This window comes from Capra hircus, chromosome 2, assembly GCF_001704415.2.
Source record: "Capra hircus breed San Clemente chromosome 2, ASM170441v1, whole genome shotgun sequence".
Classification (NCBI taxonomy): domain Eukaryota; kingdom Metazoa; phylum Chordata; class Mammalia; order Artiodactyla; family Bovidae; genus Capra; species Capra hircus.
The window spans coordinates 77,712,056-78,000,413 of NC_030809.1; the positions used below are offsets into that span (position 1 = coordinate 77,712,056).

Sequence of the window (288,358 nt, forward strand, 5' to 3'; positions counted from 1 at the left end):
AGGTATAAAGGTCCCTTGCAGGACTGCTCTGCAAAGGTTCATAGGAATCACTGAACTTAGGAACTGTTTTTCCAGAACAGGGCTGTAGAGAGATATTTTGACCTCTTGAGCCATAGACAGCAAACAGCAAGTGTTGCCACAATGTTGGCTTGAGATGTGCTTGTCTGCTACTCATCTGTTTAAATTTCTACCTCTGTCCTGATATTCTCTAAACACAAACTCCACCATTTGTATTCTTATTTACAAGCTTTGCCTACACATGCACCAACCTTTTCTCTCTTGGTAGTTTGACTGGGGCCATTTGTTATGTTGGGAACAGTAGCAGAGCCTGACCCTGCTCTTTCTGACGCTTGCCTCCTCCAATATGGTGATGCCCTTGCTCAACCTAGCTTTCGGTGAAAACCTCTCTTGCATTCTTTAGTTAACACTGTGAGGTAACTAGCCCTTCTGCTATTTCAAGCCCCCTGATGTTCCTCTTTGAAGGTGAGGTTAGGAGGTCTCCTGTTCCCTTGCTGGGTGTCAGTGGAGAAGCACTGTGAAGATTTTTCAGGGCTGCTGTTTGCTTTAGGGAGCCCAGGGAAGTTTTGGACGTCTTTTGTAAAATGAAATTATGACTAAAGACCTTCATCAGAAGTTCATTCAAGGAAGGAATAGTGACCATCCTGAAAGCTCTACTCGATGTTATCCCACATTTTGTAGTCATGGATTACATTGACTCATTTAATCTTCAATCAACAATGACGTTTTATGCAACCAAAATTAACATATGCTAATCTAAGGAGAACTATTCTATACATCGGATTTTTTCTTAGATTACCAAGCCGTGGTACTTGGCATGGGTTTTGCTAAGCCTTATGTTCTTGTCAATTCTGAAAACTATGGATTTTTTTCCTCCCTTGTGGATATCTGACTCTCCTTTAAAGTTAAAAATCATTAAAGAAATAGGAAGGCATTAGATTTATTATATGTGCAATAAATATATAATTCAAATCCTATCCATTTTGCAAGCAAGCAGAACTCCAGCCATCAATCAATCTGTAGTAACTTTTATTTAATTGTATTTTAAAGGCAAATGAGGTGACAGTAGGAGCTGGAAAAATCCTGTCTCATCTAACCTGCCACATCATAGTTAACTAATAGTGCAAGTGGTTCTCCAGAATCTGCTTCCAAGTCCTCAGGAAGCCTGGATTGTTCTTTCATAGATTTCCTCTGTCTCTTCCTCATCATCCTTGTGAACTCCTGTCTTATAACGAAGTTCCTCCTTCTTTGTTTCTTTTTTTAAAAATTTAATCATAAAAGTAATCCATCCATGCATTTTGGAAGAAAAACATGTATTTAAAAAAAATCTTTTAGATCACCATTATATCCTATCATTCAGAGATAACCACTCTTAACATCTGGTTACATTTCTTTTTCTCTTTTTTTCTGTGTAAATGTGTGTGTGTTTATATATACATATATACACAAATTTATAAGCAAAATAGGAGCATATGATATGCATACACATGTTCATCTTCTGCATTATTAGTACTTGTGTCCCTATTTCTCATGTCTTCCCTTCTCTGTTCTCTTATTCGTTGCCTCAGTTCCAGATCTCAGATTCTCTCTTCCAGTTTATTTCCATAGCCTCTCTCCTGGTCTTTTTCTCAGTCCTCACCTTCTTTCCCCCAAATCTATCCTCAGTGCTGCAGTCAGAGACATTTCTCTGCAGTCTACCAATCACATCACTCCTCTGTTTTAAGGCCTTTGATTGTTCCTCTTTGCCCCATAGGGTAAATCCAGTAGCAGTGTTAGTCACTAGTCACGCAGTCGTGTTGACTCTTTGTGACCCAATGGACTGCAGCCTGCTAGATGCCTCTGTCCATGGGGATTTTCCAGGCAAGAATTCTGGGATGGGTTGTCAAGCCCTCCTCTAGGGCATCTTCCCAACCCAGGGATCAAACCCAGGTCTCCAGCATGGCAGGTAGATTCTTTACCATCTGAGCCACCAGGGAATTTACCATCTGAGTCACACAGGGACTTTTAAACAATGCAAAATCTTGTGTTACATCCTGAATCAGAAACTCTAAATATAGATCCAGGATGCTGTATTTTTAATAAGCTTTCCAAGTAATTTTTGAATACCTTACCACATGAAAACTTCTTTTCTAAAAGCTTCTAATAGAAAAAATGAAAATGGATTGTTTAAAGGCACTCTCCATCAATTATATACCTCACTTGGTACTCATTGCCTTGCTCTTACGTCCATTTTACTATTATGCTACTCATGCCACAGATGAGGAAACATACAGGTGAACCAAAGACTTGAAGAGATTCCTCCAATATACATAGCCAGTAAGGTCTGGAGATAACATCCAAGTCCACTCCTTTCAAATCCGAATCCCATGAGCTGTCCGCCATACAACGCAGCTTCCTGCTTTGATCTGAGAAGACAGTGATTGTGTTTTATGTGCCTTTGGTGGATATGCTCACCCTTCAAGGTTGTAATTGATGTGGTAGGTGCCCTTACCATTCACCCCCAGCAACCTTTCCAGTACAGATGGTCTATCAGCATTCTACTGCACTCACCTACGATTCTCTGCTTCACACTTTTTTCTTGGCCCAGGTAAGAGGTGGACAAGTGCCAGGGAGTTAGAACTGCCAGGTGCCCATGATACAGGGCCTAGAGGTAAATACTCCAGCTTCCTTACCTGGAGTGGGGTGAGCAGACACTAGATATGTTCTACAGAGAAGCCCAGAGATGTTCACAGCGATGCACTGCTTCCTAAAGCAGGCTTCCCTCTGCTTTTCAAGTTTTGATGTGTCATACATACTATTAGCATAGCAATTAGTTCACTTATTTCATTCACCTGCTGTTTACAGTAGGACTAAGCTTAAACTAGCTGTTATTCTTGAATCTGAGCCTCAGGAAATCTCAGAGAGCTGACTGACTCCAAATTGGGGATCAGCATTGTTTCTTGCTGAAGAAAGAAAAGTCACATCTCCTCCCCATATCCAAATGCCACCGCTGCCTATCCCCTTGCTCAGAAGTAGAGTGCTATTCACTCCTTCAAATTATTTTAAAATCTATTCAATTTACTAATCTCTCAACCCTGGGAGAAGTCTAAAGCAATGCCCTGCAAGTGTGGTTTGTGAGCCTTTACTGATCCGTGTAAGGTAAGTACAAAAATTGAGAATAAGAGTACAGCAATTTGAAAAAGTAATTTTTTTTGTTTCTTTCATATTCTGTATTATTATTTATTATAGGATATTGAATTTCATTCCCTGCACTATACAGTAGGATCTTGTTTTTTATCTATTTCATATATAGTAGTTCGTATCTGCTAATCCCAAACTCCTAATTTACCCCTCCCCCAACCCTTTTGCCCTTTGGTAACCATAGGTTTGTTTTCTGTGAGTCTGTTTCTGTTTGGTAAAGAAGTTTATTTGTATCATATTTTAGATTCCACATATAAGCGATATCATAGGGTATTTGAAAAGAGTAATCTTACATCTATTGAGTCTAATAATAAAATATTGAGACTTTACTTTGTAGGTCTTTTTACTTTTCCTATTCTTTTTTTCAAGTTATAAATTATCTAATGAGGAATTTATGGCTTTTCATTTTGCAAACTGGTAAATTGCATATTGACATAGAAAAAATATTTGTTACTCCAAAATGAAAAGATAACCTTTAAAAAAACCTATAAACCTTCTGAGCTCCATGTAAGAAGGATATATTTGCTGGCACAGTAACAGAGTAAGGAATAATTTCAGTAAACTACAAAAGGTCAGGCGTGTTGGGTCTGGCCTCGTATTATTGGAGTTTGATTTTTGCTCCTCCAACTTGTTCACTATGGTTTGTAGAAATTACCTACTCTGTGCCTTTTTATTAACTATTCACTAATAATTATATAGTCATCATCATCATCAAAACTACTTTATAGGATTTCTATGAGTATACGAAAATTGCTTGAAAGAAATCCTGGCATGCAGCAGGTAATAAAAGTGTTATTAGTTAATAACTTTTAGAAAACAATTAATCACAGCAAAAGGGCAATGCAATGCCCAGATTCCCTTACATTAAAATGTCCCAATTATTTATTAGTATTAATTAGAAAATGACTTTTTCAGAGTCATGTTGATCTTTGCCACCCTGGATTCTGTCCTAGTGCCTGGCATGTAAACATGCCTGCAGTGCTCTTCCCTGAGACCTACACCCACCAGTCTCTTCTTCCCATCAGATTTCAACTTTCAAATCCTTGCCTCAGAAATCCCCCTTCAGGGACCACCCAGTTAAAAGCAGCCCACCATGCTTTATCACTCTCTGACCCGTTACCTGGTATTTTTCCCCTACATCTCTTGTCACTATCCTAAATTATCATTTTAGTTATTAGTTTACTTATTTACTAATTCTTTTCTTCCCACTGGGGTATAAGGTTTATGGACTCAGGAAACTTCTTTGTGTTTTATTTGCTATTTCATCATATCAGTGCCCACAATAGTGTTACTGTTTTCATTCTTTTTGGTATTTTGTTGTTGTTGTTGTGTATGTGTGTGTGTTCTTGAGTTTCAAGGATGTTTCAATTCATAACCAATGGAAAATTATAAAGATGAAACAACATGTAAAACACTAAACTAGTCCTTCACCACAGAGAGTTGAAGAGACACAGGTCTGATGAGTCATATTTACCATTTCCATTTTTGCACATATATAAACTGAGCCATAGGGCTGCTCAAAGGTCAACAGATGCTTAAATTATGGGACCCACTTGAAACTTGGGTCCCAGGATTCTGGCCTTCAGTTCTTTGTTCCTCTCCTGTTGCAGAATCCCTTGCCTCCAGCAGGATAATACATTGAGCTTCCATGGTTGTACAGGTGTGTGATTTGTTAAACCTCTTTTTTAAAAAAACCAACCAACCAACCAACAAAAAAACTGCATAACACAAGTGGCACAGCTGCTAAAGAATCTGCCTGCCAAGGCAAGAGGCACAAGAGACTCAGGCTTGATCCCTGCACCAGGAAGGTCCCCTGGAGGGGGAAATGGCCACCTGCTCCAGTATTCTTGCCTGGGAAATCCCATGGACAGAGGAGTCTGGAGGCCTACCACCCATGAGATTGCAAAAAGTCAGACATGACTGAGCCCACACACTCACACCCCCCCCCACACACACATACCCACACCCACACACAGCACAGAGAACTCTACTCGGTGTTCTGTGGTGACCTAAATGCAAAGGAAATACAAGAAAGAGGGGATATATGTATACATATAGCTGAATAATGTTGCTGTACAGCAGAAACTAACATGACATTGTAAGGCAACTATACTCTGATAAAAAATACAAGATATAAAATAAAGTCAAACATATTCTTGTATTTTTTATCAGAGTATAGTTGCTTTACAATGTCGTGTTAGTTTCTGCTGTACAGCAACATTATTCAGCTATATGTATACATATATCCCCTCTTTTAAAACCAATACAATATTGTAAAGTAAAAAAAGTTTGTTTTTAATTACTGATATGCTTATAAATAAAAATTAAATGAAATAAAAAAATAAAGTCAAGCTCAAAAAAATAATATTTTTTATCATTTTTTTTGCTTCCCTGCAGGACATGCAAGATCTTTGTTCCCAAATCAGGGATGGAACCCATTCCCCTGGCAGTGGAAGTGCAGAGTCTTAACCACTGGATTTCCAGGGAAGTCCCAGTTGTTAAACTTCTGATCACAAGTATCCAGCTCTGAATGCTTCCCCAGTCCTGTGCAACAGCTGACACCCCAAGAATTGTGCTCAGGCAGTAGGGTTCTCTCCCTGATGCTTGAGCAAGGCCAGGATTTTCATTAGCCCTGGATTTGCCTTGCTAAGTAAACATGCTTATTTGGTTTTAATATATTAGGCTTTGCTGTTCAGAACTAGATTAAAGTGTCAATCATCTCCCTCATATTTCATATTGTTTCCTCTGGGTAGGGGCATGTGGAGTGTTACACATGTCTCACCAATAAAACAGCCCTCTGGATTGAAATCTGTTCAGGACATATAGCAAGATGTCAAATTAATTGTACCGAAATAATGAGTTAGCACCAAATGCTAATTAAATATTGATGAAAGTCATACTTCCAATTATCTTCATTATGGCCCCATGTTTTATGTAGGCATTAAATGCTTGCAGGACGGGTACGTCTGGTAATTAGCTGTGTACAATTTAAAAAAAGCCCAAGTTATTGCCCTCCATATTAAAAGCACTTAGAAACCACTTGGAAAATGGAAACACTGAACAAAGGTTTTACTTTTTTTTCCTGAAAATGTTTGAAATTCTGTAAATATGTACTTCCTGTTAGTAGTATTGTATTTTGTTGTGTTGCTGTTTAGTCACTAAGTTATGTCTGACTCTTTGTGACCCCATGGACTGCAGCATGCCAGGCTCCTCTGTCCATGGGATTTCCCAGACAAGAATACTGGAGTGGGTTGCCATTTCCTTCTCCAGGGGATCTTCTTGACCCAGGGATCCAACCTTTGTCTCAGAGCCATGAAGACCATGTGGACTTGGAGTCTGGAAGCCCTGGCTGTTCTGATGAATCTTGACTCTACCATTTATTGGCTGTGTGACTTTATTTAAGATACATAACTTCTCTGAGCCTCAGTGTCATCATCTGTAAAATAAAGGACTCTACTGCTGAGCCACCAGGGCCCCCTCTTTTTTCTGACTAGGCAGATTAGAAGTCAGAAGGCTCTTTGAAATTTCTGCTAAGCTCTGCTGAGTCATGGCTTTTCCCACTCAAGCTGACTTTTGACAGCCTCTTCTAAATACCTGAAATACCTTTTACACTTTTCCTGCCTGCAGGTGAAGTGGCTTCCTCTGACAAATTTGACTGTTATTACCACTTATTAATCTGATTAAGATAGTTCTTGCATTAGAATCACCTGGGTTACTACTTAATGTACAGATTCACCAGCACCCCCAAAGGTGCCCCAATAAAGAAGGAGGAGGTCAGAGATGTGGAGGATAAACTTTGACAATCAATATATAATTCAGTATTTTCAATCCTGACTTCACAGCAGCATAGACCTGGAGTCTTTTAAAATTTAGTAATTCACTTGGTCTTAAGTAGGGCCATGGAACATATGTATATGTGTGGACACATGGGCACACAGATGCACACACATCTGTTTCAATTCTAAAATGAAGTCAAGGTGAGGACCGAGCATCACAGTCTTGAAACAGTACATACCCTTGTTGTTCTTTCTGCTTGGAAGGTTCTTCTCCCTTCTGTCCTTGAAAATATTCCTTTTCATTCATTGTTAGTGATGTACTTTGTTTTGAAATGTGAACGTACTTGTGTGCTTGTCATTTGTCTGTTTTCAGATCCATTCTTTTCAATATAAAACACATTGAGGGGAAGAAACAGGTGCAGCTGGGTAGGTCTGTCAGGGAACCGTGGAGGCTATGTGGACTTGGAGTCTGGAAGCCCTATCCACATCTGGTGAGTCTTGCCTCTACCATTTATGGGCTGTGTAACTTTACTTAAGATAGTTAACTTCTCTGAGCCTCAGTTTCATAATCTGTAAAATAAAGGTAAATAAAGTCCATCCACTTCCTAGTTGTCATGAATTACCAAATGGTTGATCTCCAGTAAAGGCCTAATGAAAAGAGGCTGCTCTTGAACTACTTGTCACCTGTGAAAGGGCTTGGAAGATCATCAGAGCAAATGTTCCATAAATGTCATTTAAAATAATTAATTGAATTCTACACTTGTTCATATTCATTCACTGAATTGAAGTAGAAATAGAAGAGGAAGAAAGCACTGGAGAGAGTTGGTTCTGAATGTTTGGTTGGTTCTGAATGTTTCTGCTTCCGGGCATAGGCTGAAATGTTCTGTGCCAAGAACACAGCTCCTGTCACTCTCTGACTCACAGTACAGTGTTTTCAATCTTGCTTTGACACTCAGAGTAAAAGCCTACTCCTCCCTCACGTGGTCTAGCATCTACTCCTGCCACACTCAGCTGGGCTCCAGCCTCAGCGGTCTTTGAGCTGCTCCTAGAACAAGCCAAGTGAATGTGCTTCAGGGTCTTTATGATTTTTTGGTCCCTCTGCCTGCAACCCCCTTTCCCCATCACCATGTTTACGGCCATCTTCCTGGCTCCACTCCTTGGCCATTCTATTAATACATGAAAAAGCAGCCTGACATCTCTCCTCCTTGCCCTGTTCTATTTATTTTCTTGCTGTTTAGCTAGAGTACTGTCTGTATATTTTGTTATCTGCCTACTCTTTTAGAAAGTAAACTCCACAAGAGGCGTGACTTTGTGGGTTCACTGGTGTATCTAGAAGAGTGCTTGGCATGTGTTGAATAATTAATGAAGGAAGGCTGGGAGTGAAAAGAGAAAGTTGAACATTTCCTCTACTGGGTCCTAAGCCAAGCTTCATAGTCACTCTTAACGAAAGTAATGTCCTCACCATGGTACACGTGGGCTCACACTCTGGTTACAGTCACAATGTCCAAAGTCATAATCATGACCTTTCTCCTCAGCCTGCCTTGCTTCCAGAGAATCTTATCTCAGTGAAATGGCAGCAGCATTTTTCAAGTTGTTCAAATTAGAAAGTGAGGAGTCTTCCAGGGTGCACCTGCTCCTTCATTGCCTAGATCCAATCCATCACAACGTCTTACTGATTTTGCCTCCTAAATATCTCTCAAGTTCATCTGTCTCTCTCCATCTTTATTGTTAACATTCTTGTCCAAAGAATTCTTATTTTTCACTTGGAATTTGCAATAGCTTCCTACATGGTTGACTCCCTTTTTCTATGCTTTTTCCTCTAACAATCCATTCTCTTCATGGAAACCTGAGTAATCACCGTAAAATGCAGAACTGATTATACCCTGGCCTCCCTCTCTTGCATAGGTATTGCAGTGATTTCCCATTGTTCTTAGCATAACACCGATGTCCTAACCTTGGCTCACCTGGTTGGGTACCATCTTGCTTCTCTTCATCAGTTTTCACTCCGTTTACTGTGTGCTGGCCATTCAGGCTTGTGCCTTGTTTATTACACTCCAGGCACCTTCCCAGCTCCACCCATGCACTCTCATCATCCTTCTGCCTTGTTGCCTTGTGATTAATTTCTCATCTTTAAGTTTCAGCCCAGTTATAGTTTGAAAATGCATCCAGATCCTACAAACTACAGATTGATGTGAAGCATGGTATAACAAGTGACTTCTCTGTCAGGGAGTATGTCACAGTTAAAACCAAGGGATCGTGAAATTTTACCTATCTTTCCTACTAGATTATAAACTCCTTGAAATAGCATCCTATACATCTTTTGAAAAATTTCACTGAACTTGTAGGGAATCATGTATTTATTATTTTGTTTATGCTTATAGAAAAGATAATACATTAAGTTAATTTTATTTTTTTATTTTTGATTGCACCATGTGGTATGTGGGCTCTTATTTCCCAGACCAGGGATTGAACTCATACCCCTTGCAGTGGAAACTCAGAGTCTTAACCACTGGACTGCCAGGGAATTCCAAAATTTTTGTTTGAAATACTTGAGGCTATGAATGAATGAAAATGAAGAAATGACATATACCAACTCCTTTCAGATGCTGTCATGTTTAGTTCGTAAAGATGAATGAAGCTGGTTTCTTGCCCATTTTGTAGCTAGAGAAACTGAGCCTCAGAGGGGCTAAGTATCTTGACCAATATTCCTTATATACATTTATTTTATAGCTGTTTTTCCATCACTTAGAATCACACAGGGAGAAGGCAATGGCAACCCACTCAAGCACTCTTGCCTGGAAAATCCCATGGAAGGAGGAGCCTGGTAGGCTGCAGTCCATGGGGTCGCTAGCATTTGGACACGACTGAGCGACTTCACTTTCACTTTTCACTTTCATGCATTGGAGAAGGAAATGGCAACCCACTCCAGTATTCTTGCCTGGAGAATCCCAGGGACAGGGGAGCCTGGTGGGCTGCTGTCTATGGGGTCTCACAGAGTCGGACACGACTGAAGTGACTTAGCAGCAGCAGAATCACACAGAGAAAGCACTCCGTAAAAATCATTGAATTAATGAATGTGACCTAACCTCGAATGGTGGACCTGATGAGGTCAGATCCTGGCTTTGAACCTGAGGCTGTCTGACCTAGTCTCACCAACATTCTTTCCAAAAGTGTCCCAGTCCAAAGCCTACCAAGGGCCAGAGAGGAGAGGAGGACTGGAGTTCTAGCAGACTGAATAGTTCTGCATGAAAGTAGAGGTTGGGAGGCAGCCACCTGTGGGGCCACTCTTGCTCCAGGTCCACAGAAGTGCTGTGTTCTCAGCCCTCATCGTCAGCCTCCAAGACTGGTTTCAGTTCTCCTTGTTGGAGTTTGGAGTTTACATTTGATTTCTCACTTGCCTCAGCTTTTGGAGCCGTGACAGAATATCACCTTTTAGAAAGTGCAGTACCTCATTTGAAGCTGTTAAGATAAGCTTAATTGATGGGAGAGCAACAAGACATGTGCTGTGGTACAGCTGAAAATGAGGTGTGAGGCAACTGGGTCTATGGTGACAGCAGCAGCTCAAACAGGGCCATGCTGCTAAAAAGCAGGGAAAACTCAATCATTCATTCATCATTCATTCATTCATTACCAGCATTCACCATTCAGTACTGATAGAGCTCTTACTATGAGCTATGCACAGAGGTATCTCACACACACACACACAAAAAGAACAGCTGGGATTGTTCTAATGGGTCTTATATTTCAGTGTGAGAAGGCAATAAACAAATAATAAATATACACTCACATTAGCTGATGATATACAGTTTGAAGAAAAGTAGCATGTGGTAAGGGGATGGCAGACAGGGATGGAAGAGGGACTAGATTATTTTAGATGAATAATCAGAAAAATCAGACCTTTTGGAGTGGATGGCATTTAAATAAAGATCTAATGGATAGGCAGTATTAATACAGAAAGGTTTCAAGCAAAAGAAGTAAGTGACAGAGCAAGAGATTTGGTACCTGACTTAGTTAGGCGAGGACAATGCTTTAATAAATATCATTCACTCCCACCATGGAAACTCAGTAGTTTAATACAGGCTTAGTGGTTTAAAATAGGCTTAGAACTTGCTCATAGCAGAGGCTGGTGCATATTTAAGGGATGTGTTTTCATGTAGGGCTTCCCAGGTGGTGCAGTGGTAAAGAACCCACCTTCTAATGCAGGAGTTGCAAGAGGTATGGATTTGATCCCTGAGTTGCAAAGATACCCTGGAGGAGGGCATGACAACCCTCTCCAGTATCCTTGCCTGGAGAATCCCATGGACAGGAGAACCTGGCAGGCTACAGTTTATGGGGTCGCAAAAGAGTTGGACATGGCTGAAGCAACATAGCATGCATGCAACGCATGCACTGTATAGCACAGGGAACTCTGCTCAATGTTATGTGGCAGCCTGGATTGAAGGGGCATTTGGGGGAGGATGGATAAATGTATATGTATGGCTGAGTCCCTTTTCTGTTCACCTGAAACTATCACAACATTGTTAATTGGCTATACCTCAATACAAAATAAAAAGTTAAAAAAATCTAAGTCTACATGTTACAAAAAGAAGTTATTAGATTAAATCCATATTTTTCAGTGAAGACACCAAGGTTCAAATTGGTGCTCATGTCAGATCCCGTAATTTGTGCTGGCAGAATTAACTACTATCCAGATGTGGGGACTGCTTGCCCACTGCTTCTTCATCTATCTTATAATTAACATAATAATTTTGTAATTATCCAATAAAGGATAAAAGGAAGAATCTATAAGATGAAAGAAAAAAAGAAGGAAACAAATTGTGTTGGATAATATTTTCCCCACTATATTTGCTCTTCACCCTTCTAGTAGGTGCAGAGCACATTCTATGGAAAGGAAAGAGTATTCAATCATGTTTGTAATATTTCAACTAGGAAGGGACTGGAAGAGTCCTGAACAGTACCCAATACCATAGTGTGTCAAGAAACACATTTCAGACTGAATAGGGAAAGTAGGATGAGCCGTTGGAAGAAAATGAAGGAAAAACTCTATTTGTTATCCTTATATTGGGAAGCAGAAATTACTCTGGTTTTGCCTCTGCTTGAGAGCTCTAGACCTGGGCTAGACTTTGGCTGGAGGTGAGGGAAGGTGGCTTCCCTGGTGGCTCAGTGGTAAAGAATCTGCCTGCCAATACAGGGGATGTGGATTCAGTCTCTGGGTGGCTAAGATCCCCTGGCATAGGAAATGACAACCTACTCCATTATTCTTGCCTGGAAAATTCCTTGGACAGAGGAACCTGGTGGGCTACAGTCCATGGGGTTGCAAGAGTTGGACACAGCTGAATGACTAAGTGTGCACGAGGGAGGGTACAAGAGGTCATACTCACGGTGGAGGCGATGCACGTGGTGACAAAGGGTAGAAAAGCTTTAAGGGGCAAGTCCCATTTAACCAAAGTGTGAAGAGGTCAAATTCAGGGGCTGAAAAATAACTGTAAATGGTGGGAAAATAGATGAGACTGACGAAAAACCATCCATAATAAGAAATAAGGTACATATAGTACATTATTACAAGAGAAAGATGAACCTCACCAAGAAAGAGAGTGAAAACAGCCCATTTATGTGTCTGTTTACCCAGTGGTAGAACCAGGCCGTATCAGGCAGAGATCTTCTAGCTCCATCATCCCTTTTGGATTTATGAACTGGCCAACTATTGCAGGGTGGAATTTTCTCTTTTCCTCCATTTATTGATTTGTTTGTATCAGCAGGTACTCAATGCTTTTTATTTCACTCAAGGAGTTACAGTATGTTACAGTTATCAAGTTTATATTCAAATTAACATGGGCTTCACCTGTGGGAACCTATTTAAACTGATTCGTGTGCCCTTCTGATGTCTCCATCACCCTTCAGCAATTCATTACTTTCTGGCACAAAAGGTGTTAGGTTTTTTTTTTTTTAATATAAATTTATTTATTTTAATTGGAGGTTAATTACTTTACAATATTGTATTGGTTTTACCATACATCAACATGAATCCGCCACAGGTATACACGTGTTCCCCATCCTGAACCTCCCTCCCACCTCCCTCCCCATACCATCCCTCCAGGTCGTCCCAGTGCACCAGCCCCAAGCATCCTGTATCCTGCATCAATCCTGGACTGGCGATTCGTTTCGTATATGATATTATACATGTTTCAATGCCATTCTCCCAAATCATCCCACCCTCTCCTTCTCCCACAGAGACCAAAAGACTGTTCTACACATCTTTGTCTCTTTTGCTGTCTCGCATACAGAGTTATCATTACCATCTTTCTAAATTCCACATATATGCGTTAGTATACTGTATTGGTGTTTTTCTTTCTGGCTACTTCACTCTGTATAATAGGCTCCAGTTTCATCCACCTCATTAGAACTGATTCAAATATATTCTTTTTAATGGCTGAGTAATACTCCATTGTGTATATGTACCACAGCTTTCTTATCCATTCATTTGCTGATGGATATCTAGGTTGCTTCCATGTCCTGGCTATTATAAAGAGTGCTGCGATGAACATTGGGGTACACGTGTCTCTTTCAATTCTGGTTTCCTTGGTGTGTATGCCCAGCAGTGGGATTGCTGGGTCATAAGGTAGTTCTATTTCCAGTTTTTAAGGAATCTCCACACTGTTCTCCATAGTGGCTGTACTAGTTTGCATTCCCACCAACAGTGTAAGAGGGTTCCCTTTTCTCCACACCCTCTCCAGCATTTATTGCTTGTAGACTTTTGGATCACAGCCATTCTGACTGGCGTGAAATGGTACCTCATTGTGGTTTTGATTTGCATTTCTCTGATAATGAGTGATGTTGAGCATCTTTTCATGTGTTTGTTAGCCATCATATGTCTTCTTTGGAGAAATGTCTATTTATTTCTTTGGCCCATTTTTTGATTGGGTCGTTTATTTTTCTGGAATTGAGCTGCAGGTGTTGCTTGTATATTTTTGAGATTAGTTGTTTGTCAGTTGCTTCATTTGCTATTATTTTCTCCCATTCTGAAGGCTGTCTTTTCACCTTGCTTATAGTTTCCTTTGTTGTGCAGAAGCTTTTAATTTTAATTAGATCCCATTTGCATATTTTTGCTTTTATTTCCAATATTCTTCGAGGTGGGTCATAGAGGATCCTACTGTGATTTATGTCAAAGATTGTTTTGCCTATGTTCCTTTCTAGGAGTTTTATAGTTTCTGGTCTTATATTTAGATCTTTCATCCATTTTGAGTTTATTTTTGTGTATGGTATTAGAAAGTGTTCTGGTTTCATTCTTTTACAAGTGGTTGACCAGTTTTCCCAGCACCACCTGTTAGAGATTATCTTTAATCCATTGTATATTCTTGCCTCCTTTGTCAAAGATATGGTGTCCATAGGTGTGTGGATTTATCTCTGGGCTTTCTATTTTTTTCCATTGATCTATGTCTTTGTGCCAGTATCATACTGTCCTGATGACTGTGGCTTTGTAGCAGAGCCTGAAGTCAGGCAGGTCGATTCCTCCAGTTCCATTCTTCTTTCTCAAGATTGCTTTGGCTATTCGAGGTTTTTTGTATTTCCATACAAACTGTGAAATTATTTGTTCTAGCTCTGTGAAAAATATCGCTGGTAGCTTGATAGGGATTGCATTGAATCTATAGATTGCTTTGGGTAGTATACTCATTTTCACTAAATGATTCTTCTGATCCATGAACATGGTATATTTCTTCATCTATTTGTGTCTTCTTTGATTTCTTTCATCAGTGTTTTATAGTTTTCTATATATAGGTCTTTAGTTTCTTTAGGTAGATATATTCCTAAATATTTTATTCTTTTCATTGCAATGGTGAATGGAATTGTTTCCTTAATTTTTTTCTATTTTCTCATTATTAGTGTATAGGAATGCAAGGGATTTCTGTGTGTTGATTTTATATCCTACAACTTTACTATATTCATTGATTAGCTCTGGTAATTTTCTGGTGGAGTCTTTAGGGTTTTCTACATAGAGGATCATGTCATCTGAAAACAGTGAGAGTTTTACTTCTTCTTTTCCAATTTGGATTCCTTTTATTTCTTTTTCTGCTCTGATTGCTGTGGCCAAAACTTCCAAAACTATGTTGAATAGTGGTGAAAGTATGGACAACGTGGAAGAAATGGACAAATTCTTAGAAAAGTACAACTTTCCAAAACTGAACCAGGAAGAAATAGAAAATCTTAACAGACCCATCACAAGCATGGAAATTGAAACTGTAATTGCTTTTCTTCTAGCAAACAAAAGCCCAGGTCCAGTCAGCTTCACAGCTGAATTCTACCAAAAATTTAGAGAAGAGCTAACACCTATCCTACTCAAAATCTTCCAGAAATTTGTAGAAGAAGGTAAACTTCCAAACTCATTCTATGAGGCCACCATCACCCAATACCAAAACCTGACAAAGATGCCACAAAAAAAAGAAAACTGCAGGCCAATATCCCTGATGAACACAGATGCAAAAATCCTTAAAATTCTAGCAGTCAGAATCCAACAACACATTAAAAAGATCATACACCATGACCAACTGGGCTTTATCCCAGCGATGCAAGGATTCTTCAATATCTGCAAATCAATCAGTGTAATACACCACATTAACAAATTGAAAAATAAAAGCCATATGATTATCTCAATAGATGCAGAGAAAGCCTTTGACAAAATTCAACATCCATTTATGATAAAAACTCTCCAGAAAGCAGGAATAGAAGGAACATACCTCAACATAATAAAAGCTATATATGACAAACCCACAGCAAATATTATACTAAATGGTGAAAAATTGAAAGCATTTCCCCTAACGTCAGGAACAAGGTGTTAGTTTTATTATGTATTTTTCTTGCCCCAGTCCCGGAGAGAGCCATTTCTTCAAGAAGCCCAGGTTCCTTTTAATGGAAAATAATGTTAACAAAGCAAGATCAGTTTTCAGTGTTGTTGCTTCCAGGGCCTCTGAATATTTGTATCAATCATTGTATGTAGGTACACACATACATCTATACCTGTTTAATCCATTATCTACCTGCCTACCTACCTGTCTATTACTGGCCAATTCAGGCCAGTCCAGCAGTATAAGTAATTAACATTTCCATTTTCTTAATACTAACTCCTTTATTCTACAATGAAAAACCAGAATCCCCTTATTCTCAATGTATTTATTTGTTCAATCTCCTGACCACACCAGCTGAAAACTGGGCAACATGGTCCCTCCCATCATACTTCAGCCCCACCAAGCACTCTAGCCAATGACTTGGAGCCAATGAAGGGAAGATACTTCTCTCCCTCTTTCCACCTCTTGGCCTGAAGGCCACTCAGCTTGAGCTCAGGGGTACTGGGTCCCACCAGCTTCTGGTTTCTACCCCTTGTGTCTCCCCAATACTTCCATTAAATAAACAGTCACAAGAACAAAAGCAGTTCTGTTTCTTGTCCTTCCACTTTGCCACAGAGACGCTAGCCTAGTTTCTTGGCTGAATGCGGTATGATGGTTTTCTGTTCCTATTTTCTTAGCACCTCCGCAGACCTTTCTCATCTACTCCCCACTCTTAAAACATTTAAATTTCACCCTATTTTCTGAATAACAAAACATGCACCAACCATATTGATGGATATGAATATATCCAGTAGGAAAGAGGGTGGAGTGACATCAGATCCAGAGCTCAGTCCACCCCAGGTGCCCATCTCCCTGATCTGATGATCTCGTGCTGCTTTTAGCACCCCAGAGACAGGCTGACAGCGACACTGGAAGAAAGGGCTTGTCACCTCCCATATTCAGCCAAGCCCTGTGGTACTTTGGAGAGAAACACATTGCTCCAAAGCTGGGCCAGCCTGGAGCAACAGAGTAATATCCCCAACAATGTGGGGATTGATGGGTAGTGCTTGGATTACACCATGAGGGTGGGTGGCTTCCAGGTCTCTTCAGTTTAAGATACTGTTCTGAGTATGTCCTGCATTCCAGACATTGCTAATTGGCAAGGTTACAGGGTTAAATATTAGTGTTAAAAATAACAAGAAATAGTCCTTTTGACTGACGTGTACACATTGCTGTATTTAAAGTAGATAACTAATAAGGACCTGTATAGCACAGGGACCACAGCTCAACATTTTCTAACCTAAATAAAAGATTTTGCAAAAGAAAAGACACAAATATATGTATAACTGAATCACTTTCCTGTGCACCTGAGACTAACACAACAGTGTTAATCAACTATTCTCAAATATTTAAAAAAATTAAAAATAAGTAAATAGTCCTTTTGCTTGGATGATTCACTACCTAGTTAAAGGGACAGGGAAATGAACAAATCATTATAATGCACTGTACTTTGTAGGATGTCAGAGTATGATAGAAAGGTAGAACAAAGAGGGGCTGTCAGATTGGTGAGGATATGTGTTCCACTCCAGTTCACAAGCACTGTAAGGGGAGTAACAGTAGATGGGCTGACTTTACAATAGAAACAAAGGCATGGAGGTGACAGAGAACTTGACATCTGGTGGGTGGGAAGGGGACATGGGGTTTGTGTTAAGCAAGAAAATTAGGAAACCAGCCCAGCCACACACTCATGGTCTGCTGTAGAGTCCAAATTGGTATAATCTTCCCAGAGGACAATTTATATTTCAGCAGCCTTGCTCTTTGACCCATTAATCTCACCTTTATGAGTTTATCCTGAGGAAATAACCAGAGAGGTAGGAAAATACTTAAGCACAAAACCGTGTTTATCTCAGTATTATTTATAATAGCTATTATAATAGATAAATAAAGTTCCCATGGTGAAAAGAAAGATGAACCTTGCAAAGGAAGAGATGGAGAATAATCACTAAAATAATAATATTTCAAAACATTGGAAATGACTTCTTTGTCTGATAAATTATAGTGGCATATTCATGGGTTCTTGAAATGGAACATTACACTATGGAGACTGTGAAGACATCAAATGCAATGTTTTAGCACACGATTAAATGAGGTGGGGAAATGCTCACAGTTTATTATTGTAGAGATACAATATAGTAAGATGTGGTTTTCCAGGCATCCATGTCTCTGCTCCTTCTGCCAAAGTAGCTTGTTCTTTCATTTATAAAGTCAATCCTTCCCTAGGCAGAGCAGCTATGGAGTTTGGGGAGAAGAGACCCCACTCCCCAACTCTGCATTCCAGGATGGGCTTTCATGGATTCAAGTCCATCAGCTCACCCAATTTGTCACTTGGAGGACCACTTCCCCTCAGTGGGGCCTTGAGAATGAAACTATGGGCTTCTTCTTATTGATTCAGAGAGAAATCTTCTCTTGATTCCCTTCTGGATGGTGTGGAATATGGGTTCCAAGTTTGAAACAGAATGGTTATTTTTGCTGCTATAAACAATGAAGTGAGGCTGAGAATGAAGCCAGCCCGTGTGAATGGCAGAGGTGACTGAACTGTAGAAAAAGGGAGCTGGATTTCTGAAAAAGCCCTACCTTGGGCATTTTCTATTATTGGAATAAAGAAATGTCTCTGATTATTCCAGCCAGTCTGATCTGCAATTTTGGTTACTTACTGGCTTCCCTGGTGGCTCAGTTGGTAAAGAATCTGCCTGCAGTGCAGGAGACCCAGGTTCGATTCCTGGGTTGGGAAGATCCCCTGGAGAAGGAAATGGCAACCCACTCCAGTATCCTTGCCTGGAAAATCTCATGGACAGAGGGCTGCAGTCCATGCGGTCACAAAGGGTTGGGTACAACTGAGCCACTGACATTAACTAACACTAACTGGTGGCTCAGAGGGTAAAGCATCTGCTTGCAATGTGGGAGACCTGGGATCGATCCCTGGGTCGGGAAGATCCCCTGGAGAAGGAAATGGCAACCCATTCCAGTATTCTTGCCTGGAGAATCCCATGGATGGAGGAACCTGGTAGGCTACAGTCCATGGGGTCGCAAAGAGTCCGACATGACTGAGCGACTTCACTTTCACTTTCACACATGAAAACACCTTACCTGATACAATTAAGTAAAAATAGCAATAAATAAAGCTGCAAAAACATGATTAATTTGCTATTTTTGTACCTAGTTTGTTCCTCAAGATGTTTTTAGAAGTCAAGTAATAAGAGGAGATGACATTTAAATGGATGCAGGAAGTTTTGATGTGAGTTGATGGAGGGAAGTGCAGAGGAGGGAGTGTGTGGACAGATGTGGGTTAGAGACCTCTGATGGGAAAGAGAAGTAGAGCTCAGGAGTGAAGTACAACCAGTGTGGGTGAGAGGAGGCCGTACCAAGACAGCCTGGGAAGACTGGGAGGGTCAGATCAAGCCAAAATTATCCTTTAAGTCAGGAAGACTGTCAATTCTCAGAACAAACAGCAAGTCAAAAAAGGTTTTAAAGGAAGTTTGGGGAGCAAAGACTGGGTGGGTCTTGAGAGAGGATCAGGTTTAGATTTTGAAGTGGAAAGAAGATTCTCTCTGCAGAGTAGAGAATAAATTCAAGTGGGGAAGTCAAGGAGTGAAGTGATTGTTTAGTGCTCAGGTCAATGCACATAGGAATGGGTGATGGCTGTGTCATGGCATGGTGGGTAGATGATTTGGGAGCAAAATCAAAGAAACTTTCTCATCAAAGGAATATGGGGAGGTAAGAAGACTCAGTCTGGTGTGTCCCATATTTAGTACTTATTATTGATACAGGCATACAGTTTTATTATGCTTTATAAGAATTGAGGTTTTTACAAATCTTTAATTTGTGGCAACCCTACTTTGAACATGTCTATGAGACTTTTTTCAAAAGCATCTGTTCACTTTCCATCTCTGTGTCACATTTTGATAATTGTCACAATATTTCAAATGTTTTCATAACTACATTTGCTTTGATGATCTCTGATCAGTGATCTTTTATGTTGCTGTTACTGTTGAAATCTATTGATTTCAGCTTGCTGAAGGCTCCAAGGATGGTTAACATTTTTTAACAATAAAGTTTATTTTTTATGGCTCAGTGGTAAACAATCTGGCTGCAATGCAGGAGATGTGGGTTTGATCCCTGGGTGGGGAACATCCCCTGGAGAAGGAAATGGCAACCCACTCCAGTATTCTTCCCTGGGAAACCCCATGGACAGAGAAGCCTGGCAGGTTGCAGTCCATGGGGTCACAAAAGAGTTGGACATCACTTAGGGAAAAAGATACAAAACATGAAACTACATGGCAGGATATGTTAGCAAAATTAATACACAGACTAGGGACAACACTGAAGCTGGAATGGAACAGGAGCTGGAAGGGTGTTATAGGCTTTAATGACCAGAGTCTAGGGAGGAGGAGGGCCCTGAAGGAATAGAATAGTTCAGACAGCTATGTGTTTAAAATGTTGAACTCTACTTAATGCTCTATGGTGATCTAAATGGGAAAGAAATCCAAGGAAGAGGGGATTATATGTATATGTCTGGCTGATTCACTTTGCTGTATAGAAGAAACTAACACAACATTGTAAATCAAACATAATTAAATTTAAAAATAAATTATTTAAATTATTAAAATTTAACTTTAAAAATTAATTTAAATGCTATTTCAGTTCAGTTCAGTTGTTGCCCAGTCATGTCCGACTCTTTGCAACCCCATGAATCGCAGCACGCCAGGCCTCTGTGTCCATCACCAACTCCCAGAGTTCACTCAGACTCACGTCCATCGAGTCAGTGATGCCATCCAGCCATCTCATCCTCTGTCGTCCCCTTCTTCTCCTGCCCCCAGTCCCTCCCAGCATCAGAGTCTTTTCCAATGAGTCAACTCTTCGCATGATACAATAATAAAATAAAAGTTGTAATGAACTTTTTGCTATCTCAAAGGGATCAGAGAGTGACTGAATATGAGACTGACTGAAAAAGCTATAGGATCAGTCTGAAATTTCATCCAGGGGTGAGAGAAGAATACAGTTTGTAGAGCAGACTGGAAGGCAGTGGGAGCAAGCATGAAGTTCGTTTCTGCTTAGATTCTACTCTGTTGAGTGTATTCACACACTGTTAGCTTTTGGCAGAGCTAGTGACTTGTGGTAATCTATATCCCAGGATTAGTAACAAATCTGTTGGGATTTTATCTACAGCAGAGGTTGACAAGTCACAGCCCAAGAACCAAATCTGGTTCACAGCTGCTTTTGTAAATAGAGTTTCAATGGCTTCCAGACATACATTTTTGCTTAGTATTGTTCCCAGCACAGATTTAGCAACATAGTGGGGGGGTTGAGTACTTGTGACAGAGACCCTTTGGCCTACAAAGCTAAACATATTTGCAGCTTGACCTTAAAGAAAGAAAGTGCTGATCTTCAGTCTAGAGGAACTGAGAAATGAGAAGGTCACTTCCTAACACAGCATAATTTTAAGAGAGAGATAGATATACTGATTTAAATGAAAAAAATTTCAAACAATTTTTATTGAACAGTGTGAGGAGTCAAATAATACATTTAGAAAAAAAGGAGTGAAGTTTTATCCACATCACTACTACAGTCTTATTCTACTATTCATTCCATCTTTCATTCATCTAACAATTGCATATCAAGTATATACTATGAGCCAGGCACACACAGCTAACTGGGAAAAACCCCAGTCACATCTAAACTTTATTCTTAGGAGTGGGGAAAAATTGATGGAAAGATAAAATAAAAATGAAAGTAAAAATATGTAGAACGTTGATGGTGATGCAGACTGTGAAAAATAATAGAGCAGGAAAGGAGGAAAGTGAGAGTGGATGGGTATTTAAAATAGGGTGGCTATCCTGTATGCGAGACAGCAAAAGAGACGCAGATGTACAGAACAGACTTTTTGACTCTGTGGGAGAGGGAGAGGGCGGGATGATTTGGGAGAATGGCATTGAAACATGTATAATATCATATAAGAAATGAATCGCCAGTCTAGGTTTGATGCAGGATACAGGCTGCTTGGGGCTGGTGCACTGGGATAACCCAGAGGGATGGTATGGGGAGGGAGGTGGGAGGGGGGTTCAGGAATGGGAACTTCTGTACACCCGCGGCAGATTCATGTTGATGTATGGCAAAACCAATACAGTATTATAAAGTAAAAATAAATAAATAAATAAATAAAATAAGATGGATTACTTAAAACAAAATAGGGTGGTTAGGGAAAGCTTCATTAAAATTTTTTTAAAAATTGATGTATAGTTGATTTACAGTGTTGTGTTAGTTTTAGGTGTACAGCAGAGTAAATCAGTTATACACATATATATATACCCACTCTTTTTAACATTCTTTTCCCATACAGGCCATTACAGAGTACTGTATATAATTCCCTGTGCTATACAGTAGGTCCTTATTATTTATCTATTTTATAAGAGTAGTATGTATATGTCAATTCAAATCTCTTAATTTATCCCTCATCTCTCCCCTGATTTTACCCTCTAGTAACCATTTTATTTTGTCTTTACATCTGTGACTCTGTTTCTGTTTTGTAAGTAAGTTCATTTGTGCCATTTTTTTTAGATTCCACATATAAACAATATCACATATTTATATTTTTCTGTCTGACTATTGTCACTCAGTATGACAGTCTCTAGGCCCATCCATGTTTCTGAAAATGACATTATTTCATTCTTTTCTGTGGCTGAGTAATATTCCATTGTATAAATGTACAATACCACATCTTCTTTGTCCATTCATCTGTCAGTGGACATTTAGGTTGCTTCCATGTATTGGCTATTGCAAATGGTGCTACAATGAATGCACTGGGGTACATGAATACTTTCTAATTCTTCCCAGGGGGTGCTAATGGTAAAGAACCTACTTGCCAGTGCAGGAGACATAAGAGACATGGGTTCAATCCCTGGGTCAGGAAGATCTCCTGGAGAAGGACATGGCAACCAACCCCAGTATTCTTGCCTAGAGAATCCCATGGACAGAGGAGCCTGGTGGGTTACAGTCCATAGGGTCACAAAGAGTTGGATACAACTGAAGTGATTGAGCATGGCACAGCATGCTTTCAAATTATATGCCCAGGAGTGGGGTTGCAGGATCATATAGTAGCTCTATTTTTAGTTTTTAAAGGAACTGCCACACTGTTCTCCTTAGTGATTGTACTAACTTACATTCCCACTAAAAGTGAAGAACTAAAGAGCCTCCTGATGAAAGTGAAAGAGGAGAGTGAAAAAGTTGGCTTAAAGCTCAACATTCAGAAAACTAAGATCGTGGCATCCGGTCCCATCACTTCATGGCAAATAGATGAGGAAACAGTGGAAACAGTGTCAGACTTTATTTTTGGGGGCTCCAAAATCACTGCAGATGGTGATTGCAGCCATGGATTAAAAGATGCATACTCCTTGGAAGGAAAGTTATGACCAACCTAGACAGCATATTCAAAAGCAGAGACATTACTTTGTCAACAAAGGTCCATCTAATCAAGGCTATGGTTTTTCCAGCGCTCATGTATGGATGTGAGAATTGGACTATAAAGAAAGCTGAGCGCCAAAAGAATTGATGGTTTTGAACTGTGGTGTTGGAGAAGACTCTTGAGAGTCCCTTGGACTGCAAGGAGGTCCAACCAGTCCATCCTAAAGGATATCAGTCCTGGGTGTTCATTGGAAGGACTGAAGTTGAAGCTGAAACTCTAATACTCTGGCCACCTCATGCGGAAGAGCTGACTCATTTGAAAAGACCCTGATGCTGGGAAAGATTGAGGGCAGGAGGAGAAGGGGACGACAGAGGATGAGATGGTTGGATTGAATTATTGACTCGATGGACATGGCTTTTGGTGGACTCTGGGAGTCGGTGATGGACAGGGAGGCCTGGCGTGCTGTGGTTCATGAGGTTGCAAAGAGTCAGACACGACTGAGCAACTGAACTCAACTGAACATTCCCACTAACATGTAAGAATTCCCTTTTCTCTGTACCCTCTCCAGCCTTTACTGTTTGTAGATTTTTTGATGATGGCCATTCTAACCTGTGTGAGGTGGTACCTCATTGTAATTATGATTTGTATTTCTCTAATAATTAGTGTTGTTGAACATCTTTTCATGTGATTTTTGGCCATCTGTATGTCTTCTTTGGAGAAATGTCTACTTAGATCTGCCCACTTTTTTGATTGGGTTGTTTATTTTTTCATATTGAGCTGGATGAGCTGTTTTTATGTTAATCCCTTGTCAGGTACTCCATTTGGAAATATTCTTTTCCCATAGGAAAAGCCTCACTTGATAAGGAGACATTTGATTTGAGACCTGATGGAGGTGGAGGAAGATTGCAGTGTGGCTCTCAGGCTGAAGCCCCCACGGAGGGAGCCGGAGGGCAAAATGAACATGCCTGCTGAGTTAGCAGAACCTGAGCAAGGAAGTGTGCCTGCAGTGGGGTGAAGCTAAAGGAAATAAGGTGAGAGGAGAAATAGCAAAGTCAGATGATGAGAGACCATTGTAGAGACTTTGCTTTTTCTTTGAATGACAAGGTGGGACTTGCAAAGTTGTGGGCAAAAGAGTAGTATGACCTGATATAACGTTTTAAAGCCTTTTTCTGTCTGCTACTTGAAAACATACTGTCAGAGCCTGGATAGATGGAGGCGAGCCAGTTAGGAGGCAATAATCCAGGCCAGAGGTGATGCGATTTAGAGGTGATGTGATTTAGAATCCAAGCCAGAGGTGGGCAGTTGAATGGGCAGCTCTAACAGGATTTGCAATTGGGCTGGATATGAAGTATGAGAAAAACGCACAGCACAAATATGACTTCAGGGTTTTGGGGATGGGAAAGATGATGGAAGTCTGTGGGAGAAGCCAATCTGGGTTGAAGATTAGGAGACTGAATTTGGATTTATTAAGATTGAGATGCCCATGACATCCACATGGAGATGTCAAATAGATAGAGGGGGTGTATGTGTCTGGAGTCAGGGGAGAGGTCCTTTTTTTTAGTCCTGGATATAGCTGTTCCAAAAATTTAGGGAGATCACAGGTTTGAGAAGGGCAAGATGCTATTGAATATGATCAATTCAAAGACTTTCAGACTTAAGGTTGAATAAAATTTGACTTTAGACACGTTGAGGTAGAGATTTCTTTCTTTTAAAGGAACAGAATATTGAAAATAATTTAAAACTGATTTTACCCAACTAATATGTCTCAATAAATATGATTTCAATATCCTATTGGTTGAGGATATTGAGGATATTATCCTTTTCCTAAGAGGCCTTGTAGCTAAGAAGTTAAAGCAAAAACAAACAAACAAACAAAAAACAAGCAAATAAGCAAACCAAAACCAAACCAATTGATGGCATTCAGGGCAGGCCATTCCCAAGCATACCACTTTGGCATTTTGATTATTTTGAATTAAAGTCATTTAAGAAATAGCTGGTGCAAGGATACTCTGAAGCTCCTTTGTCCCCTTGAAAGTAGAAGATAAATCTCTCGTGTGAAGTGCATTCCTCTTGTACCAGGGGAGAGGAATCATCCTTATCACTAGGGACAGGGAATTCAGGCCCTGGAAGACTCCATAAACAAATTTTGTTACCTTCTTACTAATTTATTACCCTAAGCTCAAACTTCTCTGTCTTACCAATTCTTCACAAATTTATTGTTCCTTAGTCTAAAAAATATTAAAAAAACTGCCTGCTTTGTCACTTCGAGTGTCATATCTTTAATGTACATAAAACATTAAATTAAATTTGTTTTCTCCTGTTAATCTTTCTTTCATTATGGGGAAGGGGCAGTCTTCAGCCAAAAACCTAGAAGACAGAGGGGAAGTCATTTTTCCTCTCCTACACACCTAAGCAAAGCAAAAACAAAGTGCAGCTTTTAAGAATTAGTCTAAAGGGTTTTTGCAAAACTTAAATCATGTTACAAATTTCTCTTTAAAATGCAGAGTAACAACTTGCAGAGAACCCAAGTTTAGTAGTACTTTTTTAAGTGAAAAAAAGAGATGGTAAAGTAAGGTCTGGTGAGTAATGTTTAGAAAACCATACAAGATTGCTGTCCACCTGAAACTCATACCTTCCTCCCACCCTCTGTCTTGAATTAACTTCCTTCTTTTCTGCCCCCTGCCTGCCTCCCTCCTTCCTTCCTTTGAATTGCCGGTTCATGTTCATGGCAGATGCTGTATCTGGCTTTCCCCAATTCCATTCTCCCCTTCATTTTTAGTGAAACAACTTCAGTTTTATTCAGGGCTCAATTTTATTCATTTTATTCAACTTCAGTTTTATTCATCTGCCAAGTTAAACTACAGCAACAGCAGTGTCAACAGTGGTTTTCTCAGCCCATTGTGCATGCGCGGTCCTAGCTAAAGAGATGTGGACTTCACTGGGAGGGGCTTCGAGGAAAGCCCTTTAAAATGGGGAAGATAAGCCAGCTTGTTACATTTGCTTTCTGGCTTTGCCCTGTCTTTTCTCTTCATCCTTCCTGATGTAATAGTGCATTGCTGCAAGCCTTTTCACTGTGTGGTGAGGAGGAGAGGAAGGCCGCCTGCAAAGGAAGGCCCAGCTCTGGTCCCTATTGGTGAGATTACATCATGATGCTTCCACAGCAGCTCCAGATTCTCCTACTTACCTCCAGACTAATTTTACACAAAAACACCAATATGTTTGCTTAAGCCATTCGAGGCCAGGTATTTTTTTTTTAGGTGCAGCTGATGATGTGTTCTCTGTCTCTAATTATGAAGACTAGATTTTGGCTATTAACGTAAAAGAATTCTTTCAAGTTAAGAGGGTATAAATACCTTATTTATTGAGTATTGCTAAATATTTTCTAGTTTCTCATTTCTTTAAATGTATTTTTGTATAGTCTGTTTTGATATTTTTAAAAATTCAATTATCAAATTACCAGTTTTTTGTTTTATAGTTTCTGCCTTAGTGTTATATTTGGGGAAACTTTTTCCAATACATGATTTATTTATTTACTTAAGTTTTCATTTAAAACTTAGATTTCATTTGTTTAATGTAGAAAAAAAACTATGATGGTATATCTGTTTTCCCCTGCCACACTCATGACAAACATTGCTAATTGATTGTGTCAGTTATTCTTAGTGAGCAGCAAGGCAGGCTGCAAATCTTTGTTAACACTATTTCCTGGGCCTCCACTACCAAACAATAAAGTTTCATGTAGCATAAAAGTCATCTGTCATCTCTGATTTATATCATTTTGTATTAAAAAAATATCTTTCCCTCTAAGCCACTTTAAATAAATTTTGGACAAGATGAAACATGAGTAAATAGAGAGACTGATTTACTAGTACTTTTAATAATGTTGGTCAAGCATCACTGAGGGCAGATGACCAGCTATTAATATTTCATAGACTAGAAAAGAAGCAAAGAAGAAACATTAAGAAAAGTTATGTAGCTTCCAGTCTCAAAAGAAAGTCAGTGCAATTCAAATGATGATATCCTTCAAATGACAAAATTACTCATCTATCTATAGAAATCAACAATTATTTAGATAGACAGATTTTTTTTTGCCTCTCTTCTAAAATATAGGCTAGTTTTTGGTATTCTAAGCATTTGTGGGGGAGTCTAGGTTTCTGGGGTGTTTAGAACGATGCCAGTTTAACGGGACGACTTAAGAGAAAGATGAACATCTTTGCACAGTAGTTCTGAAATAGGGAGTAGTAACTCAAGAATTAGCAACAATAAATACAAATCTTTAGGGAGTAAAAAGTTCTTCAGCAAGATTGGAGGAGCTAAAAGTAAGGGGAACATTGTCAGTGGACCCTAAAAATAAATTGTCAGAGGCCTTTGGGAGTCATCGTGATTTTTCTTTGACCTTCAACTAGGTCCATTCCCTTCACGCTCTCTCTTGGAACCTGCCTCCCTCCTAACTAACAGAGAAGGTGCTGATACCTATTATGACTTTCCTTCTTGCTCTCTCTACCAAATGCAAACCAAGGGGCACTGCGGATGTAGATGCATATAACATTGAAAGGAAATAATTCTTTAAAATACGCTTTCTGTAGTTCCTTTCAGGGTTTAATTTATAATATTAGATGCTGAAAGGAAATGCCTAGACAGTCTCTAAAATCCTCCCTTTAGCTAGTGTCTGCCACAGAGCTACTAACTGAAGATGAGTGGCTGGCCGCTCTGAGGTTATCGATGGTGATACCACAGCATAAAGTAGGAAGAAATAAATGGGACCGGGCTTCATTGGTTTAACCTCTAGAAGAATCATGGAGCTAAGAAGAGAGGTTGTGGGAGGGGATCAATAGTTGACAAATGAAAAGAGTCTCAGTCAGTTGGAAAAGGCATTTATTTTCCCATGATGTAGCAGAATAAATCACTTGTAGAATCCCACAACTCAGGATTGTCTTTTGCAAAATAACACTATTTTTTGTTACCTAAAATCTTTGAGAACCACAGACAAAGTTTCTTTTTATTCTACATTAAATAATAGGGAAAACAGAAATACAGCTCTCTAAATTCATGCTGGAAGAGAAGCAAATCTATCATCGTTGTCATTGTCCTGATCCAGTACTTATGTAATGTATAAATTATGGGTAACAACCTTAGGTACAGTGGAATCAGCTTAGATAAAATATGACTCCTCTTCCTATCAAGTTATTTCCTTTCAATAAAGTAACTTATAGCTTACTAGTAACCTATGGACTGTGAAGAAAGCTGAGTGCCAAAGAATTGATGCTTTTGAACTGTGGTGTTGGAGAAGACTCTTGAGAGTCCCTTGGACTGCAAGGAGATCCACCTGGTCCACCCTAAAGGAAATCAGTCCTGGGTGTTCATTGGAAGAATGGATGCTGAAACTGAAACTTCAATTCTTTGGCCACCTGATGCAAAGAACTCACTCATTTGAAAAGACCCTGATGCTGGGAAAGACTGAAGTCAGGAGGAGAAGGGGATGACAGAGGATGAGATGGCTGGATGGTATCACCGACTCGATGGACATGAGTTTGAGTAAACTCTGGGTGTTGGTGATGGACAGGGAAGCCTGGTGTGCTGTGATTCATGGGGTCTCAAAGAGTCAGACATGACTGAGCGACTGAACTGATGGTCTCTAAGTTCTTTTCTATTGAGAGAATAATCTCAAATATTTATGTATCTCTCATTAATTCTTTGTGTAAGTAAAATTTATCTTTTACATTTATAGGACTCTTGGCTCAGTTCAGTTCAGTTCGGTTCAGTCACTCAGTTGTGTCTGACTCTTTGCGACCCCATGAATTGCAGCACGCCAGGCCTTTCTGTCCGTCACCAACTCCCAGAGTTCTCTCAAACTCATGTCCATTGAGTCAGTGATGCCATCCAGCCATCTCATCCTCTGTTGTCCCCTTCTCCTCCTGCCCCCAATCCCTCCCAGTATCAGGGTCTTTTCCAATGAGTCAACTCTTCGCATGAGGTGGCCAAAGTATTGGAGTTTCAGCTTCAGTATCAGTCTTTCCAATGAACACCCAGGACTGATCTCCTTTAAGATGGACTGGTTGGACCTCCTTGCAGTCCAAGGGACTCTCAAGAGTCTTCTCCAACACCACAGTTCAAAAGCATCAGTTCTTCGGTGCTCAGCTTTCTTTATAGTCCAACTCTCACATCCATACATGACTACTGGAAAAACCATAGCCTTGACTAGACATTACTTTGTTTGCAAAGTAATGTCTCTGCTTTTTAATATGCTGTCCTGGTTGTTCATAACTTTCCTTCCAAGGAGTAAGCATCTTTTAATTTCATGGCTGCAGTCACCATCTACAGTGATTTTGGAGCCCCCCCAAAATAAAGTCTGACACTGTTTGCACTGTTTCCCCATCTATTTCCCTTGGCTATGTGACACATAAATATGTTTGAGTTATTTGGGAGTTAATCTACACTTGTCCTTTTTGATTTCCATCCTTTCACTACCATTATGGCTAATGGCTAGTGTCTGCCATCTTGTGTTGCTCTATGCTCTGGGATACTGAGCCCTCTGGACTTCTTTTTATGGGTCCTCTCGCTGAGTGACTTCTGGTTGACTTTGACAGTGGGAGATGTTTTCAAATATGAACAAGGATAAGAGGAGGGAGAGACCTGGATATTCATTTCTTTCCTCTGCTTTTCTTTGAGCAGTGGCTACATGTCCTGGACCACAGCTTTTCCTGAGCTTTCCTCATTCCTGCAGCTTTCTTTGGCTCTCAATATACTACTTCTTCCTTTATTTCTTAACCTAATGTACTGAAAGCCTCCAGCTATTGTTCCTCACTGTATTCATCAGTTTTTACTGTGGCAACAAACAACTGCAAAGTTTCAGTAGCTTAAAACAATTTGTTGTTGTTCCAGTCGCTCAGTTTCGTCTGTCTTTGTGACCCCATGGACTGCAGCATGCCAGGTTTCTGTGTCTTTCACCATCTCCCGGAGCTTGCTCAAACTCATGTCCATTGAGTCAGTGAAGCTTAAAACCATAGACACTTGTTTTTGGCTCATGTTAATGAGAGGTATGAGTCAGCTGTGGCACAAATTCCAAGTGTCTTTTTATTTTAAATTCCAGATTGAAAGGGTATGATGCTTTCATGACAGAGGGTAGAAACTCCAGACAGCCAACACAGCCCCCACAATTACATGGAAAGTTTCTGCTTGGATAGGACAGAGGTCAAGTCTATCCACATTCAAGTGGCCAAAACATGTAACACGGCCAAGCCTAAAGTCAAATAAGTCAGGACATTTACTTCTTCCCTAGGATTCTCAGATGATCTGAGTGACCTTTATTTCTTGCTATGACTCTGGATAATAGAGTTATCTATAGGGGGAAAAAAGAACATTTATTAAAATGATACATAGTCTCTCTGAACTCAAAAGCAAGGATTGCAGGTAGCCCCTGAGAATGAACTGGAATTAGAGACTTGGGTGCTGGCTATTTCTCATCTCTGCTTCTTTCTGTTTGCTTCCCTCTTTCTGTTTCTGTAGGACAGTTTCATTTGGTTATTTACTTGCATGATAGAAACATCATGGCCAGCAGTCCCTAACGGTCTCTAGGTCCTACCTTGTAAAAGTAGGACTTATGACAGGCTTAGAGTGCAACAGGTGCTCATTTCCAGTGCTATCGAAAGGCTCCAACTGGCAAGACCACGTTGCACAAAATAGCTACTGGGATCCAGCAATGTAATTACATTGATTATAGCAAAGTAAAATTGATAGGAAATGGTGGGGCTGGCAAGACCATCCACTGGGTGCTCACTACACAGATAATGTTTTGGTCATAGGTGTCCCTTTAGTCATCAATATTTTGTTAAAGAGCATTTATAAATAAGTAAAATCAATTTACTTCTGCTTTATCTTTAAGTTTAGTGAAATATCTATTCCATACTTAAGAAATCTGGACTTTAAGAATTTAGCTGTCACTTGTTTTTAAAATCAACCTTCTCTGTGCAAGGCACCATGTCTAAATATTCAACTTCTCACAAAGAAAGAAAGGAAATATCTTGAGTAGATATCTCTCTGAAGATGCCTGAGAAGTCCAACTACTTGTTTCCTGCATATATTGCTTTAAGCCTGGTATTAAGGACATTTTCACTGATATACCAAGTACTTTAGAAGGAGAGATTTTGAATAAAAACAATGAAATATAATTAGTTACACAGGCTTTGTTATGACTGCATTTTATAAAAATAATAGAAAATAATTAAAAGAATATTGTGCTTTAGGGTTCTTACTGTCCGTTATGTTTCATAATCTATGTGAAATTTACTTTCACCTCAACACTGCTGTGAACCAGGTATTCTAACTCCATTTTGAAGATGAGAAAACTCAGAGAAGTTCAGCAAATTATTCAAGGTCATGCATGCATGCGTTTATGCTATACTAAGTTGCTTCAATCATATCTGATTCTTTGCAACACTATGGACTGTAGTCCCCCAGGCTCCTCTGTCCATGGGATTCTCCAGGTGACAATACTAGAGTGGGTTGACATGCCCTCCTCCATGGGATCTTCTCAACCCAGGGACTGAACCTGTGTCTCTTATGTCTCCTGCACTGGTAGGCAGGTTCTTTACCACTAGTGCCCACCAGGTCGCAAGGCTATTTAATGGCAGGCTCAAACACAAATCTAGGTTGAACTGACTTCAATGTTGGTACTTACATTAAAGTATCTAGGATGGTGTCAAAGCCATGTGTCAAGTTGCATTAGTCATGTCTGACTCTTTGTGATCCCATGTACTGTAGCCAGTCAGGCTCCTCTGTCCATGGGATTTCCCAGGCAAGAATACCAGACCCATAGTAAACATCAATAAACATTAGCTCTCCTTTCCTGTAAAGACTCTTTCACTTTGTTATACTGTGATTTGAATGGTTCTTTCAAGAAATGAGTGGAATAGGACTATGCTAATGATAGACTACATTTGCCTCATTAGTGCTAGTGTGGATCCAAGATTGAGCTGGCTTCCCACATGCCATTGAGCTTAACTCTCTTAATGAGGGTCTGTAATTTCTCTTTGGCCAAGTTCTGCAAAATTGTTTTATGTTTTCAGGACTAGAATAATTCCGTGGGACCTCTGTTTGTTATAGTGTGGATGACAAGAAAGAGAAAGTAGAGATGGCCCCATTACTCATACAATCCTGGGGTTATTCCATTTTTGAGGACATATTGAGCCATGCAGCATTTCTCATATGATTTACTGAGGAAATGTATTTGATGTCTTTATATTCCAGTAAAAAATTTTGTATATAAGATATAATGGCATATTTATCATGTTACCATACTGTACCTATTGCAAAGTACAGTAACAAGGTACAGTAACATTTAGTGACATGTATCATGGTAACATGATAAATATATATCCTTATATATGGGTACAGACAAGAAAAATATATTTAATTTATTGGTGATGAGATTCTTATTATTATTTTAAGAATATTTTAAAATTAATAATACTTTTCACATTAACAGTATTTAATATTTTTAAATTATATGGAATCTAGAAAGATGGCACTGATGATCCTATTTGCAGGGCTGCAAAGGAGATGTAAACATAAAGCACAGAACTTTGGACACAGTATGGGATGATTTGAGAGAATAACATTGAAACATATACATTACCACAAGTAAAATAGATAGCCAGTGGGAATTTGCTATATAATGCAGGGAACCCAAAGCTGGTGCTCTGTGACAACTTACAGGAGTGGGGTGGGGAGGGAGGTTCAAGAGGGAGGGGACATATGTGTATGGATGACTGTTGATTCATGTTGATGTATGGCAGAAACCATCACAATATTGTAAAGCAACTATCCTCCAATAAAAAATAAAAAATAAAAAGTAAATTAATATTTTTAAATTAAAGATACTTGATATTTGAAAGTGATTTGTTGAATTAAAAAAGGAAACAATAACAAATAAACATCATAAAGCTTCAACTAAACAAATACACACAAAAAGGAGAATCTGGGGAAACTGAATAAAACATTTTGAATCATTTAAAACACTTATGAACGTATTCATTTATCTCTGCCAGGGTACACATGGTTTTTATACAATAGTTCTCCTCTGGAGAGGAAGCAGAGTGGTGGGAGTGAGGACTTCATTGTGAATCATATTGATATCTTTGGAATTATGAATCTATGTAAGCATGTCACTGACAAAAAACAAAGGCAGGAAAGAAAAATATATTCTTCTTTCCTGTTTTATTAGGTGAAGTAGAATTAGCATGATTCTTAAAATGATGTTTTATTATCTTTTAAGAATTCTCCATCTTTATTTTTTTAATGAGTCATTAAAGCAAATGTTTTAAGTACATAATTTCCTATGTTAACTTTTAAAGCAGTATAACATCAGCTAGAAATCACTTAAAGGGCAATAACTTTATTTGGGCATTGTGGGACATTCCAAAAAAGTATAAAATGTAATCTCTGGCTTTGGTGAACTTACTTTTTCTTCTTTGATGATGGAATACATGAAATAGTAAGGCAAGATAAAAGTTGTGTGTATGAAATTATTACTGTAATGCCTGAGAGACTGAAATAATTCAAATAGAGATCCAAGTGGGCACACAGATAGAGATCTTATGCACCATTTGTATTACTGTTACTGAAGAGAGTGTTATGTGTTGGTTCCTGCTGCTTTGCTGCTCAAAATCCAATACATATTCATTGATTAGCTCTACTAATTTTCTTGTGGAGTCTTTAGGGTTTTCGATGTAGAGGATCATGTCATCTGAAAATACTGAGAGTTTTATTTCTTCTTTCCAATCTGGATTCCTTTTATTTCTTTTTCTTCTCTGATTGCTGTGGCTAAAACTTCCAAAACTATGTAGAGTAGTAGTGGTGAAAGTGGCACCCTTGTCTTGTTCCTGACTTTAGGGGAAATGTTTTCAATTTTTCACCATTGAGGATAATGTTTGCTGTGGGTTTGTCATATATAGCTTTTATCAAGTTGAGGTATGTTCCTTCGAATCCTGCTTTCTGGAGGGTTTTTTTTTTTTTATCATATATGGATGTTGAATTTTGTCAAAGGCTTTCTCTGCATCTATTGAGATAATCATATGGTTTTTATCTTTCAACTTGTTAATGTGGTGTTCGGTTCAGTTCTGTCACTCAGTTGTTCCAACTCTTTGCGACCCCATGAATCGCAGCACGTCAGGCCTCCCTGTCCATCACCAACTCCCACAGTTCACTCAGACTCACGTCCATTGAGTCAGTGATGCCATCCAGCCATCTCATCCTCTGTCATCCCCTTTTCCTCCTGCCCCCAATCCCTCCCAGCATCAGAGTCTTTTCCAATGAGTCAACTCTTCACATGAGGTGACCAAAGTACTGGAGTTTCAGCTTTAGCATCATTCCTTCCAAAGAAATCCCAGGGCTGATCTCCTTCGTAATGGACTGGTTGGACCTCCTTGCAGTCCAAGGGACTCTCAAGAGTCTTCTCCAACACCACAGTTCAAAAGCATCAATTCTTTGGCACTTAGCCACATTGATTGATTTGTGGATATTGAAGAATCCTTGCATCCCTGGGATAAAGCCCACTTGGTCATCATGTATGACCTTTTAAATATGTTGTTGGATTCTGTTTGCTAGGATTTTGTTAAGGATTTTTGCATATATGTTCATCAGTGATATTGGCCTGTAGTTTTCTTTTTTTGTGGCATCTTTGTCTGGTTTTGGTATTAGGGTGATGGTGGCCTCATAGAATGAGTTTGGAAGTTTACCATCCTCTGCAATTTTTCTGGAAGAGTTTGAATAGGATAGGTGTTAGCTCTTCTCTAAATTTTTGGTAGAATTCAGCTGTGAAGCCTATGGTCCTGGGCTTTTGTTGGCTGGAAGATTTCTGATTATAGTTTCAATTTCCATGCTTGTGATGGGTCTGTTAAGATTTTCAATTTCTTATTGGTTCAGTTTTGGAAAGTTATATTTTTCTAGGAAATTTTCCATTTTCTCTAAGTTGTCCATTTTATTGGCATATAGTTGCTGATAGTAGTTTCTTATGATCCTTTGTATTTCTGTGTTTTCTGTTGTGATTTCTCCATTTTCATTTCTAATTTTGATGGCTGATTCTTCTCCCATTGTTTCTTGATGAGTCTGGCTATTGGTTTGTCTACTTTTTTTATCTTCTCCAAGAACCAGCTTTTGGCTTTGTTGATTTTTGCTATGCTCTCTTTTGTTTCTTTTGCATTTATTTCTGCCCTAATTTTTATGATTTCTTTCCTACTAACCCTGGGGTTCTTCATTTCTTCCTTTTCTAGTTGTAAGATATTAAATTAATACACAGAAATCCCTTGCATTTCTACACACTAACAAAGAGAAAACAGAAAAAGAAATTAAGGAAACAATTCCATCCACCATTGCAATGAAAATAATAAAATACTTAGGAATAAATCTACCTAAAGAAACTAAAGACCTATATATAGAAAACTATAAAACATTGATGAAAGAAATCAAAGATGACACAAATAGATGGAGAAATATACCATGTTCATGGATCAGAAGAATCAATATAGTGAAAATGAGTATACTACCCAAAGCAATCTATAGATTCAGTGCAATCCCTATCAAGCTACCAACAATATTTTTCACAGAACTAGGACAAATAATTTCACAATTTGTGTGGAAATACAAAAAACCTCGACTAGCCAAAGCAATCTTGAGAAAGAAGAATGGAACTGGAGGAATCAACCTGCCTGACTTCAGGCTCTACTACAAAGCTACAGTCATCAAGACAGTATGGTACTGGCACAAAGACAGAAATATATATCAATGGAACAAAATAGAAAGCCCAGAGATAAATCCACGTACCTATGGACACCTTATCTTTGACAAAGGAGGCAAGAATATACAGTGGAGAAAAGACAATCTCTCTAACAAGTGGTGCTGGGAAAACTGGTCAACCACTTGTAAAAGAATGAAACTAGAACACTTTCTAACACCATACACAAAAATAAACTCAAAATGGATGAAAGATCTAAATGTAAGACCAGAAACTACAAAACTCCTAGAGGAGAACATAGGCAAAACACTCTCCGACATAAATCACAGCAGGATTCTCTATGACCCACCTCCAAGAATATTGGAAATAAAAGCAAAAATAAACAAATGGGACCTAGTTAAACTTAAAAGCTTCTGCACAACAAAGGAATCTATAAGCAAGGTGAAAAGACAGCCTTCTGAATGGGAGAAAATAATAGCAAATGAAGCAACTGACAAACAACTAATCTCAAAAATATACAAATAACTCCTGTACCTCAATTCCAGAGAAATAAACCACCCAATCAAAAATTGGGCCAAAGAACTAAACAGATATTTCTCCAAAGAAGACATATGATGGCTAACAAACACATGAAAAGATGCTCAACATCACTCATTATCAGAGAAATGCAAATCAAAACCACAATGAGGTACCATTTCACGCCAGTCAGAATGGCTATGATCCAAAAGTCTACAAGCAATAAATGCTGGAGAGGGTGTGGAGAAAAAGGAATCCTCTTACACTGTGGGTGGGAATGCAAACTAGTACAGCCACTATGGAGAACAGTGTGGAGATTCCTTAAAAAACTGGAGATAGAACTGCCATATGACCCAGCAATCCCACTGCTGGGCAGACACACTGAGGAAACCAGAATTGAAAGAGACACGTGTACCCTAATGTTCATCGCAGCACTGTTTATAACAGCCAGGACGTGGAAGCAACCTAAATGTCCATCAGCAGATGAATGGATAAGAAAGCTGTGGTACTTATACATGATGGAATATTACTCAGCCATTAAAAAGAATACATTTGAATCAGTTTTAATGAGGTGGATGAAACTGGAGCCTATTATACAGAGTGAAGTAAGTCAGAAAGAAAAACACCAATACAGTATATTAATGCATATATATGGAATTTAGAAAGATGGTAATGATGATCCTATATGAGAGACAGCAAAAGAGACACAGATGCATAGAACAGTCTTTTGGACTCTTTGGGAGAAGGCAAGGGTGGGATGATTTGAGAAAATAGCTTTGAAACATGTATATTATTATTATCATATGTGAAACAGATCGCCAATCCAGGTTCGATGTGTGAAACAGGGTGCTTAGGGCTGGTGCACTGGGATGACCCTGAGGGATGGGATGGGGAGGGAAGTGGGAAGGGGGTTCAGGATGGGGAACTCATGTATACCCATGGCTGATTCAAGTCAATGTATGGCAAAAACCTCTACAATACTGTAAAGTAATTAGCCTCCAATTAAAAGAAATAAATTAAAATTTTTAAAAAAGCTAATAATTAGGCCAGGTTGATGGAAAGGAAAGTTTGTTTTATTTCAGATGCCAGGAACGTGAAGGGGAGGGTGGTGGACATATGTCCACTTGACTCTCCCCGCCGCCCACAAGCAAGGGGTGAAAGACATCTTGTGGGGCAGGGTCTACATGAAGAAAGAGCAGAATCATCTAACAGTCATCTTCAAACTGGTCATTAGTGGTCTGACCAGCATCATCTTGAATGTTTCAAGTACAGTTAATCTTCAGTTCCAGGGTCCATTTTTTCCCATTTCTTTGTGGTCAATTCTTGGAATTGTGGCAGCTCAAATCCTGGGCACAGTCTAGTCATCATGTAGTTAACTTCTCCACTTGAGGCTTTAGTATCTATAAGACAGCACACAGAATATGGCTCAGAATATTATCTACAGCCCTTGAGAAAGAACTAAAGATCTTTGACAATGCTTAATGACTACATGGAGAAGGCAATGGCAACCCGCTCCAGTACTCTTGCCTGGAAAATCCCATGGATGGAGGAGCCTGGTGGACTGCAGTCCATGGGGTCGCTAAGAGTCAGATATGACTGAGCAACTTCATTTTCACTTTTCACTCTCATGCATTGGAGAAGGAAATGGCAACCCACTCCAGTGTTCTTGCCTGGAGAATCTCAGGGACAAGGGAGCCTGGTGGGCTGCCGTCTATGGGGTTGCACAGAGTTGGACATGACTGAAGTTACTTTACAGCAGCATCAGCAGCAGCAATGACTACATTATTATTATTTAGTCTCCTTTGGCTGTTTTCCTTTGTTTCAGCATTTCTCACTTCTCAGACTAAACTTGTTCTTTAAAGTTTTCCACAGGCAAAAGGCAGGCAGAAGACATGGTGTGGCGGGGGGCAGGGTGCAAGGACCATACAGTCCTGCTCCATTTCATTAGTTAACTCACACTAAGATGCAGTAACAAATCCATCCCAGTAATTCAATGGCCTAATGAATAACATACATGTTTATTTCTCCTGTAGAAGTCCAGGGTGGGCTTTTGGTTAGCTGGGTGGCTCTCCTTTATGGTTGGAAAGACACTCAGATGGACAGTTGCTTTACCTCCTTTACTGGGCAGCATCTCAGGTCCTCTTAGTCGCCTGAAGGGAAAATAGCACGGACAAGCCTGATGTGCTTTTACATAAGTTGACACATCCCTTGCTCTCATGTTCTACCAGCTCCAGCTCAGCAACCAGGCCACACACCTCACTGCTTGAGGGGTAGGGGCATGCAGTCTAGCAGGCCGGCCACACCCTTGACCCACCCTCCCACTTCAATAGGAGGAGGCAGAGGCTCCATGCTGGTGGCCAGCTGACAGTCTGTAACACAAATACAGAACATCAGTGATTTGGAATAATAAAGAAGGGAAAGAATGGCTTTATCCAGGCAGGAAGAACAATATAAATAACCAGGCTGTTAAACCTCACCCGGTCCTCAATTCTTTCTTTTTTTCTTTTTGGTCCTCTGCTTCTCTCTTTTTAAAAAATGTTAATTAATTAATTTTTTGGCTACACTGCATGGCATGCAAGATATATCCCCAAACAGGGATTGAACCCATGCCCCCTGCAGTGGAAGCACAGAGTCTCAACCACTGGACTGCCAGGGAAATCTCTCCAATTATCTCATAAACAAAACCTATTCTAGATCACTTCCAAACATGTTTCCATCTTTTGTATTTCTGTGGTTCTGGGAGCTAGCATTTACTGACTATCACATTAGGCTGGAGCAGTGTCTTCATCTTGGAAATGGTGCAAGAAAATTCACGTTAGGTGGGTAAAGTGAGTCTTGAATAGTCACCATTTTTTGTCAGAGATTTTTAAAAAAATCGACAAATAATGATCAAGTACCTAGTACATACCAGATACTTTGTCCCATGCTGTAGAGGGCACAGTCAACTCATTCCTTCTGAGAAGAGATTACAGACTATTTATGGGGGAGCCTGAGAGGAATGATAAAAAGGGAAGATTACAAATGAAGCAGAATGGGATACGTTCCCAGGGTTCCAGACCTTGGAGTAAGACATGAGGTGAATATTTAATGACCCCTGAATATATTTTACAAGATTTTTATGAAGGAAAAAAAAAAAAAAAAACCTCTAGAAAGAGTTTGTTTGCCTGTAATTTGTCACTGACAATGGGAGACATGAAATTTCCATTCATTGACCGTTCTGATTAACTTAAGGTTAACTATAGTTTGGAGAAGGCAATGGCGACCCACTCCAGTACTCTTGCCTGGAAAATCCCATGGGCGGGCGAGCTTGGTAGGCTGCAGTCCATGGGGTCGCGAAGAGTCAAACATGACTGAGTGACTTCACTTTCACTCTTTACTTCCATGCATTGGAGAAGGACATGGCAACCCACTCCAGTGTTCTTGCCTGGAGAATCCCAGGGACAGAGGAGCCTGGTGGGCTGCTGTCTATGGGGTCGCACAGAGTCGGACATGACTGAAGTGACTTAGCAGCAGCGGCAGCAACTATAATTTTAACTGCAAGTAAAAATGCATGATGCCACCCTCTATTTTATAGGCAAGGAATTAATTTAAGATTCTTTATTAAGTAAAGCTGGACCTTTAGGCTATGAAGGCACTCCACCCCATTTACCTATTTCTATGAAAATATATTCTCAGGTGTTAAAATCTGTTGAAAATTCTGTCAATTCCCACGCTCTACTGCTGTTAATTCTTAGCCAGTCATACGTCTAATACATCCTAGGATGCTCATCTTTGGACAAAATGGCTTTATTCTGACTTTATTTTTGTGTAGTTTAAGCTTTAAAAAATTTGTTTTCATAGATGTATCACAATCCTGAGGATTTTGCAGAGAGAGTGTTTCCAGCCTTTTCCAGCCTTTAGTTTTGGCTTCTGGGTCATGTCTTCTTATAAACTCACTGCAATTATTTTTTGTTTTGTTTTGAATATCTGCTTCAACTTACCTTTTACTGTAACACAAGACCTGGGACAAGGAGGCAGGAGACTTGCATTTCAGTTGGCTTTGTCACTTACTAAGTGGGCGTGTCCTTGACTCTGATGAGGCCCTGGTTTTGCTTATCTGTCAAATGAGATGTCTGAACCAGAAGACAGTGTAGCCTGCACTCTCTTTGAAATACTATTCTTCTCTACATTAATGTTGGTTTACTTTTCTTTATTTTGTTATTAATCTACTCATTTAATTTTCATTTTTCAAAGGGTCTATTCCTTCAGCCATTTTCAAAGTATTGTCAGAAGCCCCATTTGAACCACTGTAACCAAAAGTTCTTAAGAAGTAGATTTTTAATTCCTAATTTACTAACTCCATTTACTAAATCAGAGTTTCTAAGGAAGTACCTCTCAGTCTTTAATGTAAATACAAGTCATGTGGTGATCTTATTAAGATGAAAACTCCAATTCAGTGTCCGAGTCAGGACCTGAGACTCTGTATTTCTAACAGGCTTACAGGTAATACTGCTAAGGTGACAACTGCACTTTGAATATTTAAGTGTGGAATCCCTGAGCCATAACGGCAGCTCCCACCCAGCAGAACCATGTCTCTAATGGAGATAGGATTAGCCAGTTGTGGAATGTTTAAGATGCAGCAGTTGTACCTAAAATGTAGCATGTAGCATCTGGGTCATGTAAAGTTCTTCAAATAAAGAAGAAAGGTGTTGCAGAATAACAGTGTTGGACAATAAAGATTATAGGATATAATATGCTATGAATCAGGTTCTCTTATGAATAGACCTATTGGAGAACCACACTCATTACTGCTGGGGTATTTTAGACCAGGAGAATGTGTTGAAATTTCAAGTACCAAGTAGAAGGAAGAAGGAAAATTGTTTTCTTTTCACTGATTACTGCTGTGCTACATGGTGTCCAAAAGTTTTGTCTTTTTCATTTTTTTATTTCCCTTCCCCAGATTTTACAGCAGCTATGGCTGATATGATCACCTTGTTCATAGTCATGGAAATACAGCCTCTTTCCTGATTCTGTGTGGTGATGAGTAATAAGATTGTTTCTGCAGAGGGGTGAAAGGGTCTTAAAACTAGTTTGCTTTCTCATAAATAGAGAGATCCTGAGAAGATGCCTAACATCTCCCTGAAGATTAAATTTCTGCTAGTGTTTTAAAAATTTTTTTAAATTAATTTTTTATGGAGGCATAATTGACACACAACATTATATTGTTTTCAGGTGTTCATTCTATTAGTTTAAATTGCATTTTTAAAAGGGTCTGTTTCTTTACATTCTGAACAATTTGTGATTGGGCATAAAATCAGCTTACATGAATGTCCTGTTCCTCAACTGCAGCACTCTAAGGCAAAAGTGGTTTTGTAGGAATGTGTGCATTTGCAGGTTTAAATGGGATCTGATTTATATTGTGCCAAGCACCATTACTGACAATTATGGAGGCTTTGAAATGAAATTATGTCTAAAAAATATATGTGGCATATGTTCTATGCCAATTAAAAAACATGCCTGAGGAACTTTCTTTCTTTATTTTTTAATCCCACAAATCCTGCTAAAATCTAAGAATTGTGCAAACTGATTTAGTTTTTTCTTTATATAGATATAGTGTTTATACCACTAAAGTTTTGAACATTAGACAATTTAAAATCACCTCTCATTTGCAATAATAAATCTTAATGGAAGCTCACAGAATTCTTACTAGACACCAAGCTATGTGCCAAGTGGTTTGTATGGATTATTATTTTACTCTGCTTTATAATCTCCATGGCCTAATTGCTCTGTTTAATATGAACATATGGAAGATCTGAATGCTCAGTTGATAACGCATACACACACGAGTCACACACACTAAACCATTGTGAAGAAAAGAAACAAGAACAATCTTTAAAAAACCAAAAAGTTAAAGTCATGTGACAGATTTAGGAAATTCTTTTTATTTACATAGAAATGTGTACACATACTTTCTCTGTACACAGAAAATCTAAGTGTATATACACATATGGTTCCCACATATTTTACAGTAGATAGTAGTTTAATCTTGTTCCTAGGTTAAAATAAAATGATGTCTCAAAGTATTTCACACCAATCACAAAATTACAAAAGCACCCGATGAACTCAGAGCAAAAATTTCAAGCCTGTATTACCACACACTAAGCCTAGTACAATTTTTACAAAAGACAAAAAACAAACACTGTGCAGGTATCACCAGGAAAAGGAAAGGACTAGAGATGCAAAATAGAGACGAGAGCTGTTGGCTTTTTGAACAATGTGGTAAGAGCATTTTATAGTAAGAGCATTTCGTTCTTCCTTCGGTTGTCAATTCAGTGTTTTACTTTGATATTTTACAGATAAGAAGGGGGAAAAAGTTGACAGCTATCGTAAAAGGGGTAACCATTCCATGAATCTTCCACGTTCTAGAAACACTTTTTTTTACTGGTCAGCCAGATTCTCTCTTCGTGCTAATTCAAAGATCATCCAGTTCTATGACACAGATGACATTTGACCCCCTCAGAGAAGATGAAAAGGAGGTGGTTATGAGGCAACATTCATTAGGAAGTTATCCCAAAAGCCTAGGGAGCCATGTGTCTCTGTTATTAGCACGATAACAATTATCATTGTTTAAATAAACTCCTTATTTCCACAATTTGTTTCTTCATTTAAATAGCTAAATGCAAGGAGAACTTAATCTTAATCTCACAGGCTAGAAATAATGAATACATCATCCTGGAATTTCCTCCTTCCAATTCCAATCTTTCTCCAATTCTAGCTAGCCTAGGAAACAATTGCTTTCTCTCAATTTCAAAGTTGTTCTACACAGGTATACAAAAATCATACCACCAAATGAATACAATTAGGTTACAGGGGGAAAACAGAGTTGTGATATTTTTGACAACCTCACATCATTGAATCTGGCAAAACAATCTAAAAACATCCTGATCATCGTCATTGTTGAACTGACTTATACATCCAGATTTGCTTTTTTAATATACTAATATTACTACTCAGATGAGAATCCTAAGGATGGTGACCAACTCAAGGGTAAGTGTTTAAATCCCACTCCACTCAACTCTAGCTCAGATAATAATGTGTTTCATTCCACTGGGGCACTGTAACTTCACACATGAGTTTTGAAGCAAATTTTACCCCTTCATCTCTCATATCACTAACAGCACAGACATGGGAAAAAAGACAGCAATAAAAAAGAATTCAATGTCAGAAATGTGATTCATCTATCAAATACAATCTTTTCAGTTACTTTACTGGATCTTCTATCTTTAAGGTAACTTTCCAAAACATACTTCAAAGGCAGGCTCATTTCAAGAGCAATGTTTAACACATGCAGTATTTGGTTCTTTCCTGTTCCATGTTGCTACCTTCGACTCTTAGAGAAATAAGAATAGCTGGAGGAGTCAGCCTTAGGAGAAAGAGATCTTATGAGAGAGTTATGGTTTCATATACAGTTTGACTGTTTAGATTAAGGTACTTAAGACCATAACAAACACATTTCAACTTTTAAGATGTTTGTTTTTCTTTTTTAAATTTGAAAACCTTATAGGGAATGAAGGTTCACTGCCAGAAACAAAAGGGATCCTTTGCCATGGAGAGCTGAGCTTGGTTCTTGGTGGTTCTATTAATAACTGAGTATATATTTACCCTTCCTTTTTATTGTCCATGGGAAGATTCAGCCAGAAGATAAGTAGGGAGTCTCGCTATGGTAATTGTAGTCAGGACAGACCTTTTGCACAAGTTTATAATCAACACTGTAAAAGGCAATGTAGATGCAAATGACCTTGAAGGGCTTGGAACACAACCAGGATACATGGCTCTGAGTCTGCTCCTGGTAGCAGATCTTGGATGGGTCAAAATTGCACAGGGCAGTCTTCTTGGCCCGATCTGTTTTTTCATACTCAATGCGACAGTTGAAAGACTTGGATTCCTTGGTCTCCAAGGTAGACTGCGGGGAAACTTCAAACTCCACCACTTTGGAGGGGGGTACCAAACTCACTGAAACGTTACCCAGGCCGGTGGAATTATGTCGGAAATAAACACTGAAGGTTCCATTACCATGGTCAACGATTTTCCCCGTGATGAGGAGGTTGAGTTTCACAGTTTTAATGTTGGAATGGAAGTCACCCCATCCAAACATTTTCTTAAATTTTCCTGTTTTCACTATTGGCCTCCTTTTAGTTCTTGCCAATGGTTCCTGAACCTCTGTGATGTTGGCCAGCCAGTCCCAAAAGTTCTCCATGCTGTCTGCATAGGCCAAGTGTCCAGGCTTGGGGACTGGAGACTGTTTAACAAACAGGCGCAGAGGGTTGATGATCCGCGAGTGCACCACATTACCCACCAGGGTCCCTGGGGCATCTTTGTCTTCCCAATCCAGTCCCTCCGTGGCGTGCACCACCTTCTCACTGTCACAAAACAGCTGTTCAAAAGGAAGAAAGAAAAGTATACTTTAGGTTGGGCTGTGAGTCCACATATACCAAAGCCAAAGCACTGGGGTAATTCCTGTAGTATTATTTCGCTTCCTGCTAAATACCATTTCACATACACAGTGGGGCTCTGCAGTGTAACAAGATGACCATATCATTCAAGCAGTGCAAATCTGTGACTACAAACATGGAAGTGATGAGATTAGGCAGAGAGGACAGTTGGTTCTTTGTATACGCAGGTTCTGAATCCACTGGATTTAACCAACACTGAATTAAAATTAAAACTGAACAAAATATCCCAACTGCCCCCAACTCAAACACAGAAATTTCCAAAAAGCAAAACGTGAATTTGTCACATTCTGGCAACTATTTACATTGTATTAGGCATTATAAATAATCTAGGGATGGTTTAAAATATACAGAAGTATGTGCATAGGTTATATGCATATACTAAACTATCTCATATAAGGAATTTAAATATCCCTGGATTTTGGTATCCAAGGGGATCTTGAAACCAATCCCCCATGGATACCAAGGGATGACTGCATTTCATTTTTATGGGTTGATGTGGTTTTAGTCTCTGTCTCCTAATCTTTACAATTCTATCTTCCCAGACTGGGGGATATAGTATTTTTTGGTCTCTTATTTGATAAAAACATTCAATTTGTAAGGTCTTCTTTTTTTAGGTAGAAAATAACTTTAGTAAGCTAAGATTTCTACCATGGAGCTAGAAGCCATCTGAATATAAGGTATTGATTTGACTCTTAAAATATATTTGTAGATAGCAAGCATATTGTTATATTCAAAAGCTCATATCATATAATTTCATAACTTGATATAATTCAATTCTAAGTTCTGTAATTAAAAGTAGTATGAATAATAATATGAAGTTCTATAAAAGATTTAGTTGAAAAAATATAATCTCAAATTATCTGCCTTTACAGAAGCAGAAATAAATTGGAAATGTATATTTTGAATTAATTAATTGTTGACAAATACATTTTATTACAACTGAATAGTACCCGGAAAGATAGGATTGCTAAGAAAGAATTGTGCCTGCGTTTTATGGATTCCACAGTATTTGATTCAAATCATTCTCCCTGAAACACAGCACTTTATTTGCATTTGATTTTCTAACTCTCTTTGCAGTGTAAAAGTCTTCATGATTTCTAAAAATCATTTAGTTAAGTCAATATGAATTTTGAGAGACAGATTCATAATATATGAAACTGCTCCTTGGAGTGGATATTTATAGATGAATTATAAAGTCTGGAAAATAGAGGTTTCTCGTGGAAACATAGATAGCCTCTTATCTCTAATGGCACAAACCACTCTGGTAATCATTCTCTGGAAAACTGTCAGCGTGATGGAAAGGATGAGAAGGAAGTGGGGCTGTTTTTATGTACTGTTTCCCCAACCCTTTCAAACCTGGTGAAGTACCTGGTAAAACCAGTCTCAGATTATTACAAGAATTATTGCTTTCAATTCAGTTTTGAGAAAAAAACTGGCATAGCTTGGACTGTAAATATTACACTTGACTCTATGGTAGAGTTTAATAATATGAGGTTGTATTTTATACATTCATCAAAGTTTAAGTCCTAATAGAGTTTCATGAGAAGTGTTTTCACCTATAACTTGTCCCTGAACACTTTAGAGGAGGAATGCAAGGACTTAAATGTGTGTGTGTGGATTTTTCTTTTTGTTTTCTGCTTTGGTGGGGAGGGGGCACATGATATATATTGATCCTGTTGATTAATTCCCGAAGGCTTTTCCCACTCATGTCTAGCTTTTTCAAAAATTCTCTTCTCTACTTAAATTACTGAGGCTTGGCAGAAGGGCAAACTGATATTCTGCACATTCTTATTGTTTTGAAAACCTGAATTCATACTCTCTGTTCCTAGGGTCTTGCACATCCTGAGTTGATACTTCTTTTTCTCCTGGTGTTGAAGGGCTGGCATAGTCACCAGAAAAAGAGGGATCATTACTCAGGATTTCTGGCTCAAAATATTCTGGGTATTTCTGATACTGTCACTAGTTTTCTGACTTTGAACACTCTTCATTACAATGTACACAGAGCCTCATTGAGATCAACTGGTCAGACAGCCCATGGAAGTCAGTACTGGCTAAAGGTAGGACTTGAGGTTGCTAAGAGCTAATGTAACCTGGTCCAACTGACTTGTCCTGTCCTCTCTCCAAGGAGACAGTCAAGGACACATGGACAGATAAGAAACCCCTTGCTGATCAAGGTCCAGTTTCTCTTCTCTGTGATTATGATTCTTGCTATTATTATTTTTCACCTTTTTCCAATATTTCATGAGATGTGCCTTGCTTGGTCAATGTTGACAGCCACACCTACCAATCCTGAGAATGGCCGGTACTAAAGAACTTAATTTCCTGATCTCTATTCCCCAATTTGTCCAATTTCCTAACCTCTTCCTTTACTCCTGTCTTTCTTCCTATATTTCACAAGATAAATCCCTTTTAGCTTGCTTAGAAACAAAACAACAACCAAAAAAACACCTCAATTCTTACTCATACACAATATGCTTGTGCTCAAGTGCTTGGTCGTGTCCAACTCTTTTGGGACCCCCTGGATTAACATATACACACTAGTGACAGTGACAGTCACTCAGTCATATCCGACTCTTTCTGCTCCTAAGGACTGTAGCCCGGCAGGCTCCTCTGTCCGTGGGATTTCCCAGGCAAGAATACTGGAGCAGGTTGCCATTTCCTACTCCAGGGGATCTTCCTGACCCAGGAATCAAACCCCTGTCTCTTGGGTCTCCTGCACTGGCAGCTGGATCCTTTACCTCTGGGCAGTGCTCCCAATTAATACTGTGTTAGTAGAATAAAGATCCATTTTCCATTCAAAAATACTTTTTTTTTTTTTTTGCGCAAGTATGACAACACTCTGTACTACCAGCACCAATATGCTCTTTTTATCTTAAAATGCTTGTTTCACATTGCACATTTTTCTGAGTTTTTTTCTGCTTGGGTCATTTTTCTTGATGCTTTGCCTGATTTTCTCCTTTTTCTGTTATTGAAAACCTATCAATGTTAAACTTATTGTACAGTGACAAGTTTTCAGTCACATAGAGTCTCAGGCTAACTGATATTGGTGCATTTTAAAATACATGATGAGTTCTATCGTGAGATGGACATTATGAGATCCTTCTCTTATCTCTAGGACTTCTGATGTGATGGTTCTGAGATGACTCAATAATATTTACTCAAAAAGTCACTTATTAATTTTCAAAAATACTACAGATTTTCATTGTAGTAACTGATGTTGTAACAGTTTGACCCAAATATAGGTAACTCATCCTAAGAAAGTGAAAAAAAAGAATACAAAACTTACTAAACAGATACTGCTACTGCTGCTAAGTTGCTTCAGTTGTGTCCGACCCCATAGATGGCAGCCCACCAGGCTCCCCCATCCCTGGGGTTCTCCAGGCAAGAACACTGGAGTGGGTTGCCATTTCCTTCTCCAATGCATGAAAGTGAAAAGTGAAAGTGAGGTTGCTCAGTCGTGTCTGACTCTTAGCGACCCCATGGACTGCAGCCTACCAGGCTCTTCTGTCCATAGGATTTTCCAGGCAAGAGTACCGGAGTGGGGTGCCATTGCCTTCTCCTACTAATCAGATAAATTAGATGTAATTATTTGCTTTTAGAAACACTCTTCTATTCTTCAGGAAAGATTCTGCAGATGAGAATTGAAAATGAAATTTGATTCTTAAAAAAGTATATTATAACCCAATACTCTTTAGGTTCAAATCTGCTCAAGTTGCCTTTGATTTTAAGGTTTGCCTATGTAAAAATAATGCAATTTAACTCTTAAGCACAGATCTATAATTGTTTCAGTGAAAAATGTCATTGAGGATTCCTTAGATAAAAAGTAGATGTATGAATCTTTTACTTTTTTTGCTTTCCTCTACCCTTTGCTTTGACAACATTAAACAAATTGAGAAAAGCTGGGTAATGGCAACCCACTCCAATATTCTTGCCTGGAAAGTCTCATGGATGGAGAAACCTGGTAGGCTACAGTCCATGGGGTTGCAAAGAGTCGGACACGACTGAGCGACTTCACTTCACTTCTTTAACTTATTTATTACTCTAAAATGTATGGACAGTTCTTACAAGTACTGATTTCCAAATCTAAACTCAAATTCCAAAAAGCTATTGGATGATGATGTATATAGGTAGAAGAGTATAATTAAAATAACAAATATATTCCTAGTTGTCTTAAAAAGCTGCTAGCTGTACCTCTTCTCCCAACTTCCTCTCCCTGTGGTATAACTTGTTCAGTCTTCTCCCTAGAATGCTGCTGAAATGAGTGCATCACTACCGAGAAGACATCCTCTCCTAAACAGGTCTACATAGATGTGTGACCGAAGTTCCCAAGGCTCATGCTTAACCTCAAAAGACCTACTCAGGGATGACTGGGGTTTGAATGAGCCACAACCCCGCCCACACTCATCCAATATACTCCCAATATGGAAGCAGCATGGTGGAAAAAGCATAGGATTTGCTGCCTGATGACCTCATTGTCACTTGACATGAGCTCCAATTTTTTCACCTATACCTCCTTTGTTGGTTGATTGTAAGGACTAGATTTAAAAAATGGATGGAAATTACTGAGCCCAACCTCTGGCAAAAGGCACTCAGAAACTGATGGGTCTTACATTATCCAATGGATAGTTCCATGCCTCCTATTCAAAAACTGTCTTCAAAAGATGATATGGATTCTCAGGTCTCCAAGGAACTGATTAGTGATCAATCAAGCAACTTGTTCAGTGCCATAGGATAAATTAACGAGTAGAAATCAACCCTAGAGCATCAATCCAAATCTTCTTCGTGTTTCCAGTCTCACTGACATCTGAGTCATATGCAGATCACAGGGACAGGTGAGCGTTCTTTGCTAATAAAATGTGTTTGTGGATCTTTGATTTCAGCCCAGCAAATGAGTCAGCAAAGGATCTGAAAGTGCAAAGTGTCTGGCATGACGCTCATTCCTCAGTAGACAATTTCAGTGACACAACATGCTGGGAGAGGACTGAAGTGGATCTGAACCTGTTGGCAACCAGTCTGTCCAAGGCAAGGTTGTTAGATGTTCTCTGCAAAATACAAGGCTGTATCCCCCATTGCTTTTGTATTTGCTGGGGTTCTCTATGCTACTATCAGTATCACTGCTGTCTTTTGTCCCATCATATTACAATAATAATGCAAAAACATTTAACTGCTTGCACGAAATGGAGTTTAAAAAAGGGAGAAAAAGAGGAATTGCTGTGCTTTATCTGTTTGAACATTCCCTGATTTCAACACATTTATCAAAGCTTAAGTAATTTATGTCTTGGCAGGGTGTATCAATTTCACAAAGCACACACATTAGCTAGATACAATGATATCATATTAGCTTTTTCTGCATCTTACAGAGGAGCTCAGAAAGATTAATAAAAGCTCAAACCTTCATCAATTAAACAAAGCAGGTGGAAGGAAGGAAGTAAAGGAGGAAGACTGTATTTCATTTCATTTCTTTTGTTTTTAGGGAGGAAAGAAAAGCTAACAGGTTCAAATCATTCATCATAACAAGCTGGAGTTGAATTTCACTGATAATTAAATGCATTTTTTCCTAAGAGGCAGAGAAGCTGCAGTGAATTTTATAGTAGCAGATGTGAGAACTGTCACAAATTATGGAAATAATTTATAAATGAAAAAGCATCTTTCTCTACAAATACTATATCAGAAGATCTTTTAAAAATATATCTTATGTATTTTTCAGGAAAACATTTTATATTAGAATAGTTTTAGTTTACTGGACAATTGTGTGGTAAAGAGTTATAATATATCCTGTACTTAGTTTCCTATATTATTAACATCTTATATATCTTACACTCGTTACAACTGAAGATCCAACACACGCATGCATGCTCACTCACTTCAGTTGTGTCTGACTCTTTGTGACCCTATGGATGGTAGCCCACCAGACTCTTCAGTCCATGGGATTTTCCAGGCAAGAAGGCTGGAGTGGGCTGCCTTGCTCTCCTCCAGGGGATCTTCTGACCCAGGGATCAAACCTGTGTCTCTTATGTCTCCTGCATTGGCAGGGGGTTCTTTACCACTAGTGTGACCTGAGAAGCCCCCAGATCCAATACTTATACCTTTTTATTAACTAAAGTCCATGCTTAATTCAGATTTCCTTCATTTTTCCTTAATGTTCTTTATATGTTCCAAGATCCCATCTAGTATCCCACATTATATTTGGTCATCATGAACTGTTAAGCTTGTTTTGGCTGTGACCATTTCTCAGTTGTTCCTTGTTTTGGTGACCTTGAACATTTCAAGGAACACTGGCTAGGCCTTTCAGTTTGAGTTTGTCTGATGTCTTTCTTATGATTAAAGTAGGCTTTGAGGAGGAAGAACACAGAAGTAAGGTGCCATTTTCATCCCTTCATCGCAAGGGTATGCTCTAGCAACAAGACTTAATCACTGTTGATGTCAACCTCTGATTCAGGCAGAGAAGATCATTTTAAGTTTCACTTTCAGAATTCTCACAAGGCTTGTACATTTTTGTTATCATAAGCTTAGTCTAATTTACATTTAATTCAATGGGACTTGGTTTAGGATTGATTTTTTGTTTTTAAAGTCAGGAATTCAAGCATTTCAATTTACAAGTCTTTACTGCATCACTGAATTCTCTCAAGTAACCTCAGAGTTGCTTAGGAACTCCTATACTATTTATTAATTTATTTTTTAAAATATAAATTTATTTATTTTAATTGGAGGCTAATTACTTTACAATATTGTATTGGTTTTACCATACATCAATATGAATCCACCACGGGTGTACACGTGTTCCCCATCCTGAACCCCCTACCCTTCTCCCTCCCCACACCATCCCTTTGGGTCATCCCAGTGCACCAGCCCCAAGCATCCTGTATCCTGCATCGAACCTGGACTGGCGATTCGTTTCATATATGATATTATACATGTTTCAATGCCATTCTCCCAAATCATCCCACCCTCTCCCACAGAGTCCAAAAGACTGTTCTATACATCTGTGTCTCTTTTGCTGTCTTGCATACAGGTTATCAATTATTATTGTTGTTTTTTCACATTCATTTAATATTTATTTCTTAGAAATGGTGCTCATTTAGATAATTGATAATTCAATAAAGAAGAGCTTAGCCTTTAAATATCTCACATGGAGTTGGAATTACCTGCTTAATGTATTAGACTCAGATATTCTTCTCAGTTTTGGATCAGGTCTATTGTACTTGACTCTATACATCCAATGAGTCAGTATCAACATTTACATGGGGCTTTCTTTGCAGGTCTTTACCAAGTGGATGAAGCTAAGGAAAGTCTCACAAAGCAGTGTTCTACCTTCACAGTAGGCTGGGTGCTGTGGGGCCATGACCATTACTAGCGTTCCCCTGGGATTGGAGACAGTCAGACTTTTGCCATAATTATGGGATAATCATCTTCTATATGGGCTTCCCAGGTGGTGCCGTGGTAAACTCTGCCTGTGAATACAGGAGAGGCAAGATAAACAGGTTCGGTTCCTGGGGTGGGAAGATCCCCTCGACTAGGAAACACAATCCATTCCAGTATTCTTGCTGGGATAATCCCATGGTCAGAGATGTGGGCTACAGTCCATGGGGTCACAAAGAGTCAGACATGACAGCATGCAAGCTATACTACACTACATCTATAGATCCATCATGGTGATAGCTTTGCTTCTCTGTCGCTGCATGTGGGGTTGGGTCCTAAACTGCACGTGGTGGGTGTGGGGGTGGGGAGAAGAGGAGGAGGAGATGATTTGTCTACACCCACGAGTAATACAAAGGAAGTGAAGGGCATTTAAACTCAGCTTATGGGGTTCAAATTCCATTCAATGTACACTGTGCCATTATCAGTTCAAGATACTCTATCCTACTGCAGTCCCAACTGGCGGTGTTTTTTATTACTTGAAGAAACACCTGTGGATGAAATAAGAAAACCAGTTTTGCTGTTCTAGTCCAGGGTTTATCAGTTCTAACTGACACATTTTATTTAGCCCCATTGACTCTTCACTTGCATGGTTGGAGTTGTGCTTTAAGGAGACAAAAGAGGCTTTGAGGTAGAAAGTGATCTAGAGTGACGTGGTCCACGCACAGGAACATCCGTAACAAACATTGTGCAGTCCAGGGGAGAAGTGGGGAGAGGGTCAGGAACTTTGGTCACAAATTCATGTGTTCTCTTTCTTTCTTAAATTGAATTACTGTTGATTTACAGTACTGTGTGGTTTCAAGTATTAGAAAGTGATTCAGTTTTATATAATATATAAAGACTCTGATTCTGGGAGGGATTGGGGGCAGGAGGAGAAGGGGACAACCGAGGATGAGATGGCTGGGTGGCATCATGGACTCGATGGACATGAATCTGAGTGAACTCCGGGAGATGGTGATGGACAGGGAGGCCTGGCATGCTGCGATTCATGGGGTCACAAAGATTCGGACACAACTGAGCGACTGAACTGAACTGAACTGAATATATGTAATATATAATTTTTCAGATCCCTTTCCATTATAGATTTACTGTGTGCATGTGTGCATGCTCAGTTGCTTCAGTCATGTCTACTCTTTGCAACCCCATGGACTGTAGGCTTCCAGGCTCCTCTGTCCATGGGATTCTCCAGGCAAGCATACTGGAGTGGGTTGCCATGCCCTCCCCCAGGGGACCTTCCCAATCAAGGGATTCAATCTGTGTCTCCTGCATCTCCTCCACTACAGGTGGATTCTTGTACTGTTGAGCTGCCTGGGAGGCCCCATAGGTTTATTACAATGTATCAAATACAGTTCCCTGTACTATACAGTAGGACCTTGTTATTTATCTCTTTTATATATAGTAGTGTGTATCTGTTAACCCCTCCCAACCTTCCACTTTGGTAACCATAACATTGTTTTCTATGTCTGTGACTCTGCATATTTTGTAAAATAGTTCATCTGTGCCATATTTTAGATTCTACTTGTAACTGATATGGTATTTGTTTTTTTCTGACTTACTTCACTTAGTATGACAATCTCTAGATCCATCCATGTTGCTGAAAATGGTATTATTTCATTCTTTTTTATGGTTGAGTAATATGTCATTGTGTATGTATGTGTGTGTGTGTATATATATACATATATATATACATATATATACACACATATTATATATATACCATATCTTCTTTACCCATTTCATCTGTTGATGGAAATTTAGGTTGTTTTCATGCCTTGGCTACTGTGAATAGTGTTCTATCAACATTAGGGTGTACATATCTTTTGAATGCATTCATCTTTAATCACTGATTTAACACGTATCTATCACATGGTTTTTAGGTACAGCATCTGTGCTCTGAGCACTGGGAACATACTGCTGAACAGGGCAGATAAAGTGCCTGCCTTAATGTGATTTACAGAAAATTAAGGAAAAGAACAACAAGATAGACGGGTCATGGTGGAGAGGTCTGACAAAATGTGGTCCACTGGAGAAAGATATGGCAAACCACTTCAGTATTCTTGCCTTAAGAACCCCATGAACAGTATGAAAAGGCAAAAAGATAGGACACTGAAAGATTAACTCCCCAGGTTGGTAGGTGCCCAATATGCTACTGGAGATCAGTGGAGAAATAACTCCAGAAAAAAAGAAGAGATGGAGCCAAAGCAAAAACAACACCCAGTTGTGGATGTGACTGATGATGGAAGCAAAGTCCAATGCTATAAAGAGCAATATTGCATAGGAACCTGGAATGTTACGTCCATGAATCAAGGCAAATTGGAAGAGGTCAAACAGGGGATGGCAAGAGTGAATATCAACATTTTAGGAATCAGCAAACTAAAATGGTCTGGAATGGATGAATTTAACTTAGATGACCATTATATCTACTACTGTGGGCAAGAATCCCTTAGAAGAAGTGGAGTAGCCATCATAGTCAACAAGAGAGTCTGAAATGCAGTACTTGGATGCAATCTCAAAAAGAACAGAATGATCTCTGTTCATTTCCAGGCAAGCCATTCAATATCACAGAAATCCAAGTCTAAGTCCCGACCACTAATGTTGAAGAAGCTGAAGCTGAATGGTTCTATGAAGACCTACAAGACCTTCTAAAAATAACACCCCAAACAGACATCCTTTTCATTATTGGGGAATTGAATGCAAAAGTAGGAAGGCAAGAAATACCTGGAGTACCAGGCAAATTTGGCCTTGGGGTACAGAATGAAGCAGGACAAAGGCTAATAGAGTTTTGCCAAGAGAAAGCACTGGTCATAGCAAACACTCTCCCAATAACACAAGAGAAGACTCTACACATGGACATCACCAGATGGTCAACACCAAAATCAGATTGATTATATTCTTTGCAGCTAAAGATGGAGAAGCTCTATACAGTCAGCAAAACGAGACCGGGAACTGACTGTGGCTCAGATCATGAACTCATTGCGAAATTCAGACTTAAATTGAATAAAGTAGGGAATGCCACTAGACCATTCAGGTATGACCTAAATCAAATCTCTTACGATTATACAGTGGAAGTGAGAAATAGATTCAAGGGATTAGATCTAATAGACAGAGTGCCTGAAGAACTATGGACGGAGTTTCGTGACATTGTACAGGAGACATTGATCAAGACCATCTGCAAGAAAAAGAAATGCAAAAAAGCAAAATGACTGAAATGACTGTCTGAGGAGGCCTTACAAATAGCTGTGAAAAGAAGAGATGTGAAAAGCAGGGAGAAAAGGAAAGATATACCCATTTGAATGCAGAGTTCCAAAGAATAGCAAGGAGAGATAAGAAAGCCTTCCTCAGTGATCAGTGCAAAGAAACAGAGGAAAACAATAGAATGGGAAAGGCTAGAGATCTCTTCAAGAAAATTAAAGATACCAAGGGAACATTTCATGCAAAGATGGGCACAATAAAGGACAGAAATGGTAACAGAAGCAGAAGATATTCAGAAGTGGAAAGAAAACACAGAAGACCTATACAAAAAATATCTTCATGACCCAGATAATCACGATGGTATGATCACTCACCAGACACTCACCAGATCTTCCAGACATCCTGGAATACGAAGTCAAGTGGGACTTAGGAAGCATCACTACGAACAAAGCTAGTGGAGGTGATGGAATTCCAGTTGAGCTAGTTCAAATCCTAAAAGATGATGGTGTGAAAGTGCTACACTCATATGTCAGCAAATTTGGAAAACTCAGCAGTGGACTGGAAAAGGTCAGTTTTCATTCCAATCCCAAAGAAAGGCAATGCCAAAGAATGCTTAACCTCTGCACAATTGCACTCATCTCACACGCCAGTAAAGTAATGCTCAAAATTCTCCAAGCCAGGCTTTAGCAATACATGAACCGTGAACTTCCAGATGTTCAAGCTGGTTTTAGAAAAGGCAGAAGAACCAGAGATCAAATGGCCAATATCTGTTGGATCATCAGGAAAGCAAGAGAGTTCCAGAAAAATATCTACTTCTGCTTTATTGACTATGCCAAAGCCTTTGACTGTGTGGACCACAAAAATCTCTGGAAAATTCTTAAAGAGATGGGAATACCAGATCACCTGACCTGCCTTCTGAGAAATCTGTAAGCAGGTTAGGAAGCAACAGCTAAAATTGGACATAGAACAACAGACTGGTTCCTAATTGGGAAAGGAGTACATCAAGACTGTATATTGTCACCCTGCTTATTTAACTTATATGCAGAGTACATCATGAGAAACGCTGGGCTGGAGGAAGCACAAGCTGGAATCAAGATTGCCGAGAGAAATATCAATAACCTTAGATATGCAGATCATACCACTCTTATGGTAGAAAGTGAATAAGAACTAAAGAGCCTCTTGATGAAAGTGAAAGAGGAGAGTGAAAAAATTGGCTTAAAACTCAGCATTCAGAAAACTAAATCATGGCATCTGGTCCCATCACTTCATGGCAAATAGATAGGGAAACAGTGGAAAGTGTTACACTTTATTTTTTGGGGGGCTCCAAAATCACTGCAGATGGTGACTGCAGCTATGAAATTAGAAGATGCTCACTCCTTGGAAGAAAACTTATGATCAACCTAGATAGCATATTAAAAAGCAGAGATATTACTTTGCCAACAAAGTTTGGTCTAGTCAAAGCTATGGTTTTTCCAGTGGTCATGTATGGATGTGAGAGTTGGACTCTAAAGAAAGCTGAGCACCAAAGAATTGATGCTTTTGAACTGTGGTGTTGGAGAAGACTCTTGTGAGTCCCCTGGACTGCAAGGAGATCCACCCCAACCATCCTAAAGGAAATCAGTCCTGAATATTCATTGGAAGGACGGATGCTGAAGCTGAAACTTCAATTCTTTGGTGAACATATGCAAAGAACTGACTCATTTGAAAAGACCCTGATGTTGGGAAAGATTGAAGGCAGGAGAAGGGGACGACAGAGGATGAGATGGTTGGATGGCATCCCTGACTCAATGGACATGAGTTTGAGTCTGGAACCAACTCTGGAAGTTGGTGATGCATAGGGAGGCCTGGCATGCTGCAGTCCATGGGGTCGCAAATAGTCGGACATGACTGAGTGACTGAACTGAACTGGAGGAAAACAAACATTATATAAATAACCATAAATAATATCCCACTGACTTATAGTTGTCATAAGCATCTGAAATATGTGTATATATATATATATAGATATATATAGATAGATAGATGTAGATACATCAAGCAGGTGGCACTAGTCCTAAACAGGGAGGCAACAGAGCAAAGAGTGAGCAGAACTGAGTAATTAATATCTTTATTTTGATGAGAAAAATAAAACCCAAGATGTATTCATTGATTGTTGAAAATGAATGAATTCATGACAAGGAAATGAATCGATCTTGGTATTTATATTCCTCCTTACCTAGTTCCAAATTGTATATTGATTTGTTTATAATTACTAAGGAGAATATGATAACATTATAAGACAATAGTTATATTTTTCCTAGTAAAAGACTCATTTTGTCTTTTCTTTTCCAGCTTTATTGAGGTATAATTGACAGATAAAGTTGTAATATATTTAAACTGTACAACATGTTTACATTGTGAAAGCATTCCTATTATCAAGTAATTAAATTAACACACCCATTTCCTCACATGATTACCCCCTCCTTTTTTGGGAGTGAGAACCCTTAAGAAAGGGTTCTTAGTAAATTTCAATCAGGACTTATTCATCTTAGGACTGAAAGTACATGTACGCTTCTCCTAATGATAAATAGGGTCCAAGGATCAGTCAGTGCTAAATTTCTGACTTGGAGGTCTTGTGCTCAGGGTAGCAACCCGAGCAGCCTTGTGTTTCACCCTTAAACCTCCTAAGAGCTGTTGAAGGTTATAAGAGATATTTTTGGGCTCTGAGATAGTCAAACCTTTGTCATAATTGTGGTATAACCCTTTTCTATTATCTTATATAATTATTACAATATATATTAGTGTTTCTTGATAATGAACCACATATGTTCTAGGTGAATTACATTTTGAATAATGTAGCTTGTCTGCGTGTTTATGGGTGTGTTATGATATGTTAATAGGCAACAAATCTGGCTTTTGTCTATGATTTTCACAAGAACTGATGAATACTCTAAATGCAAGGTAAAACACAACTGAATTTTTTTTTTCTTTCAGTAATCAGAGCACTGAAGAGGCATCTATACCTCAAGTGGATGTTTTCAGTTTTTCGTGTTTATACTGAATATAAGGTATTTATAGCCCATACTAATTTTCTGTGACATGCTTGCCATAATAGAAATAACTTACCAAGGATAGACTGAAAAGATCACCTACCATTAACAAGAAGGCCACACCCTTAACTATTCTATAGTACATCAAAAATATGTAGTCCTCTGTCTGTCAAAGAAAAAATGTACAGTTTTCCAAGATCAAGCAGAATAAACTGAATGCTCCAAACTTGCGAATTTATATCAAGCTGGGAGGGTTTGCTTTTCCTTGATAACATGACTGGCAGATGCTACTAGAGATAAATTGATACAGATATGTACAAATACTTTTAAAGATGGCTGTCTTGCTCCACTTGGATATCCTGAAAGGATTTATTAACTTTTTTTTTTTCCACAGAGACAATCATTGCTAAGTGCCAGATTGGAAGAATAACTGGTTTGTTTAATAAATCTGTTTATCATGTTGTTCCTGATGAACACTGGATAGTTCAGTACAGTCGTTCAGTCGTGTCCGACTCTTTGCGACCCCATGAATGGCAGCACGCCAGGCCTCCCTGTCCATCACCAACTCCTGGAGTTCACTAAGACTCACGTCCATCGAGTCCGTGATGCCATCCAGCCATCTCATCCTCTGTCATCCCCTTCTTCTCCTGCCCCCAATCCCTCCCAGCATCAGCGTCTTTTCCAATGAGTCAACTCTTTGCATGAAGTAGCCAAAGTACTGGAGTTTCAGCTTTAGCATCATTCCTTCCAAAGAAATCCCAGGGCTGATCTCCTTCAGAATGGACTAGTTGGATCTCCTTGCAGTCCAAGGGACTCTCAAGAGTCTTCTCCAACACCACAGTTCAAAAGCATCAATTCTTCGGTGCTCAGCTTTCTTCACAGTAGTCATTAATTATTTCACTGAGGGTATCAGTTCAAGCTAAGAACCCCCAGAGTGACCACTGTTATACAGTGTGGAGGTGGCCGGCAGATCCCATGATAGCTGAACTATAGAACCAATAATGAAAAGCGATCTAAGGTTTCCTTTATGTTGTGTGTGTGTGTGTGTGTGTGTGTGTGTGTGTGTGTGTGTGTATATATATATATATAAATGTATATATGTATGTGTGTGTGTATATATATATATATATATACAGCTTATATAATTGGACTGCTTTAACAATTCTGTCCCATATCCTGTAGTTAAAATAAAACAACGATCTGCTCAGCAGGAAGGAAAAGAAAATTCTGTTATGATCAAACTTAGCTTCCCATTACGTTTTCTCCTTATAAACAAATCTTGGAAAGCATTTTCTCAGGGTAGAAATTTTGCAGACTATCACCTCTGCTGACAAAAGAACATGTATTTCTGGACAACACAGAACGCTGTATTGATGATTAGTAATATGGCTTGCCCTCAAATCATATTTCTGGGGCTCCATTACAGAACTGTCACAGCAGATTAAAGGACGAATGACATAAAGGGGATGAAGAATGACAGAATCAAACATGTATCAATGTATTAATTGTACCTATTAATATTTTGTGTCATAATGTGGCAGTGTTTCAAAATTCATTTTGCAAGTTGAAAAACAAATGATTGCTTAGGAGAACAAAGCTAAACAATGGACAACCTTTGTGCTGAGAGTGGCAAATTCATTTTACCTTCCAGATATCTTTTAATAGCTACCCTTTACATTTTTCTAAATTGATACAGGAACTAACAGGAAACATAAATGTGAAGACAGAAATCTTAGCAGTAAGAGCCAAAAAGCTAGATTGCAATGCTTGGCAGTAGTCTTATTGCTAAGGTTAAATATGGCAATTCTTATTTTATCTTGAAGACAGTAATCTGGAAAATCAACGACAAATGACATAACCTCTGCAAAAAATCTTACACACAAGCACACATCCTGACAGGCAGAACTATCATGTATAAAAATGCATGTGTGCATGCATACACCAAAATTGCTATAAACATTTCAAAGAAATGGTGTGATACTAAGTGATGGAAGCCAGAGTGAGAAAGACAAATATAACATCACTTATATGTAGAATCCTAAAAAGTTGATACAAATGAACTTAAATCCAGAACAGAAACTGACCTACAGACATAGAAAACAAAGTTTTCTATGGTTACCAAAGTGGAGAGGAGGGGAGGAATAAATTAGGAGTTTGGGATTAACAGATGTACACTATTATATATAAAATAGATACCCAACAAGGCCCTACTGTATATATAGAACTATACTCAACACTTTGTAACAACTTATAAAGGAAAAGAATCTGAAAAAGAATACATATTATATACATATTAATATATATAACTGAACCACTTTGCTGTATACCTGAAACAAACACAAAATTGTAAATCAACTATATTTCAATAAAAAACTTAAAAAAGAAATGGTGTGAAAGAAAAGATTTCATTTTGTATTTGCAAGCTGCATAAAAGGGGCTCTTTAACAAATTACAAACAGATTATGGCAAATGGTAAAATGCCCTGTGGTAGGGGGCTGCTAAATGCTAGGCTACAGCCACAGGTCCCAAGTCAGAGTGCAATCTTGTTTAACTCGAGTTTTGCAAAGTCAAAAAAGGTATTCTTTTGATCATCTAATAGAAACAACCCTTTCTCTGTTTAGGAATAAATGGCTCAGCATGGTAAGTGGCACTGTCTTTTTTTACCCCTTTGTCTTCGGATGCCATGTCCAAGTCTTCAGTGAGAGAGAAGAGCTTTCCATGATAGGAACACAAAAGTGACCCTGTAATATAACGGCCTGGGAGGGACAACATGCACCTGTTTCTTGAGCCCTAAAAGTTGGCATTTGGAAAAGAAAGTTGCAACAGAAAAAGAGCAGTGAATGGAGAAGTGGAAATGGCAGATACTGTATGACAGCTTAAGCAGCTTCCATGCAGGATGAGGAAACATGGATAGATGGGAGGCTGGATGGGCCAGGGCTTCGGAGAGGTGCAGTGTGTATGACTTTGTACTTTACCATCATATCCATTTGACATTTCAGTCTTCAGGTACCAATAACCTAGTGATTAGCACATACTGCCTGTGATAGGCAGTTTTAATTTCCAATTTGGAACACTAGTTAGTACTCAGTGTTCAAACACTAGGTGCAAATACCAGGTGCTGTGATGAAGATATTTTGTAGATATGGTAAACATTGCCAATCAGTTGATTTTTTTTTTCAGTTCAAAGCACTTATTGATTACATCTTGCATCTAACATGAAATTCAGTAATCTTAAATATTTTTCAAATTGTCTTAGATATAGAGTGTGATATTTTACTTAAATGTAAACAATCATAGTCTGTTGGAAATTTTTACAGGCTTCTACATAAATGTGGTGCTTTATGATGATCCAATATAACTATGTTTTGTAAGATCAATATTCAATTTTTCACACTATAAAACACTTTCTTAATAAAAAATCTAATGCATATTGCTTGTGTATATGAAACAGGTAATTGTGTCAAAATTATTTTTTGCAATAATCATTTCTGACATTTATACTGAGAATTACAGAGTCCCTGTAGCCTTAGAGGATGTAAGAGACTTGTCCAAAGTCCAAACATTGAGAGGCAGCAATAAGTTCAGAAATCAGGTCTTTTGTATCAAGTCATTGCTCTTTCCACACTAATACTGTAATATATCTGACACATAAAAAAGCTTGAGCAACGTAATATAAATAATAATACAATGAAAATAAAACAATAAAAATAAAATTTTTTATCATTACAAGAGGAAGATTACTTTAGAAAATGAAGCTAAGAAAACTGAGGAAAATTAAAGTCAGCAGTTGCTAATATTTTAATATTTATTCATATTTTTTCCCTATGTAATATAAATAATACAGATCATATATTATCTTTATTTCCAAGGAAAATACTATATTGTATTTTGTATTGTATTTTGTTTGATGGCAGCTTCTGTATCTTCCTCAGCTTTATGTCTCCAACACTCATCATATTGCTTGATTCACACTAAGTGTCTAGTAAAAGCTGAATACATAAATCTGACTGGCACAAATACATAGTCAGGAAGTACGTTGGTAGATGCCAGGGGCTGGGGGTAGGGGTGGATGGGGAGGGGTATGGAGAGCTACTGTTTCATGGGGACAGAGCTTCAGTTTAAGAAGGTGACAAACTGGGGAGACGGATGATGGTGAGAGTTGTGCAACAATGTGAATGTACTTAGGGCCACTGAAATAATAGTTAAATACAGTTAAAATAGAATGCTTTATATTATGTGACTTTTACCATAATAAAAAAAAAAAGCCTTAAAAAATCTGACTAGCAGTGTAGAGTATCCTGGACTTTTCACAACTTTTTATATCTTTCGGCTTCACTCAGGCCATTTTGGAAAATGCTTTATATCTCAAATAAAATGTGGTCAGTAAAGGAGCCAAGTAGGAAAGACAATGGAAATGGAGAATAAGGGGTTACAAGTTGGGGGGAATGGAACTCAATAATAAGTAACAATAATTGGATAAAAGAAAATGAACCTAAATCAAAACATTAAAAAATAATATTTGAAAAAGTAGCAATTATTAAAAGAATTAATGTATACAGTATTATAAAAAAAGACTGAATTGTCTTATTTTCAAGAGTTCCTCATTCCTATGGTCTCGATCTAATACTTATAAGCTGATAAAAATTCACAGGACCCCACCTTCAGCCCAGACTCTTTCTGAAGTTCACTACTCATACATCTAGTTTCTTAACAGACAGGCTGACTTTAATTGACCCATGCAAAGTATACAGCACTAGTTCTGCATTTTGTAAAACATAAGGTGATGCCTTCATGGGTATGGTGGTAGCAGTTAACAGTGAGGCTGGAAGAGGAGTCAGAAGACTTGAGTTCTTTGTTAGAACTCAACTGACCGCAACGCTTCCTCATCCGACCTACGGGCTCACCGTCTCTGCACAACCCCCAGACCCTTACCTTTTTGACAACTGGCACAGCCAGGCATACATACTGGGGTCTCTCTTTCAGTCATCTGATACTTGACTAGGATCAATTGTGGCTTCTTTCTTGGCATCTACCAGCATTTGCAAACAAGATCAAAATCAAAGTCTCCTCTGTCCCTCTCCCCTCAACTCCTCTGAGCACACTTGGTCCAGAAGTCCTGGGAAAGGTCGAACAGGACTGTCCTGGGATGAGGAGCTCGTTCCAAACTACAGGCAGTGGGCCAGGCTCTGCCTTGCAACCATTTCTTGTCGGACCATATCCATCAGGTATCTGGCCTGGTGAACTTTTTAAGATCTGACTGTGAGTCTTTAAATAGCTTTTGATTACTCAGAGCTGTGTTTTCACACTTTCAGAGATATGGAACCTTTTCCCCTTAAAGTAAGCTTTTGTAGAATCTCAATATGTAAAGAGACAATAATGCTATTTGCATGCTTTCTACAATTATACATAAGTTCAAATGTGTTACCACTATTATTTTAAGCTTCACGAGTGTAATATGAATCTGAAAACAAACATAAAATCAGTAGTAACAGATGATTGTTGCAGTCTTATCAGCCTCAAAATAGCTCATGGTAGCATCCCCTCCATAAAGTATCTGTGATAATCTGATGGACTTGGGTGTTCTTCTTTTGGGCCTCCCACCATTATACTCCTATAGTAGCACCCAAAGTGGTTGGCCTCCCTTCATTAGGCTGAATTCTTTAAAGATAGGGATATTTTCTTATCCTCTGTTGTATTCCCAAGGCTCACCATGGTGTCTAAAATAAAGCACATATATTTGGTAAACATATGTTGCTAAAAATATGCAACCCTTCCTGTAAAGCACTATCATTTCAGTGGGCTCCCCTGGTGGCTCAGTGGTAAAGAACCTGCCTGCCAATGCAGGAGACGTGGCTTCAGTCCTTGGGTCAGGAAGGTCCCCTGGAGAAGGAAATAGCAATCACTCCAGCACTTTTGCCTGGTACATCCCATGGACAGAGGAGCCTGGTGGGCTACAGTCCATGGGGTTGCAAAAGAGTCGGTCACAACTTAGCAACTAAACAACAACACAACATCCATTTCAATACTGACTAAATGTCTTGGTCAAACTTCCCTTGAGATTCTTTTTGTTTTTTGGATGGGGGCCATATTTTTAAGTCTTTATTGAATTTGTTGCAATATTGTTTGTTTTATGTTTTGTTTTTTGGCCAAGAGGCATGTGGGAATCTTAGCTTCCTGATCAGGGATTGAACCTGCAACTCCTGCATTGGAAGGCAGTCTTAATCATTGGATCACCAGAGAAGCCCCCTCCCCCCTGAGACTTTATACGTTGCAAAGTCGTTCTTGGCTTGCACCCAAATAACCATATAAAATTTTTAAATTATTGGGAATCAAATATGTCAAGTTTAATGGACTGTGGTTTCTATAGACAGCCTGGATAGAAAAGCCATGTTTGAGGAAAGAAAATATGGGCTGCTACAAGCAGTTCCTGAGGCGTCCAGGCCACTCTGGCCCTTAGAGACTCAAGCATAATCCTAGCCTCTGGGATCCAAAAGAGAAGGGACTTGGTTGGGGGTGTGTGGTCAGATTCAGGAAGGGACCTGGAAAGCAGTGCTGTGGCTTACCCTATTTAAACAGGAAAAGGGAGAAGAAGATTCCTGTGAAGGGTAGCTTCCTGGGCATTGGGGGAGAATTAGTAGAAGATCCACTGAAGTATCAAGGAGCTTGTGTGTAAGCTCAGTAGTGTCTGACTCTGTGACCCCACGGACTGTAGCCGCCAGCCTCCTCTTGCCAGGAGGGGTTCTCTAGGCAAGAATACTGGAGAGTGTTGCCATTTCCTTCTCCAGGAGATCTTTACCCAGGGATCGAACTCGGGTCTCTTGTGTGTCCTGCATTGGCAGGTGATTCTTTACCACTAATACCACCTGCGAAGCACCCACTGAAGTAACAAGGAGGGAGCATGCTTTTTCAGGAGCAACCAAGTCAAAGTAAAGAACTAAGGAAGATGTTATTCAGGTAAGTTAAAGATCTGATGATTTCAGACTGAAAGTGATCTGAATCTCATTCACATATATTCCATTTCTCACTGTATTGTGCTTGGCTTTTGAAGACATATTTAACAACCCATTAAGTAAGGCAGAATACTTAGTAACTCATGAAAACCTTTCCAATGTGTTACTAGGGAAGGAGGATCAATCAGGATTCACTAGATCTTTATGTGCAAAAACCTGTTGAGGACTTTTCAGTCTGTTGATTAACTTCGGTTCAGTGTGGTGCTTACTGAGCAACTAGGATATGCAGACCACGTGCGTAACAGTCCCTCCTCATGAACTTGCAGTGGAATCACTGGGGCTGCTCATGTGGGAAGGAGCTCGTAGAGTGGCAGAGGGAGAAAGTGGTCAGAAAGCAAAGTTATCCTGAGGCTGAGAAACTTAATCCTCAACAGTGTAAACTTATCCTGTAAACTTACCCTCAACAATGCCTATAACAGGACCAGTTACACTTATTTCCTTTCTGATTTTCCTCCCATAGCCATATTTCCTCCCTTTGCCACCAAATCTCTCCATCTACTTCTTCTCCATCCACTAGTCACTCATCCCAGCTCAGTCATTCTGAGCCCTTTCTTGTTCTCACCCTCCCACAGCTAATTCACCACTCATTCCTACAGTTTATTCCTAAATCTATTTTAAGTCCGTCTACCTGTCTCCACTTCCACTGTCTCATCCATCAACAATGAGATCTCTCTCCTGGACATCTTAGGAACCTTGTGTCCAGTCTTGCCCCTTCCGTGGCTCTCTGCGTTGCATCAAGAATGACCTTTAGGCAACCAGGCCACACTCAAACTTGTCAGAGAATTTCACTGCACTGAGAATAAAATTCAGACTCCTTAGGTGGTGACCGAGATCCTCTGGCTCTTCTCCTCCTGCCTTTCCAACAGCACTCCACTCACTCCCATGCAGTAAGTGACCTCTGCTACCTTCTTTCAATTCCTCTTAAAAACCATCAGACAATTTCACTTACAGTTTTCCAAGGGCACATGAACATTCTGCCTTGTTTTACCTCCTCTCCCTGGATTACAGGTGACTTTGGGTCTCCTATCACATCCATTATGCACATTTTTGGGGGGTATTCCTGTGTTCCAGGCACTGGGATGTAGTGGTAGAAAAGAGAGTAACAACTCCCTCTTCACAGAGTGTAGAGTGGAGTGGAGGAGATGGACAGAACATGAGTAAACAAACACATTTACAAAATAAACACAAACTGTGGGGAGTGCAAAGAGGAAAACCAGGAGAAGATTCATCAGAGGAGAGGGTGAGTCACTTGAAAGTGGGTAGCATGAGGGGGTGGCCTTAAGCTCACACAGAGAGAATGAGCTGATTAGAGACACCAAGGGAACATTTCATGCAAAGATGGGCTCGATAAAGGACACAAATGGTCTGGACCTAACAGAAGCAGAAGATATTAAGAAGAGGTGGCAAGAAAACACAAAAGAACTGTACAAAAAAATCTTCATGACCCAGATAATCGTGATGGTGTGATCACTCACACTCACGATGGGCCAGACATCCTGGAATGTGAAGTCAAGTGGGCCTTAGGAAGCATCACTACGAACAAAGCTAGAGGAGGTGATGGAATTCCAGCTGAGCTATTTCAAATCTTAAAAATGATGCTGTGAAAGTGCTGCACACAATATGCCAGCAAATTTGGAAAACTCAGCAGTGGCCACAGGACTGCAAAAGGTCAGTTTTCATTCCAAACCCAAAGAAAAGCAATACCAAAGAATGCTCAAACTACCACACAATTGCACTCATCTCACATGCTAGTAATGATCAAAATTCTCAAGCCAGGCTTCAGCAATACGTGAAGCGTGAACTTCCAGATGTTTAAGCTGGATTCAGAAAAAGCAGAGGAACCAGAGATCAAATTGCTAACATCTGCTGGATCATTGAAAAAGCTAGAGAGTTCCAGAAAAACATCTATTTCTGCTTTACTGACTATGCCAAAGCTTTGATTGTGTGGATCACAATCAACTGTGGAAAATTCTGAAAGAGTTGGGAATACCAGACCACCTCACCTGCCTCTTGAGAAACCTGTATGCAGGTCAGGAAGCAACAGTTAGAACTGGACATGGAACAACAGACTGGTTCCAAATAGGAAAAGGAGTATGTCAAGGCTGTATATTGTCACCCTGCTTATTTAACTTATACACAGAGTACATCATGAGAAACGCTGGGCTGGAGGAAGCACAAGGTGGAATCAAGATTGCAGGGAGAAATATCAATAATCTCAGATATACAGATGACACCACCTTTATGGCAGAAAGTGAATAAGAATTAAAGAGCAGAGTGAAAAAGTTGGCTTAAAGCTCAACATTCAGAAAACTAGGATCAGGGCATCTCGTCCCATCACTTCATGGGAAATAGATGGGGAAACAATGGCTGACTTTATTTTTGGAGGCTCCAAAATCATTCCAGATGGTGACTGAAACCATGAAATTAAAAGATGCTTACTGCTGGGAAGGAAAGTTATGACCAACCTAGACAGCATATTAAAAAGTGAGACATTACTTTGTCAACAAAGGTCCGTCTAGCCAAGGCTATGGTTTTTCCAGTAGTCATGTATAGATATGAGAGTTGGACTATAAAGAAACCTGAGCAGTGAAGAATTGATGGTTTTGAACTGTGGTGTTGGAGAAGACTCTTGAGTCCCTTGGACTGCGAGGAGATCCAACCAGTCCATCCTAAAGGATATCAGTCCTGGGTGTTCATTGGAAGGACTGATGTTGAAGCTGAAACTCCAATACTTTGGTCATCTGATGTGGAGAGCTGACACATTTGTAAAGACCCTGGTGCTGGGAAAGATTGAGGGCAGGAGTAGAAGGGGATGACAGAGGATGAGATGGTTGGATGGCATCATCAACTCAATGGACATGAGTTTGAGTAAATTCTGGGAGTTGGTGATGGGCAGGGAGGCCTGGCGTGCTGTGGTTCATAGGGTTGCAAAGAGTTGGACATGACTGAGCAACTGAGCTGAACTGATCTGTAGGGACAGTGCAGAAGGGTGTTGTAGTACAGGGCCAGCATGTGAAAGACCAGAGAAAGCTCAGGGAATGGCAAGAATCAAATGAAGACAATTGGTGGGGGTGGGGGTGGGGCGCTGGATACAAGGTGAGAAGTAGGCAGGGGTCAGATCACACAGGCACCAAGTTAAGCATCTCCCTTATAGGAAGTGTTGAATAAATACTTGCTGAGTTTTCAGATTAGGAAATTGAAGGCCTTAAAATTAAAAAAAATATAGTACTGATACATTTTCCAGTTGAGTGTTCTTTCTAGTATCACTTGTTCAACCAATAACTGAAACATGAAGAAGCTGTGCAACTCTGTGAGGTGTCAGAGTAGCATCCATGATGTGCAGGTGCTAAAGAGACAATCATAACTTTGCCCGGGAGATGAGGTTGCATGTGGAGTGGCTTGCAGAATCAACCTAGATGGTTCAGTCTTGAGCTGTTCTGATTTATGGATCCCACTTGAAGCCCTGGCTTCCCTGGTGGCTCAGTGGGTAAAGAATCCACCTACAATGCATGAGACACAGGAGACACAGGTTTGATCCCTGGGTTGAGAAGATCCCCTGAGGGAGGGAATGGCAACCCACTTCAGGATTCTTGCCTGGAAAATCCTGTGGATGGTGACTGCAGTCATGAAATTAAAAGACACTTGCTCTTTGTAAAGAAAGCTACGACAAACCTAGACAGCATATTAACAAACAGAGACATCACTTTGCCAACAAAGGTCTGTATAGTCAAAGCTATGGTTTTTCCAGTAGTCATGTATAGATGTTAGTGTCAGACCATAAAGAAGGCTGAGTATGAAAGAATTGACGCTTTTGAATTGAGATGCTGGAGAAGACTCTTGAGAGTCCCTTGGGCTGCAAAGAGATCAAGTCAGTCAATCCTAAATTAAATCAATTCATTATTATAGGAAGGATTGATGCTAAAGCTCCAATACATTGGCCATCTAATGTGGAGAGTCAACTCTCTGGAAAAGACTCTGATGCTGGGTAAGACTGAAGGCAAAAGGAGAAGGGGGTGGCAGAGGATGAAACGGTTAGATAGCATCACTGACTCAATGGAAATGAATTTGAGCAAACTCAGGGAGATAGTGAAGGACAGGGAAGCCATGAGTGCTATAGTCCATGGGGTTGCAAAGAGTGGGACATGACTTGGTGACTGAACAAGAACAGAAAGCCCTGGTCTGCCTAAAGTTTGCCTAAATTATGAAATAGTTTAGTCCTTTTTGAAGAAGGTTTTAAAAAGTCCAGACCCAATACCTGGACTCTCCTGAACACAATATCTGGAGTCCAGACTGCTGGTATGACTGCCACAAGATTCTAAGGTCATGGAACCAATGTTAGTTCTTCAGCGGCTACTGGTCAGTTTGTAGATCACAACAAGATTCAAGATATGTGAAAGAGAAGCTTCTGTAACTATCCTCCAATGCTAAGTAACCAACTCTCTGTTCTGCTTTGCCTAATATTTCCTATGTCTTGGATCTTAACTGGAAAAATTCTTAAAAGTTAATTCTGAATTGACAGAAAAAGAAAAAAAAAAAGAACACCAAGCAAGTACTGTTAAGCTAACAGAGAGCAGATGAAATTCATGATTGTTGGTTTCTATTTGCTTAATACTATACACACAACCTTGGAGAAGGAAATGGCAACTCACTCCAGTATTCCTGCCTGGAGAAGCCCATGGATAGAAGAGCCTGCCAGGCTACAGTCCATCGGGTCACAAGAGTTGGACACAACTTAGCGACTAAACCACCACCACCACCACCATGCTCGCAACCAACATCATTTTTCACACATAGCTCTATACAGTCAACAAAAACAAAACCAGGAGCTGACTGTGGCTCAGATCATGAACTCCTTATTACCAAATTCAGACTCAAATTGAAGAAAGTAGGGAAAACTGCTAGACCATTCAGGTATGACCTAAATCAAATCCCTCATGATTATACAGTGGAAGTGAGAAATAGATTTAAGGGCCTAGATCTGATAGATAGAGTGCCTGATGAACTAGACTACGGTTCCTGACATTGTACAGGAGATAGGGATCAAGACCATCCCCATGGAAAAGAAATGAAAAAAAGCAAAATGGCTGTGTGAGGAGGCCTTACAAATAGTTGTGAAAAGAAGAGAAGCAAAAAGCAAGGAGAAAAGGAAAGAGATAAGCATCTGAATGCAGAGTTCCAAAGAATAGCAAGGAGAGATAGGAAAGCCTTCTTCAGTGATCAGTGCAAAGACATAGAGGAAAACAACAAAATGGGAAAGACTAGAGATCTCTTCAAGAAAATTAGAAATACCAAGGGAACATTTCATGCAAAGATGGGCTCGATAAAGGACAGAAATGGTATGGACCTAACAGAAGCAGAAGATATTAAGAAGAGGTGGCAAGAATACACACAAGAACTGTTCAAAAAAGAGCTTCACAACCCGGATAATCACGATGGTGTGATATCTCATCTAGAGCCAGACATCCTGGAATGTGAAGTCAAGTGGGCCTTAGAAAGCATCACTACAAACAAAGCTAGTGGAGGTGATGGCATTTCAGCTGAGCTATTTCAAATCCTGGAAGATGATGCTTTGAAAGTGCTGCACTCAATATGCCAGCAAATTTGGAATACTCAGCAGTAGCCACAAGACTGGAAAAGGTCAGTTTTCATTCCAATGCCAAAGAAAGGCAATGGCAAAGAATGATCAAACTACTGCACAACTGTACTCATCTCACATGCTAGTAAAGTAATGCTCAAAATTCTGCAAGCCAGGCTTCAGCAATTCGTGAACCGTGAAATTCCTGATATTCAAGCTGGTTTTAGAAAAGGCAGAGGAACCAGAAATCAAATTGCCAACATCCGCTGGATCATCGAAAAAGCAAGAGAGTTCCAGAAAAACATCTATTTCTACTTTATTGACTATGCCAAAGCCTTTGACTGTGTGGATCACAATAAACTGTGGAAAATTCTGACAGAGATGGGAATACCAGACCACCACACCTGCCTCTTGAGAAACCTGTATGCAGGTCAGGAAGCAACAGTTAGAACTGGACATGGAACAACAGACTGGTTCCAAATAGGAAAAGGAGTATGTCAAGGCTGTATATTGTCACCCAGCTTATCTAACTTCTATGCAGAGTACATCATGAGAAACGCTGGGCTGGAAGAAACACAAGCTGGAATCAAGATAGCTGGGAGAAATATCAATAACCTCAGATATGCAGATGACACCGCCCTTAAGGCAGAAAGTGAAGAGGAACTAAAAAGCTTCTTGATGAAAGTGAAAAAGGAGAGTGAAAAAGTTGACTTAAAGCTCAACATTCAGAAAAAGAAGATCATGGCATCCAGTCCCATCACTTCATGGGAAATAGATGGGGAAATAGTGGAAACAGTGTCAGACTTCATTTTTTTGGGCTCCCAAATCACTGCAGATGGTGACTGCAGCCATGAAATTAAAAGACGCTTACTCCTTGGAAGAAAAGTTATGACCAACCTAGATAGCATATTCAAAAGCAGAGACATTACTTTGCCGACTAAAGTCTGTCTAGTCAAGGCTATGGTTTTTCCTGTGGTCATGTATGGATGTGAGAGTTGGACTGTGAAGAAGGCTGAGTGCTGAAGAATTGATGCTTTTGAACTGTGGTGTTGGAGAAGACTCTTGAGAGTCCCTTGGACTGCAAGGAGATCGAACCAGTCCATTTTGAAGGAGATCAGCCCTGGGGTTTCTTTGGAAGGAATGATGCTAAAGCTGAAGCTCCAGTACTTTGGCCACCTCATGCGAAGAGTTGACTCATTGGAAAAGACCCTGATGCTGGGAGGGATTGGGGGCAGGAGGAGAAGGGGACAACAGAGGATGAGATGGCTGGATGGCATCACTGACTCGATGGACGTGAATCTGAGTGAACTCCGGGAGCTGGTGATGGACAGGGAGGCCTGGCGTGCTGCGATTCATTGGGTCTCAAAGAGTTGGACACAATTGAGTGACTGAACTGAACTGAACTATATGATCATTAGCTATATCTTACTTCTCTTCTTGATATGACCTAATTCTAAAGAGTGGGTGCCTCAGAATACTTGGAGATCTGTAATTTTTTATAAAGGAATCATTTCAAGGACAACAGAGGAGAAAACAATTAGAAGCGGTCTGATTTCTTAAGTCAGTTGTCATAACTAACCACAAGGCCTTTTTTTGAATAGATTAAATTTTTTTCCTTATTATACAGTGCATATGTTATATTTCCATTTCATGAATATTATTTTCATAAGAAATTTCCAACAATGAATTAATGATTAATAATACTTAACACCTTGCTTGCCTATTTTCCATATTACCTCCTTTTTTAATAACTTTGGTTGATTTGCTTTTACGCTTTGCTTCATAAATGCACTTAAGCTTCTCAGGCTCTGTCTCTCATCATGGCTGAAACACTTAGGAGAGACCATCTGTTCTGGCCACCACGGTCAATTAAAAGAAGGATAAAAAATAGAAATGCTGATCACCCTTTTCCTCACCAACTATGCACCTATAGGAGAAAACTCACTGTTACAAAGGTGTGACAGTTTATTACTAGCCTTTGCTCAGGCTAAAAGTGTAAGGTAAGGTCCATGCCTTCGAGTTTCCATATACTTTATAGATCCTTATTTGTGGCCATTTCTTGATTTTTTTTTTCACCAAAATGTGACTATCTTTAAACAGTGATCCATGAGAGCTGTTTGTTTGTATCTGAAGGGTTGTCCAACAGAAGCCAGGTGAGACTTATAGTGGTTTGTCCTGGGGATAAGTATGGAGACAAAAGGTAAGCAGACTGGGGGACTTCCCTGGTGGTCCACTGGTTAAGAGTCTCGCTTCAACTGTATGGGACATGAGTTTAATCCCTAGTCAGGGAACTAAGATCCCACACGCCACAGGGTAACTAATTTGATCCTCACTAGAGAAGCCTGCATGCTGTAATGAAGACCCAGTAAAGCTGAAGGAAGGGGGGGAAAAAAAAAAAAAAGGTTCGCAAGCTATAGTTGGTAGAAGGAAGTGATTTCCAACCATGAAGACTGCCCATCATTAGAACAGCCTACTCCTATAATAGTGTTATAAGGAGAGTTGTGTCCTCCTAAAAAGATATTCTGAAGTCCTAACCCCTGGTACCCGGGACTATAACTGTTTAGACAGTGTCTTTACAGATGTAATCAAATTATGGCAATCTCATTAGAGTGGGTCCTAATTCAATATGTCTGGGGTCTTTACAGTCAGCAAAAACAAGACCAGGAGCTGACTGTGGCTCAGATCATGAACTCCTTATTGCCAAATTCAGACTTAAATTGAAGAAAGTAGGGAAAACCACTAGACCATTCAGGTATGACCTAAATCAAATCCCTTATGAATATACAGTGGAAGTGAGAAATAGATTTATAGGACTAGATCTGATTGACAGAGTCCCTGATGAATTATAGACAGAGGTTCATGACATTGTATAGGAGACAGGGATCAAGACCATCCCCATGGAAAAGAAATGAAAAAAAGCAAAATGGCTGTGTGAGGAGGCCTTACAAATAGCTGTGAAAAGAAGAGAAGTGAAAAGCAAAGGAGAAAAGGAAAGATACAAGCATCTGAATGCAGAGTTCCAAAGAATAGCAAGGAGAGATAAGAAAGCCTTCCTCAGTGATCAGTGCAAAGAAATAGAGGACAACAACAGAATGGGGAAGACTAGAGATCTCTTTAAGAAAATTAGAGATACCAAGGGAACATTTCATGCAAAGATGGGCTCAATAAAGGACAGAAATGGTATGGACCTAACAGAAGCAGAAGATATTAAGAAGAGGTGGCAAGAATACACAGAAGAACTGTACTGAAAAGAGCTTCATGACCCAGATATTCACGATGGTGTGATGTCTCACCTAGAACCAGACATCCTGGAATGTGAAGTCAAGTGGGCCTTAGAAAGCATCACTATGAACAAAGCTAGTGGAGGTGATGGAATTCCAGTTGAGCTATTTCAAATCCTGGAAGATGATGCTGTGAAAGTGCTGCACTCAATATGCCAGCAAATTTGGAAAACTCAGCAATGGCCACAGGACAGGGAAAAGGTCAGTTTTCATTCCAGTCCCAAAGAAAGGCAATGCCAAAGAATGCTCAAACTACTGCACAATTGCACTCATCTCACATGCTAGTAAAGTAATGCTCAAAATTCTCCAAGCCAGGCTTCAGCAATATGTGAACTGTGAACTTCCAGATGTTCAAGCTGGATTTAGAAAAGGCAGAGGAGCCAGAGATCAAATTGCCAACATTCACTGGATCATCGAAAAAGCAAGAGAGTTCCAGAAAAACATCTGCTTTATTGACTATGCCAAAGCCTTTGACTGTGTGGACCACAAAGGTCTCTGGAAAATTATTATTATTTTGTTTTTCTCCTTTCATCGTGCCTTTATTTGATGTTCTGGGAAATGCCAGTTAATGTTTTTTGTTTTTTTTTTTTAAATTTTTATTTTTTTAATTTTTTTTTAAATTTTAAAATCTTTAATTCTTGAGATTGGAATACCAGATCACCTGACCTGTCTCTTGAGAAATCTGTATGTGAGTCAGGAAGGAATAATTAGAACTGGACATGGAACAACAGACTGGTTCCAAATAGGAGTACGTCAAGGCTGTATATTGTCACCAGGCTTATTTAAATTATATGCAGAATACATCATGAGAAATGCTGGGCTGGAGGAGGCACAAGCTGGAATCAAGATTGCTGGGAGAAATATCAATAACCTCAGATATGCAGATGACACCACCCTTAAGGCAGAAAGTGAAGAAGAAGAGCCTCTTGATGAAAGTGAAAGAGGAGAGTGAAAAAGCTGGCTTAAAACTCAACATTCAGAAAACTAGGATCAGGGCATCTGGTCCCATCACTTCATGGCAAATAGATGGGGAAACAGTGATAGACTTTATTTTTTTGGGCTCCAAAATCACTGCAGATGGTGACTGCAGCCATAAAATTAAAAGACGCTTACTCCTTGGAAGAAAAGTTATGACCAACCTAGACAGCATATTAAAAAGCAGAGACATTACTTTGCCAACAAAGGTCCATCTAGTCAAAGCTATGGTTTTTCCAGTAGTCATGTACGGATATGAGAGTCAGACTATAAAGAAAGCTGAGCACCAAAGAATTGATGCTTTTGAACTGTGGTGTTGGAGAAGACTCTTGAGAGTCCCTTGGAAAGCAAGGAGATCCAACTAGTTCATCCTAAAGGAAATAAGTCCTGAATATTCATTGGAAGGACTGATATTGAAGCTGAAATTCAAATATTTCAGCCACCTGATACAAAGAACTGACTCATTTGATAAGACCCTGATGCTGGGAAAGATTGAAGGTGGGAGGAGAAGGAGATGACAGAGGATGAGATGGTTGTTTGGCATCAGTGATTCAAGGGACATGAGTTTGAGTAAACTCTGGGAGTTGTTGATGGACAGGGAGGCCTGGCATGCTGCAATCATGGGGTTGCAAAGAGTTGGACACAACTGTGTGACTGAACTGAACTGAACTGAATCCTGTTGCAGAAGCTCTGACCAATTCAATAGGGCACAAAACGAAATAATGAGAAAAACTCCTGGAATGAAATGACTAAATTATTATTATCTGCTAAGAAAAATATCTTGGATAAACAAGAAATCCCAGGAAATTAAATGAAAATGATTCCTAATTGATACTAGTCCAGCAAAATAATTAGATAAGAGATAAATAAATAAAAATATATAGGTTTCTATACTTTACTACCAATAATATTGGAATGTATTTGAAGATGCTGTTCATGGTAACAACATAAAGTTTCACATATGTAAAGGTTGCCTAGGACTTCTATGAGTAAATTTACAGCACTCCACCAAGAGAAAAAAAGGCAGTCTACATTAAATGGAGATGTACTATTTGCTTGACTGGGAAGAATGGACAGTGTGAAGGTATTGCTCTACTCAAATAAATGTATATATTTCATGTAATTTGATCTAAGAATTCAAACAAGATTTTCTGGAGAACATAAAAAATTATTCTAAAGTCCATTCATAAATAAAATAATAAATGTTATACATCTCTTGATATTGGAATTCTGACTAATGAAATTAAAATGCAAACACAAACTGATAAACTATTTGGAATAAATGCATAGTAGAAAAAAGCTTCATAACATTATTATGTGGGCTTCTCAGGTGGAGCTAGCGGTTAAGAACCTGCGTGCCAGTGCAGAAGATACAAGAGACATGGGTTCAGTGCCTGGGTCAGGAAGATCCCCTGGAGGAGAGCATGGCAACCCACTCCAGTATTCTTGCCTGGAGAATCCCATAGGCAGAGGAGCCTGGAGGGTTACCAGTTGATAGGGTTTCAAAGAGTTGGACACCACTGAGGCAACTTAGCATGCATGCACAACATTATTACATACAGAGATTTTATGTACCACTAAGAAAAATGTAAAAATCACAATGAAAACATACACGAAGGATAAAAACATAATTCACAGGACAAGACATACAAATAGGCAATAAATTTGTGATAAATACACAAATATCTATACACATATAAAAATATAAATGCCCATTTAAAATAATGACATACTATTTTCCACAAGTTAGGTTGGATTTTTTTTAAAGGGAAACAGCCAACATTGAAGTTTGGGAAAGTGCCTGGAAAAATAAACAGATGCAATCTGTCTAGAGAGAAATTTAGCCACATGAATCTATAACCTTAAAAACTGTGATAACCTCAGTTTATCACAGCTCAAACCCAATATTCCATGTTTTTGAATTTATCCTAAGGTAAAAGGATGCCCCTCCCTGAAACCTGGGATGCCCTAATTTTCTGACTTATGGAAAGACAAACAGAGCAATGGAACAGAAGAGAATCCCCCACCAAAAAACTCACAAATATATGGTCAATTGATTTTTTATCAAAGTGCCAAACTAATTAAATGGGGAACAGTAGTGTTTTCAACAAATAGTGCCAAAGTAGCTCAATAGCCATGTGGAACAAATGAACCTCTTATACCATACTTAAGAATTAGTACATTTAATTGCTGGATCCAGTGGATCTTAGACCTAAATGTAAAATTTTAAACTATAATGAATTGCTAGTCCAGGTTCAATGCATGATACTGGATGCTTGGGGCTGGTGCACTGGGATGACACAGAGGGATGGTACGGGGAGGGAAGAGGGTGGGGGGTTCAGGATGGGGAACACGTGTATACCTGTGGTGGATTCATGTTGATGTATGGCAAAACCAATACAATATTGTAAAGTAATTAACCTCCAATTAAAATAAATAAATTTATATTAAAAAAATAAAAAGAGCAAATAAAAAGACTTCTTTTTACAGAACAAAATAATTTTCAAGACCTTGGCATAAAGAAAAATTTCTTAGATAGGACTTAAAGTCCAGGAACCATAAAAGAAAAAAAGGTAAAATTGCATGTCATTAAAATGACATAAAATAAAAATGTAAATATGCAAATAAAATATGCAAATAAAAATAAAAATCTGCTCTTTGAAAGATGCTTTTGAGAAAATGAAAGACACAGACTGGGAAAACATATTCACAATACATTTTTACGAGGGTTGTATCCAGCTTATAGTAAAGAACTCATTCAATTCAATAATAAGAAGACATAATTTCTTAAAAGAAGAAAAATAGCTGAGGAAAAGAAGATATATTTCACCAAAGGTATACAAATGTCCAATATACTCATTATAAAATACCCGTTAGTCATTGGGAAGATTAAAATGAAATCCACATGGGATAGCACTACATACCCAGTAGAATGGGGATTCTCAGATGGTGCCAGTGGTAAAGAATATGCCTGCCAATGCAGGAGACTTAGCAATATGGGTTCAATCCCTGGGTCAGGAAGATCCCCTGGAGGAGAGCATGGCAACCCACTCCAGTGTTCTTGCCTGGAGAATTCTGTGGACAGAAGAACCTGGTGGGCTATAGTCCATGGGGTCACAAATAGTCAGACACAACTGAAATGACTTAGCACCCACCCATGCACCCACTAGAATGGCTAAAATGAAAAAGACTGACAGTACCAAATGGTGGCGAAGCTGTGGATTAACTAAAACTCTTAAACACTGCTGATGGAAAAGTAAACCATAAAAGAGCAGTGAGAACAGATGAATAGGGTTCAAGGTCTAAATAGGTTCAGGGAGCTAACCCAAAGAGGGGTGAGAATGAAGGGAGATCTTGCCAAGCCCAGTTTCCAAGAGGGATAGATGCTACCAAGAGGGGCATTTTCTGCTGGGATTAGATTGAGTCAGAGCTTTAATTGAGCAAGCATCCTACCTGATCCCAACCCCTCTCCTGTACTGTATTCTTATTAATAGTAAGCTTTAATTCAAAATCCTGCAGGAGGTCAAAATATATTAAGATACAAGTTAAAGCTTGTGTGCTAATATGTGCACCCTTCTGTAATAAATGTAATGCTGTTCCATTCCTGTGCTGGGTGTGTCCTTGCACTGGCCGTGCATTCTGAAGACATCAGAGAATTCTCTTTTCACTATCTCCCAGTAAGCCAAGTAAGGGAAATAGTAATAATCTCATTTTGCAGATGAGAGATCAGAGTACAGAGAGTTTACGCAACTAATCCAATGTCCCCAAGCAAGTGAGCCCTGGAAAATAAACACAGACCAGCTCCCTTTTATTACCCCTACAGGGATGCCTTTAATTGTCCATTTTAATCCAGCACTCAGATGATTTTTTAACATAATCTAAGCCTTTTCTTTTAATTGAGCAAGTTGTATAGTGTCCAAGCCCATAGTGAAATCTATGGTTAGCACTGTAAGATAATCAGGGCGTCCCTGGTGGCTCAGTCAGTAAAGAATCCACCTGCAACGCAGGAGACCTGAGTTCGATCCATGAATTTGGAAGATCCCCCGGAGGAGGGCATGGCAACCCACTCCAGTATCCTTGCCTGGAGAATCCCTTGGACAGAGGAGCCTGGTGGGCTACAATCTATGGGGTCACAAGAGTCTGACACAATTTAGTGACTAAACCGCCACCATGATAAATGGTAACAACTCAACAAGCTTTTCCCCTACTCACATCTGGTTTCTAACATTTCTGTTTTGCTGAAACAGTTTATGATATTGCTAACAATTACTGTTGGGTATCAGACAACATAAATATTTAATGATGCCATTAATTTCTGAAAGGAAAAAGGGAAACCTTGACATCAGGTTTAAATGAATGAGAAATTTATTTCCCTATATTTTGCACTGACATTTAATTTGAGGTGCTGGGGTTGAAGCTTCAGATCTATGATTGATTAGAACTTGACATGACCCTTTAGGTGTTTCTGATCACCTTCAAACACGGACTTATCTCTGCCTGGTGCAGCACATAAGACCTGGACAATTCAACTCTCCATCACATCAGCACCTGCTGACCATCCGTTCGCTGGATTTCTTAGTTAATGTCCTCTCTACTGCTCATTTCTTGAATGCCTTGGAGATTGCACTTTACATTTGCTAAGACTGGTTCATTAAAATACTAATTTTAAACTGTAATTATCTGTTGGTTCATATCGGTGGCTGAACCACAGTGGTGCTGATATCTTTAAACTGCAGGAGAATTTCACATCTGTTCTCATCCCCTGGAGCCTCCAGCAAGAGTTACCTTGGCACTCAAAAGAAAGCAGTTTGAAACAGAGGGAGAGAGCCATGTTTCAAGAAAAGCAGCATAGGCAGGCAGGAAGAATTGTAAATATGGTTAATAGGCTTGATTGTAAAACTATTCATGATAATACCTTCTGGGGAAAAACAAAAGCAATCAAATTGGAATCGTAGCAGGTAATAGCCCGGTTCAGGCTGGGAGGGTTTTAACTGTGCAACAGCTAATCTAATTCCTAGAGGGTCTGCAATCTGCTGGCCCAATAGGTGGGAGCCAGGTGGGGGTAGGATGGGTTATTCTTTCTTCTTGGATAAAGGTCAATGATATCTTTAGCCTGGAACAGCATCAGCCAGACAAGGGAATGCCCTTTGGTTGGCAGAATTGAGCACAATTCTCAGACTTAAGGTATAAACATGTGCATGCATGCTAAGTTGGGATTCACACTCTGTCCATCAGGATTCTCCAGGCAAGAATACTGGAGTGGGTTACCATGCCCTCCTCCAGGGGATCTTCCCAACCCAGGGGTTGAAACCATGTCTCCTGCTCCTGCTTTGGCAGGCAGGTTCTTTACCACTAGCATCACCTGGGAAGCCCATAAACATGTGAGAAAGGTGTGGAAATGGCAAACTAAGTAGAAAGTGTTTTACAAAGAAGAATAGGAATAAGAAGATGGTTGGATAAAGCAAAGAGCAAGAGGAACATCCTAGAGAGCTGCTGCAGTAACTTTTGAACAAGAACTGCACATAAGGAGACAGGTTAAAGAGGACCATTCACTGAATGTTTGTGATATGCTTGGTGCTTTGGGCTTTTGGGTCAGATGGATATTATCTACATACAGATGAAGAAGCCTAGCTCAGAATCTGGGTTTGAGACCCTGCTTATCTAACTCTATATCTTTTCCATGATGAGACACTGTTCTTCAATATTTCAGAGAGGTACAGAAATGAATAAGACAGGAATCATTCCTTCACAGAGCTCATGGCCTATGAGATGCGCACGTGTGTTAAGTCACTCAGTCATGTCCAATTCTTTGTGACTCTGTAGACACAGAGTCCCTCTGTCCATGGGATTTTCCAGGCAAAAACACTGGAGTGGGTTGCCATGCCCTCCTCCAGGGGATCTTCCCGACAGGGGTCAAATCTGTATCTCCTATGTCTCCTGCATTGGCAGGTAGGTTCTTTACCACTAGTGCCACCTGGGAAGCCCACAGCCTATGATAACAACCTGTAAAGCCAGCATCATTCATATACTACAGAAACTTGCCTCATTTAACAGAGGGCTCTGGCCTGCTCACATAGAATCTGTCCTAGGCACTCGGGGAGGTTTACCTGATAGCCTTTCATTTCTGTGTGAACATCACCCCTACACACGGGCAGTTTTGTAAGGAGCAGGTCTCTGGCTGCCCATGATAGGAGAGGAGAAGCGAGGCAAGGTCTCTTACTCTGGTGTAGGGCAAGGCAGGTGTGGAGGGATACTGGGAGAAATTTCCACAACATGGAAGCTCCTTTGTCATTTTCTAGAGGCTGTTTCTTTATCTTTTAATATACCCAGACTCAGGTCCTGATGAGTGAAACTGTGAAGTTGGCCCATAGAATCATATCACCTTCTGGTTCCCACCCACAACATCCACCACCAGAATTACAAGAGATTCAAAATTTTTCTTGAGCTACCTTCCAACTCTACCCCTTTCACCCCCACATCCTCTGAATAAATTAATCTGAGGAAAAATGAATAATGATGGAAGCATAGCAACAATGCAGCTGGAGGGGCAGATGACTTTTGACAGGGAACCCCCAGTGCTTCAAATCCAGTGCAAAATGCAGCTGCCTTTCTCTACAAATGAGAAGTCTCCAGGTGCTAAGAACAAAACAAGTGAAGGATCTTTTAAAATCTCTGAGCAGACAAATAAGAGCTGCAACAATGGCCAACCAAAAGGAAGATACAGAAGTTTAGGAGGATGAAAAAAACCTCTCCTTTGTTCTGAGTGTAGAAGAAGGTAAGGCAAGTGAGAGTTAAATCAAGGGATGCTCTATTGACAAATTAATTTGGAAATCATTTAAGAGAAATTGTGCTTCAGCTCTTATTTATATCTGCTGGAGAGAATGGGCTATGATCTCTCCCCTGTGTTAAATAACAAGCATTTAACCCAGGAACTCACAGTCCATTTTTCTTTTATATCTCCAGGACCCAGGGACTGTATTGTTAATAATTTAGCTAATTGAGTAAAACCTAATGCTTCAAATCTTGAAGCAGGGAAATAAAAATTCAAGATTTCCTGTAGATATGGGATGCATAATATTTAATGCTTCAGAGATCATTAGTAAAAGAAAATATTACAGCCATACACACCCTCTGAGAGTCTAATGAACGTCTCCCAGCTGCTGTTGAAAAATCATCAGCAGCATCGGTACCAATTTCAAGACAAAGCACAGCTGACAGATGTTTGAAGGGATAAATCAGGCTATACAAGGATTAAAATAATAAGTCCCCAGTGCCTTCTGAAGGCAGAGGTGCCTCAGCAGACTATTTTCAGCCACTTGAGTATGACTGAAAGATCCTAGGGGTCATTAGCTAGCAGTCCAGTAGGTGTCTGAGTGGTTTATTACTAAAACCCAGCACAGGTTCTAAGCACACATGATTTAAGTAAGATAGTTTTTACTGTTACCTCTGTTTTAAGGGAGTCTCAAGGATCTACTTCAGTTACAACGTTTTGGATTAAATATGAATCATCAGCCAATATAATAAAACACAGGGAATTCCCTGGCGATCCAGTAATTAGGATTCTGTGCTCTTACTGCCAAGGGGCAGAGTTCAGTCCTTGGTTAGGGAACTAAGATTGCATAAGTTGCATGACATGGTCAAAATGTAAAGAATAAAATAAAATAAGAAATATATAATAAAACACAACTGACTGGTTCTTTGTGTACATTGTTAATGATGCTTATCATGTTTATACAGCTGTCATAAAAAAAAAGGATGGCAAACAAGTACTCTTAACTGAGAAATGTGTACTTGTTGGGAATCTATTGTATGTGTACTCCTATTTACTATTTATAAGATGGGTTAATGAGACTTTATAACAAGTATAAACCATTAGGGCTTCATTCCAAACTATGGAAGACTTTAGAACTCCAGGCTTCTACAACAGCTCCCAGGATATGACTTTATTACACCAGTTACTAAATTGCACTGTAATGGTTTGGATGTAGGCTAGCTACATCCGCCTTGCCAGATTTGAGCCTCTTGAGGGCAAAACCTGGATCTGAATCACCTTCTTTGCATCAGAGTCTTAGACAATGCCTGGAATACAACATATCTGATAAAAGTCTTAGTAGTTTCCTATGTGTCATTGTGTGATGGTTAATTTTATGTTCTATTGACTAACCCATGGACTGCTTGGACAATTGGTCAAATATTAATCTGGGTGTTTCTGTGAGAATTTCTGGGATGAGTTTAGCATTTAAATCAGTAGACTGAGTAAAGCGGATTGCTCTCCCTAAGGTGGGTGAGCCTTATCCAATCAGTTGAAGGCCTGAATAGAATAAGAAAATTGACCTTCCCTGAAAGTGAAAGTCACTCCATCGTGTCCAACTCTTTGTGACCCCATGGACTATACAGTCCATGGAATTCTCCAAGCAAGAATACTGGAGTGGGTAGCCTTTCCCTTCTCCAGGGTCCCTGAGTAAGACAGAATGTTTCCTGCCCGACAGCCTTCAAACTGGAACAATAAATGTCTTCTTTGCCTTCAAATTCGAACTGAAATACTGGCTCTTCCTAAGTCTCAAGCCTGCTGGTCTTTGGACTGAAACCACATCTGCAGCTCCTTTCCTGGATCACTAGTTTGCCAACTCACCCTGCAGACCTTGGAACTTGCCAGCCTCCACAATCATACGGCCCACTTATTGTAAGGATACAATAAATGATCCTGGCTAAAAAATGTCTTCAGGCTATTAAAGTATGAAATATAAATAGTTACAAGGAAGGCAATGACTGACAGACAGTCCAGGCTCTTTATATCTATGGTTCATTACTCTGGCCTTGTATTAGAATCAATGCTCCTCAGAGTATGATCCACAAACTGTCACCAATCCAAGATAAATACTTCTGTGCTTAGATACTTTTCTAGCAATTTGCCACTTGCAACAACATCGAATCATGTGGTTTTTCATTTTACCAAAGTATCAGTTTGGAACTTAAAACAAGCAACGACCACTCATTTAAACAGATGGTTTGAGAAACACTGACCTAGAAAGCCTCTGCCACCTTAGACCAATTAAGTCAGAATGAGGGGGCTGTGGAGACTGAGCATCTCCTGGGCATTAACCTCTTCAGGGGATTCTAATCTGGTGATGGCCTCTGGGTCAGATGCTCAGTTGTATCTGACTCTTTGTGACCCCATGGACTGTAGAGTCACAGGCTCCTCTGTCCATAAGATTTCCCAGGCAAGAATACTAGAGTGTGTTGCCATTTCCTTCTCCAGGAGATCTTCCTGACGCAGGAATTGAATCCGGGTGTCCTGCATTGCAGGCAGATTCTTTACCATCTAAGCTACCATAAATAGAACTAACTGGCTCAGCCAGGTGCTAACCAATCAGAATGGTTGCCAGTTAGTGTCCACCAATCAAGACAGACACAAGCTATAACCAATCAGCACTATAGTACCAGCTGAAGAGCAGCCTTTCATGTTAAAGGGTCCAAATGGAATGAATCCACTGATGAAGAAGTCTGGGTTAATCTGGATTGATGCAGTCACATGTGAAGGGAAGATATTTTTCTTATCCATATAGATGTGCTTTAAAGGGATTAAAACTGGAAATTTATGGGTACACACTGGCTGCAAAGTAGAGTAAAACTCCATGATGGAATGGAGCTAAGGTACAGCAGGGCTCAAATTATGTCCCTCAAAATGTGACAGCTCTCTTGAATTACAGACTACCATAATGCAGTGTCTTGTCTCCTAATAAGAAAATAAAGAGATATCTATGCTATTAGATTGCTATCCTCTGACAGCTATAACCATGTCAAGTGGATTTTATTCAACAGGGTAGAATATAGCACCATATTTTCAAAGTAAGCACTATTGAGCATAATCAACCTGATGTATTTCTTTTCTGATTTATGTCATTTTAAATTCACATAACAAATTTTGGTAGAGATGCAAAATAATCCTATCCCAGAAAATATTATTATTAATAAGATCTGTGTTCCTTTCTCCTTGATTTGAGATATGAAATTCTCATCCTATAATAGCCTCTCTCTCCATATATGTACACATATATACATATATACACACATATATATATATATGTTAATACATATATATGGGCTTCCCTGGTGGCTTAGCAGTGAAGAATCCACCTGCAATGCAGGAGCCAGAGGATAAGTGGGTTCAATTTCTGGGTCAGGACGATCCCCTGGGGGAGGGCATGGCAACCCACTCCAGTATTCTTTCCTGGAGAATACCAAGAACAGAGGAGCCTGGAGGGCTACAGTCCATGGGGTCACAAAGAGTCAGACACAACTGAAGCGACTTAGCACGCATGCATGCATACATATAGATGTTGTTGTTGTTGTTCAGTCACCAACATATATGTTCCCTGTCCCTCACATACATGTCAAACATTAGATATCAGATGTTAGATATCAGACACCTCAATAATCATTATTCCAAAAAGAAAATGTGTTTTTTTTTAAAGTTAAAATGAAGGAATGACACTTTAGACTTCCCTCATTTTGGCAATCTGATAGCCCAAGGAATGTCTTCTAATTTTAGTAGATTTTCCTCAGTTACTGATTCCCCTGCTTTTTCATTACAATTTGAGAAGTTATCATTATCTAATTGAATTCCCCACTTTTTTCTGAATGTGTTCTAATACCATCACTGCTAAGTTGGTCATCCTGCCTGTGTTCGAACATGTCCAGTGACAGCTATCTCCCAAGAGAGCCCAGGTCATATTTAAACTCTCTAATTAAATTCATACTGATATGAGCTGAACATTGCCTGTGTATAATGTTATTCAGTGGTCTGTGTTATCTTTCTTTCTCTCGCATCTCTCTTTGGAGTCCTAGAGAAGAAGATTGGTGAATCTATATAATAAATCTATTAATAACATCAGCAGACATTCATATCACTGAAGTAACCCCTCTTAAGACTAAATGCCTCCACTGGCCTCAATCATAAGCCACCCTTCACTCCCCATAATCACCCTGGTGATTTTGTTCTTATTGATCCTGTTTCACAGTACACTGACTGTTCACCACTAGTGGGCTCTTCTCCTGAGTTGTATGTGAAATAGCTGTTTGTCCTCATCCTGTTGATGCCTCTCATATTGGTCATTTTAATTACATAATTTAATATAATATTACATAAGCTGATGAAATATGAGTGAGAAAAGAGTTACTATTTATATGAAAATCAACCCAAATGCTTGGAGAAACTTGCTGCAGATGAGTCTCTTAAAATATTTCTCTTGAAATAAGTGAGAGCAAGAAAACTGTAAAAGGAAAAAAATGTAAAAGTTCTAGGAAGATTTGAGTTGATTGAGAGTTATCTTTAGGTAATTGCTCCATTAAAGAGAAAGAAAGGTGGGAGAAGATAAATGTATACATATAGCTGATTCACATTGTTGAACAGCAGAAACTAACACAACATTATAAAGCAATTATACTCCTTTTTTTTTTTAAAGAAGCATCTAGAAATCTTAGATAATTAAGGATGGGGTTTGTTTAAATGAGAAAATGAAAAACTCCAGTCAGGGGACCCAAACGCAAGGGGATGATATTCCAAATATTATTATAAACAATAGGAGCATACACCTAGCAAAAGAGAATGGAGACGAGCCACAAAGCACAGATATGGCCATACAAGGGCATCCTGATGGAAGGTCGGCTCCACCAGCATAGGAAAAGGCTTGACTCTACACCAAAAATTTTGTGAAGAATGCATATTCAGGCTGAAGTTAAAAGGTTTACTCTACTTTTAATAGTTATTGGAATCACTTATTAAGAGTTGCTATGATAAGCTGGAAATAGGATCTGATAAATGGTTGTCTGACCCCAAAGACCATTTGTCTGACATCTGTGTATATTGCCTGCAAATGCTTTATGCTATCACTTTTCTGTTACTAAATACCATGCTCTATTAACACAATCTAAGGTTGAATAAGCATTCTGGAAAACTTATGCACACACGGAAAGCTGTCGCTATATTGATGTCTCACAACTTTATTTCAACCAAAACTTTTCTGTACTTGCTCACCATATATCCTTTATCCTCTGGTGGTGCTGTTCTTTTGTATCTAAGTGCCAGACCTCAAAATGATGTCTTTGAACTTTCTTCTTTGTAGCTTTGGCCCATCATTCTAGCCTGCTGAGATCCTTTTGAATCCTGTCAACCAACATAGCCCGCCCCGTCTCTCTGAGCCTCATGTCATCAGCCAATTTAATAAGTAAGACTTGTGTCTGCCCTTTTAGAGTCTGACCTTGTCAGAAGGCTCCCTGGGCAGTCAAGCTGATGTCTATAGATACTTCTTCCATTTCTTTCTCACTGGAATCATTTGTGATTGCAGTCACTACTCTGGCTGTCCCAGGATGCCAGGGCTGTCTGTCAGCAAAGCCTCATATGCACTGCTTTCCCCTTCTTGTCCACAATTGCCTTTAGTCTAATACACAGAGCATTTAACTTATTTAGATCAGAGAATTTCATTCTATTTCTCTGGCACAGGATGATAAGCAAAGCCTGGCTGGAAAAATCAAAAACAAAAACAGCTGCTACTTTCTCCATCTATCATATACACAAACTGCTCTGAAGTGATCCCCAAAACCATGAAGCTAAACTTGGGAGAAGAATAAGCATCGACAAATTAAGATGTTTCAGAAACTCTCTGAACATAGAATTGAGCCAGCACGATTTCTTATATCAGGATCTGAATATTGCAAAAGACTGTATTGATGGCTGAAATCTAAAAATAATTTCATTAATGGAGGCAGATGTAATGTAATTTAATATGCAAATGATGCTGCATTCACTGAAAAATATTAAATAACCCCATTTAGCAATTTGATGGAAAATCACAAATAAAATTCAAGACAGCTTTGATTTCTCCCTTCACAATTTTACTGAAAACTCTTCAAAGACAATAAATGTGTTCTGAATATTCCACACAGAGGTCTAGAAATAGGCCTGAACTAATGTGAGGTAGAGCGCTTATTATTCTTTGACTGTTGTTCTAAATTAAGGAGACAAGTTGCAGAAAACTTAACCGCTATGAACTGGAAAACCTCCAATTAAGTGGTTGGATTCCAACCTCTCCTTGACTCAAAGGCTGGAGGGCATTATCAATGCGTAGGGAAATCAAGATAGAAAATAAGGGCTGGTTTAGACAACAGAAAACTCTGATTCACTCTCCATGTTGACAAAATTCTTTATGCCCACAAACCTAGGCTGTGTCCACACACACACATACCAATTAGAAACAAAAACAAGTGGGAGCGTTTAAATTTAGACCAATTATGACAGTAAAAGCTATGTTTGCTGGCATTCTACCAAACCCAAAGCTGCAGAAACCAGCACTGGTCCCTGTGTGTGTTCTAGTGGCAGGACTGGTGGTGGAGCTAGTTCCAATCAACAGCAAAGCTACTCAGATCCCAGAGGACTGACTCCGAGAGTCGCTGGGAAGGTGGGATTTGGGCTGGTAGTTCCAGTTGTGGTCTTGCAGCATTTCAGGACGATAGTGCCAGCCGTGGGGCCCAGCATCCCTGAAGAAGAAGAGAGGGAGGGTCCCTTATGAATTGCATTTTACTCTCACTCTTAAATCCTACAAGCAGCCTTTGCAGCTTCTCTCTTTTTAAAAATAATTTTATTTATGTATTCATTTATTTATGGCTGCACTGGGTCTTTGTCACTTTGCATGGGCTTTCTCTAGTTGAGGCAAGTGAGGCTACTCTTTGTTGAGGGCTTCTCATTGCGGAGGCTTCTCTTGTGGTGCACAGGCTCTAGGCTTCAGTAGCTGCAGCTTCTGGGCTCAAGAGCGCAGGCTCAGTAGCTGTGGTGCACGGGCTTAGCTGCCGTTCAGCACGTGGAATCTTCCTGGACCAGGGACTGAACCTGTGTCCCCTGAATTGGCAAGTGGATTCTTCTCCACCATGCCACGAGGGAAGTCCACAGCTTCTCTTTTTAAAAAATAGTTTAAAATTGTGGTAAAATATACATAACAAAATTGACCAGTTTAATGATTCTTAAGTGTACAATTCAGCAGCATTGAGTACATTCACACTGCTGTCCAACCAATATTATTTTCTGTTTCCAAACCATTTTCATCGCCTCAAATGGAAATTCTGAGGCCATTAGGCAATGAATCCCTATTCACTCCAAGGCCCTGGTAACTTACTTTCTGGCTCCATGGATTTGCTTCTTCTAAATATTACCTATAAGCAGATTTAGAAAATATTTGTCCTTTCGTGTCTGATTTATTTTACTTAGCATAATGCTTTCAAGATTCATCCATGTTGTAGCATATATCTGAAATTCATTCTTTTTTATGGCTGAATAACATTCTATCATATGTGTGTAACATGCTTTGCTCATTCATTCATCTGGTGATGGACACTTGGTTTATTTTCACCTTTGGCTATTGTGAATAGATTCTTCAATGAACACTGGTAGGTAAGTATCTGTTTGAGCCTCTATTTTCAATTCTTTTCAACTTTGTTTTTCAATATCTAGAAGTGGGATTGCTGGATCATATGATAATTCTATGTTTAGCTTTCTGAGGAACTGCCAAACTGATTTCCACAGTGAATCCATCATTTTACACTCCAACCAGCAGTGCACAAAAGTTCCAATTTGCAGCTTATCTTGAGACCCAAGCGGAGTGGTTAGCTCAGCTAATGATTACCTTGAGGTTACCTGGCATCCTGATTTTTTACCTCAGAGTCTGTAAAACAAATTTTACTGCAAGCTATTACAGTTTACCAGTCCCAGACCTACTGCTGCCCTCTTGGGTTTCCTTCACCAACACCTTTTTTTCCCATGCTTTAGTCTAATTACTCTCCCATTAACATAGCCTTCATTCACTCCCTCTCTGTCTCCCTCTCTGTCTCCCTCTCTGCTAAAACAGTCTAATCTATCTCTGACTGGACCTCACCTAAACCACCCAAGACTTACCCAAGTCGGCACTCCCACCACCCATTCCTTGGCCTCTGCCTGACCCCACTTGGGCCCTTAGTGCTTTCTGTTGATGTCCTCCTTCCTTAGTGAACATTCATCTTGCTGCCATCTTCTGAGGGCTGAGTCTCTACTTACCAAGAAGAGGTGAGATGCTTTTAATTTAATGGAGTCTTATGACTGGCATTAATCGAATTCTTTGTAAAACTCTTAGCCAGAGAAAGAAGGCTGACTAATTAATGGACACTCCTCTAGGAATTTGCTCCACTTTTTTCTAGCATTTACACTTTCCTTTCAGTCACCCATCTGCCTCCATCCCACTTGAGGCCATAGTTATCTCATGACAACAGCTTCCACACTCGTCTAAACTTGTCTTGCTGCCTCTAAATTGCACCTCAGTCGAATCCATCTTGTCAGCTGCAATCACAGTATAGTTCTAAAAACAGATTCTTTTACTCAAACCCTTTGCCTGTTCCTTTGTTCCTACTCGAGATGATTCAAACGCCTGATTCCAGCAGGTCAGGCCTCCCACGATGGCCCAAGCCATCTTTCCCACGCCATCTCCCACTGTTTCCTGGTAGCTCATCTGTGCACCTCCCTCTGCCTGCCTCTGGCTTAGAACTTGGCCTCTGGGTACTCGTTCACCCAAGGCCCTTTGCCTAATAAACCTCTGTATTTGTTCAAGGATAGTTTCCACAATGACTCCAGCTAGGTGTGAGTGAAATGTATATGCTCTGCTGGGTATTGTGTAGTTTATGGCATTTGGTTTCTATTTTAGTTTGATCTGAGAAAGTATTCAGTGAGCTTGGCGTGTCACTAGAAGAAGGCAGATCACTCAATCAGGTCACCTTGGGACAGGCTCTAATCCTCAAGCTGGTAGGGGGGAACCTGACTTTGAACAGATTATGCTGGACAGAATTTTTTCTAGGAATACACATGACCTAAGCTCATGGAACACACGTGTGTGTGTGTGTGTGTGTGTGTGTGCATGCACACATGTGCATTGTAGGATGCCATGACATTAACTAATTTACAATGACGACTATAACCTACATGGATAGAAGAATGTATGTCACATGAGTAGAAGCATCTCTTCGTGATGGATATACTGAAACTAGAAGCCAATTGCTAACCAGAATATTAAGTGACTCGAATCAAAACAAGTGACTGGTTAATGACTCAAAGTGGAGACTGCTTTGTCTCAGAGTCTGAAAGGTTCATCTCCTTAGGCCAATAAGCACTTACTCCTCTCTGGGCTGATGACCTTCTTTTGATTCAGTTTTATTTCAAACAGCCTGAATACACTTCACTACAACTTCACCTCTCCCAGCCCCAGCATATTCCGTGAGACATTCAGGCAGCTGTGAGTGGAGTTTTACTTTTCCCCAAACGTGCAGCAGTGTGGAGTCTGTGCTTTAGACCAAGTTCAACTGCTGTGAATTTAAGTGTACCTTTCTAGTTTAACTCTTAGAAGGCAAATCACCCCCTACTCCAAACACAACTTCTTCTAAGTTCTTAGGAGGGACTTTGCTGTTCTGCCTGCACTGGTTGTTTTGTGGCAATGAGGACTAATTTAATCCATAAGCACTTCAAGTACTTGGACTCATCTTTTATTTCCACATCTGGATGGAAGATTCTTTGAGGACTAGTCCAGTGTCTTGTCTTCCAAGGCCTTCCAAGGCCTTCCATGGCCTTGTCTATGCCTTCCATGGCTTACCGCACAGCAAGTATTCAGTTAATATTACTGAGAAAAAGAGGCTTCCCAGGTGGCACTAGTGGTAAAGAAGCCACCTGCCAAGGCAAGAGATGTAAGAGACAGCTTCGATCCTTGGGTTGGGAAGAGCCTCTGGAGAGGGCATGACAATCCAGTCCAATATTCTTACCTGGAGAATCCCATGGACAGAGGAGCCTAGCAGGCCACAGTCCATAGGCTTGCAGAATTGGACACGACCGAAGATACTTAGTATGCATGCGTGCGCTGAGAAAAGGAACAATTTTACAAATACTCTGCGATAAATTCCCTGCAAGTCTTCCTTCTCTCAGCTGCGTATACTATTTGTGATTGTCTTGAGACAATTTTATTTTTAAGAAAATTTATTTATTTTTTAATTGGAAGATAACTGCTTTACAATATTGTGTTGGTTTCTGCTGTATGAGATGAGTTTAAATGTTGGTTCTTCCAAAAATTCTCTGAATGAAAAAAAATTATTCAATGTTTCCAGGCCTTCAATAGTTAACTGTAGAGAAACAGTCTCTGCTAAGTTTAAAGGGCTTCCTTTGGGGAGAAAATTGGATTTGGAAGTTATTCAGGACCTGCTTCTGTAACCAAAAGTGGAGTCCAGCTGCTTGTTGCTCAAAAGTCATTAAAGAGGCCAGGTTGATGGAAAGGAAAGTTTGCTTTACTTTGGATGCTGGTGACTAGAGAGAGGGCAGATAGCTGTCTAAAGGCTGACTCCTCCCCACTCCCAACAATCAGGGGGCAAGAGCTTTTCTAGGCTGAAGGAGAGGGCAACATGCAGAAACATCACAGTCAGCTCTGACAGTCATCTTGAAATTGGTTATCGGTGGACTAACCAGCATCATTTTGATTCTTTTAAGTACAGTTAATCTTCAGTTCCAATGGCAGTTTGTTCCAATTTCCCTGAGGCCAGTTCTTGCAATTGTGAAGCTTATGTCATGCTACAGTCTGGGAATCATGTAATTCACTTCTCTACCTGGTGAGGGTTTTCATATCTATAAGACGTTTGGCAGGAAATGGAGCAGGATACAGCTCAGAATATTATCTATAGCCCTTGAGGAGGAACTGAAGGTCCTTGATTATGCTTAGTGACTAAACTATTATTATTATGTCTGCTTTATTTTCCTTTGATTCTGCATTTTCTCACTTCTCTGATTAAACTTATTTTTGGCTAAATCTTTTTCACAGGCAAAAGGCAGGATGAGGACCTGGGAAGCAAGGACCATAGGGTCCTGCTCCATTTCACTTCCATCCTCACAAGTGGCTCTTACTTGGATCTGGGACTAGGCCCTTGACTGCTGTTGTGAGAATCTGACCTCTGTCTTCAAGTCTCAGAGTGACAGGAGAATGTGGCGAATTTCTGTGGCTGTGTTGCTGACCCTAGCAGACTGAGAAGGAACCCCTCTTCATTGGGAGTAACAGGTATTTTTACCCCCTGCCATCTTTAGGTGCTTCAAAGGCAGGGAAGCAGAATACAAACAGAATGAACATGGCTCCCAGCTTTGCTGCCCGGTGCTGGGTGATCTGGGGTGCCAGGACTCATCAGCTGATGTCCATGAGGGAAAGGGAATGAATAGGAATGGAGAACATGGGAAACAGTCCTTTCTAAAGACTGGGTTTCCCTGCCCTTAAACTGTAGAAACCTTAAAAAAAAAAAAAAGCTGCAAAATTGCTGCAAGTGAAGTCTCCACTTGCCCATCTCCCAAGAGAAACGCTATCTGGTAGCATGTTCCGTGATGAGGCGGTGGGCCAGACAATGGGCCTGGGACTGAACAGTGGGCACAGAGATGCTTGCCCGCCTTTTGTTTCACACAGATGCACAATGGACCCATCAGGGGAATCCAATGCGTTCCTTATCGAGCCTTTCTGTTTTCAGTGTGAATTACCGAACAATCCTCTAGATACTGATTTTTATCTCCTCACAAGATAAATTTAAGCTTCTATTGACACATTCCTATTCACTGTGCTTTTCTCAAATTATGTTTTTTTTTTTTTTTTTAAGAAAACACCCTATGGTTAGTGGAACAAAATAGGCCAGAAAAGTCAGTGAGAGGAGCTTCTTTCCTTTTTATTCTTGTTAGAAACTGTAGGAGCTTAAATATATGTCTTAAAGTAAAAGATCACTCCTTTGAATGATAATTACTGGTTATTTCTGGCCTCAAAATCATACTGGAATAAATTAAATTTATTTTCTATTCCTGCTTCTCTCTCTTTTGTGTGTATATATATGTGATGGGGGGTGGGCGGGGAGCATATTAAATGAAAAAGCAAATAAAATCTCACCATTAGCTCACTTCTAGGATGGTAGTTTGATATTATTGGTTGCTTATTTTTAAAAGCATAGCATTTCATTTTTTTCATTTATTCAACAAGTATCTATCAAATGCCTGTCATGCCAGTACCTCATTTGATGCTGTTACACCCTCCTTTGGCTGATCTTCCTACCCTTAAATTTTCTGAATTCCTAGAAATGAAGTAACCCTTCTCACATAAATATAAGACTTCCTTATTCTGAGCATGATACGAAGTATGTTGGAGTCTTTTTGAAGATGATGTGCAAGGTGAATGCTAGATTCTTCTAAACACAGAAGAATCACTTGCGTTCACTTCCCCACACCCTGGAAATAACACACCTTGCTGTCAGTTAAAGTGAAAGTTGCTCAGTTGTGTCCGACTCTTTGTGACTCCATTTCATGGAATTCTCCAGGCCAGAATACGGGAGTGGGTAGCTGTTCCCTTCTCCAGGGGATCTTCCCAACCCAGGAATCTAACTGGGGTTTCCTGCGTTGCAGGCAGATTCTTGACCAAGTGAGCTACCAGGGAATGCTGCCAATGGCCAGATAAAAAAATTTGAGATGAGATAGTGAAGAACTAGGTCCACCTCTGAGATGCTGATATTAAGACATGAGAATTACTTTATTTATATCATGTTTTCTCCCACCACAGTATCTAATTTGTTTCAATGTTGCTGCTGCTGCGGCTAAGTCACTTCAGTCGTGTCCGACTCTGTGTGACCCCATAGACAGCAGCCCACCAGGCTCCCCCATCCCTGGGATTCTCCAGGCAAGAACACTGGAGCGGGTTGCCATTTCCTTCTCCAATGCATGAAAATGAAAAGTGAAAGTGAAGTCACTTAGTTGTGTCCGACTCTTAGCAACCCCATGGACTGCAGCCTACCAGGCTCCTCCATCCATGGGATTTGCCAGGTAAGAGTATGCAAAATAGCATAAGAACAAGGTCTAGAACCTGAAAGAAATTAGACCACATGCTAAAGCAAACTACTTCATGCCAAATATTATAAACTCTAAAAGCAAAGTACATATACAAGACAAATAGATAGATGCTGATACTTTTTTCAAATTGTTGCTGTTCATTAACATTAGCTCTGTGATTCCTTTATCCAGAAAAATAAAGAAAATCAGAGAAAGCTTACATATGTGCATTAGAGCCAGCAAAGTTACTTGCAAAGTTAGTTAAAGGCTTATTAACACATTTTTCTCATACTTTTTAATGAAAATCCATAAAACACTGTGGCTAAGAAAATTAATTTAGGATTTAATTAGAGATGTTAGAAAATAGATTCTGGACTAATACAAAAGATATCAGAAAGAAACTTATTTTCACTGTATTAATATGATAACCAGCTGATTACAGTTTATCTGAACTAACCAAATAGACTGTTTCATCTTCTGCTCATTTACTTTTGATACAATCACTAATGGCTTCCCAAAACATTGCTAAAGCTATTTCATAATAATAACTGAACCAGTGTTGCTGTGAGGGACCCTTCGGCTGTAGAAAAGAACCTTGTGGGGGCATGCTTTCTGGTTATAATAAAAACTCAAACCATGAGATGCTCAGAACTAAGAGTAGAGGGAGGTACAGGTTTGCCCTGAGGTCTGATGCCTATAGAGGTGCAGTAAGTTTAATATTGAACAGTGGGTCAACAACAACACTGACAGGCTGAGCCTGACAACCCTATCTTGAATTGTGATTCTTAGAAGGATCAAATTGTCCTGACTGGTGCAGACTCTTACTTTACAGAAGAAGCAGAAACAAACACTCTTCTGAAGAAAGCATCCCCTTAGGATTCCACTGACAAAGAATAAGATCCTCCAATTAAAGATGGAAAGCAGGGACTTTCCTGGTAGTCTAGTGGTTAAGATTCATGCTTCCAATGGAGGAGGTGTGGGTTTGGTCCCTTGTTGGGGAACTCAGATCCCACATGCCACAAGGTGCAGCCAAGAAAAGAAAGAAAGAAAAAAATCCAAAAACCTTATTCAAAAATAAAAAGAAAAAATCAACAAGCACAAGAAAAGGCCAGTTCCATGAGTGAGAGTCAGAGAAATGACAAAGGATAGATCTGGACCTTCAAGGATGCAGACACTGATACTGTCAGATATAAAATTAAAACATGTGTCTCTTTCAATTCTGGTTTCCTCGGTGTGTATGCCCAGCAGGAAACCAGAATTGAAAGAGACACATGTACCCCAATGTTCATCGCAGCACTGTTTATAATAGCCAGGACATGGAAACAACCTAGATGTCCATCAGCAGATGAATGGATAAGAAAGCTGTGGTACATATACACAATGGAGTATTACTCAGCCATTAAAAAGAATTCATTTGAATCAGTTCTGATGAGATGGATGAAACTGGAGCCGACTATACAGGGTGAAGTAAGCCAGAAAGGAAAACACCAATACAGTATAACTAACACATATATATGGAATTTAGAAAGATGGCAATGACGACCCTGTACGCAAGACAGGAAAAAAGACACAGATGTGTATAATGGACTTTTGGACTCAGAGGGAGAGGGAGAGGGTGGGATGATTTGGGAGAATGGCATTCTAACATGTATACTATCATGTAAGAATTGAATCGCCAGTCTATGTCTGACGCAGGATACAGCATGCTTGGGGCTGGTGCATGGGGATGACCCAGAGAGATGTTATGGGGAGGGAGGTGGGAGGGGGGTTCATGTTTGGGAATGCATGTAAGAATTAAAGATTAAAAAAAAATAAAATTAAAACAGTTACCTGTAAACAACTTAAAGAAATAATATAGAAACTAAAAATGTAAGCAAGACACAAATCATTATCAGGAATGACCACATCAGTATGTAAAAAATAAGCTTTCTATATAAAATCAGATATATACTCTAAAAATGGAAAATTTGGTGTGGGGGGAACATAAAAGGCAAAAGTGCTGTTTGGGTAAAGCTAAAGAGGGCATTAGTGGACAGAAAGACCTGGTGAAAATATTATCAGAGACAGACAAGAAGATGGAAACATGAAAGTTTCAAAATATGAACTGAGTGAAAGCTCTGGTATCTGTTTAATTAGAATCTCAGAAAGAGAGTAGAGAGAGGATGGAGAAGAAAGTTTTGAAGAAGTAATGCCTGAGTATTTTCCAGAAATGATAAATAACATCAATCTAGAAATACTAATGCAAAGAGGACAAGTAAAACAATTCCATAAGTAGATACATTGAAATTCCTGAACATCAATGACAAAGAAGAAATGTGAAATTTGAAGCAAAATATAGATCATTCACTGATTACATAAGTGATGGAGATATTGGTGTTCTGTAGACTCTAAATATTCAAGCTGGTTTTAGAAAAGGCAGAGGAACCAGAGATCAAATTGCCAACATCCGCTGGATCATCGAAAAAGCAAGAGAGTTCCAGAAAAACATCTATTTCTGCTTTACTGACTATGCCAAAGCCTTTGACTGTGTGGATCACAATCAACTGTGGAAAATTCTGAGAGAGATGGGAATACCAGACCATGTGACCTGCCTCTTGAGAAATCTGTATGCAGGTCAGGAAGCAACAGTTAGAACTGGACATGGAACAACAGATTGGTTCCAAATAGGAAAAGGAGTACGTCAAGGCTGTATATTGTCACCTTGCTTATTTAACTTCTATGCAGAGTACATCATGAGAAATGCTGGACTGGAAGAAGCACAAGCTGGAATCAAGATTGCCAGGAGAAATATCAATTACCTCAGATATGCAGATGACACCAGCCTTATGGCAGAAAGTGAAGAGGAGCTAAAAAGCCTCTTGATGAAAGTGAAAGAGAGTGAAAAAGTTGGCTTAAAGCTCAACATTCAGAAAAAGAAGATCATGGCATCTGGTCCCATCACTTCATGGGAAATAGATGGGGAAACAGTGGAAACAGTGGCTGACTTTATTTTTTTGGGCTCCAAAATCACTGCAGATGGTGATTGCAGCCATGTAATTAAAAGAAAAGTTACGACCAACCTAGATAGCATGTTGAAAAGCAGAGACATTACTTTGCTGATTAAGATCCATCTAGTCAAGGCTATGGTTTTTCCAGTAGTCATGTAAGAATATGAGAGTTGGACTGTGAAGAAGGCTGAGCACCAAAGAATTGATGCTTTTGAATTGTGGTGTTGGAGAAGACTCTTGAGAGTCCCTTGGACTGCAAGGAGATCCAACCAGTCCATTCTGAAGGAGATCAGCCCTGGGATATCTTTGGAAGGAATGATGCTAAAGCTGAAACTCCAGTACTTTGGCCACCTCATGCAAAGAGTTGACTCATTGGAAAAGACCCTGATGCTGGGTAGGATTTGGGCAGGAGGAGAAGGGGACAACAGAGGATGAGATGGGTGGATGGTATCACTGACTCGATGGACATGAGTCTGAGTGAACTCCAGGAGTTGGTGATGGACAGGGACGCCTGGCATGCTGAGATTCATGGGGTCGCAAAGAGTCGGACATGACTGAGCGACTGAACTGAACTGAACTGAACTGAGACTCTAGATATACTCATCCCAAGATGCTGAAAAGGATGCCATTGCATTGTAGGTCTGCTACAGGGATTTTGTTTTTTACTTGAGTCCCTGTACATTTATTATAATTGACTATAAGCTAATAGCTTTCTTGGGACAAAAGTTGTTGTTAATCAAGTTGATGTAGAATTTGATTTTTTATTCCGAACTCAATTTTAAAAGAGCAGAGATAATTTTATACTGTGCTGTGCTTAGTTGCTTATTTGTTTCCATTTCTTTGTGACCCCATGGATTGCAGCCTGCTAGGTTCCTCTGTCCATGGGGATTCTCCAGGCAAGAATACTGGAGTGGGTTGCCATGCCCTCTCCCAGGGGATCTTCCCAACCCCAGGATCAAGCCCAGGTCTCCTGCATTGCAGGTGGATTCTTTACCATCTGAGCCACCAGGGAAGCCCAACAATACTGGACTGGGTAGCCTAACCTTTCTCCAGGAGATCTTCCCTACCCAGGAATCTAACCGGGGTCGCCTGCATTGCAGGTGGATTCTTTTTACCAGCTGAACTATACAACTCTTCAGTTTAGTTGTTCAGAGCAGGATTTCTCAATCCTGGTTGCAAACTAGAATTCCTTAGTGAGTTTTTTTTTTTTTTTAACATTTATGTGGCTGTATCAAGTCTTGGCTGCAGTGTGAGGGCCTCTCTAGTTGCAGCACAAGGGCTCCAGAGTGCAAGGTCTCAGCAGCTTTGATGTGTGAGCTTAGTTTCTCCACTGCATGTGGGATCCCAGTCCCCTGACCAGGGATCAAGCCTGTGTCCCTGCACTGGGCATGGCAACCCACTCCACTGGACCACAGGGAAATTCCCACTTGGTAAGTTTTTTGATGTACATAATATTGCACAAACTTTACATGCATAGATGGGTGAATTATAACAAAGTGACACACTTGGGGTGCAGGTTGGTTTACCAAATGCTTTTTCTCTCAAACTAGAGGGCAGAATTAATAAATGACAGTGTTCTGGTCTGTTTACAGTTACATGCTGGTTTGGAGCAGACAGGATGCTGGGAAACCACAGCGGTCAAGGGAAAAAGCCCTTACTCTAGTGGTAGAGGGCTTTCCTGTTTATATCCCTGGACAAAGCAGTCTCTTACATCTCCCTTCACCCTGAAATAGAGGTCTGCATGAGTGCATGCTAAGTCACTTCAGTTGTGTCCAACTCTGTGTGACCCTATGGACTGTAGCCCTCCAGGCTCCTCTGTCCATGGGATTCTTCAGGCAGGAATACTGGAGTGGGTTGCCATGCCCTCCTCCAGGGAATCTTCCTGACCCACAGATCAAACTCGTGTCTCTTAAGTATCCTGCAATGGCAGGTGGGTTCTTTCCCACTAGCGCCACTTGGGAAGTAGAGGTCTAGGATTACCTAAATTTTCATTTCTTTTACTCTGCAGGTCCAGTACATTTTCTGGGATCCTTTCCCTATCTCATTAGCCATCTATTCATCAGAGAACTGGCCTTCAGTATTAAGGGCAAAATGTTCACCAGCTAGCCTGTGGACTGTCTGCTCTAAATTTAGTTACTAACTTAAAAAATACTGGTGTTAACGCTAATCTCCTACTGTGACCCACCTTCCCCTTCTTCACTGTGTCCACAGGTTAGTTCTCTACATCTCTGTCTCTACTGACACTATCCTGTGAAAAATAGCTAGCTAGTGGGAAGCTGCAGTATAGCACAGGCTGCTCAGCCCAGTGCTCTGTGATGACCTAGATGGGCAGGATGGAGAGGTCAGAGGAAGGCTCAATAGGGAGGGGATATACATATGCATGGGCTTCCCTGGTAGCTCGGCTGGTAAGGAACCCAGCTGCAATGAAGCAGATCCTGGTTTGATTCCTGAGTTGGGAAGATCCCCTGGAGAAGGGTTAGGCTACCCACTCCAGTATTGGCACTTCCCTGGTGGCTCTGATGGTAAAGAATCCTCCTGCAATGAGGGAAACCTGGGTTCAGTCCCTCGGTTGGGAAGGTCTGCTACAGGAGGGCATGGCAACCCACTCCAGTATTCTTGCCTGGAGAATCCCCATGTACTGAGGAGCCTGGTCGGCTACAGTCCATGAGGTCACAAAGAGTTGAACACGACTGAGCGACTAAGCACAGCACAGCATATACTATACATATAGCTGACTCACTTTGTTGTACAGCAGAAACAATACAACATTGTAAAGCAATTATGGTGGTGCTGGTGGTGGCTTAATTGCTCAGTGATGTCCAGCTCTTTGCAGCCCCATGGACTGTAGCTCACCAGGCTCCTCGGTCCATGGGATTGCCCAGGCAAGAATAGTGGAGTAGATTGCCATTTCCTTTTCCAGGGGATCTTCCTGATCCCGGAATCAAACCCGGGTCTCCTGCATTGCAGGTAGTTTATGCACTGCAGATGAGTTCTTTACTGACTGAGCCACTAGAGACGTATAAAGCAATTATACTGCAATAAAAAAAATCTAAAGAAAATCGTGATGTTTGCCTGATGATCTACTCTTTCCTTTGTCCTAACTGTACTTGTAGTTTCTTTGGACACTGTCTGGAGAACTGCTTATTTCTGGTGTTTCTGGCTGTCTCTCTCCAAAATTTCCTTAAATATTCTGGGCCACCCCCAACTTCATTTTTATTTTGTTTTGCTTTATTTTCATATCATTGTTGCATTGTCTCCATATGTATATGTCTTTTAAAATTATTTCATGCTGCTGCTGCTAAGTCACTTCAGTCGTGTCTGACTCTGTGCGACCCCATAGACGGCAGACCACCAGGCTCCCCCATCCCTGGGATTCTCCAGGCAAGAGCACTGGAGTGGGTTGCCATTTCCTTCTCCAGTGCATGAAAGTGAAAAGTGAAAGTGAAGTCGCTCAGTCATGTCCGACTCCTAGCGACCCCATGGACTGCAGCCTACCAGGCTCCTCTGTCCATGGGATTTTCCAGGCAAGAGTACCGGAGTGGGCTGCCATTGCCTTCTCCAAATGGGAGGTAACTATTTAGTCTTTTCCAGATACCAACTTATGATATAATGAATAATCTCTGGTAATCAGTTCCACCAAATCACCAGACATAGCTGTACTGGTTGTTAATAGGACAGTGAAAGAAGTGTCATATAGTAGAGAAAATGCAGGAGTGAGTGACACAAAGCACAAAGTTCCATTTCGCACACTGGCAGAAACTTGTTAGGTGACTGTGATCAAGCCGTCTCACCTCTCTAGGGCTGTTTCCTCCTGTTTAAAATGGGACAACAATTTGTCAATATTTATCAAAATTGAAAATACATTTAGCTTTTCAGCCAGGATTCCATCTTTAGAGAATTTATTTTGTAGGTGTATAAAGTGATAGATAAGATTATTCATTGCAGCATTAAAGGAAAAATTCTTCACCCTAATATCGGAAAAACTGCAAGAGTTTCACATCAATAGGGAAGCAATGAAATAACAAGGGTACATCTACACAACAGAATATTGTGAAGCCCTAACAAAGGAAATAGTTTTTTATACACTGATAAGGAGCTACAGGACATGTTATTTGACTGAAGAAGACAAGGTAAAGAAGCACATGCGTAATCATTACCTCCATTGCTTGGTAGAAATACTGCTGTGTCTTTATTCCATATGAGAATCACCTGCAGAAATTTCAACAATACTGATAGCATGGCACCTCAGGTCAGCCTACACAGTTTACAAATATGAACAAATAGCAGAATATCAACAGAAAGGTGAGGAAACAAAAAGGATCCCAAATGACCCTAAAAATTCTAAATATTATCTGTACAAAGATTAGAGAGGCTATTATACCTTCCAAACAAAGGAGAATTTTAAAACATGATTACTGAGATAAAAAATTCAATGGCTCACTACACATTATATAATAGAGTTAAAACTAATTATTGATTTGGAAGCTCAAGCAAAGAAATTTCCAGCAGTCCAAAACAACAAACAAAAATGACATGAGAAATAAAAGACAAGATTTAAAAATACAGAGAATGAGTCCAAGAAACTCAATTGTTGACAAAAATAAGTTCCAAGAGAAAAAAAAAAACACAGATATGAAGGCCAGGGGAATATTAAAAGAAACAGTGGAATAAAACTATTCCAGACTGAAGAAACCAGATCCTTCATTTTGAAAGTCTCATTGAGACTAAGTGAAGTAGATGGGAAAAAGATCCATACTGAAACGTTTTCTGTTGAAATTTCTGGAAAGACAATTTAAATAATGTCCAAAATGAGAAAAAAAAGTGAAGTCATCTATAAAGGAAGGAGAATCAGATTAACGGCAGTTTTTCCATTAGCAAACGGAACACTAAAACTCAAAGGAATGAAAATTGTCGGAAACATTTGCTAGGATAATGACTCTGGATTTAGAATTCCATATTTAAACTATTATTTTATGTAACATTTTCAGTCACACCAGTTCTAAGAAAGTTTATCAACCTCACAAGCTGTCTCTAGTGTTACTCAATAAGGCTCTCCAGCAGATCAAAGAAACAAACAACAAAAAAGATAAATTTGAAAAGACCTAATTAAACTTAAAAGTTCTTGCACAGCAAAGGAAACTATAAACAAAATGGGAGAAAAAATTTGCAAATGAATGGCCAACAAAGGATTAATCTCCAAAATATACAAATAGCTCATGTAACTTTATGTCAAACAAACAACCCAATCAACAAATGAGCAGAAGATCTAAATGGACATTTCCAAAGAATACACACAGATGGCCAAAAAGAACACGGAAAGGTGCTCAACATCACTAATTATCAGAAAAATGCAAATCACAATTATAGTAAAAGTATTACCTTATATAGGTCAGAATGGTCACCATCAAAAAATCTATAAACAATAAATGCTGGAGAGGGTGTGGAGAGGGAACCCTCCTATCATGTTGGTGGTAATGTAAATTGGTACAAACACTATGGAAAACAATATGGAGGTTCCTTAAAAAAACAGAGATACTATACATGATCCAGGATCCAGCAGTTCCACTCCTGGGCATATATTCTGAGAAAACCATAATTCAGAAATGTACAAGCACCACGATGGTCACTATAGCACTGTTTACAATAGCTAAGACATGGAAACAACCAAGATGTCCACTGATAGAAAAACGGATAAAGATGTGGCGCAATATACAATGGGCTATTACGCAGCCATAAAAATGCTATTTGCCGCAACATGGATGGACGTGGAGATTTTCAGACTAAAGGAGGTAAGTCAGAAAGAGAAAGACAAATATCATATAGTATCACTCATCAGTTCAGTTCAGTCACTCAGTCATGCCTGACTCTTTGCGACCTGATGGACTGCAGCACGCCAGGCCTCCCTGTCCATCACAAACTCCCAGAGCTTGCTCAAACTCATGTCCATTAAGTCTGTGATGCCATCCAACCATCTCATCCTCTGTCGTCCCCTTCTTCTCCCACCTTCAATCTCTCCCAGCATCAGGGTCTTTTCAAATAAGTCAGCTCTTCGCATCAGGTGGCCAAAGTATTGGAGTTTCAGCTTCAGCATCAGTCTTTCCAATGAATATTCAGGATTGATTTCCTTTAGGATGGCTCTCAAGAGCCTTCTCCAACACCACAGTTAAAAAGCATCAATTCTTTGGCGCTCAGCTTCTTTATAGTCCAACTCTCATGTCCATACATGACTACTGGAAAAACTATAGCTTTGACTAGATGGACCTTTGTTGGCAAAGAAATGTCACTCATATGTGGAAAAGTGACATCACTCATATGTGGAATCAAAGTAGTCAAAGTACTATCACTCATATGTGGAAACTAATTTTTTAAATGACATAAATGAATTTATTTACAAAATAGAAACAGACTTACAGATTTCAAAAACAAGGTTACTAGAGATGAAGTGTGGAAAGGGGAAGGGATAAACTAGGAGCTTGGGATTAACATACACACACGACTATATATAAAATAGATAACCAACAAGGGCCTAATGTAAAAGCACAGGGAACTCTACTCAAATATTCTCTCATAGCCTATGTGGGAAAAGAATCTGAAAGAGAATGAAAATTTTATATGTATAAATGAACCATCTTGCTGTACATCTAAAACTACCACAACACTGTAAATCAACTACATGCCAATAAATTAAAAAGAAAAGTATACCATGAGCCTCAGGAATACCAGCTGAAATGACTTAAAGAAAAGAAGAAAACCCAAAAGAAATTAGAAGAGAAACCACTACTGTCATGCTTGAAGCATCATCCTCTGAGTGGTTGGAGATTAGTGTCTTAACATTATATTTGTTTCTATCTAAATCCAATAACATAACTGGGTTGTGCAGTGAATATTTATAAGAGCAAAATCTTATTAAATCCTCTTAAACTGGGGTTAAAAGTTTTGCATTAACCTATGGACTAAACATGGAATACATACTCATAGACACAAAACAGCAGATGTAGGGAACTAGAGGAGATAAGAGACACACTCTCATCAATTATACAATCTAATGAGTGTACAATTTCCATGCCAGAAAGTCAACAGCTACTCTATAAAACTGATCCCTCCCTCCAAAAAAAAAATTTTTTTTATGTATTTATTCCTGGAGAAGAATATTTGAAATCTAGTAGAAGATATCCATATCCTGACTTTTCATTTTTGACCTTCTGTATGATTTGACTTTTAATAATACATTAAATATCTCCTTTATCAGAAAAGATTACTTAAAGAATTTGAAGTGGAATCATTTAGAGAAATATTGGATAGCATTTGGAAAGAATGAGATTTGTAAGTATATGTTTTTATGCAAGGTTGTCCACAATTGCATGTTTTATGTAAAAACAAAACAAAGGAATTTTCAAAACAATATCATGTCACCAGCACTGAAGTAAAAAAAAGAAAGTCTGTGAGCCTGTATATTGAGTGCCGAAGAATTGATGTTTTTGAACTGTGGTGTTGGAGAAGATGCTTGAGAGTCCCTTGGACTGCAAGGAGATCCAACCAGTCCATTCTGAAGGAGATCAGCCCTGGGTGTTCATTGGAAGGACTGATGCTGAAGCTGAAACTCCAGTACTTTGGCCACCTCATGCCAAGAGTTGACTCATTGGAAAAGACCCTGATGCTGGGAGGGATTGGGGCAGGAGGAGAAAGGGATGACAGAGGATGCGATGGCTGGATGGCATCACTGACTCAATGGAAATGAGCTTGGGTAAACTCCAGGAGTTGGTGATGGACAGGGAGGCCTGGCATGCTGTGATTCATGGGGTTGCAGAGTCGGACATGACTGAGCAGCTGAACTGAACTGAACTGAACTGAGCATGTATATATGTAAATGTCAGGGAGGAGAGTCTATAAACTACTACTACTAGGGAAAGGAGGGAATCTTTCAGTGTTCACTGTTAAAACTTCTGGACTGTTTTAATGTTAGGAATATGTAAACTATAATATGGAATATTAAATACTACTTATTACAAAGGTAATATGTGTTATAACAAGCAAAATGTAAATTTATAAATGTATAGTGTTCTTACTTTCTTCATCTAAAACAAAATTGTTTAAATATATTATAACATTCAAACTATTTTTTTGCTTTGATAGCCAAATACTGCCAATATTATTTATTAAATAAATTCTAATTCCCATGACATAGAAACACCCTCATTATCAAACAGTAACATTCTACATTTACTTATATATGTTTCTCAATTTGATTCGATTCCCTGCTATGTTTGCTTTTTCTTGTGCAAAGAGCACTTTTTTTTATTACATTAGCTTTAAAGTAAATTCCAGTGCCTCATACTACTGTACCACCTCATTATTCTTTCTCCCTCTTACATTCCTGAGAATTCTTGCATTTGTTTTTCCATATGAACTTTTAAATCGTTCAGTTCAGTACAAAAAATAAATCTGTTGAATTTGGGGGAGATTACATGAAACATGCATTATAAGCGTAATAAGCAAAAGTTTGCAATAAAGAAACAGCAGTATGGGTAAGTCAACGGAGGTCATTTCCACCATAGGGAAGACAATGCAAAGCAGGTCTCCTACAGACGTATGAAGAGTACAGGCAGCGGTGGTAGAGGACCCCATCTTCACCCATAAAATCCAGGCTAATAGAAAAGACAGGTACGACTATAAACATCCTTATTGGCAGAGAGTGACAAAACAGAAGTGCGTGCGGATGGCCGTAGTTATCTGGACTGAATGAGTAAACCTCAGTGAAGAACACAGCTTTTCTCAGGCAGCTTTGCATGAGTGGTGAGGACAAGAGCACGTGGTTGGAGTACGGGCTAACTGGTCTAAGACTGGTGCTGCGGACATAATTCCCAGACATGGTCTTTTACACAGACAATTAATCCTATTTATGTAACTGTTAAATTGATGACCCAGGTCACGGAGGTGCTATAGCTGCAAAAAAATAAAAAATAATAAAAAGACAAAAACCTCTGTCACTGGGGGGCTTGCCATCTCTTAGGGGAAGATACTGCCACAAGGGTGGATGTGTGGTGCCCAGGACAGTGGGAAAATGATGGTCAAAGAAGCCATTACAAGAAAGAATGACTTAGATGCCAGCTCTCCCACTGTGCAGTCATGGGGTCTTGGACTCTCTTAGTTTCAGTTCCTTTATCTGAAAAGGTGGACAGAAATGCTTGTGATCAGGACTGTTCTAAGCATTAAACAATATATTAGATTGGCAAAAAGTTTGTCTGGATTTTTCCATAAGATGGTTTGGGAAAAAGAAGAAAGAACTTTTTGGCCAATCCAATATAAAGCACCTTGAACAATACTCGACATGTGGTCTCTCAATAGATGCTCAATATAAAGGACAAGCAGAAATGTACAAGAGGCAAAAACTGGGCAGAAATGGCAATATTTCAGAGTGTCTGGAGCAGCAAAAAGTATTTAAATGTGAAGCTGAATAATGTATGTGAGGCATTATTAAATACTTCCACATTGTGAAATTAAAAGTTGCCAGAGGGGAGCACAGGAATTCAATTAGAAAGGGCCTCGTAGGCTTGCATGCCAGGTTGAGAAATCATGATTATGCAGTATAACATAGCAGTTTGTCTTTTTCAAAATGGTGTGAAATAATAAGATTCATGTTTTATAAAGACCTTCCTGATAATAGCACAGAGGATGTGCTAGAGGAATTTAAAAGCAGCGCTGGCAGTTAACACTAAAGCCAGGAGGATCACATTATTTCAAAAGCACTGGACTTATTTTTTAAGTTGCAATGGGTGAGCTATGATGTGAGCAGAAAAGAGCTAAAAGAAAGAGTACGTTGACTAGCTAGAGAAGTGACACAAACTCCGGGAATTAAGGAGCCCCTTGTTAAGTTCCATCTTGCTCTCTTACCTTGTTTCCTTCTGCCGCAAACCTAGGGGTGACAGAGGCTTAAACTTCCCTACGCTGAGTAACCTTGTCAGCAAGCGGATAATGCCTGTAAGTTTGCAGGATTTAGATGCAGCAGGTAGATATGAGAGTGTAACTGCGCTCTGAGCATTCTGTCTTTATTGAATGTGCAGACCTGTAATAGCAATGGATGGAGCTTGGCTCTTTTTGCTCCAATCCCTGGTTGATTCAGCAGAGAGAGCAGGGGCAGCAGAGACAGTCTGACTGGAGGTCATAGTCTAGTTACTCATTTACAGCATGGGTAAGTGAGTTAATTTCACCCAGAGACTCAGTCTTGTCTGTTAGTGTGTCTCTCATGAAATCTGTGTACTAGTGGAAGCAGAGGTGACACCGATAAACAAATACGTTCCAAAGATGGTATGGGTAGTAAAGAAGAACACAGCAGTGCCAGAGCATAAGAGAGAAAAACACCAATACAGTATACTAAGGCATATATATGGAATTTAGAAAGATGGTAACGATAACCCTGTATGCGAGAGAGCAAAAGAGACACAGATGTATAGAACAGTCTTTTGGACTCTGTGGGAGAAGGAGAGGGTGGGATGATTTGGGAGAATGGCATTGAAACATGTATAATATCACATAAGAAATGAATCGCTAGTCCAGATTCGATGCAGGATACAGGATGCTTGGGGCTGGTGCACTGGGATGACCCAGAGGGATGGTACCGGGAGGGAGGTGGGAGGGGGGTTCAGGATGGGGAACACGTGTATACCCGTGGCAGATTCATGTTGATGTATGGCAAAACCAATACAATATTGTAAAGTAATTAGCCTCCAATTAAAATAAATACATTTAAATTAATTTTTTTTTTTAAAGAGAGTAACTTAAGCTTTTTTCTTAAGGTGAGCAATGAAGGCGTCCATGATAAGGTTTTAAGCATACACCTGCATGAAGTGAGGGAGTAGCTTTGAAGATGTTTGAGGAAAAGAGAATTCTAGGCTTAGAATGCAGCACGTACAATGGCTTTGATGCAGAAATAAGCTGGGCATAGGGGAAGGCATGTCAAGGAGGCGGGTGTGGTGGGAGTAGAAAAGCAGTGGGGATGAGCCCAGGGAGATGGTGCAGGTCAGACAACAGTGGGATCTGTAGGCAGCATGGAGACTCACCCAGCAAACACAGGTAGGCATCCAGACCAGCATCTCCTCTGAGTGCTCAGAGATGGGAAGGAATCCTGAGCAGAAGAGAGGGACCATCTGACTTGCTTGAGCCTCACAGGGTCTGCAGTGTTCAGTACAGACTGTAGGGGGCGTCAGGAGCAAGATCATTCCCACAATGAGGAGATACTGTAAGGACGGTAGAGAAATGAAGAGGGTCTAGATTGGACTAGGAGGTAAAGGAGTTGTGGAGTGGTTACACTCTGGATTTTTTAAGAGGGTGGTGCTACAGGATTTGCTGATGGATGGCCAAAGTGTGACCTTTGGCTCAAGAATTTTTAGCTGGTATTATAAGAATGTGCTGTGTGTGCTATGTCGCTTCAGTCATGTATGACTCTATGTGGTCCTGCCAGGCTCCTCTGTCCATGAGATTCTGCAGGCAAGAATATTGGAGTGGGTTGCCATGCCCTCCTCATTATAAGAATAAAGCAAAGTAAATACAATGCCTAGATTCTGATAGACGCTCAAAAAACGTGAGTGTCCTTCCACCTTCCTTTGAGGTTCTTTATCCTCTCCAGCTGCTTGGCCTTTGAGAACACAGTCATGAGTGGCACAGAGGAAAACGGATAAAAGAACAGTATGAAAACCTGTACCAATCAGATCTGGGTTAAGATTTTTCATCAGAAGTTCCCTCCTCCTCAGTAAATACCCAAATCATAAACGACATGGGAGAGGAGGATAAAATAAAGAGTGGCACAGGGTGTTTCTCAGCTATTATCTACTGCTTCTGTGTCCTTGATTACTTGTTTTTTTGGTGAACAGAAAAGACAACGTTAAATGCCACATTATTTTATAGCTATCACCAGGGCAAGCAGAGACAAGAACTCCTTGAAACGAGATATTTTCTTTCTCAGAACAGCACTGAGGAGATTCATTGTGGTTTTCACATTAAAGCAGAGCCAAGCAACGGAAATAAACACACAAACTCTGTTTCTCAAAACTCAATGCTTTACTCCAAGTTGTTTTAATGAAGCCTTGAAAAGCAACAATCAACAGTGGCAGAGAATTTAGTTGCAGTAGGAGCAAAGGAAAAAAAAATTCATTGAGTATTATAAATACTGAAAAATGGGGAAAAAATGGATGGAAAAAACTATGGTTAAGTGTACTTACAAGAATACCTGACATTTGAGGAGAAACCAACCCCTTTGGCCCAAACCTGTCCTGGGAATCTAGTTTTCAATGATTAAGCTGTAAGACTTCTTTTTTTCCAAGTGAGGTTTTCATGTTAGGCCAAGTGTTAAGGAAGTAGCCTTGGTTTTCTTAGTATCCTGCTTTTTTTAGCTGACTCTGCACATAAAACACTGTACCTTGCACGTTCATTTCCTAGGGTCAGACATTTAGGTTTTATATCATGAAGGGAAACCAACTTTTACTGGGCCTTGGAACTCAGTTTAACTCTCTCAGTATTACTCTGGGTTGATTATTGTTATTTCTAATTTTCACAGGTGGAACTTGAGACTATGAGAGGCCAGGTCATTCACCCCAAGCCCACAGGTGTGACATTATGAAGCTGCTATCTTACTGAGCTGAAACAGAGGGCCAGGCCTCTCCTCCTCGGCTTCAGATGTCCTTATCTCTCACTGGCTAGTATTTACAGCTCCTGGATTATTTCATCACTACTCCTAAACCATCCATTACATGGCTTATTAACACTTTTATAAGGAACAACATTAGGTACATAGAAAATTTTTATTATCTTTCGGGAGAATGGCAAGTCCCTTACATACAAACAAGTTCTGATCTGAGAGCATGTTCGTAAGTTCACTTTGTACCTAAGCCCTACAAAGTTAGCCTAGGTACCCAACTAACACAATCGGCTATTAGTACTATATTGTAATAAGTTTATAATACTTTTAACAGAAATAATGCATTAAAAAAGACAACAAATAAAGAAAATGTATTTAATCTTATGGTACAGTACCTTGAAAAGAACAGCAGTACAGTACAACAGCTGGCATACAGGGGCTAGCTTGGAGTGAGCAGACAAGAAGAGCTACTGCCTGGAGGAGGGAGATAAGGAGGGATATGGCAGAGCTGAAGGATCGTCAGCAATGGGAGATGGAGGGCAGGCTGCAATTTCAGTCACATCTGATGAGACTGAATATGTGAAGGTACAGTCTCATCTCTGAAAGTTCACAACTTGAAGGTTCTTATGTAGGAGACTTACTGTACTGCATCACACGGCATGATGGTTTTCCTCCATGTCTTCAGAATCGACATAAGTGATGAGGCTATAGCAACGAATCCACTCAAGCCAGACGTAATTTTACCAAACTACTGCTATGCAATGGGCTGACTGTGTGTGTGTGTGTATGTACCTACAAATATTGTATGAAGCTTTCTATACAGCTTGGTGGGCAGAGGTCAGATCGTTGCTTACTGTTGGATACTTATCCCTTTCATCCTAACCGTTTCCCCTCTTATATTATTCATTGTTATTTTTGCCTTTAAGGAAAGCATAGCCTCACCAAGAAGAAACACTAAGTAGCCATAACATATGACTGCTTTAGTACTAAGATAATTTGATGAAATAGTAAAATTCTACCAGATAATTGTGTGTGTGTGAGAGTGCTGTGTGTTTTGTCCAGACTAGTCTGTTAATGGCTTGAGAAGAGGAATATTATAATTGATGAATTAAACAAACAGCAACAGAGTGCTTATTACACAGTAGACACTATGCTACTTGCTTCCTTCAGAACGACTGTCTTAACACAACAGGATTACACAGAGTTGAGAATTAGTCTATGAATGGAAGAGATACACTGACTGCAGTCACTGGGATTCCCACTGTTATTATAACAGAGCCCTTCTTCTGGAGTTCCATACATGGACAGCTCACTGTGTTTTGTGTTAACAAATGGCAGTGGTGAAAAAGATGAGCTAAGGCATAGCACGATTAAAATACAATTTGCATTTGCTTTGAAAATGTAGTCTAAAATATAAACATGGATTATGTCAAATCCATAACAAAAGAATGAAGAGGCCAGTTAATTATTGGAATATTTTATCCTACTACTCCAAACCTCTGTAAGTTTTAAAATGTGCAGGTATTTGAGGTAATGCACTACCTTAAGTTGATTTCTAAATTTTTCATTTGATGCTCTGCTAAAGGACTCTGCATCCCCAAATAAATAAGACAGGCTTGCATATTTACCCACCCTCTGAACTCAGATTTTACCTATTTACTAGTGTCCCAATCATTGATAAATATTAGGTTCTTGGGAGAGGATGGAGAAAAGAGATGGATCCACAAAGCTATGATTTCTTATGTGATAAGACTGTCTGATTCAGTAAACGCTTGTTCACTGAACAATTTTTCAAAGCATTTCCATTTTTAAAATTTTTAAAATTTATATGTATTTTTAATTGAAGTATAGTTGATTTACAATATTGTGTTAGTTTCAGGTGCACAGCGAAATGATTCAGTTATATATCAATAATTTTTCAGATTATTTTTCATGGGCTTCCCTCATAGCTCAGTCAGTTAAGAACCTGCTTGCAATGCAGGAGACCCAGGTTCGATTCCTGGGTTGGGAAGATCCCTTGGAGAAGGAAATGGCAACCCACTCCAGGATTCTTGCCTGGAGAATCCCATGGACAAAGGAGCCTAGCAGGCTACAGTCCATGGGTTCACGAGAGTTAGACATGACTTAGCGACTAAACCAAAGCGTATGTGTGTGTGTGTGAGCACGCTCAGTTGCTGCAGTTGTGTCCAACTCTTTGTGACCTTATGGGCTGTAGCCCACCAGGCTCCTCTGACCATGGGGTTTTCCAGGCAAGAATCCAGGAGTGGGTTGCCATGCCCTCCTTCAGGGGATCTTATCAACCCATGGATTGAACTCAAGTCTCCTGCAGCTTCTGCACTGCAGGCGGATTCTTTACTGATGAGCCACTGGGGAAGCCCACAGTTCCCTGGGCTCTGTGGTAAATCCTTGTTGATTATCTATCTTATGTATAGTAGTTTGTATCTATTAATCCCATACTTCTAATTTATCCTTCCTCCCCTCCCTTTCCCCTTTGGTAAACATAAATTTATTTTCTACACTATTTACAATAGCCAAGACAGATGAAGACTTCTTTATTGAAGGCAAATAATTAATAAACACTAAATTGTGACTCTTTGTTTTAGGTAAATTTCATGCAAGCTTTCTTTCACAGATAGTTTTAATTCATGATTATGACAACAGGATGTTACAGATATAACTTATGTTCCATAATATTTGGTGTTATAGACAAACTGCTTCTGATTCTTGAGTTTAACCCACATTTGTTCCACCAAACTATGTATATAGTTGTTCTTTGTATTTCAAAATAGTCTTCTGACAATGAGTTGTATTTTCTAGCTTCAATGATCAGCGGCTTTTTCTGACTGTGCTTTTTTTATTTTCCTGCATTAAAAAATTAATTTACTGTGTAGAGAATTTTCCAATGCACAGGTAAGAAGTATTATCATTGTTCCAGGATGCCTGCTTCTAGTACTTACTGCCATTCACATTATCTCCATTTATATTCTTCTTTCAGAGATGTATGAGTTTTGTCTCATCTGGGCTACAATTTCCTGACTATATCTTGATATTGTAACTATTTGCATATTGACTTTTCCTCCTCAGCATCATTCATAATATCTCTCTTGGTACCGCCAGCTTAGAGTTTAATTAACATAATGCTGATATATTTCCCCCTAGATTATTAACCAAGATGTAGAAATCTCATTGCTGAAATGAACTACTATTATTACTGCAATACTTTCCTTAAGATTTCTAGAGATTAAAAATATTCAATCCATACTGAAGTAAGCTGCTTAATTTGTATCAATTAGAAATAAAGAAGAAATAGACATGCATAAAATATCTCTAACACAGCACCAAGACCAAATTTTCCTGGTTGTGTATATGAGGCATGGTTTTATATTACTTGACCTAGATAAATTTCTGCCAACTGTATTTACTTCTAATTGTTATGTACCCTGCCAAGGTTTCTGAAAGACAGAAACAAATGTTACTACCATAAGGCTAAGTGAGTGGAAATATACGAATAGTTGGAAGCTCAGTGCTCTATAGTCAGGCTGCCTGGGTTCCAAACTTAGCTTGAGTATTTCCTGGATACGAGACTCGGGTAAGTCCCTTCACATTTCCATTATGCCCTGTGTTCCCCCAGATTTCTAGGTTGAAGGTCTAACTCCACAATATGACTGCATTTGTAGAAAGTGAAAATGAAAGTCACTCAGTCATGTTCGATTCTTTGTGACCCCCATGGACTATACAGTCCATGGAATTCTCCAGGCCAGAGTCCTGGAGTGGGTAGCCGTTCCCACCTCCAGGGGATCTTCCAGACCCAGAAATCGAACTGGGATCTACCTGTATTGCAGGTGGATTCTTTACCAGCTGAGCTACCAGGGAAGTTGTTGAAGCTACGCAGTCTATGGTATTCCTTCTACTGGGATTGGGGTGAGAAAGTAAGGGCTTGGGGGCTGGAGGTGATCTTCCTGGTATTTATTTTCGATTGTCTCAGGTATTTCTTTCCACTCTGCTTTTGTTACATGAGAAAACCGTGGATAATAATTAGGAATCCTTTTTCATTTCTGTATTATTGTTATAGGGGAGATTTGCCAAACCTCATTTGAGGAAAGTTCTGAAGATACTTGTTGGATCCAAAATATAACTTTTTATTTGTTTCCCTCTTCCTGGCCCAATCTCTATATCCTTGGTTTTTCCAATCCCAAAATTTTACCCTTTGTTTCTCAAGCCAGAACCTGGTAGTGATCCTTAATTCCCTCAGTTCCCTCCATTAGCACATTCAGTTCTTCCTCAGCTCTTGTCAGTTTCACTTAGAAACCCTACTTTGTGTCCATCCATCATCCTCTATCTTCACTGCCACCAAGCCACCAGCTTTATTCACCAGACTGCTCAGTTAGCTTCAGAATCAGACATGCTGCTTCTTCTCATCCCCTTCCTTACAGTTACTTTAATGCCTTTAAAAAATATAAACCAAAACATCATCTTCCCAATTAACCTTCTAAATCTTCCTGCTGCACTTAGGGCACGCTCTGGATTCTTTGCATGGCTAAAACACCCTCAAACAGTGGATCCCCTGCCTACCTTCTGACGTGACTTCTTTTCCTGTGGTGCCTTGTCCACTATGGCCTGGCTTCACTGGCCTTTTAGTCTCCCCAACTGCCAACTTAATTTCCACATGTCACAGTTTTAAAACATGGGTTCCTTAACATTTGATACTCTTGCCATGAAGAAGTGGGGTCCATGGCTTGCCAGTTTGACTCTGGGTGGGTTTGGGACTGCTCTGACTGATACATCAGAAGAATACCTCAGAATACATCAGAAGTGATGGTTTCTGATGTATGAGTATGTTCAGGCTGCTGTAACAAACACTATAGGCTGGATGACCTAACCAATAGAAATATTTTCTCATAGTTTTGGAGGCTGGAAGTCTAAGATGGTTTGCTCTAAGGCATCTGTCTTTTGCTTGAAGACAGCTGTCTTCTTAATTGTGTCCTCACATGCTCATCCCTTTGTCTGTGTCCTAACTGCCTCTTACATGGACATCAGTCATATTGGAAAGGTGCACCCACAAGATCTCATTTTACCTTAATCACCACTTTAAAAATCCTACCTCCAAATACAGACACATTCTAAGGTACTGACAGATAGGACTCCAACATACAAATTTTGGGGGAGACATTCTTTCCAGGGTATACTGTAGGGCTTCCCTGGTGGCTTGGATGGTGAAGAATCCACCTGCAATGCAGGAGACCCAGGTTTGATCCCTGAGTCAGGAAGATTCCCTGGAGAAGGGAACGGCTACCCACTCCAGGATTCTTGCCTGGAGAATTCCATGGAAAGAAGAGTCTGGTAGGCTACAGTCCATGGAGTTGCAAAGAGTCAGACATGTCTGAGTGACTAATACAGGGTATATTTTATACCCTTCTGAGGCCAGGGTATAAACGGCTAGACATCATCCACTGTTCACTCTCCAGGCCCTGATCCACTAGGTAAGAAATGTGACTACTCTGGAGCACCATGCTAGGAGGAAGACCAAGCAACAGGACAGGCCATATATAGATGCTTGGGTTTGTGACCTCAGTTGAGTCTAGCCTTTTAATTTTTTATTGATGAGTAACTGATTTACAACCTTGTGTTACTTTCTGGTGTACAGCAAAGTGATTCAGTTATATGTTATTTTTTTCATATTCTTTCCCATTATGATTTAGTATAGGATATTGAGTATAATTCCCCATGTTGTACAGCAGGATCTTCTTCTTTATCTATTTTACATACAGTAGTTTGTCTCTGCTAATCCAAACTCCTAACGTATTCCTCCCCCACTTCCCCTTTGGTAGCCATAAGTTTGTCTTCTATATCTGTGAGTCTGTTTATCTTCTGAAAATATGTTTATTTGTATCATACTTTAGACTCCACATATAAGTGATATCATATATTTGTCTGTCTCTTCCTGATTTACTTCCTTAGGGCAATAATTTCTAGGCCAGTTGTGTTGCTGCGAACAGCATTATTCATTCTTTCTTATGACTAAGTAGTATCCCGTTTCATATATGCACCACATCTTCTTTACCCAATCATGTAGGGCTTCCCCTGCGGCTCAGCTGGTAAAGAATCTGCCTGCAATGTGGGAGACCTGGGTTCGATCCCTGGGTTCGAAAGATCTGTTGGAAAAGGGAAAGGCTAACCACTCTAGTATTCTGGCTTGGAGAATTCCATGGACTGTATAGTCCATGGGGTCGCAAAGAGTCAACATGACTGAGTGACTTTCACTTCAATTCACTTCATTTAGGTTGCATCTGTATCTTGGCTATTGTAAATAGTGCTGCTGTGAAAACAGCCTAGTGTTTGAATCATGCTAGCATAAGGGTCAGACATGGGAGTGAAGTCTTAATAACTCTGACTGATTTCAGCCTCTAGAGATTCAGTTGTCCAGATAGTTTGAGTCTTCTCTGATGATGCTCCATACTTTGTGGAGCAGAGACAAGCCACCCCACTGGACCTTATCCATATTACTGACCCATAGGACCCATAAGCACAGTAATTGGCGATGTCACTAATTTGGGGTTAGTTTTTATGCAGCAATAAGTAACTCTAACACCATCTTGGAGGGAGGGATTCTCATGGGCTCTTTTCTCTCCCTGGAGTGCTCTTCCCTCAGCTCTTTATCATCATCCTTTGATTCTTGCATTAAGTATCACCTCCTTAGAGAGGTCTCCTCTAACTCCCAATGTAAAGCATCCCTTTTCATTTGTCTTAGAGTTCCCTGTTCTCCTCCTTCAGAGTTTCCATTAACAGTATCTAATTCTTAATTTTAATTTTTCAGTCTCTGTCTCCTCCATGATACTACTTGCTTTTTAAGAGTAGGAACCCGTTTTCATTTATTCCCTGAGCATAAGATATGCTCTGTGTGCTCCTTATAGGAGGATGGGGAATATCTGTTGAATAGATAAATGACTATGTGTTCAGTTTTGCTCTGTTCTCATTGAAAAAAAAATCACTGAAAGTAAACTGATCAGATTTAGGAAGAAGCTTGGTTAAATTTAAGCACTATGCTTTTACCAAGCACCTGCTCTTGCTAGCTCTAATCTAGGAGCTGATGAAGCAGTGACGACCAAGGAAACTTACACGTTAAATAAATCCTGTAGGGGAGAGAACACTCTGGCAACTCACAAATAGTCTGCTTTTTGGCATAGTCTCTCCAGGGCTTTGGCAACTTAAGATAGAAGTCAAAGTGATGAGACTACTGGGCTAAAAATGCTCATCCCTATCTGTGCTTGGTTGGTGAAGTTGTTTCTACCCTCTCCCATAAATACCAGGCTGAGACTTTAGAAGTCTATGGACACTAAAGATGAACTATTTAAGCAAACTTGTAGAGAGAGATGTTAGAAACTAGGGAGGTCAACCCATGGTGGGGAGCTGAGGCTTAGGGATCAAGGACAGGGCTGGAGCCTGGGATCCAAGCTCAGCAGTCTGGTCTACTGTGAGCAGAGTCATCAAACCATCACAAGGAGGAGGTGGCAGCATAGCCTCGACAAGCCCGGCTTCACAGTTTCTAAAAGTCACTTCCTTTCAAAACAGGACCTCTTTTTGCCCCAAAGTTTTACAGTTGCTTCTAGTTGTTCCTCTAAGTTCTCATGAGTTATACCCCGCCTCAACCTGTGGTCTGCGTGTATGCGCCTTTGCCAAAGTCTGAGCATGACGTCTGTACAGGCTGCTCCAAGTGGGCAGGTATGGATGGAGACGAGGATTAAGAGGAAACAGAAAGAAGACAAATGTGACTAACGTGGCAAAGTAGGTTAAGGAACTGGCTGATTGCTCTCAGAAATCTTGGTTTAAATCCGGAGTGTGTCAAATTGGAAAGAAGAAACCACAGACTGCACTGCTCTCCAAGTCTGCTGATCTCATACACGCTGTGTCAGAAAGGGGGGCTCTGGGATTAGGGGACATAATCATCTCAGGCATCAAAAATAATTTTAGCATTCGGTAGAGAAGTCTGGTCCATTGAAGGTCATAGAGGAGAGGAGGGGGTGGGAAGCTCCTCGGGTGACCTGTCATGCAGACAGCACTGGAAGAAGGGGGAAAAGGCACTGTCATTCCAAAGTCCCCAGTGGGAGGATGGGGACATTTTTCACCAGAATTTCACGTAAAATTCTGTCAATGTTATGCTGGAGTCTGAGGACCTCTTTCCTACATGAGGGGAGCTCCTCTGGCTCTCTCAGGTCTGGTGGGCCCACCTTGTGCTTCCTGCCCCTCCAAGCTTCCCCACGTGGGCCTGACCTATTCGACTGCCTTGTCACCTCGGCTTTATCCTGTACTGTAATGATCTTTGAGCTCCCTTTCTCAGCTTTGGGTCTTTTTAAAGGTTCCTTCTGCTGGTATAGTGATTCTAGCTTGTGGTTTTAACCTTTCATTTGAAGTCCTAACAACCCCATAATTCTGAATAATATGGCTCTTCCTGGTTCCATTGCTTATTATTTTTATTTTACTTTTAGAGGTTTGCTCAATGCCATTGATTGTACATGCCATTGGACTGAAACTGCTGGTATACTAATCAGTGTCTATAAAATATTGACATGACTTTCAGGCACAATAACAAGTAGAGGACTTCTTTGAATTATTATGTGGTGTGTCATCTTTGGAGAAGGAAATGGCAACCCACTTCAGTATTCTTGCCTGTTCCTGGAGAATCCCAGGAACAGAGGAGTCTGGTGGGCTGCCGTCTATGGGGTTTCACAGAGTAGGAGAAAAATGAAGCGATTTAGCAGCAGCAGCAGCAGCAGCAGCGTCATCTTTTGAAAGACACTGTCAGTCTAATTTGTGAGGAATAACCAATTCAGGAATCAACACAAAGGAGGTATTCTATTGTCTTGTTAAATGGAACATCTTCATTCTCATATGTAGACACAGTCCAGTAGAGGTTGGTTAAGGTTTGGGTTCCAAGTCTGACTTAATTGCTTTCTGAAACTTATTTTCTGTATCTGTAATATGTGGAATGTTATGTAACTAATGGAACTGTTCTTATAATTAAATAAAATGAAGAAGAAACACACTCTTGGAATAATACAGAACATTTAGTGAAAAGTGAAAGTGTTTGTTGCTCAGTGGTGTCCCTGACTCTTGGCGACCCCATGGACTGTGGCCTGCCAGGCTTTCTGTCCATGGAATTCTCCAGGCAAGAATACTGGAGTGGGGTGCCATTCTCTTCTCCAGGGGATCTTCACCCAGGTGTCCTGCAATGGAGGTGGATTCTTTACCTTCTGAGCCACCAGAAAATATCCCTAACATTTAGTGGACTCACCTCCAATATGGTAATTATTATTTTTAATTTTACTTTGGAAAACACTGTGTTCAGAAATCTTTATCTAGCCTTTAGAGATATAACTATTACTTTGGTCCATAAGGAAAGACGACCAAGAAAAAAATCACACTGTGGTTATTCAAAGGACAGTCATGACACTGATAAATCAGTCCTTTGTCCAATATAGATTTCCTCCATCACCTTGGTGCTCATTGTAGAAGCACCTCTGTTCTATTCTCTCTTTCCCAGTTTTGTTCCAACAATAAAGGAAATCAAAGCTCCCAAGTTCAATGCAATGCAGTGAAACTTTGATCTAACTATGTTGAAACAAAGAGTCAGAACCGAGGGGACTGTCTGAATTTGCTCTCCTTGTTCTGCCAGGCTAGTTCTGCTTATGGGAAAACGTGTTATCGCTCAAGGCATATGTGCTACAGCATCAAAGGGGAACAGAATTGGGTGAACTGGGAATTTTATCTCTCATCAGCTTTTTTGGGGATGGACAGGCTTATAACACCATTCTCAGAGACCTTGTCTGCTTGCAGCTCATAGGCACGCTAGACAGTACAATGAAAGTTCGCAAACCCTGAAAGACATCTTAGCTCTAACAATTAATGAACTCCTGGGAAACAGCATCTATTTTTTTTTTTTTAAGAGGAGTCCAATGCTTAGTCGCTTAGTTGTGTCCGACTCTTTGCGACCCCATGGACTGTAGCCCACCAGGCTCCTCTGTCCATGGGGATTCTCCAGTCAGGAATACTGGAGTGGGTTGCAATGACCTCTTCCATGGGATCTTCCCAACCCAAGGATCGAACCCAGGTCTCCTGTGTTGCAGGCGGATTCTTTATCATCTGGTCCACCAAGGAAGCCCTTTATAAGAGGAGAAACTTGTTAAAACCACGGGTTTAAGTCCACATTGGATGTAAGATGGTGAATAAGACTGCAATTATCATTACCATGGGAGCGTTTTACCACTTGAGGAGCAGAAACAACAAAGCACTGTATCAATGATAAAAATAAAATATCCACAATAATAACCACAACGACCACCACCACCATCGTCATCATGCGCTTTCATTCATACCACAAGTAACTACTAACTTCCCCCTTAGAGTCCATACTACAGTGCTTTGCTAGGAGGCTCTGGGAAGGAGGACACTGCTCCTGGGTAATGAAGCAAGTGGACATATATGAACACCCACAATAATTGATGCCAAAATTTCATACACACACATATTCAGAAGATGGAAAAGTAATTACTGGTCATGATGATCAAGAAAGGTTTCAAATGGGAAACAGCAATGCCGTGTGGAGAGGAATTATTTTGGAAATACTGAGATGAGCTAAGGCACAGAGGAGGCACAAAGGAGGAGGAAGGGAACAGGTGAAGAAGGAAATGGCAAGAAGTCCCAGGTGCCCACCACACGGGGTGCCCACAGTGGGCTCATGCCAGGCAAGGTGGGAGGAATATGGTAGGAGCAGGCTACAGAGCGACCTGGATGCCAGGCTGAGGGACTGTGAATCTCTCCTGCAGTTTAGTTGATGGGAAGCCATCTGCTCTCCAGCAGGGAAATGACATGTGATCAAAGGTGTGGCACAAGATGACCTCAGCAGTCGTGAAGCTGCCTTGGGACCTGTTGTGAAATGAGACAGGCTTCCTTAGTAGCTCAGAATAAATCTGGAAAAGAATCTGCCTGTAATGGGAGACACCTGGGTTCAATCTCTGGGTCAGGAAGACTCCCCTGGAGAAGGGAATGGCTACCCACTCCAGTATTCTTGCCTGAAGAATTCCACGGACAGAGGAGCCTGGCAGGCTACAGTCCACGGGGTTGCAGAGAGTAGGACACAACTGAGGGACTAACACTTTCACTTTAATAAAGAAAGGAAACAAATATATATGTAAAATACTGTGCAGAATGAATTATAATGAGAAGAGAGAAACAAACAGAAGCAAGGAGAACAGATAGGACGCACATGGAAATATGTACTTCTTGACTCTCGAATTATCTGGATGGACAGTGTCTCCGGTGCTTTTGTAATGACTGTGGTATTTTTGCCCTAATCCGTTTATAATCTTCGCTATAATTCTCTTGTGTGAAATGCTGCAATTTTGCACAATGGTAGTCCATATTCCCAGAAGAGCATCATGCAGGCTCATGCTCAGGTCTTCATTTTAAGATGCTTGTGGCATGAAGGAGCTGAGCAGTTGGAGATCAGCTGCAATGCTGCAGCAGAAGAGTGTGGGGAGCAATTCAGGAACTAGAGGAGATGTTGGTAACTGGGTTCTAGACACCTTAAGAAGAGAGGGACCAGAACCATGGAAGTCTTAGATGAAATCTGTCCTTTGGGTGGCGGGGGGGGGGGGAGTTACGAGCATGAGATAAAGTATTATTTTCAATTTTCCTGCTGGAAATGCTGTTTTTCCTGTTTCCTCCTTTACCTACTCCAGTATTCTTGCTTGGAAAATTCCACGGACAGTCCTCTGGTGGACTACAGTCCACGGGGTCACAAAGAGTCGGACATGATTGAGTGATTGAGCACAAGTGCTCTTATTAAATATGCCACACAGGTGTCCAGTTGTTCTTGAACTTTGCTTGTTTGCTTTGAACACCTTTTCAGAAAATTATCAAATGCGATGAGGGCTTCTAGTCATCCTGAAATAAATCAGCTAATTAAATTAATTTTATCTCGGGTATGCTGCTCAGTCCAATTAAGTTACTAAGCCAATCACATCAGAATAAATCAACCATATTGTTACATAATTCTTTTTAATAAACAGAGTTATAATTATATGGAAGCAATTCCGAGGATACCATATGCTACAAAGCAGGGAACCTAATTTATTTCCTTGATTTGGAGAGACAAACTCACTCATGTGTAATAACTTTTATCATCCAAATTTTAATTCTTATTGCATTATAAAGTTTAAAGTCTCCTGCTTGCTTAATGGATCACAGTAAGGATTTTGTTCACAATGGGGCTTGAGGGGGAAAGGGAGGCTATGTTATAGAGCTGAAATGATGTGCCTAACTGCATGCTGCAAACTCTGTTAAAACAGTGTTGGAAAGAGCGCTGGTTCCTCCTGCACTTTAGAACAGCCAATGCAACTTGAGCTGTGAGTAGGGGGCTGGGTGGGAAAAATACCTCTTGAAATAGATCCTTAAGAGTGAAGAGCCATGTTGGGACAACTCTCCTACTTCTCGCTCCCTGCGCCCCCCTCCCCCCTCATTTTCCTGGCAAGCCACATGTACTATATCCACTCCTGGTGAAAATGACTGATTTTTAAAATAGAACCGAAATCCATTTTAACAGATCAGAGAAAGGGAATGAGAACACCTTTGTCTGACCACTTTGCCGGACTCTCCATGAATGCTCTGGATGTTTCAGCTTTATTGCTCATGGGGACAAGTGAAGCCAGCACGAGGAATCAGTCCACAGAAGCATGATGTTCACAGGCAGTTACTGTCTCAGGCCAAGAGAGTGCTGGCCGAGTCCTGGACACCTTTGGTCCAAGAGATGGATGGCCTGCACAACCTCGAACACATTCATTCATCCAGCCACTGAGACAGGGATGAACAGGTGAAGTTCAGAAATGGTAGAGAAGGATTAGGCCAACTACCTTTGCTTACCTTCTCTCTGAAGTGATTTTCAAAAATACTAGAAAGACAGGAAATCATCCCCAATTCCCCTTGCCCATATTTCTCATTAATGAAGTTCTGAAATTGTAGGATCTAAATCCTACTGATTTCTGGAAGAGATAAACAAATAACCTGATTTCTCAATTGGAGATGGCCCTTCTTGTCACTTAACTAATTTCCCTGTCTGCAGAAACAGCACCACTCATAAGGTACTTGGAGTCCTAAGATGAAATAAACTAGACACAAAACAGAGTACTAACTACTATGGCAAAATGAGACAACCTAGACACCAACATTTAAATTTAACTAGAAAAAAATCTAAATTAAAGTAATATACACTGACTTGAAACCAAGGTACTTGGTGTATTATATACTTTCTACAGTGATTGTACCTCATGTCACCCTGGATTGCTGCTAGTGTGTGTATGATAAGTCTCTTCAGTCATGTCTGAGTCTTTGTGGCCTATGGACTGTGGCCCACTAGGCTCTTCTGTCCATAGGATTGTCCAGGCAAGAATACAGGGGTGGATTGCCATGCCCTCCTCCAGGGGATCTTCCTGACCCAGGGATCCAACCCAGGTCTCCAGCGTCTTCTGCATTGCAGGTGGATTCTTTACTACTGAGCCACAGGGGAAGGCCGTATCAACCACATTCACTTCTGTTTCCTTCTGCCCTTATATAATTAACTGGATGCAGAACAGATAGAAGCAGAGGATCTCCAAAGCAGAGAAAGCCCAGTACTGGGCTTGATTTGGGCATTAACGAGGAGAATGCTGCCATGGTAAAATAAAATGCATTATTGCTAATTCATGGTTACACCTTCCACAGAATCTTAGTGGGCTTGCAAAGTCAATCCCGTGCCATCATTTGCTCATAATTCTGGCCAACTGTCAGTATTCCAAGTGAAAGAGATCAGCATAAACCAGTTCATTACTGAGGTATTAACCCAAGAAATGATGAGTCTTGGGCTCCGGAATCAGATTGTTTTTATTTATCCACAACAACTTCAGAGCTGGGTGTGACAGTCTCACAGATGTGAGATGCTTCTATCTTCAGGTACTTTGCTCCTTTGATGAGGAGCTGGAGCTCTGAAACAAGTGTATGTGTGTGTTTCTGGAACCTATAAATATTGAACTGCTAAGGAATCCTGAGATAAAGTGAGGACTTTTTAATAAAGCATATTGAAAAAACAAGCAGGTGCTTTTGATTATTAAGAGATGAATTTGAATCTTACTAATATTTTTGGTGATTATTCATTTCCAAATATCTGGTACTATCACACAGTCAGATAAAAAGAGAGGAAAGGTTTTGCTTCTAGGTTTCCAACACAATATGAGCATCCACTGATGACGGGGGATCTCATGATGTATGCATGTGACAGGAGTGTGTGTGAGACCCCAGCAGGACACATGCAGGAGCAGTGCAAATCTCCCATATGGCTGCAACTACATTCACTCCTAGTGAGCACACATCTGTCCTTGATGTTGGGCCCAGAGCAAGTCAACTTTATCAGATGAACTCAAATTTTGAAAAAAGTGTGTGTGTGTGTGTGTGTGTGTGTGTGTGTGTGTGTGTGTGTTCAATCACGTTTGACTCTGCGACACCATGGACTAAAGCCTGCCAGGCTCTTATGTCCATGGAATTTTCCAGGCAAGAATACTGGAGTGGGTTGCCATTCCCTTCTCCAGGGGATCTTCCTGACCCAGGGATCGAACCCACATCTCCTATGTTTCCTGTACTAGCTGGCAGATCCTTTACCACTAGTGCCACCTGGGAAGTGACTTACTATAAATCTTGACTCCAGTTTTGCAATGTCAACAGTGTTTCTGAAGTACAGGTTCCAAAGATATCTAGTAGGCCTAGAGACTGACCTTGAACAGAAAGATTTATAGGACAGTACTCAACCACACAGCTGGTTATAGGTTCAGGACTCAACCACACAGCTTTCAGAGTGCACGCAGGGAAACTGTGTGTCCAGCTGCTGCCTTTCTGCACATGACTAGAGGAGCTGGGGGGATGGCTGAAGCTGCTGCAGTGTTGACAAGCAAGACTCAGTCCTGCCCACACCCTGACTCTTGGAGCTCCAAAGACTGACAGAGGAAATCCTCACACTGCCCTGCTCATTGCTCTGCCTGCAACTGGAGCTGGGCATGCTGGACACCTAGTATGCTGACCAACTGGAATGGACAATGATTCTTCTTATGGTAGAAAGGAGAGGCAGAGAGAAGAGTCATCCCCTAAAAGTGGACCAAGGAGACCATAGGGTCTGCGTTGGACAATAACCAATTATTTTCTTAAGTGTTTGCTCCAATTTATACTCTTGAGAGTAGTGCTTAAGAGTGTCAGTTTATCTGAATTCTCCCAACACACAGATGGATATGGAATAGAATCTTCTTGCCAGTGAATATTAATCTGGTTAAAAATGCTTTCACATATGTACTGAGCACTGAAGTTTTCAGTTTTATTGATCGTTCAAGTTTTCACATTCTTCATTACATATATTCTTTATTTCTTAAACTGAATTCTTTGGATCTGTTAGGGATTTGAAATCTTATGTAAGGAAATTAATTGCATAATACTTTTGAACTGAGAAAAAAAATAAGAAAAACCTGAAGGTGAAAGGAAAATTCTTGGAAGCATAATATTGGGTTAAACAGTTGCAAATGAACATCCATTGTATGACATGATTTATGTACATTTTTAAAACAACAGAGAATAGTCCTAAATATTATAATAAACTTATTTATATGTATTAAAGCATTTAACACGTCAGGAAAAGCCACTCTACAATTTCAGGAGCAATTTCAGTGCTATTACATTTGGAGTGCGAGAGGAATTAAATTACAAGGTGGTATAGAGAGGAGGGGAGTTTGGGGGAGAATGGATACAAGTATATATACGGCTGAGTCCCTTTGCTGTTCATCTGAAACTATCACACTATTCTCAGTTAATTGACTATATCCAAATTTAAAGTAAAAAGGTGTAAAAAAGAAAAAAAATTACAAGATGGAAGCATGGACAGTAAAAAAGGGCTTCAATTGTATCTATAATGTTTTTAGTTGATATACTTCACAATTATAAGGTGATTAAAGAGTCATAACTCCATTTAGGGTTAGCATAGGCATCTGACACACATGGGACAGCATAGCTGGAAGCCTACTCCACCAAGAGATGGTCAAATCTTTACTGACCGTGTGAAATTCTGGTGGAAGTCATGGGGATTGGGGTGAGGAAGGTGCAGCCCACAACTGCATTTCCTTCTTGTGTGGCTGTCTGATTGGATGAAGGTGGCACTTAGGGCCCATTCTACAAAGGCATGAAGGTGATGCTGTATGCTGAGCCTCCTGTAACAGCCAAGCCCACCAAATTTTCCAGTCTCATTAATTTCAACACAATAATAGGAGATACCCCTGGGAACCAATGGAAGCCTCTTTGTGGGCCCCATCAATCCCTCTGACATCTGTCTATGTTTATCCCTCACTGGGATCTCAAGACAGGACCAGCTGTTAGAAGAACCCCCTGTGTACTATGAAGGAGCAGTTCAGTTTGTCTGCAAATACCTGGCAATACAACTTGCACAACTAAGAGCACCCCTTGGGGAGAAATTGGCCAAGACTTTCCAACTCCCTCACTGTAACTGACTCCAGTCTTACAGAGAATAAAAGGTGACCTGTGTCTCACTGTAGGGTGATAGCTGTTGCTCTGTGATAGCCCTTGGGGTAACAGGGAGCTGTGCTAGTCAAACACTGCCCTCTATGCCCAACTGCCCAAGACTGCCCAAGTGGGTAAGGATGTTGTTCAGTCACTAAGTCGTGTCCAACTCCTTGCGGCCCCATGGACTGTAGCACACCTAGCTTCCCTGGCCTTCACTATCTCTCAGAGTTTGCTCAAATGTGTCCATTGAGTCTGTGATGCTATCTAACCATCTTATCCTTTGCCACCCCCTTCTCCTTTTGCTCCCAATCTTTCCCAGCATCAGGGTCGTTTCCAATGAGCTGGCTCTTCACATCAGGCGGCCAAAGTATTGGGCCTTTTGCTTTAGCATCAGTCCTTCCAGTGAATATTCAGGGTTGATTTCCTTTAGGATTGACTGGTTTGGTCTCTTTGCTGTCCAAGGGACTCTTCCAACCCAAGGATTGAACACTGCATTGCACGAGGATTCTTTACCATCTTAGCCACCAGGGAAGCCCCATGAGTAAGGATATTGTATTACCAATCTTTCATGTAAACAAAAATATTGAACTAAGCAGATGGGAAAGCAACAAAAGACTACTGCTCTCTTATTCACCCCTACCCACCCTGCCCTCTCTTACTTAAAACCCCATGACTGGATTATCTCTGAATAATTCCCACCATCAATCACATCAGAAGTCTGTTGCTAGCGTTGTCTTTACCTCAAAGAAGAGCCCGATGCCACTACATTACTTCCTTTAGCTCCTCCCCGACCCAAGATTTCCTACAAATAAAGATTTTAGACCAGGAGACACTATAGATGAGTAACTATGATAGACACAGTGCTTGGCCCTTCCTTGTAAGAACTTTCTCTTTAAATTTTATAGATGCCAACCTATTTCAGGGGTTCATTAAGCACACTATATTCTCTGCCCATGTAGGGTTAAATACTCCACTATGAAGACAAATCTCAAGTTATCTGAGAAGTCTCTTGTTGAAAATTGTTCCTAATTATTTGCTGTCATAAACAGTGCTGTGATGAACATTCGTGCACATTTACCAAACGTCCTCAAGCTCGACAAGGTTATGACAGTTCAGTTTCTATTAACTCTGATGGAGATCTGGCAGGGAGAGAAAAATGGTGCCCTTGTCTAACAAGCCTTGCTGAAATAGTGAGTATCTTGGGGCTGGTTGTGCTGGGTGCAGGGTTTGTGGAGGGCCTGGTTGATCAGGGCTGTGCTCTGACAACATCTGGATGGACCACTCTTAAGGGCCACTGAAGGTCCAACTGAAACTCTTCAATACAGTCACAAAGGCTGCTGGGGACCCCCACATGGTATACTGGGCCCCAGATTATGACCTTTCTTCTGCCATGGCTGTGAGACCATCATAGTATTGATGGATTCTCTCTGGAATATGGCACTGTTGCAATACTGGAGGCCCTGCTATGCCCTGGCTCGCTCAGGAAAGAGTGGGTCAGAAAGATGGCTATACATCTCATTACATACACAGATCAGCGTACTTCAAGAGATTTTACTTGAAATCAGGCAAACTCTGGCTGGATCCATCCTTCCTGGGACAGAGGCCCGACAAGGAAGGATGGGACAGCAACTCTCCTGCCTTAAGTTGACCCAGCTTCATCACACAAAACATATGCCAACCATTCATAAAACCACAACCATCTCTCCAGAATTTGTTGAGACAATCTTTTTTTTCCAGTTTCAACTGATTGCCTTCATCTATCCTGACTTGAACTTGTTTTTACCTATACATTTCCCCTTGTTCTTTGTCCTCTGCCCTTCTCGCTCCCATCTTGTAATCAGATACCATGGATTCCCTTATGGCTTTGTCATTTATCGGGGCAGGCATCTTCTTAACACTTTACGGATGCTCTTATGCACTAGGCACTGTACTAGGTGCTATCGACATTGCAGTGTGTCAAGAAGGAAGAAGGATGACGAACAACTGCGTGCTCAGTCACTGTGTCTGACTCTTTGCGACCCCAGGGACTGTAGTCCTCCAGGCTCTTCTGTCCATGGGATTCTCCAGGTAAGCAAAATGGAGTGGGTTGCCATTACTTTCTCCAGGGGATATTCCCAACCAAGGGATTGAATCTGGGTCTCCTGCATTTCAGGCAGATCCTTTACTGTTTGAGCCACCTGGGAAACCTGATGAACAATTAACTTTGCTTAATCTCTCTGGCCTCAGTTTTCTCATTTATTATACAGGAATGAAATGGCTATACTGATCTCAGAGGATTGTTGTAAGGACTGCTGTGAAGCACAGTGTTGAGAGTAAGTGTTCATTAAAACTTAGCTCACTATCATCATTTACATCCTCCACAGGTCAGCACTGCAAGAAGGCATTCTGTTATACAATAAGGCCACTTCTGGGCTGCCTCCCCATCATAGTCCAATCATCGTACAGCAGAAACAACATAAAGATGGGCCAAAATTATAATACAGGATAGAAAGATGTATTACTGAAATGGATAGAAATGGGCCAGAAAAGCAAAATGCATGCATTTGAGATTCACAAAAATACACATGCATGTGCACACGTGCACATACACAATAGTACACTGTGGGCAATGTATTTATTTTGGGAAGAAGAAGAAATTGCCATAAACAGCGGAGATAGGAATTTTTACTTACTACTGGATTTGTTTTAAGAAATCAAAGATGGCATATTATTGTACACTAAGAATAAGAGGAATCAATATACAAAACAGCACCTAAAGTTAGATTGAAAGTAGCACTTTTTCAAAAAAAGAAAATTGTGCACTGCAGTAAGCAAGCTTAAGGACTACTCTGGGATTATATAATAAAATAGAACACAATAAAAATAGTTTTCCATTATCACTTCTACAGTTACTTGTCTTATCAAAAGACCATAATTTCTTTTTTTTTTAAGACCACAATTTCTTATGACTTAGTTCATTTTGTCCTAAATTTTCAGGTTTGATTAATAGTTATTAATAATGATAATATCTTATATATTTCTTTATAGTCATCAAATCCTTTTCAGACACTTCACCCTATTCTATCAATATGTTCTTAAATTTCCTAATGATGGATTTTGAGCATGTAAGACATTCACAGAATAAACTCTATTAAAGAAAAAAAAAACAGAAAATTTAGTACAAGCTCAAGAATTAGAGGTTTCCCTACATGTTATCTTTTAACTGCCTCTTCATCCTCAGCAGAATTCTTAGTTTAAAAAAAATAAAACAGCCAGAAACATTCAAAGGTTTGAGGATTGTTGCCTGAACTACAGAAAAAAAGATAGAGTGATGATTTTAAATCACAAATAGTTAAGAGTACAGTTTATAATGTCAGGATAAAATAATAAATTCACTGACATGCAATATTTCTTCTATGAACACACCACAGTCTAAGTTTTGTTCCTCATAAGGGATGAATTTAAATGAGCAAACATTCCTCTACCAACTTAATTTAAGACCAGTGCAAGCATTTCCTGGTATCTAAATCAAACCAATAGCACAGAATGTTTGGCTTACATAAAAGCCTTGTTTTGTTTTTCATTTCAAAAAATGCTTAGAAATCAGGCTGCAGCCAGGAACCCAGGACACCGGTGCTTGTATTACCTGTGAGTCTCAGGGAAGGCGAGAAAATAGCATACTAGGTGTATTTCACTGATTAGAGGGCATTTCAGTTGAAATAGCGTTTCCTCTTGGCCCTAGACAGAAAGCACACAAGTGATACACACACGATGATATTCAGAGTGACATGAGGCTTCTATAGGAGGAAAATAATAATGCAGTCTTTTGTTGCCTCCAAAATACAGGTCTTCTCATTTTTTTCTTTTCCATGGTGAAAACTGAAAATATTTTTCTTTTTATAGCTCACCATATACTATGTTCAAAAGAAGCATTTTGTGAATGTGAAAGTCCTGGTGGGCTCTCCTTTTAGTGTCTTTCATGGATTAAAAAAAAACACTTAAAATATATGCAAATAAATTAATTCTAAACATTAATATATAATCCAAATATAGCTGGTGATACAAACAATTGAAGTATTAAATAATTCATCATTTTGGGGATATAAAATAAAAGTAGCTCATGAAATAAGAAATAGTTCTATCTAGAGTATCTAGATATTACAAATATCATGGATCTAACCCAGCAAGCAAAGTTGTCAATGTGTAGCAGCAGCATGAAGCCTCATTCATTTGTCTAGCCATTCTTTCACTCATTCTTTCAGTAAACATTTATTGAGTGCTACTGCAGGGTCACGACTTCTGCTTATATATTAGAGAAATAAAGGTGAATAAGACATAGTCCTTGAGTATGAAGGCCTCATAGACAAGTGGATGATGACAAAACTACTGGACAATAACATGACTTTAAAAATTAACTTAAATAGGAAAAGGTGATGTATGCACAGTCCCAGAAACTATAAGACAATTTTTAAAAGTCTAAATATTACAGGCATAGGATAGCTCTTTTGGTTAAAGGAGCTGGCAAGTCTGATTGAGTGAGAACATTTTGTGGTGTGGCCATGATGAAAATAATTGAAAAGAAAAACATGTGTAGGTTGTTGAGAAACTAACCTAAAGTTAGTTGATACTGAGTTTAATTAAACCAAGTTTATTAAATATTTTCTAAAAAATGCTCTGTTACTTGCAAAAAAAAAGTATAAAATAAAGTAACCACCACCAACACCCTCCTCCCTCCAAGAAGGCTTCCCGTGTGACTCAGCTGGTAAAGAATACGGCTGCAATGTGGGATACCTGGGTTCGATCCCTGGGTTGGAAAGATCCCCTGGAGAAGGGAAAGACTCCAGTATTTTGGCCTGGACAATTCCATGGACTGCATAGGCCATGGGATCGCAAAGACTTGGACACAACTGAGCGACTTTCACCTCCCCACAGGAAGCACTAGGCTTCTTAGAACTGCAGTCAGTTTGGGAATATATTTATTTGGTGAATGAAATAATCTTAGAGTAATAACACAAAGCTCTCTAATTCTAGGAAATCTGTTTCAAAATCTAGCCTCTTGTCAAATTAGGCAAGAAGACCTCCTTAAATACTCCTTTCTGGGGACTTCCTTGTGGTCCAGTGGTTAAAAATCTGCCTTTCAATGCAGGGGACACAGGTTTGATCCCTGGTCAGGGAACTAAGATCCTGCATGCCATGGAGAAACTAAGGCCATGTACTGCAACTACTGAGCTCACACACACAACAGCCTGTGTATCATAATTAGAGAAGCCCCCATGTCCCAAAACTAGAGAAAGCCTGCAAGTCACAACAAAGACCAGTGCAGCCAACAATTAAAAAAAAACAAACCTTCTCTATGCTAACATCTAAACCCTGCCATTGGCTATTCACAGGTTATTTTCCTCATTTTATCTTTTAGTTCAGAGATGATTTCCTATAAATAAAATAAAAGTATAATTTAAATTACCATACATTTTACTTTTTTTATAATGATAGGACAATTACTTTACTATGTTCTTTGAATACTGCATTTCAATGTTATTTTTAGCTTTGAAAATTTTATTTTTAATAAATTGCTTATTTATGTCTTTCAATCCATTTTTTTGGGAAGATGAATGTATGTTCCCATAAAAGTCTTTCTCATCTTGTGGAAAAATATTTCAAGAAAAAACATGTCTATTTAGCTCTTTCAAAGACACAGTCTCTAGTTTTATTAACCTATGCTTTCAAAAAGCTGCCTTGTAACAACCTCACCATCATCAAGGGGAGGCAAAAAGGCACTTGCTGAAGCAGACAATGTTAAATGGAATCACACTAGACAAGCCTTAGCACTTTTCCTTTGAAATTTACATCTTACTATTTCAATGCTGCTATTCAATCTCTTAATACCTAAAAAATAGGCAGTAATGGGCATCAGTGCATTTCTGTACCTTCTTCCTGGATACAGATTCTCTCTCCTCAGGTATTCCCATATCTGGCTTCTTCATTTCACTCTGATCTCAGCCTAAATGTCGCATCAGACAGGCCTATCTATATATCCAGATATACATACGTTGCCTCTTAGCTAAGATACTCTCAAAGTGAAATAGATTCTGGAACATATTACAATACACATGGACCACATTAGAATATCATCTCAAATAACTATGTGTATAGAATTTCCATTTATTGATACTATTATGGCTTTCCTCTTTCAGTCAGCTTTTATTAGAAATATATAAATTTTATTTCTGTATTAGCTGTGAAGCTATTGTGAACACTTATTTTACCCTTTGAAATACTCTAAATAATAAAGTCTTTCAGAATCTGGAACACGGGAAAGTTTTGTTTTGCCTCTCTAAGAAATTGGTATTTTCCCTCTTCAAAGGAAACATATAATTTGATCACATTCCTTGTCTTCTTGGCCACCGGGTAAAACAGTGGCAGCTTTCATGATGAATTTTAACAACTGTATTAACTTTTATGGTTAGAATGTTTGTTTATCCTCTTGTAATTCTGTTTAGGTGTTTTCAAATTAATTTTATTCTATTTTTCTTTTCAGGGTATCTTCAATTCTTATTTGAAAGGTTGTAAGGAATATTAAATTTAAATTGTAAAATATTACATTTAATACTCAACATTAAATAAAACTAAATTGAGTAACACACATCATTGAAATTGTGAGGTGATAACTTGGAATATTTGAGATGCCTAAATTACTTTGAGCTTGGTCTCAAAGATATATTAAACTATGAAATGGAGTCCTGAAGGGATTAAAAAATAAATTTTGAGAATAGAGTAATAAAGAATGATTTAATTCTAGCTAACAATATGGTTTAAAAGCCCTCCTGAATCTAATGATGTGAAAAGGAAATGTAAAGGGGAAAAGTCCATGCATGCTTTCTTTTCCACTCCAACCTCATTCATGAGCTAGAGATTCTGAAAAACCCCTTAGTTCCTTTCTACATTAGTCTCTTTATTAATATATCTAAAGCAAAACATTATCTCCTTAAGGTTATGGTGTGGACTGAAAGATCCATCAAGTGGAATCCCCAGTCCTGAATCAATAGCAAAGGTTTCCGGAGAAGGCATCTTATCTGAAGAGATTAGGCCTGGCATTCAGCCAGTTCAAGAAGCATCTCTATTTGAGACGTGGGACTGCAAGGAGATCCAACCAGTCCATCCTAAAGGAGATCAGTTCTGGGTGTTCTTTGGAAGGACTGATGCTAAAGCTGAAACTCCAATACTTTGGCCACCTCATGTCAAGAGTTGACTCATTGGAAAAGACTCTGATGCTGGGAGGGATTAGGGGCAGGAGGAGAAGGGGACGACAGAGGATGAGATGACTGGATGGCATCACCAACTCGATGGACAAGAGTTTGGGTGAACTCTGGGAGTTGGTGATGGACAGGGAGGCCTGGCGTGTTGCAATTCAGGGGGTCTCAAAGAGTCGGACACGACTGAGCGACTGAACTGAACTGATTGACACTATATATCACACACACCTTAAATATTTTTTAAATAAACTTTTTCCTCTAAATTTTTAATTTAATATTGGAGTATAGCAGATTAACAATGTTGTGATAGTTTCGAGTGGACAGCAAAGGGACCCAGGATTCGTAAGCATGTATCCACACTCTCAAACTCCCTTCCCATCCAGGCTGCCACATAACATTGAGCAGAGTTCCCTGTGCTATATAGGGACCTTGTTGATTATCCAAAAAAAAATGGACTTTTTAAGCAACATAAATGAACTTCAAGATTATCATACTAAATATGTCAGACAGAGAACAACAAATATCATATGATATCACTCATATGTAGAATCTAATTTAAAAAATGATATAAAGACTCACAGATTTTGAAATTAAATTTGTGGTTACTAAAGGGGAAATCTGGGAGGGAGGGAAAAATTGGGAGCTTGAATCCAGTCCCAACACACACACTACTATATATAAAATAATCAACAAGGACCTTCTGTATAGCACAGGGAGCTATGCTCAATATTCTGTAACAACCTAAATGGGAAAAGAATTTTAAAAAGAATGGATACAAGTATATGTATAGCTGAATCACTTAGCTGTACACCTGAAACTAACACAACTGTATAAATCAATTATACTTCAATAAAATTTTTAAAAAATTACAACAAACTTATTATTGTAGAACATTTTTAAATTTACAGAAAATTGTGGCAATACCTGATTTCCCCTATTATTATCACTTTACATCAGCATATTTGTTGCAGTTAATAAGCCAATATTGCCAATTGTTATTAACTAAAGCCCACGTTTTGTTCAGATTCCCTTAGTTGTCCCCCAGAGTCCTTTATCTGTTTTGGGATTTCATCCAAGATGCACAGTGCATTTAGTCCTCACTTCTCCTTAGATTCCTCTTGGCTGTGACAGTTTCTTACACTTGCTTTGCTTCTGAGGACCTTAGCAGTTTTGTGGGGTCCTGGTCAAGTATGTTGAGAAATTTCCCTCTACTGGAATTTGCCTGATGTTTTTCTCATGATTAGACTATTTTTAGAAGGAACACCACAAAGCTAAAGTGCCCTTTGTGATCCCATTATATCAAAGAAGTAGACTATCAACATGACATCACTGTTGATTTTGACTTTGGTCACCTGACTGAGATGGTCCCCACCACACATGCATTTTTCCCCCCATTCCATACAGTTTGGAAGGAAGTCACTTTGGGCAGCCTGAGCTTGCATGCATGCACACTCAGTCCCTTCAGTTGTGTCCAGCCCTTTGCGACCCTACGGACTGTAGCCCGCCAGGCTCCTTTATCCATGGGATTCTCCAGGCAAGAATACTGGAGTGGGTTGCCATGCCCTCTTCCAGGGGATCTTCCTGACCCAGGGACTGAACCCAGGTCTCTCATGTCTCCTGCACTGGCAAGAAGGTTCTTTACCACTAGTACCAGCTGGGAAGCCCCCAGACTGAGCTTAATAAATGTAGTTAGTCTCCCCCTCCTTGAAGGCGGAGTACCTCTACAAATCATTTGGAATTCTCCTACCTAGGAAATTTGTTTATTCTCCCCCATTTGTTTATTCGGTAATTTATATCAGTAAGGACTCACTGCTGCTGCTAAGTCACTTCAGTCGTGTCCGACTCTGTGCGACCCCTGGTGGGACAGCAGCCCACCAGGCTCCCTTGTCCCTGGGATTCTCCAGGCAAGAACAATGGAGTGGGTTGCCATTTCCTTCTCCAATGCATGAAAGTGAAAAGTGAAAGGGAAGTCGCTCAGTTGTGTCCGACCCTTAGCATGGACTGCAGCCTACCAGGCTCCTCCATCCATGGGATTTTCCAGGCAAGAGTACTGGAGTGGGGTGTCATTGCCTTCTCCGAAGGACTCACAAGCATTTATTTTAAACCTTGGGTTATAACCAATACTAATGTACTTTATTGCTCACATCATCCAGCTTTGACCACTGGAATCTCTTTCAGATTAGTCAAATTCTAAATAATTAAAAAACATTTACATGCATGAAGATTCACTCTGTGTGCTGCAAAACGATATGTGCTTTAACAAATGCATTATGTCATGTATCCATTATAGTAGCCTGTAGAATAGTCTCACTGACCTAAAACTTCTCTCATGATTTATCATTCAAACCCTCCCTTGTCCCTTCATCTTCTGCCTGTCTCTATAATTTTGCCTTTCCCAAACTGTCCTATAATTGGAATGATAAAGCATTGTAGCCATTCAGTCTGTTTTCTCTCACTAGTAAACATTTAAGAATAATCCGTATATTTTCATAGCTTGATAAATCTACTTTTTATCACTGAGTAATATTTTATTATAGGGGAGTGCCAGAGTTGGTTTATTTGTTCACTTAACTAAAAGATGTCTTGAGTGGATCCAGTTTTTGGTGATTATGAACAAAGATGCTCTAAACATTTTCATGCAGGTTTTTGTGTGCAGATAGGTTTTGAAATCTGTTGAGTAAATACCTAGGAGCTCAGTTGCTGAATCATATGATAAAACTATATTTAACTGGAATAAACTGCCAAACTGTCTTCCAAAGTGTCTGTACCATTTTACATTCTCATAGCAACAAACGAGGGTTCCTCTTCTACAATGTCCCTGCCAGCAATTGGTACTCAGAGTTACTTGGATTGTAGGCATTCTATAAGATGTGTAGTGATATTTCATAGCTGTTTTAATTTGCAGTTTCCTAATGACAAAGGTTGGTCAAATTTTTCTTCCAAGGAGTAAGCGTCTTTTAATTTCATGGCTGCAGTCACCATCTGCAGTGATTGTGGAGCCCCCAAAAAATAAAGTCTAACACTGACGCTTACTCCTTGGAAGAAAAGTTATGACCAACCTAGATAGCATATTCAAAAGCAGAGACATTACTTTGCCAACAAAGGTCTATCTAGTCAAGGCTATGGTTTTTCCAGTGGTCATGTATGGATGTGAGAGTTGGACAGTGAAGAAAGCTGAGCACTGAAGAATTAATGCTTTTGAACTGTGGTGTTGGAGAAGAGTCCTGAGAGTCCCTTGGACTGAAAGGTGATCCAACCTTTCTAAAGGAGATCAGTCCTGGAATTTCTTTGGAAGGAATGATGCTAAAGCTGAAACTCCAGTACTTTGGCCACCTCATGCGAAGAGTTGACTCATTGGAAAAGACTCTGATGCTGGGAGGGATTGGGGGCAGGAGGAGAAGGGGACGACAGAGGATGAGATGGCTGGATGGTATCACTGACTCAATGGGTGTGAGTTTGAGTGAACTCCGGGAGTTGGTGATGGACAGGGAGGCCTGGCGTGCTGTGATTCATGGGGTCGCAAAGAGTCAGACACGACTGAGTGACTGAACTGAACTGAACTGAATGACAAAGGATGTGAGCATTTTATCATATGCCATTTGGATGTCTTCTAGGATGAGGTTCATATCTTTTTCCCATTTGAAAATTACTTTTTATTGCTGGGTTTTAAGAGTTTCTTGTATATTTTGGATAAAAATTCCAAAACGTTCAGATACATATGTGTCTGATATGTTTGTATCAGATGTGCATTCAGCTAAATATTTTCTTTCAGTCTATGGCTTGTCTTTTCATTCTCTCATTATTCCATCAAAAAGTTCTATTTAATAAAGACAAAACTATCCATTTTTTCTTTCATGGATTGTGCTTTTGGTTTTATATCTAAAAACTCACGGACGCTAAAGGTCCCTTAGGTTTTCTCTTATACTTTTGTTTAGAAATTTTATAGTTTTGCATTCTACATTAGGTTTATAATTCATTTTGAGTTAGTTTTTTTTTTTTTTGAAAGATGTCTGTGTCTAGGTATATTTTTTGCAAATGAATGTCCAATTGTTCCAGCACCAGTTGTTGAAAAGACTGTCCTTTCTCTGTTAAATTGGTTTTGTTCCTTTATCAACAATCAGCTGACTATATTTGTGTAAATCTCTATCTTCTTCCATTTATCTATGTGACCGTGTTACCAATTTTATATTGTCTTCATTACTATAGCCTAGTAGTAAGTCTTAAAATTGAGTAGTGTGAGTCCTCAAGCTTTGTTCTTCTTTTTCAATATATATTGGTTATTCTAGATCTTTTTCTTCCCATGTCGATTTTAGAACCATTTTGTCAATAACTACAAAATAGCTTGCTAGGGTTTTTAACTGGTGATGCATTGAATCTGCAGATCAAGTTAGAAATGACATCTTAAAAATACTGAGACTTCGAATCCATGAACACCGCATATTTCTCCATTTATTTAGATCATCTTTGTTTTCTTTATCAGTGTTTTATAGTTTTTTCAAATACAGATCCTGACATTTTGTTAGATTGATACTTAAGTACTTCATTGTTTTTGGTGCTGTTATAAATAATATTTTTCAAAAAATTTCCAAGTCCAATTGTTCTTTGTCGGTATATAGTAAAGAAATTGACTTTTGTTAGTCCCAGGAGTTTTTGCCATCACTGTTGTTGACTTTTTATTATTTTCTAGTTATACAATAATTTCATCTTCCCTGGTGGCTCAGACAGTAAAAGTGTCTGCCTACAATGCGGAAGACTGGGTTCGATCCCTGGGTTGGGAAGATCCCCTGGGGAAGGAAATGGCAACCCACTCCAGTACCCTTGCCTGGAAAATCCCATGGACAGAGGAGCCTGGTGGGCTTACAGTCCATGGGGTCGCAAAGAGTCGGAAATGACTGAGCGACTTCACTCATTCACTCACCAGTGAATAAAAAAATCTTATTCATTCCTTTCTAACGTGAACACCATTTCCTTATTTATTTTCATGATCTTAATGCATTAGCTAGGATTTCTAATATAAACATTCTAAATTTTGATCAAAACATATAAATATGTCAATCTTTCATTTTAAGACCAAGAAGACCTTTCTCTGAGAACAGGCCCAATGATGGGAGTTAGGCATTATTTTTCCTTTAAAAACCAGTTTTTCTAAGACTTCCATTGCCAATTTTACAAGTACCCTCAATGAACATATTTGCTAAGTAATCTGGGTACAGAATCTGCCTAGAGTTTCAGAAAACATTGCTTTTTTCCTCCATCTTCTATTTTTTTGGCCATGAAGCACAGCTAGTGGAATCTTAGTTCCATGACCAGGGATTGAGACTGTGGCCTCGTGCAATGAAAGCATGGCATTCTAACTACTGAATCTCCAGGGAATTCCCTTTGCTTTTTCCCCCCAGTTGCCTTGCCCAACTTAATTTTTAAGTGATTTTTAAAACTTAGCCTTTATTTAACTTTATTAAGGCATTTAACTATTCAGAAATAAAATTTTCATTTGATTTGTATCAGTTTACAATAACAATTAATTAATTATAGAATCACACTAAAATTAGAGGTGTCATGAATAAGTTGGGTACAAAGGAAAACTGACTTGCTGATAGCAACTCTAGCATACGGATAAAGTTCTCAGAAAGGTATCTATTGGACTCAAACTCTCAGTGCTGCCTAGGACTAGTAAGTGAGTTTGACAAAGAGAGATGAAGCCACTAGTGAGACTGGCAAAACAGTTAAATGGGTTAAAAGGTAATTTCCTGTATTCAATTATTGTTGTTGTTCAGTTGCTAGTTCAGCTCAGTTCAGTCGGTCAGTTGTGTCCAACTCTCTGTGACCCCATGAACCACAGCACGCCAGGCCTCCCTGTCCATCACCAACTCCCGGAGTCCACCCAAACCCATGTCCATTGAGTTGGTGATGCCATCGAACAATCTCATCCTCTGCTGTCCCCTTCTCCTCCTGCCCTCAATCTTTCCCAGCATCAGGGTCTTTCCAATGAGTCACCTCTTTCCATCAGGTCAAAGTATTGGAGTTTCAAATTCAACATCAGTCCTTCCAATGAACACCCAGGACTGATCTCCTTTAGAATGGACTGGTTGGATCTCCTTGCCGTCCAAGGAGACTCTTCTCCAACACCACAGTTCAAAAGCATCACTTCTTTGGCACTCATCTTTCTTTATAGTCCAAATGTCACATCCATACATGACCACGGGAAAAACTATAGCTTTGACTAGATGGACCTTTGTTGGTAATGTCACTGCTTTTAATATGCTGTCTAGGTTGGTCATAACTTTCCTTCCAAGGAGTAAACATCTTTTAATTTCATGGCTGCACCATCTGCAGTGATTTTGGAGCCCAGAAATCACCCTCTGCAGTGATTTTGGAGCCCAGAAATCACCCTCTGCAGTGATTTTGGAGCCCAGAAAAATAAAGTTAGCCACTGTTTCCACTGTTTCCCATCTATTTGCCATGAAGTGATGGGACTGGATGCCATGATCTTAGTTTTCTGAATGTTGAGCTGTAAGCCAACTTTTTCACTCTGCTCTTTCACTTTCTTCAAGAGGTTCTTTAGTTCTTCTTCACTTTCTGCCATAAGGGTGGTGTCGTCTGCATATCTGAGGTTATTGATATTTCTCCCTGCAATCTTGATTCCAGCTTGTGCTTCCTCCAGCCCAGCATTTCTCATGATGTACTCTGCATAGAAGTTAAATAAGCAGGGTGATAATATAAGCAGGTGGCAGCCTTGACATGCTCCTTTTCCTATTTGGAACCAGTCTGTTTTCCCATGTCCAGTTCTAACTGTTGCTTCCTGACCTGGATACAGATTTCTCAAGTGGCAGGTCAGGTGGTCTGGTATGCCCATCTCTTTCAGAATTTTCCACAGTTTATTGTGACCCACACAGTCAAAGGCTTTGGCATAGTCAATAAAACAGAAATAGATCTTTTTCTGGGACTCTCTTGCCTTTTTGATGATCCATTGGATATTGGCAATTTGATTTCTGGTTCCTCTGCCTTTTCTAAAACCAGCTTGGACATCTGGAAGTTCACGGTTCACGTTTTGCTGAAGCCTGGCTTGGAGAATTTTAAGCATCATTTTAGTAGCGTGTGAGATGAGTGCAATTGTGAGGTAGTTTGAACATTCTTTGGCATTGCCTTTCTTTGAGATTGGAATGAAAACTGACCTTTTCCAGTCCTGTGGCCACTGCTGAGTTTTCCAAATTTGCTGGCATATTGAGTGCAGCACTTTCACAGCATCATCTTTTAGGATTTGAAATAGCTCAACTGGAATTCCATCACCTCCACTAGCTTTGTTCATAGTGATGCTTCCTAAGGCCCACTTGACTTCACATTCCAGGCTGTCTGACTCCAGGTGAGTGATCACACCATCGTGATTATCTGGGTTGTGAAGATCTTTTTGGCATAGTTCTTCTGTGTATTCTTGCTACCTCTTCTTAATATCTTCTGCTTCTGTTAGGTCCATACCATTTCTGTCCTTTATTGAACCTTATCAGTTGCTAAGTTGTGTCCAGTTCTTTGCAACCCCATGGACTACAGGCCACCAGGCTTCCCTGTCCTTAACTCTCAGACTGCTTAAATTCATGTCCATTGAGTCAGTGATGCTATCCAACCACTAATGTATTAGACTAAAGCCTTAATTTTGGACCAATGAACAAAAAAAGCAGCACTCAGTGGGCCTGTGACCCACTTGTTTTAATAACTAAACTCGTACACTAAGCAAAGTGATATAACACACGGTCTTTTTTATTTCATGGAAGTGTGACTGCTTATACGGAGTATGACTGTAATAGGAAAGACTGAACAGGGTTTAAATCCCCCACAGAACAAGGCTCCCTGGAAAAGGGAACTAGCAGTTTATAAGAATTATGCTGAGCACTTTCACACAGAGATCCCCATTCATGAGAGCAAGTCATAAAGTACCTGGGGACAAGAAATAAACTTTATATGTCCTCGTATTCCACAGTGTTGGCTGCATAATGGGTCATTTGGACTAGGCTGGACTACATTGCTCAGAATTCTCTTGAAGCTGGTTAAGTGGGCCACAAGAGATTCTCATGAGATTTGGAAGACGGGGGAAGGAAAGGCCCATTTTATGGCTCACACTTGTTGATCTGCTGAACTGACACAAAGCAGCAGGAGGGTCTGCAATCCATCCACCTTTCCTTGGATTCTCCCCCACCTCCTCTCACTCCTGAGACAGGTATGCATGTTTAGCTTGTGTTGAAGGGCCATGGCTTCTATGGGATAGCCTTGTAATCATGTCAGGGTTAATGAGAGCTGACATGGGCTGTGGTTCACCCTCGTGGGGTTGCAGTACATCCTTGCTGGTTCTACCTGGCTTGTCATTTCCCCTTCCTGACTTCCTGTGTGGCTCTCCTTCAAGCTCCAGCATCAAGTGCAGAGACAATAGCCTTACAAAGATGGCTCACCCAGCCCCCAAACTACAGAAGTCCAAGTCCCTGTAATAAACTCGTTTATGTGTACACACACACAGACAGATCTCTCACTCATGCGTGCGTGCTAAGTTGCTTCAGTTGTGTCTGACTCTGTGCGACCCTATGGACTGAAGCTTGCCAGGATCCTCTGTCCATGGGATTCATCAGGCAAGAATACTGGAGTGGGTGGCCATGCTCTCCTCCAGGGGATCATTCCTAACCCAGGGATCGAGCCCATGTCTTTTACATCTTCTGCACTGGCAGGTGGGTTCTTTACCACTAGTGCCTGGGAAGCCTTCTGCCTGCTTAGTTGAACCCTAATACACACAACGAAGATCATGGCATCTGCTCCCATCACTTCATGGGAGATTGATGGGGAAAGAGTGGAAACAGTGTCAGACTTTATTTTTTTGGGCTCCAAAATCACTGCAGATGGTGACTGCATCCATGAAATTAAAAGATGCTTACTCCTTGGAAGAAAAGTTATGACCAACCTAGATAGCATATTCAAAAGCAGAGACATTACTTTGCCAACAAATGTCCGTCTAGTCAAGGCTATGGTTCTTCCAGTGGCCATGTATGGATGTGAGAGTTGGACTGAGAAGAAAGCTGAGCACCAAAGAATTTATGCTTTTGAACTGTGGTGTTGGAGGAGACTCTTGAGAGTCCCTTGAACTACAAGGAGATCCAACCAGTCCATTCTGAAGGAGATCAGTCCTGGGATTTCTTTGGAAGGAATGATGCTAAAGCTCAAACTCCAGTACTTTGGCCACCTCATGTGAAGAGGTGACTCATTGGAAAAGACTCTGACGCTGGGAGGGATTGGGGGCAGGAGGAGAAGGGGACGACAGAGGATGAGATGGCTGGATGGCATCACTGACTCGATGGACGTGAGTCTGAGTGAACTCCGGGAGTTGGTGATGGACAGGGAGGCCTGGCGTGCTGTGATTCATGGGGTTGCAAAGAGTTGGACACGACCGAGTGACTGAACTGAACTGAACTGAACTGAATACATACAACAATGAACTTTCTCCCAGAGTCATTTCTGAATGATAAAAGTGATGGTCCAAGCAGAACTCCTGTTACGATTTCACCTCCAACAAGCTGTGTGATCAGAGAAGGGAGAGGCACAGGATAAATCAGGGATGAATCTGACTGTCAGATTGAGTCAGACTTTTAGGGAAATTTCTACTTCCTAAATCCATAGACAACATCTTATGAAAGAGACTAAAACCCTTTTTAGACAGAGAAGTTCAGAAAAGTGAAAAATCAAAACTGAATAAGACTGTACCTTTTTTGAAAAATCTGTACCTCTTTTGAAATTGAAATTATTATCACCTGAGTTATACCTATAATAATATTAAATAGTATTACTAAGGAGCTATCCAGGGACCTAGGAGGCTCCGCTTCAAATCTGCTCTAATCCAAAGGACCATATTCTTCTATCCTTGTGTAATTACTGTAGAATCATAGAGTTTCATGTCTGAGCACACCTTTAAAGTTCATACAATATTTACAAGGGAGAACATTGAGGTTTTAGTGATATTGTGACTTGCTCAGAGTCACACAGCTGGTCAAAAAGAACAGTTCAACTTTCAATTTCTGTCCCAAGCCAGAGTACCCTACACAATACTATTTCTGTGCCTGACTCATGTCTCCACCTGATCAGCCCTGCAGACTCTCATACAAGTCTGGCTGAAATGTGCCTGCCTCACTTATCAAATGTGTTTGTTAAGTCATATGCTTACATGTACACATTTCAGTTGTCCAAATTGAAGGACCCACAATTAGAGACCATGTCTGAGAGATCCATTTCCCTGATGGTTTACCACATCTGGAGAATCCTCAAGTCACCAGACTTTGTTTTGTAGCCTCACCAAGAACAACAGCCAGAAGTTCACTCAGAAATGATTGTTTTGTAGTCTCACCAAGAACAACGGCCAGAAGTTCACTCAAAAATGATTCCAAAACATTTTGTTCTTGGTCTGCCATTCTTGGGGGGATGAGAGCTGGTTTAATCACAGTACATGTAAGTCATGACGTGTTTCCTCTGGCTACCTTAGAAGATATAGGAGTCATCATCTCAGGTCCTGAGACATTCTGTGCCCCACTCCCCTCCCACCTTGAGTTATAAAGCAGTTTATGACCATGTATGCTAAGGGAGGAAAATCACCATTTGGAACTTCTTGTATCTCCTGAACCCCTTAAGAGTCTGGTGTGTGGGTTTTAAGGATTTTCTTTCTTCCTTTTCAAAATAAGCATGTCCCATTCATAATGGTTTACAGCTATCTTTGATAATGGGTATTTTTATTAAGGTAATATATTTCACAAAATGTATTAGTATCTTGTATCCACTAGGAAAGCATGTGGTTTTAGATAAAAACTTAATTACCACAGTGGCTTAAATAGGCAGAAATTCAAGAAAAAGATGTCCTGAGATAGGCAGGCTAGGGCTAGCACAGATGCTTGGCAAAGCCATAAGAAACAGGCTTTTTCATTATCCCTCTTTGCTATTCTCAAGATGTTGCCCTCTGCCCATACTTGCTGCCTCATGTTCTACTGTACCCCCCAGCTACAAGTTTATAATCTAGGCAGAAGGCGGAAAAGGGGCAGAGTGCCAAAGGGCATTCCAGCCAAATTTATCCTTAATCAAATCCTTCCAAGCACACGTTTCCTGGAAGTAGCTCTCAGCAAATTTCTACTCATATGCCATTGGCCATACCTAGGTCTCATAAGTCACCTTGTGCTGGAATTTTACAAGGAACAAAGATTGTAGATGGTGACTATGACAGCCAGCCAACAGTGTCTGCCACAGACTTCTATGCCACTATTCTTCTATAACATGTTTAAATTAACAATTATTCTGAAAAAGTCTTCACGTTCATAACCTAAAACTTTCTTGTTCTAAATCAAGAAGTGAAAACTCATCTATAATTTGTTCATTCTCAAAGACAACTGGGAAAATTAACAAACCCAACCCTACACTGAGCAAATATCTATACATCTTAGTGACACAGCAGTAAGCTAAGTGGGCTACCTGCCCCCCAACCAATACAGGGTGATAATAAACTCATTGCAAACCATTCTCCTTTTACCCTGTTGCATGTTCTGAGTCTGCCTCCATACTCAATATTTGTTTAAGCTTTAAGACCACTCAGCCTGATCTTTTAAAGCAGAAAGAGTGGTCTGTTAGAAACATCCTTACCAACAGTGACACCCTGAGAAGGTACACGTAGAGTATGGGGAACTACATTTATCCACTGCATGAAGGGCCCCTGCTTTGGAAGAGAACAGCTGTCAGGATCGTTAGGTAACAGTCCATCATTAAAAGTCACAATGCCCTTAGAGGAATATTTTCTAAAGCAAAGTAGAACCAGTTCCCGTTAGGCTAGTGTTTCTCAAATTGCCTCTAAAATCTATCTTGGATGTCATGTAAGATGCTGCTTAAAATTCAGGTCCTCAGGTCCCACGTTCAACACCTAAGCATCTATTTACCAGGTATCTATCTCCTGAGCATCAGCTCAAGTCAGTGCATTTTTAGCAGACTTCCCAGGAGGCTGTAGACTTAACGTTGAGAACCACTTTCTCAGGTTAACATAGCAGAGTCATGGGCTGAGTAGACAGGCTGGCAGAGCTCTCAATCAGGCCAAACATGGACCTTCTGAAACCAAATGCTGGTAGGAGAACAATAATTTCAGTTCTTTACAGAAACCAGCCTCTGGACAAAGGCCTGAACTCCCTTTGCCAAGCAAATATCCATAGCGAGAGTGGCCACCTGACTAACCAAGGCTCTGCACATACAAGCGTCCAACTGATTAATATCAGGACCAAGGGAGATGTCTGTCCTGAAGGGATTTTCAGGATGCTGGAGCCAGCTCTACCTGAAGCTCTGAGATCTACAAAGGTCCAAAGCTTTTGACCTTGTGCCAGACCTACTCCTGCCATCTGCCTCAACCCTCCCCTCCACTTGAGATTATCTGGGCCATTCCAGTCTTCCCTGCCTGGGCTCTGCTGAACCTCAATGTATAACTTCACCAGAGTTGTCTCTAAATGTTCTCTGGTTGCCCATAGCTAATCCCCCTGCCAAACATCCTCTCTGATCTGTATTTCCTGACCTCACCAATCCCCTGTGACTGATAACTGCTGTAGCAATGAGGGCAACCTTGACACCCAGCTTCTTGGCCGATAGTTGGGTCACAGCCCACACACCCAGTCACACTTACGCATCAAGGATCTTCAATGCTAGGTGGCTGTATTTCTTTATAGTTTGGAAATTTCTCTGATTTACTAACACATCTGCTGTGCCTCCTGTTGGTTTTAGCAAGAAGCCGAAGCATGTTCTGTGGCAACAGAAATGAGTGCTATTCTGAGAGTATGTTGGAAATCTGAAGGGGGTTTCCTGTGCCATTTGAAGCTGAGAAAGGAGGATCCTGGCTGGGGCGTTAGTACCCAAGTACATCTTCCTCCACCCCCAAAGTTCACTAAAATAAAGTTGGGAAAGTGGTTTTCCGGCCGCTTGCAGATATGAGAATATTTAACTTTCAAAGATTCTGATTGAAGTACCTATCTGAAGCAAAGTACGTTTTATCGTGCACATTCAAATGTATGTATCATCTGAAGATAAAAAAAAGGCTGGCAGATTCAGCTAAAGAGAAACCTAGCAGTTCTGAAATTTAGAAAATTAAAAGCCAGGCATCTGAAGCTAACCATGTAAAAGTGCTTGTAGGTGTTCAAAGAGGATGTCACGGGAGTAGTGCTAAATGTACAAAAAGTCATCACATTTCAGAGAGTAGGGTGGCAAGGGTGGAAATCCTAGATTAAGTTTGTTAATCCAGAGTAGCATAAGGGTCAGACACAACTGAAACTGAAGAGAGTTTTGGTGGCTCAGACAGTAAAGAATCTGCCCGCAATGCAGTAGACTTGGGTTCAGTCCCCAGGCCGGGAAGATTCCCTGGAGAAGGGAATGGCTACCTACTCTGGTATTTTTGCCTGGAGAATTCCATGGACAGAGGAGCGTGGCAGGCTACAGTCCATGGGGCCACAGAGAGTCGGACACAACTGAGCAACTAACATACTTTGTTTCCCAGATTAGAGAAGGATGGTATGTACAAAACTGGGAAATAGCCAGCTCAACATGGGTTCCCAGAGAAAGAGCTTAGAAGGCATTTCTGTTGGAAAGCATATTAAGCAGATTCAAAGCTGAGAATATGATATGTGAGATAGGAGAAAGGAGCATATGTTAGGACAAAGTCACGACTCCTACTTCTTTTATAATAGCATGCCCTTTAGCCTCCCTCTGACACCTGGAGATGAGAGCCTTGAACTACACTCTGTTACATCATCAACAAGGTCAAGCTGAGATCACAGGAGTCCATAAGCTATTACAGTCATCACAGCACCAAAGGAACCAGACTTCACGCCAATACTGGCATGACTTTCCCCATGATTAATGTTTCACCCAGAAGCCTTGACCATCCCAGAATTCCTAATAAAAACTTCAAATCTCTCATTAATAACAGTTGAAGCTGACAGGTTTTGCTCACTGCAGGCACACAGAAAAAACTGTTCTTCCATCGTAGGCATTTCAGCTAGGAACAACTGGGATACAGAGGCTTTGGTCCTACATCACCCCAATGTAAATCCAAAGACAGACAAAACCAAATATAGATGGAACGCATCTAATTCCTTGGTCATGTGCCTTCACTCTATCTATTTTTGGTCTACTAACTCAAATGTTTACAGCATATAAGAAGGGCTCATTATACTCTGATATTTTTATTGTCCAGAACTCAGAAGAAAAAGCTTTTCCTGGATGAAAAGTCCCTTCTCTGACAGCCTCTATGGGGTTGCTGTGGATAAACAGAGGATGCTTTTGTCACATGGGGGCTTGCGGGCAGTGTCCTGCTTAGAACAGGAAATACCCTTCAACTGAAAGTAGATCTGCTCCCTTATCTGCTGGTGTGCAACGTGCTTAGTTACTTAGTCATGTCTGACTCTTTCTAACCCTTTGGACTGTAGCCCACAAGTCTCTGCTGTCCATGGGATTTTCCAAGCAAGTATACTGGAGTGGCTTGCCATGTCCTCTTTCAGTGGATCTTACCGACACAGGGATCAAACTTGCGTCTCCTGTCTCATGCATTGTAGGTGGATTCTTTACCCACTGAGCCATTACTTATCTGTTGGAAACATGCTTGTTTAATATGATGAGAAGAAGGGCCATTCCCTACTGAGCCACGCTTGGCGCCTCAGGTCAGGCCATGCCTACCTACATATACTATCATGTTACGATTCATCTACTTTTATAGAGATGGAAGGGTTGGGACATATCTCATTGTTCTAAGAAAGTTACAGTGCTTATTGGTAGTAAAGTGGTGACTGTTAAAATCATAGCTGGTCTTTGAAAATTTTAAAATAATCTCAATCATGAAATAATCACCTTAATTAACACAAAATAAAAATCTGATTTGCAGTGATTACACTTTGAAAAGAATAAATTAAGCTATACTAAGAAAAAACCCTTAGTTTATAAATGTAGGCAAATTAAACCTATGACCTCACCAAAAAAAAAAAAAAAACCAGAAAGAAAGAAAGAAGGTGCTTCATGTAGAAAAGCACTAAAATGTCAGAATTAAAAACGAAACCAGAAATCTTGATCATAAATTTAAAATTGTTGAATGTTTAAATTCTTATTTTCAAGGTACTTTTCTACTTAATGATTGACCATAAACTTTAGAAACAGTTTTTCCTATATTACTTATTTTTCTAATTATATAAATATTGATACACTAAAAAGGACAAGACCATGGCATATTGTACTAGAAACACATGAGTCAATAATGATAGGAAGAGATTGTAAAGCATTACAAAGTGGATATTTGTGGATAAACATCAAATTTTATGGTTATCTGTATTTCTTTCTAAAAGGGTAAACAATGGAACAAGCCAGTTACTTGGCTACTGAGAATATCTTTTCTTTTCCTAATATAAGAAAACAGACTTAGTCTTGACAGAATCAGAACAAATAACAATCTATTTTAGTTTTGCACTTTAACTTAGGTGTAGAAGTTTTGTCCCAAAGGAGTCTTTCGATACTGCTAAGAATGAGACAAGTTAAGGGCCTTTCCCCATATAAATCCAGAGCTCCAAAACAAAGGGGCCTCAGGTACACTTTGAAGGAGGTCAGTGACACTGAACTAGCAGACAAAGGGCTTAGATTTCATTTGCCAATCAAACTTCTCTGTAATCGATAACAAGTAGTATTCCATTGACTTGGAAGCACAGCCTATCAGGGACATTTAATGAGTGATTTCTTTCAATGGTTCACTCATCCATTCATGTGAGCACTTACTGGATGCCTACTATGTAGTTGGCTGTGGTATTACACAGATTGACATCCACATATCTCTATGTTCATAGATTTCACTTGGGTTAAGTGAAACCTATGTGTGTGTTTTACATACTATGTGTGTAAAACAGATAGCTAGTGGGAAGCTGCTATATAGCACAGAGAGCTTAGCTCGGTGCTCTGGAATGCGCAGTGGGATCAGGGGGTGTGGGAGGGAGGCTCAAGAGGGAGGGGCTATATGTATATTTATAGCAGACATTTTGTTGTATAGCAGAAGCTAACACAACATTGTAAAACAATTATACTCCAATAAAAACAACTAAGTAAAAACGTAAGTGAAAAAACCCCCCAAACCCCCAAAGATATGTACCTGCAGATACAACACCATGAGATAAATGCTACAGTAGAAGTGTGCACAGTGCACAGGAGCCCAGAGTGGTCCACTTAACGCAGAGGTATCTTTGGAGGGGAGATCTGAAAAGCAAGGTGACCCTGGTGACCTGAGGCATTCTCCCTCCTGTGTCAGTACTGGTAGTGTAGTCGGTCTAACCACAGCTCTTTCCCTAGGGGCTGGCTTACGTTCCACTCGTCAGGGGCCAAAGCTCCAACGGCATTATACATTCATAAAGCCAAAGAAAATCTAAGAGACCATCTCCTCTAGGGGTTCCCAAGTCTGGCTGGGCCCCAGCATCACCTGGTGCCTTGGCCCCAGACCAGAGACACTGATGCAACATGGTTGGAGGCCCTGAAAATGCTCTTTTGCTGTGGTTGTTGCAGCCGGCCCATGAACCAGCATTTGGAAATCCCAGACTCCACCCACTTCAATTTTCAGAAGGAGAATTTTAGAAGAAATTCATACCCATAGAATTGAAATGACTCCATCAAATTTCAGGCACATGAGGACAGCAATGATGGAACATCTGGGCAAATAAATTTGGGGCCCAAACACTTCCAAAAAGCATTGCCAAGGTGCATGATACAAGCCATATATTAATAAAATAGAACCATTTGTACAAAGTTATGGACTGTAAAGCAGGAGAGAAAACTATCAAGAAAACTGGATTTAATAAAGGTATTTGTTGCAATGAGCTATAAATTACCCCTGTTCTTCCTGATAGAAAAAATGCAAAAGGAAACATATTGAGTTGAAACTCCCATTCTCTAAATAAGGATACTTTATCAGAAAAACAGGTTTCTGTCCTTAGGAATATATTCTAAGGAAAAGCTAATTAGCATAGTGCCATGCCTGCAGTAGACAGTTTAACTATTGATTGAATGAATGAATGAAAATACGAATGTATGTGTGTGAGTGCGTGCTCAATCGTGTCTGACTCTTTGTGACCACATGGACTGCAGCCCCCCAGACTCCTCTGTCTATGGAATTTTCCAGGCAAGAATATTGGAGCAGGTTGCCATTTCCTACTCCAGGGAATCATCTTGACCCAGGGACTGAACCTGTGTCTTTTGCGGCTCCTACATTGTCAGGAAGATTCTTTACCACTGCACCACCTGGAAAGCCTGAATACGTGTCACCAAGAAAATGTTTTTCTACGGCCACAGCCTACCTTAATCTCTGATGGAAGCTGAGAGTATATCAGAAAATAATGGCTTATTTAGGCATTTGTACAGAGTGACAGAAGCATAATACAGGTCTGTAACTTTCAAAGTAGAGATGAGACGCCTCTTGCAAATGAAAAGGTACTGCTCTTAATGCAGTGGGAAAAGTTCAGTGGGAGAGAGTCATCTGTGTGCATGTATATGTATAAAGGCAGGGGCTAGAATGCAGGACTCTGGCCCTGGGGATCCATAACACATTCACTCTGAAATCTACAGGAGCCAAGGCAGAGACCCATCTCCCATAGACATAAAGGGATAAATCCCTTCATATACCCATGCAGCCCAGATGCAGTCCACTGGGGTTCTCAGATTTTATTCCAATAAGTAAGGTCATTATTTACATATAGCTTTAATTTCATGAAAATATACTCTATTTCAAATTTTAACAGCAGCTGGGGTTCTGTTTTCTTTTTTATTATCATGTTTACCTCTGGGGGAGAAGATGCAAGTTTTATAGTACCTTATATATACAATTTTTTACAAAATGAGAATTGCCTAAAAGGAGAGATTTAATTAAAAATGCATGCAACAGAGGAGACAGTGATTCCTATACCATTTATAAAAAATAGAGAAACTCCCAGTTTACATTGGTAGACTTGAAAATCCCCAATTTTCAATAAAAAGGAAATGCATTCTAGTCTTCTAAGGGTTGAATTGCATAGTTTTAGGCTACTTATTAAAATCTCAAAAACCTTATTAAATTTCCCATTCAAAAGTGCTGATATCCTGTTGTGATATCCATAGTGCAATCTGGATTTGTGATAAATTCTTTGAAGATCGTAATTCCGCTATATTTTAATTGTAACAAATATGAACATCAAGGGTGATTTAGTTCCCATAATTGCTAACAAACTATTATTCATGATTATTATTTTCAGTTTTATTTGCTGTCTTCTACAAAGTAATGTTTTCTCATTATTGCATTTTAAAATATGGAAATTTGAAAGCTTTACTAAAACTCTCAGAGCCAGCCCTAACAACTGGTAAAGACGTGTACCTGAGGTAAAATGAAATGTGTGAACTAATGGAGGGAAGTCTTATCCAGGAGAGGAATATCAGTGGGATCACTCATCAGTCATGTCCCTCAAAAAGGAAAATTTGTCAAATAGAGATGTATGCACCAGGCATAGTGCCTGAAGGAATTGGCATTCAAAAACATTGACTGAATTAAACTGAACTGAAGGAAACTTGCCTGAGATGGAAAAAAGTATTAAGAAATGAACTAGGTCTTTGAAAAATGCTGATCCCTTCCCAACAGTTCAAAGTATTTAATTTGTTGTTCAGTTGCTCAGTGGTGTCTGACTCTTTGCAACCCCATGGACTGTAGCCCGCCAGGCTGCTCTGTCCTCCACTACATCCAGATTGCTCAAATTCACGTCCATTGAGTCGGTGATGCCATCCAACCATCTCATCCTCTGCCGCCCTCTTCTCCTTTTGCCTTCTTTCCCAGCATCAGAGTCTTCTCCAATGAGTTGGCTCTACACCTCCGGTGGCCAAAGTATTGGAATTTCAGGATTAGTCCTTCCAATGAATATCCAGGATTGATTTCCTTTAGGATTGACTAGCATGATCTCTGTGCAGTCCAGGGGACTCTCGAGAGTCTTCTCCAGCACCACAGTTCAAAACCATCTTTGGCACTCGGCCTTCTTTATGGTCCAACTCTCACATGTGCACATGAATAATGGAAAAACCATAGCTTTGACTATGCGAACCTTTGTCAGCAGGGTGATGTCTCTGCTTTTTAATGTGCTGTCTAGGTTTGTCATAGCTTTTCTTCTAAGGAGCAAGTGTCTTTTACATATTTAATTGGAAGAGGCCAAAGAGCTCACCTGTGCAGCTTCTCAAGCCAGGAATCCCCTTCACTGGTGGTTCTCAGTTGAGGTATGTTTGCTTCTCAGGGAACATTTGTTAATATTTAGAGACATTTTAGGTTGTCACAATTAGGAAAGTGTGCTACAGGCATCGAAGAGGGTAGAGGACAAGGACATTGCTGAACATTCTACAGTACGCAGGGCGACCACTTTTCTCTCACCCCTACCCTCCCAAACAAGTAATTGTTTGGCCCAAATGTCAATAGTGCTGTGGTTGAGAAACCCTTCCCTAAGGGATGACCCAACAGATCACCTCTGCTTATCTCTTTTTTAAAAAAAACACTTGTTTTTTGAGGAATGATCGACATATAAAAAGCTATTTAATGTATACAATTTGATGAGTTTGGAGATAAGTACATATCTGTGAAAAAATCATCTCCACAATCTACAACATACACATAACCATTATCTCTGAGGGAAGGCACACTCGTGGCCACACCCTGAGCACATCTTTAAAACGTTGGCAGTAACCTCCAGTGAATAGACCTCCTTTATTTTGAAATTCACAGATGAATATTTGCCAAAAGCACTACAGAAGAAGTACACAAATACAAAAATCACATATTAAAGTCAAAATGCCTTTTCCATATTTCAAAAAACTATTTATTTATTTGACTGTGCTGGGTCTTAGTTGCAGCATGCGGGATCTAGTTCCCTGACCAGGAATCAAATGCAGGCCCCCTGCACTAGGAGTGAGTGGACCACCAGGGAAGTTTCTTCACATTAATATACATTTTCTAATCTATTTAAATGATATAAATTAGAGCACACAGTAAATAAATTTACATGCTGGGTTTTTGTTGGTTGTGTCATTTTTAATTCTATTATTTGGTAGCTTTTAAGGCTTTAAGTCTGTATCTTTTTTTTTCCCTATGAAGATTTTTTAATTTTGATTTTTTACTACTATGTTTCAGATTAAACAATATTACTGACTTCTTTTTGTGAAGGGTGATGACTATGCTCATCTCTCTCTCCAATTCTTGGTTTTGGCTGGTTATGTTATTATTCTTAAGTCTATTTCTTAATATATTAACATTAGACAGCTTAAATTCTTATTATGAAAAATAAGGAACCTGGCATGCTAAGATAGCTTCACCTCTTGTATTTCCTTTACCTCCAATATTTTATTATTTTAGTTCATTAATATTTATTACAGCTACATTTCATTCTTAAACTGTACTTAAATCACTCATGCTTTGTGTACAGATCCATTTCAAAGACAGCAGATGAATAAACAGTGTTTGTAAAAGTGAAATGGTTTAAATGAAATCACTAGTAGAGACACAGTGTGTTGGGACCACAGAGAAGGAAACAGAACCCACATTGTCCCCAGGTCAGAGGCTAACAGACCCTTCTCTAGCTTCCTTCACATCTTCTGAGTCACTCTCAGACACCACGCTACCCATCATCCCCCCGTGTTATACGCTTTCTTCCTTTGCTGATGTAACTCTTCAAGGATTATTCCATACGGAGTGAGTGAGAACTCCCCTGAGATGCTTGCATGCTCCAAGTGTCTGTGTTTATTTTCTCTGATTTTCTTTTTCTCTTCCCTTTTCCTTCCATGTTTGATTGATAATTTGACTTGGTTCCATATTCTTTAAAATACTCAGAAATTTGAAGGCATTATTACATTGTTTCTAACATCCAGTGTGGTTGATGAGATATGTTTGTTTTGTGAGTCATCTCTGAAAGCTCTTAGGATTTTCTACTTTCTCCTTTTGAGTCCAGAAATTTCCATTCAACACCATTCCTTTGACTGTGTTCCCTTCCTCACAGCCTCCGTTACACATTTCTGGAGCTCCTCAATGGATTATCTGGGTTTATTCTCTATGCCTTATCATTGTTCTTCCGTATTTGCTATGTTGGTCTTTTGGTTCTGTCACGGCAAGTTCCCTTGACTTCACCTTATAGTTTGCCAGCACGATCTCTGGCCCTGTTCTTCCTGACCATTTATCAGTTATATACTTCATTCCAAGAATTCCTTCTTATTATCCACTTGATCTTTCTGCATAGCAGAAAGCTATGGAAATATGAAATATGAAAAGCTCTTATTTTCAGGATTCTACAACCCCTTGACTCTCTGAGAATCCTAACTAGGAATATTTAAAATTGAAATCTGTCCCCTGTGTTATTTGTTTCTTCTTGAATAGGTTCTGCTAGTTTCTCTTTGTTCTTCTATTTTGCTAAAGACTGTGCTTAAATGTCTGGTGATCTCACTGTCCCTATCTATTTATGAGTGAAGAACACGATTAATATGAAGAATTGGAATGGGTCTTCTCTGTGGGTGCTTGGGTCTCTTTCTCTAACTGAGCCTTTCCTATGGTGGGAATTCTGATCACAAGTACTTTAACAGGAGCATACAGTGTTGATTCCCTAGGCTGTGTGGAACTGTTCATCAAAGGGTCCCAAACTTCTCAAGGTGTGTGACCCAAGCCACTGAGGCTCTCTCAACCAAAACATGACATCTTAAGTGCAGCAAACAAAAACTGAAGAAAAAAAAGACTGACATTTATTCATCATCTTGGCTAACTGACATTTTGCTGAAACTTAGACCCTTGACTTTGCTCTAGACATGCCTGATTCTCCAACCTTTTCTGTGAGTTACTCTGTTGTCTTCAAACTTTTCTCTGCCTAAGTTTGCCAAAGTCAGTTTCAGTAGCTTGCACACAAAGAAGCTAAGCTGTTGAAGGTAGAAAGGAAAACTGACCTTTGTTAAGCTAATGTTAGGTAATAGGCATTTCAAATTTTTGTATATAATCATCACGGTGATGGTTTAGTTGCTAAGTTGTGTCTGACTCTTGCGACCCCGTGGACTGTAGCCTGCCAGGCTCCTTTGTCCATGGGATTCTCCAGGCAAGAATACTGGAGTGGGTTGCCATTTCCTTCTCCAGGGTATCTTTCGAATCATGGAGTCGAACCCGGGTCTCCTGCATTGCAGGCAGATTCTTTACAGACTGAGGTACGAGGGAAGTATGATCATTGTAATGTTAAGAAATAGCTATAATTACCACTATTTCTGGAAAAAAAAACAAAAAAACTGAAACTGAGCATATGCATTCTTTCGTCCAAGGTACCAGAAAAAGCACTGGAATCCAAGTCAGTCTGACATCAAAACCTTTGCTTTCTCTTTACTCTGAAGTATTCATGGAGTATGATACAGACCTGGCTGCAGTTAAGAGGATGGGATGAATACAGGATGAGAGATTTAAGGCTGGAAAACCAGAAAGAGAAATTTAGATTCAATGTGTTAAGGAAAAGGGAATCACAGTCTCATCCTTAATAGTGGAGTGGCATAATAAATCAAAGGAGAATTTAAGAAAGATGATCTGTGACATGCGGAAAGCATTTAGAGGGCTCATGGTGGAATAAAACAGACCAGCTAGGAGGCTGCTGCAGTGATGAAATGGCAGCAGGTGGAGAGAAAGAGACAGTTTACAGATGGATTTGGAAGGAAATTTCACAGGATTTTGTGACTGAATGGATATTGTAGGGGATGAAGAAAGATGAGCCAAAAATGACTAAAAGATTTCGAGTTGCAATGAGGAAAGCTGAGTGAATGTATTCACCTTGTCTCCCTCCCAGATTTCCAATGAAATAAACTAGGAATGCAAAAACAAGAATGCTTAATGGTGCGACAAAGAGGAAAGAATGCCAAGGGTCCACAAAATGTTAGACTCTCTGAAAGATGTAAAGAAGAGTGAATCAGAATGATGGAAAAGCCAAGAGTGCTGAGCAGCCAGGAACCAAACAAAGGCAAAAGAGCACAGCCCCTGAGCAGAGGGTTATCCCTGCATCCCCAACAAGGTCCTCTCTTCCCACCACCAAAAGTAGTACAGGCAGAGCTGGGACAGCGAGCTGGTGCGGGGTGGCTACCAGAGGATGCAAGTCCTCCGCTAAAGCAGAAAGAGAGCTGAGGTCCTGAGCCTCACCTCTTAACTCCAGGTTTCATTCAGCTTAGACCACTAAATCTGCCACAGGAAGCTTCTATTTACAGCAGTAGACTTAGAAAGAAAATAAGGCAGTCCCTTAGCTACTACTGTTACAAAACAACTAACACAAACTTGGGGGAAAATATAGCATAAAGCACAGGTATGGAGCAAATTCTTAAAAACTAAGGTGACAGTATTATAATTTTATGCTAAGTAGATGTGAAGATACATAACATGCATGATTTTCTTCAAAAATTAATAAAAGAGATTCATATAAAGGTTGAAGAAAAAACCTGAATGGATAAGTAGCCATAAAGGAAATGAAGTATTTTTAAAAGATCTCCTCTCTTAAAATAAAAAGGTTCAAATGGATTAAACCCCAACAGCCTTCCAAGCCTTCCAATTCTCAACTATTTTAACTTCTCCCACAACTGAGGGGAAAAAAATAGAAGTTTTTGTAATTATGATCCTAGAATAAGCCTGATGCAGAACTTGACACATTTCACTTTTGCTATATTTTACTTATGTATATGACATCACAGTCCTAAATAAAATACTAACAACATAAAACGCAGTGTATAAAAATACATATAATTTAACTTTGTTTAAAAAGTTTAGTATTAGGAAACCAATTCATAAATAAGAAACACAAACAGGTTAACACTTTTAAAATCTATCATCATTTTGAGGGACGTTAAAAATGAATAAGAAATTAATCTCTATGATCAACATAAATTTATTTTAATATATAGGAAATATAAAAGTATATTCTTAATTTGAATAGGTTATTTATTAGAAACTAAAGCAAGCAGATTTAGTAAAATCTACACTAAAGTTGGAAATATGAAAAAAATATTCACTTTCACAGTATTAATAATATTCTGAAGGTTCTACCCAGTACACTACAGGAATAAATTTTAATTTAAGAGGCATAAATGTTTAATTAGACAGAGCCAAATATAAGATTGTTTACAGGTAATTTAATTACTTATACATAAAATTCAAGAGAACAGAATTAAAAATGATTAAAACTAATAGTCCAGTTCAGAAATAGAACTGATACACTAAAATAAATAGCTTTCTTTAAATTTCAGCAAAAAACAATTTAAAAATGTCAGGCCTAGAAACGGTAGTCACAACAACTCCATAATGTAGAAAATATCCAGGAATGATAAACAATAATTGTGCAAGAGAAATATAAAAAAGAACTATAAAATCTAAAAGCTGTTTAAAAAGAATCATGAAATGGGAAATTATTTAAAAAGGAAAAAATCACAAAATAAATTCAAAGGGTTATTAAATATAAGAACACACCTCACCTTCTTAATATATAATACATTTTAAAAATAATGGGGTGTTTTCCTCTAATAGATTGAGAAAGTTAAAAAAAGCATTCCACCAACCAGATAGAGATATAGGTATGCATATCCATTGTGAATGGTACCATATTTTGGTATAGTCAGTATACTAAATTTATATTTTCTAGTGAGGGGCATGAACCTAGAACCTGTTATACAGAGTGAAGTAAGTCAGAAAGAAAAAAACAAATATAGTACATTAACATGTATATATGGAATCTAGAAAAATGGTATCGATGAATCTATCTGTAGGGAAGGAATAGAGATACAGAGGCAGAGAACAGACTTGTGGACACAATTGGGGAGGGAGAGTGAGATGAGTGGAGAAAGTAGCATCAACATATACACACTATCAGGTGTAAGATGGATAGCTGGTGAGAAGTTGCTGTGTAGCAAGGGAGCCCAGTCTGGCACTCTGTGATGACCTGAGGGTTGGAGGGAGGGGATGCATGTATAATTATGGCTGATTTGCACTTGTGCATGGTAGACACCCACACTACATTGAAAAATTAAAAAACAATTTTTTTTAAAGCAAGGTTCAGAAAAAAATTAAATGTACATTCCTAGCCTTGAACCAGTATTTTTGATTCTAGGAATTCATTTTACAAACATACTCACAAATGTACTGAAGAAATTCAAGGCAATCAACATATTAGACTATCAACATAATCAAACCCCAAATTATTAATAATAAGGGGCTGATTCAATACATTATGGGATATCAATTCCATGAAATACTAAATATCTTCAAAATATTAAGCTGCTTTACATTGTATAAAAATGGTCATAATATATTATTGTAGTAAAAACACGTTTCAAGACTTTACATTATGTTGATATAGTTATGATGAAAGTATGCTGCTGCTGCTGCTGCTAAGTCGCTTCAGTCATGTCCGACTCTGTGCGACCCCACAGACGGCAGCCCACCAGGCTCCCCGTCCCTGGGATTCTCCAGGCAAGAACACTGGAGTGGGTTGCCATTTCCTTCTCCAATGCATGAAAGTGAAAAGTGAAAGTGAAGTTGCTCAGTCGTGTCCGACTCAGCGACCCCATGGACTGCAGCCTACCAGGCCCCTCCGTCCATGGGATTTTCCAGGCAAGAGTACTGCAGTGGGGTGCCATTGCCTTCTTCATGATGAAAGCATACATAGCCATAATTTCTGGAAAGAGACACACTGAACTAGTAATAGTGATTATCTCTTGGTGCAAGATGGCACAAAGCAGGCAGAGGTGAGAATAGCTGCTTTAAATATTTCTGAATATGGAAGAAAAGTTAAACAGACAGCTTCGGTTGCGTTCCACAGAAACAGACACCAGGAAAAGAATGAATGCAAGTGAGTTATAGTGAAGCGCATGCCAGGGAGTCTTGTCGGGGAGTGGGCAGCAGGTCAGTGAACAGGAGGAAGCCGTGGACACGTGCTGTGTTATCTCAGGCGAGGTTCCCGTTGCCTGAGGGAGCTTTGGCACAGGGACACTCCAGGGTGTATTCCTTAAACCTGTGAGCAACAGAACTGAGCTTTTCATGCTCTGGCACCCATCAGTCATTTGTCAAGAATTGCCCCAGAAGGAAGGGAACTAGTCTGACTCTGAGTACTTTCTGGCAAGGGGGAATCCTCTGAAGGAGAGTTACAAGTGCCCAGTGTTAGAAAACCGAAAAAGGGCAGGGCATATAGAAATACGTAAAAAGGGATGGTAAAAAGGGATCCAAAGGGATCTGGGTGGAGAGCCAACAACATCCACTATGGAATACTATTTCTATAATATTTCTAAAAGTATTTCTATAATGCACACACTGCATGTGTGCATTCTCAGCTGCGTCCGACTCTTTGTGACCCATGGACTGTAGCCCACCTCACTCTTCTGTCCATGGAATTTTTCAGTCAGGAATTGACTGGAAAAGGTTGCCATTTCCTACTCCAGGGGATCTTCCCAATCCAGGGATCAAACTCGCGGCGCCTAAGTCTCCTATGTCTCCTGCATTGGAAGGCAGATTCTTTACCTCTAGTGCCACCTGGGAAGTCCATAATAAAGCCTGCATTTTCATAAAAAGTAAGACAGGGAGAGAGGGCAAGAGCAAGAATGCAGCTTGTAAAGCAAAATTTTCCATGAATGCTCACCAGTTCCACATGAGTGTCGGAACCAACTAGATGCCCTCCCGCCCTACTGGTTACTTCTCATAATTCTGTCCATGAAAGAACCAAGATTAAGTAGCCCTTCATAGAAGTTAAGGCCTTTTTCTCTCTTCTTGTTCACCTTTTCCACCTGAAGTGAGATAAGTTGAGATCTTGAGGAATTAGAGGAACTCGCAAACCCTCTGCTGACGCTAACTGGAACCACACAACTCAGCCATTCATTTAGCTTTAATGCTGCAAAAGCTTGCTGCTGCTAAATTGCTTCAGTCGTGTCCAACTCTGTGCGACCCCAGAGACGGCAGCCCACCAGGCTCCTCTGTCCCTGGGATTCTCCAGGCAAGAACACTGGAGTGGGTTGCCATTTCCTTTTCCAATGCATTAAAGTGAAAACTGAAAGTGAAGTCGCTCAGTCGTGTCTGACTCTTAGCGACCCCATGGACTGCAGCCTACCAGGCTGCTCCGTCCATGGGATTTTCCAGGCAAGAGTACTGGAGTGGGGCAAAAGCTGGAGCACCTGGTAAATCAATTCTGAAGCTAAAGTCTAAACAGAACTCCCAGTTAAGGGACAGGCTCTAAGAATCTGTTTGTTCTGTTCAACTTGTTTGACTTCATGACAAATTTGTTTAAAACATTCCTAAAATGAATCAGTTGAGGTTTCTGCCTCAGCGTGGTCACAGAGCAGAAAAGAGTGTCTAACAAACGTCCTGCAAGCCTTATCACTCTAGGTGTCTCTGAAGGATACCACAGCCTTCTGCTACGGACAGCTGCTGCCTTGGCCTCAGGGCTGGACCGGGCGCACAATTCGAGTTGTGCCTTTTGTGAGTCTGTATAGAGTGCATCTTGGAAACCTTCCATGCCTTTGTTTCTTCATCTTTAAAACGGATGCAGTGACTATTGCTCCCTTTACCTTCCCCAGCTGATATGAAGATGAACCATGAGACCACACACATGAAAGAATCTTGTAAACCATATAACGCTTTATATCAAGTCACTTCTCCCAACACAAAGACACCAGACATGAAAATGGGGAAAGAAATAGGGATCTTCAAGATCTGATTCCATGAATGTTGGAAGGTACTTGTTCAGGAAAGGTGTGTGTGCCTGTGGATGTGTGGAGTGTGAGGTACAGTAAAACATCCAAATCAAAGAACACTAAGCTATGGAGAGCAGGCCCGGGAGCCTGAGCAGCAGAGTCGCAACTGAGGTACAGGTTTGGGAGTCATCAACATGGGAACAGCAGGTGAATCCATGACTTTGGAAAACACACCTTTGAAAATTTCACCTCCCTTTTCATTTTTGTAGCCATATCATTCTTATACTGATCCCAGCTGTCTTTCATTGGAGTTATCAAAATGCACAACCTTATTAATAAAAAAAGATTGCTTTCATTGCTGCAAAATGTTAAATGGTTCTTTTGAGTCCCTATTCTCTTACTGGATACATTACCATTCAAAATATGCAGATCATGGGCTTTTCATGGCCATATAAACTACACATGTGGTCTCTTCTTTCATGTATGTAACCTAAACTATCTCCTAAGTTACTGTTTTGAGTGCATAAATATACCTACCGTATAATTTAAAGTAAAAACAGTGAGATTTTTAAATTGTCAATATATACGGCAATGCTTGAAAATCAAAATCTTTCATATTCTTGAATAAAGAGATTTACTTAAGTGTTTTTATGACCTGAGAATCCCTTTATTTGGCCCAAAACAGTGCCATTGCAAAGTCAAGTTGTTTTTTTTTTTTCTACATCATTATCTTTTATTTTTATTTTTATTTTTTTTGGCTTTTTATTTATTTATTTTTTTAAAATAATTTTAAAATCTTTAATTCTTACATGCGTTCCCAAACATGAACCCCCCCTCCCACTTCCCTCCCCATAACATCTCTCTGGGTCATCCCCAGGCACCAGCCCCAAGCATGCTATATCCTGCGTCAGACATAGACTGGCGATTCAATTCTTACATGATAGTATACATGTTAGAATGAAGACATTTATGTTGTTTTAAATGTAGCTGGGACTGAACTCCAGGACTTGTCAGTCTGTGTCACTTGCCTTTCCCCTGATGCTAAAACCATTAACAATTTCTTCCACCTTTGACAGTTCTCACATACCAATTCATTGTTGATTTTCTTTTTTAAAATTTCGTACCATTTACATTAGAAGTCTTGAGACCTTTGGAGTTAGTTAAAAGTATTCCTGCTCCAAATAGGTTAGATTCTACTGAGACTACAAAAGTCACACATTAGTTTTCTGAAGTACATTATTAAACTGCAATGTTGCTTATCTTAATAATTAGAATTTAACTGAGAGCCAATTTACTTGTTATTTAAATTAAAGCAATGAGTAGATGCTAATAGTTTACAATTTAAAAATGGTATAGACAGGGAAAAGCCCTTATTGTACCATTTTAATTTAAATTTTATTGATTTTGCTGATTATATGTGTTAAATAAGTATTCATCAATCCCTTTGCCTAGTTTCACTAAATTTTCCTTTTCCATAAGAAGATACATTAATTAGTCATATAGCATTTTAAATCTCTTTCTAAATATGTGTATCATTTGTGATAAGGTTAACGGCACAAACTTCATGTAAAACATACTTAGAACAATTATGTTTGTAGGTAAGACATACTTTAAACTGTACAGTAACCAAAGATGTACATAATCCATGAAAAGAAAAACCAGAAACACTGTACATTAAAAAAGGAGAGAGATATTAGAAACCATTTTCCATTCTCTTTATCATTTATGACGTCATGGTATGGATGAGGGATTTGGGGTTGTTAAATGACCAGCCCAAGACACAGAGAGACACGTGTGTATGTATGTATACACACACATATGTGTCCTTAGAGCAGTTCCATTTTGTTTACTGCTATGTCCTCAATGTCTGCTACAGTTCTTAGTGTAAAGTCAGGGACAAACTAGTAAATATTTGTTGAAAAAGCAATTTATTTATAAATAAAACTCAAATCTTTGCATTGTTCTTTCCAATACACAAATGGAAACATTTAACATGTCATTCTTGCAAATTTATTGGGAGAATAGAATTGATAAACTGTGTGAAAGAAACTTGAAAAAAGGTGAGTATATACAAATCTAAAGCAGCATTATTATTGCAGTTTAAATTTATAAAATCTCCCACTTTTCTCACTGTAGGTCCATATATCTAAGAAAAGCAAAATTTACAGGAACGATAATTTTAAAGACAACTATTTTAATTTCTTGAATGATCTGGCTAGGAAAAAGCTTTTGGGTCTAAATAGTGAAGTATTCATTTTTAATGGTAGTTCTATAAAGGAAAAGAATTCCTTATTACATACAAATCTTACAGCATAACAAACCAAACAGTTATTTTTCATGAATTAAAAATGACATCAGTTGGAAGTTTTCAGTCAATCATATCTTAGAATTCTTTCTATAATATGAAAATCTATACTGTAAATTGCTTTATATCCTTCTCTATTGAAGATAATTTTGAAATAAAGAAAGGAGTTGTCATCAACATCATTGGTCATATGACAAGTAATAAAATATTCAAATAGATTGTTAGCAAATAAAGACGTATAATTGTTAGTAAACAAAGACTAAGGCATCTGAATTGGACACAACTACTGGGCACAATCTTAAAATTATTTAAGATGAAACAGTGTTTCAAAATCTTCCAGTGGTTCAATAAATAGGTTAACTGGGAAGAGACTATTAAAAATAATTTAAACACAGTACAATTTAAATTATAACCAAGAAGAATATAGAAACTAGTTTGTTAAATCATCATTACACATACTATAAGAATACCTAGAGAATGAACTCACATGGATGAGTGCTCAAAATCATTTGGACCAATTTTTTAAAGCAGCTTTAATATTAATTGACTCCAAAATCAAGACATTAAATGCCAACTTCTAACCAGCAATAATGCTTATGGCTAAGATAGAAATGAGATTCTTTACAGAAACGCTGACACAGCCCTAACTGTAGGCACTTGAATGTGTGGCTGTAATTCTTTTTTCAAATCTTACCCAGCAAAGCTTCAGGTAAAAGAGTCCACAGAATATGTAAACAGTAAGAGACAGCCCTGGAGCCTTTACAAAGCCACAGACCTGTGACACACTTATATTCATCTCTGATTGCCTACTACTAAATAATGAAACCTTTCACAATGTATTGATTAGCTTTTTAATAGATAAAAGGTGGGCCGTGTATTGTGAAAATCAACATTTCTTAATTCATTAGACTTGCAAGAGCTACACATTTTAAGCTGACAGTGTAAAACCTCTAAAAGGTTTTTCAAAAAAGCTTTGTGCCTTACTTAGCATTCTGACCACTAATCAGAAACAATAAAAAGAAAATTGAGGAAAAAACTACAGAATGAAAAATAACAATGCCTTTCTTTTCCATTCGGAAACCTATTGAGCTATAAACTAAGTTCCCAAGAGCAGTCGGTTTCCCATGTGGAAGGCATTTAAAACTGAAGGACACAACATAATCTTAGAACAGGCCAACGGAACACCATTTATACTGGGAGGTGACTGGCTGGAACACAGGATCTGTCTAATACTAATTCTCATTTTAAATAATGTCTAAGATAATGATGCTTTTAATGAGGAGTCCATTTTCAAGCCCAGCCAACTCTAAGTTGTAACCATGATATGGTGGTATTTTTTTTCTCCTCAGCACTGTCATCTAGGCAACAGACAATTATTGATCCTACACTAAGAAACACTGTTTTGATGTTTATTGATCCAAACTATATGAGGGAAATTGTGATTTCTGAATGGAAGACAGTCATGAATTATCACTTCTTGTAAATACAGAGCTGTGGACAAATATATGTCATGACTATCACACTTAATAACTCTCATAATTAACAATTTGTTAAAATAAAAATAACCTCAATAAGCTCATGTGGGATAATACTGTATAATGATGAACTTAAAATTGCAACACTTTGCATCAGAAATATTTTGATTTTATAGGTTTCTAAAAATTTTCTAACTTGCATCACTTTTTAAATTTATGTTTTACTTGATAAACTCATCATTGTATCACAGAAAAACAAGTTGAAATGTATAACAAACTAATTTTTTAAATCACCACTAAATTTTATCTTAAACTCAAGCTAATCATCCATTTATTTCAAATTTAATCTGTTTTACAATCTGCATTTTACTTAGAGGCAAAAATCACACTTATTATGAGTTACAAATAATAATGCAAATCTGCAAGAAGTTGTCAACTGGAGAAGTTTTTACCTTGTATCATGTCACAAAATAACTAACATTTTACTATAATGTTAACTCCAAATGCTAATTTTCTTTTCATTCGATGGCAGATGAGAAATCTTGTGCTATTAATGTTTTTATAAAGAATATGTTGCTGTACAAGAATTTCAAAGAAAATAATACATTCGGGTTTGCTACTTAAATTCTGCAGATGCCTAGCAATCCTACTTTAGGTATAACAAAACACTGAACACAGGCCAGGAAAACTGGGCAAGGAAAAGTCACAGACACACATACTTCATAGTTTACCTGCGATATTTATCCATTCAGCTTAGTGTTTTCTTAAAAATTGTAAATATCTCCCAAGTAAGTAAAAATCTGTACCAGTGTTATATCATAGTGATTGATTTGGGCTCAACTCCCTCTGACTATTTTCAAATGAATCAGACAAATTTCTTAAAATTAAAATTTCAATAGCCCCAAATGAATCCACTACTCATTTAAAAATATTTAGCATTTTATGATGGCAGTGGGAATGGAAAAGTAACAGCCATTGCCAACAATAATCCAACCTTGTTCCCTCTGCCTCCTACCAAGGGCAGATGAACTAAGTCCATCTGGTTCCTAGAAAGTGAAAAAATTAGTTTTCAAACATTTGATCCACTTGCTCCTGGGATTTAGCAAAGAAGTTCAATATTAGCTGAAAAGGTAGAATAAAATTAGAAGCCATTTAAAGGGCCAATTTATTACCTTTTTTTTTTTTTTTTTTGCTGGGGTGGGGTGAATGTTGGGATTGGGGGGTGTTTCATTTAGATTTACCCAGCTCAGCCACTCTGTTTTCTGTTCACATTCTAACCCCCTTGTGTTATAAGGTTGGAAACAGCTATAAGATTGTGGAGAATGTAAACAGCTTTTTATTGTCCAAAAGGATGGCAGTGTAAGGAATGTGTGCTTATCACACAGCTGCAGCTCCCCACCTCACTTACCATGATAAAGTGCTCCAGGAAAAAAACATTTCAACCCAAGCACAATCCAAAAATGGATTAGAATTTGACATACACTTCCTTAAAAACTGATCAATCAATCCATGCTGTAACATTAGAATCTAGCTCTTAAGGAAGGTATACAATCCTGTCAAGAGGTACTTCTTATTCCCTATTGACTCTGGTTGTGTGGAGGAAAAAAAAAAAAAAATCTAACATTCCCCATACAGTAGCTGATAGGAGAACTTTTCCCAACACATCCCCCAATACAGTCCCTCATCTTTAACAGTCTAATACAGTGGAACACATACACAGTTGATCACTGAATGCAAAGTTAAATGAATGAAAAAAAAAATGAATGAACCAAGAGATCCTTGAAGATCCTACCTAAGTAACCTAAATACTTGACTTCCCCAGGCTTTTATAGTTTAACTTAATACACACCATACAAACGTGCTTTGTATTGGCATCCAGATCAAGCATTTTAAAAAGCAAATGATACTGATGACTAATGTGAAAAATATGTGGCACGCTTAACGCCTGGCATGCAAAATGTATTTTAACATGCAACATTGTATATAGCCAGTATGTACTGGCTCATTCAAGGACACCGTCGGAGCATCACTGCATTTTCTTCTTGATGCCATTGAAGAATTTCTTAGTTAATGCTGCGCAGGTGAAGCTCATCTCCGTTGTATAAAGAATGGGCAGGCCTTTCAGTGCCCTCGCCCCTTCACTAAGAGATTTTCGAGTTCCTTCCATCCCCAAACTTGCAAATATCTCTGTGTCTACAATATGATATGTATCATACAGAAACTTTAATAAGTTACTTGGTTTTTCCCTCGGAGAAGTGGGAGAGAGAGAGAGAGAGAGAGAGAGAAGGGCAGATGGAAGAAAGGGAGGAACACATCATCATGCTTGTGTTCCTTACCCCTGTTTTAACAGCCCAGATTCAATTGGATAAAGTCTTAAGTATGAGGACCAAAGAAACCCTGGCTTCTGGCGAAAGCCCTCTTAATAGCACGGCATTAAGTGCCTAGAGAGCAGGAGAAACCCACCACAGACGTGGACTGAGCCACAGCAATCCCCTTACAGAATTTTATTTCAAAAGTTGTTTTCTTGAAGATTTTACTTGGGCTCTTCCTTAAACAGAATTATTTAGCAATCCATACACCATACAGGTAATTCGGAAGGAGGAGAGCGTGGCGCCAAGCCTCCAAGCAAGGAGGGATGAGTGTCACCCCTGGAGCTGTCGCCGAGAGCCTCGCTGGCGGACCCTGCGTCACCTTCTAATTCCCTTCCTATTCCTCAGCTCTCCCAGAGCCGCCCAGAACCGACGGGAGAGGTCTTTGGGAACAGAACGCTTAAAGATGACGGGGTGGAGTTGGACTTGAAAGTTACATCCTGCCTCCCCGTCGGCACAAAACCCCATCCTAGTCCCCAGCGCCAGACTGGAAAACGAAGAGAAATACCATCTGTTTCTCAAATCGGTCTTTTGCCTAAGTTTTTCCCCACCAAGGAGCCACTAATCGGTCTTGAGAACGAGGATGCACGATGCCGTGGTTTACAAGTGTTTTCGGGCATCCGTGCAAAATACCACGTGAAAAATAAAACCCACCAAGCCTCTCAAACTCTGGGTCTTTCAGCCCATCCTCATCACGTCCGTCTAGCCTTCTCCCCTCCTTCCCTCCTCGATCGCTTTTCAATAAACCTCTTCCTTCTCTCGCACCTTCTTTCCTGCCCACTTTCTGCCCTTTTCACTCCAGTCCTCCAGTCTCAACCCAACAAAAGCCCCTCACGAGGCTCAGGGTCCTCTCTGAATCCCATTCCCTGATTCTTCCGCTTCAACCTCTAAAGCAAACCCCCAAACTCCCTCCGCTGCGCGCGCCCCCAGCCCCAGGTCCCCAGCAGCCCCAGGCTCCGCTTCTGAGTCGGCCACCGGCTCGGTTTTCCCGCCGAAACGCCGCCCTGGCGCGCGGGGCGTGGGGCGCGGGGCGCGCGGCGGGCCGGGCACTCACCAGCTGCAGCAAGCCGGGGACCACCACGAGGGGCAGCGGCCGCAGGCGCATGGTGCCGGGTGGCGCGGCGTCTCACGAGCTGCGCGCCCTCGTCTGCCACTCGCGCATCTCCACTTCGGGGGGCAGGACTGAGGACGCCGGGGACACCGCGCGGCGCTTCCTTCCCGGAATCCGAGCGCAACGCCGCGCCGCGCGGGTCGGGTGGGCGGGCTGGGAAGGGGGTGGGGGAGGGCGAGCGGGAGATGCTTCTGGGGCCCCCGCGCGCCCCTCCTTGGAGGGGGCCGGAAAAGGAGCGTGCGGGGCCGCTGGCGCTCCGGCGTGCTGCGAGGGGCTCCAGCGGTGCCGGGGGCTCTGGCGTCCGCGGGTCGGGGTGAGCGCGGGGGGCCCCCGCGAGCAGGGAGCTGCGGCTCTGGCGCTTTGGTGCAGGGTTCCCTCGCTGGGCTGCTCTAGGCGGGCAAAGCGGAGCGCGCCCGGGAGCCCGCGAGGCCCGGCTCTTTCTCCGACCCCACCCAGCAGAGGGCCAGTCTGTGTGGCTCAGTTGGGTCAGGCGCTCTGGCCACTGACCAGCTCTTCTTTTGCAGGGGAAGAGGCAGCGGGGATGGGGTGTGGGTGAGGTTTCCCTGCTTGGATGCCGAAGAAGTGCGCCCGGAAAGCACCCAGGGAGTTCGAGGGGAAGGAGACGGCAGGGTCCTGAGACGGGGCGTGGGGAAGCTGCTAACAGGAAAGCCTGCGGTGGGTGGTGGTTGAGTGGGGCGCGGGGTGGGGGTGGGGGGGCTGGATCCCAGGACGTCTCGGAAGGGCACCCCACTCTGCGGCAGCACTGGCTTTCGGAGTCCAAGGCAGGGGGTCCAAAGTGTAGCTGGCGGCTGGAAGAATTTTGGGAAGTGGAAAGTAGTGGAAACCTAGAGGGACCTTGAGGAGGGGTAGCGACAGGGCTGTGAGAAGCCGAGCTAGAAGTAGGGGTCCAGGCTTACTCGGGTTTGAGGATGCTACTGAGCTGCTTGGTGTCCAGGTTCCAGATAGAGCTGCGCCCGGGCACCTGGGGGAGGACTTAGAAGAGGAGAGCCCGCTGCAGCCTCCCCATCGGCAAATCCTCGAGAGGGATATTTTTGAGGCCAAGGCTGGGCAAGATTACAAATCTGCTGCCTGGCATCCTCACCCCCATGTTAGCAAGTCTCCATTTGAGAGATCCTTAACCTTTAACCATTTCTGTGCTAGACACTCAAGTCAAGGGCCAGTGGGGCTCAGGGATTCCCATGTTTACGGTGGATGAAAATTTAGTCATCATCCATCAACCCCTTAAAAAACAGATGGGAAATCTAAGGTCTAAAGAGGTAAAACCGCTTCTCCAGAGATAAGTCCCTAGGCAGCTACTTCAAAAGAACACGCAAGGATAGTTCCTGCCTCTCTTGGAAAAGAAAAACACGTTGAGGCAGGGAGTGGAGTTGCGATTGATTTTCAACCTCTAAAAAATAAAACACAACAAAGTGAAATTTGAGTTGGAATTGTAGGGGGAAAATATTTCCATCTCCTCCTCACAGCAGGACTGAGGTGGGTAGGCAGGCAGGGTCCCACCCTTCCTTTCTTTGGGTGTGTCAAGATTTTGCCGACGGTATGTGTGTGTGCTGTGCTCAGTCGTGTCTCACTCTTTGAGACCCCATGGACTATAACCCACCAGCCTGCCTCCCTCCATGGAATTTTCCACACAAGAGTACTGGAGTGGGTTGCCATTTCCTGCTCCAGGGGATCTTTCCAACCCAGGGATCAAACCCTCCTCTCCTGGACTGGCAGGTGGATTCTTTACCACCGAGCCACCTGGTGCAGAGGGAAGGGAGATCATTCCAGACTCTTATGGGCCCCTGTGTGACTTTGAGAGGTGTTGTCTCTGAGGCCGTGGGTGGGATATACAACTCCATTCCCTGTGGAGGAAGAATCAAAAAAGGGTTATACATCCTTCCTAACTCTTGGCCAAGCCTGACTGGGGAATTCTAGGACCCATGCAAAGGCTGCAATAGCAACAACCCACTTCTGCTTGTCCTCAGACTCAAAACCATTATTTGCATATCTAAATATATCTCACCTCCCTGTAGTTACCCTTCCCCTTCACAAATATTCTTTACCAAGATTGGGAGCTCACTTCCAGAAAGTTAAAATAAAGCAGAAATAAGATCATTGCAAAAAGTGGGACAGATGTAAGTTGATCGGCTTGTCCAACTTTGTCTCTGTATTTCATTTACAGACAATCTTTGGAAAATGATGAATAGGGAACGGATTGGCAGACATTAGAGGAACACCTTTATGGAGAGGGGCTGCTAAAAGAAGAAGAAAGACGAACAGTATTGCAAGAGGCAGTACCTCACTTAGACTTGGTGTTTCTGCAGGAGCCCCAGCTGACTCATCTCTAAAACTAGACGGTGAGGTCCCTTCTTGATTTAGTAGTTTCCAATTCTGTTATCACTAGCTCTTTCAATGAGGAGTGCATGACTTAACACACTATTGAAATGAATAAATGATTTAAAGACTGGAATATTGCACTCTTTTCTTTAAATTTGGTCCTATTTCTTAGACTGTTTCTGCACTTTTGGGAAATTTATGCATAAAATTTTGAAGTGAAACCTTAACCTGGACATGTGTTCTAATACTAAGTATTCTCACAATGGAACTTGTTGAAGGGTACTGGATTCCAAGCTAAGAGCTAAGGGACACAGGAGAATTTGTGTGTCCTGTTACTTAGGCTGTGGAAGAGAAGCACCCAGGATCCCCGAGTCTGCTATTACTGTGTTTATTTATAAGGTGATTGCTGCTAATTTAGTGTATTCCTGAAATTCTACTGTATATATTGTGGTAAAGTGAAAGGAAGGAAGAAGGGAAGGAAAGGAGGGAGGAGAGCGGGGAGGGAAGGGGAAAAGATAGGCAAGAATGATAGACTTTGCTGGCAGTCCAGTGGTTAAGATTCTGCACATACAGAGCAGGGATCATGGGTTCAGTCCCTGGTTGAGGAACTAAGATCCCACATGCCTACACAGTGCGGCGCCCCCCTCCCCAAATTTTTTTAATTACTAAGGAAGCGTGCTAGAAGCACTAAGTACATTGACCGTCATTCAGCACACTCAGTGTAAACAGGAGCATGCCACAAACAAGAGAGTCCGGGGGAGCTGAAGTGTTGCCCAGGACAGTTGGAGGAAGGGCAGATCCTTGGAAACCAGCATGACTGCTTCATAGCAGAGATGAAAAGTGAGCTTCTGAGAATGGCCAGATTTAGTTTATGTAGGAGAAAATAGGGAAAGCCATTCCATGTGGGAAGAACGACATGAGCAAAGGCCAAATGGAGGGACTTCATGTGACTTCACTGATGGATGGAAAAGAAAGTGGACCAGAATGACTTTGAGGAAAAAGGAGAGAAAAAGTATGTTATAGGTGAGATGGCAGGGATTTGGGAATGCCAGGCTAAATGGGTTACATTGGTCTGCAGGAAATAAGAGTCTTCCAACATTTTGGAACAGAAAAGTCAGACATCAAGTGGAATAGAGATATGTGCAGTGGTAACAGACAGGATTGTCTAAAGCAGGAGCCTGCATGAGGAGATGGTCATGGTTGTTGGAAAGCAAAGAATGAAGGAATGCGGTGCGAGAGCTACTACAGAGGAACAGGCAACTGAACTGGGGTTGGAATGTTGTGAAAGTGTCTCGGCATATTCGAGGGATTTTTTTTTAACATCGTCCCTTTCTCAGAGGCAATTTAACATCTAGAGAATCAGATCATCGCCTTTTTCATTTTGCAAGTGTGGTTTTCCCAGCATGAGGGGAGTGAAAAGGGTCTTTTCATGTAGACAAAGTAGCAGAAAATAGAACCTACCAAATTTTCCTGCCATATGATTCCACTGTAGTCTTTTAAAAAGGCAACTTATGGGGATATTGTCGATGCTTTGAAAGCCAATCTGTCAACGTGTGGCTCCCTTGGACCATTCGCCTTTTCCTTGTGCTTCTCCTCTGCACTTACTTTCTCACCATTGACTGTTCATTAGCATCATTACCAGAATGTGTATAAGAACATCATATGCTGTATAACATTTGAGAGCTGCGATGGATATCAGACACTAACCAACTTTCTCACTTTATATTTAAGGAAGTGGAAGCTCGAAAGGTTATGTGACTTGCTTCAGGTCATCTGGAGAGAGGCATGGGCACATCTGAAGCTTGAGTCAAAGCCCTTCTGTTTCTTTGTGCAGAGTCTTTCCAATTCATCACTCTGCCTCAGGTATTTTTCAACTGACCAGCAGTTATGAAAGTTGTGATGTAGTGAATGAATGAACCTTTAGTGAGTAAAAGTTGTGGGAGTGATCTATGGATGCTAAAAGCCCCAGAGTCTATCTTATTATCAGGAAAAGAGGTCTGACAGTACCAAGCCTGAAGCATTGATGAGGTAATAATTTTAGAAAGGTGAGAGGATACAGAGAATTGCATGGCACATGGCTCTGAAACCCTCTGAGGAGGAGTAATCAGGACTCAGGAACATGGCAGGACTACACCAAGGATACAGGGAATTCTCAGGGAGCCTTTGGACCTCTTTGACCTCTGTGATAAGAAGCTGGTGGACTTTTTGGTAGGAATTCGGAACAACAAATCCTTTTGAGTTGCCACTTTTGCTGAGTAATTGAATATTCTTTAGTCACCATTTTATTAATATGATGCTGTGTTACACTGATTCAACCCTGACAGCACTGGGGACTTTAACCTTTTTAAAAGTGGACTTGAAAAAAAAAAGTGGACTTGAACAGTGATATTTTTCACCCAAGAGATTTCACTATAGAGCCATGGTTGAGAACGGCTGCTCTACAAAAACTTATTTTTTCCCCTCCCCTTCCTTCCCCCTGCCTCTCTTCTTCTTCTGTTTTTAATTGGAGGGTAATTGTTTTACAATGTTGTGCTGATTTCTGCCTTGCTGCTGCAGCTGCTGCTAAGTTGCTTCAGTCGTGTCCGACTCTGTGCGACCCCATAGATGGCAGCCCACCAGGCTCCCCCATCCCTGGGATTCTCCAGGCAAGAACACTGGAGTGGGTTGCCATTTCCTTCTCCAGTGCATGAAAGTGAAGGTGAAGTCGCTCAGTTGCGTCCGACTCTTCGCGACCCCATGGACTGCAGCCTACCAGGGTCCTCTGTCCATGGGATTTTCCAGGCAAGAGTACTGGAGTGGAGTGCCATTGCCTTCTCCGATTTCTGCCTTATAACAATGTAAATCAAATCCTTCCTCCCTTCCCTTCCCTATAGAATTGTAGCCTCCACATTTGGAATGCACTAAGAACTTATTTATATTCTTAGTTCTATGGGACTTTTCAGGAGAGAACTGGACATTTTCTTGGTAGATGGTTCAGCATGTTTGGGGGATTTATGAAGTTTTATCACATAAATGTTATCAGTTGCCCCAAGTTCAAACACAAATCAAAGAGTTCTTCTACAGTGTAGTTTTTTTTGCCACAACTATATCTCTTCACTTGGATATTAGAATGTGCTACCAGCAAAGTACTGGTGGCTGAAGCCACTATCAGCAGCCAAGAGGAGAGGTTGGAGGGAGAGGAGGAGAGGCAGCCTGTGGGTCCTAGTGAGTCCTGTGATGATGTGGGTGAACATCACTCAAGACTCACAAGGTGGGAAAGAGCATCTCTACCAATCAGAGTGCGTTTTGTAAAGTTGTCACTATGTTTCGATGTGTGTTGCCGTGTGTTGTTCGTATATGCATGATTATTTGACTGAATGGTCACTTTTTTTTTTTACTGGTATATCAAGTATAATGGATGTCATTGTTAGGAAATCAATTAACCTCCTTCAAATGTAGCTTCCTGTGGAAAGAAGGGAGGAGAACAGAGCCACAGAAGGTTAGAATTGTAGCATTTTCCTTAACCCTTCAGTTTATAGATGAAAAACCTGAAGCCCAGAGACAGAAAGTGATATTCTCAAGGTCACACAGCCAGATGATGGCATAGGAAGGTTAGTCTCCAGGGTCAGTGCCAGGGGAGCCCACGCCAACCTCTTTTCATCCCAGATGTCTGTCTTTCTTCTTCCAGGAACCCTAAATATTCTCAGATTGAAATCTTTTCTTTTGAATAGTTAAGGTAGTGTTCTGTAAATGTGTTTTTCCCTTGCTGTCTTTCTGTTAATCATTGTGGACCAGATATTAGACACTCCACAGCTCCATCCTACCCCTAGAGTCGCATCTGACTCTTCGCAGCCCCATGGACTGTTGCCTGCCAGGCTCCTCTGTCCATGAAATTCTCTAGGCAAGAATACTGGAGTGGGTTGCCCTTCTCCAGGGGATCTTCCTGACTCAGGGGTCAAACCTGGGTCTCCTGCATTGCAGGCAGACTCTTTACCATCTGAGCCACCAAGGAACTGTGCCTAGAGTAAGCCTAGAACAGTCAAGAAAGCCTTTTGGTTTCAAATACACAAACATAACTGAAACAAGTTGAACAATTACAACAGATAGCTATTTAATGATTCACAGGAAGTTCAAAGGCTGAAGGTAGTTTCAGGCAATTTGAAATGAAATTCAGAAATTCTTGAGTGGGATATTGGGTCAGCCATCCTGAGGGTGTGAGTCTGTTATGATGGGCAGGGAGCACAGCTGCAGAAAGCTTAAGGTTGGACCCTAGAGAGCAGGGATTGAAAATCTATCCTCCAAGAAACTGGCTTTTTAAAGAGACTGACCACCTCCCAACCACCACCAATTTTCTGCAGAAGGAATTTGAAGTTGTTTTCTTTAGTTTTTCACTGATTTTCCCCCAAATATCTTTTTTCCCTTACATGGTCTTTCCTTGCTCAGATACCTCCAGTTTTTCTTTCATAGATATTTGAATGAATTTCATCTCCTAACTTTTCATACTCTGGAGTTTTGTGTCTACTTGAACAGCACCTTGATGACCCTCACCTCATTTAACAGAGACTCTGTATCGGATGAACTGAGCTTGAAACATGTGGAAAATGGTTGAGAATCACAGGAGCAGGGATTTCCCTGGTGGTCCAATGGCTAAGACTCTGCACTCCCAATGCAGGGGGCTTGGGTTCAATCCCAGGTCAGGGAACTAGATCCCACATGTTGCAACTAAGGATCCTACGTGCCTCAAAAAGATTGAAGATGCTGCTTGCCACAGCCAAATAAACAAAAGTAAAAAACCCCAGGGGCATCCCCAGTTACCACTTCCTGCTTCTAAAGTAACATGAGTTGATTCTTTTGTATGATGGAAGCCATTGCTTATAAAAGCATAATGCCAGTTATCCTTCCTAGTAGGTCTAACCACACCAAGGCAGTGTCCATTGGCTTCAAGCAATTGCAATTCATTCTTTTGTATATAGCCAAGTTCTTATTTTTTTAAACATTGCATTCTGAAATACAGGTGGCTTTTGAACTAGCAGGATGAATGAGGCACAAGAAAGTTTTGCTTTTTGAGTTCTTCTGTGCAGTGCAGCCAACATGTTCTACCTGTGATCTCTCTGGACGTCAACATTGCCATCCAAGTGCTGCTTTCATGTTTTATTTCAATGTGTCAAATGTGTGGTGCTTTCCTTGTCTTCCAACAGAAATTGTGTTAGGAAACGAGTGGGCTAGTTTTCCTACCCTAATCGGTATGGATTTATGTTAAGTGGCTGCTGGGGTTTGGTACAAAACTCCCCATTTCTAGGCGTTTGGGGCATCTCTTTTTTCCCTCTGCCTATCTAAAATGAACTTGTCTGACTTTCCCTGGCAGAGGAGTAATTGCATAGAGAAACCTTCTCTCTATTTATTGGAACATCTTGAGTGCTATCTGCTGGTCAAATGTGGCATTGCCTCAGAAAGTGAGCTTCAGGCAAATTGTCACGGGTCTTCTAAGGATAACTTTTGTCTATTGGCTGAATATATGCTGAATAAATGCCGTATGTTTTAGCACATCCTGAAACATACTGACTAAGGACCTGCATTCTTGAATTATGTCATTGCCAGGGAATCACTCATTGCCTTTTGGATCATAAGACCCCTTGATTAAGAGGCATACAAATTAGAGTATAAGTGCAGTGTAACCAGTGCCCGCTTGTCCTTCCTTGAAATGAATAACTGAATAGTTTAAATCTGATTCTCACTTTGCTGAGTAATGTCAGTAGATAAAAATAAACCTTTAAAATGAGCTTTATGGAGTCAGTCAATAATGCTATGTCTTCATGTATAAAAAGGAAGACAATTTGCACTCAATACTAGGTAATAAGCATATGCCAATACTAATAATATTGATCAGAATGCTTAAAAGATAGCAGTCAATATTTAGTATGAGTTAAAATTCATCCAATTTATGCTAACCAAACTATATTTTCTGCCCAAGGTCTTTTGTTTCAAGCACCTGGTAACTTATCCAGAGAGGCATATTATGCTTTACCCAAGAACCCAGAAAAGAACGTATGAGGAGGGAGTGCAAAGCATTGAAGAACTGAGAGTCAATGAAAAGTGATCTGAAAGTCATGGTCTAAAAGCCAAGGGGCCTTCTTCTTCTAGCAAAATGAATAATTGTTCCATTTAGGACAAATAACTATCAAGGAAAGACCAAGTACAGGAGATCACTATTGATTATCAGGAAATAATGAAGAGAAAGGGCTAATGTGTTGACATCATTTAGGCAAAGATCCAGATGATGAAGCTGTAGTTAACAGGAACTTTATAGAGACACATTGATTTAACAGTATACATGGAAATAGACAATCCTATCATCGTTTTTAAGTTATTAAAATGCAACTTATGCTGCCTTTCACTTATTTTAAATTGTTTATTCAGTAATTTGGCATTATTTATGTCACTTCACATTAATACCTATATATTCTCCTGAAAATTATAATTTTAAAAATTGAATATCCTGGATTTTGAGACTGTGTGATTTTTGTAACATATTCAGTTATCTGTATGCTATTAAATAATGACAGAAACATTTTGATTTATAATGAAAAAGAACAAGTTAAAATATGTAGCTAAAATTTAAAACCATTCTGTTTCAGCAATAGAATATTTAAATATATATATATTTATAGGCACAGGCAAGAATCTCACTAATACTTATTTTTCAATCATTCCTAAATTTAGCTTTCTTTTTTTTTAACACCAGGTGCTGTACATATATTATCACATATAATCATTACAATGATCCTGTAAGGTGGGTATTATCTGAAATTTGTAATGGCAAAGCTGAGGAATACAGAAATCAAGTATTTTGCCCAAGATGACTTAGCCCTCATGTAACAGAACCCAGGATTTGGACCCAGAAACTCCAGAGCTTTCTGTCCTAACTGTGACATAACTGTCTGCAACTGTGTTGCTGTTTACATCCTGTCAATAAAGTTCCAGGTCTGTGCAAGCTCTTCATGATTTTCCTCTCACAGTGACCACCAGAAATGAGAAAAAGTAGCATACGGTGTGTTGCTACTAGAGAAGTTGTATTTATGTGTGTGTGTGTGTGTGTGTGTGTGTGTGTGTATGTGTGAAAATATTTGGCACCTTGCCTGACACTGAGTGGGCTTGTTAAATCTGAATCATGTGAATGCTATTTTCAAAGTGAAAGGAAGTAAGCTTTTTTTCATTTTACTAGTAACCCCTGTAGACATTTGCTCTGTGTAATGCCACTGGGAGAAGGCAATGGCACTACACTCTAGTACTTTTGCCTGGAAAATCCCATGGATGGAGGAGCCTGGTGGGCTACAGTCCATAAGGTTGTGAAGAGTCGGACACGACTGAGCGACTTCACTTTCACTTTTCATTTTCATGCATTGGAGAAGGAAATGGCAACCGACTCCAGTGTTCTTGCCTGGAGAATCCCAGGGACGGGGGAGCCTGGTGGGCTGCCGTCTATGGGGTCGGACATGACTGAAGCGACTTAGCAGCAGTAGCAGCAGCAGCAATGCCATGGAGCTGAGAATGACATTTCCCAGTGTCCTTTTCCCTGTTTAGTTGTGTTGGAGTTGGCCAAAGAGATCTGATCTGCGTGAGATCTAGGAGGCTGCCACTAGGTATGGGCTAGTCATTCCTTCTAAAGCTCCTCAACTTTTAATGAACAGATGCAGATTGGACCCAGCAGTTCCAGCCTGTCCTTGCTGTCTTCCATCTTCCTAAGGGCTGTGCCTGCCAGCCAGCTACTCCAAGCCCACCCCTAGATGCTTTGGGTAGATCCACCAGGCAGGCAGTCACACAGACACTGCATCACCCTCATGAGTTCCTTTTCATGCTTTCATTTAGCTTCTCAGAATATCTTGACGGAACCTCAGCTGACATCATCTCTCCTTTTTTTATTTGCCTAGCTGAAAATGGTCACAGTTGGTCATAAAGCACCGAAACTCTTAGCTCTCTTAATGTCAGTTGCCTGATCATTTGCAGTGGAAATGCCTTACTCTGGAAGGACCATGACTTCCCTCCACCCCTCTCACCCCATCCCAACCCCATCTAGTATAAAACAGTGCAAATATCATTGCTGAGTTTTTCCTGGCTTTTCCTTCCTCTGCCTAAAGAGGATTCTGCCTGGGTCTCTTGATTGTTTTCTTCTTTTTTTCTCTTTTAATATATGGTAAATTTGAGGTTCTTATACTGTTGCAAAGATGAATTGATAGGTAAGAAGTGGATTTAGTTAAAGAGAAACACACTCCAAAGACAAAATCTGTCTTGCCTCAGGAGGCAAGTGAAGTGAAAGTCGCTCAGTTGTGTCCACCACTTTGTGACCCAGTGGACTATACAGTCCATGGAATTCTCCAGGCCAGAATATTGGAGTGGGTAGCCTTTCCCTTCTCCAGGGGACCTTCCCAACTCATGGATTAAACCTAGGTCTCCCGCATTGCAGGTGGATTCTTTACCAGCGGAGCCACCTGGGAAGCCCAAGAATACTGGAGTGGGTAACCTATCCCTTCTCCAGTAGATCTTCCTGACCCAGGAATGGAACTGGGATCTTCTGTACTGCAGGTGGATTCTTTACCAACTGAGGTACCAGAGTAGGCCTCAGAAGGCAAGAGAGCTCTGAAATACGATGTGGTTAGTTTTTATCTGCTGGGTAATTTCATAGGGTGATGAGTGGGAGGATTATTCCAATTATTTTGGGGAAGGGGCAGAAATTTCCAGAAATTGAGTCACCATTCTCTTTCTGGTCTTTCATGGTTAGCCTTAGAACTGTCATGGCCCTGGTGGGTGTGTCATTTAGCTAATATATTATAATGAGTGTATAATGAAGCTCAAGGTCTAGTGGAGCTGGAATCTTCCTCCATCTTGGACCCAGTTGATTTTAACAAGTCTTTGTCATGTCCTATGGTATGGCTATCATCCGGTCCCATCACTTCATGGGAAATAGATGGGGAAACAGTGGAAACAGTCTCAGACTTTATTTTTTGGGCTCCAAAATCACTGCAGATGGTGACTGCAGCCATGAAATTAAAAGACACTTACTCCTTGGAAGAAAAGTTATGACCAACCTAGATAGCATATTGAAAAGCAGAGACATTACTTTGCCGACTAACATCCGTCTAGTCAAGGCTATGGTTTTTCCTGTGGTCATGTATGGATATGAGAGTTGGACTGTGAAGAAGGCTGAGTGCTGAAGAATTGATGCTTTTGAACTGTGGTGTTGGAGAAGACTCTTGAGAGTCCCTTGGACTGCAAGGAGATCCAACCAGTCCATTCTGAAGGAGATCAACCCTGGGATTTCTTTGGAAGGAATGATGCTAAAGCTGAGACTCCAGTACTTTGGCCACCTCATGTGAAGCGTTGACTCATGGGAAAAGACTCTGATGCTGGGAGGGATTGGGGGCAGGAGGAGAAGGGGACGACAGAGGATGAGATGGCTGGATGGCATCACTGACTCGATAGACACGAGTCTGAGAGAACTCCGGGAGTTGGTGATGGACAGGGAGGCCTGTCATGCTCCAATTCATGGGGTTGCAAAGAGTCGGACACAACTGAGCGACTGAACTGAACTGAACTGATGGCTGTATCATTCTTTTAAAGGTTGTGCCTTGCCCACTTCCTTCCTGTTTCATGAGGAAAGTCCTACTTCTTCTTGAACCTCAGCAGTGGTGATTCTAGAATAAATTAGGAGTGAAGAAGAACCAGAGGACATTTGAGGTAGTAACGGTTGGAGCGTCCTTTCAGATGTGGTTGAGAAGAGAGAAGTGGATGTAAATGCAATGGAAAGGGAAAAAAGGGGATTCTAAAAAATATGTCAGGGACTGTACAGTCCTTTCATAGTAATTAAAATTAAGAACTTGAGTTATTTTGAAATTAGTTTCAGTTGGATGGATTTGGTTCTTTAAATTGTGACCCCTCTTTGGAACTGGACCATGTGGACTCTGGCTTCATAAGGGTTATATGTATGAAGACATATTCATGAATATCACACAGTTTCCAAATTGGCAGTAAAAAAAAATTCACCCAAATCTGTCAAATTTCTCAAGATTTATCTACTTTTTCTGAATATAAAATTAATCTTTTAAGTATTATCCAAAGTGTTAAAGTGTATTCCAACATCTCTGTTTCTCAAAGTCTATTTTTACTAAACCATCTCTGAAGAAAGTTAATATTGGATATTTACATGAAGAAAAAAGTCTCAGTTCAACCATGTTTGGGTGAACCAAAGTTCACTATGTGAACCAAAGTTAAATAGATTGATTTACTCAAAGCCCTTAATTTTTTTCTTAGAACTTTTTGAGTACCTCTCTTGGGACTAGCATAATCAAAAATACACTTAGAGAGACCCAAAGGGAGCCATATAGTAGCCATGTCTTCCTGCACACAGGAACTCAATGGGATCATTGGCATAATGCCCAAAGCTGAACTTCTCTGTACAGTGGTGCGGGATCCCATCTCAGAGACAGCTGTGGGTGAAGTAGAAAAGGATAGCTTTATTACTCTGCCAGAAAAGGGGGCTACATTGGGCTCCTGCGTCAAAAACCTATGTCTTCCCACTTGGAGAGGATAGTGAGAAGCTTTATGTAATGGTGCAAAGAGGGCATGATCCGCTTGTGGACATTATTCTGATGGGTTGGTAGTGAGGTAAGTAGGAGTAGCATCATCAGCCTTTAGGTTCCAGCTGGTCTGGTGTCTACTTGTCTGTGGGCAGCATACTCTCACTAATTGTTAACTTCTCCCACCTGAAGGTGATTTCTTTCAGTATTCTGCAAAATAACTCAAAGGTATTGTTGTGTACATATGTTGATGGAGAACCAGGACCTTGCCTAAAGGGTGTACTACTGTTTCTCTTGACTATTTGTTTCTTCTTAGTCTTTCATCCTCTCCCTTCCCTAATTAGCAATTGCTTAAATCTGCTTAAATCCCTGAGTTGGAACTTAAATCCTGAGTTGGAAGGTCATGGAAGCTGAATGAGGCCTATTTCTATAATCAAAGAGATGGGGGACAAAGAAAAGCTTTGTGCCCAGGAGTCCCACAGGGCCCTGCTCTATCAGGCAAAGACTTTGTTCTTTTCTTTCTTGGAATTTCAGACTTGTCTATTCTACTTTCCTTGCCTTCATACATTTTAGAATCAGCATGTCAGTATCTACCCATAAAAGCTTTCTGGGATTTATATTGGAATTGCATTTTGAATCTCTGGATCAAACCTGGGGGAAGAGATGAGGAATGGAGTTTTAATCATCATTTCTTGACTAAGACAACAAACAAAACCCAAACCTTTCCTTCCTATTAGAAAGTAAAGCCTGAACACCATAGCTTAGCACTGACCATTCTCTATCATTCAGCCACTGATTTTCCTCGGCCTTATATTCTATAACTTTTCAGCCTAGATTCTCATCACCAGCCAAAACAAATCACTGCCCCTCCAACATACAGTGGCATCCTCCTGCTCATTAACTCACTCCTTTACCTCCTCCAAAATCCTGCCTCCCTGTTTATTTCAAATTCATTTTCAGCATTTGACGCAAGTGAAATGTTCACTTCTTCATCCAGCTGAAAGTCCTCTCTCAGTTTCTGAGTTCCTTCCATAGGTTTCTGTGGGCATCATTCGTTAGGTATTTCTCAAACCTTGTGGTGTATTGTTGGTGTCGTTTTTGCCTGAGAATGTAATTTCATCACAGGAGTGAAATCCAATCATGTTCTGAAGTTCCATGTATTCAAGGGGAAGATTATACGGTGGACCTGTCTTAGAGATCTGTCTTCCAGAGGTATGGAATATGGGATATGGATGAGAACAATGTAAAGGTTATGCATGAGAACAGTTGTTAGAGCATTGAGAACAAACTAACTTTCAATGTTTGGTACACCAAAGATGAAATATTAAGGCTTCTGATAGGACTCCAAATTTAAATATTTAGCCTGGGAAGTGTTTGGCCTTGGCTTTTGCTTATGTACTTCATCTTCATAGTTATAAACTGTTGTTTTCTCCTCATACTTTTTCATCTCCCCCACTCCCTTGTCATTTGGGTGAGTTCACCGGGTACTTGAGAAGTCCCATGGGCTAGGTTCTCTGTGTAGAGCCAGATTTTCTGGGGCTTTGCTTATTTCATTTCTTTCTTTTTTTTTGGTATTTTTAAAACTGCTTTAATATTGTAATTTTTATTTTTTGTACATTCCATGTGACACACGAGATCTTGGTTCCCAGACAAGGGATTGAACCTTTGCCCCCTACGTTGGAAGCTTGGAGAATTAACCACTGGACCACCAGAAAAGTCCCTTATTTCACTCTTTTGATCAAACATTTTCCCTCAACTGTGCTGTGTACTCAAAGTTCTGTTCCTTCCTAAGTAATATATGGAGATCTGAAAGAGAGAGGAGATTTTGATCTGAGGGGTTAATCTTTGATGGTACACCAACAGCATTCAGATTAGAAATTGTAGTGAAAAGTACCAGGTCTTTGACGTCAGATAGTCCTGTATTCAAATCCAAACTCTAACCAGTTACATCCTGTGACCTCAGGTGAATTGTGAAGTTTAAATAAAAGCACATACAGCATTTCTAGAACACGAGGAGAACAACATACATTAGTTTCTTTGCCCCTCTTTTTCTATAATCCCTCAGAATACAGTAATATCTGCTTTAATGATTTAACATGTTTTGTATGGCAGGCATAGTGCTAAGAGATTTACACACATTTTCTCATAATCCTTAAAGCAACCTATTTTCTTTCTTTTATTTTTCTTTTTTTAACTGTTACCATATATCATTTTTCACAAGAACAAGCAAAGACTTAAAGAACATTTTGTAATGTCATCAAATAAGAAATTAGTGACATTGGTCTTTGAACTTGAATCTAATTGCTTCTGAGACCCTAGATTTTTAGTTACTATCCCATATTTTGCTAGCCATATGCTCTGTATCTTCTTAGGAATTTCATGGGTGAGGTCAAGATGGAGAATGTTTACCACCTAGCAAACTTGTGGGAAATATATTTTAAGTTGCATAGACTTTTCATCTGTCCTTTGGACCATACCACAAGAAGCAGTTACTGTAACACTAATTTTTAATTTGAAAAATATATTTTAGTTGGGCTAAATATACTTATATATTCATAGCACTCTCTTGGGCTTCCCTGGTGGCTCAGACAGTAAAGAATCTGCCTACAATGAAGGAGACCAGGATTCAATCCCTGGGTTGGGAAGATCCCCTGGAGAAGGCAATGGCTACCCACTCCAGTATACTTGCTTGGAGAATCCCCATGGACAGAGGAGTCTGGTGGGCTAGAGTCCATGGAGTTGCAAAGAGTCAGACATTGCTGAACAGCTTTAACTCACTCGCTAGCACTCTACTGGACTCCTTCACCCTTGACTCCTTATAGCTAGTTAATCAAGAAGCACTGTGAAGTCTCTCATAACACTGATGGTATTGCTGATGGTATTCCACTGACACTTCAGATATGGTCCAGCTTGATTAGAACAAGTCCACCTCTCTTCGAGTTAAGGTGGAGCTGGTGGTTTTGGGGAAGGGACTTGGCTATTCATGGTCAGAGCGATGCCCTCACTTCTGCAGCAGTTCTTTTCTGGGTTTTTGCCCTTCCAGTGACCCTTGTGGCTGTACTTCCTCTATCCCTGGAAGCTGCTGAGATATCAGGAATCTCTGAATCATCAGCCTCTAGAGTCCGGTTCTTTCTCTGCACAGCAGAGTAGCGACTTTTGCTTCTTGTGACTGACTTTTACCTCAGATTTTCAGATAAGTGCAATGGATGGTTCCTTATGCCATAGTTCTCTCTTTCTTCTCCTCCTCCTTCTACAACTTTTTAAACTGTTTTACTTTTCTAAAAGATAAAGATACTTTCAAAAGCTTACTTGCTTATAAGGTTTGTTATGGAAAACAGCAGTCTCATGCTTTCCGATTGCCCTGTTATATCCCACATCCCCACACTCAACCACTTCTGAGTTTATCTGAGAATTTGGTACTTATTTCTGTTTCTTTTTATTTTCTATTTTTACTGTTTTCTCTATTTCTATTCTCGCCATCTAATTTTTCTTAAATAAAATGATTACATTCCCATTCCTTAATGTTCCTATGGTTCAGTTCAGTTCAGTTCAGTCACTTAGTCATATCTGACTCTTTGCAACCCCATGAACTGCAGCACACCAGGGCTCCCTGTCCATCCCCAACTCCCGGAGTCCACCCAAACCCATGTCCATTGAGTCCATGTCCATGGTGATGCCATCCAGCCATCTCATCATCTGTCATTCCTTTCTCCTCCTGCCCTCAATCTTTCCCAGCATCAGGGTCTTTTAAAATGAGTCAGCTCTCCACATCAGGTGGCCAAAATATTGGAGTTTCAGCTTCAACATCAGTCCTTCTAATGAACACCCAGGACTGATCTCCTTTAGGATGGACTGGTTGGATCTCCTTGCAGTCCAAGGGACTCTCAAGAGTCTCCTCCAACACCACAGTTCAAAAGCATCAATTCTTCGGCACTCAGCTTTCTTCACAGTCCAACTCTCACATCCATACATGACCTCTGGAAAAACCATAGCCTTGACTAGATGGACCTTTGTAGACAAAGTAATGTCTCTGCTTTTGAATATGCTATCTAGGTTGGTCATAACTTTCCTTCCAAGGAGTAAGCATCTTTTAATTTCATGGCTGCAATCACCATCTGTAGTGATTTTGCAACCCAGAAAAATAAAGTCAGCCACTGTTTCCCCATCTATTTGCCATGAAGTGATGAAACCAGATGCCATGATCTTAGTTTTCTGAATGTTGAGCTTTAAGCCAACTTTTTCCCTCTCCTCTTTCACTTTCATCAAGAAGCTCTTTAGTTCTTCTTCACTTTCTGCCATAAGGGTGGTTTCATCTGCATATCTGAGGTAATTTATTTTTCTCTCAACAATCTTGATTCCAGCTTGTGCTTCCTTCAGCCTAGTGTTCCTCATGATGTACTCTCCATGTAGGTTAAATAAGCAGGGTGACAATATACAGCCTTGATGTACTCCATTTCCTATTTGGAACCAGTCTGTTGTTCCATGTCCAGTTCTAATTGTTGCTTCCTGACCTGCATACAGGTTTCTCAAGAGGCAGGTCAGGTAATCTGATATTCACATTTCTTTCAGAATTTTCCACAGTTTATTGTGATCCACACAGTCAAAGGCTTTGGCATAGTTATAAAGCAGAAATAAATGTTTTTCTGGAACTCTCTAGCTTTTTTGATGATCCAATGGATGTTGGCAACTTGATCTCTGGTTCCTCTGCTTTTTCTAAAACCAGCTTGAACATCTGAAGTTCATGGTTCACATATTGCTGAAGCCTGGCTTGGAGAATTTTTAGCATTACTTTACTAGCCTGTGAGATGAGTGCAGTTGTTCAGTAGTTTGAGCATTCTTTGGCATTGCCTTTCTTTGAGATTGGAATGAAAACTGACCTTTTCCAGTCCTGTGGCCTTACCTATGGTAGCCATTTTCTATTGACTTCCAAAAGTGGAAGATAAAGCTATATAGGTTTCCTCTGCTATTTTGCATCCCTTTCCCCCTTTATTATAGTTATATAAAAGCATTGAGTATATAGTCCATTTTTACACTATTATGACTATTACAGTTGATTTTTGTGGGTAAGCTATGAGGAAGACCATGGTTACCTTTTCTTTCTTTAGGAAAAGCATGTTCTTTTTCCTAAAAATAATAATAATGTCAGATTTTTGTTTAAATGTCTATGTGTTTAATGGCAGTCCAACCACAAATTTTCCCCCAATAGTTTAATCTTTTCTCTGTACAAAGATAATTATAGGAATTCACTTGCATTTTCTTGGGAACGCCTCTATGGGTATCTTGTGACCTCTTCCATAGGCTCTTTCCTCTTTTCCTACGGCACAGAGGGTACCCTGGATTCTCCCTTCCTACTGGACTGGGAACCCTTCAATTCTTTCTTATGATACTACTTCTGTTTCCTTCTTGTTTCCTGTATGCCATGTCTTTCTCTTTCTTGGTTTACTCTCCTTCAGTAGTAGAACTTGTCTTCCAGTAACTTCCTGAGAAAATGTGTATGAAAGGTAAAATATTAGTGTGTTAAATATCTGAAACCTAGACAGCATATTAAAAAGCAGAGACATTCTTTTGTCAAGAAAGGTCCATCTAGTCAAAGCTATGATTTTTCCAGTAGTCATGTATGGATGTGAGAGTTGGACCATAAAGAAAGCTAAGCACCAAAGAATTGATGCTTTTTGAATTGCGGTGTTGGAGAAGACTCTTGAGAGTCCCTTGTGCTGCAAGGAGATTAAACCAGTCAATCCTAAGGGAAATTAGTCCTGAATATTCATTGGAAGAACTGCTTCTGAAGCTGAAGCTCCAGTACTTTGGCCGCCTGATGCAAAGAACTGACTCATTGGAAAAGACTCTGATGCTAGGAAAGGTTGAAGGCAGGAGGAGAAGGAGGTGACAGAGGATGAGGTGGTTGGATGGCATTACCGACTTGATGGACATGAGTTTGAGCAAACTCTGGGATTTGGTGATGGACAGGGAAGCCTGGCGTGCCGCAGTCCATGGGGTTTCAGAGTCGGACATGACTGAGCGACTGAGATGAACTGAACAAAAATATCTGAAACTCTTTTTAATCATCATGATGTTTTTCAGTGTAGAAATCTAAGGTGAAGTGAGTTCCCCTCAGCATTTTTGAGGCATTGGCCTGTCGTCTTCTAGCTCTCTATGCTGTGCTTGAGAATCCTCAAGTCATTTGGAGTTTTAATTTTTTATTTGTGACTTCTTTTTGCATTCCCTGGAGGCTTAAAACTTCTCTCTTTGTCTCCAGCATGTCCTGATGGTGTGCCCTGAATGTGGATTTGCATTTGCTCACTATGCTGAGCACACAATAGGTTCTCCCTATTGTGGGAAGTACATCCTTCAGGGCCAGAAATTTTTCTTGAATTACCTATTTTATTATTTTTTCCTTTTTTTCTGTTTTATTTGTTTATTTATCTCTCTGAAAGGCTTATTATTTAGATGTTGGTCTCTTAGGCTGTTATTTTCTCATCTTATCAATTCTATATTCAATCTCCTTGTCTTTTTTCCTTTAGTCTTTGAAAAACTTTCTTAATTTTGTCTTCTAAACCTTCCACTGAATTTTTAGTTTTTGTTATACTGCCATATTAGCTCTCATCCTGTTCTGGATGAAATAACTTCCCTTATTTTTCTGAGAATATGGTTTTATTTTCAAAATTTTCTTCTGCCTGTAGCATCTCTGGTTTTCCCAAAATTGTTTTCATCTCAGTCTTTCATGGAAGGGCTTCCCCAATGGCAGAGTGGTCCTTGCCTGCCTGCTCATGCTGAGGAATGAGTCCCTGGAAAGCTGATTGAAGCCATTGCTTATACAAGGTGTGTTAACTCTCAGCTTCACTGAAAATGAATATGCCGTAACCATTTCCTTGGAGAACCCAAAAGTAAAAATCTTAAACATTTTACTGTTGGCCTGGTCAGAATACTCAGAGAAGAATCTTCCAGTCTTCTTCATGGAGGCCACAGCCCTTGCTTCTACTGTTCCAGTAGCTGACTGGTGATCAGAGCATGCAGGCAGTGGTATCAACGTTTACTATGAGAATTTTCACTTAATTTCTCTGTGCTGGTCATGGAACTCCCAACTTCCAGAGTGTCTGATATTCTCTGGTCCAGAGACTCTCTCTTTTATAGTTTTCAAGGATGTTCAGTTCAGTTCCGTTTAGTTCAGTCGTTCAGTTGTGTCTGACTCCTTGCGACCCCATGTACCACAGTATGCCAGGCCTCCCTGTCCATCATGAACTCCCGGAGTCTACCCAAACCCATGTCCATCATGTTGGTGATGCCATCCAGCCATCTCATCCTCTGTCATCCCCTTCTCCTCCTGCCCTCAATCTTTCCCAGCATCAGGGTTTTTTCCAATGAGTCAGCTCTCCCCATGAGGTGGCCAAAGTATTGGAGTTTCAGCTTCAACATCAGTCCCTCCAATGAACACCCAGGCCTGATCTCCTTTAAGATGGGCTGGATGGATCTCTTTGCAGTCCAAGGGACTCTCAAGAGTCTTCTCCAACATCACAGTTCAAAACCATCAATTCTTCACTGCTCAGGTTTCTTTATAGTCCAACTCTCACATCCATACATGACCACTGGAAAAACTATAGCCTTGACTAGACAGACCTTTGTTGGCAAAGTAATGTCTCTGCTTTTGAATATGCTATCTAGGTTGGTCATAACTTTTCTTCCAAGGAGTAAGTGTCTTTTAATTTCATGGATGCAGTCACCATCTGCAGTAATTTTGAAGCCCATAAAAATAAAGTCGGACACTGTTTCCACTGTTTCCCATCTATTTGCCATGAAGTGATGGGACCAGATGCCATGATCTTAGCCTTCTGAATGTTGAGCTTTAAGCCAACTTTTTCACTCTCCTCTTTTACTTTCATCAAAAGGCTCTTTAGTTATTCTTCACTTTCTGCCATAAGGGTGCTGTCATCTGCATATCTGAAGTAATTGATATTTCTCCCGACAATCTTGATTCTAGCTTGTGCTTCCTCCATCTAGCATTCCTCATGATGTACTCTCCATATAAGTTAAATAAGCAGGATGACAATATACAGCCTTGATGTACTCCTTTTCCTATTTGGAACCAGTCTGTTGTTCCATGTCCAGTTCTAACTGTTGCTTCCTGACTTGTATACAGGTTTCTCAAGAGAAAGGTCAGATAGTCTAGTATTCCTATCTCTTGAAGAATTTTCCACAGTTTATTGTGATCCACACAGTCAAAGGCTTTGGCATAGTCAATAAAGCAGAAATAGATGTTTTTCTGGAACTCTCTTGCTTTTTTGATGATCCATCGGATGTTGGCAATTTGATCTCTGGTTCCTCTGCCTTTTCTAAAACCAGCTTGAACATCTGGAATTTCATGGTTCACATATTGCTGAAGGCTGGCTTGGAGAATTTTGAGCATTACTTTACTAGTATGTGAGGAGTAGAAGAGGGATTTACCCATCAACATGGAGTTGGGGAGAGGTTTTGAGGAGTATTTGCTTTTTAAATACATTTTCAACTGATCTTCCTGTTTTTGATTACATTTCCCAGTCAGTTCAGTTCAGTCGCTTAGTCGTGTCTGACTCTTTGTGACCCCATGGACCACAGCACACCAAGCTTCCCTGTCCATCACTAGCTCCCAGAGCTTGCTCAAACTCATGTCCATTGTGTTGGTGATATTTCCCAGAGCCATCAACTCCTGAGCCTTTTTGGAGAACAGCGAATCACTTTTTCCTTCTGCTTTAACATCATTGGCTTGGGGTTCAACTTTCTCAAGTCTACGGCAATGGTTATTACAAGTCCTTCTGCTTTTCCCCAATTTGTCTTTTTAAGCCTCCCTTTACTGTTTTTTTTTTTTTTTTTAACCCTTGAAATTAACCTTTGAAATTTTCAAAAAATTATCAAAGATTTCACTTACAGTTATTTTAACAGGGATTTGGAATGGAGGCAAACTAAATATATGTGTTCTGTTTGCCTTTTTAAAACAAAACAAAACAAAACTAGAATTCCACTTTTATTCTTTCTTGTCTCATATTGTCTTCTCAGCTGAACCTTGCTATTCTGTTCCTTTCAAATCCCAGACCAGCTGCTTAGTCTGGCTTACTTTGCCAGCCCCCTTCAGTGATCTGACTGTCTCAGGGGCCCTATTGCTGCTCCTTCAGGTGCAATTTCTTCTGTTTGTGTCTGAACCCCAAAGAAGCGCTGGGTTCTTTTCCTCTCCTTCAGAGTTCCTGGTTCACATGATCCAGAGATGGCCTCTAAATGGGTGGCCTGTTTCCATATCTCTAAGCATTATATCAGTTTGATCTTCAAAGTGTTTTCAGTTCCGTGTTTGGGTCTGCCAGAACAGTAGATGAAATCTGCCAGGGCACACAGAAGACAGACCAGCTCCAAAGAATCTCATCTCCTTCCAGGCACATTTTACTAGTTAGATAATTTTCATATATGGTTTCTTTATATTTACTGGGGCTACCATTTACAATTCTAGAAACGCCTTTCCCACTTGATCACATTTCTTTCTTTACAGTTTTTCTTTTCTATCTTTTAGGGAAAAATTTTTGTCTGATGGTACAGTTTTATTTCTTGTCAATATTTCTTTTTTCAAATAACTCTACTTTTTGTAATTCTAGCACCTTACCATATTTATATGCTCTTTTAGGGTATATATAAGGTAGCTCAGCTTTTTACATAAAGCACAGCTTTTACTTTTAAAATGTGTTACTATTTTTCTAACTGGGGTTCCCTGATAGCTCTATTGGTAAAAAATCTGCCTGCCATGCAGAAGACCCCAGTTCGATTCCTGGGTTGGGAAGATCCGCTGGAGACGGGATAGACTATGAAATTAATGTATATTCATTGTGAAACATGCAGTGAAATTAAGTAATTTGCCTAAAAGTTATCCATTTAATTAGTGTCAAATCCAAATGATTAACACTCTTTTATACTATGTTTGATTAACCTAAGCTGTCTTTTGCAACAAAAGAGGCATCTAAATAGTCATTGTATATAAATGATTATAAAATTCCATTAAAGTGATTTTCTTTTGGTCTTTTTGATAGTCAAGTACAAAGCTTATTATATAATCAGCCAGTATTTTCTCAGAATAGTTAACTTATTAATGAATTATTTCAACATTTGATAGATACTACATAAGCACCTACTATGTTCCAGACTGTGCTAGGGCTTGGCCAATCATTGGGAAACAAGAATTTTAGGGTGAAAAATTCTTGATTTTCTCATTTTGGATTTTGCACATGGGGCCCTCTTTATCTTTTCTACTGAGAAGAGAGATTCTTATTAATAAGTGCCAAGAATTTCTTTAGCTGTGACATTGGGAGGCAATTCCTTTTTCAGTCTTCCCAGTCCTGCAAACTCATGATAGGCAGTCTACCAGCAGGCACTGCTAGAAATGACCTATGAATTATGATAAGTCTGGCTTAGGAAATCAAACAGATATCTTAAATCAACAAGTCTTTGGCTGATTCCCAGCTGTAACAGGACTCGTTCCAAATCATCATCTGTAGTCACTAGTGAAAAATCAATGAGCAGCTCACTGGGATATGTAATGAAGGAAAAGACATGAGTTGAAAGGAAAACAAACAATAAAAACATTCAATATTTAGTATGAAAGAAAATCAACTGCCTACAGTGTTATCAGCAATTTATAGTCTTAAATTTATGTACCATCTTGTTATTTAAATTAGTGCCTTCCTCTAAAAAACCAACATAACAAGATACTTTTGAGTCCAGTAAATTTTGGCTTACAGACATAAAGAAGCAGGCTTAGTTTGTGCTGCGGCCTTTATGGTTTTGCCAGCATGGGCGTGGGCTTTTCCAGGGGTAAACATGTTCTTTCTTACATTATTTGTGAAAGAATAACACAGAACTAGCTAACAGATTATTATTATTATTTTCTACTGAACAACTGTGAAACAGTTATATTTTGCTCAAACATCAACCTTTGGGGAACTTGGACTTGAAGCAGTAATTTGCAACTGGATGCACCTCAGAATCATCTGTAGAGGCTTTAAAAACTTCAGGTGCCTGGGCTGTGTCCCTGGATATTCTGAAAAGTTCACATGTGAGTGATTCTGTTGGTTCATTGGAACTGGGGAGCCCCAGGCAGCAGCATGAACCCAACTGGAGGGAGCTATGTCAGGGGTCCCTGAGGACCCTAAGAGTTGGGTAAAGGCTGAACTAGACACATCCAGATAAAGAGAACAAAAATGGAGAGCTCAGTTCATGCTGGAAATGAAGAGAAAGGATAGAAATGCCTTTAATAAATGATGCAAAGAAAATGTTAATTTAATATGTCTTAAAAAAAGATCTAGACCAATGCTGTCCAATAGAAACATATGTGAAGGATGTATGCCATTCGAAATTTAAACAAAAAAAGAAGACAGAGGCAGAATTAATTTTAATAATATGTTTTATTTAACCCAATATATCACAAATATTATCACTTGAAAAGTTAATGATATGAAACATTATTAATGAGAATTTTATCCATTTATTTATTTTAAAGTTCAAAGTTTCAAGGTTCAAACAACTTTATTTATTTATTATTTTTGCCATACCATGAGACATGCAGGATCTTAGTTCCCTGACTAGGGATCAAACCTGTGTCCCACTGCAGTGGAAACACAGTCTTAACCAATGGACTGCCAGACAAGTCCTTAATAAGATATTTTAATTCTTCTTTCCTGCAAGGTCTTTGAAATCCAGTGTGTATTTTACACTAACAGCACATCTCAATTTGGACTCCTCCCATTTCAAGGGCTAACTTTGAAGTTCACCCATGGTTTTCATATTGGACAGTGCAGGTCTAGGTAGATGAGTGCTCTAAATAAATTGACAAGCAATGTCAGAGCTCCAGCAGAGAAGATAATCTAACCTAGAACTTAGACTTTTCTTTGGGAAGTTATCAGGGATCTAGGCCTTAAGGAAAAAGTTTTGGAGGATTGTAGCTAAATGGAATTGTTCAGAAAAGTATTGAATGAAAGGGGAAACTGGTCACTCTGCAACCATGCAGTAGAGAAGAAACAACTTGTTGTAGCCTGCCGGACTCTTCTGTCCATGGAATTTTCCAGGCAGGAATACTGAAGTAAGTTGCCATTTTCTCCTCAAGGGGATCTTTTGGACTCAGGGATCAAACCCATGTCTCCTGCATTTGCAGGCGGATTCTTTACCACTGAGACACCTGGGAAGCGATATAACTTCTCTCTTCTTATGATCTCTGTCCTACAGTGAGCTGCCTTTGTCATTTTTAACTTATTTTTTTTTTTTACTGGAGTATTAATGTTTTACTTTCATTTCTGATTTAAATTGTTGTTTTTCCACTTAGAGAAAAAGGGAAAGAGTAGGATACGCTATTCTCTATCCTCAAACTCTGCTTTTTGCCTGTTAGAGTATTGACACTTCCTACTTTAATTTTAAATCTTATGAAGTTCCATCTTACTGCACTGCCTAGGTAGGATTTATTACTGAATCCAGCTAGTTATTGATAACTTCTCAGGCCTGAAAACCATAAACAAGCAAACAACCCAAACAAATAGTATATCTCAACTTTACAGTGTAAGGACAGTTGATTTTTTTTTTTTTTCCTTCTGAATTTGTTGTGCTTAAAACTCAACAGTCCTCAAGATTCTTCTTTTTCGCACTGTGGGTAGTTAATACTAGATAAAACTCCAGCATAAAGAGAAGGACAGAGACTAGGTTTTAAGCTGGGATGTCTGCTAATTCTTAAGTAGTTCTTAAACTCTAATTTAAAGTTGAAAGAATGGATCTTTTTATATTACCTCGCACCATCAGATGACATGCTTGCCTATTTTGAAGGGCATGTCTCAGCATCTCCACTAAACATGTTCTCCTGGACCCAAGGACTCTCTCAAAACACACTGTATGTTCCTGAGTTACTGCATGCGAGCAGTGGACTTCTTCAAATCATTCTGGAAAAGTGCATGGAGAAGGAATTAAAGTGTGCAAATTTATGTGTTATGGAACAGAGAACTTAGTAAAATGAAGAAGACAAAATTAAGCTTCTAAAAACACTGGAGGGAAAAAATCAAGAATGTGTTTTGATTGTTTATTGTTGGTTCTTGTAGTTACTTTTAAATATTTAAAACCAATATGTATTTTAAAATTTCCATTGGTGTGACGATATACATATGAGTTGCCATATTACTACATCTGGTTTCTCAACCACTCTCAATCAGTAAATTCCCAAGGAATGCATGTGCCTGAGCTGATACCATGGGCCACTTTTTGGTTCTCTTGGACCTTGGATTCCTTATGTGCAAAGCAGGTGAATAATGCCAGAACATAGGGTTGTTGTGAAGGTTAGAAATAACATGTATAAGTGGTTTGTCATGGTATCTGGAAGTCAACAATGGTAAATTGGAGTTTTTTCTTTTTTTTAATAAAATGTTTGATCTAGTTGGGCAAATAGACATATGTACAAACATAAAAATATAAAGTATTGCTCAAAATTCTCCAAGCCAGGCTTCAGCAATACATAAACTGTGAACTTCCAGATGTTCAAGCTGGTTTTAGAAAAAGCAGAAGAACCAGAGATCAAATTGCCAACATCCACTGGATCATTAAAAAAGCAAGAGAAAAACAACTATTTCTGCTTTATTGACTATGCCAAAGCCTTTGACTGTGTGGATCACAGAAAACTGTGGAAAATTCTGAAAGAGATGGGAATACCAGACCACCTGACCTGCCTCTAGAGAAACCTGTATACAGGTCAGGAAGCAATAGTTAGAACTGGACATGGAAAAACAGACTGGTTCCAAATAGGAAAAGGAGTACGTCAAGACTGTATATTGTCACCCTGTTTATTTAGCTTATATGCAGAGTACATCATGTGAAACGCTGGGCTGGAGGAAGCACAAGCTGGAATCAAGACTGCCAGGAGAAATATGAATAACCTCAGATATGCAGATGACACCACCCTTATGGCAGAAAGTGAAGAAGAACTAAAGAGCCTCTTGATGGAAGTGAAAGAGCAGAGTGAAAAAGTTGGCTTAAAGCTCAACATTCAGAAAACTAAGATCATGGCATCTGGTCCGATCACTTCATGGAAAATAGATGAGGAAACAGTGGAAACAGTGGCTGACTTTATTTTTCTGGGCTCCAAAATTACTGCAGGTGGTGATTGCAGCCATGGAATTAAAAGATGCTTATTCCTTAGAAGGAAGGTTATGACCAACTTAGACAGCATATTAAAAAGCAGAGACATTACTTTGTCAACAAAGGTCCATCTAGTCAAGGCTATGGCTTTTCCCATAGTCATGTATTGATGTGAGTTGAACTATAAAGAAAGCTGAGTGCCAAAGAATTGATGCTTTTGAACTGTGGTGCTGAAGACTCTTGAGAGTCCCTTGGACTGCAAGGAGATCCAATAAGTCCATCCTAAAGGAGATCAGTCCTGGGTGTTCATTGGAGTGACTGATGTTGAAGCTGAAGCTCCAATACTTGACCACCTGATGTGGAGAGCTGACTTATTTTAAAAGACCCTGATGCTGGGAAAGATTGAGGGCAGGAGGAGAAGGGGACGACAGAGGATGAGATGTTTGGATGGCATCACAGACTCAGTGGACATGGGTTTGGGTGGACTCCAGCATTTGGTGATGGACAGGGAGGCCTGGCATTCATGGGGTTGCAAAGAGTTGGACACAACTGAGTGACTGAACTGAACTGAAGTGTAAAATAAGACAGCAGAGGGAAGAAAACTAGGGCTTGGGCTGATGTGTATCTCTCATGTTAGTCTATAAGCCGTATGAGGGAGAGTCCTGCCCTGGTTTGCCCATCCTAGTATCTCTAGCACCTGACACAGGAGTGGCTCATTGTAGATGTTCCATCAGTACATTTAATAATACGATTTTGGGATTCATAAGAGCACCAGTTATTGTTCCCTGTTTTCAGTCAGTGCCTTGGGAAATATAGGAAGGGCAAACAGGCTAAAGAAACCCAGGGAAGCTTCATGCAGGAGGCATCTAGAAGGAAGATAGAGTTTAAAGAGAGTGAGTGGCTGAAGGGCAATTCATGCAGGAACAAGGGTACAAAAGTTAAAATAGTACCATTTATTGTATGATATTACATAAACCAATTGACTGGAAGAGATTTACATTAATATTTATGAAGAGGTAAGATTGGTGGATATTTCAGGTGAATTTCACAGAGCTTGAGTGCCAGGCTTAAGTGCAGTGGGTAACAGAAATTACCCTTTGAAACTGCTCTAATCCACAACCACCTCACACAGGAAAAGCCCCTAAACAGACAGGAGAAACCTCCCTATCTGTTACCCTGCTCATTTGCATTATAAAACAATTGCTGAAGGTCTGTAAGCAAAGATGTAGAGATGCTGCCTGTTTTGCACGGCCTGATGCCAGGAAATCTTCCAGCCCAGCTGGGAGCCCTAGTCAGAACAGATCGCCTGCCTTTAAATGCACAATCAAAGCCAGGTCAAATGTGTTCCAGAACAGACTGAAAAACGTGAAGCCAAATATGATAAATTGTGGTGAGTAAGTTGGCTGTGAAAGAATTTGGCTCTGTGTTTTTTTTCTACACGTGGTTCAAGGGGGTGGTTTATTGTTGATTGTTGGATGCATTTTAGAAGCAGAATCCTGTCTCTTCCTACAAAGGTGGTCTCATTATTCCTTAGCAGCAAAAAGGGGCCAGTTAACATAAGCATTTGGTGTTGTCTGCATTGGTCACAATTAGGTGCAATCCAATTTCTGTTATGTTAGCTGGAAATAACTCAGTTAACCCCTCACCTCCTCTAATTCACTTTTTCAATTTCCTTTTATTTCTCTGCTGTGACTTGATGTCCTAAGCTTTCTTCTGGATACCACATACTTCCAAATTCTCTTCATTCTATTCTTTCCTTTTTATTTTTATTTATTTATTTTTAGCTAATTTTATTTATTTTTGGATGTGCCGGGTCTTCATTCCTATTGAGGGCTGTTCTCTAGTTGTGCGAAGTGGGGGCTACCTCTTTAGTTGAGGTACGTGAGGTACCTCTCTACTTGAGGTGTGTGGGTTTCTCACTGTGGTGGCTTCTCTTGTACGGAGCACGGGCTCGAGGGCACGTGGGCTCTGTAGTTGTGACTCCCTGGCCCTGGAGCACAGGCTCAGTAGTTGTGGTGCATGGGCTTAGCTGTTCTGCTGCATGTGCGATCTTCCCGGATCAGGGGCTGAACCCATGTCTCCTGCATTGGCAGGGGAATTCTTTACCACTGAGCCACCAGGGAAGTTCTATTTTTCCTTTTAGATCATAACTTTATTTGTGTGTTAAAGAGCCTAGAGTGGCTCTTTATGTGAGAGTTGCAGCAAGTGATTATGTAGAACATTCTAACTTTCTATTTATCTAGATCTTGGTTGGGTTGTCATGTAAAACTAAATAAGAGGGACATAATAATTTTAACCTATCTGATGCTCATCCTCAGTGACACATTTCAGAGTGTGTCTGGAAAGATATTTTATTGAAAAATTATTTTATTCTAAGATTAAATTGATCTGGGATAGATGATTTTAAAAACCTGGCGTCTGCCTTTCATAACAGCTGGAAGACTCTGGCAGACCTACTTTTGGATCATTAGAAGTATTTAAATATACAACAATGCCAGAACCTGGCTGTGCTTCTCTGCCCCCATGCTAATAAACTGATATTTTGGACAGCTGCTACTGTTTTGATAGTAGAATTAAAAAAACTATACATCATTTTAAATGCAGAAAGAGAGAAAAAAATCATTTAAAATAAAAAAGAAGGGTTGAAGAACACAGAAACAAATGTCACAGAAAAAGAAGGGACAAAATCACTGCAGATGGTGACTGCAGCCATGAAATTAAAAGACACTTACTCCTTGGAAGAAGGGTTATGACCAACTTAGATAGCACATTGAAAAGCAGAGACATTACTTTGCCAACAAAGGTCTGTCTAGTCAAGGCTATGGTTTTTCCAGTGGTCATGTATGGATGTGAGAGTTGGACTGTGAAGAAGGCTGAGTGCCGAAGAATGGATGCTTTTGAACTGTGATGTTGGAGAAGACTCTTGAGGGTCCCTTGGACTGCAAAGAGATCCAACCAGTCTGTTCTGAAGGAGGTCAGCCCTGGGATTTCTTTGGAGGGAATGATGCTGAAGCTGAAACTCCAGTACTTTGGCCACCTCATGCGAAGAGTTGACTCATTGGAAAAGACTCTGATGCTGGGAGGGATTGGGGGCAGGAGGAGAAGGGGACGACAGAGGATGAGATGGCTGGATGGCATCACTGACTCGATGGACATGAGTCTGAGTGAACTCCGGGAGTTGGTGATGGACAGGGAGGCCTGGCGTGCTGCGATTCACGGGGTCACAAAAAGTTGGACACAACTGAGTGACTGAACTGAACTGAACTGATTGAAACCTCAAAACATTATTTAGAATATTTAGTTATTTTTAACGTAGGTGTCATATATTCGTAGTTGATTTTCCCCATTATTTGTGGTCATTCTCAGCAGTGATTTTTATATTCTTCAACACATATTTCTAGATTTTTTTCACATTCTCTACAATAATGTTGTGTTTTATAATCATAAAAGTGAAGTGTTAAGTAAATCATTAGCTTTGTGAAAGTTCTATTAGGTTTGGTGCTTAGCATTGGCACTATTCCTTACCTGTGATGTTGGGGCTAGAGAGTGAGGAATCTTACTAAGCTAAGACTAATCATGGTTAGATGACTTGGAGCAAGTCATTTAAACTTTCTAAAGCAGAGATCATCATCTCAAATTAACTGAAGCTTCTCTGTCCAGTATAGTACACACTACTCACATTAGTGAATGAACACTTGAAATGTCTGTGGATAGGCCGAACTGAGATATTATGAATGTGAAATACACAGTGGGTTTCCAGGATTTAGTATAAAAATGCAAAATATTTTTTGATAATTGTTTTTATATTGTTACGGGTTGATATTTTAGACATATTGGATTAAATGATATATTAAAAACAATTTCACATTAATTTTTTCTTTTTTACCTTCAAATATGACAGCTAGAGAATTTAAATTTACATGTGTAAATTTTATTCCCATTGAACAATATTAATCTAGAGGATGTAAGTGTTTTATTATCTTTAAAATCCTTCTAGATTGATCATTCTGTGAATTGAGATCATGTAAACAATGTGTCAAGATATAAGGTAGGATAATATGATATGGAGCATATCATCTTGAGGTTAGAGCAAAAGTAATCCTTGGATTAAGTTTTGGGAGTAGGAATAGTGTAACTTTGCATAGTTGCATGAAACTACCTGAGGAAAAATACAAGTGTGAAAAATTGTTGTTTCTGTGAAAAATCAGTTCAATGCTTTACAGCCAAGTGTTAAAACATGATATAAAGATATGGCTAAAAGTTTTGGAGGGAACTGTAAAAATCTACAAGGATAGTAGTCTCTTATGATCCTTTGTATTTCTGTGTTGTCTGTTGTGATCTCTCCATTTTCATTTCTAATTTTATTGATTTGATTTTTCTCTCTTTGCTTCTTGATGAGTCTGGCTAATGGTTTGTCAATTTTATTTATCCTTTCAAAGAACCAGCTTTTGGCTTTGTTGATTTTTGCTATGGTCTCTTTTGTTTCTTTTGCATTTATTTCTGCCCTAGTTTTTAAGATTTCTTTCCTTCTACTAACTCTGGGGTTCTCCAACTCTTCCTTTTCTAGTTGCTTTAGTTGTAGAGTTAGGTTATTTATTTGACTTTTTTCTTGTTTCTTGAGGTATGCCTGTATTGCTATGAACTTTCCTCTTAGCACTGCTTTTATAGTGTCCCACAGGTTTTGGGTTGTTGTGTTTTCATTTTCATTAGTTTCTATGCATATTTTGATTTCTTTTTTGATTTCTTCTGTGATTTGTTGGTTATTCAGAAGTGTGTTGTTCAACCTCCATATGTTGGGATTTTTAATAGTTTTTCTCCTGTAATTGAGATCTAATCTTAATGCATTATGGTCAGAAAAGATGCTTGGAATGATTTCGATTTTTTTGAATTTATCAAGTTTAGATTTATGGCCCAGGATGTGATCTATCCTGGAGAAGGTTCCATGAGCACTTGAAAAAAAGGTGAAATTCATTGTTTTGGGGTGAAATGTCCTATAGATATCAATTAGGTCTAACTGATCTAATGTATCATTTAAAGTTTGCATTTCTTTGTTAATTTTCTGTTTAGTTGATCTGTCCATAGGTGTGAGTGGGGTATTAAAGTCTCCCACTATTATTGTGTTATTGTTGATTTCCCCTTTCATACTTGTTATCATTTCTCTTACATATTGCAGTGCTCCTATATTGGGTGCATATATATTTATAATTGTTGTATCTTCTTCTTGGATTGTTCCTTTGATTATTATGTAGTGGCCTTCTTTGTCTCTTTTCACAGCCTTTGTTTTAAAGTCTATTTTATCGGATATGAGTATTGCCACTCCTGCTTTCTTTTGGTCTCTGTTTGCGTGGTATATCTTTTTCCAGCCCTTCACTTTCAGTCTGTATGTGTCCCTTGTTTTGAGGTGGGTCTCTTGTAAGCAGCATATAGAGGGGTCTTGTTTTTGTATCCATTTGGCCAGTCTTTGTCTTTTGGTTGGGGCGTTCAACCCATTTACGTTTAAGGTAATTATTGATAAGTATGATCCCATTACCATTTACTTTATTGTTTTGGGTTCGGGTTTATACACCCTTTTCATGTTTCCTGTCTAGAGGATATCCTTTAGAATTTGTTGGAGAGCTGGTTTGGTGGTGCTGAATTCTCTCAGCTTTTGCTTGTCTGTAAAGCTTTTGATTTCTCCTTCGTATTTGAATGAGATCCTTGCTGGGTACAGTAATCTGGGCTGTAGGTTATTGTCTTTCATCACTTTAAGTATATCTTGCCATTCCCTCCTGGCCTGAAGAGTTTCTATTGAAAGATCAGCTGTTATCCTTATGGGAATCCCCTTGTGTGTTATTTGTTGTTTTTCCCTTGCTGCTTTTAATATTTGTTCTTTGTGTTTGATCGTTGTTAATTTGATTAATATGTGTCTTGGGGTGTTTCGCCTTGGGTTTATTCTATTTGGAACTCTCTGTGTTTCTTGGACTTGGGTGATTATTTCCTTCCCCATTTTAGGGAAGTTTTCAACTATTATCTCCTCAAGGATTTTCTCATGATCTTTCTTTCTGTCTTCTTCTTCTGGGACTCCTATAATTCGAATGTTGGAGTGTTTCATATTGTCCTGGAGGTCTCTGAGATTGTCCTCGTTTCTTTTAATTCGTTTTTCTTGTTTCCTCTCTGATTCATTTATTTCTACCATTCTATTTCACTAATCCTATCTTCTGCCTCCGTTATTCTACTATTTGTTGCCTCCAGAGTGTTTCTGATCTCATTTATTGCGTTATTCATTATATTTTGACTCTTTTAAGTACAATTTTCCAAAACTGAACCAGGAAGAAATAGAAAATCTTAACAGACCCATCACAAGCATGGAAATTGAAACTGTAATCAGAAATCTTCCAGCAAACAAAAGCCCAGGTCCAGACGGCTTCACAGCTGAATTCTACCAAAAATTTCGAGAAGAGCTAACACCTATCCTCCTCAAACTCTTCCAGAAAATTGCAGAGGAAGGTAAACTTCCAAACTCATTCTATGAGGCCACCATCACCCTAATACCAAAACCTGACTAAGATGTCACAAAAAAAGAAAACTACAGGCCAATATCACTGATGAACATAGATGCAAAAATCCTCAACAAAATTCTAGCAATCAGAATCCAACAACACATTAAAAAGATCATACACCATGACCAAGTGGGCTTTATCCCAGGGATGCAAGGATTCTTCAATATCTGCAAATCAATCAATGTAATTCACCACATTAACAAACTGAAAAATAAAAACCATATGATTATCTCAATAGATGCAGAGAAGGCCTTTGACAAAATTCAACATCCATTTATGATAAAAACTCTCCAGAAAGCAGGAATAGAAGGAACATACCTCAACATAATAAAAGCTATCTATGACAAACCCACAGCAAACATTATCCTCAATGGTGAAAAATTGAAAGCATTTCCCCTAAAGTCAGGAACAAGACAAGGGTGTCCACTTTCACCGCTACTATTCAACATAGTTCTGGAAGTTTTGGCCACAGCAATTAGAGCAGAAAAAGAAATAAAAGGAATCCAAATTGGAAAAGAAGAAATAAAACTCTCACTGTTTGCAGATGACATGATCCTCTACATGGAAAACCCTAAAGACTCCACCAGAAAATTACTAGAGCTCATCAATGAATATAGTAAAGTTGCAGGATATAAAATCAACACACAGAAATCCCTTGCATTCCTGTACATGAATAATGAGAAAGTAGAAAAAGAAATTAAGAAAACAATTCCATTCACCATTGCAACGAAAAGAATAAAATACTTAGGAATATATCTACCTAAAGAAACTAAAGACCTATATATAGAAAACTATAAAACACTGATGAAAGAAATCAAAGAGGACACTAATAGATGGAGAAATATACCATGTTCATGGATCGGAAGAATCAATATAGTGAAAATGAGTATACTACCCAAAGCAATTTACAAATTCAATGCAATCCCTATCAAGCTACCAGCCACATTTTTCACAGAACTAGAACAAATAATTTCAAGATTTGTATGGAAATACAAAAAACCTCGAATAGCCAAAGCAATCTTGAGAAAGAAGAATGGAACTGGAGGAATCAACTTGCCTGACTTCAGGCTCTACTACAAAGCCACAGTCATCAAGACAGTATGGTACTGGCACAAAGACAGACATATAGATCAATGGAACAAAATAGAAAGCCCAGAGATAAATCCACACACATATGGACACCTTACCTTTGACAAAGGAGGCAAGAATATACAATGGAGTAAAGACAATCTCTTTAACAAGTGGTACTGGGAAAACTGGTCAACCACTTGTAAAAGAATAAAACTAGATCACTTTCTAACACCCCACACAAAAATAAACTCAAAATGGATTAAAGATCTAAATGTAAGACCAGAAACTATAAAACTCCTAGAGGAGAACATAGGCAAAACACTCTCAGACATAAATCACAGCAGGATCCTCTATGATCCACCTCCCAGAATTCTGGAAATAAAAGCAAAAATAAACAAATGGGATCTAATTAAAATTAAAAGCTTCTGCACAACAAAGGAAAATATAAGCAAGGTGAAAAGACAGCCTTCGGAATGGGAGAAAATAATAGCAAATGAAGCAACTGACAAACAACTAATCTCAAAAATATACAAACAACTTCTGCAGCTCAATTCCAGAAAAATAAACGACCCAATCAAAAAATGGGCCAAAGAACTAAATAGACATTTCTCCAAAGAAGACGTACAGATGGCTAACAAACACATGAAAAGATGCTCAACATCACTCATTATTAGAGAAATGCAAATCAAAACCACAATGAGGTACCACTTCACACCAGTCAGAATGGCTACCATTAGACAAACCATTTGTAAAACTCAAATGACCACATGAAGCTTATCAAGGAGTCTAGATTGGTTTTTATTTTATACCATATGGATGAAGAAGATAGAAATGTCAATAGAGCTCATTAAGGGTGCTCTTGCCAGCTGCTGAAAAATAGAAGCTGGCTACTCTTGGAATTTGGTTCAAAGCTGGACAGATTTGCTTTGTTATAGGGTCAAAGCATTGTCTAAAGTTCTCGTTTTCTTTTAAAATTGAATAAAATCTCTGTATACAGATTCAAAAAAAAAATCTACAAGGATTCTGTACTTAGTTTGCTTTTTATAGTGTTATCAAGAGATATGAAAAACCTAGAATCTGTAAACAATACATTATGAGGTAGTTTTTGCAGGAAAGAATGGAGAATTCTAACTTTTTATATCAAAAGATAATTTATCTAAGCAGATCTATATGTCTGTTTTTGTGCAATACCATGCTATTTTGATTATTGAAACCTTATAGTATAGTCTGAAGTCTGGATGAGTAATGCCTCCAGTTTTATTCTTTTTCCTCAGGATTTCTCTATCAATTTTGGGTCTTTTGTGATTGCATATAAATTTTAGAATTATTTGTTCTAATTCAGTGAAAAAACGTTATGGATAATTTGATAAAGATTACATTAAATCTGAAGATTGCTTAGGGTGGTATGGCCATTTTAACAGTGTTAAAACTTCAAATCCAACAGCGTGGGATAGCTTTCCATTTTTTGAATCATCTTCAGTTTTCTTTATCAATGTTTTATGTTTTTAGCATACGGGTCTTCATCTCCTTGGTTAATTTTATTCCTAAAATCTTTTTTTTTTTTTTTTGACATATTTTGGATGAGTGTGTGTGTGTGTGTGTTTTTAACATTCTCTTTGTGATATTTCATGGTTAGTGTAAGGAAATGCAGCAGATTTCTGTATGCTAATTTTATATTCTGCTACCTTGCTGAATTAAAATATTAGTTCTAATAGTTTTTGTGTGGCGACTTTAGGGTTCTCTAGATAGAGTGTTGGGCTTCCCAGGTGGCACAGTGGTAAAGAATCTGCCTGCCAATACAGGAGATGCAGGAGACACAGGTTTGATCCTTGGATCAGGAAGATTGCCTGGAGTAGTGAATGAAAACCCACTCGAGTATTCTTGCCTGGAAAATTCCTGGCAGGCTATAGTCCATGGGGTTGCAAAGAATCAGACGTGACTGAGCATGCACAGATAGAGTATCTGGTGTGCATGCGTGCTGAGTTGCTGCTGACTCTTTGTGACGCTGTGAAACACAGCCCACCCGGCTCTTTGGCCATGGGATTATGCCAGCAAGAACACTGGAGTGGGTTGCCATTTCCTCCTGCAGGGGACCTTTCTAACCCAGGTATCAAACCTGCATCTCCTGAGGCTCTAGCATTAGCAGGTGGATTCTTTATCGCTGAGAAGCCACCTGGGAAGCCCTAGAGTATCATATCATCTACAAATGCTGATAGGGCTTCCCTGGTGGCTTAGAGGTTAAAGTGTCTGCCTGCAATGTGGGAGACCTGGGTTTGACCCCTAGGTAGGGAAGATCCCTTGGAGAAGGAAATGGCAACCCACTTCAGTATTCTTGCCTGGAGAATCCCATGGACGGAGGAGCCTGGTGGGCTACAGTCCACCGGTCGCAAAGAGTTGGACACGACTGAGCGGCTTCACTTTCACTTTCACAAATACTGATGGCTCTACCTCTTTCCTTCCAATTTGGATAACTTTTATTTCTTTTTCTTGTCTAATTGTTGTGGCTTGGACTTCCAATACTATGTTGAATAGAAGTGCTGCGAGTGGGTGTCCTTGTCTTGTTCCTGAATATAATGGGAAGGCTTGTTCAGTTTTTCACTGTTAACTATTATGTTGGCTATGCATTTGTCATAAATGGCTTTTATTATGTTGAAATATGTTCCCTTTGTATCCATTTTTATTAATGTTTTCATCATAAATGGATGCTGAATTTTGTCAAATGCTTTTTCTGTGTCTGTCGAGATGATCATGTTTTTTCTGCCTTTCCTTTTGTTAATGCGGTGTATCACATTGATTCGTGTATGCTAAACCATCCTTGTGACTCTCGGATGAATCCAGTTTGATCATGGCGTATGATCCCTTTTACGTATGGTTGGGTTCAGTTTGCTAGTGTTTCATGGAACAATTTTTGCATCTACATTCATCAAAGATATTGGTCTGTAATTTTTTTTTTTTCACTGTCTTCTCTGGTTTTGCTAGGAGAGTGACAGGGGCATCATAGTATGAATTTGGGAATGTTTCCTCCTCTTCAGTTTTTTGAACTATTTTGAGCAGGTTAGTAATTCATCCATTTACTTCTATACATACTTAATGCACACATGTCATGCTATATAATTTCCTGCTCCAACCACTTTTATTTTTTTTTATTTTTCTATTTTTTTATTTTTTAGTTTTTTATTGTTTTAATTTTAAAATCTTTAATTCTTACATGCGTTCCCAAACATGAACCCCCCTCCTACCTCCCTCCCCATAACATCTCTCTGGGTCATCCCCATGCACCAGCCCCAAGCATGCTGTATCCTGAGTCAGACATAGACTGGCGATTCAATTCTTACATGATAGTATACATGTTAGAATGCCATTCTCCCAAATCATCCCACCCTCTCCTTCTCCCTCTGAGTCCAAAAGTCCGTTATACACATCTGTGTCTTTTTTCCTGTCTTGCATACAGGGTCGTCATTGCCGATTATACAGAGTGAAGTAAGCCAGAAAGAAAAACACCAATACAGTATACTAACACATATATATGGAATTTAGAAAGATGGCAATGACGACCAACCACTTTTAAAATGTGACTCAGCATTGCTTTGGGCCATATTGACTAAGACATTTTCTAACAGTCTTGAATTGTTCTCATTCCCCTTGATGCTCTATAAATGATTACTCCTCACACCCAATCCTATTATTGCCAGGCCTAAATCTGTGGTGTTTCTCAACAGTGCTATCTTGTGACATATTCAGTGTCCGACTCTTTGCAGCCCCAGGGACTGCAACCCACCAGACTCCTCTGTCCATTGGATTATCCCGTCAAGAATACTGGAGCAGGTTACCATGTCCTCCTCCATCTTCCTGCCCCAGACATTGAACCCAGGTTTCCTGCAACTCCTACACTGGCAGGTAGATTCTTTCACCTGGGAAGCCCCATCTTGTGACAGACTTAACCTTTAATTCTAGAGCCTGAATCCATCCTAGGCATGATCCAGTCTCAACTTAACTCTGCAGCTTTATTTGCTCTTCAGCTTCTCTGTTTTCCTGAGAGACAAACTAGTTGCCATTCATGTGCAAGTCCTATAATTTCCATCTTTGCTCCTCTTACCACACTCACATGGCTAGACTATTCTTATCCCTTCTGTATTATTTAGGATTATACTAGTTGTCAACAGTGTAACTTTGAAAGCATCACCCATCCTATCTGGTAGGATTGTTACAGGGGAGAATGAGGTCATGTGTATAATCCACCTAGCACTGTCCCTGATACATAGTGTTGGTCTCAAGTGTCACTTCCTTTTCTTCTAGGATGAGGGTTTCCCACTGGAAGGAATTGTCTCTTTAACTCTGTTAGCATTTTATCTGTATTAATGTACAATGTATGTCTCACTTAAAGTGGCAGAAATTATTAGTTTCTTATTCCAACATCTGTCCCCACTCCTTCTTAGTAATAGAAGCAGTCTTGCATGATTAAAAGCCCCCCTTTGCATAACTGGTCATATGACTAAATTCTGTCCAAGGCATGTATGCAAAAATGTTGTATGGGACACCTAAGATCTATATGGAAGCCAGGAGGCCAGTCATTCTCTGTCACTTTTTCACTTGTGCTGCCCATGAGGTATTTTGGACTAGGAAGTGACTTTGAGACCTCTTTTGGTTAAAACACAATTATTATGATTTTGTTCATAAGCAGATAAACTTTACCCGACGATTGCAGAAAAATTCTTGGTCTAACTCAACTTTACATATTTGATAGCAGGATTTCTCTAATTTTCTATGGTGAGGCATAGTCCTCTTGTATCCCTGTGCCCTGTTACCTAAGTCCAAACCATTAGGGGTGGGTGCTAAACTAAAAATTAATTGCTAGAAAATGAAATAAATAAAACATATAAAATGCAAGTCTCAATTTCTTATTATTAGATTTAACAGGCAAGATTATAGTTTAATAGCTGTAATTAGAAAAAGCAACATAAGAAGAAAGAAAGAAAATTGAAAAACTGTACACGGTTCTTGTAAATGTTCTTCTTATAGTGTGACACTGTTCTTCTTATAGTGTGACTATAAGATGATTGATATAGAAAATCGCTGAATGCTCCTATCTTTTGGTCATTTTCCAATATAATTTAACATAAAGTTATAATAAAATGCTGACTTCACATATAAAACTGTAGTTTATTCCTTTAGAATGGACACCACATATATCACGATGTCCATTCAATTTTGTCCAAACAAATATTTAAAGTTTTTCATATGGCAAAGAATCTTGCTTGCTAATTTATTAAATCTAGATTGAATTGATAACATTGCAATTTTTAGGAAATAACATACAGAGGAATACTGATGGGAATGGAAAAAGGAATTTTAAAGCAGTTTTTATTCAATTTTTCACTCAGTTTTTTTAGTTGAGGTGTAATTGCTTTACAGTGTTGTGTTAGTTCCTGCTGTGCAATACAGTGAATCGGCTATCTGTGTATATGTGCGCCCTCTCTCGGGAGCCTCCCTCCCACAGGCCTCCCCATTCACCCTGTTTAGCTCATTACGGAGCACCAAGCTGAGCTCCCTGTGCTATGCAGCAGCTTCCCATTAGCTCTGTGTTTTACACTTGGTAGTGTATATATCAATCCCAATCTCCCAATTCATCCCACCCCTCCTATTGTGCCCTGGTGTGCTGCAGTCTGTGAGGTCACAAAGAGTCGGGCACAAATGAGTGACTTACTGAACTGATGGGACCAGATGCCATGATCTTAGTTTTCTGAATGTTTAGCTTTAAGTCACCTTTTTCACTCTCCTTTTTTACCTTCATCCAGAGGCTCCTTAGTTCTTCTTTGCTTTCTGCCCTAAGGGTGGTGTCATCTGTGTTTATGAGGTTATTCATATTTCTCCCAGCAGTCTTGATTCCAGCTTGTGCTTCATCAGCCCAGGGTATGTAACATATCCCTGGTGGCTCAGAGGTAAAAGCGTCTGCCTTTGATGCGGGAGACCTGGGTTTGATCCCTGGTCGGGAAGATCCCCTGGAGAAGGAAATGGTAACCCACTCCAGTATTCTTGCTTAGAGAATCCCATGGACAGAGAAGCCTGGTAGGCTATAGTCCACAGGGTCACAAAGAGTCGGACACGACTTCAGTTTCACTTTCACTTTCATTACTTTCACTATAGTCTGACCCCTGGTAAATAACAGGGAGGGAACACAGCCCCACCCATCAACAGAAAATTAAATTAAAGATTTGCTGAACATGGCTCCGCCCATTAGAACAAGACCCAGTTTCCCCCTCAGTCAGTCTCTCCCATCAGGAAGCTTCCATAAACCTCTTACACCTCTCTGTCAGAGGGCAGACAGAATGAAAACCAGAATCACAGGAAACTAACTAATCTGATCACATGGACCACAGCCTTGTCTAACTCAATGAAACTATAAGCCATGCCGTGTAGGGCCACCCAAGATGGACAGGTCATGGTGGAGAATTCTGACAAAATGTGGTCCACTGGAGAAGGGAATGGCAAACCAATTCAGTATTCCTGCCTTGAGAACCCCATGAACAGTATGAAAAGACAAAAAGATAGGACACTGAAAGATGAACTCCCCAGGTTGGTAGGTTTCCAATATGCTACTGGAGATCAGTGGAGAAATAACTCCAAAAAGAATGAAGAGATGGAGCCAAAGGAAAAACAACACCTAGTTGTGGATGTGACTGGTGATGGAAATAAAGTCCAATGCAAAGGAATAGAGGAATATAATGAGAAACTACAGTTCTCTTCAAGAAAATTAGAGATACCAAGGGAACATTTCATGCAAAGTTGGACTCAATAAAGGACAGAAATGCTATGGACCTAAAAGAAGCAGAAGATATTAAGAAGAGGTGGCAAGAATACACAGATGAGCTATACAAAAAATATATTAATGACCCAGATAACCACAATGGTGTGATCACTCACCTAGAGCCAGACATCTTGGAGTGATGTAAAGTCAAGTGGGCCTTAAGAAGCATCACTACAAACAAAGCTAGCAGAGTTAATGAAATTCCAGTTGAGCTGTTTCAAATCCCAAAAGATGATGCTGTTAAAAGTGCTGTGCTTAATATGCCAGCAAATATGGAAAACTCAGCAGTGGCCACAGAACTGGAAAAGATCAGTTTTCATTCCAATCCCAAAGAAGGGCAATGCCAAAGAATGTTCAAACTAATGCACAATTGTACTCATTTCACATGCTAGCAAAGTAATGCTCAAAATTCTCCAAGCAAGGCTTCAACAGTATGTGAACTGAGAACTTCCTGATGTTTAAGCTGGATTTAGAAAAGGCAGAGAAACCAGAGATCAAGTTGCAACATCCACTGGATCATCGAGAAAACAAGAGAATTCCAGAAAAACATCTATTTTGCCTTATTTACTACACCAAAGCCTTTGACTAGGTGGATCACAACAAACTGTGGAAAATTCTTAAAGAGATGGGAATACCAGACCTGACATGCCTCCTGAGAAACCTGTATGCAGATCAGGAAGCAACATTAGAACCAGGTATGGAACAATGGACCGGTTCAAAATGGGAAAGGGGTACCTCAAGGCTGTATATTGTCACTGAGCTTATTTAACTTCTATGTAGAGTACATTATGTGAAATGCTGCACTGGATGAAGCACAAGTTGGAATCAAGATTGTCAGGAGAAATATCAATAACTTCAGATACGCATATGATACCATCTGTATGGTAGAAAGCAAAGAGGAGCTAAAGAGCTTCTTAATGAAGGTGAAAAAGGAGAATGAAAAAGCTGGCTTAACCCTCAACAGTCAAAAAAAATGAAGATGATGGCATCTGGTCCCATCACTTCATGGTAAGTTGATGGGGAAACAAAGGAAACAGTGACAGATTTTATTTTTTGGGGGCTCCAAAATCACTGAGGATGGTGATTGCAGCCACTAAATTAAAAGATGCTTGCTCCTTGGAAGAGCAGCTATGACAAACCTATACAGCATATTAAAAAGTAGAGCCATTACTTTTCCAACAAAAGCCCATATAGTCAAAGCTATGGTTTTTCCAATAGTCATGTATGGATGTGAGAATTGGACCATAAAGAAGGCTGTACGATGAAGAACTGATGCTTTTGAACTGTGGTAATGGAGAAGACACTAGAGAGTCTTTTGGACTGCAAGAAGATCAAACCAGTCAATCCTAAAGGAAATCAATTCTGAATATTCATTAGAAGGACTGATGCTGAAGCTGAAGCTCTAATACTTTGGCCACCTGATGCAAAGAGCCGACTCATTAGAAAAGATCCTGATGCTGGGAAAGATTGAAGGCAAGAGGAGTTAGGGGATGGCAGAGGATGAGATGGTTGGATGGTATCACTGACTCAAGGGACACGAGTTTGAGCAAGCTCTGGGAGATGGTGAAGGACAGGGAAGCCTGGTGTACTGCAGTCCACGGGGTCACGAAGTGTCAGACATGACTGACTAACTGAACCACAAAAAAATGATCTGTCTCTTATTTTTCTTGTGAATAAAATCAAAGTTTATAACCTCCATGGAGTTGTCCTCAGAACAATTAAGTTAATTTATATGAAGAATTTTGAAAACGTTCTCCAATTTTTGCTCTTTTATCAGAGTCTAAATGCAGAAAACTCACCTGATAATATAAAAAAAGATGGGAGCAGGAATAAGAAGTTGTTTTATTATTTTTTTAAATATTTTATTTATTCAGCTGCACAGGATCTTAGTTGCAGCAAGCGAGATCTTTAGTTGAGGCATGTGGGATCTAGTTCTCTGACAAAGGACTGAAAATAGGTCCCCTGTGTTGGGAGTTTGGAGTCTTGGCCTCTGGACCACCAGGGAAGTCCCAAGAAGCTGTTTTTTAATGAAACTCTTCTAGTGTATTGCTGGTACTGCAGTGAAAACAAGGAGGAAGACTTCCTCCATCCTTCCCGTGTACTTGTTGACCGCGGGAGGACCCTGCTAAGATCAAATGCCCTTCAGTAAAGGGCAGTGGGAGGCCTGTTTGTAGACCTCACTAGCGCGCTTTTCTTCCCAGTCCTTCCTTGGCCTGGACCACCTCCAGATGCAGTTCCTCCTCCAGTTCTCTCACTCACCAAGAAGCCTTCTGCCTTTCCTTCGATTTGCATGGGACATCTTAAAATACGATTTGCTCTTTGTGGAGTCCTATACCAAGGTCACAGGTGCGGAGCCCTGTACTAAGGTCTCAGGACAAAAATCTCTGAATGGACCAAGCCCCATAGCAACTGTTGCCATGAGCCTCCTGATCTAAACCAGCCTGTTCCCTGACCCCATGTTAGATAAAATACCCACCCTATTATGCACCTTATAGCATCCTAACCAATCCCCTAATGCCACCATTCCAGTAGGAATTTTCTCTTTCTTGAGGCTATAAAAATTGTCTACTCACCTGCAAAAGGAGCTGACTTTCCCTTGAGCTGGCCTGCTGTTCTAACAGCGTTTCCCACTCTAATAAATTTTATTCTCCTTTCATTCTGCCTCATGTCTGGAAATTCTTTTCCAACCCACACACAGACCATGACAATCTTAGCTGAGGCTTAACTGCTATGATCGGTTTTATTAGGACTTTACATCTTTTGTTGGGTTTGTCACTGAGTTTACAGCCAGTGGGTGCCGAGAGACTGAACTCTGGAGCTCTGACAAATGTTGCTGAATTTCTCATTTTCTTTTCCAACCTGGATGGTCTCAGCCCATGTCTGCCGGGTGTCTGCTTCCTCCTTGTCTCCTGTGCTCCTCACAGGGTGTTCTGCCAGCACATCTGAGCCCAAACCCCCACCTTGGTCTCTTCTCCACAGTCCATTAAAAGTATTGTTGAATTAAAATGTACAGTGTGAAAGTTATGAGTTAAGTTTTATTTCGGGCAAAATGAGGACTGCAGCCTGGGAGAGAGTGTTTCAGATAGCTCTGAGAATCTGCTCTGAGGAGGCGAGGGGGATGCTAGGATATATAGGAATTTTGCAACAAAAGGCAAGTATTTGGGAACATCAAAAATGACTGTTAATTAAAGAAATAGTTTATATCAAGTTAAGGAATTTAGTGTTTTTCTGTGTTTGGGAAGATGCAAGAGTCTGGACTCACTGAAATCATACCTTTGATATGCGCTTCAGCTATCTGGGGCCGGAATCCCATATTTTCATATCCTTAGTTTCTTTAGGGCTCGCCCTAGGGAATGGCTATAGTCTGATTGCTTCTATCAATAGAAGGTAGGTATTCTTTGCTTCCTGAGTTCCTTCAGGGCTCACCAGCTCATCATCCATGGTGACTGCAATCGCTGGGGATAGTGACATCCTTTGTTTACTGATACGGCAGGAAACACTCCATGTCAGTGTGCGTGGTATTTCCCTGGGATGTGACTTCCTGATACGGAATAATAAAGAACCACCCAAGTAAATATCAATACAAAGTCCTTGCAGATTTGCCATGTCTGACTGGTGGGAAGTCCATGTTTTTCTGGGGACGACTTGAATTTTGGAAGCCTCTGGCAGACAGATGGGGAATGGTGAGTGCTACAAATCCATATCCTTAGACTACCCTGATAGATGGGCTTCCCTCGTGGCTCAGTGGTAAAGAACCCACCTGTAATGCAGAAGATGTGAGTTTGACCTCTGGGTTGGAAAGATCCCCTGGAGGAGGGCATGGCAACCCACTCCAGTACTCTTGCCTGGAGAATGCCATGGACAGAGGAGCCTGGTGGGCTGCAGTCCATGGGGTCGCAAAGAGTTGGGCTCAACTGGAGCGACAAGCACACTCAGCGTACATGCGCCCTTGTAAATCATGGATTGCCCAGGGCTTGACACATGAGACTGTGGTGATGTTTCTTTTAGAGTCTTCTCCGAGTGTGAGCGGTCAGACCGTGACTGTATTGGAGATTTCTTCCACTCAGAAAGCCCCTGTATCTTCTTGAGGCCTGAGTGGCCTGACCTTGGCTGGTGTTACAGGCCCTGTTGTTTTTGATGTTGCCTCAGTCCTCTGTCACCTGTTTAACATGATTAATGTGATTATGTTCTGATTACCTGGAGCTGTATTTATAGACACTGGAAACAACCCTCTGATTAATTCAGTCCCCAAACCTGACCGCTTCCATGAAAACATCTGTCACCTGAATTCATCTAGTTCTTCCCAGGTTTCCACTCAGTAAAAATACTTCTCATGTATATGGGACTTTCAATTTAGAAATACATGATAAATATTTGAGTCAAATGTCATTCAAATCCCCCTATTTATTTTAGAGGTGAGGAAGCTTGAGACTTTGAGACATTGTGTGATTTACCCAAGTTCATATATACGGTTTGGAGAAGGAAGTGGCTATTCATTCCAGTATTCTTGCCTGGCAAGTCTCATGGACAGAGGAGTCTGGCAGGCCAAAAGGAGGTCGCAAGAGTTGGACATGACTTAGCAACTAAATCACCACCGCCACCATATAGATGGTTAACAACAAGGCCAGAACAAAATTCATATTTCTTATCAAATAATAGCCAAAATGTATTGAGCAGGGAAAACAGACTAAATATATTCTAGGCCTAAATAAGTTAGTTCTTACCATTGTGTGTGTGTGTGTGTGTGTGTGTGTGTGTGTGTGTGAGTGCATTTAGCCATTCAGTTATGTCTGACTCTTTGCAACCCATGGGCTGTAGCCTACCAGGCTCCTCTACCCATGGGATTCTTCAGGCAGGAATACTGGAGTGGGTTGCCATTTCCTTCTCCAGGGGATCTTCCTGACCCAGGGATCAAATGTTGGTGTTCTGCATTGCAGGTGGATACTTTACTGTATGAGCCACCAGGGAAACCCAGTTCTTACCATTAGATCTGTATTTTAGTGGAGATAACTAAGCCTTAGAGAGCTGGAGAAGTCTATACAGAGTTGAACAGTTAATGGCCTGGAACTAGGTTCAAGCCTTCAGTGATGGCTGCAGAACCCACCATTGTATTACCAGATTCTGTTGCCTCAGTTTATCTCCTGACACGTGGTACTTGCTTTTAGTTTTCCTCCAGTCCTCACCACACCTCTATAAAGGAAGCATAGAAGGACATCTTATTGCTATTTTACAAGTGAGAAAATTCAGGGCCGGAAAACATGACCATCAGGGAAGACTTGCAGATGCAATCACCCCAAGTCTCCTGGAAACCAGCTTTTAGGATTCTTGTTGTTTCAAGCAAGAGGGATAAGATTGAATAATAAAGAAATAATAATTTCAAGAATAATAAAGAAATGAATTTTTATATCCAGTGTTAACTGGTCAGGCAACTTTCTGATAACTGGGGGCTCTGTGTCCTACTAGTAGTTAAAAGTTCTGGTAACCAAGTAATCAGCAGGAAGCACTTAAGCCTCTAGTTTCTTTCCCCTAACTGATCAATAAAGAATGTTCAAATTCACAAATGTCCTTTTTACTACTTTCCAAGTGATGTTGGTGAGCTAGCCAGTGGGTAAAAAGTATATTTGTTTCCCTTTAATTTGCTATTTGCAATATTAGTTTTCACTCTGAACAACCATTGGCTGATGTACAAGATATTTGGAAATGTTATTTGTCAGTTGGGTTGAGCTTCACTTACACAGCTAGCTCAGATTCTGTATCAGAGACTCCCTAGTGTTTTATTAGAATTAACTCTGCTCAGCTGAAGTGAAGGTACATCCTTGAGAATGGTAGCTGTATGCTGCCATCTGCTGGAATTCCAGAGAAATGCCTTCCTTGAGAATTTATTAGAAAATGCCATAGAACAATTATTTAATAAAGAGCTAGAAAGATACAAAGAAAGAAACAAATAACAGATGTTTATGGACTGGAGAAATAAGCTTGAGATAATTTCAAAGTCAAAATGACTGTAAGTAAAAGTAATGATGTTATGCTATACTTTCATTTTCAACATTTGTTGTGGTTGCTGTTAGAAGCTTTGGATTAAAATCAAATACCGGCTGTAATATTGAATCAGACTGACGTTGAGAATCTCCTGAAGATGTGCAATTTTCTTCTTGGCTAAAATCAATTTATAAATAAGAAAGGCAATAGGGAAAAAATTCTTCCAAGATTCAGCAGAGAAAGATCACAGTAAAAGGGAATTCCTGAGATAAATGCAGTCATTAAGAATGACTCAAAAAACACTGTACTTGCTATGAGTCATGGTTTTACTAGAGGTTTCACCTCCTGATTCTATAGGTACTGGAGAATGAGAGACTTAAATCTTTTTCACGTTCGGGACACCAAGAATATCAAACACTTTGGGAACCCTTTTGTTTTGAGGTTCAAACCTCAGAAAACTGAAAACCAAGCTAACTGGAATTTAATTTTTTTAAGATTTCTGTTTAAGGTGGAATCAAATCATAAAAGTTAAGTGCAACCGAAATGTCATTTAAAAATCATTTTAAGTACTCTTTCTTCCATGTGGTTTTTGGTTAAACATCAGTTCCCCAAGTAAGTGTTCCCCAACTGCCAGCAGAGGGGGCGCTTTGTTGCCCTTTGTCAATTGTTCACTGCTTTTATAGCTTTGAACATAGTTGTCTATAATGATAAATATTTATTTGTATAATATTTTGTTAATCCCTCCCCAAAGTCATACTTGTTTTCCATGCCTAGCAGAGGATAGATATTCAATAGTTATTTTTTAAATGAATTAATGGTCTTTTGGTATATGTACTGGGGTCATTATTACTCTGTTCCAATCCCTCTCAGGTTCCTCATCCGTATCCACGGACAGTTCAAGTATCTGTGACAAGTTCCCATTCACTATTTCCGTTGCGTTTCATGAACACCTGAAGTAAGTACTAAGATGGGAAGTTGATTCATCCAGTTTCAAAGAATTCCAACCATGTGGGTTGAAATATCAAAGGTTTTTGGAGAATCAAATGTCCAGTAAACCAAAGCGTCCTGTCCCCTAGGATCTGGTTTGTAGGGTTGTTAAACAGATCCTCTCCCCAGTGCTCAATAAAACAGTTATCTCACCCTCAGTTGACATCAGTGAGTCAGCTTCCAGTAAAAACGAATTGTGTCTGCACTTGTCTGTGGTGCTCCTCCCCTAGGTCCATCATCCATCCTGGAGATTCTTTACCTTCTGAGGAAGATATGTCATCTGAAGCAGCATTCAGAGACCCTCTGCAAGTCCAGAGTACCCTCCAAAAACACAATTTCATGTTAAAACCAGTACAGTTAGCGGTCTTGATCAGGTGGATAAGCTGCCAAGAGCTTTACCTTTTCTCTGGAAGACTTGTGTCCTGCTAGTCAGGGGAGCAGGTCCTCCACTGGGGACATACCCAGGTCTCTGTATTAAGCTTGTTGATCAGACTTAGTCTGTGCATTGCTTTCCATTCAGCTTCCAAGTGCACAGCCCTCACAGATCTGAAAGTACATTGATTCTTGCAGGGTGTTTATTTTTGCTTCTGAATAGCATGATGGACATTTGAAACTCTGTGTACAAAGAGGTCCAGAAAAGCCCGTAGCTTTGTTTGAAAGCATGTTCTGATATTTGTCTGACTTTCCATTTGATTTCAGGTCCTTACTGAAGTAAGCTTGGTTGGGTGGTTTTCTGATTCTCTGGCAGAAAAAATAGAGTTACTTGCTAAAAAAACCTGGGCATCTGAATAGCCATCACATTTTGACCGTTGACGTCCCCTATAGGTAACCTCCTTGACCCCATTGCAGCGGTGTTGTTCTGTGAGTTTTCAGAGCTTAAAGGACACCAAAGAAGTTGGTTGCTTCAGAGGCTAAAGTCAAGAGGAGGCTAGGCTATGGTTTTATGAATTTGTACCTCAGAGAATAAAAAAATAAAAATGATGCAGGCAGAGGAGTGTTTCATAGTGGTTTTGTTTGCTCACTCTGTTTGATCTTTTTTTAAAGGAAGGAAATAATCCCATTTATCCTGTTACAAGATGGTTGTCTATTGAGGCTTAGTCTACTAGACAGTTGCTTCTCCAGTGTGGTTTATTTAATTTATTTTTTAAAAATAATTTAATTAATTTATTTCTCTTGGCTGTGCTGGGCCTTGGTTGCTGGGTGGGCTTTCCTCTAGTTGCAGTGAGCAGTGGCTACTCTCTAGCTCTGGTGTGTAGTGCCTCATTGCTATGGCTTCTCTTGTTGCAGACCACTGACTCTAGTGGGCATGGGCTTCAGTAGATGCAGTGTGTGGGCTGAGTAGTTGTGGTTCCTGGGCTCTAGAGCACAATCTCAATAGTTGTGGTTGTTCAGTTGCTAAATCATGTCTGACTCTTTGCAACCCCATGGACTGCACACCCCAGGCCTCCCTGCCTGGAGTTTGCTCAAACTCATGTCCATTGAGTCGGTGATGCCATCCAACCACTTCATCCTCTGTCATCCCCTTCTCCTCTTGCCCTCAATTTTTTCCAGCATCTTTTCCAGTAAGTTGGCTCTTTGCATCGGATGGCCAAAGTATTGGAGCTTCAGCTTCAGTATCAGTCCTTCGGTGAATATTCAAGGTTGATTTCCTTTAGGATTGACTGGTTTGATCTCCTTGTAGTCCAAGGGATGCTCAAGAGTCTTCTCCATTACCACAGTTCAAAAGCATCAATTCTTCGGCACTCAGCCTTCTTTATGGTTCAACTCTCATATCCATACATGACTACTGGAAGAACCATATCTTTGACTATGCAGACCTTTGTTGGCAAAGTGATATCTCTGCTTTTTGATACACTGTCTAGGTATGTCATAGCTTTTCTTCCAAGGAGCAGTTCAGTTCAGTCACTCAGTTGTGTCCGACTCTTTGTGACCCCATGAATTGCAGCACGCCAGGCCTCCCTGTCCATCAGCAACTCCTGGAGTTCACTCAAACTCACATCCTTCGAGTCGATGATGCCATCCAACCATCTCATCTTCTGTCATCCCCTTTTCCTCCTACCCCCAATCCCTCCCACATCAGAGTCTTGTCCAATGAGTCAACTCTTTGCATGAGGTGGCCAAAGTACTGGAGTTTCAGCTTTAGCATCCTTCCTTCCAAAGAACACCCAGGGCTGATCTCCTTTAGAATGGACTGGGATCCATTCTAAATGCATCTCCTTGCAGTCCAAGGGACTCTCAAGAGTCTTCTCCAATACCACAGTTTAAAAGCATCAATTCTTTGGCACTCAGCTTTCTTCACAGTCCAACTCTCACATCCATACGTGACCACTGGAAAAACCAGAGCCTTGACTAGACAAACCTTTGTTGGCAAAGTAATGTCTCTGCTTTTCAATATGCTATCTAGGTTGGTCATAACTTTTCTTCCAAGGAGTAAGCATCTTTTAATTTCATGGCTGCAGTCATCATCTGCAGTGATTTTGAAGCCCCAAAAGATAAAGTCTGACACTGTTTCCACTGTTTCCCCATCTATTCCCATGAAGTGATGGGACCAGATGCCATGATCTTAGTCTTCTGAATGTTGAGCTTTAAGCGAACTTTTTCACTCTCCTCTTTCACTCTCATCAAGAGGCTTTTTAGTTCCTCTTCACTTTCTGCCATAAAGGTGGTGTCATCTGCATATCTGAGGTTATTGATATTTCTCCCAGCAATCTTGATTCCAGCTTGTGCTTCTTCCAGCCCAGCGTTTCTCATGATGTAATCTGCATAGAAGTTAAATAAGCAGGGTGACAATATACAGCCTTGACATATTCCTTGTCCTATTTGAAACCAGTCTGTTGTTCCATGTCCAGTTCTAACTGTTACTTCCTGACCTGCGTATAGGTTTCTCAAGGAGCAAGAGTCTTTTAATTTCATGGCTGCAGTCACTGTCTGCAGTGATTTTGGAGCCCAAGGAAATAAAGTCTGTCACTGTTTCCATTTTTTCCTCATCTACTTGCCATAAAGTGATGGGACTGGAGGCCATGATCTTAGTTTTCTGAATGTTGAGTTTTAAGCCAGTTTTTTTTCACTCTTTTTGTTCACCTTCATCAAGAGGCTTTTTTAGTTCCTCTTCTCTTTCTGCCATTAGAGTGGTATCATCTGCATATGTGAGGTTGTTTATATTTCTCCAAGAAATCTTGATTCCAGCTTGTGATTTATCCTTGGGTTTAGTTGCTTCACAGAATATGGGATCTTTCTGGGCCAGGGATTGAACCTGTATCTCCTGCATTGGCAGGCAGATTCTTTACCCCTAGTCACCAAGGAAGCTCTCCAGTGCAGTTTAGATGCTGGGGGTTTGCTCTCATACTGATGCCTTGTATTTCTCCAGCTTAGCAAAAGCTCCTTCATCAGGACCTTTGCTTTTAGCTTTTGTCTCTGAGCTGTTTCCAGTCCTGTGATGATTTTTTTTTTTTTTTAATCAACTTGACTGGAACATGGGACAGCCATTATTCTGGGTGTATCTGGGAGAGTGTTTCTGGATGAGATTAGCCTTTGAATCTGCAGATTGAATAAAGCAGGTGGTCTTCCCCAGTGTAGGTGAGCCTCATTCAGTCCTTTGGAGGCCTGAATAGAACAAAAAGCAAAAGTAAGGGAGAATTCAGTTTCTGACCATTTCTGAGTTGGAATATTGGTCTCCTGTACTCAGACTGGAATTTATACCATCAGTTCTCTTGGTTCTCAGGCCTTTGAGGTTGGACTAAATATACTCATCAGCTCTTTTGGATCTTCAACTTGTAGATAGCGAATCATGGGACTTGTCAGCCTTCGCAGTTTGTGAGCCAATTCCTTATAATAAATCCCAGTCTCTTTCTCTCACTATACACACACACATATGTGTATGTGTGTAGTGAGCTATACATATGTGTATAGTTCATGGGGCTGCCATGTCAGCCCTGGACCACCTACATGGACATTTACATGACTGAGAAATAAAATAACTTTGAAGACACACCATCATTTTGAGGCTTTCTGCTCTATGTTATGGTTTCTGATCTTACTGGGTATCTGATCTTACTGGAAATAGATACTAGCCTGAGGAAGGTAGAGTTATATGAAGGTTAATGGTGCAAAGGCTTCAGTTCTGGCTCAGTTGCTTGCTGGATCTGTACACTTCAGCAAGGTACACTTCATTCAACATTAAATCTTTGTGACTCAACATCTCATCTGTGAAATGGAGATATGGTAGTACCTAGTTTTCAGGGTTTATATTGGGTCATATGAGACTATATCAGAAAATTGCTCCACGCATAGTAACCATTCAACTGATATCTGCTATAATTACTATTTTTCAATTCCTTTTTCTACTAGCTATCAAGCATGCCTTCATATGTAATTTGCTCTCCTACGTATAGTGGTACCTTCTCTGTGTAGCCAATTTCCATTTTAAATGAAAAGATTGGCATTCCAATATTTTAAAAAGTCATTTGTTGGTTTGGATAGTATGAACAAATAAGCTTTAGTATCTTTTGCAGAGATGAAGATCAGGCCATGAGCTAGGTGATTTTCTAGTAAACTGATAATTTTGTGGTTAACAATGATACCAAAAAGATGATAATAATAATAAGTAAGATTGACTGAGGACTTTTGCATGCTACACTGAGTACTAACTTTTTAAATGTGTTATCTCCTACAGTTGTATAACATTGATATTATTATACTCATTTGAAGGATGAGAGAAACTGAGAACAAGTTAGTTATGTTCTTAGCGGCCTAGCACTTAACCATTGGGGATTAGGTGAGTAATAACTCGGTTATTATTAGTAGTATTTCAAATTCCAAAGCCTAATTATTTTCCATTAGGTCACTGTGAACTCCTTGAACGCCTGTGCTAGGAAGCATTCAGTCTGTCTGCAGGGTTTCCATTTATCAGTTTCCCACTTTTATGTTTATTAGAGATTTTGAGATTGATTCTAGGCCTATTATTTTATCCTATATATTAAATACACTCTTTTTAAAAAGATAAGAATGAAATTGCTCTAAGTTGGGATTTGAGTAAGACGAAGAAAGTTTCTTTTTTTTAAATCTAGCAAATGACAAGTTGATTATTTTTTAAGGTATTGTAACACATATTTCGGGCTTCCCTGGTGTCTCAAATGGTAAAGACTCTGCCTGCAATGCAGCAGACCTGAGTTCGATCCCTGGGTCAGGAAGATACCCTGCAGAAGGAAATGGCAATTCAGTCCAGTATTCTTGCCTGGAGAATTCCATGGACAGAGAAACCAGGTCACAAAGAATCTGACATGACTGACTGAACTTTCCTTTCAACATATATTTAATAAGGCAGCTGATGTCCTAATAGGAAATAGAAACATAAGGAAGGTGGCAAGCTACTTCTAAACTCTGGGTCTCAGTTTCCCCATCTAAAAAAATAAATTTGGTTGAACCAGATTATTACCAGCATTCTAATTATATTATTTAGGTAGAATCTCTCTCTCTCTCCTTCCTCTCAAATTTTTACCTTCCTTCCTTAAATTCATCATATTAAAATACTTTATTTAGCTTTAATCACCCTGAATGGCCCATCTGCTTCTGTATTTCATCAAAAAGCAGAATATGATCATGGCTGCTAGAGAATATTTGCATTATTTATTTCATAAGCAAATGAATCTGACATTTATACCACCATGGCCTAAATTCTCCTAAATCTTGTCTTATATGTGAAATGTGCATGATATGTAGAGTCTTAGAAAGCTCTTAAGAAGGTTTCCACAGATGGACAAATCTCTTTGATCTTCTTGGGACTTGAAAGCTTCAAGTACAGAATATTTTTGAAGTTCTCCAAATTACAGGTAATTCAAATTGAGCCTCACGATTTTAATATGATGAATGATTGATGTGCATATCAGGTGGCTGTCATTTAACTGTTACAGTAATGCACTGAATTTACCAAATTAATCCTGTGAATATTTAGTTATTATACAGGATTAGAAAAAGACTCTCCTTGTAGAGTCAACTGTAGAAAATATGATACAAGTAAATTTATGTTTAGACAATTCAGTGTCATTTGAAAAATGATTGTTTTTTTAATGCAGTCACTTAAATAATTCACAAAACTTCACATGATGAGTTTAATTTATTTAGTTTATTTAATACCCTTCCCTTAGAGAATAAGAATTTACTGAGAACTAATCCTGAACAGACTCTTTTGCGAGATTCTGTATATGTTTGTTAAATGTGAAGCTGGTAGAAAAGGGAAGAGGTTAACAAAAAGGATTTGTTGACTCTGTCCTTCAAGTACTTAAAAGAGATGGAGGGAACAGCCATGTGGCAAACAAATGGCAGAGAAATATTATAAAGGGATATATGAACGTGGGCAAAATAAATGTTTTTTACAGATGTAAATAAATTCACACTTACCTGTGATTTAAATTTTCAAAAAAGAAAAAAAAAGACAGGAGAAAGAAAGGAGGGAAGAGAGGAGAATGAGAAAGGAAAGAAAGGAGAAAGGCAGATAGGAAGGAAGGAAGGATCATTTAAAGTCGTTCACACCCAAGTCACCTCTGTTAAGGGGTTGATGAGACTCCCCAGGGAAACATTTCAGAAAGAGCTCCTTGCCTATGTGTTACCCGAAGATGAACTTGGGAAGTGAACAGCACTTACCTTTTGATGTATTTTCTTTATTCCTTCTTCACCTCTTCATCCTTAGAGTAGATTTTAAACTCATGCTGAAATTCATAAATCTCTTCCTTTGAAATACCCTTGGATCTTGTATAACTGAGGACTAAAAGCATTCTTGATGTACTGAAAAATATTTGGATTCAAGGCCAGTGAAGAATCTGACAGATCCTTAAAAATATGGTAAATAAATGAATATATTGGTAATTCATTTTGGAAGCTAATTTCCTATAGCAAACTATACAGTGGCAGACCCAGAACTCTGAATGTATTTCTGTAAGTTGATGCTTTTGGTCTTTAGGCTAGTGAGAGAATAAGGGTACAGACATCACTTGCATGTGTGTATGTGTGCAGGCATAGACGATCGTTAATATGAAGAAGCCCACGGTATTGGTCATAGAGGAGAGGACTGGGCAATCTTGAATTGATAGCCAAATAGGAGCAAGAGGGCTCATTTTGAAAACATGGTCATATTACCACCATACGTATTTTCTCCTTATCTGTAGCGACTGTTGTAGATCTTTCTTGACTTCCAAGTTTTCTGTTTCTGTGACCCTTAACCAGTCCAGTAACAGCATTTTTCACAGGCTAGCAGGTTAGGACTAGAGAGTGAAAGCTGGTTGAAAAAGAATGAACCATAATTTTCTATATTAAACAGACTTCTGCAAAGAATAAAGGGAGAGAACTAACACTTTTAAGTTATTTTTCCTTACTTGTTTTTTCTTCCATTTTTTGGGACATACAGTTGTATCTCCCAGACAGTGGGGACCACAATGGTGGTCCTTAGATCCTATATTAGGGAACATTTCCTCTGACTTTTTTAGTATTAGTGTCTTGATGTACAATCTGAGCACCAGGATGAGAGTCAGAAGAAATAGCAGCAGACTTTGCTCAGGTTTTTTTTTTTTTTTTTTTTTCTTTTTCTTTTTTTAAATCTCAAGTAAGTTTCAAGTGCATCACTCTAAGCGCTTGCTGGGTTGAAAGTATAAAAATGCTAAGGCTCACAATAGTTATGTAATTCATGGATGGGGAAGGCAAGGCAATAGGGAGATTTGATTTCCTCTTTGTATCTCCTGAATTCTTGAGATACACAAGAATTGTATGACAGAGCTTATGTTAGTCCAACAGGCTGGCCAGTCTTTCCATTTATTTATTCCCAGCATTTATGAAATAAGACCATCTCTGAAAGCACCCAAGAAGTTGATTTTTAATATAAAAAGTAAATATTTATTTACTGCTTATTTCTTGTCCTTTGAATTTTTGATTGGTTTGAATAGTTTTATGTATGGAGAAGCTCTGAAAATGAATTTCTACAACCAAATAAAAATAAAGAAAATGCAGTTAAATAAATGTTTAAATAATGCTTATGGTGATCAACTCTAATACAAACACTTAAGTTGTTTTGATGATAGACTGATTTTTTTCACTGTTTATAAAGATGTTCAGTTTTCTATATGCAGCCCTCATTGACTTTAACAGCAAGATGCCACTTAGGTCTTATTTGTAGGTTTGTGGACAGACTGCCTGGGGGAAGGGAAAATGGCAATGGGGAAAGAAGATTGAAAAGTTTTGAAGGCTAAATTTTGAACTTTATGCTTCAGTGTTATTATTGACTATGTAGGTATAATTCATATACCTCCAATGTACTCACACACATTTTTTTAAAAAATTTTTATTTTTACTTTATTTTACTTTACAATCCTGTATTGGTTTTGCCATACATTGACTTGAATCCACCACGGGTGTACATGCGTTCCCAAACATGAACCCCCCTCCCACCTCCCTCCCCATAACATCTCTCTAGGTCATCACTGTGCACCAGCCCCAAGCATGCTGTATCCTGCGTCGGACATAGACTGGTGCTTCGATTCTTACATGATAGTATACATGTTTCAATGCCATTCTCCCAAATCATCCCACCCTCTCCCTCTCCCTCTGAGTCCAAAAGTCCGTTATACACTTCTGTGTCTTTTTTGTTGTCTTTCATACAGAGTCGTCATTGCCATCTTTCTAAATTCTATATATATGTGTTAGTATACTGTATTGGTGTTTTCCTTTCTGGCTTACTTCACTCTGTATAATCAGCTCCAGTTTCATCCATCTCATCAGAACTGATTCAAATGTATTCTTTTTAACGGCTGAGTAATACTCCATTGTGTATATGTACCACAGATTTCTTATCCATTCATCTGCTGATGGACATCTAGGTTGTTTCCATGTCCTGGCTATTATAAACAGTGCTGTGATGAACATTGGGGTACACATGTCTCTTTCAATTCTGGTTTCCTCTGTGTGTATGCCCAGCAGTGGGATTGCTGGGTCATAAGGCAGTTCTATTTGCAATTTTTTAAGGAATCTCCACACTGTTCTCCATAGTGGCTGTACTAGTTTGCATTCCCACCAACAGTGTAGGAGGGTTCCCTTTTCTCCACACCCTCTCCAGCATTTATTGCTTGCAGATTTTTGGATTGCAGACATTCTGACTGGTGTGAAGTGGTACCTCATTGTGGTCTTGATTTGCATTTCTCTGATAATGAGTGATGTTGAGCATCTTTTCATGTGTTTGTTAGCCATCCGTATGTCTTCTTTGGAGAAATGTCTATTTAGTTCTTTGGCCCATTTTTTGATTGGGTCGTTTATTTTTCTGGAATTGAGCTGCATAAGTTGCTTGTATATTTTTGAGATTAGTTGTTTGTCAGTTGCTTCATTTGCTATTATTTTCACACACATTTAAAATGTGTAGTTTAAGAGTTTTGATAAAGATAGAAAACACCCATAAAAACACTACTACAATAAAAATATATCCTGTTTTGACAACCATAAAAGATTCCTTTGCCCCTTCCTAGTCAAGTTCCTTCACACTGTGATTCCTAAGCAATCACTGACCTTCCTTCTGTTATTATGGATTAGATTGTCTTTTCTAGAGTTTCAAGTAAATGTAACAGTACATGCTCTTTTGAGTCTGGTTTCTTTCACTCCACACAGCAATTTTGAGATTTAGTCTTATTGTATGTATTTGTTGTTTCATCTTTCTTGTTGCTGAATACTATATCATTAAATATACATATATTACCATTTGTTTATCTGTTTACCTGCTGATAGACATTTGGGTTATATCCAGTTTGGAGTAAGGCTGCTATGAATAGCAAATCTCTGTATGGACATATAGTTTGATGTCTCTTAAATACCCAGAAAGGGAAAGGTTGGATCATATAGGAGGTATATGTGCAACTGTTAGTGATGCCTAGCTGTCTTTCATAGTGATTTAACTACCGGGGTCCAGCCCCGGTGGATCCAGGGAATTCGAAGGTGGGGACGGCATCGACGTCCTTAGAAAAATACATATTTAATTACAGATATATATAGAGATTAGAAACAGATAGTGTAGTAGGAAAATTAGTGGAGAAAAAGAGGCTGAATAACTTGGTTTATGTGGCATCCATGCTCCAGATGGGAATTCAGCCAGAGAAATGGGGAGCAAGAAGGAAGCGACATGGGGGAATCAGTCTTTCCAGAAACTGATCCCATTTCTTTATTTTGGGGTTTGCTTATATACCTTTTGTTACACATAGGGATGAATACAGAGTCACGTGGGGGTCAGCAGTCCTGACCTTTATCAAAATCAGGTGCTTCACATAAAAAGGTCTTAGGGATTTTACATCATCTTCTGGCCATGAGACCTGCTGACGTTTTATGATCCTTTCTTTCTGATAACAAAAAACCTTACTTTTTCCAAGGGTGTTTTTTCTTAAACCAGGCACCACCCTCCAAATAAAGTTACATTCCTATAGGGTGAGGGTGTGGCGAGTTACAATCAAGAAAGGAATTTATTTAACCCAAGGTTAACATGATTAATCTTAAAGGTTAATACTTATTTCTCCTATATGCTAGTTATATTCATTATAAGGGCAGGGAACATGGAGATTTAGCAGCAAACAGCCCAACAGATGAAAATCCTTTCACCAATGTTCCCCTTAAGATCTATTTAGTCTTAAGATAGTGATAAAGTTACATTTTTACATAGCAAGGACACAGTGATTTATAACAAAGTACAGTGATCTATTACAAAAGAGAAAATTCCTTGACTCAAAAAGTCTAGTATTGCTAACCTTAAGACTACTATATTTCCTTTTCTATATTCCAAATACATTGATTCATATATTCCTAGGTGCCTAAGGATATGGAGGCTGGCAATCATTGACTCAACAATGAGAAAAGCCCTATGCTAATTAAGACTCTCAAAATACTCCAAAACTCTCTGTGCTGTTTATGGTTGAGAGGTAGTAAACAATCATGTGCGTAGTGGCAGGAGTATGGATAATCCTGTCACACAAGCTAGTCTGTCAGCAGAGAGGTTTGACCTGAGACATCCTTGTCACACCCAGGGCAGGGAATTAGCAGCAATTATTGACACAACAAATGAAAAACCCTTCACCAATATAATTCCTAACCAACCCACTATACTAATTATTTCCAACTCCCCAAAAGAATTCGCCTTTAGTAAGTCTAAAACATCTAATGCCTCTCAGGTTGGGAGGCTGTAAACAATCACATGTGGCCGGATGAACCTATACAGGTGGGCTAGATAACCTCCAGAGGAGTCCATAAGCTGAAACACTCTTGTCACGCCCAGGAATTTTTATTGCCTTGGAGCTGCACGTTTACTCCTTCTCCGAGAGAAATGGTGATGGGGGAGAGCCCCCCCGTAAAGTCAGAGGTGTAGGTGAGAGCATAAAACAGACTCTGGTTTTGGGGTAGTTCCTCGGGAACAGGGGGTTTCCTGAGGCTTGATCACGCCTTTGTGTATGCCAAGCCTCCTTCCTCATGACCTTTGCCCTGGGCGGAGTTCCTCACGCTGGCTCCCGGCATTCAACCATTTCACATTCATGCTAGCAAAGCTTAAGCATTCCATTTGCTTCACATCCTTGTCAACATTCGGTATGATCAATCTTTTTAATTTTCGCTATTCTTATAGGTATAAAGTCAGAAGTTACTACAGTTAAATCTTGCATTTTCCTCATGAATGGCAAGCCTCTTTTAATGTCTTTATTGGCTACTCAAATTTATTACTTTGTGAAGTATCAGTTGGAATTTTTCTGTGCTTTTAAATAAGTCCTCCACAAATAGAGAAGGAAGGTTTCTTCATATATCTTAGACATGAATTCTTTCTCATATATGTGCTATAAATATTTTCTCACAGTCAATGATTTCTTTTTATGGTGTCTTTTGAAGAGCAAATGTTTCTAATTTTGACCAAATCCAATGATTTTTCTAATATGCTCTGAGTTTTTTTTATGTCTACCTCAAGATAACAGTATCTCCATCCAGAAATTTTATAATCTTGTTACCTGTAGAGCTATGGTTAATTATTGTGTAGAATTAATATTGTGTAGAATGAAGTGAAAATTGAGGTTATTTTTTTCTAGTTGTTCCAAATCATTCGTGGACAAGATATTCTTTTTTCTTTGGTAATTTGTGAAAAATGAATGTTTAGATATATTTCTGGATCCTAGATTCTGTTCCATTTGTCTATTTTTACATCAATGCAACATTGTCTTGGTTAGCATAGCCTTAAGTAGGACTTGAAATTAGAAACATAAGCATTTAAACTTGGTAGTTTAAAGTGCAAAGGGCACTAAAGTGCAGGAAACATGTGTTTGATTCCTGCTCCTGGAAGAGTTCACATGCTGCACGGCAATAAGCCCATGTGCCACAACTACTGAAGGCCCATGTGCCTAGAGCCTTTGCTTTTCTTGAGCCTGTGCAACTAGGGAAGCCACCATAATGAGAAGCCCAAGCACCGCAACTGGGGATTAGCCCCTACTCGCTGTAACTCGAGAAAACGCATGCGCAGCAACAAAGACCCACTACTGCCAAAAATAAATAAATAAAAATTTAAAAAGCAAGCAAATTCAGGGTGTTACCTCTCATCTGAGCTTTATTCTAGTAGAGGGAGGCCTTTTGAAAACTGTGCTAACTCAATTCTTTCAGATGGTAAAAATCAGGCCCACTTTATACCATTTTTTGTTTGTTTGTTTGTTTTGGTCATTTGCATTAGCACAGAAGTATTAAGTTTCATTTGCAAACAGGCACCACTGTTGTAGCCATGAGTTCTGGGAAACAAACTCACTCAGAAAGACAGTGCAGATAGTGGAGTGCAGTTTATTACACCGGCGGGCCCAAGGCAGAATCTCCTCTTAGCCAAGGACCCCGACCAACATTTGTGAAAATCTTTTGTACCCCATGTGTACGTGTCTGAATCCACCACTCCAAATTCCTTGAGACTTACATAAACCAAGGAAAATACAATCCCAATAACCCCATCACTCACATGCTATGTGCTCATGTGCTCAGTCAAACAATTAGCCAGTAATCAATAAACCCGAGGTTGCACTCCAATAGATACAGAAAAGTTTATGGCCTGTCTGGAGGAACGGGTGATTGGTGTATGTTTTCTCTTAGGTGATGAGTAACGTAGATATGATCTTCAAGGTTCCCCTGTCTGGAGGGGGTCTTATCCTTCTGTTGTTGTTTTCATAGGCACTAAACACAGAGTTCATAGTCCATTGGAAAGGTGGCCGAGCATGATCAGCATGAACAGGCCTAAGAGGGAGTCCAGGCCCTATGAATTCCTTCTTCACCACCAGTGTAAGTTTGAGAAAATAATAAATATTTGGTAGCAACTGAAATATTAATGTGTATATAAGTTATCCCAGTAAGGAAAGACTTTTTTGGTTATAAAAAGCTCGATTAAAAAGTTATGAAGCAGTGACTCATTCCAACTTTGGTAAATCAATTTGTAGAACATTCCCAGCCAGAACTGGCTCCTGTTTGGTCAGGAGTGTTTTTAGCTGATTTATTTGAAGTTGAAGCCATCGGTACTCAGGATTTCAAAGGCCCCTAATGTTTCTCCACACTGGAGCAAAGCCTGGAGCTGTCCACAGATGGACCAGGTTCTGCAATAACAAAATAGTCTGCTAAGATAAGTTTGCTTTATTTTTTCATGGACTGCTAGGCAAGTCTTTCCTTTCCTCACACTGTCACTTCATACAGGGTTCCTACACTTTAAGCTTATTGTCTCTCCAAAGCTATTCCTCAGAGACTATTGATTTACATGAACTCCCTATGAATAATAGTAATTTTAATAAGGAATAGCAGTTTTTGAGCATTTAAAGAGTCATAAGCTCTTTAAATGAGTTGCTTTGTTTCATCTGTACAACAATACTTTGAATTATGTATTTTACTATTTCTTCTTCTAGGAAAATGGAACTTAGAATTAAGTAACTTTCCTATAGACATCCAGCAAGTGACAGATTCAGAATTCAAATCCAGGGTTCTGGAGCACCAGAGCCTGTGCTCCTAAGTACTACACACACTATGTGTGTGGAACCAATGGGTCCTGGAGTTTCCAGTTCATCTAGAATCAGGATGGTCATATTTCCAAAGTAGTAGAGTAATTTATTGGAATTATGATACATAGATATATAGATACACACATCAGTACACATATATTTACAAACATACACATACATACACTATAAGTATATGTACACACACACGCACACACACACACACACACACAGATGTCCATAGAACTACCCATGGAGTGATACTTCCATGGTAGCCCCCTGCCTCTCACTTCCTGTACCTTCCAATGTCTTTGCATGAATCGGTGTTTATATCAGGGCTTTCTTTTGTTCTTTCCATGTTCAGCTAGTGCACATCTCTACAGATTTTGGGTTCAGGTAGAGCCCTGCATAAACTTTGGTACAGGTAAGGTAAACAAAGAAAGCTTGCTTTCCTCTCTCTAAGATATAGCATGTTTAAAATAAGGGTTTTTGGCCCCTATGTCCTGTCATAACAGGGCTCAGCCAAGTTGACATTCAGAGTCAACTATCGCAACTTCCAAGGCAGACGAATACACTGGTCATCTGACAGTTCTCTGAATGTTGGCCAAACATACAGCAGCCACAAAACAATGTGTTCCTACGTTTTCCGAAAGGAAATTGTTTAGCCAGCTCTACTCACTCTCTTTCTCTTGGGCTCGTATGATGTCCACCCTGCCCTGGGAAGGGTGATCAATCAGATTATGATTGGTTGCTCTACTCTGGGCATTGCCTCTGATGCGTTTTAATGACGTCAGTCCTTTCTTTCACTTTGTTGTTCTATATCCCTGAGTCCCAGAGCAGGAGCTGGCATTCCAGTTCCTATATCAGGGAAGGGATACAGACTGGGGAGACAGCTAGCTGTTAGTGGAGCTGGATTTACAGTCCATTTATCAATAGCTCCTCAGACTGCAGATGTCCTCTCATGAGGTGCTAAGCTGAAGGAGGTTTGGATCTAGCTTCCTGGGACCCCTCCCCTTCTCACCACTTCCTCTCCTGCTCTTACTCAGCCAGTGTTATACCGTTGGCTGGAGAATGGTTACACAATCGAGGGGAAGTTGAAAGTAGAAACAGTTGTTCTTGTTTCCAAATTCTGTACATTCATGGGTGTCGTTCCACCTTGGTTCCTAACTCATCTCTGTGCAGTCCATGGCTTTCTAGGGTCCCATATTGTGGTACCCCATAGGCCATGAAGTTCACAGGCTCCAAACATGTTCCTTACTCTGTCCTGGTTAGCCTATATCTGTGCTGTGTGTCTGTCATTCCGCTAGGGTGGTATTCCCACCTGGGCCATGGATAAATGGATTCAAAAGGAGGTGTTAATAGCCTATAACAGCTCTGATGGTCTTCCTAGATAATACATATAAGGGCTGTCTTCCACCTAGCTTTGCCTATTTGCATCCCTCTCTCTCTTTTTTTTTTTTTTTAATATTAGAAAGTATATTACTTCTGATTTTGGATGAAATCCCTACCAGTTTCCTTTTCATTCAGTATAATTTAGCACAAATCTTCTGAGTGCTGAAAGCGTATCAATCATCACCATACTTAGAGCTATCTGAGCTCTGACGGTGACAACACAAAACCACGCCGTCAGGAAGCTTTCACTCGAAAGGGAAGTATAGATGCGGATACACAAATCTATGTAATCCGAGGGAAGGTTTAGTGCCATATTAGAATTACAAATGGCTTTGAGATCCCTGAGGAAGGAGTCATTAATTCCAGCTGGGATGAAAGCTCCAGTTTTACAGGTTCAGTTGAGTAGAATCTGAAGTATGAGAAAATATCTGCCAGATAAAGATATGCCTATTTCAGAGCTGCTTCTGTACCATACACTTAATATGCAACTTTTGTGCTGCATGTTGTTGAGAAGACACATCCTTCAGTCTTCAATGAGTGGAAATGGTCCACGCTACTTCCTGGGTAATTCAAGTTAGGTTATTCAGGGCAAACTTCCTGTTTAAACAATAGAAACAAAATGCGGGGTTAAAGCCACACCACCATCAACAAAAACAAAATCCATTTCTTAAAACAACATTGACAAGTTAAAAACATAGTGGCTAGCTGCCAAGCTCGTTTTGGAAAGATAAGTTGAATCAGATATGTAAGTAGGATATCCAAGTACCAAAGTCATTTGTTTGGGAACATCTGTCCCTGCTGCACATGTAGGTTTTATCAGCAGCTTTGGCGTAGAAGGGATCATCAGGACGAGTATGGATAAGAAATAAACCTATTATTAGAATTGTTAAAATAGGATACAATGCATTCAGTTAAACTGATTTCAGCTAAATAATTAAATTATTTAATTATTAATTATGCTGCTTGTAATATTTGGGATATGTTTGTATTTTTAAAATGGTTCATTGTTAATGTGGAATTCAAATGTAACTGTGTGCTTTACTTATGAATGCTAAATCTGTACAATGTCACGGGTACCTGACCTTGAACCTTGAACTTCAAATGAAGCTACCCTGCTTTGAGTAAAGCAGGAGAAAAACAAAAGAAAAATCATCTTTAGGATTTTGTGGCCACAGGTACATGACTGGAGTTGGTCAAGGAACTTCTACCCATGAACTTAGCTGAGAAGGCAATTTCTGTTAGGGGTCCAGGGTACCTTGGCAGAAGCAGGCACACTATCTCACTGGCAGAAGACAAAGTAAATTCTTGTCCCAGAAGACCCTCACAAATAATTGTCCAGGAGAAATAATTAGCAAGCTATGAAAGATAACCAAGAATGCAAGAAAACAGGCAACCTGAACAAGAACCAGCAGAAACAGGAGTGATGTCACCAGGATGGCAAAGTAGGAGACCCCAGCCTCCATCCCTCCACAAAGATCAACAATTAGACAGCTCTGTGAGAAACTTCAGCAACATAATGGAACAAAAATGAGAATAACTGTATAAAAAGGGAAGGAAGAACAGCTTCATTTTGTTTGCATCATCTCATACCCCAGACTGGCAAAGGAACTGTCCAACTATAACGAGTTCTCTTTGCCCAGAAAAGGAGAGGAGGATGTGACCAGCTTCCCCAGATTTTGGGGCCCTACATGAAAGACCTGATTTATTCCTACCCAGAAACCTGCAAAGCTGGGAGGTGTAGAGACAGCTGGGAATGAGGAAAAAGGGCAGGGTAACCAATATTAGCCACATTGCAGAAGCAGCCACAGTTCTTTGACTTGCTCTACAGAGTCCTGGCAACTTTTACTACTGAAGGAAACAATGCCTAACATGACCACTGTGGACTCCTTGCAGATTTCACCAGTTTTACCCTACAGGTGTTTGTATTCACAGACATCAGCCACCTGAGTCCCTCCCACCTCTACCTCTCCACCTCCACCCGTGCTGGGATCTATACTGGCCACCAGCCCAGGCCTCTGCCACTGCATGAGTGCAAGAAGCCAGCTTAGACTCCTGTGGCTGACCATCTCCACTGTGTGTGGATCTGGGGCTGTGTACCTGCATGCTGCTGGCCTGACTCCTGTCACTGGCCTCTACTGCTGTGTACCTGCCAGTGTTGAGATCATGATGCCACGGGAATTTACGATGACAGCCAATACCCCCACAAATGCCTGTGGGTCTAGATTTGGCCCCATCTCTAGTCATTGACCTGTATCATTGGGCTGATCTACAACTAGCCCCTTCAGCTGCACATCAACTAGCCCCTTCAGCTGGCCTGATTCCCTGCACTGCCTCCACTGCCAGGCATGCACCAGTGAGGAGACCCTGCAGATACAGGAGTGCACACTTACAGCAGGACCTCCCAGCTTCCAGTGTGGCAGAATTAGACCCTGCTCCTACCTCCTTGATCACCTGCTGGCTCACACCACTATGTAGGTATCTGAAACTGGCCTCTGTCACTACACAGCCATCTGCAACTAACCACAACAGCAGGTGTGGTGTAAACCACCAGCTCCAGACAACACTGATGCCTGCCAAGATCCCATTCCACTGGACCTGAACTTGCTGTTGAGGACCCCAGCAGCCCCTGCAGCCACTGTGGATCCCCTACAGTGCTACCAAGAACTACCCAGTTGTTGATGCTGTGGCTCCTAGCAGCCTGCACCAATGAGACATCACAACCCCCAAGACCTGGAGCCATCACACCCCTCCTCCACTAGACCCTGGGTTACAGCATATTCCAATATGCCCTACCTTCGAATGAAGGTTTTTTCTTACTAAAGTCAGTCCATAAAGTTGGGAGAAGGTGACAGCTTCTTCAAATGTGCAGACACCCATGCAAGGCTATAGGGATCACAAAACAATCAGGGAACAGTGACACCACTAAAGGAACATGGTAAATCTGTAGTAACTGAACCCAAAGAAATGGGGACCTGAGAATTCCCAACAAAGAATTCAAAATAATTATTTTGAAGATGCTCAGAGAGCTACAAGAGACACAGATAAACAATTTAATGAAATCAAGGAAACTATGTAAGAACAAAATGAAAAGTTCAGCAAAGGCATATAAAACATAGAAAAGACCAAACCAAAATTTGGAGCTGAATACAATGGACTGAACTGAAGAATTTAATGAAGAGTTTCAACAGCAGACTGGACCAAACAAAGAAAGAATCAGTGAGCTTGAAAACAGGTTATTTGAAATTATCCGTCAGAAGAACAGAAGTAAAAAGAATGAAAGGAAAAAAGTGTTTAGGATTTATGAGACACCATCAATAAAGTAATCTAGGCATCACGGAGTCCCAGTAGAAGAGAGAGAACTTTTCTAAAGATAAAAAATTTATCTTTAAGATAAAGAACTTCCTAAATCTGGGGAGATCCCAATTTCTTAAATCCAAGTTCATGAAGCTAATAGGGCATGCCATAGTTTCAATCCAGAATGAAGTTCTCCAATATGTATTATAATAAAACTGTTTAAAACTGAAGATAAGGAGAGAATTTTAAAAGCAGCAAGAAGAATTCTCTCATACAAGGGAAAACCACAATAAGGCCTTCAGTGGATTTCTAGCATAAACCTTGCAGGCCAAGGTATGAGTAGGATTATATATTCAGAGAAAAAATTTTAAAAAAATCCACCAAGAATACTTTAGCCAGCAAAGTTGTTCTCCAGAAATGTAGGTGGGGTAAAGACTTTTCCACATGTGCATCCAAAAGAAATGAAATCACTATGTTGAAGAGATGTTTGTACTCCCATGTTGTGCATTACAACATTATTCACAATAGTCAGGACATGAAGACAGTCTAAGTGTCCACTGATGGATGAATAGATAAAGAAAATTTTCTTTATTTATATACTGTATATATACACAGTAGAATATTATCAAGTCATAAAAAGAAAGAAATCCTGCTATTTGTGACAACATTGATGGACAATGAGGGCATTATGCTAAGTGAAATACGTCAGAGAGAGAAAGACAGGCTCTATATAATCTCACTTATAGGTGGAATCTAAAAGCATCCGACTCAGAAATTGAGAATAAAAATGGTGTTTGCTAAGGACTAAAAAGTGGGAGAAATGGAGAGATGTTGGTCAAAGGGTACAAAGTTTCAGTTAAAAGATTGATTAGTTGCAGGGATCTAATATACTCCATGGTGACTATAGTTAACAATATTGTATTATATACTTGAAAGTTGCTATGAGAATAGAGCTCAGATGTTCTCACCATAACAACAAAAACAGATGGTAATTATGTGAAGGGAAACATGTGTTAACTAACCTTATTCTGGTAAATATTTCTCAACATATGCGTGTATCAAATCATCACATTGTACATCTTAAAACTGCACAATGTTATATGTCAATCATATTTCAGTAAAGCTGGAAAACAGAGAACCTGCAGAAACAAAAGGCATTAGAAAATGCCTGATGTATAATTCAAAGGTTGGACTTGTCATATACAAATTTTGAATAACTCAAGTTATTGTATTTATAGAAAAATTGATGAGCTTTAAATATTTTCAAGGTGACTTAGCAAATTTGGAAAAAAAGAACCAAATAGAACTTCTGTAAATGAAAAGTATAACATCCAAAATTAAAAGCTGTTGGACTTCAGATTGGACCTAGTAATAAAGATAATTAGAAAAACTGAAATCAGGTTAGAAATGATCAAATTTAGCACAAATCCCACATGTATCTGCATTTATTCATCACTGTGACTCTCAAAAAATGTGACAAATTGGAAACATAGAGGCATTCCTCCCCCAAAGAGTAACTTAGACCTAATCTTAAAAATACTGGTTCACAGTTGATTAATTTGAATGATATAAAAAATTAATGAAGCAAAATTTTTACAAAGTTAGAGACTAATTATCCTTATTTTCAAGAGTCTGATCCTTGACCTAAAAAAAGAAAAGAAAAACAAGAGAATATACTGAAACCTACTATTAATAAATGTTCAGTTCAGTTCAGTTCAGTCGCTCAGTCGTGTCTGACTCTTTGCGACCCCATGAATCGCAGCACGCCAGGCCTCCCTGTCCATCACCATCTCCTGGAGTTCACTCAGACTCACGTCCATCGAGTCGGTGATGCCATCCAGCCATCTCATCCTCGGTCGTCCCCTTCTCCTCCTGTCCCCAATACTTTAGTAAAGTGATTGATTCAAGTGAACTATACTAAAATCAAGAGCTTTCTGATATATTTAAATAACCAGTTAGAAAACCTATAATGTGTGTATTAATGTAATTAATATGGTATTTATGAGAACTATATGTAAAGAACTACTGAGCATCATGCATTTTATGTTTTGAGGTAGAAAGTATAAATAGTGTGAATATTAATTTTCTACAAATTAATCTATATCATTATTTAATCTAAATCAAAATTCCAATTTTAAGTCAGAAAAAGATTATTTATAAATGTATACCTATATATTTGTGTATATGTGTGTATAAATGTGTATGTATACATACATATAAACATACATATATATGTATGTTTATGTTCGTAAGTATGTATGTATATGTGTATAGATGCATATATAGAGAGAGAACACTGCTGAAGGAATATATGAAAGTTAGTATGTGACAAAAGGGTCCATTCAAATCAGTGGAGAAAGATTGAATTTGTCATTAGATGAAGTTGGTTATGCTGACAAACCATTTATTTTTAGAGAGAAAAGAGAAAAGAAAAATATTTATTTGGCTGCACTGGGTCTTAGTTGCTGCATGCAGGATCTAGTTTCCTAACCAGGGATCGAACCCCTGCTTTGGGAGCATGGGGTCTTAGCCACTGGACCACCAGGGAAGTTCCCCTCTTTCTTGCACTCTTATGTAAATGAACCAAAATATTAAAATTTTTTAAAAAAGCCATTGATTTTTATTATTATTGTTTGCTATTACATGTTTTTATACAATTTTTTTATAACGTTGGGGTTTAGGAGAACTTTCTAAGCCTGACACAAATATTAGAACAGGGAGAAACTTTTATAGGTGTTACTAAATAATAAATAAAAGAATCAGAAATAAAAGATGAAAAATGGAAATTTCCATATGTATAACCAAGAAAGGGTTATATCAGTTACATCATGCAAAATGCCAAGCTAAATAAATCACAAGCTGGAATCAAGATTGCAGGGAGAAATATCAACAACCTCAGTTATGTAGATGATAACCACTCTAATGGCAGAAAGTGAACAGGAAATAAAGAGTCTCTTGATGAGGGTGAAAGAGGAGAGTGAAAAAGCCGGCTTAAAACTCAACATTCCAAAAACTAAGATCATGCTATCTGGTTCCATTACTTCATTGCAAATAGAAGGGGAAAAAGTAGAAGCAGTGACAGATTTTACTTTCTTGTGCTTCAAAATCACTGTGGACTGTGACTGCAGCCATGAAATTAAAAGATGCGTGGAAGGGAAGCTATGACAATCCTAGACAGCATATTAAAAAGCAGAGACATTACTTTGCCAACAAAGGTCCATCTAGTCAAAGCTATGGTTTTTCCAGTAGTTATGTATGGATGTGAGAGTTGGTCCATAGAGAACACTGAGCCCCGAAGAACTGATGCTGAATTGTGGTGCTAGAAAAGACTCTTGAGATCCTTTTGAAGGCAAGGAGATCAAAGCAGTCAATCCTAAAGGAAATCAACCTTGGATATTCATTGGAAGGACTGATGTTGAAACTGAAGCTCCAGTAGTTTGGCCACCTAATGTGAAGAGCTGACTCACTGGAAATGATCCTGATGTTGGGAAAGATTGAAGGCAAAAGGAGAAGAGGGTGGCAGAGTATGAGATGATTAGATAGTATCTATCACAGATTCAATGGACATGAATTTGAGCAACCTCCAGGGGATAGTGATGAAGAACAGGGAAGCCTGGTGTGGGGCAGTCCACGAGGTCACAGAGTCAGACATGACTTAGTGACTGAACAACAACAACAAAATAAGATCTTCTTCTAATTATTGAAAAAAGATATACATATCAACAGGAATATTTTGAAGATGGAACAGAAGTACTTGTAAACACAAAACTAATATTCAAGTTCACTTGTAATCAAATAAAAACTTTTACAGTTTGGCAAAATAGAAAATTACTTTAATAGTTTTAAATATAAACTATATAGTTTGGCAGTGTTGGGATATGGTCATTCTCATTCTCATTAGTGTGGTGACAGAAACCATCTAAGAGTTGCTTTAATGATATGTATCAAGTTGTTAAATATACACACATTTTGCTCAAGATACCCTACTTCTAAGAATCTGCATCCTATGGGAATACCTGTGTGCAAAAGGCATGTGAGAAAAACCTCTGTGGACACACTTGATAGCCAGATCATTTACAATAGGAAAAACTAAAAACTAACCTAGAATCAATATTCTGGTTTAAATAAATTAGGGAAACATTCGAAATCTCTCTTTTTCAATGTCTATTATGTAATATTTCACATATCAAGTTTGTTGATGATGATCAACAAACATCATCAATATTAAATAGTACTTTTAAAATTGTATTATTCTGTGTATTAATATCCATGCATGTAAAAATGCCTGGATGATATATCTAAAGTGTTAGTAATGTACTTAGGTAATAAGATTTTACCTATTTCTTCTTTTATCGTGCTATATGATTTATTTTTTCCCCCACAGTGAGCATGTCTTGCTTTTCTATAGAAGAAAATTATGTAGAAGAAAATTTTAAGTTAAATAATAAAGCAGAAAATGAGAATTAGGGCTTTAGGAGGTAGACCACAGTTATCTGGAAAATTCATATTCCAGAACTCTTGTTTGTTGACAATTGTTAAATTAACAAAGCTTTATTGTGTTTTGTGTGGATAGAACCAGCTACTGAAATAAAAAAATAATATGCCTGCAAGAAATATTTTCAAGTAAATATCAGGTTAACAGCTTTCCAAATATTTCTTGACTTTTTTTTTTTAGGAGAATCACTTTAATTAAAGGCCTCCCAGAACCCTTTGCATATTTGTCTTCTCAAGTATATATAACTGTCTGCTTTGCATCAAGGTTTGTTGCGTTTGTATCTTTCTATCCTATTGAAATGTCACCTCTTCACCTAGTAAATGAATAAATAATACAAGTATAATACATTTCCCCACCGTAGTCTATGTTAGGGGCTTTCCCTGTGGCACTAGTGGAAAGAACCTGCCTGCCATTTCAGGAGATATAAGAGACACAGGTTCTATCTCTGGGTCAGGAAAGATACCCTGGAGGTATCTGGCAACTCACTCTAGCTTGCCTGGAGAATCCCATGGACAGAGGAGCCTGGCAGGCTACAGTCCATAGGGTTGCAAAGAACCAGACATGACTGAAGTGACTTAGCAGGCACATTTTATGTTTAGGCATTTGCCTTGAGGCTGAAATATATTGTCCAGGGAAGTGGAAGGTAGATTCTACCCAGAACAGAACAGTCTCGTTAGTCTTTGAGTTCAAGTAAAGTTTTTAAAGTTTTAAAGCCCATAGCTAGATAATAGTCTCAAATTCATGCTTTTGATTTTCAGTAGCCAAGTTTCATTGGGAGCTGTGGTTTCTATTCTAAAAGCCAAGCCAGAGGGAATGGAACTTAGATATTTCTAGACATAGTGTAGGCAGAGAAATATTAGGTATAAATTTTTTCTTACTGCTTAATAAGGACTAAAGCAATTTCTGGGTATGAGAGAAAAAGGAAAACTAATTATACCCCAATGTCTTGGCTTTTCTTCTTCTTCTTCTTCTTCTTCTTCTTCTTCTTCTTCTTCTTCTTCTTCTTCTTCTTTCAGAGTTACAAATACCTGTCATGGTATTTCCTCCTCTTCCTTGAGTGGGTTCTAGTTGAGCCAAGGTCCTGATTTCCTCAGCCTTTGGGAGGCTGGTCAGAGATTACAATGTCAGGAACCCTCAGATCTTTTTTCATTGGTTGTGAATATCTCATCCATATACTTTATAAATAAGAATTTTTATATTTGTGTTTTATAAATACAACTATTTTCAATGAGTGTGAAATGAGCATGGCCCAAGAAAGATGGGGAAACACTGCCCTGTAGAAAAATAAATGTGAACCAGTTTAATTATGTGGTTTAGTGTTTTGAAAGGTTATTCTGTCAGTCTAGTGTGCACTGACTAACATCTAAGGATATAGGGAATTTATTAAAAATCTAAAATTCTTGGTTCTATTTAGTTATGAAAGGAGCAAGGTGAGCTGAGAATTCCTTTGCTTCAAAAAATTCTCATGCAATTGGATTTCCTGTCAAGTATGCTTGACTTCATCTACCTGGAAATGAATTTCCACCTGATCCCACCCAAGAATGACATCATTCCCATATTTAATCTGAAAGGAACCATGTTGATGTTCAGTTGCTCCATAGTGTCTGACTCTTTGCAACCCCATGATCTGTAGCACGCCAGGTGTCCCTGTCCCCCTCTATCTCCCGGAGTTTTCTCATATTCATGTCCATTGAGTCAGTGATGCCTCCCAACCATCCATCCTCTGTCATCCCCTTCTCCTCTTGCCCTCACCCTTTCCCAGCATCAGGGTCTTTCCCAGTGAGTTAACTCTTTGTATCAGATGGCCAAAGTATTGGAGCTTCAGTTTTAGCATTAGTTCTTCAATGAATATTCAGGGTTGATTTCCTTTAGGACTGATTGGTTAGATCTCCTTGGTGTCAAAGGGACTCTTAAGAGTTTTCTCCAGTACTACACTTCAAAAGCATCAATTGTTCAGCACTCAGCCTTCTTTATGGTCCAACTGTCACATCCATACATGAATACTGGAAAAAACACGGTTTTGACTAGATGGACCTTTGTTAGCAAAGTGATGTCTCTGCTTTTAAATATTCAGAAGTCTGTTTTCCAAAGCCCTCGAAGGAGCATTCTACTTGAAAAATGTCATTAAATCAAGTTCTTCTGCTATGTTATGGTCTTGATCAGGAGGTGGATAAAAGGTATATTCTCTTTTTTCCCCAAATAAAACCCCTGGCTTGGAGGTCTCAGCCAGGAGTGTTGCAGACTCACTGTGGCACTACTGATATTCACAGCTGCACGTGGAGTATCACAGGTGAGTAATCACTACTCTACTTTCCCTGCGTATGTTCATTTCCCTGCAGATGTGTGCTTCTCAAAACCATGAAAGCTCTTCTGAATTTTGGTTTACTGTTATGCTATGAGTGAGTTCTTTTGTGTCATGGGAGATTAGGCATCTGTGGATTTCTAACAGCAAGATTAAAACGTTCTTTACCTTTGCAGACTTTGTAGGATGCAGGGATCCAGGTTAGAGGTATCCTTTAGGGTTTTCGGTGGGTAGATACTCTCTCTTGAAATGATGAAAACATAATCTAAAATCTGTAAAACACAAAGTTTGAGTTATCCTCTATTTTGCCTAATGAACATATTGAGGGCTTAGTTCAGAACCGTTCTCATGTGTGACATCTCTGACTTCCTTAGTCTGTGATGATTTTTTAATCAGGTTGATTTTTTAATCAGGTTAATTTTTTATTCCAGGTTGGATGGATCCCTGTAGAGGTTACGTGGATATCTCTAGGGGTTCTTATTACATTACATGTTTTGTACGTGTGTGTGTTGATTGCTTAGTCATGTCCGACTCTTTGCGGCCCTGTGGACTATAGTCTGCCAGGCTCCTCTGTCCATGGAATTCTCCAGGTAAGAATACTGGAGTGAGTTGTCATTCTCTTCTCCAGGAGATCTTCCTGACCCAGGGATTGAACCCAGGTCTCCTGCATTGCAGGCAGATTCTTTACCATCTGAGCCACCAGGGAAACCTGTGCTTTGTATATGATTCTTGTAATCTTGGGCTTCCCTGGTGGCTCAGTTGGTGAAGAATCTGCCTGCAGTACAGGAGACCACCTGTAATGTAGGAGACCTGGGACTGATCCCTGGGTCAGAAAGATCTCCTTAGAGAAAGAAATGGCTGCCCATTCCAGTATGATTTCCTGGGAAATCCCATTGACAGAGGAGCCTGGCAGGACACAGCCCATGGGGTTGCAAAAGAGTTGGACACGACTTAGGAACTAAACCACCACTGTCACGCTCTTCTACTTGTATTTTTATGTAATATATATCAGACAGCAGTAAGATGATCCCTGTAAGAGGCACAGTTTTGAAATTTACACAAAAGCAAAATATGGACTGCTTTATTCTGACTTTTTATAGTACTTGGAATGTGAATAACAGGATGCTACAATGCATTTTTTCATTTTAAATCAGGAAATTTGTAAGTTTCTTTCTCCATTGAAAGTAGAAGTTTCTTTTATTAGAAAGTTATATTACACATATATTCTCTTTTCAGGCACAAGTAAAAAGTAGGAATGTAGTATGTTCTCAATAAAAGATCAGTAAACTGAGTCAGAGACACATAGAGGATTCATGGCAGAAGAGACATTTGTAATGCCCAGATATTTAGACTTTCTGAGATCAAGCAAAGTGAAGAATTCTGAGAATAACTACTTTACTGTCTTTGATTTATACTTACAAAACAATTTAGATTTAATTTGTGAACTTTGAGTTTTTCTCTGGGAATTTATTAATGAAGATCATATTTTTCACATTTTGGACATTTACTAGCCTGATAATATATTTGTTAGGCATTGTTTTTAGCTCTGTATAGCAGAAACCTTATGGCAGTAGCTTAAGAAAATAGGGATCCATTTTTCTTGTATCATAAAGACTGTGGGTAGGCACTTCATGGCTGCTCAGCTGGCTAATGAAAAGTTTTCTTTCCTGTTCCTGCTCTGTTATCTTTAGCATGTGGGTTTTGTTCCCATAATTGCAATATGGTAGTTGCAACAAGAAGTATCATCATCATGCTGCAATCCATACAGGAAAACTAGGAAGAAAAAAAAGAAATGAGTTGGTTGGTTTTAAAAGGATATTGCCAGAATCCCCTTTCAAAATCTATCACTTAAATTTTGTTGACCAGGACTAGGTCATATGACTAACCCTCTTATGAGGGTCTGGAATGGTGAGGATTTAAAATTATGCATATTAGAATTCTGTTGGAAAGGAAGAGAGAAAAAAATGGATATGCGGGAAGTATGTTCTGCCCTGCCTGATATTACAGCTTTCATTTTTAAAAATATTTATTTATTTATTTTGGTGGTTTAGACAGTAAAGAATCTGCCTGCAATGCAGGAGACCAAGGTTCAGTCCCTGGGTTGGGAAGATCCCCTGGAGAAGGGAATGGCAATCCACTCCATATTCTTGCCTGGAGAATTCCATGGACAGAAGAGCCTGGTGGGCTACAATCCATGAGGTCGCAGAGTCAGACACGACTGAGCAAATAACACACACACATACTTCTTAATTTTTTAAAATGATCTTTTTGTTTATTTAATTATTTATGGCTGTGCTGGATCTTCCTTGCTTTGCGCTGGCTTTCTCTAGTTGCGGAGAACAGAGAGACTCTTGGCTGTGGTTCATGAGCTTCCCATTATGGTGTTTTCTCTCATTGTGGCTCCCTGGGCTCTAGAGCTGGGCTCAACATTTGTGGTGCATGGAATTAGCTGCATCTGCTGCATGTGGAATCTTCCTGGGCCAGGGATTGAACCCAAGTTCCATACATTGGCAAGTGAACTCTTATCCACCAGGTAAGTCCCTGGCTGGGTCTTAATTGCAGCGTGTGGAATCTCTAGTTGCAGTATGGGATCTCTTAGTTGTGGCATCTGAGATCTAGTTCCCTGACCAGGGATGGAACCTGGGCCCCCTGCACTGGGAGTGATGAGTCTTAGCCACTGGACCACCAGGGAAGTCTTTCATATTGCAGTTTTTAAATATATTTTTATGATGTAGTTTGAGTGTATCTTCTTCCCAGCCACATTTAGATATGTGTTGCGTTAGACAGCTGTCTAGAGGGAATTTGAATGACAGGGGAGTAAAGCTTGGACAAGAGAAAAAAGTGAGCCAAGTTATAGAATGAGTTTGGTGATACTACTGTATTGGGTTGGTGAGAAAAACCCAAACAAACTTTTTGGCCAACCCAATAGGTAATAGGGCCCTTTGACAGGCCCACTCAGAGAACTCTCAGGAAACATTGTGTGTCTATCTGTAACATGCCTTCAACTACTTATTTGATGGCAATTTCCCATATCCCAACTACATTTACATGTCGAAGATTTGAAGCTGATGCACAGCTGGCCAATGGAAATCAAGACAGTACAACTGGTTGCACTGTTTACAAGACAGGCAAAACCTTCTACTACGTACGAATTTCTGTCAGTAATGCCTAACGCGGCTCCCGACGGCAATTACTGACAAATTTCAATCATTTTATTTTTACCTTTTATTTTATTTATACTTCATTTTCTTTGTAACTTTCTGTTATGGGAAATTTCAAATAAACAGAAAAGTAAAAGGATATAGTAGCGCAGTAAACCCCCATGTGCTCATTACTCAGTATCAACAATTGTTAACTTATGGCCAATCTTTCATGTATAGCAATACCCATTCTTTTCCCCAAATTATTTTGAAACAAGTTTAGAAATCTTATTATTTTCATGAATATTTTAGTATGTATCTCTAAAATTTAAGGATCTTTATACAGTCTGTGGGCTTCCCAGGTGGCGCTAGTGGTAAAGAACCTCCCTGTCAGTGCAGGAGACATGAGAGATGCAGGTTTGAACCCTGGGTCAGGAAGATTCCCTGGAGGAGGGCATGGCAACCCACTCCAGTATGCTTGCCTGGAGAAGCCCGTGAACAGAGGAGCCTGGTGGGCTACAGTCCATAGGGTCTCATGGAGTCAGACACGACTGAAGTGACTTAGCACGCATGCACACACGCTTAAAATCTGTATTCAGATTTCTCCACTGTCTAAATTTTGTCCAGGTGTTTGGAATGAGGATCCAAAAGGAAATGTACATTTTAATTCATAGCCGTGTTTCTTAAATTTCTTTATAGAGTGTCTCCGCTCTTTTCCCTTGCAGTTTATTTGCTAGAAGATTCAAACTCAACAGTTTTCCCCATAGTTTGCATTTTGCTCCCAGCATCTCCATGCACATGTTTCTTTTCTGGCTTATCTTGAAGCTAGTTGTTAGAACTGAAGGCATGATGAGATTTAGGTTCAAATTTAATAATTTTTGTTTTTAAAGAGTTAAAATCATTCTATAAGAATAAGTTTAACTATTAGTTTTTCCACATAAAATGTTCTTTGCAGCTTATGCCAGCTTATACATTAAAGAAAAATACTTTGAGGGAAAGGGTAACCATCTCAATTCTCAAGCAGTTTGAAATTTTAAGTCCATATACTGTAACTTTGTTGTTGGGTTTAATTTTATTCTTGGTCATACCCAGCAGATATTTTCCAAATAAAACAAACATTCCGTTCAGTTCAGTTCAGTTCAGTTCAGTTGCTCAGTCGTGTCCGACTCTTTGTGACCCTAGGCCTGGCGTGCTGCGACTCATGGGGTCGCAAAGAGTTGGACACGACTGAGCGACTGAACTGAACTGAGGCCTCCCTGTCCATCACCAGCTCCTGGAGTTCACCCAAACTCAATGTCCATTGAGTCGGTGATGCCATCCAGCCATCTCATCCTCTGTCATGATGAGAAAATATTCTTTTTTTCTTTTATTTTTTAAATAGTTTTTCTTCCTAATTTCTTATTTTTGTATTTATGGCTGCACTGAGTCTTTGTTGTGGTTCATGGCTTCTCATTGTGGTGGCTTCTCTTGTGGCCGAGCATGCGCTCTATAGCATGGGCTGAGTAGTTGTAGCAGCTTAGTTGCTCTGAGGCATGTGGGATCTTCCTGGACAAGGGATCAAACCTGTGTCTCCTGCATTGGCAGGAGGATTCTTAATTACCGGACCACTAGAGAAGTCCTAAAATATTTTTTTTTCCATCCATCCATTTAGGGCTTCTTAACATACTGTGGCCACTTATATCAGATGAAAGTGAAAGTGAAAGTTGCTCACCCATGTCTGACTCTTTGCGACCCCATGTACTACACAGTCCATGGGATTCTTCAGGCCAGAATACTGGAGTGGGTAGCCTTTTCTTTCTCCAGGGGAACTTCCCAACCCAGAGATTGAACCCAGGTCTCCTGCACTGCAGGCAGATTCTTTACCAGCTGAGCCACAAGGGTTGATTTTGTCTGTATGATTATATTATTGTTGTTGTTGTTGCTAAATTGTGTCCAACTGTTTGTGACCCCATGAACTGCATCATGCCAGGCTTCTCTGTCCATCACTATCTCCCCAGGCTTGCGCACACTCGTGTCCACTGAGTCAGTGATGCTATCCAACCATCTCATCCTTTGTCGCCCCCTTCTCCTCTTGCCCCCAATTTTTCCCAGCATCATAGCTACATATTTTTTCTAGCATCTAATTTATTCCATGCTTAGGTATAACTAATTCAGATTGGAGTGATAGAAGTTTGCTCTCAGGAATTTAAAAGACTATCCTGCATTAGACATATTGAAATGTCTTTTAATTTTATAAAAACTAACTACACATATACAACTGTCTATTAACAATAAAAAAGGGCTCATCTCACTTTCTTTAATCAAAATTACTTGTATCAAAGGTAACCTAAATCTGAGTCACTCTTAAATCTTCCCTCTTGACTACTCAGTTTTTTTCCTTGCTGAACTATTTTATTTTCCCCACACATAGTGAAAAGGCTAACGTGATCATGATTAAGTCTCAATTACCACAAATTATCAGTGTACATGTTCTCTATTCATCCAACTAATATTTAGGTGTCTTTAAGTGACACTTGTACTTTTTTTCTAGTTATAATTTAGGTCATTTTATGTAGTAGTCTGCAAACTTTTTTGAAACCATGGAATCTGTTTTATTTTAGGTAAGTATTTTATAAATATAAAAAATAGAATGTAATACAAAAATATACTGTAAAATATAACATAAATATAAAAATGAAATGTATTTGTATATAAATATAAAAATATAATATAATATAAAAATAAATATAGGGAGAGTGGGTCTACTTGAAGTAGGGGCTAGGGGCTTGGTGCCCAGTTCCTTTGGTAGCTTCTGCTCCTCTGTAAATACCCAGAACATTTCATATACTTCCTGATGCTTGCTGGAGCATCTTTTGAAAATACTGCCTTGAGATATCCTAGGCACCATGTTTCTCAGTTAGTTTGGATGTGAGAATGAATGGAGAGTATGGTTGGAGGAGACAGAGTCAGCCAATGAGACAGCAAAGGGTCTAAGCTTTTTGTTCTGGGCTCATCTCAGGTCTGAACTTTCTACATATTTATTTCATAGAAATAAGGCCTCCTAGTGATATCTGCTTTCTAACCTCCGCTCTAGAGTTAATTATGAAATGTAAATTTGAGCTTGCCAATCTTCTGAGATATTTTATGTAAATTCTAAAATTAATTGTGATTCAGAAATTCTTGTTTAATGACATGTTTTGAATGCTCTCGAATTAATTCATCCTGTAATACCCTGGAGAAAATCTCCATAACCTGGTTGTCACTGTGCATTGTGAGTTTAAATACCCATTAGGACTCTTTTGGTCAGCAGGCCCAAATTAAATTAAGCAGCCTTTCTAATTAAGACAGAAAGGCAGGGCACTTCATGTAATTGGTGACTTGTAACTGAAAAAAGATAATTAAATTTGAAGTCCATCTCTTAAATTGAACTCGCAAACTTCGATTCCCCACATTTGAACTTAACATATTTTAGATTTAGGCTTTCTTGATTTCCAGAGCTACTCAGCTCCCTGCTTATTTTACATTTTTCTCTAATTTATTCAGAATACCAGTTTCAAAGAAACTTTACTTTTAGTTAACAGTATTTTTACATTGGATTCCTTTTAGCTCCCTATAGGTAATCATACCAAATTTAAGCTTTCTTAAGACTGTGTCAGCTGGCCTTATACTCAGCTCTTAGCCTACCCTTCCACTTGCCTGATATTCTTTTTTGTTTTTTTTTGGTTGTGCCACACAGCTTGTGGGATTTTAGTTCCCCAGCCAGGGATCAAACCACAGCCCTGACAGTGAAAGCACCAAGTCCTAACCACTGGACCACCAGGGAATGCCCTTGACTGATAATCATATTGGTCCAGAAGTGATATTTAAAATGTTTAATAATAAGCATAGCATGGGCACTGAGCAATCAGAACAGACACTACTCATAAAATTAGATCATTTTTGGAGGGCCAAACAGGCTAGGGTTGCCCAGGCAGCAGAACTGTGGCTGATTATATCAGACTCAGTAAGAATCTTTCAGTATTTTAACAACTGGTGTGGTGGATGCATCTGTGAACCTTTTGGGGATTATCTCAGTTGAAAAGAGCCATGCATTTCTGAGATTGTTGTTACTGTTCAGTCACTGAACTGTCCGACTCTTTGTGATCCCAAGGACTGCAACATGCCAGGCTTCACTGTCCTTCACTATCTCCTGGAGTTGGCTCAGATGGTAAGGAATCTGCCTGGAATGTGGGAGCCCAGTTTTGATTCCTGGGTTGGGAAGATCCCCTGGAGAAGGAAATGGCAACCCACTCCAATATTCTTGCCTGGAGAATCCCATGGACAGAAGAGCCTGGCGGGCTACAGTCTTGGGAGTTGCAAAGACTTGGACACAATTGAGCAACTAACACTTTCACTTTCCATGTCCATTGAGTTGGTGATCCCATCTAACCATCTAACCCTCTGTCACCCCCTTCTTCTCTTGCCCTCAAAATTTACCAGCTTTAGAGTCTTTTCCAGTGAGTTGGCTCTTCGAATCAGGTGGCCAAAGTAGTGGATTGGAGCTTCAGCTTCAGCATCAGTCCTTCCAATGAATATTCAGAGTTGATTTCCTTTAGGACTGACTGGTTCAATCTCCTTGCTACTCAAGGGACTCTCAAGTCTTCTCCAGCACCACAATTCAAAACCATCAGTTCTTTGGTTCTCAGCCTTCTTTATGGTCCAACTCTCACAGCTGTACATGACTACTGAAAAAACCATAGCTTTGACTAGATGGACCTTTGCTGGCAAAGTGATGTCTCTACTTTTTAATATACTGTCTAGGTTTGTCATAGCTTTTCTTCCAAGGAGCAAGCCTCTTTTAATTTCATGGCTGTAGTCACCATCCGCAGTGATTTAGGAGCCCAAGAAAATAAAATCTGCCACTGTTTCTGGGATTGCCCATACTCAATGACTGAAGGGTGCTGTAATTGACATGCCCAGCCTTTTTCTGCTCCTACTAGGGATAACTTTGAGTGTGGGTTCTGGTTCAAGAGACCTCAATCGTACAATTGCCAAAGTATCATTTGATCTGTATTGTTAGTTTTATTTTTCCTTCTGCCCAATCCTGCTTCTTTTCCCTTAGTTTCACAAGTATGATCTCAAGGGCCTTCCCTAGGGAGTGACTTGCCTGTTAAACCCCATCTCTGAGTCTGCTTCTCAAGGAACCTGACCTGAGATAACTGGTATGGCAAACCATGTCGACATAATATTTGGACTGAATACAATCTTGTAGTGAGTAGTGAAAAACGGGGGTCCTCAATAAATATTTGTCAATCATTGACACAATTGAGTTCCTTGGAATAAATCATCTTTCCAACAAAGTGGTTCACTATTTTGTGACTTGGTGACAATTACATTGTGCTTATAGTGGAAGATCGTTTAAGATAAAAAACTGCAGCGGCATGATTAGATATGGTTATTCATGGGGCAGTATAGACAGGAGACACACTCAAACTCTTTATTCCTAAGGATCCTTCCCATTGACCTTTGGGAGAACCAGCAGTAGACCATCTTGGTCTACTCACATTAAGTTTTGTATATTCTATGATCTTGGGTAAGTGCATATATCTTGGGAGATGTCTTCATTAGTGTTGTCAATTTTTTTCCTTATGTGAAAAAATGGAGTTCAGTCTAGCCAAGTTCTAAAGAAAAAAGTTTATACTGTTGAAATAGGGATCTTGTTTGGAGAGTCTGGCCTGTGTGGGATGTCATGAAGATTCTATTACATAATAGCAAAGAATAGCCAGCTTCCGGAGTCAAAGAAATGAGGGCCAGAGAAGAGAGATGGAAACAGAGGGCAGCAGTTATAAATGGGCTGAGAACCAGCCGAGAGTGTGGTCATAGATTGAGTCTTATTGGAAGATTAAGAGGAGAAGGGTTATGGGATCCAAGGCTGGAAGGATAGGTATCACCAAAGCCAACTTCATGGACATGTGATCTGTGCAGTCACATGGGAACCCTGATTCAAAGGAGCCTCACCTTGAGAAGGGTTCCATGATCAGAAGGGCCCCAGGCTTGATTTAATGCTCTTCTCACCATCTTGAAGTCCTTAATATTTTCTAAAACAAGGAGCCCCACATTTGTATTTCGTTCTGGACCCACAAATTAAATAGCATCTTGAGTGTAATAGGTATGGTATCAGTTCTGCTCCATAAGAATGAATGAGACTTTTCCTATGGACAAAGGCCACCGGAGCCATACTCACCCCCAAAACACACTCCAGCATTGAGAGTCATAGCAATTAAATGCCTAATTTACAACCTGGAATATCTCCTGCCAAGAGGCTCTGTATTACAATTTGTCTGTAATTTTTCATCAGAAAAATGAGATGGCAAATTGCAAAGAGCCCAACTTCATTTAAAAATGCCTAAGAAAGCAAACAAAGCTTTAATTCTTGTTGTCAAAACATGGGACTTCTTTAAGCAGAAAATATCACCTTTTGGGATATGGCCAAATGCATTGCTTTTTATAGCTAAAGGCACAGTGTGTTAAGCTTACATTACATTATTTTCAACCCCCCTTTCTCAGAGAGGGGAAAAACCTCACTGCCATCTCTCAGTTGCACAGAGGTATGGGGGCAGGTTGCTTTTAGGACAGGTTTCTCTCTCTAGGTGACCCCTGTCTGCCTGGGTGGTTGCACCCACAAATGGGTTTATCACATATTTGTCACCTCTCTCTAACATGTCAGGTTTACAAAATATTTTCATGCTATCTGATAAATGCTCCTTGAATTGAATTGGAACATGTTCATAAACATTTTAGAGTCTGAACTTTCAGGAGAAACTCATCTAAGTTCTGCTCAAATTACAGCCAAGGTCTATAAAGCAGCAAAGATTTCAGACTCCAGAATCACTTATGATTTGCTATCAGCCTAGTGTTTTGATGATTTAAAGCCCATCTGTCTCCTACTCCTCAGGGCCTTTGAACTTTTTACAAATGCCTGGAGTTTCTGAAGTATGAAGAATGACTTCAGACTTTAGTATTAAACAGCCACTTTTCAGTTTAGACCAAGTAGAGAAGGAGAGACTCTACTTCTCATTGGGTTAGGTGCCCCGACATCTTCATTTGGGTTTCCTCCCCTCTCTGGTGAATTGATGGGCGAAAATGATCTTTTTTCCATTTGCCAAAAGGATGTCTTCTTGGAGGCTGCTTGATTCTGTAATAATCAAGCAGGTAAGGTGAGAAATGTCATGCTCATTCTTTAAAGAACATGTGTCCTTTGTCATTATAGAAATTTGCAAATAAAGAAAAGTCAGGATGACCCAGAGAGACGTTATGGGGAGGGAAGTAGGAGGGGGGTTCATGTTTGGGAACGCATGTACACCCGTGGTGGATTCATGTCAATGTATGGCAAAACCAATACAGTATTGTAAAGTAAAATAAAGTAAAAATAAAAATAAAAAAAAAGAAAAGTCAGAAAAAGAAAATGACTTACACCTTGATCGATCATCTAATGATCTAAACATTGTTAATCTTTTGGTGATTTTTTCCTGACGACCCTTTTTTCCCTAGCATAACTTTCCATATGTATTGTATACTCATGATTATGTTCTTTCTCTGTGATTTTATATTTGTTTTATTTGTCATTGAACCAAATATATTTCCATATTATGAATTATTTATAAATATATTTTATATGATTATATAAAATCCTTTAGATTGGTGTTAACAAGGTTATTATGCATATTCCACTGTTTGACAATTCAGTTATTCCAAAATTTTGCCATTATAAACAGTTATGCAATAATATACTTTTTTAGAAATATTTTTTTCTTTCCCATGCATGTCAAGTAACTAAGGATAGATATCCCAAAATGGGAGCTGTTATGACAAAGAATTTTGTCACTTTCACTTATATTCTTTATAGTCGTTACACTGCTATTTTGCTGATATTATATTTTCAACTATAGAATATGAAAATATAGCCTTAGTATCACACTTTTAATTCTGAATATACTTTTTAATTTTTGCTAATTTGGTAGGTGAAAAATCAATAAGCAAAGAAAAACCAAAAGTTTCATCAAAGTTGCATTATTTAAACACTTACGGTCAATGCATCTTTTTTCAGCACTGGCAACTCATGCTTTTGGTTTTGAAAACTTAACATTAATCTCTGAACTAGAGAGAAAGGGAAAGCAAGCATCAAAGAAGCAAAAAGTGAACCCTCAGAGGTCATTTGTATGTTTAGTGTGGGTATAAAGTTTCTTCTTGCTGTTTCCAGAAAATCTCCCAGGGCATGGGACTGCCAATCATAATAGATCACAGGAATGGATACATGATCTAGGCTTGATGGATCACCGAATCTTTTCTCCCAGGAAAGAGTGGTTGACTTAAGTGGTAGGTGTATAACCTATGCATATGAATCAGTCCTTTCCTGAAATTCATACATGAGCACAGGAACAAAAAAGCTCTTTTTCCCTCCTCTTACTAGAATTGCCAAAATAAAATCAGAAAAGCCTAAATTATCTGTCATCAATCTTAGAAGCATATGGAAGAAGCATATCTATTTTACAAAAGAAAATGTCCAACACCAATATTGGCATTGATAGATAAAGAGTCATGATGATGTACTTTGTACACTAGATCCATCTATACCTGAAGGTATCACCCTTTGACTTCCATTCTTCATGAGTTACTACATCTTTTTTCTCCCTTTTAGTTTCAATGCTGCTGCTAAGCAGCTGAGTCGCTTCAGTCATGTCCAACTCTGTGCGACCCCATAGATGGCACCCACCAGGCTCTGCCATCCCTAGGATTCTCCAGGCAAGAACACTGGAGTGGGTTGCCGTTTCCTTCTCCAATGCATGAAAGTTCCTTCTCCAATGCATGAAAGTGAAAAGAGAAAGTGAAGTCGCTCAGTCATGTCTGACCTTCGCGACCCCATGGACTGCAGCCCACCAGGCTCCTCTGTCCATGGGATTTTCCAGGCAGGAGTACGGGAGTGGGATGCCATTTCAATAGTTTCTGTCATTTGCAATAAAGTTTGTACTTATACACTGATGCATCTAATTATATCTAGGGGACTTACATTAAAAAAAACTGATAAAGCACGCACACAATGGATGATTTTTTTTGCATTAGTCATGTCATAGGTAACAGTATTAATTAGATAAGATTTGAGCTTATTTTCTACTATTACTACTATAATTGCACACACTTTTATGTCACCCAAGAAAATAAAATAGAAAAAAAAAAGACTTTGAGAAAACTTGTGTTGTAGGAATAAACTTCCATCTGTTCTAATTTAGAAAAAAATCATTCACAAATTAATGTATTTTATTAACAAATTCTCTAGGACACACAGATTAATCGAGCTGTCCATACTTGTGTTGTGACCTAGAGGCTGGGATACTCTGCCTGTGTTAGGGTGTAGCCCAGGGCCTGGAGCTCACAGCAGTTTTTTTTGAGGGCCTGGGGAGACAGGCATGTGGGCATTTTTCAACTTCAGACTGATGTGGCCTTGATATAATATGGTAGGGGCAAGCTGCTCTAATGTGGGAAATTTAATCCAGTTTGCTCTAAAATTCAGAGCTCTGCATTCTTCTCTGTGTGTTCATGTGTATATGGTAATTGAATTTTTTAAACTTAGTTTTGAGTTTTATCCAAGTTATACATGAACATGATTTATTGTACAGAACATTTTTGACGGCTAACTCCCAAAACATCTTTTATATTTCCCATTCTTTAAACATTTATGGAATTTTAATCTATATCTCTAATAATCTATATCTCAAATAATCAGCCTCTTAATTTTTCTGTTGTATTACCTGTTGACTTCCATTGCTAAAGGGGATTGAACACATTTTCTCACACTTGTGACATAGCCACACACATTCACACACACACCTCTGTTTTCAATTATGTCCAATAAATTCCCATTATAATTATAATTACATTAATATGCAGGACTGACATTGCTCTGACTATGTAAATACGATTACTAACTGAGCTCTGTGGTAGACTATGATGACTATTCCAGTCTTCATCAACTTTTATGTCTCCAGAGTAGTAGTTTTCTTGTTTTACTTATTTATTTTTATTTATTTTTTATTTATGAAGAGTAATTTATTCCCCTATTCTCTCTCAGAGGTGTAAGAGCAACCCAGTACATTCAGTCATAATAAATACGCTCTCATTTTCACTTTCTCATGATTTGCTTCCTGAGCCTTCTTACCTCTCCAGTCTGCTCTGACCTTTTCTAGTGCTCTGCATGCTAAGTCGCTTCAGTCATACCCAACTTTTTGAGACCCTATGGACTGTAGCCCACCAGGCTCCTCTACCCATGGGGATTCTCCAGGCAAGAATACTGGAGAGTGCTGTAGCCCTCCTCAAGGGGATCTTCCCCACCCAGCGATGGGACTCGCGTGTCTTACGTGTCTTGCATTGGCAGGCGGGTTCTTTACCACTAGCGCCACCTCCCCAGCTTTCCCCTCAGGTCATCCTGAAGTCTCTCTCCTTACTGGATGTCCTGTTGCTTGAATCCGATGTGTTCCCCTTTCTTGTTTTTTTCCTGAGGTAGTGTCCTGAAGAAGAATGCCTGTTAGGTAAATTTTGAGCGTTTGCACGTCCGAAACCATCTTTTAAAAATCAGTCACACATTTAATTGTTTTGCTGACAGCTAAATTCTAAGTTAGAAATTATTTCCTCTCAGAATTTTGCAGACATTTCTTCTCCATTGTATTCTGGTTTCTAGTGTGGCTCAGTGCTTTGTATAAAATACATATATTTTTCTCTAGAAACTTTGAAGATCTTTGCTTCCCAGTTCTGAAATTTTTTAATGATGAACTGGTGTGTGTGTGTCTATTTTCACTTACTGTGCCGAGTGCATCATATGGGAGCATCTCACGGTGGCTTCTTCCCTTCTGTAAGCACATGTCCTTCAGTTCCTGGAAACTGACTTCATTATTTTTTGGATAAAATTTATTCAGTTTTTTGATTCTTTGTTGTTTCTGAAATTCCTATGACTCAGACGTCAGGCCTTGAGGACTGATAATCTATTTTCCTTTTGTCTCCTACTCTCCCTTCCTCCTTACTTCTTTCCTTCCTTTCTCCCACCCTCCCTACCTCTCTTCCTTTCTCCCTCTGGTCCTCTCTCCCCACTCTCATTGCTCTTGTCTTTCTTTTGGACTTTTTGGAACAGTTACTCAAATATATCTCCTAAACATTCTCCTGAGTTTTTAATTACTTCATTTTATTTATTTATTTCACTTGATTTATTTTTTTTAATTCTTAAATCTCAATTCTGTTCTCTGAATGTGGGTTATTCGGGTATTCTCTTCTCTTACGACTGCAAAGTTTTTTATCTCTGAGGACAATAATAAGGATTGTTTTATGTGAATCTTTTGTTTTCATTCTAAGCATCTTCTTCAGGTTTTTCCCTCTTTCTTTGTTTAGGCTCTGTCTCTAATATTTGCCTCCTCCTAAAATTCTCAGCCAATGTGTAGTCATTCTTAAGAGTGAATCATAAAAAATGCAAAGTTTTGTGTCTATGCATTGGGTGGGCTTCCCAGGTGGCCCTAGTGGTACAGAACTTACCTGCCAATGCAGGAGATGTAAGAGACACAGGTCCTTGGTCAGGAAGATCCCCTGGAAGAGAGCATGGCAACCCACTCCAGTATTCTTGCCTGAATTATCCCCTGGACACAGGAGCCTGGTGGGCTGCAGTCCATAGAGTCTCAAAGAGTAGGACATGATTGAAGCGACTTAGCATGAACACATACACACATGGGATATTTTGACTGTGGTCTTTGCTGTCGATTGATGTAACCAACGTCTTTCATTGTTGAATATTCAAATCAGAATCTTTATACTTTTTATTTTTCTTGTGAGCTGACCCCTGGTGTTTCCCATCATAATGTTTCAGATTTCAGTAACATTAATTAAATATCTGGCTTCAATATAGGCTTGACCTTTATTATCTATTTGACCCACTCCAGATAATAAACTTCTAGTATTCTGCTAGGGTTCCAAAGAATAATCTCTTAAAATATGCATATTTTTTAAAGTAGATAGATAGTAGATAGTAGAAGAAACACCTTATTGTGATCTGAACACTCACATAATGGATTTACACAGTTAACACCGAAATGAATTTACTTTTGGCCAAGGATAGGATTAGGAAGGCTTTAATGTACAGTTTTAACTATTTTGAAGGATAGGTTGGAAGAAAGTCGAGAAAAGGACATCAGAGGAAGGTATGAGACCAGAAAAAGACCATAGATACAGTCAAAATCCTTGTGCTTTGGGTAGACTGTGAGGACAACACTTAGATTAGAGTAGAAGAGTTAAAATATGACTCATTTGAGAATAAGTCCAAATAGGTGAAAAAGAAAAAATGAAAGTGTTATTCATTCAGTTGTGTCTGACTCTTTGCGGCCCCATGGGCTGTAGCCTGCCAGGCTCCTCTGTCCTTGGAAATCTCCAGGCAAGAATATTGGAGTGGGTAGCCATTCCCTTCTCCAGGGGATCTTCCAGACCAAGGGGTTGACCCAGATTTCCTGCATGTCAGGTGGATTCTTTACCGTCAGAGCCTTTACCAAGGGAAGCTGTTAAGTCTAGATAGGTAGTTGTTTTCTAATGCCAGGTTAAAGATGCCATGGAATGGTTTTCAGTAGAAAATCTCATGATACAATATGTCCTTTAGGGAGATTCATTTGGTAATAATAAGCAGTACAGATGGAACTGAGGACGCGGGTAATTAAACCAATAAGTATCGTATTTCCTCACCCAGACTTAAGGTGATAAGGTTCTCCAGCCATTTGATGACAGTGGGAAAGGGAAGTTGTGAATGGAAGGATTAGAGCAAAGGCAGAATTGACAGGATTTGTTGAGTGATTTCTTAGGGGGAGACTTAATCCTTCCTGTCTCCTTGCAGAGGGAGGCAGTCATTCCAGGGAGCTGCCACACTTGAGTTATTGTGTGCTGGAAGCTGGGCAAATTCCAGCTAGAGGTTAGTTTGTCCTCCACTGGTCTGAGGCAGATTACCACAAATTAAATTTCATGCTAACCTGCTCTAAGGCAGGGACACATCATTAACTTTCAGGGTTATCTAGTTGATCACACTAAAGAAAATCTATTTCCACTGTTCCCTTGATGACAGTTGTGAAAATATTTCAATCGCAGTATGAAATCATTTGCAATATTTCACCAAGGCAATTACGCACACTCTGAAATGCAATACTGAAAGAGGCATGTGGGATGAAGCCATTACTTCTTGGTTAGCAGAATGCTCCAATTTCTAGGAATGGCCTTGACAGGGCTGCTCAAATCCAAGTTCACCCTTTAAGTCAGGTCTGTACCAGTGAGGTGGAGAATTGAATTACCTTGGTAGAAAATTAATACTCTCCTCCCTCTCCGTCCTCCTATGTCTATCTTGATCTTTCTACTTCCAATAAAATTGGTACTGCTCTGCAGGGTCAGTAATATTGGGGCCAATATGAGTTCAAATGGTGACATGAGGGAGACAGAGAAGAATTGAAGCAAATGTGTGTATTATGTTTACCTGGAGATAACTGAAGAATGCAATTGGCAAGCAATACTCTTGACATTTAGTCAGGGATTTAAAAGTTTACCAAGTGTTTGTCTTGATGTCCAGAATTCATTGTTAAGGCTTTGCCCAAAACCTATCTGAAAGAATGCAATGGGGAAAAATTGTATGATGTTCTTGTAAAACTGTGAAGAAAAAGGCAAATGATTACCAATTTGAGGATCAAGAAATCAAAGCCAGATATTTTTTAAAAACAGTATTTATTTATCTATTCATTTATTTGGCTACAGCAGATCTTCCTTACAGCATGCAGATCTTTAGTTGTGGCATGAGGGATGTAGTTCCCTGACTAGGGATTGAACCCAGGATCCCTCCATTTGGAGTGTGGAGTCTTAAGCCACTGGGCTACCAGGTAAGTCCCAAAGCCAGGTATTAAAAAAATAAAAATAAAAATAAATCAAAGCCAGGTGCATCAAAAGGAAAAAAGAAAATACAATTATCTGATGAGGAGAACACCTTGAGAGGATGAAGCTTCTGTGTTTGTGTGCCCTCCTTTAGTAGGTAATAGATGGGGGTGGCCCTCCTGGATAGATAGGCAAGCACATATCACCAAGTAGTGGGCAAGTGAAGAGCTATGGAAACATCAGAATTCATTTAGCCTCTAAATGACTGTGAATAGCGATTAGAGTCAATATACCCAGATTGTATTAGACTGCTAGGAATGCCAAAATGAAATTCTGCAGCCTAGGTGGCTTAAGCAATAAGAATTTATTTTCTCACAGTTCTAAAGACTGGAAGTTCAAGATCAAGATGTTGGCAGGTTGGTTGTCTCAGGACTCTCCTCTTGGCCAGGTAGCCACCTCCTTCACCTGGCCTCTTCTCTGTGCATGCTTGTCTCTCGTGTCTCTAACTCGTATTTGGAGGACACTGGTCTGTTTGGATTAAGACCTCACCATTATGATCTAATTAACCTTAATTGCCTTTAAGGTCCCAATTTCTAAATACAGTTAATTCTAAGGTACCAGGGGTTAGGGCTTCAACATATGAATTGAGAGGGGGCACAATTCAGTCCATAACACCAGAATTCTTATTTATTTTTTCATTTACCTAGCTACCTACTTACCTACTGAAGTATAATTGACTCAAAACACTATGTTAGTTTCAGCAATAAAATGTAGTAATTCAATATTTCTTTCCATTATAAAATGATCATCAGGAGAAGTCTAGTTACCATTTGGCACCAAATTTATTATAATGCTATTGACTGTATGCCCCATGCTGTGCATTTCATTCCCATGACTCATGTATTTTGTAACTGGAAGTTCGTACCTCTTAATTTCTCTCTCTCATATCACTTTTTCTCCACACCCCTCTCTGGCAGTGACATACATATTTGTTCTCTGAATCTATGAGTCTGTTTCTGTTTTGTAATATTTATTCACTTGTTTAGTTTTTTAGATTCTGTATGTAATGAAATCATATGGTATTTGTCTTTCCCTGTCTGACTTCTTTCACTTGGCATAATAACTTCTGGGTTTATCCATGTCATCAACAGTAAGATATCTTTTTTTTTTTTTGGCTGAGTAATATTCAATTGTATATATTAATACATACATATATAAAATCTTTATCCATTTGTCTGTCAATGGACACTTAAGTTGTTTTATATCTTGGCTATTATAAATAATGTTTCAAAGAACACAGTGCTGCCTTTTTTTTTTTTTTTGATTAGTATTTTTGGTTTTTTTTGGACAAGTACCTAGATGTGCAATTGCTAAATTGTGTGGTAGTTCTATTTTTAAATTTTTGAACAATCTCTACTGTTTTCCATAGTGACTGTACCAGTTTACAATCCTACCAACAGTATATGAGATTTTCACTTCTCCTCATTCTTGTAAAACTTGCTATTTGTTTTCTTTTTGATAATAACTGTTCTAATAGGTATGAGGTGGCATTTCATTGTGATTTTCATTTGTGTTTCCCTGATGGTTAGTGATGCTGAGCATCTTTTCATGTATTTTTATCTGTATGTCTTCTTTGGAAAAATGTCTATTTAGGTCCTCTGTACATTTTAGAATCAGGATTTTTTTAAAAAATTGGCATTGAGTTATATGAGTTCTTTATATATTTTGGATATTAACCCCTTATAAGATGTATCGCTTGCAACTATATTTTCCCGTTGAATAGGCTGTCTTTTTACTTTGTTCATAGTTTCCTTTGCTGGGCAAAAGCTTATTAGTTTGATGTAGTTCATTTTGTTTGGGACTCTCTGTGCTTCCTGGATATCTGTTTTCTTTCCCAGGTTAGTGAAGTTTTCAGTTGTGTTCCTCAACCGAGTTATTTTGCCCCTTGCTCTGTCTTCTGGAACCCCTGTAGGGAGGATGGTAGTATGCTTGATATGGTCCTAGAGGTCTCTTAAACTGTCCTCATTAAAAAAAAAAAAAAAATTGTTTATTTGTTCTGCTTGCATGATTTCCACTGTTCTGTCTTCCAGTTCACGAATCCACTTCTCTATATCATCTAACCGCCTGTTCATTCCTTCTAGGGTATTTTTTAATTTCAGCTATGTATTCCTCAGCTCTGTTGAGTCTTCTTATTTTCTAACTTTATGTTCAAATTCTTTCTGTGTTCATCCACTCTTCTTCCAAGATTATTGAGCATCTTTATGACTGTTACCTTGAGCTCTTTATCGGATAGTTGCCTATCTCCATTTTGCTTAGTTCTACTTTTGCAGTTTTATCTTGTTCCTTCTTCTGTAATATATTCCTCTGTTGCCTTATTGTGCCTAATTCTCTGCTTTTGTTTTATGTGTTAGGTAGGATGGTTATGTTTCCCAGTCCTGGAGAAGGGGCCTTATGTAGGAGTTGTCCTGTGGGACTCAGCAGCACACTTCCCTCTGGCCCCCAGAGCTATATGCTCTGGGGTACCCCCACGTGGGCTTCATGGGCCCTTCTGTTGTGGTGAGGCCAACTCCTCTGGGCATGCTGCTTGGCAGAGCTGACTTCATCCTAGCGGTCTGCCAGGTCACATGTTGTGCAGAGGCTTCTGGACTGCTGGTGGGTGGGGCCCCTGGTATTGCTGTTTTTGGAGCCTAGAGGGCCCAGGGCGGGTGCCAGCCTGCTGTAGGTGCATAAGCCCTTGGTCCAAACAGGCTACAGAGAGAATTCCATAATGGTACTTATTAGCTCCAGTCACCTTGTGAGCTCCCCAAAATTGCTGCCGCCAATGTCTGTGCTTACATCAGGAGTCCTTTACCTCTTGCCCCTTCGAGGGCTTCAAGATCAGCACGTGGATGTGACCCTGGCTCCTGTCAATAACTGCCTCAGTGCTGGGACGTGGACTATGTGATTTTGCATGCATGCTTTAAGAGGTGAGTCTTTGTTCTCTGCAGCCCTCCAGCTGTCCTGTACAGAAGCTTTGCTGTCATCAAACCAGTCATTCTGGGGGCTCATTTTCCCAGTGCATGACTCCTGGATGGGGAACCCAGTGTGGAGCTTGGGCCTCTCACTCTTTTGGGAGAGCCTCTGTGATTGTGATTATCCTCTGGTATGTGGGCTGCCCACCCAGAGGTGTGGGTGTTGACTGTACTGTGTTTCTGCTCTCTTACTCATCTTCTGTGGTTCCTTCTTTATATCTTTGGCTGTGGGAAATCTTTTATGCTCGTCTTCAGGTCATTCTTGTTGATAGTTGCTCTGTAAATAGTTGTAATTTTGCTGTGATCCTAGGAGAAGGTGAATTCAGAGTCTCCCTTCTCCACCATTTTAGCCACACCTTCTTAACACCAGAATTTTTTGTTTTTCTTCTCCCCCAAAGAGCTCCTTTCCTAAGCTTCACTATCTGAATAAATGGAATTTCATCCTTCTAGTTGCTTAGGCCAAAAACCCTAACTTCAACCCTGACTTCTTTTTTATTCTCAGTTCCCATATCCAACAAGCAAATCCTGTTGAATTTATGTTCAGGATACATGCAAAATATGATCCCTTACCACCTCCAATGTTCTAGACTGATCCATCTCATTGGATGATGGCCTCTTGAAGCAATAACCATTTTTAAAAAATATGTTTTCAATCCATTTGTAATTTGTGGTTTTTAAAAAATGTTTATTTATTTGGCTGTGCTGGGTCTTAGTTGTGGCATGCAGGATCTTTAGTTGTGGCACGCGGGATCTTTAGTTGTGGCATACGGGATCTAGTTTCCTGGCCAGGGATCCAACCCGGGCCTCCTGCACCAAGAGTGCAGAGTCTTAGCCACTGGACCACCAGGGAAGCCTGGTAGCCTCTTAAATAGTCTTCTGTCTCCTTCTCTTGACACTTTCAGTCTCATCTCCATGTTCCCTATATAAAATCCAGACATTGACAGTGTTTTATTTCACTATCAATCACTTCCTAGTACTTATCAGCGCTTGAAACCTATGTATGTCTGTGCTTGTTTGAGTGTGTACATAAATATGCATGTAATTTTTATAGTCTCTCTCTCTCCACCGAAATGTGAACTCACAAGAACAAGAGTTTGTTGTTTTGTTCCTTGACATGTTTCTACTGCCTTGAGCAATGGCACACTAAAAAAAAAAATCATGGTCAATAAATATCACTTGGATGAGTAAAATGAACCTGTGTCTGCATCTACATACTGTGTTAGCTACATTAAGCTTCACCTCTCCCACTTCTTTCTAAGTTGGTGCTTCTTGGAATAAAAGGACCATTAAGAAACACATCAAGTACCTACTATGTGCCAGAGGCTACAAGAAATAAATATAAGATGCTGGTCTAGTAAAGGAAAGAAAGAAATGAAAGTAGAGGTAAAAAAAATACATAATTGTCAAGGAAATAGAAGAAAGATTAAATAATAGCTTTGAGTGAAAGCTATTATTATGGGTCAAAGAACACTTCTCAAAATAGAACCTGGACTGAAGAAGGAAGTCAGATGGGTGAAGGAAATTAAAAAGAATAAAAAAATGCCATGTTTTTGTGTCCTTTCCTAGGCTTCTGGACATGAGTATTTAGAGAGAATTCCCAGGCTCAAGACTGACTTCCCAAGTTGCAAGAGACAAACACCACCAAGTCTATATTGTTTGTAAAAATATCTCTTTGGAAACACACAGTTTAGCAAGAGTAGTCACACTGTTGTGTAGAGCATTACATTTCATACTGAAATATTGATTGATTTCAAAGTAAACACAAGGAAAGGAGTATTCTTTACCACAATCTGTTTTAAGGAAAACAAAACTTAACTAATTGGAAGTAAACTTTCACTGTAGTTAACTCAAACTTAAAAAAATTAAGTTTATGGAATACATCATTCACACATACCTAAACAGGGAGAAACTGATGGACCTTGAGTTTTGTCAGAAGAAAAAAGTATGCACAACTAGTTTTGATATGCAGATATCCTTTATTTTAAAGCTACAGATGTAAAAATACCTGAATTGGTACAACTGTACAGAAGTAAAAGTTTTAAATCAATGACAATGGCTTTCCGTGTAGCTCAGTTGGTAAAGAATCTGCCTGCAGTGCAGGAGACCAGGGTTCAATCCCTGGGTGGGGAAGATCCCCCTGGAGAAGGAAATAGCAACCCACTCCAGTATTCTTGCCTGGAAAATCTCATGGACACGGGGGCCTGGTGGGCTGCAGTCCATGGGGTCACAAAGAGTTGGGCATCACTGAGCAACTAACACTTGGTTACTATAGTTTATAAGTGCATGTTTGCATATATCTATAAATCTGCATATTGAGTTTCTCTACAAAATTTGAAGACATTGAAAGTATTAATAGAGTGAAAGAACTAGTAAAATGTTTTACTCAGAGATTAAATTATGCTGAAGGTGGTATTTTGTCTTCAACTTTGTATTTCTATCAGTTAATACTGTGTTGGCCTGAAGGAGGTCCTCAATTAAACGTTGCTGCTGCTGCTGCTGCTGCTAAGTCACGTCAGTCCTGTCCAACTCTGTGCAACCCCACAGACAGCAGCCCACCAGGCTCCCCTGTCCCTGGGATTCTCCAGGCAAGAACACTGGAGTGGGTTGCCATTGCCTTCTCCAATGCATGAAAGTGAAAAGTGAAAGTGAAGTCGCTCAGTTGTGTCCGACTCCTAGCAACCCCATGGACTGCAGCCTACCAGGCTCCTCTGTCCTTGGGATTTTCCAGGCAAGAGTACTGGAGTGGGGTGCCATTGCCTTCTCTCAATTAAATGTTAGTGCAATTGAAATTGAGTGACAGTATATGTGCTTCTTCAAGTCACATTTGAAAGGGGCATTTTAGTAGTACTTATCTAACAGGCGGCACTCTGGACATATTATAAAGAGGGTGCAAATACTATGAAGAGTGATATTATTTCTTCTGATTTATAAATAAGAAAAATGAAGCATAATGAAACAGAAAAATTCATATAGCTCCGCAGTAAATCAACAACAATAATAACAAAATTTGGAGGGACCTTTTTCAGAATATTTAGTAATGCTTCCTCTTGATCCTATGTGATAATAAATTAACGCCACTTTATAGGTCAGAAGGGTGAGATCAAAGACAATATTCATTGCTTGAGGATAAATTGATAATTAGTAGAATGAAGCAGGGCTATGTGGAAGTAACATAGTTTTTCTGATACGGTTTTTACTCCTCTTTCTATTGGAGCATATCATGTCTTTTGCAAATGACATTTCTCCCAGTATTGTATTTTTCATACATCCTAGGAATTAATATTCTATATTTGTGAGGATGTGGGTTGCAACCAGAGATGTATGTACTTTCTTCTTGTTAGACATAAAGTTAGCAAAAGTATTATTGTTGTTGTTGTGAGATTCCATGGACAGAGGAGCCTAGTGGGCTACAGTCCATGGGTTGCAAAGAGTTGGACGCTACTTAGCGACTCAACAACACGACAAAGCAAAAGTGTTATTGTAACTCTTCTAATGCTTTCCTAAGATCAGGAGTCTTTAAAGGTATATGCCATCATAGATTTTCAACAAGAGTTCCAAGGCCATTCAATGAGAAAAGGAATCTTTTCAACTAGTGGCATTAGGCAAACTGAGTATCCACATACAGAATAATAAAATTATAGTACACAATCATTAACTCCAACTGTATCAAATACCTAAATGTAAGAGTTAAAACTATAAAATTCATAGAAGAAAACCTAGGAGTTAGCTTTATGATTTTAGATTTGGCAGTGATTTCTTTGTGACACTAAAGCATAAGGAACAAAGAAAAATTAGTGAAATTGGACTTCATCAAAATCACAAACTTGTTTGGTCAAAGGAGGCTACCAACTGAGTGAAAAGTCATGGGTGAAAATATTTATAGCTGATGAGGGATCGATATTCAGAATATTTAAAAAAACTCCTAAACTTAACAACAACCCCAAACCCCAAATAATTGGATTAAAAAATGGACAGAGTACCTGAATAGACATTTATCCAAAGAAGGTACAAAGATGGCCAAAAAACACAAAAAAAAATGATACAGAACATCACTAATCTTTGAGTGAGTGAGTGAAGTCGCTCAGTCGTGTCTGACTCTTTGCGACCCCATGGACTGTAGCCCACTAGGCTCCTCCGTCCATGGGATTCTCCAGGCAAGAATACTGGAGTGGGTTGCCATTTCCTTCTCCAGGGATCTTCCCAACCCAGGGATTGAAATTAGGTCTCCTGCATTGCAGGAAGATGCTTTAACCTCTGAGCCACCAGGGAAGCTGCTGCTGCTGCTGTTAAGTCGTTTCAGTCATGTCTGACTCTGTGTGACCCCATAGATGGCACCCCACCAGGCTCCCCTGTCCCTAGGATTCTCCGGGCAAGAACACTGGAGTGGGTTGCCATTTCCTTCTCCAGTGCATGAAAGTGAAAAGTGAAAGGGAAGTTGCTCAGTCGTGTCTGACTCTTCGCGACCCCATGGACTGCAGCCCACCAGGCTCCTCCCCCCATGGGATTTTCCAGGCAAGAGTACTGGAGTGGGGTGCCATCGCCTTCTCCAACCAGGGAAACAGGGAAATGCAAATCAAAACCACAATGAGATAACACTTCACCCCCATCAGGAAGGCTACTTAAAAAAACACACAAAATGACAACTGTTGATGAAGTTGTGGGGAAATTAGAACCTTTGTATATTGCTGGTGGGAATATAAAGTGATGCAACTATTGTGGAAAAGAGTTAGGTGATTCCTCAAAACAAACGTGAACATAGAATTGCCATATAATTGAGAAATTCCATCTCAGTGAATTAGAAAGCATTGAAGAATAGAAATCAGAAACTTGAATAGTTATTCATACCAATATTCATAGCATTGTTACAATAGCCAAAAGATATAAACAATCTAATTATCTAGTGAATGAGTAACCAATGTGGCTGCAATTGGGCCATGCATAATGGAAAGTTTTTTAGTCTTAAAAAGGAATAATATTCTAATATGGGCTATAACATGGATGCATCCTGAAGTCATGCTAAGTGAAATAAGCTAGACACAAAAGGACAAGTATTGTATGATTCAACTTATACAAGATACCTAGAGAAGCCAAATTCATAGAGGCAGAAAATAGAAGGGTGGTTGCAGGGCTGCGAGAAAGGGAGAATGGGAAGTTGATGCTTAATCAGTACAGAGTTTCAGTTTGGGAAGATGAAAACTTTGGGGAGTTTCAGAGTGGTAATGACTGACAATGTGAATGTACCTAATACCAATGAATTACATTCCTAAAAATGGTTAAAGTGGTAACTTTTACATTATGTATATTTTGCTACAATAAAAAGTATGCCATTATACAGAGAACATAATTTTATATTCTAAACTCTATGTTATAGAGACCAAAGGATACATTTCAAATGCAAACAAAGTTTACTTTATAGTCAACCAGAAGACTGTAACTGCCATAATGGAGACTTAAAATATTATGTAGATAATGGCCAATGTCTTTTAGCTATTAGTTTAAAGGCCTAGTTCCACTCTTCAGTGATCAGTGGGAGGAATTAAAATAGCCTTTCTTCTTCTGTGCACGCTCTGGAGGAAGAATGAGCTTTAGCTGCTGTTGAGCAGCTGTTCATGAAGGAGAGGGGTGTTTACAGGTTACTCCTTTCTTAACTGGTTGCTTCTTGTTCTCTTTATTTCTGAATCTCAGTTCTAAGAGTCAACATGCATCAGGTCCCCTTGCCTCCCTCTTCTCAAATCAGGTCTTTGACCAGCGCAGCAGTCATGAAACTGCCAGGCCATCCTTCATAGTGGAGAGCCCAGAAAGGATCTGGGCTCCTTTTAGGGGTAAAATCAATAGTAACCAGTAGACTTCATCCCCTCCTATATCCATAATATTTTATTGAGGTATAGCCAAGTGATACAGAATGTTCCTTCCATAGTCATTCTATGACCAGAAGAATAGTTTCTTTTGGTTTTATAACACAGCACAAATTAAAGTCACACCTTGAGCCTTCAGTCTTGCAATCTGTTTTCCATATCTTCCTTCCACATTCTTTTTAAACTGCATCTTGGATTATGTAATCTTTCCCTTTTGGTAGATGGAGTCTAAATTCTTAAGCACATGCTCTAAACCTTTCTTGATTAGGGCTCTTCCTGCCTAGCCTAATCTCTCATGGTTACCAGGATGGTGTCCCCATTCTCCAGTGATGCTCAATGCAGCACAGCTCTCTAAATGTGCCTTAATTACTGTAGCTCCCACTTTGCCTCTGGAAATGCCATCTCTCTATGCAGACTACTCAACCTCCTCCAACACCCTGTCACCTCCTCTGTAAAGCCCACCTGCTCATATCAAAAAGAATCAGCTGCACTTAACCTTAGTGCTTTCTCAGCATCTTGTATATCTTTATCATAGTACTGATGACATTACTTCATTTAATGATATACCTGTGTTCCCTAGTGGAAAATAGAGACTTTTCTACCTGTCTCATCAGATACACAAACTGGCGCACTTTAAGAATTTTTATTTTTAGGAATATTTTTGAACGGATGAATGAATAAATGAATCTATTTCCCATTGTCTGATTCTTTAACCAGAGCAAAATTGAAGTTTATGGGCATCTCATAGCCAAACAATAAGAGAAATAATTTTAATAATGGTAGCAAAAATTCTATAGGGGTGGCGTTAGTCAAGCCATCAGCAGCTATTAACAGAGTGTTGACTGTTTGTTTATTGGTTTGACAGGTCACCACTCCTGTACCAGCTATGTTTTGTATATCTACACCAAGTGGACAACTGAGAGAATACAGGATTCCACTTAAGAATGCGCCAAGATTCTTAAGATTATAATAGAGAGTCAGGTGATTGTTACTAAAATAATTTTCTGATTTCTGAGATAGAAGCTTTGAGCAAAAGTGCTTTCCTTTCTCAGTTATATGATTTCAGTATCAAACTGGCTACTTGTGCTCCCCAGACCATTGCTCAATTATACTGACCTATTCAGTAGGCTGAAATTGACTTGCACTGGACTGGGATACATTTCATTACCTTCTCAAACTCTCTAGTATTATTTCAGCAATTCTAGGAATATTAGCAATAGGTGCTGCCCTGGTTTTGTCTTGATCCCATTGAATTTCATTGAGGGAAAAGACTTTTGGATAATTTGCAGATTCATATAGCATTAGCACTAGAAAAAGTCCTTTGTGATTATCTTTGCTCAGTGCTCTCATTTGAAAGATGGGGACCCTGAGTCCAAGGTGAGTCAAGTGATTGCTGAGAGTCCCAAAGCCAGTTGGTGGCAGGCATGCTTTAGAATTCTGCTTTCCTGTCTGTGAAGCCAGTGTTCTGTTCACCACACTGTGCTGCCTCTCACAAATGAGTCAAGACTTTATGTATTCAATCCAGAGCAGTGCAAGTATATGCAGCCATGTGTACACTGAAGGCTTTCAAATTATATCTTCAAAATTGAAGTTGGTTTAAGCCCAGGCTTTGAATTTATTCACACTTTAGGAGAATAGATGAATGTGATATTCTCAACTCACTGAACCGTACTCCTTCTACAAAATACTAATGAAATACACAGTGTGATCCAGCTTCTCATTTCTCTCCTTACTCTGTGCACCCTCCTTCTATCTGCAGCCCTTTATCTGAAGGCAGTGGCATGCATGTAGTCCCTTCCAGATAATCTTCATTAGAAAACAGGCAAGACAAAGACCGGTTGGCCCTAGCACCAATCAAAGAACTGCAAAGTAAGATCTATCACACAGAAGAGCTGAAACAAGATAAAAACGGAAATGCATGGCAGTTTAGAAATACCCATCTAGAAAGAGAGCTGAAAGAAAATAAACACAAGAATATGTACAATTTTAGTTGACACATGAAATATAAAGCCCAAAATGTCTCAGTACAAAGGAGAACATGGTAACTGAGTGTCTGAAAGATCCTTAAAGACCAGGGCTCATTGGATTTTGGAGCAGTTTGAGTTAAGGAGGTGGGAAGGGCAAACAACGGTGGATGGAGAGAGTAGATGGCTAGGAATCCCATACTGGAATTCAGAGCTGCTATGGCTCCTTGTGTGCTGAGCAATCTAAGCCATTAGGAAGGTCGTGAGCCTTGAGTCAGGAGACCTGTGGTTAAGACAACACTTTTGGTTTGGCTGTGGATACTGACCTGGAAAATACTGGGGCAGGAGCAAAGAACTGTATAATGGTTGCATTCTGGGCTTGTGGAGATTGTACTTCCTCTGAGTTCACATAAGGAACATGACAAATGGAAATATGCTGGAAGCGTTGCTTTGATTAATTCCTGGTCTTGTATTGTTTCCTCTATTTAGCCCTTAGGTTGACGGGTGGGAAGTGGGAATCACAGAGGAGGAGCTTCGAGTAGTTCTTCCTCTATCTACAGGATGGCCTAATATAGTCCTTCTTCAAATATGCCATTAAGCTTACTTCATACTTGCCTTGTCTGAAATATTGATACTCAGCAACTATGGATCTTGGACAAGAACTTTTTGGATCTTTAGAAGCAACTGATTCATAATTCTAAAGACTTCTGCTTTCACAGGTGACATAGTAAGGGCTACCAACATTTCCTCTTAATTTAGAACTACTGTATTGCTAGTATTTACTGAGATCCAGAATTCAGGACCCTGCTCATAGCCTTGTTGCAAAGTTTCTGGGCACAGATTGCCATGCGGAAAGTGGAATGGCCTTTTAGATATTAATGGGGCAGCATCAATATCATTTCAATGCTGTTTTTGCTTTGTAATTATTAATTGCCATTTTAGCATCATCATTTAGTTCATGCATAGTTAACCCTTCAGCATATCATGTGTGTCTGTACTTTTTCTAAATGAAATTCTAAACTGTATTTGCACTTTTGTTCTGCCCACATCCAAGTTTCTAAAGCAGACATACTCATGATGCTCCTATACTTGGCTTCTGTTTTGACAGTTCATTGGCTATTGGCTGACTGTGAATACTTTGCCACATACTATCAAGGCAAGCCTTCTGAAATTAACAGTTAACCTTAAGTTCATAGAGTTATTATTTATTAGTATCAGTGTATATACCACTATATCTATTTTAAATCAAGGATAGGCACACTTTTTTTTTTTTTTCTGTAAAGGACTTGATGTGAATATTTTAAACTTTGCAGGCCGTATGTGTTAGATCACCACTACTCAGCTTTGATGTTGTTGCACAAAAACCACCCCAGATAGTATATAAACAAATGGATATGGCTGTGTTAAAATAAAAATCTTATTTACACAAGCAGTTGGTGAAACAATTGGGCCTACAGATCATAGTTTTATGACTCTTGTTTTAAAAAGTAAAAGACAATCTCTTTAACAAGTGGTGCTGGGAAAACTGGTCAACCACTTGTAAAAGAATGAAAGTAGAACACTTTCCAACACCATACACAAAAAATAAGCTCAAAATAGATTAAAGATCTAAACATAAGACCAGAAATTATAAAACTCCTAGAGGAGAACAAAGGCAAAACATTTTCCGACATAAATCACAGCAGGATCCTCTATGACCCACCTCCCAGAATATTGGAAACAAAAGTAAAAATAAACAAATGGGACCTAATTAAAATTAAAAGCTTCTGCATAACAAAGGAAACTATAAGCAAGGTGAAAAGATAGCTTTCAGAATGGGAGAAAATAATAGCAAATGAAGCTACTGACAAACAACTAATCTCAAAAATATACAAGCAACTCCTGCAGCTCAATTCCAGAAAAATAAACGACCCAATCAAAAAATGGGCCAAAGAACTAAACAGACATTTCTCCAAAGAAGACATACAGATGGCTAACAAACACATGAAAAGATGCTCAACATCACTCATTATCAAAGAAATGAAAATCAAAACCACAATGAGATACCATTTCTTGCCAGTAGGAATGGCTGCAATCCAAAAGTCTACAAGCAATGAATGCTGGAGAGGGTGTGGAGAAAAGGGAACCCTCTTACACTGTTGGTGGGAATGCAAACTAGTACAGCTACTATGGAGATTCCTTAAAAAACTGGAAATAAAATTGCCATATGACCCAGCAATCCCACTGCTGGGCATACACACCGAGGAAACCAGAATTGAAAGAGATACATGTACCCCAATGTTCATCACAGCCAGGACATGAAAGCAACCTAGATGTGTATATATATATATATATATATATATACATATATATATATATATACACACACACACACACACACAATGGAGTATTACTCAGCCATTAAAAAGAATACATTTGAATCTGTTCTAATGAGATGGATGAAACTGGAGCCTATTATACAGATTGAAGTAAGCCAGAAAGAAAAACACCAATACAGTATACTAACACATATATATGGAATTTAGAAAGATGGTAACAATAACCCTGAATGTGAGACAGCAAAAAGAGACACAGATGTATAGAACAGTCTTTTGGACTCTGTGGGAAAAGGAGAGGGTGGGATGATTTGGGAGAATGGCATTGAAACATGTATAATATCATATATGAAATGAATCACCAGTCAAGGTTTGATGCAGGATACAGGATGCTCAGGGCTGGTGCACTGGGATGACCCAGAGGGATGGTATGGGGAGGGAAGTTGAAGGGGGGTTCAGGATGGGGAACACGTGTACACCCGTGGTGCATTCATGTTGATATACGGCAAAACCAATACAATATTGTCAAATAATTATCCTCCAATTAAAATAAATAAATTTATATTAAAAAAGTAAATATTAAGCTTTTGTGTATTGTTATTGTTCAGTGGCTAAGTAGTGTTTGACTCTTTGTGACCTCATGGACTGTAGTATGCCAGGCACCTCTGTCCTCCACTGTCTCCTGGAGTTTGCTCAAATTCATGTGCATTAAGTTGGTGATGCTATCTAATTTGTGTATTGAGTGTCCTCTCAAATTCTTTTTCATGCTTTTCTTTTGCCACTAGAATGTAAGGATGAATTCAGTATTGGATGAGTTGTTCTTTGCCCAGTGTAAATCTTCTATGTTACAAGTACTCAGAAACACTAATATACACAAGGCAGGTTCCAGCTGTTAGTATTCTATGAAAAGCTACTTTAATTTTTTTTTTTTTTTAGTTTTTTATTTTTTAAATTTTAAAATCTTTAATTCTTACATGCGTTCCCAAACATGAACCCCCCTCCCACCTCCCTCCCCATAACATCTCTCTGGGTCATCCCCGTGCAGCAGCCCCAAGCATGCTGTATCCTGCGTCAGACATAGACTGGTGATTCAATTCTTACATGATAGTATACATGTTAGAATGCCATTCTCCCAAATCATCCCACCCTCTCCCTCTCCCTCTGAGTCCAAAAGTCCATTATACACTTCTGTGTCTTTTTTCCTGTCTTGCATACAGGGTCGTCATTGCGATCTTCCTAAATTCCATATATGTGTGTTAGTATACTGTATTGGTGTTTTTCTTTCTGGCTTACTTCACTGTGTATAATCGGCTCCAGTTTCATCCATCTCATCAGAACTGATTCAAATGAATTCTTTTTAACGGCTGAGTAATACTCCATTGTGTATATGTACCACCGCTTTCTTATCCATTCATCTGCTGATGGACATCTAGGTTGTTTCCATGTCCGGGCTATTATAAACAGTGCTGCGATGAACATTGGGGTACATGTGTCTCTTTCAATTCTGGTTTCCTCGGTGTGTATTCCCAGCAGTGGGATTGCTGGGTCATAAGGTAGTTCTATTTGCAATTTTTTAAGGAATCTCCACACTGTTCTCCATAGTGGCTGTACTAGTTTGCATTCCCACCAACAGTGTAGGAGGGTTCCCTTTTCTCCACACCCTCTCCAGCATTTATTGCTTGCAGATTTTTGGATCGCAGCCATTCTGACTGGTGTGAAGTGGTACCTCATTGTGGTTTTGATTTGCATTTCTCTAATAATGAGTGATGTTGAGCATCTTTTCATGTGTTTGTTAGCCATCTGTACATCTTCTTTGGAGAAATGTCTATTTAGTTCTTTGGCCCATTTTTTGATTGGGTCGTTTATTTTTCTAGACTTGAGCTGCAGAAGTTGTTTGTATATTTTTGAGATTAGTTGTTTGTCAGTTGCTTCATTTGCTATTATTTTCTCCCATTCAGAAGGCTGTCTTTTCACCTTGCTTATATTTTCCTTTGTTGTGCAGAAGCTTTTAATTTTAATTAGATCCCATTTGTTTATTTTTGCTTTTATTTCCAGAATTCTGGGAGGTGGATCATAGAGGATCCTGCTGTGATTTATGTCAGAGAGTGTTTTGCCTATGTTCTCCTCTAGGAGTTTTATAGTTTCTGATCTTACATTTAGATCTTTAATCCATTTTGAGTTTATTTTTGTGTGCGGTGTTAGAAAGTGATCTAGTTTCATTCTTTTACAAGTGGTTGACCAGTTTTCCCAGCACCACTTGTTAAAGAGATTGTCTTTACTCCATTGTATATTCTTGCCTCCTTTGTCAAAGATAAGGTGTCCAAATGTGTGTGGATTTATCTCTGGGCTTTCTATTTTGTTCCATTGATCTATATGTCTGTCTTTGTGCCAGTACCATACTGTCTTGATGACTGTGGCTTTGTAGTAGAGCCTGAAGTCAGGCAAGTTGATTCCTCCAGTTCCATTCTTCTTTCTCAAGATTGCTTTGGCTATTCGAGGTTTTTTGTATTTCCATACAAATCTTGAAATTATTTGTTCTAGTTCTGTGAAAAATGTGGCTGGTAGCTTGATAGGGATTGCATTGAATTTGTAAATTGCTTTGGGTAGTATACTCATTTTCACTATATTGATCCTTCCGATCCATGAACATGGTATATTTCTCCATCTATTAGTGTCCTCTTTGATTTCTTTCATCAGTGTTTTATAGTTTTCTATATATAGGTCTTTAGTTTCTTTAGGTAGATATATTCCTAAGTATTTTATTCTTTTCGTTGCAATGGTGAATGGAATTGTTTCCTTAATTTCTTTTTCTACTTTCTCATTATTCATGTACAGGAATGCAAGGGATTTCTGTGTGTTGATTTTATATCCTGCAACTTTACTATATTCATTGATGAGCTCTAGTAATTTTCTGGTGGAGTCTTTAGGGTTTTCTATGTAGAGGATCATGTCATCTGCAAACAGTGAGAGTTTTACTTCTTCTTTTCCAATTTGGATTCCTTTTATTTCTTTTTCTGCTCTAATTGCTGTGGCCAAAACTTCCAGAACTATGTTGAATAGTAGCGATGAAAGTGGACACCCTTGTCTTGTTCCTGACTTTAGGGGAAATGCTTTCAATTTTTCACCATTGAGGATAATGTTTGCTGTGGATTTGTCATATATAGCTTTTATTATGTTGAGGTATGTTCCTTCTATTCCTGCTTTCTGGAGAGTTTTTATCATAAATGGATGTTGAATTTTGTCAAAGGCCTTCTCTGCATCTATTGAGGTAATCATATGGTTTTTATTTTTCAATTTGTTAATGTGGTGAATTACATTGATTGATTTGCAGATATTGAAGAATCCTTGCATCCCTGGGATAAAGCCCACTTGGTCATGGTGTATGATCTTTTTTTAATGTGTTGTTGGATTCTGATTGCTAGGATTTTGTTAAGGATTTTTGCATCTATGTTCATCAGTGATATTGGCCTGTAGTTTTCTTTTTTTGTGACATCTTTGTCAGGTTTTGGTATTAGGGTAATGGTGGCCTCATAGAATGAGTTTGGAAGTTTACCTTCCTCTGCAATTTTCTGGAAGAGTTTGAGGAGGATAGGTGTTAGCTCTTCTCGAAATTTTTGGTAGAATTCAGCTGTGAAGCCGTCTGGACCTGGGCTTTTGTTTGCTGGAAGATTTCTGATTACAGTTTCAATTTCTGTGCTTGTGATGGGTCTGTTAAGATTTTCTATTTCTTCCTGGTTCAGTTTTGGAAAATTGTACTTTTCTAAGAATTTGTCCATTTCTTCCATGTTGTCCATTTTATTGGCATACAACTGCTGATAGTAGTCTCTTATGATCCTTTGTATTTCTGTGTTGTCTGTAGTGATCTCTCCATTTTCATTTCTAATTTTATTGATTTGATTTTTCCCTCTTTGCTTCTTGATGAGTCTGGCTAATGGTTTGTCAATTTTATTTATCCTTTCAAAGAAGCAGCTTTTGGCTTTGTTGATTTTTGCTATGGTCTCTTTAGTTTCTTTTGCATTTATTTCTGCCCTAATTTTTAAGATTTCTTTCCTTCTGCTAACTCTGGGGTTCTCCAATTCTTCCTTTTCTAGTTGCTTTAGTTGTAGAGTTAGGTTATTTATTTGACTTTTTTCTTGTTTCTTGAGGTATGCCTGTATTGCTATGAACTTTCCTCTTAGCACTGCTTTTATAGTGTCCCACAGGTTTTGGGTTGTTGTGTTTTCATTTTCATTAGTTTCTATGCACATTTTGATATCTTTTTTGATTTCTTCTGTGATTTGTTGGTTATTCAGAAGTGTGTTGTTCAACCTCCATATGTTGGAATTTTTAAGTTTTTCTCCTGTAGTTGAGATCTAATCTTAATGCATTATGGTCAGAAAAGATGCTTGGAATGATTTCGATTTTTTTGAATTTATCAAGTTTAGATTTATGGCCCAGGATGTGATCTATCCTGGAGAAGGTTCCATGAGCACTTGAAAAAAAGGTGAAATTCATTGTTTTGGGGTGAAATGTCCTATAGATATCAATTAGGTCTAACTGATCTAATGTATCATTTAAAGTTTGCGTTTCTTTGTTAATTTTCTGTCTAGTTGATCTGTCCATAGGTGTGAGTGGGGTATTAAAGTCTCCCACTATTATTGTGTTATTGTTGATTTCCCCTTTCATACTTGTTATCATTTCTCTTACATATTGCGGTGCTCCTATATTGGGTGCATATATATTTATAATTGTTATATCTTCTTCTTGGATTGTTCCTTTGATTATTATGTAGTGGCCTTCTTTGTCTCTTTTCACAGCCTTTGTTTTAAAGTCTATTTTATCGGATATGAGTATTGCCACTCCTGCTTTCTTTTGGTCTCTATTTGCGTGGTATATCTTTTTCCAGCCCTTCACTTTCAGTCTGTATGTGTCCCTTGTTTTGAGGTGGGTCTCTTGTAAGCAGCATATAGAGGGGTCTTGTTTTTGTATCCATTCGGCTAGTCTTTGTCTTTTGGTTGGGGCATTCAACCCATTTACGTTAAGGTAATTATTGATAAGTATGATCCCATTACCATTTACTTTATTGTTTTGGGTTCGGGTTTATACACCCTTTTCATGTTTCCTGTCTAGAGAATATCCTTTAGAATTTGTTGGAGAGCTGGTTTGGTGGTGCTGAATTCTCTCAGCTTTTGCTTGTCTGTAAAGCTTTTGATTTCTCCTTTGTATTTGAATGAGATCCTTGCTGGGTACAGTAATCTGGGCTGTAAGTTATTGTCTTTCATCACTTTAAGTATATCTTGCCATTCCCTCCTGGCCTGAAGAGTTTCTATTGAAAGATCAGCTGTTATCCTTATGGGAATCCCCTTGTGTGTTATTTGTTGTTTTTCCCTTGCTGCTTTTAATATTTGTTCTTTGTGTTTGATCTTTGTTAATTTGATTAATATGTGTCTTGGGGTGTTTGGCCTCCGGTTTATCCTATTTGGAACTCTCTGTGTTTCTTGGACTTGGGTGATTATTTCCTTCCCCATTTTAGGGAAGTTTTCAACTATTATCTCCTCAAGGATTTTCTCATGATCTTTCTTTCTGTCTTCTTCTTCTGGGACTCCTATAATTCGAATGTTGGAGCGTTTCATATTGTCCTGGAGGTCTCTGAGATTGTCCTCATTTCTTTTAATTCGTTTTTCTTGTTGCCTCTCTGATTCATTTATTTCTACCATTCTATCTTCTGTTTCACTAATCCTATCTTCTGCCTCCGTTATTCTACTATTTGTTGCCTCCAGAGTGTTTCTGATCTCATTTATTGCGTTATTCATTATATTTTGACTCTTTTTTATTTCTTCTAGATCCTTGTTAAACCTTTCTTGCATCTTCTCAATCCTTGTCTCTAGGCTATTTATCTGTGATTCCATTTTGATTTCAAGATTTTGGATCATTTTCACTATCAATATTCGGAATTCCTTCTCAGGTAGATTCCCTACTTCTTCCTCTTTTGTTTGGTTTGGTGGGCAACTCTCCTGTTCCTTTACCTGCTGAGTATTCCTCTGTCTCTTCATCTTGGTTATATTGCTGCGTTTGGGGTGGCCTTTTTATATTCTGGTAATTTGTGGAGTTCTCTTTATTATGGAGCTTCCTCACTTTGGGTGGGGTTCTATCAGTGGCTTGTCAAGGTTTCCTGGTTAGGGAGGCTTGTGTTGGAGTTTTAGTGGGTGGAGCTGGGTTTCTTCTCTCTGGAGTGCAGTGGAGTGACCCGTAATGGCTTATGAGACATCAAAGGTTTTGGGATAATTTTGAGCTGCCTGTATATTGAAGCTCAGGGGAGTGTTCCTGTGTTGCTGGAGAATTTGCATGGTATGTCTTGTTTTGGAACTTGTTGGCCCTTGGATGGAGCTTGGTTTTGGTGTAGGTATGAAGGCATTTGATGAGCTCCTATTGCTTAATGTTCCCTGAATTCAAGAGTTCTCTAATGTTTTCAGGCTTTGGATTTAAGCCTCCTGCTTCTGGTTTTCAGTTTTATTTTTACAGTAGCCTCTAGACTTCTCCATCTATACAGCACCAATGATAAAACATCTAGGTTAAAGATGAAAAGTTTCTCCACATTGAGGGGCAATCAGAGAGGTTCACTGAGTTACAAGGAGAAGAGAAGATGGAGGGGGTAGTTAGAGGTAACTGGAATGAGATGCGGTGAGATCAAAAGAGGAGAGAGCAAGCTAGCCAGTAGTCACTTCCTTATGTGCGCTCTATAGTCTGGACCGCTCAGAGGTATTTACAGAGTTATACGGGGAAGAGGAGAGGGAGGAAGTAGACAGAGGTGACCAGGAGGATAAGAGAGAGGAATGAGAAGGAGAGAGACAAATCCTGCCAGTAACCAGTTCCTTAGGTGCTCTCCACCGTCTGGAACACACAGAGATTCACAGAGTTGGATAGAGAAGAGATGGGGGAGAAAAGAGACAGAGGCCACCTGGTGGAGAAAAAGGAGAGTCCAGAGGAGAGAGTGGTCAAGCCAGTAATCTCGCTCTCAGGTAAACTTGGGTAGTGAAGTTTGGGTTTTTAAATGTACAAAATTGACAACAAAAACCTAAGAGCAAAGATTAAAAATCTAGAGTAGAGGTTGGATTTTCAAAGATACAATATTAAAGAAAAGCAGAAGGAAAAAGGAAGAAAGAAAAAAAAAAGAATTATTAAAAAGCAAGCAAACAAACAAACAAACAACAACAACAAAAAAAAACCACCAACAACAATCCAAGGACTATATATGGTGTTTGCCTTAAAAAAAAAAAAAAAAGAAGTCTTTTTTTTTTTTAATAGTAATAATAGCTTATAGAAATAAAAATTAGAGGAGAAATAGAAGACTTAACAATTTAAAAAAAGTTAGAAAAAAAAGAAAAAAGAAAAACAAACAAACAAACAAAAGCAAAAAAAGAAAAAAGAAATGATTTTAAAAATAGTCAAAAGTATAACTGGTCCATCTCTGATGTTATGGGCCATGTGGGATCACTTCCAAGGTGGTTCCCTCTGTTTAACTTCTTCTGTTTGCTGGTTTTTTAGGCTCACTAGTTCAGTCGTGCTGTGGGGAGGGGGGATGTTGCAAACAAATAGTACTGTCGTGTGCACACAGTATCTCAGCCCCGCTTGACCTGTCCTTTCTCGCGGCGCACAAACCGCTCCGGCTCTACGATGCTCAGCCGGGAACCGTCTGGGGCCGGCCCTAGGCTGCGTGCACTTCCCGGTCCAAGCCGCTCAGGTTCGGAGCTCAGGTAGCCCTCAGAGGCACAAATTCGGCTGGGACTGCGCTTTGTGCCCTTCCCAGGTCCAAGTAGCTCAGGAGTTTGGCGAGCGCGATCGCCGCGGCTTGTCACCTTTTCGGCCGCTGCTGCTCAGCTTTCTGGGTGGACCGCTGGCGCACCCCGTGAGGCAGATTGTGACTGTCCAGCACCCCCAGAAGTCTTAGCAAAGGAGCCTGCTTGCAGTTAGGTAAGTAAAGTCTCTCCAGGTCTGCAATTGCCCCTTTCCAGTCCTTACGGCTCTGGCTGCCTGTCCCCGGCGGGGGATGGTCTGCAGCTGGCTTTTTCTGTTCTGTCCTTTGTTCTGTGCTCGGTCCTGGAGGTGTCTTATGTTCGAGCTTTTCACGTGGTAGCTATCCCACAGTCTGGTTTGCTAGCCCAAGTTAGATCGTTCTGGTTGCGCGTGGGGCGTTCCTGCCCGATTCTTACAAAGCTCTGCAGCCCGCGCCTCCCCCGCGTCCCTGCCCTGCCCTCACTTCCCAATGGCGGATGCAGGCGTCTGCACTGCTTTTCCGCTGGGGGAGTTACTGTTGGGCTTGTAATCTGTTGGTTTTAACTATTTATCTATTTTTCCTTCCTGTTATGTTGCCCTCTGTGTTTCCAAGGCTCGCCACAGACTTGGCAGGGAGAGTGTTTCCTGGTGTTTGGAAACCTCTCTTCTTCAAATTCCCTTCCCGGGACGGAGCTCCCTCCCCACCTCCTTTGTCTCCTTTCTCATCTTTTATATTTTTTCCTACCTGTTTTTGAAGACAATGGTCTGCTTTTCTGGTTGCCTGATGTCCTCTGCCAGCCTACAGAAGTTGTTTTGTGGAGTTTGCTTGGCGTTGAAATGTTCTTTTGAGGAATTTGTGAGGGAGAAAGTGATCTTCCCGTCCTATTTCTCCACCATCTTTCCCTCCCTCTGAAAAAAAGCTACTTTAATTTTTAACCTGAGTATTGGAGGCTGGCATTTGTAAAACTCCCCAAAACACATTTCTTTCTTTCTTTTTAACTTTTTATTTTGTATTCAGGTACAACCAATTCCTTGGAAGGAAAGTTATGACCAACCTAGATAGCATATTAAAAAGCAGAGATATTACTTTGCCAACAAAAGTCCGTCTAGTCAAGGCTGTGGTTTTTCCAGTGGTTATGTATGGATGTGAGAGTTGGACTGTGAAGAAAGCTGAGTGCTGAAGAATTGATGCTTTTGAACTGTGGTGTTGGAGAAGACTCTTGAGAGTCCCTTGGACTGCAAGGAGATCCAACCAGTCCATTCTGAAGGAGATCAGTCCTTGATATTCATTGGAAGGACTGATGCTGAAGCTGAAACTCCAATACTTTGGCCACCTCATGCAAAGAGTTGACTCATTGGAAAAGACCCTGATGCTGGAAGGGATTGGGGGCAGGAGGAGAAGGGATGAGAGGATGAGATGGCTGGATGGCATCACCAACTTGATGGACATGAGTTTGGGTGAACTCCGGGAGATGGTGATGGAGAGAGAGGCCTGGCGTGCTGCAATTCATGGGGTCGCAAAGAGCTGGACTCAACTGAGTGACTGAACTGAACTTAACAGCCAATTAACATTGTTGTGAAGTTTCAGGTTTATAGCAAAGGGACTCAGCCATACATATATTAATACATGTATCTATTCTCCCCCAAACTCCCCTCCCACCCAGGCTGCCACATAACATTGAGCAGAATTCCCTGTACTATATTGGAGGTCCTTGTTGGTTATCCATTTAAAACATAGTAATATGTGCATGTCCACCCCAAACTCCCTAACTAACTATCCCTTCTCCTCATCCTTTACCCCTGGAAACCATGAATTGTTCTCTAAGTCTGTGAGTCTGTTTTTGTTTTAAAAGACACATTTCTTCTTAAAAAAATTATTTAATTGGAGGATAATTACAATATTGTGAATTTTTGCTATGTATCAATACGAATCAGCCATAGGCATACATGTGTCCCCTCTATCCCAAACCCCTCTCCACCTCCCTCCCCATCCCATCCCTCCAGCCAGGTTGTCACAAAGCACTGGCTTTGGGTGCCCTGCATTACTCATCAAACTCCCACTGGCTATATATTTTACATATGGTAATGTATATGTTTCAGCGCTATTCTTTCAAATCATTCCACCCTCTCCTTCTCCCACTGAGTCCAAAAGTCCATTCTTTATGTCTGGGTCTCCTTTGCTGCCCTGGATGTAGGATTGTCAGAGCCATCTTTCTAAATTCAATATATATGCATTAATATACAATATTTGTCTTTCTCTTTCTGACCTACTTCACTGTGTATAGTAGGCTCCAGGTTCATTCACCTCCTTATAACTGACTCAAACACATTCCTTTTTACACCTAAGTAATATTCCATTGTGTATACATACCACAGCTTCTTATCCAGTCATCTCTAGATGGACATCTAGGTTGCCTCCAAGTCCTAATTATTGTACGTAGTGCTGCAGTGAACTTTGGGGGTACATGTGTCTTTTTTAAACTATGGTTTTTAGAGGTATATGCCCAGTAGTGGGATTGCTAGGTTGTTTGGTAATTTTATTCCTAGTTTTTTAAGGAATCTCCATACTGTTCTCCACAGTGGTTGTATCAGTTGGCATTCCCACCAGTAGTGTAAGAGGGTTCCCTTTTCTCCACACTCTCTCCAGTATTCATTGTCTGTAGACTTTGATGATGGCCATTCTGACCAGTGTGAGATGATACCTCACTGTGGTTTTGATTTGCATTTCTCTAATAATGAGTGATCTTGAGCATAAAAGGCACATTTCTTGAGGTATGTTTGGAAAGGAGCTATGAACAGGATTGGGAAGGCAGCTGACTGGCCTAAATAATACTCAAAATTTAAATATCTGTTTATCAGACTATAACAGAACACCCAAAAATAATGATAGAATTTCTTTAAGAAACTACTTATTAAATAAAAAGTAAACTACATCAATTCTGTGGGCAAGAGATTGAATTATAAATGAATGTGCATCTTTAATCTAAGAATAAGACAGAACTATTTATTTTATTAATATAACATGATTTTCAACAGAGAACATTTGTAGTTTATAGCCCACACTTAAGCCTTAAGTATATAAAATTGTAGGGTTCCTACTATACATATGAAAACATAAATCATATGATATTACTAGTAACTTAGTGTTGCCTTAAATAGAAATAAATGCAAGCTGTTATACTATATAATGTTTGGATCTATATTAAACAATGCATAGTGTCTGATTTCTGTCAGCATAAAATTGTTTTAACCTTGAGCAACATTTATTTATAATAGATACAATAAATTAGAAAAAGACTTTGTAAAAGTTCCAACCAAGGTTAAAATGAAAAGAACACTAAGAATCATATTTCTGACTAAAATGTGAGCAAGAAGGTTAGAATAAATGCATCTGAAAATGTCTCATAAAAACAGTTTTACAGATGAGTTTATTAAAACTCTGATATAGTGGTAAGCACCTTCTAAGAGTCCGTATTATCTTTGGCAATCAGCTAGAAATCTAGTTCAGGGGAAAATGCAGCCCTTATGGTGATTTTGCACAGTTGCTGTTTTTAAAGCAGTGTTGCAGTTTTGCTTAGTTGGCAAACTACTTTATAAGCCTTGTACATTATCTACATACCATTGAGATTTCCAGGCTACCAATCAGTGGAAAGAACACTAGCCTAGCAAACAGATCAGTAACAGTTTGGACCCTCTACAGCTCTGGAGACCAGAGAAAAATACCCTGGTCTGGGAGCAGCCCTAACAAACCCATCCTCCAGCCAATTAATGAGCTGACATAACAAAACACCCACCAAATTCTAACCGGTGTGATGAATTCTTACAGAAAGACATTGCCTTATTTTCTATGCTCTAGTGTATGCCAGTTGTCCAATCTTTGCTTAGGTCAGGTATTGCAAAGAACTGGATTTTTTTTTTTTTTGTCTTCAAGTGAAAATTAGTGATTTGACTGTGAGGCTAAACTTTTTTGATGTCTACAAAATTTCTACAATTTCTACAATTTGTGGTTTTTTAAGCCCTTGAATCTTTGTTTCTTATTTATTTAATTATTATTATTTTTTTTTACTGTACTGTAAATCAGTATAGTTGATTTACAATGTTGTGTTTCTGCTGTAGATTGAAAAAAGTCAGTTATACATACACATATATTCATTCTTTTTTAGATTCTATTCCCATATAGGCCATTTCAGAGTATTGAATAGAGTTCCCTGTGCTGTACAATAGGTTCTTATTAGTGATCTATTTTATGTATAGTTGTGTGTATATGTCAGTCCCAATCTCCCAGTTTATCCCCACTCCCCTTACCTCTTGGTATCCACAAGTGTGTTTTCTACATGTGTGACTCAATTTCTGTTTTGTAAATAGATTCACTTTTTAAGATTCCACATATAAGCATATCGTAAGGGATTTGATTTAGGTCATACCTGAATGGTCTAGTGGTTTTCCCTACTTTCTTTGATTTAAGTCTGAATTTGGCAATAAGGAATTCATGACTTGAGCCACAGTCAGCTCCCAGCCCTGTTTTTACTGATTATATAGAGCTTCTCCATCTTTGGCTGCAAAGAATATAATCAATCTGAATTTGGTATTGACCATCTGGTGATGTCCATGTGTAGAGTCTCCTCTTGTGTTGTTGGAAGAGGGTGTTTGCTATGACCAGTGCATTCTCTTGACAAAACCCTTGCTAGCCTTTGCCCTGCTTCATTTTGTACTCCACAGCAAAATTTGCCTGTTACTACAGATATCTCTTGACTACCTACTTTTGCATTTCAGTCCCCTATAATGAAAAGGACAACTTTTTTGGGTATTAGCTCTAGAAGATCTTGTAGGTCTTCATAGAACCGTTCAACTTCAGCTTCTTCAGCATTACTGGTTGGAGCATATGACTTGGATTACTGTGATATTGAATGGTTTACCTTGTAAACAAACAGAGGTCATTCTGTCGTTTTGAGATTGCACCCAAGAACTGCATTTTGGACTTCTTTGGTGACTATGATGGCTACTCCATTTCTTCTAAGGGATTCTTGCCCACAAGATATAAAGGTCATCTGAGTTAAATTCACCCATTCCAGTCCATTTTAGTTCACTGATTCCTAAAATGTTAATGTTCACTCTTGCTATCTCCTGTTTGTCCACTTCCAATTTACCTTGATTCATGGATCTCACATTCCAGGTTCCTATGCAATTTTGTTCTTCACCTCATTGAACTTTACTACTATTACCAGTCACCTCAACAACTGGGCATTGTTTTTGCTTTGCCTCCGTCCTGTCATTCTTTCTGGAATTATTTCTCCACTCTCTCCAGTAGCTTTTTGGGCACTTACCGACCTGGGGAGTTCCTCTTTCAGTGTCCTATCTTTTTGCCTTTTCATACTGTTCATGGGGTTCTCAAGGCAAAAATACTGAAGTGGTTTCCATTCCCTTCTCCAGTGGACCAAGTTTTGTCAGAACTCTCCATCATGACCTGTCCATCTTGGGTGGCCCTACATGGCATGGCTCATAGTTCCATTGAGTTAGACAAGGCTGTGGTCCATGTGATCAGTTTGGTTAGTTTTCTGTGACTGTGCTTTTCATTCTTTCTGCCCTCTGATGGAGAGGGGTAAGAGGCTTATGGTGGCTTCCTAATGGGAGAGACTGACTGTGGGGGAAACTGGGTCTTTTTCTGATGAACAGTAAATCCTTCACTTTACTGATGTTCAGTAAATCTTTAATCCAATTTTCTATTGATGGGTGGGGCTGTGTTCCCTCTGTGTTGTTTGTCCTGAGACCAAACTATGGTGGAGGTAATGAAGATAATGACAACCTCCTTCAAAAGGTCCTCTGCGTAAACTGCTTCACTCAGTGCCCCTGACCCTGCAGCAGGCCACTTCTGACCCACGCCTCTGCCAGAGACTTTTGGACACTGACATGCATGTCTGGGTCAGTCTCTTGTGAGGTCACTGCTCTTTTCTCTTGGGTCCTGGTGTGCACAAAGTTTTGTTTGCGCCCTCCAAGAGTCTGATTCCCCGCTCCTGTATAAGTTCTGGGCAGCTCTATGTTGGGGTTAATGGTGACCTCCTTCAAGAGGGCTTCTGCCACACCCACGTCTGGTGCACCCAGAGCCCCTTCCCATGCAGCAGCCCACTGCTGACCTGTACCTCTGAAAGAGACACTCAAACACAGGTCTGGCTCAGTCTGACTTCGAGGGTCTGTGGGGTCTCCTGGTATGCACAAGGTTTTGCTTGAGCCCTCCGAGCATCTCTGGTGGGTATGGGGTTTGATTCTTAATGCAATTTCATCCCTCCTACCTTCTTGCTGAGGCTTCTCCTTTGCCCTTGGATGTGGGGTATTTTTTTTAGGGGGAGCCAACATTCTCCTGTCATTGGTTGTTAAGCAGCAAGTTGTAATTTTGGAGTTCTCATAGGAGAAGATGAGTGTACGTCCTTCTACTCCACCATCTTGTTGCTTAAGAAAGAAAGTAGGGAAAGTTATTGAAGAAAGTAGGGAAAACCACTTGACCATTCAGGTAGAACCTAAATCAAATCCTTCATGACTGTACAGTGGAAGTCACAAATAGATTCAAGGGATTAGATCTGATAGACAGAGCACCTGAAGAACTATGGACACAGGTTTGTGACATTGTATAGGGGGCAGTGATCAAGACCATCCACAAGAAAAAGAAATGCAAAAAGGCAAAATGGTTGTCTCAGGAGGCCTTCCGAATAGCTGAAAAAAGAAAAGAAGCTAAAGGCAAAGAAGAAAAGGAAAGACATACCAAATTGAATACAGAGTTCCAAAGAATAGCAAAGA

At 39.7% G+C, this 288,358-nt stretch overlaps 1 protein-coding gene and 1 non-coding gene across 2 annotated transcripts; one reads left to right on the top strand and one right to left on the bottom strand.

Moving 5' to 3' along the window:
* TRNAC-GCA lies at nucleotides 18,513-18,584 on the top strand. Its single transcript has one exon. It is a non-coding gene; the product is annotated as a tRNA-Cys (tRNA).
* On the bottom strand, nucleotides 42,396-169,876 carry NXPH2 (neurexophilin 2). Its single transcript, XM_018062459.1, has 2 exons — nucleotides 169,720-169,876; nucleotides 42,396-44,908 (listed from the first exon to the last, which is right to left on the bottom strand). Exons 1-2 carry the CDS (start codon nucleotides 169,768-169,770, stop codon nucleotides 44,165-44,167), a joined length of 795 nt encoding a protein of 264 aa, XP_017917948.1. The 5' UTR covers nucleotides 169,771-169,876; the 3' UTR covers nucleotides 42,396-44,164.

Excerpts from the sequence above, each read along its gene's own strand:
- NXPH2 (XM_018062459.1), bottom strand. The coding sequence starts at position 169,770 with ATGCGCCTGCGGCCGCTGCCCCTCGTGGTGGTCCCCGGCTTGCTGCAG. Across the intron at positions 44,909-169,719 it reads TCCCCGGCTTGCTGCAGCTG|CTGTTTTGTGACAGTGAGAA; the intron begins GTGAGTGCCCGG and ends CCTTTTGAACAG.